General features: G+C 35.5%; 1 protein-coding gene, 1 long non-coding RNA gene and 1 pseudogene across 7 annotated transcripts, besides 2 other annotated features; all 3 read left to right on the forward strand.

The window, feature by feature from the left end:
* Positions 1-15,306: 15,306 nt before the first annotated feature.
* On the forward strand, positions 15,307-66,584 carry LOC105377202 (uncharacterized). Its single transcript, XR_001740804.1, has 3 exons — positions 15,307-15,439; positions 64,678-64,816; positions 65,709-66,584. It is a non-coding gene; the product is annotated as an uncharacterized LOC105377202 (long non-coding RNA).
* On the forward strand, positions 57,138-59,068 carry ABCF2P1 (ATP binding cassette subfamily F member 2 pseudogene 1; annotated as a pseudogene).
* An 11,918-nt stretch (positions 66,585-78,502) lies between the features above and the next one.
* CSNK2A2IP (casein kinase 2 subunit alpha' interacting protein) lies at positions 78,503-207,641 on the forward strand. Of its 6 annotated transcripts, XM_047447366.1 has the most exons (4): positions 78,503-78,690; positions 83,199-83,332; positions 109,413-109,531; positions 122,632-122,880. In XM_047447366.1, exons 2-4 carry the CDS (start codon positions 83,233-83,235, stop codon positions 122,878-122,880), a joined length of 468 nt encoding a protein of 155 aa, XP_047303322.1. In that variant the 5' UTR covers positions 78,503-78,690; positions 83,199-83,232. The 6 variants fall into 6 exon arrangements, with proteins under 6 accessions (XP_047303322.1, NP_001355096.1, NP_001355097.1 ...); NM_001368167.1 differs by lacking the exons at positions 109,413-109,531; positions 122,632-122,880 and adding an exon at positions 205,135-207,641; NM_001368168.1 differs by lacking the exons at positions 83,199-83,332; positions 109,413-109,531; positions 122,632-122,880 and adding exons at positions 139,663-139,873; positions 205,135-207,641.
* Positions 248,271-248,871: an enhancer, noted in NCBI's record as "NANOG-H3K27ac-H3K4me1 hESC enhancer chr3:88557374-88557974 (GRCh37/hg19 assembly coordinates)". NCBI's record gives its function as "activates a minimal SCP1, AML or CMV promoter by ChIP-STARR-seq in naive H9 embryonic stem cells {active_cell/tissue: H9 hESC(naive)}" and the evidence as "EXISTENCE:reporter gene assay evidence [ECO:0000049][PMID:30033119]".
* Positions 248,872-249,472: an enhancer, noted in NCBI's record as "NANOG-H3K27ac-H3K4me1 hESC enhancer chr3:88557975-88558575 (GRCh37/hg19 assembly coordinates)". NCBI's record gives its function as "activates a minimal SCP1, AML or CMV promoter by ChIP-STARR-seq in naive H9 embryonic stem cells {active_cell/tissue: H9 hESC(naive)}" and the evidence as "EXISTENCE:reporter gene assay evidence [ECO:0000049][PMID:30033119]".

The raw sequence follows: 288,358 nt of genomic DNA on the forward strand, positions 1-288,358 counted from the left end.
GTGCACAATGTGCAGGTTTGTTACATATGTATACATGTGTCACGTTGGTGTACTGCACCCATTAACTCATCATTTACATTAGGTATATCTCCTAATGCTATCCCTCCCCCCTCCCCCAACCCCATGACAGGCCCCGGTGTGTGATGTTCCTCTTCCTGTGTCCAAGTGTTCTCATTGTTCAATTCACACCTATGAGTGAGAACATGCGGTGTTTGGTTTTCTGTCCTTGCAATAATTTGCTGAGAATGATGGCTTCCAGCTTAATCCATGTTGCTACAAAGGACATGAACTCATCCTTTTTTATGGCTGCATAGTATTCCATGGTGTATATGTGACACATTTTCTTAATCCAGTCTATCATTGATGGACATTTGGGTTGGTTCCAAGTCTTTGCTATTGTGAATAGTGCCGCAATAAACATACATGTGCATGTGCCTTTATAGCAGCATGATTTATAATCCTTTGGGTATATACCCAGTAATGGGATGGCTGAGTCAAATGGTATTTCTAGTTCTAGATCCTTGAAGAATTGCCACATTGTCTTCCACAATGGTTGAACTAGTTTACAGTCCCACCAACAGTGTAACAGTGTTCCTATTTCTCCACATCCTCTCTAGCACCTGTTGTTTCCTGACTTTTTAATGATCATCATTCTAACTGGTGTGAGATGGTATCTCATTGTGGTTTTGATTTGCATTTCTCTGATGGCCAGTGATGATGAGCATTTTTTCCTGTGTCTTTTGGCTGCATAAATGTCTTCTTTTGAGAAGTGTCTGTTCATGTCCTTTGTCCACTTTTTGATGGGGTTGTTTTTTTCTTGTAAATTTGTTTGAGTTCTTTGTAGGTTCTGGATATTAGCCCTTTGTCAGATGAGTAGATTGCAAAAATTTTCTCCCATTTTGTAGGTTGCCTGTTCACTCCGATGTTAGTTTCTTTTGCTGCGCAGAAGCTCTTGAGTTTAATTAGATCTCATTTGTCAATTTTGGCTTTTGTTGCCATTGCTTTTGGTGTTTTAGACATGAAGTCCTTGCCCATGCCTCTGTCCTGAATGGTATTGCCTAGGTTTTCTTCTAGGGCTTTTATGGTTTTAGGCCTTTCTTTCAAAAGATTTCAATAATTATTATTAGACTACTGGAATAATTTCCACTTTAGGTAGTTTTTTAAACTTTTGCCGAGCTATTAGTTGATAATGATCTTATGATTTCTTAAATCACAAGATAACTTATTGTCTTCTGGTACGTGCAATGCTTATTCAAAATATTTAAAAATAAGATTTAGCCACTTTTATAAATAGTAATTTTTGTATGTAATGGATCTTATTTGTTGTAGAACATCAAATATTATATATGTTTTCTTCCTCTCTCCATTCCAATATTTCCTTCTGTTAACCAGAGGTATGAATGTTTAAAGTAAAATAATATTACTTATGTTTTCTGTGTCCTTGCAGAACGGTGACTAATTGACAATTGTTACATTAAGCACCACCTATCTCAAAATAACTTATTTTGCAAGTGATTTCTTTGGTTCTCAGAATCTTAGAAATCAGAAGTGGAATTCTATTAGGAGATTTATTTTTATTTCTCTTGTAACACAAGGTGAAACCTCTGGATATGTCTTGAATCAGAAAGCACAAGGCATTTACGGACAGAAGCTAGAAATTAATAGGGACATGTTTTTTGGCTAAATATTTATTTATTAAATATATAAATATATATTTGTTAAATATATAATATATATTATTTATTAAATATATAAATATATATTTATTAAATATATAATATATATTATTTATTAAATATATAAATATATATTTATTAAATATATAATATATATTATTTAATAAATATATAATATATATTATTTATTGAATATATAAATATATATTTATTAAATATATAATATATATTATTTATTAAATATATAAATATATATTTATTAAATGTATAATATATATTATTTATTAAATATATAAATATATATTTATTAAATATATAATATATATTATTTATTAAATATATAATATATATTATTTATTAAATATATAAATATATATTTAATAAATATATAATATATATTATTTATTAAATATATAATAAGTATATATTAAATATTTATTTACAATTCTATCAGCGTTTAGGCTTGTATGGCTAGTTCTAAAATTATCTACTTCTATATAATCAAAATAATAAACTCCATGTGGACTTTTAAGTTGTCATACACAGTTTAGATTTTGTAGTGTCCATAGATCACCATTCTCAGTTGTTACCCCGTGTTATTTCATCGTGATACCTCACTTATAGGAAAAAAATTGAGTAAACTGTCTTCTGAAGATTATAATAGAAAAATTAGTTTCCTTATTCTCATTTTAATTTTAGAAATTTCTCATATTCTAGGCATTATAATTTATCTTTTATATTTGTTTAGATTTGTTTTTAAGTGATACAATTATTGATTTACATTTTAAACCAATATATGCTTTAAATGAACACAAGTCTAAATTACAAGCAATTAGATTTTAAGTTGTTTATTTAAACACTTGATTTACTTATAATAGAAAAATTGATTATTTAAAAATATTCTGCTTTTTAGGGCCAGGCATGGTGCCTCCCGCCTGTAATCCCAGCACTTTGGGAGGCTGCGGTGGGTGGGTTGCCTGAGCCCAGGAGTTTGAGACTAGCCTGGGCAACATAGTGAAACCCCGACTCTACAAAAAATACAAGAGTTAGCCAGGCATGGTGGCATGTGCCTGTGGTCCCAGCTTCTCAGGAGGCTGAAGTGGAAGGCTCGCTTGAGCCTGGGAGGTTGAGGCTGCAGTGAGCTGTGTTTGCACTACTGCACTCTAGCCTTGGTGACAAAGTGAGACACTGCCTCAAAAGAAAAATATCTGCTTTTTAAAAGGTGGTGTTGTATCAATGGGGACATAAAATCACTATACTTTTTGTTTATTCCTGCAAATATTCATAGGAAGTAAAAGAGAGCAGAACACATTAATATAACTTCAGATATACGGTGGACATTGCTTTGTTGAATTGAGTTCAGGGGTTGCCGATGTCTGAATTACTCTGTAAAAAGACAGAATTTGTTTTTTCTTCTGAAAGGGTGGGCACAGGGAAAAGGAGGAAGGGGAAGAGGAAAGAGTAGACAGAGTAGACAGTAAAAAGGAGGGCTGAGCCACCTGATGGGGTGTGTGAAGTGTTCTTAGGCTCTAACATTGAATTTAAATTTTTTTTTGCTGCTTTCAAGTATAACTTCTTCCTCTCTCCAAGATTTTTATTAAAGTCTGCAACAACAAAGGACTTTTGTGTGTGAGTGTAGATCAAGGAGAAGGGTTAGAGGTGAAGTCATAGTAATTTAAATTTAACATTCATTTCCTCATTCTTTTTTAGTAATTAGAATAAAATATTATTCTCATTTTACCTCTTAAATTTTGAAATAAACATTAATATTACAGTATTCACAAATAGAACACAGCAATCTTATATCATTTTCAAGTGACACAAGGGTCGTTTTAAGTCTCCAAGGAATGCATGGCAATGGCAATGTTCATGCAGCTGGTCATCAGCACCCGGCACGGTGGTGTGAGTCAAAGCCTGGAGTAGTGTTAACAGCTCTGAGTGCACATTTACACAACACCATAATGATGGGAAAGTATGATCCATTGGCAATTCACAGGCTGAGTTTACGTCACCAACTGATTTATAGTATGCACTATTATTACCCTGTGTCACAGAATATAGAAGTCAGGCACCCATTTGCATATAGTGGGTATGCAACCATTTGACACCTCATCAAGCATTTGAAAAGAAAAGAGGATTTCAAGTGATATTAATGGTATTAGCGGTAATACTAGGTTGCACAGACTCTTCTTTTATTTGGTTTTTAATGTTTTAACCAGCAATTGTAATCTCTCAACACTGGGGCTTAGTTGTAGTGAGGTCACTGTGTGTCCTTCCTGTAATGTGGTACAGCGTTCATCTCAATTGCTACAGTGTCGTAAAGTTATAATGGGATTATTCTTTCACATGCACAATCCCTGGATTTCAAAATGCAAATCTCAGGAGATTACAGTTAAACACTGTGTTATTGACCTAATTTCTCCGATGGTTTAAATTCATTTATATTTTTATCTGCAAAATTTTATGCTTATAATTGTAAGCTTATTCAGTATGCTCAATATTCTAGTTCATGACAACTCAGCTCCATACCATCCCATTAGATGACCTAGCGGGCTGAATGAATAATTACAGAATCAGTTACATGAATGCCTGCATATACATGTATGTGTACGTATTTAAAACAATAAATATAAATGCTAGTTTTAATTTACATTATATTGAATAATTTCCTGATAGATTAGTTTTCTACTATCTGTGTCATGTCATATCATGGTTTAAGATAACTGAAAATGTTTTTAGGATTGTTGAGAGAAGAGAAAACAGATAGAAATACTTTAGAATAAAATGCTCAATTTTACCATAATATTTAGTACCCGTACAATCTTATGAAGAGATTCATACTACCTACAGTATAAATTATTGGATAATTTATTTCCATTTTTTTGCTAACCAAATTCCCACAACTATGATGTAAAAGATATATATGACTTATTATTTCTGAAATCAAAGTTCATTTTTCTTTCCATTAAGGCAACCATGAAATTTTGTTGATAATAAGATTGCGTTAGTTTAGATTTATTTGTTGCTATAATTTAGTTTTAGAAAGCATTGACTAGGAAAAATTATAATCTGTTAGAGAAGCATATATTTACTTTTTGATGTATTAAAATGAACACTGATTTGCTCAATAAGAATTTGTGTAAATAGTGTTATATTTGGTGTCCAATATGTTCACTTGTATACGCACAAAGAGGGCTCACCGTGGAAAGATCTGTGGGGAGGTTAGATTGGTATCCTCGTCTCCTGAGAACCATTTTACCCCCCACATGCTCCATTCCTCATGCTTCGTTGCTATCTCTTCTTTCAAATATGTTAGCGGTAAAATGGCTTAAGTGAGATAGACAGGTATATTCTGAAAGAAATATATATTTATTATTTACTTAATGCTATGTAAATATTGTAAAATGAAGGAGAGCACATTTTCATGATTCTGGAAATTTTTGTTAGTTTTAAATATATATATATGTTTGAAAACCAATGTCCGTGGCAATCTTGGTTGGCAAATACATTTCTATCTCCAACCCCTTTCTTATGCATCCATTAGAAATCAGAAAAATCAGGCCAGGCATGGTGGTTCACGCCTGTAATCCCAGCACTTTGGGAGGCTGAGATGGGTGGATCACCTGAGGTCAGGAGTTCGAGGCCAGCCTGGCCAACGTAGTGAGACCCTGTCTCTACTAAAAATACAAAAAATTAGCTGGGCGTGGTGGAAGACACCTGAAATCCCAGCTACTTGGGAGGCTGGGGCAGGAGAATCGCTTGAACCCAGGAGGCAGGGGTTGCAACGAGCCGAGATTGCACCACTGTACTCCAGCTTGGGCAACAAAAGTGAAACTCCCTTAAAAAAAAAAAAAAAAGGAATCAGAAAAAATCTTAATTCTCACTTTCCTAGCTTCCCCTATGATCAAGAGTCACTATGGGACACAGTTCACAGATGCAAGTACAGGTATTCTGGGAAAGATTTTACTGGTGGCACACCTTCCTTGTTCTTTTTGTTGATACTGATATAATGTTTGGTACTTTGGAAGCTATTTTGTGAACCTGTGGTAGTAAATATGAGGAAAAGATCCAGAGTACTAGGAATCCAACCCCAGCAGCCAATTCCCTGTACCTGTGTGCCCCAATATGGTAGTCACTAGCTCCAGCTGGCTAATGAGCCCTTCAAGTCCAGCTAGTCTGAATGGGGATGGGCTGCAGGTGTAAAATGTGCACTGAATTTTAAAGCCTTAGTATGAAAAAAAGGAAGAAAATTACCTTAATAATTTTAATATCGATTGCATGTTGAAATGATCATATTTGGATATATTAGGTTAAATAAAAGGTATTATTAAAACTAATTTTATCTGTTTCCTTTACTTTTTTTAAATGTGTCTGCTAGAATGTTTTCTATATATGGCCTGTGCTTGTTTCTCACATTATATTTCTATTGGGCAGCACTTCTCTCCACTTCTTTTTGTGTGAAAAAAGCTATATTTAGGCCAATAAAGTTTGGGCTGGTGGTTATGGCTGAAAGCTTCATGGAAGTCATTGCTTAGTCTTTCCTGTACAAAAGAACAGATGCTGTAGTTGTAATCAAACCCTACTATAGGCTTTACTTTTGTGCTCATCCAATACTACCTTCTGGTTGTTATTAGTTTTAAATGTTCATATGTTTTAAACAGTAAAATGAAGTAGACGTGGGTGCACATCTAGGCTGAACTTCTTATCGCCCATGGATATTAAGCAAGTTATTTAACCTCCCGGTGCCTCAGTTCCCCTAGTTTTAAAACAAACAAGATAATGCCTAACCTAGCTTATAAGACTGTGTAAGAATTAAGTGATAGAGTTTATATGAAGTGGGTAACTTGTATGCTTTGTACATAGTTGTTGCTTAAGGTGTGGTAGGTCTTATTAGAAAAGGGTAAATCTCAGGGTCTCTAGCAGTATTTGAGTCAATAAAGGAGTGGGTGGAGGGAAAGTTGTTAAGAAAATGTGTAGCTGGTCATTGTATTGAGTGGTGAAAACTTGATGTCAGGCTCAGGAGGGCTCTGGGTGGGAGACAAGGCTTGGTCCTCCTTGAGGGTCCTGCCAGAAGCCCCTCTCCTACTCTTAGCTATCGCCTTTTCCATTTTCTCTTTGCAAGGCCAGTGAAGTTTGGGATCCAGCCCGCATAAAAAATTGGGAATAGTTGTCGGGCGCGGTGGCTCACGCCTGTAATCCCAGCACTTTGGGAGGCCGAGGCGGGCAGATCAGAAGGTCAGGAGATAGAGACCATCCTGGCTAACACGGTTAAACCCCGTCTCTACTAAAAAATACAAAAAATTAGCCGGGCGTGGTGGCTGGCGCCCGTAGTCCCAGCTGCTCCGGAGGTTGAGGCGGGAGAATGGCGTGAACCCGGGAGGCGGAGCTTGCAGTGAGCCGAGGTCGCGCCACTGCACTCCAGTCTGGGCGAGAGAGCGAGACTCCGTCTCAAAAAAAAAGAAAAAAAAAAAAAAATGGGAAAGCAGTGCAGCCCTAGTCAGGAAAGGAAAAGCAGTGTGATGATGAACTTACAGAAAAGAAGCTTGTTTGACTTAGGGAATATGTACAATTTGTTTTTTGTTTATTTTTCTGAGTTTGCCCATGTTGGCACACATGTTTAGGAAGATAGTTTTGTATTATCTTAAATGTTTTAAAGGAGAAAGGGAAAGATAAGAGTAGTAAGACCAGAGTAGTAAATAGTATTAATGCTGATATGGGGGAGATGTAGGCCTCCGGCAGGTGCTCTTGAGAGAAAAGGGAAATCCACAGAAATACAACCATAATCATCCATGCATTTTCCCCGCCACACCACACACTACATGTGGCCCCCAAAACATCCAACGGCTAGCAGTATCACTGCTGAGATACATGATTTAATAAAAGAGTCAGTGATATTGCAGTGAATATTTCAAATGCGACATTTTAAGAAGAGCACAATTGAGAAAGAGAGGAACTTAAAACGGATTAAAATTTAAGCAATTCCCAATCAAATGGAAGTGTTCTGGGAAGAGTGCCAGAGAGTATTGTTGAACTGGTTTTAATAAAAACATTCTAAATTTATCCAGCTGAAATTATTTACAATTTTTTGAAATTACGTATGTGGATACGTTGTATGGACACTTAAAATACAATATTTATTCTTTTTAAAAAACCAAAACCTGCTCTTGTTGGCTGAGGATTCAGGGGATATAGTATGTTCAGAATGCAGAATCCCTGAATTTTAAGATGGATCCAAATCTTAGAGGTCAGTAAAGTGCAATTCTCTTTCTTGTTGGTAGGAAAATGCATCTGAGGAAACTGAGGCTTATCATCAGTAAGCAAGTTCTGCATCAGGGCAGAACATAGCTTTGCTCGTGCCCGAGTGAGGGCCTCTTTTCACAACACACAGCTGCCTTACAGGTAAACACTGTGACAAGCTGCCAGGGGCCTGCTCTCTCTAAGAACAGATAGGCTCTTCTGTTAACCTTACTGGGTAACAGCTGTGCCTTTTCACAAGTGCCTAGGGGTAAAATTTAGATTGTCTAAAGTAGTCATAAACGTGGAAGATATCTGAAACATTCTCATGGGCTGGAGAAGTAGCTTGGCATTATCTATAATGCAGAGGTCATGTCTGTGGAAATAGACCGAAGGCTGTACAAGCTTCAAGTCCATTCCACATGCTATCTTGGTAAATGTCTGATTGATGTTTAAAAATAAAAACAAAAATAGTCCACTGTCCAAGGAACAACAACAACAATAAAAAGATACTGCCTCCTCTCCCCACTCCTTTTATATAGAGAAAAGTTGGATTGCAAAGAAAGATGCAGTACAGCAAGAACACGATGTGTGTTCACTCTAGGTAAAGCATTCCATGTGTGTGGCTGGCACTCCTGGCTTCTCAAACACTCCTTTCAGCCCGTTTTGCAGTAACCCCTAAGTCTGGCTAGCACCCATCCACCAGATTGCAGCCAGGAAAGGAAACCAGAGGCAGCTGCCTGCTGAGATCTCAGTCCACCCATTTTCCGTTACAGAAAGGTTGTGAAGTCCTACTTCAGAGGTGCTCGGAGCTGCATCTCTTGCACCTGCAAATGGCTGTGGGCATTGAATTGCTCTCACAGTGAGGAGTGGGATGGCAGAGGGGAGCTTGTTGGCCCCAGAGCGGGGAAGAATTGATTTTGGTTGCTGCTGAAAAGCTGGTAGTAGAAGCACTGGGGAAAAATTGCAAACTATTAAAGGACATTAAAGAGGTAGGGTACCAAACAGGAACTATTGGCTTATTTAAATACCAAATAAACAATTGAAAGTCCAGCAAAATATAAGAGGAGTATAAATTATAGATCTCATTTCTAATCTCAGGAAAACAGATCCTCTTCTATTCTGGAAAACTAAGAATCTAAGCCTTCTTCCCTGACAACCAAAACGAGTTTTCTTTAAAGACCTAAGACCTAAGACTGTGTGTGTGTGTGTGTGTGTGTGTGTGTGTCTGCAGGTGAACATGTGATAAATGCATCTGTGAGTGTGAGAATGTGTGTATGAGTCTGTGCGCATCTATGTGGATATGAGTATATGTGAGTGTATGTATGTACAGGTTTGTGTGTGTCTATAAGTGTGTATGTGAGTGTATATATGAGAGAATGTGTATGTAAATGTGTGATTGTGAGGATGTGTGTACAAGTTGTGTGTGCATGTGTTTATATGTGCATATATGACTATGTGTTCAGTGTGAGAATGAGTGTGTAAGTGTGTGAGTGTGAGAATGTGTGTACAAGTTTGTGTGCATACTTGTGTATATGAATGTGTGTATGTTTGTGTGCGTAAGTTTGTGCATACATGTGTATATGAGTGTGTGTATGTGTGTAAAGAAGACTCACAAGACAAAAGGGCTTGCTTTCCTTAGCCAGTGCACATGCTGAATACATATGCCAAGACATTCCAAAGTGGCTTTTGTTTAAAAAGAAATGTGAAGAAAGGAATCAGTATAAGAAGAAGAGTTAGTGGCTGAAGTCTTATTACCATAATTATAGATAACGAGATTTCTGCCTACTCATATTAGTTTTTTTTCACCTTTGTGTATAGGGATGGTCTTTAGTTTGTTTTCATATGTCTGATGGTAACTAATGTAATACCTTATGTTATAAATACTTGGTCAAATCAATAAAATATACTTCATCCAATACCATGCTCTCATATGCTGAGAGTCCATAGTTATAGGACCTGGTATTGGACTTCTTTTTCACCCCGTGGTTTGGTCTCTAGGTGGAGGTCCTTTCAATGTGGAAACTGAAATCTCTTAATTCTGGAAAATTTATTGACTTACCTTTTGAACCTCATTTTCTCCAATTTTTTATTTTCTCTTTCTAGAGCTCTTGTTATTTATTGAATTCCCCATTGATATGGTTTGGCTGTGTACCCACCCAAATCTCATCTTGAACTCTAGTTCCCATAATCCCCACATGTCTTGGGAAGGACCTGGTGCGAAGTAATTGAATCATGGGGGCAGTTACCTCCATGCTGTTCTTGTGATAGTGAGTGAGTTCTCACAAGAACTGATGGTTTTACAAGGGGCTTTCCCCCCACCTCGTTCTGCACTTCTTGCTACTGCCATGTGAAGAAGGATGTGTTTGTGTCCCCTTCTGCTATAATTATAAGTTTCCTGAGTGCCTCCAGCCATCCTGAACTGTGAGTCAATTAAACCTTTTTCCTTTAGAAATTAACCAGTCTTGGGTATGTGTTTACTAGCAGCGTGAGCACAGACTAATACATCCATGTTGATATTCTAGTGTATGTACCTCCTGTGTCTTATTTCCCCCCACCACATTTTCTGAGAGATCTCTGAAACTTTATGAATGCATTTGACTATTTCATTTATTATATCCTATTTTTTTATGAGAGTTTATTTTTTAAAATTTGGTTTTATTTTTTCTGTAATGTTTTTCTCCTGTTTCAGCGATTGCCTCTTCGATCTCTGAGGATGTTAAATATAGTTTATTTAAGTTTTTTCTGCTTTCTGTTTGTTTCCAATTTTTTTCTTTTCTTTCATTTGTTAAAGAGTTTTCTCTAATGTTGGGTGATTTCTTGCTGTCTGCTACTATTTGAAAGTTAGGTAGTAAAAAGCTGATTAGAAATTCTTTCTCTGGTGTGAATGTGCTAGGATAATTTATTTAGTCTACAGTGCGCTCAGCCTGTACTGTTTCACTGAACTATTTCATTATTAGAAGGTTTTTATTTTATTTTTTCTTTTGAGATAGTTTCCTGAGGGAGGAGTTCTCCAGCCTTCTATCTGAGGTGTATTAGTCTGGCTTTTAGTGTTCTCAGTGCAAGAACAAAGTGATTTGGGAGTCGTCCCTTCATATGTAGACATTCACTGAAGCACCTAGGTTTCCGTGTGGTAGCCCACCCTCAGCTCTACCCACAGTCCCAGGGGCTAGGTTTCAGCTTCTTCAGAGGAGACATCTCTTGACTTCTATGGCGGAAGAAAGTCAGTCACCCAGTTGCATATGGGGGATAGGGAGGTCTGATGGGTGCAGCAAACCCTCCCTCCTTTCCTTGAGAGGTATCCAGTGCCTCCAGTTCCTGGGATATCCTGGGGTTCTGTAAAGTCAATCAGCTGGCAACTGAGACCACATCCATTGCAGACTTTGGTTTCTCTTTCTCGCTTTCTGGTGTAGGAAATCAATCTATTCTTACATTTCCAAATTTTTCTAGTTGACTTTTCTCCAATTTTCTTTTCCTTTGGGTTACCACTCCCTTGCCATGCTTATGACACTTTATATCTGCTCTTTTAGTAAAATATGGTTAGTGAACAAAGTAAATGTGTCTTTCATCAGCCATGTTTTACTGGAATACATCCCCAAAATAGAAAGTCTGGGTCAAGACCGTGAATATATTTAAAACTGTTGATTTATATTGGCATTTAAAAAAAGCCTCATTTACTTTGTTAATAATGTTTTTAATAGTTTTGCCTATAGGCTCACTTTATTACGGAATCATACAGTATATATACTCTGTGTTTGGTTTGTTAATTTTAATATTATGTTTCTGAGATAAATCCATATGGTTGTGTTTGTCAATTGTTTATTCTCAAGGATATATAGTATTATATTATGGGAGAACAACTTATTCATTAATCAAATTTTTGATGACCATTTTGTAGTTTTGTGTCTCAGGATATTAAAAATATTGATGCTATTAATTTTTTAAATTTTATTTATGAAATTTAAAATTGTATAACTGTTCTTTTAGTAAAATGTGGTAAAGGAACAAGCACATGTGCCTTCCATCAGCCATGTTGTACTGGAATAGATCCCAAAAATATAAAGTCCGAGTCAAATACATAAATATATTTAAAACTGTTGATACATAATGGCATTTTTGAAAAACATTTATTTTGTAACAGTTTTGTCGAAGTGTAATTCATATCCAACAAACTGTACATATTTAAGGTGCACAATTTCATAAGTTTTGACATGTACATGCTTGTGAAATGATCATTACGGTGAAAAAATAATCATACCCATCAATTCCAAAAGTTTTCTTGTACCCCGAGAGCATTGTATTTATAGATGATATTGGAGATAAATAACATCTTAACACTGTTGAGCCATCTGAACTATGAACATGATATTTCAGATCTTTAATTTCTCTTGGCAATATTTTGAAATTTGTAATACACAGGACTTGAACTTTTGTTTGGGTCGGATTTATCCCGAGGTATATCAGATTTGCTGAGACTATTATAAATGGTATTTTTTATTTCAATTTTTTATTGTTCATTTCTAGTGTACAGAAATACAACTGATTTCTCCACATCAATGTATGCTGCACCATTGCTTAACTTATTTACTAGTTCTTGTTGATTCCATCAGATTTTCTACGTAAACATCTAGGTTGTTTTTTAATAAAAGAAATTTTACTTGTATTTTTTCAGCCTGGATACCTGCTATTTCCTTATCTGGCCTAATTACGTTGGTCAAAATATCCAGCACAATAATGAATAGAAATGTGGAAGTGAATGTTCTTGTCTTGTTCCCGATCTTAAGAGGAAAGCATTCCATGTGTCACCATTAAGTATGATGTTAGCTTACGGCTTAACATGGATGTCTTTTATCAAACTGAAGAAATTCTCTTTTATTATGAGTTTGCCAAGAGTTGTCTTTTCACTTTTAGTTAAGAATGGATATTGGATTATATAAAATGCTATTTTTGTGTTATAGAGTTGATCATATGGATTTTCTTTTTTAAGTTTGTTAACATGGTGAATTAAGTTGATTAGTTTTCAAATATTAAAACTGCCTTGCATTCCTGGGATAAACCCCACTTGGATATAACGTATTATCCTTTTTATGTATTGTTGCAATCTATTTGCTAGCATTTTGTGTAGAAATTTTGTATTTGTGTTCATGTGGGATATTGATTTGTAGCTTTCTTTTCTTGTAATGCATTTGCCTGGTTTTAGTATCAGAGTGATACTGGCTTCACAGTAAGAATTGGGAAGAATTCACCCTTTTATAATTTCCTGAAAGAATTGGTATAGAATTGGAATGATTGCTTCCTTGATGTTTGATAGGTATCACCAGTACAGCCAGTGGGCCTGAAATTGTCTTTGTGGGAGGATTTTTAACTACTTATCTAATGTATGTCATAGACATAGTGTTATTCAGGTTATCTATTTCTTTTTGACTAAGCTTTGATAGTTTTTATTAATTCAGGAATTTGTCAATTTCATTTAAGTTGTCAAATTTATAGGCAGAAATTCATTTATAATAACCCCCGTTATCATTTTAATATCTGTAGAAACTGTAGTGATGTCATCTGTCTCATTCTTAATATTGGTTTGTGTATTTCTCTTTTTCCCTCCCAATATGTCTATCTGAGTTATAAAAATTTTATTGATCACATCAAAGAATCAGCTTTTGATTTCTTTCTTTCTTTCTTTTTTTTTTTTTCAGACCAAGTCTGTCACCCAGGCTGGAGTGCAGTGGCACGTTCGCAATCATGGCTCACTGCAACCTCCGGGTCCCGGGTTCAAGTGATTCTCATGCCTCAGCCACCCGAATAGCTGGGATTACAGGCGTGCTATACCACGCCTGGCTAATTTTTGTAGTTGTAGTAGAGATGGGGTCTCGCCATATTGGCCAGGCTAGTTTTGAGGCCTAGGTTCAAGTGATCTGCCTGCCTCGGCTTCCCAGAGTGCTGGGATTACAGGCGTGAGCCACCGTGCCTGGCCTCATTATTTTTTCTCTACTGATTTTTCTCCTTTATTATTTTATTGGCTTCTGCTCTATTATTATTTCCTTTCTCCTTACTTTGGATTTAATTTGTTCTTCTGTTTATAGGTCTTAAGGTGGAAGCTAAATTCATCAATTCAAGACTATTCATCATCTTTTCTAATACAGGCATTTAATGCTGAAAATTTCCCCCTAACTATTGCTTTGGTGACATCTCACAAATTTTAATTTCAACTTTCCACTTCACTATTTTTAAATATTTAAATTCTTTAAGCATTTTATGGTAGAAAAATATCTTGCATTTGTCTAAAACTTTACACTTCTCAGGATGTAAAAAATTACATTTTATTCTCAAAATAAGTGAAAATTGGCACTTTTATTCCCAGTTGAACAGTCAGTCAGCAAATATTTGTTAAATGCCCTACTCTGTGGTAGACTCTAGGGATGTGGTAGCTGCAAGACAATATTTCCTCTGTCAAGGAGTTTATTTATTTTAGTGGAATAAGTATTTTAAAAACGAGATGCAGAGACACCATGAAGTTAAGTGGCTTGCTGATCACACAGTGGTATGTGCTAACTCCTTAGTCTCTTAACTCTAAGATCAGGGTCCCTTGTCTTATACCACAGTATTTCAGAATTATTTTTTAATTAAATGTAAAAATATAAGAGTATTACTAAAACTTATGTGCATTATTAAAGCAAAGTAATATAAAGAATCCTCAATAAAACCACAGGCTACTGTTTACTCAGCTGATGCAAAGTTAACTAATTCTCTTATTACAATGTTGATGAGTGTTTATACTACCTGACTGGGAAGAAAACTATCCCACCAACACACATTTATTTTGGGCAAATAGCTTTACTTTTATGGTTCTTAATTTACACTTATAATAATTGAGATTAGATCAAATGATGTAATTCATATTTCTTCTGATTTTTAGATACTAAATTAAAATTTTAATATTTCTTAAGAATTCAATGTGGTGCTTTACTCTTTATTGGAGTTTCAAAAATAAAATAAGATCTAATACTTGCACCAAAATAATCTAGCCATGAAGGCAAGACATACACATGAAATATTTTTAAATGTGAATATGAGTGATACATACGATAAGATTCTGGAACAATTGGGGTTAATTTTGCCTCCCTGGGAGACATTTGAAAATCATATCTGCAGATACTTTTGGTGATCACTATTTGGGGGTGACTCCCATTGATATCTAGTGGGTAGAGGCTAAGAATGTTGCCAACCATCCTGCAAGGCACAGGAAAGCCCCCACAAAAAAATTGCAAACACAAAATTACCTGGACCAAAATGTCAATAATGTTGAGACTGAGAAACACTGCTCTAAAAATTCAGAGATAAAAAACACTATGGCAAGAAAAGATCGGGAAAGTTTTATTGAGGAACTGTTTTTCCAGGAACCCCTGGCATGGTTACATCTGGAGAACCACAGCATGAACAAGATTATGGAGAAAGGAATCAGCGTTGTTTATATGGGGAACCATGAGAAACCCCGTGCAGCTGGAGTGGCGGCCTCGCATATCAAATAGACAGTGAGTTCGGTGCTATATTGTGGAGAACCTCAAATGCCAGAATAAAGACTTCTTACTTTATTTATTAGACATTGGGGAGCCATTTAATGGGGATCCTTTAGAGTAAGCAGTGTTTTAGTTAGATTAGTCAGGCAGTGGTCTGAGCATTGTTGTAGTGGAGAGGCTGGAAGACAATCAGGAGGTTATTATAACAATCCAACCTTGAGGTATTGAGTATTAATTCAAGCAGAACTTTACTTAACCATGATGCTTGTACCACAAATCCTTGTCTAAATGCAATTACAGATTAGGGTAAAGCCATCCAGCAACAGTAGCACCAAATCATGTTTCACACAGTGCATAAACAATGAGTACTAGCTTATAAATTACATGGATTAGTTAAGCTGTGCAATCTTGCTCATGTGTTTATATTGTGTTTTTGATATGTTTCAAAAAATGTCATTTTACTTCACAAACTGAAGCAATAAAAATATCACCTGCTAACATGTTAGCTTTTATCACTTCAATGCTGGGTCCTTTCTGTCTCTGGTTCCTATGTCCTCTCTAGAGCAGTATTCCATAAATGCTGAGTTCCATGAATCACAGTGACAAATACATTACTTTGTAAGTTTGCTGTCATGATTGTTTCCACTTGCCTAGGCAAAAATAAAAAAAAAAAAACCACCCAAAAGTTAACCTTTCAGGTTTTCAGTGGAAGACGAAGTGAAAATATTGGGAAGTTATTTTGATGCTTATAAATTTAATTATTGACTTAGTAAGATTGACACAAGCAACAATATTTTTCCTTCTTCACTCTCTTGTTTTCCACGGCTCTGATTGAATAACTAACCCCAGTTATATCACTGTAATTAATGCATTAAAGCTTATATTTGAACCAGAGAATTGATCATTTGAAGCCTGGAAGAAGCAGTCTTGTGACCATCACGGCAAAAGTAACTTGTTCTTCCCAGTTACAGTGGAACAACTACCTTGCTATACCCTGTTTGTAGTCAAATCTCAATAGATATCAAAGGTATAGATTATCAACCTAAATAAAAAACAGAGAGAGGCTAAAATATATTTATTTGGGAATAGAGCATTGCAGTGAAAATATGTATGCCATAGTGAACTATGTGTATACTCAGGGATAAAAGGTTTTTTTTTATTTTTTAATGAGAAGGATTACATAACTGTTTTGAAATAATTATTCTTGGCTACACAGATTAATAATTAAGTCTCAGATTGGACAGACAGTTGCTAGGCAGAAGTTTTTGCAGAAGCATTTTTTGTGTAAGATTGTGATGGCCTTTGTGCAAGGTTGTGGTTATTGTATAGTCTTTTTCGCTGTGAGGCATAGAAACGTGAGAACCCCCTTTTCCTGGCTTTATCTGTCAGGGTTTTCTTAGCATTCATGACTCCATTTTGAATCTGACAACTTTCACAGAATAAACAAATGAATGGATGGAAGATAATATAACATGGCAAAGATGCTAGAATTGATTCCTGGCCTTGTCAACCATTAGCTATTGGGAGGAATAGATTTTTTTTTAAAATAGAAAGAAAAAGTAAATACTCTCTTTCTTTGGTATTAGAAAAGATGTTCTAAGAAATTTTTAATTTAGAAAACCGTCTGCTTTCAAACACTGGCTATTTTGGAGATATTCATGACTGATTTAGATATAAGTTTAAATCACAGAGAATAAAATGAATAGCTGACTTAGTCATTTGAATTAAAACTTTCTTTCATGATGAATAAGGCTTTTGAAAAATTAAATAAACTAAAATTAACTTTTCTATGAAGAACGTATTACAATAATCTTCCCTTATCCATAGATCCTCTCTCTGCAGTCTCAGTTACCTGTGGTCAACTAGGATCTGAAAATATTAAATAGAAAATTTCAGAAATACAAATTCATAAATTTTAAATTGTGTGTTATTCTGTGGCATGTGATAAAATTTCATACTGTCTTGCTTCATCCTGCCCAGAAAACAAATCTTCCCTTTGTCCAGCATTGCCACACTGTATAGTCCACCCTCCTGTTGTGAGCCATCTTACTTATCAGATCGACTAAGGTGGAGGTATTACAATGCTTGTGTTCAAATCACCTTTATTTTACTAAATAATGCTCCGAAAAGCAAGAGTAATTATCTTAACAATTCAGATATGCAAAAGAGAAGCCATAAAGTGCTTCCTTTAAGTAACATGGTGAAAGTTCTTGACTTAATAAAGAAAGAAAAATAATGGTGTGCTGGGCTTGCTAAGATCTAAGGTAAGAACAAATCTATCTGTGGAGAAGAAAAAAGAAATACATGCTTGTTTTTCTGTCATACCTCAAACTTTATAGTACTTATAGGTTTTGGTGCTATATGTGGTTTGTGGCATCCACTTGGGTCTTGGAACATATTCTCTGTGAATCAGGGGAGACTACTGTATTGAAATACTTTAACTAAACAGTATGCACTTGACATGTAAACAAGTTTCAGGAAAACTGACTTCCAGTGGTTATTCTGCTGGTAAGAATAAAGTCCCATTCAGTAGGCCATTCTGTTGATGTGAACACAGTCTTACTCTGTGATAGGCCTTGTGCCCAGGAGGGAGAAGACAAACTAACCAACAACTTGAGGGAAGATAAGAGACACAAGTGTCAATGCGCATGTGCACTGAAAGGCCATCATTAGGGCTAACTGATTTGAAGATGCTGCTCAAAATATTCCTTTATTTGGTTTCTATGTGCCTGCAATGCGGTTACTTTAGAGCCTATTCATAAAAGAGGTGAGCTGAACAGCAGATAATTTCCTTAGCACCAAGAAGTATTGGAGGTGAAAACACACTCAGAACGCACTCGTCTGCGGTCATTCACTATGGCATTAAAGTTGCCTGGGAGTTGGCCGCCTATCATTGAGGCAAAGATTTCCTTGGATTATTGTTGTGGGTAGCTGAAAAGGCCTGAAACTGTCCTTGGGTATGATGGACACCTTTGAACACACACAACCATTTTTTAGGCCACTTCTTGATAGGAATTGCCTGCCTCCCATCCAGCGATGTCCTTCATGCCAAAGTCCTGCCTCTTAGAGAGGAGCTAGTGTTGCCTCACTTATACCAATCACAGTGCACTATTCTGCCACTGTGGGCCTTGGCTCAAGGAGATGCCACCTTATTTTAAAGATTTCGTTCCAGACTTCTGATAAGCTACCTCAAAACTTCTAAAATGAAGGAAAGTTTTAAGTCAAAATATTGGCTATTTGAATGATCTAAGGCATCTGCTTTATACTGTGGTCCACCATGCAAGGCTGATTTGGGAGGCACAGTTGTAGTTAGACCACAGTGGAGATTGGTTTGCTCATTCCTCAGCTGAAATGTAAAGCTTGAATTAAAGGTGTTTTCACTTGGAAATCGCCTTAGAATGGTTTTGTTTCTCTTAGACACACAGAGGCTCAACGTTTTCACACTGGGAGAAAATAGTGGCTATTATAAAAATAAATGCATGCTCATAGGAATGTCATAATTAATCTTAGGGATATGTGGCTTTTTTTTTAAGAATGTCATTGACAAGCCTTCTTGGTTATAAAAAAGTAGGCCTTACAATTTAGTCTGGAGTTGAGAATAACATAAATGTGAGATAAATTATGCTGTACAATTAAGTAGGAGAAGTTGGGGACTCTAATAGGGCATCTGGACAGGGTAATAGGTTGAATGGGTCTAGAAGCGGGGAGCAGAGCAGAGACAGGTATTGCAACAGAAGGTGAGAGTGGGACCCAACGCATGTGAGAGTGGGCCCTAATACTAGACAGGGGCCAAAGAAGACAGATGACTGATAAGAAATTCCCTGTAGTAGTGATAACTAAGGAACATTGAAAGACAAATGATGTCTAAACATTCCTTTTAAAGTTGTCTCATTTTGTCCTGTGTCATAATCTCCCTACACTTTTATTAAAAATAGATATAATCGGCCGGGCGCAGTGGCTCATGCCTGTAATCCCAGCACTTTGGGAGGCCGAGGTGGGCAGATCACGAGGTCAGGAGATCGAGACCATCCTGGCTAACACGGTGAAACCTCGTCTCTACTAAAAATACAAAAAATTAGCCGGGTGTGGTGGCGGGCGCCTGTAGTCCCAGCTACTCGGGAGGCTGAGGCAGGAGAATGGAGTGAACCCGGGAGGTGGAGCTTGCAGTGAGCCGAGATCGCGCCACTGTACTCCAGCCTGGGCAACAGGGCGAGACTCCGTCTCAAAAAAAAAAAAAAAAAGATATAATTAACTTGAGTCACTGATGTGCTGGGAGATGCAGGAGGAGTTGGAGCTCTGTCTTCACTTGGGCTATGTAGAGTGTACAGAAGCTGCAGTGTGCAAGATGATGGGACTGAGACCTAAACGCGGCCTCGAAATTCTGAGCTGGAATCAAAAGTTTCAGGAAGAGATAGTGGATATCCCACTGCAGTGTACAAAGGAGAGCTCTTGTTATTTATATAGATATGAAACGGAAAGAAGACCCTTTTTTTTTTTTTAATTTTTGAGATGGAGTCTCGCTGTGTCACCCAGGCTGGAGTGCAGTGGCGTGATCTTGGCTCACTGCAACCTCTGTCTCCTGGGTTCAAGCAATTCACCTGCCTCAACCTCCTGAGTAGCTGGGACTACAGGTGCGTGCCATCACGTGTGGCTTTTTTCGGTATTTTTTGCAGAGATGGAGTTTCATCATGCTGGCCAGACTGGTCTCGAACTCCTGTCTTCAAGAGATCTACCTGCCTTGGCCTCCCAAAGTGTTGGGATTACAGGCGGAGCCACTGCGCCCAGACATGAAAGATGACTCTTGAAGACTGCAAGGTTTGGGGAGACTTGCTCACATTAGACATAAACCCAAGAGGAGAGAGGACAAGGAAAGGGGAAAATATGAGGAACAGAGCCCCAAATTCATGAGTTCTTACTTTTTTCTCTGACCCCCTTAAATATTTCCTATATGTTAAATCAGATTAAAATGAAGGTGGGTACAACATTGAGAAGAAAAGAAAATGCAAAAGAGCAGCAAGGAAGCAGCAGGCATTCTGAGGACAAAATGATACTAGTTAACACTGACATAGGTCTATCTTTGTACTTGGTTCCCATCAAGGCGTTCAGATAACAATTCAGGCTTTTATTTAGCATCATCTGGCAAAGCCGCATCTTCTCCCTCCAGGCCTGGGAACTTTCTCAATCTAGTTTTACTGCTCCCCAGGGACCTCCCCAAGTGGAATAGACCTAACAAATGTGATGCTTTTGATATTCTTCTGAGGGTAGAGGTGATGGCTTCGAGATAAAAGCAGATATAAAGGGTTATCAATCAGTAGTCCAGAGGGAAGGAACATCCTTAGGAGAGTGGAAAGTGCAAAAGATAATCCAAACCAATGTCCTTAGTATTTCTAAAAGTTGCTGAATGCTTGGGTGGGATTTGGAAGAACAATTTTAAACATGCATTATTTATTTAAGTGACTTTATTGGTGTGTCAGTTAATGAGTTCTAGTCTTCAAGAAGGATATGACAATATGAACATCAATCTTTAGAAGATAAACATTACTCTGGAAGGAAAACAAACCTGAAGCTTTATGTAGGACCTGGAAAATTTAACTCTCTGGGCTTAGTTTCCTCATCTGTGAAATAGAAATTGGAATAATTGATTTTCTCATGCTTCCAGTTCAAAGATTTTATGATTTGGTAATATTAATCCAACAAAATTTATTAACATTGAGTGCTAATTAAATTCAAGGCCCTTTAAAGATTCTAGTGATACAAGATTGATCTTTGTCTTCAAATATCATAAAAGTAATTGGATAAATGGAGTGTAGAGATAAATGAGAACGTATAAATTCCATTCCACAAACTCACCTGTATGAAAAATAAGGATTGTTTTTTGTTTTCTAAAAAGTAACTTAATGTCATGTAAAAGCTGTGATCTTGTTACTTTGGGGCTTTTCCCTGCCTTTCTCCAGAATTGTGCCATACACAGTTCTGGGGGCTCATGTAACGCCAAACAAGGGTAGACTATGGTACCCAGTTATGTATATATATAAGCTAACGTTAGGAAATTCAGGGTCCCAGCTTGGATGGCCTCCTCATATCCTGTGATGGTCTGCTGCTTCCTTGCCAGGTTTGGGACATGGAGAGTGTCTTCAAGACTTCCTGTGCCCATCTGCAACGTATACCATACAGGCAACACTCTCTGAGTTCCTGGGATGTTTCTGCATTCTAAAGGGACCTGCGTGCTCTGAAAAATTGCAGACGTTGCCTCTTTGTTCTTTCCCAGGATATATCTTTAGTCTGGGGCAAATCATTTTCCCTTGACATTTCCTTAAAGCTACTCTGTTTATGTTTGCAAGCTCTCTAAGTTCTCCATTGGGTTTTGGGTTTTGAAATATCAAAATAAGAAAGACTTTCAAGCTACTTCTTGGTCGGCCTCCCCTGAAGCAATGAACCGCAGAGGCTGCTGCCTTCTTTAAACGAATGGAAGGGAGACGGAAATACACTGAGACCAAAATTAATAACTCAAATAACTTGATTTTATTAAAGGCTAAAAAACAATAGAAAACATAAGAGAATGATCGTTTTTTACTGGATGCGCGTGTCTGTTTAGAATTATAAGTGCATTTTTAACACTGCATAACTGTAACATGTAGAATCTTGCAAAGCCTTGAGAGGAGGCAACTCGGAGGGTTTGAGAGAGCAGGAAGAATTGTCAGCCTCTTCTGAAAAGGGCTAGAGAGGATGCCAATCTTAACTGCTCTACAAATTAACAGAAAATTAAGAGTATTCTTTCCAGAGGGGAACTCAATGAAAGTGCCAAGTCAGGGTGGGTGGTTTATGGAAGGGGGAAGGTGGAAATATGCCCCTGTTATTGTTGGGTGAAAAACAGAATGGGGAAAAGGAAGAGCAGGCAAAGAATCACATAAGGAAAAATACCTCTGGGAAGGGGGGCTTCCCGTCTTAGTCTGCGAGGTCACTGGATTCTCAAATATGGGCTCTGAAAATGAGCTTCAAGAATCTGGGAGGGCCTGGAGAAAGCTTACAATATTTTCTGTTTAATTTCCCTGAGAATCTAGTACGTGAATATGTTTGAATTCTGGAAGGAAGGTTGGTGGGGAATGACCAGAGGCATGGCGACTTGCCAAAGGGTAAAGGTTTTTTCTCAAGGCACAGAAAGTTACAACTTGGGTTTTTACGCTGAGGTAGCTGACCAGATAAAAGACAGGGCAGTGTGAACTCAGAGAAGCATCAGGGTAACCTAGTACCCACAAAGATGACCAGCACAAAAGCTCCAGTGTGAATATTCTCCAAATTAGGCTTGTGGCATCTAGCGTAGATGGGGTTGGTGAGGATAGGAATGGAGGGCCTGCATGCCCAGAAATGAAACCAGCCAAACCAGTCTGTGGTTAAACCCACTTTATGTTATGAGCAAAAAATGTGCACTGTAAATAGGACTGTTTCTCTGATTTTGCTACTTTTTTGTTTTTAATTTTGTTTTTCCGTTAGCAGAGATGCTTTTGAATATTCTAGTCTCCTTTTGGTGAGACGCCTTGGAAAATTCCAGGTTATCTCGATTGAGCTATAAGATCAAAAAATCTCTTCCTCTCTCCACACTTAAACTTGGAGAACAAAAGGGAGCTGAGTGTTTTCAGGGTCAGTGTGTGGGTTGCAGCTGCCCCGTTGCCCAGTGGACCAGCAGACCTTGTCTTATGAGCAGTAGAGCAAAGTAAGAAGTGGTAGAGTTAAGGGGACACTTGAGATGTTCCTGAACTAAATACAGGGTGTGTTAAGTGCTGAACATGCAGTTCTTAAACTCAGCACTGTAGGATGTCCTGGCAGGGAGAAATAGCTAAGGTTGGGTTTGCTAAGAAAGACTTCATGAAATAGTTTTGATTTGAAATCGACCTTGAGGAATGAGTAAGGACTCAGAGATATGTACTTAGGTATGCTTATGTTTTATCTATACATATTAGTTTCGACACTCAATTCATTAAACACAGCCCATTCCAGGAGCAGCCTTGTAAAGTCACGTTTTCACATTCTGGGTTCTCAGGGTTGGCTGTGTGTGAATGAGGAAGGAGGAAAAGTTTCTTTCAAAGTTACCACAGCAAAGTAAGTTGATAGTGAATTAAATGAAGATACGTGGAATATTCTACAGAAACTAATTTTTAGGAAATCTGAAAACCTGGATGAATCATGGTTTTATTATCTCCTTAGATGAGTTATGAGATGGAAGATAAATATTAGCAGGCAGCAAATTACTGTGCTTCAGCCTATGGTGAAGAGAACTCTGACCTTGTCTTTCACAGCTTTATGAGCAGTGGGGCAAAGTAAGAAGATCATCTGGTTAGTTTCTTATGCATATGTATATATCTGCAGGATTTTAACTTGGAGATTGATCATTGAACCATAGATCTAATAGCTTTTAGATGCTTTGTTTGAGGAGAGAGGCTTTCACTTTAGAAAGACTGGTTACTACGTCTTGTTATGTTACTAACTAGCACTGTGACCTTGGGCAAAATACTTAATCTTAGTATTTCCTTATTTTGAGAGTTAGATTATGTTAGGGGTCCCTGATATTTCTCTGGGTAGGAGCTGTCCTTTCCCTTTGCCTCTTCTGAAGCTCGCAGTCAGATAAAAAATTCTAAATGTTATTTTAGTTCTGAAGAGGGATAATAAAGAACTGTTATTAATTTCATAACTTTATGTAACTTGTAGTATAAGACTGTAACCCTTCCAGCTATGTCAAAATCTCTGGGGTTAGAAGAATTTGTGAATAATAAAATTGAGAAATTTGAGAGGGTGTTAAAGTGAGATTGTTATTAATAAAATTCCTGAGCTATATTAAGGAAGAAACACCATTGACTCCTTTATAAGGAATCCTAGAAAATTACAAGAAATGGGCATTTGCTGTCAAAAAAAAAAACCTCATGGGCTCTTCAACCATTCACATTCCAACCAATGCTTACTTTTCAGGCCTAGAGACCGTTTATCCTGAACCTGAGACTTCAGCTAACTTTTTCTTAGAAAATTCTAGGATTGGCTTATATCTGGAGATGAAATAGTTATAGTCCCCAGTATCTTCACATCCTGCTTTTCTGAAAGCGAAACCTTTTTCATTTTAGGCTTTTTAAACAATCACTTGAGGAAAATTCCAGGCTAAAAATCACTTAAGTCACCGTAGACATGGTTTGTGCTGCCTATTGGTTCTGTTTCCTTGGCTAAATGCTCTGCAGATCCTTATTTAGACAGTTCTGGATTATAGGCTTGGAATAGTCAGGCTGTTGTTAGAATATTTTTCCTGCTCTCCCCTTTCCTAATGTAGGCTTCACCTACGGGCTTCTGCTGGTCTGTTAGTCAATGCTCAAGGTCTCTTCCAGAATTAAAGTATTAAGATTCTATATGAAGGTTTAGAAATATTTGTGCCTTTTTTGGCTTTACAAATAGTATCTAAATTTCTGAGCTAGAATGGAAACATAATAAGGGGAGATGTAATAAGGGGAGATATGATAAGGAGATATAATGAGAGATATAATAAGGGGGGCAAAATACAATTTCTCTCATAAGAAGAGTTGAAGCTTTCTTTGCTTAATGTGAAGCATCAATGTTTATACACGGGTTTTCCCATTGGCATAGATCTTTGTATGAGTCCCAGCATTTGTGAATAGGAGCAGGGATTCTCATCCTGTCTCTATCTCATCCATTTTCTTCAGAGATGTTGCAGGTGCCCTGATATAAAGTCCTGATTCATCTCTGGGAGTGATACTTGCTAACATAGTAAGTCAGTGCTTGCATTATGTGTAAAAAGTTTGCTGGGCAAATTTTAAATGGTATTGAGCAGCAAGGAAGTTCTGGGGTTTGACAAGGGGCGGGATTTTGGAATTTTTGCTCTAGTTTCCATTCCAGAAACACTTCTCTGTCCACTAGTTAAAACATTTTGGTGTCGATAGAAATACAATCTAAAGTTTTTTTTTTTTTTTTATACTCTAAGTTTTAGGGTATATGTGCACATTGTGCAGGTTAGTTACGTATGTATACATGTGCCATGCTGGTGCGCTGCACCCACTAACTCGTCATCTAGCATTAGGTATATCTCCCAATGCTATCCCTCCCCACTCCCCCCACCCCACAACAGTCCCCAGAGTGTGATGTTCCCCTTCCTGTGTCCAATTGATCTCATTGTTCAATTCCCACCTATGAGTGAGAATATGCGGTGTTTGGTTTTTTGTTCTTGCGATAGTTTACTGAGAATGATGATTTCCAATTTCATCCATGTCCCTACAAAGGACATGAACTCATCATTTTTTATGGCTGCATAGTATTCCATGGTGTATATGTGCCACATTTTCTTAATGCAGTCTATCATTGTTGGACATTTGGGTTGGTTCCAAGTCTTTGCTATTGTGAATAATGCTGCAATAATCATACGTGTGCATGTGTCTTTATAGCAGCATGATTTATAGTCCTTTGGGTATATACCCAGTAATGGGATGGCTGGGTCAAATGGTATTTTTAGTTCTAGATCCCTGAGGAATCGCCACACTGACTTCCACAATGGTTGAACTAGTTTACAGTCCCACCAACAGTGTGCTGGAGAGGATGTGGAGAAATAGGAACAAGCTAAAGTTTTTAATGAAAGTGACACTTGGTCACATTCTTCTATTTTCCTACTCTACTTTAAAAAGTGTGTGGGCTGGTTCTCAGGGAAGGGTGCAGAGAAATTACTACCTTTGCCCCATATGACCTCAAGCCTCTAAAATTATTGATTCTTCAATACAGTGAGAATTCATAACCCTGATTATATTTGCAACAATGAAAGTCACATGGTCATTTCAGAATTATTACATATTTATAGAGTATGGATTACATGATATTTATAGTCCTAATTCAATAGCAAACACACAGTTTCCATGCTACAAATGGCTATGAAAATTACAAGAACCATGGAAATTAGATTTATATGGGCTTCTGTGGCTGCCTGAATTCCACAAGAGGAATGCCAGATTATTTTTTATTGCCAGACCCCATACTTAGGAAAACCATGAAAAATTTGGAATTTTTAAATAACTGTCACAAAGATACAGTTCAATTTAGACTAAAAATTCATTATTAGGCAATCCTTCCATCACACCCCAAACAATTCTCTGTCTTCCTTTCTCTCCAACCCCTAGTACTTTTGCCATGCTACTGATATTTTATTGGCTTCATGTTTAACATAAAATTCTAAAAATATTATGACCATGGATTACTAGTTCAAAAGTCATAGCTAAATGTTATCATTTTGATGTCTTTTATTGGCTGGCCTAGATTCTTAAAGAGGAATCTTAAGCTACGTCTGTCGGTAAGTATTTAGAAATCACCTGTTATGAGTTCAAAGCTGTTGTTAGGTTGGTGAGCATACAACAAACTTCCAGGCATTATTCTTATTTTCAAAGAACTTATAATAACAGGTGTGACAAATGGCTTAGAGGAGAGATTGATGTTAAAAAACAGCTCTTAGGAAATTATTGTGGATCTATAAACTTTGGGTAACAATGCTTTCTATTAGTTTAGTACATTTACAAGAGGAATATAGACCTGAGAATCAGAGATACATTGATGGCTACAGGTGAGTTGTGTTATGTATGAAGGTCAAAAGTGATAGGAATGACTTTGGGATTGAGTTCACGTACGTGCATAAATTAATCTGAATAATGACCTCATGAGTAGATTTTACTATCTCATTGAGCCCTGAGAAGTTTACATCACATCTAATAGAAATTATCTTTAAAAGTATAAGATATATGTATATGTGTGTGCATAAATATGTAAAAATGTATGCATTCATATCTATTTATCTATCACCTATCTATCACCTATCTACATTTCTTTTTGTCTACAGATGTATGTACATATCTATTGCTTATCTATCTACACTCGTACATAGACAAACAGACATTATACAGACAGCCTATTAAATAGCTCTAGTGACCTTAATCCAGAGCTTAAAAATACCCGGGGATATTTATAAATAAATATATCTATTAATCTTCCTTCATTTTTTAGATCACTGCCCATGTGGGTGCAAGTGAATCCTTCTCCCTGAAGATTTCTATTCTTTATCCATGTCATTTATTTCTATGGAATGCACTATGGATGTCAGCCTCATTTAGGTATTCCATACTTCATTAGTAAGAAATCATAGTCCAGGCAGGGCGCGGTGGTTCATGCCTGTAATCCCAGCACTTTGGGAGGCCGAGGCGGGCAGATCACAAGGTCAGGAGATCGAGACCATCCTGGCTAACATGGTGAAATCCCATCTCTACAGAAAATACAAAAAATAAAAATAAAAAAATTAGCTGGGCGTAGTGGCAGGCGCCTGTAGTCCCAGCTACTCGGGAGGCTGAGGCAGGAGAATTGCTTGAACCCAGGAGGCGGGGGTTGCAGTGAGCCAAGATGGCGCCACTTCACTCCAGCCTGGGAGACAGAGCGAGACTTCGTCTCAAAAAAAAAGAAAAAAAAAAAAAGAAATCATAGTCTATATTCACCATCTTTTTTATAAGCTCTAAATTTCTTATTTATATTTGGCATCATGGTATTTTTCAGGGTATTTTTCTTCGGAGACTCTTAGATTTTAATCCATAAATGTGTGGTAGAATCAAGTCTCTGCCTTTCTCCTCATCGGTATAATATTTCCAAACAATGGAGCTTTAGGATACATAAACATTAATTTCTGGTTGACCACTTTCCCAGGGTCATAGTATTTTGCTTCAATTAATATTACATTTAAATATTTGCATATCCCATATAGTGTCTTCGGATTAAATAGAGAACATATGATTAATTTCTTTGGTAGCCACATCACTGCTCTTGATACCTTATTAACATATAAATGATTCAGTTGAAAATGAAATGTATTCCCACTACATTTAGTCAGAATGTGGTCAAAGCCACCTCGTTAGGAATATTTCCCATGTATCTCTCTCTCTTCATCTAACACCCCACCTCTCTTTTTTCTGTTATCTACTCTTGTAAGATCTTTACTCATAAATGACAGCTTTCCCCCGTGCTCAAAATTATACCTCTTACCTTTTTCATTAAGTTTTACAATAAAATGGATAAAAAGCTTATATAAATGTTAGCCTAGATTTTTCTTTAAGAAAATCGTCCAATCTTAAGTAGATTGTCATTAATGTGCCTTTTAGGAAAGGTCTCAATTTTGGCTGGTTGTGCTAGCTATGAAATGAAAACACTGCACAGAAAGTCAAGATAGTGATGTAGCTGTAATGCGGCTTGTGCTACGTGTGTTCTGGCCTGAACTGGGTGGGGAGGAGGGGGGTGTATCTGGATGATTTTTTAGAGAAATAATTTCTAGACTGAGATCTGAAGGACTAAAGTTAGTCGAGAAGGTGGGAGGTAGGAGAGTTATAATAAAGGGAATAGACTGTAGAAAGAAATCAAGAAGAAAGGTTAATTCATGAGTACGAATATACAGTTAGATAGAAAAAATAAGACCTGTGATTCCATAGATCAGTAGGGTGATGATAGTTAACATCAATCTACTGTACATATCAAAACGGCTAGAAGAGAATAATTTAAATGTTCCTAGCATAATTATATAAATTATATAAATATAAAAAGATAGATATATAATGTGAAAGATACCCCAATTACCCTGATTTGGGTGTATGAATGTATTAAATTATTACATGTACCCCTGAAAATATGTACATCTATTATGGATATTATGGATGTACAATGAAAAAGAAATCAAGAGACAATAAATATGACAGGCTGGTGTGACTGAAAGTGATTCAGTAAGGCTTGAACATAGAGCTGGAAGTGAAGATGAAAGAGAAGCCCAGACAGGTAAGCGGAGATGCGCTTCAAAGGGCTATTAATCTATTGAGTGATTGATTGATTGATATTTGGAGACAGGATCTCACTCACCCAGGCTGGAGTGCAGTGGCGAGATCTCAACTCATTGCAACCTCCGCCTCCAGGGTTCAAGTGATTCCCCTGCCTCAGCCTGCCAAGCAGCTGGGATTACAGGCGCGCGCCACCACGCCCAGCTAATTTTTGTATTTTTAGCGGAGACAGGATTTTGCCATGTTGCCCGGGCTGGTCTCACATTCTGGACACAAGTGATCCACTCACCTTGGCTTCCCAAAGTGCTGGGATTACAAGCGTGAGCCACCACACTCGGGCCAAAGGGCCTTTTAAATGAGCTAATGCAGTTGGATTTTATGACAAAAGTCACTGCAGTGAAATAAGACATCAAAATCTCTATGTGTCTAAATAGGAATGAGATTTTATGAGTGTAATGCTGTATTTTCTTTTTATAATGAACTGATTCTGTATATAACAACATTCAGAAAAAATTAATAAATTAATCGATCAATATCAGTCGATGAAATAGAACCTATTTCAAGCAAAAGCTATCTCTAAGGAAATGATCTTATATTGGCATTTCTTAAAATCTTGAGCATAACTCTAGATTATTTTCCTGCTTTTAAATGACATCTAATTTATTTCTGACAGTGTGAATTGTGTATAGTAAATTCTTATTAATTGAAATGATATTTCTGCCTAGTACCCATTAGTTAGTTTTCCTAGGCTTAATACCTGGGTGATGAAATAATCTGCACAACAAACCCCCTGGACACACACTTGCCTATTTACAAGCCTTCACAGTCTGCATATGTACCTCTGAACTTAAAATAAAAGTTAAAAAAAGAAAGAAATGATAATTTTGACTTATTCATGCCCCCTAAAATGTCTTTTAGGGACACTTTCTTCTAAAACAGGCTATATAATTAAGAGAGATAAATTTTAAGTATTTTATGTTTTGATATGAAATATGAGTATGCAGGACATTGTCATGGAAACATGTATAAAAAATGAAAGAGGAAATTTAATTATCTAGGAAAAGAGTTGGGAAATACTTAAAAACCCTTGGAGGAAAGTACATTTACATTATGATAAAAGGTAAGAAATTAGTCACTGTAGACAGAGCCCCTCAGGTGTTTGGCATTCTCAACTGCCTTAATAAAAAAAAAAATAGTAATACTTTGAAAATAAGGCCACTGAGTAGAAACATCAACAAAATTTGCCAAAAATCTTTCTAATGCAAAAATTACAGGAGAAAAAAATAACCAGCATTTACATTTATGATGTTAGCTTTCAAAATCAGTTTTTGTCGGGTAAAACTAAAGACATATGAGTTTTTTTTTAATATAAAGGAAAATAAAGAAAAAAGCAATGTGGGTAGAAGAAAAACTATTTGGAAAGGGAAATGACAGCTGAAATTAAGAGCAATGATAGCTACTATAAAAAATACAAATGAATGAAAAAGCTGCCCATGTGTGAAAGAAGAAATACTGGCCCGAAAAATATTGAGCTCTGGGGATGTTTAGGAAAAAGAAAAATCATACTTACTTCAATAATTCTGAGCATGTAACCTTGCCACATTTGAATGCTATAGCAATGTTTGATCAGTCTAGGGACAAATTTAAAAATTCTCTTAGTACATGAAAATGTCTAACATCTATAAATAATTCTAACTCATTAAGGAAAGATAAGTATGCTCAGTTTCTTTAAATAAAAGAATAATAAAGAGTGTAATATATTTTAGAAATGTTTTCATAAAAATGATTAAAATGAAAGTTCCTGAATTTGAAGTACCAAGTCTCCACTTGTCTGAAACTTAATTTATCCAATTAACACTTTTCTAGGCTCTATTCACTCCACCACTACATTTACCTTAATATCAGCTAAACAAAATTTGTTGATTATTCCAGCCATTCTGTTGTTTCATTTCACCCATCTCCTCATCTCATAGGTATTGAAACTGCCTGAATTTGGTTCTTATTACTAAATTACTTCTTTTTTGTTTAACTGATTTAATAGAAGGTTGTTTAAAAAAATTGTTTCAGAGAAGGGTATAATCACTTGCTTTCTCAACCATTAAAAATTAGAAATCCAGATTTCAATAATACATTATGTGTTCAACTGGAATCTAGAGCATTCAATGCTAATGAAAATTATAATAGTAATCCCCTGTGCATTAATGTACTGCCTGAAGAATAAAATAGAACAAAATGAAAATGTTGAGACTTTTCTACAGTCAAAGGGTTTGGACATTTTCCATTTTTATCTGCTCAAACCACACTGCCAAGGGCTGCCTGAATTTCCTTATCTTTAGTTTCATACCTGAGTTGGAGGCAGTTAGTTGTTTTTTCCATTTTAAATGTGTGATTCAATTTTGAGAACTTCTTAAAAATAGTCTTGGGATTGTAAAAATCCTTGGAGTGGGGCCAAATTTTTCTGAATTAATATGCACTCTTCTCTGCCCTCAGTTACACATGACAGCCATTGACATTTCTTGTGTACATTTTCATACCCATTACTAATGTGCCACATGATGCCATTGTACTTTTACAAACACTTCTCAAAATTAGCTTTAAGCAAGTAGAATTCTCTTTCATTTAACATGTGATTATCTTAATAGGGAATGTGTGGTTAGAATCCAGCACAATAAACAGAAAATGTGCAGAATGAAATTTTAGAAGGTCAGCAGCTTCTTATTGCTACATATATTTTTGTATTGTTATTGATTAAAATTTGCATGTGCGTTAGCAGGAATTTTGTCTTAGTTTTAATTCCTCTGTTTATTAGCAATCAAGAAGAAAAATATGCTTTGGGGACTTAGTTTTATCTCCAGTGTTCTCTGACATCTCATACTGTTCATTTTAGAAAATATTTGGAAAAGTTGTTTACTATAATGCACTATTTATGAAAAGATACTAAAATATGGTTGAAAGATAATCTCCATTTGTTTTGTTTGTCTATCTGTATGTGGGCAGGCTGTATAAATATTGCATGAACATTAATAAATGCCTATTCAAAATAATGTTTCATGGCCTGCATATGCATACTTATAAAACACTTCTATTCTAAGATAAATGCCTAGAATATGAAAAGATACCGTTTATTTGGTTCCAAGTGTCCAGGAAATATTACAAAGACTCACACAGACTTAACAGCTATATTAGGCCTTTAGTAGGTTTGCTGAGCAACCTTTATTTATTCTCATGTATGGTGAGGTTAAAGAGACCAAATCTCAGACATAACACATAGGATTCAGTACCCCAGTAAAAAAGTAATTTATGATAAGTTTAAAAAGTACACATTTTAAAGAGATATTCTTAGTATGTTCTAGGGATTTGGTGCCTCTTTCTAAGTATAACACTAGATACTAAAACACAAATTTCTAAGGATTCTTCTCTTTTTTGAGCTGCTTAGAAGTTCCCTTGGAAGAAACACTGCACTCCTACAACAATGTAACGGCATGACAAATCATTGAAGTCTTTGGTGCGGCTTTGCACAATTAATAGCATATAGAGAGGCTATACTTCCCACCATCAACACCCTCCAACGCTTGGCAACCAATGACTGACATAGAGGTCTCAAAACCTGACTCTCTTGGCTCAAAGAGACCCAGTTCTGAAATGACCTTACTGTTTCAGAACTACAAATAGTGTTAGGCTGAGGCTAGACATCAACGAACACTACACCTTTGCTTAGTTTCTTCCTCTACCTGTCCTTTGCTTGCCATCCTGCAGGCTTCTCCTGAGAGCACTCCCTGAATAAATCCTTTGCTTGGAAATCCAGTTCTCAGGCTGTGCTTCTAGGCAATTGTATCTAAGACACCACTGATTTCACTCCTTCAATCCTAGAACCTTATTTAACATATATCTATTACAGACGTTGTGCATTCATATTAAAATTGAGTAAGAAATAATTCCTCTTCAGGCATTCAAAGCCTGGTGAGAATACGTGCCAGATCATGACATGATGTGAGGTGTTATGATAGAAGAAAGTGATGTGTTATGATAGAAGAAAGAACAAGTCTTGCAACAGGTGGGGGCTGGAGGCTTTGAAAGAAGGTGACAATTGAGCTGCATATTGATTACTAGAAACTTGTTAGTCAATAAGAATGGAAAAACAAAAGAAATTATTTTTTTTCCAAGACACAAAAGCATAATGATTTTGAGAAACTGTGGTGAGTGCATTGTGTTTAGAAAGTGCATATGGAAGAGCTATGAAAGATGAGATTGATGTTAAACACCACAGTGACATAAGCTTATTTGAAATTTAAAAATATATTAAAAGCCTTACTCCAGAGAAAGAGGAGGTGCAGTGAAAAAAGGGATAAGAGGCAGTGAGTAATCTGATGATACGAGGAGTGGCAGAGATAATTTTTGAGGATGTGGGAAATGAGAGATAGACTCAAAAGATTTATTTTTTTTTCTTTATTTCATCTAAAAAAAGGGATACATGTGCAGAGCGTGCAGGTTTATTACATAGGTATACGTGTGCCATGGCAATTTGCTGCACCTATTGACCCGTCCTTTAAGTCCCCTCCCCTCACCCCCCAACCCCCAACAGCCCCTGGTGTGTGTTGTTTTCCTTTCTGTGTCCATGAGTTCTCAATGTTCAACTCCCAGTTATGAGCAAGAATATGTGATGTTTGGTTTTCTGTTCCTATGTTAGTTTGCTGAGGATGATGGCTTCCAGCTTCATCCATCTCCCTGCAAAGCACATCATCTCAGTCCTTTTTGTGGTTGCATAGTATTCCATGGTGCATATGTACCACATTTTCTTTATCCAGTCTATCATTGATGGGCATTGGTGTTGGTTCTATATCTTTGTTATTGTAAATACTGCTGCAATAAACATGTGTGCATGTGTCTTTATAGGAGAATGATTTATATTCTTTTGGATATATACCTAGTAATGGGATTTATTAGGTCAAATGGTACTTCTGGTTCTAGATCCTTGAGGAATCACCACACTGTCTTCCACAATGGTTGAACTAATTTATGCTGCCACTCACAGTATAAAAGCGTTCCTATTTCTCCACAGCCTTGCCATCAACTTTGTTTCCTGACTTTTTAATAATCATCGTTCTGACTGGTGTGAGATGGTATCTCATTGTGGTTATGATTTACATTTCTCTGATGATCAGTGATGTTGAGCTTTTTTTCACACGTTTGTTGGCCACATCAATGTCTTCTTTTGAGAAGTGTCTATTCATATCCTTTGCCCACTTTTTGATGGGGTTGTTTGTTTTTTTCTTGTAAATATGTTTAAGTTGCTTGTAAATTCTGGATATTAGACCTTTGTCAATGGGTAGATAGCAAAAATTTTCTCCCATTCTGTAGGTTGCCTGTTTACTCTGATGATAGTTTCTTTTGCTGTGCAGAAGCTCTTTAGTTTAATTAGATCCCATTTGTCAATTTTGGCTTTTGTTGCAATTGCTTTTGGTGTTTTTGTCATGACGTCTTTGCCCATGTCTATGTCCTGAACGATATTGCCTAGGTTTTCTTCTAGGGGTTTAATGGTTTTGGATTTTACATTTAAGTTGTTAATCCATCTTGAGTTAACTTTTGTATAAGGTGTAAGGAAGGCCTCCAGTTTCAGCTTTCTACATATGGCTAGCCAATTTTCCCAGCACCATTTATTGAATAGGAGATCCTTTCCCCATTGCTTTTGTCAGGTTTCTCGAAGATCAGATGGTTGTAGACGTGTGGTGTTATTTCTGAGGTCTCTGTTCTGCTCCATTGGTCTATATGTCTGTTTTGGTACCAGTACCATGCTGTTTTGATTACTGTAGCCTTGTAGTATAGTTTGAAGTCAGGTAGCATGATACCTCCAGCTTTGTTCTTCTTGCTTAGTATTGTCTTGGCTATATGGGATCTTCTTTGATTCCATATGAAATTTAAAATAGTTTTTTCTAATTCTGTGATGAATGTCAATGATAGCTTGATAGGAATAGGATTGAATCTTTAAATTACTTTGAGCAGTATGGCCATTTTCACAATATTGATTCTTCCTATCTTTAAGGATGGAACGTTTTTCCATTTGTTTGTGTACTCTCTTATTTCCTTGAGCAGTGGTTTGTAGTTCTTTCTCCTTGAAGAGGTCCTTTACTTCCCTTGTTAGTTGTACTCCTTGGTATTTTATTGTCTGTGTAGTGATTGTGAATGGGAGTTCATTCATGATTTGGCTCTCTGCTTGCCTATTGATGGTGTAAGGAATGCTTGTGATTTTTGCACATTGATTTTGTATCCTGAGACTTTGCTAAACTTGCTTATCAGTTCAAGGAGTTTTTGGGCTGAGATTATAGGGTTTTGTAAACATAAAATCATGTCATCTGCAAACAGAGATAACTTGATTTTCTCTCTTGCTATACTCTTTATTTCTTTCTCTTGCCTGATTACCCTGGCCAGAACTTCCAATACTATGTTGAATAGGAGTGGTGAGAGAAGGCATCTTTGTCTTGTATTGGTTTTCAAAAGGAATGCTTCCAGCTTTTGCCCATTCAGTATTATATTGGCTATGAGTCTGTCATAAATAGCTCTTATTATTTTGATACATGTTCCATGAATAGCTAGTTTACTGAGAGTTTTTAACATGAAGGAATGTTGAAATTTATCAAAGGCCTTTTCTGCATTTATTGAGATAATCATGTGGTTTTTGTCTTTGGTTCTGTTTATGTGATGGATTACATTTATTGATTTGTGTATGTTGAACCAGACTTGCATCCCAGGGATGAAGCCAACTTGATCATGGTGGATAAGTTTTTTGATGTGCTGCTGGATTCGGTTGGCCAGTATTTTATTGAGGATTTTCGCATTGGTGTTCATCAGGGATATTGGCCTGAAGTTTTTTTGTTGTTGCTGTTGTTGTGTCTCTCCCAGTTTTGGTATCAGGATGATGTTGGCTTCATAAAATGAGTTAGGGAGGAGTCCCCCTTTCATTTGTTTGGAATCTTTTCGGAAGGAATGGTACCAGCTCCTCTTTTTATTTTTTCACATCTGAATCTTACCAGGGATTCAAGGGATTTAAAATCTGATAATTTACTAAATAGACAGAATGAGAGACAGAAAGAGTCTAGGAGGAATTCTAAGGATCTGGCTTCAACAATTGGGTATCTGATGATTCTAGGAAGAATACAAGGGAATGTCTCTTGATTCTGTCACCAAATACTTTTTATTTATATTGTCTTATAAATTGGCAATGCTTCTTTAGTAGGCACATTCACTGGTAGCTTGCAGATCCAGGAAGAAAGATCTGTTGATTTTTACCTTTGGAAAACCTTTACAAATATTTTCTTTCAAGGTGGCAAATTTGATCCCTCCTCCCCTACTCCCTTTATTCAACTCAACCTCTCTCTGTCAGTCGAAAATTTTATAAACCCTATTCTCTGGAAAACTTTGTCCCTCTATTTATTTTTAAATGGATTAGGCAGTTCTTAAACACAACAAATTGTGTTTTGGTTTCCTTTGCCAATATTGCTCTATTTGGAAGCCTATTTGCAAAAAAAAAAAAATTCTTTCATAGCTTTCAACTTACTGTTTGCTCAAATGGTTTTAATTGAAGATGCTAAAGCAGTGGTTTCAACTAGAATTTTCCCAGGGTTTCTTCAAGTACATGTAATAGAAGATTCATGTGTATGAATCTTCTATTCTCTGTTAACAGTAGAATCTTCTAAACTCTGGGAAGTTTATATTGTACTTATACTCTTGAGAGCAACTGAAACTAAGGTCCCACAAAAATCCCAAGTGGCTGCGCATAGTAGAAGCCTGTGTTGAGACATCTTAGACACAGAAAGCAAGCAGAATCTCATGTGAGAAATCTTGGAACAGATGCCTTAGAACAGAGTGCAGTGGCACAATCATAGCTTACTGCAGCCTCGACCTCCTGGGCTCAAGGGAACCTTTCACCTCAGTCTCCTAATTCACTGAGACTACGGGCACTTACTACCACATCTGGCAACTTAAAAAATTTTTTGTAGAGACAGGGTCTTGCATTGTTGCCACAGCTGGTCTCGAACTCCTGGACTCTAATGATCCTCCTGCCTTGGCCTCCCAAAGCACTGGGATTACAAGTGAGAGCCCAGCCTCCTGAGATTCTTTATTTAATGGTGGCTAATCATTCTCCCAAGGAACACTAGAGAGATTTTTTAGCTTTTAAACAAAATGTGAAGCTAAACTGAAAGCGAAATAAGAATATGATCACTTTTGTCAGAATAAATGATGAAGACTCTTGAGCATTTCCAGATTATTTTTGAAGAGGACAGTTTATTTTTAGAACACATCTTTTATTGTTAACTACAAATTCAATTAAGCCTAGAAAAAGCCCCAAATGGCCAAATGATTATGGGCCAAAATTATTTACTTATTTATAATATTTTTATTTCTAATATGTTCTGAATTTATAGCATATCTATTTAACATAAATGATAAGATTCATTTTCTGTTCATATTCCTGAACGAAATAGAAATATTAGAAATATTTCTGAAAATATATATCAGCCTGACTTTTATTCCTTGCCTTGTTTTCTCTTAGAACGTTATAAACAATAAGTCTATGAATAAGTAGTTATTAAGTGTGTGCTAGGTTTAAGATATTGTGTGATGATTACATCCTTGGAGGTAAAGTGCAATTTCCTGAGATGTAATATAAAACTTTAAAAAAATGATGACGTTCTGGCACTTGAATTACTAAGCTTTCTATGTATACAAGTTAGTGTGTACTCATACAACCCTGATAGATTTTAATATTTTACTAATTAGTAGAACAAAATAATTCTCTGTGGAAATAATTCTATCTCAGTATTGCTTGATGACAAAACTCAACCTCAGGTCTACAAAGATATTTAGAATATATGATTCAGAAGCTACAATAAGTCAACGGTTATTGGCTTGGAAATGAACTATAATGCAGACAACAATAAAAGCGTTCAAATATGGTTTGACTTGGTGAATTTAGTTACTATGTGATATTGGTATTTAGTGAGGAACTGGTTTACCATAGGAAATTATTTTTAAGCCAAAACACAAAGCAAATCAATATTTTTGCTTCTATGGTATTTTACAAAGGGCATTTCTACTTCACCACAATCAATTTTGCCAACCTGCTAATGCCTTTGACCCTGATCCGAGAACCTTTTGCTTGAACTTGGTGTCCCAAGTAAGATAAATATGGTCGTAAATGTGGTTTGTGGAGGGCAAAGGGACAGCCAGCCTGAGCTTAACCAACCAGTGCTAAGTGTAATATTATGGTGTAGAAGAGGAAAGAGGAAACATGCCAACTCAGAGATGAAAGAATTTCCTGTGCTTCACTCCTCAAAGCATTCGAAATTATTGAGTTGGCTCCTGATATACAGGAAAATATTCTAAACTGGAAAGTAATTTGTTTGACAGTATTTCCCCCCATGGTGAAAACCCATGAAAATAACCCCTATGTATTATAATATATAGGGTGAAAGTTGATATCCTATATCTCTAGTAATATTTTCCTTACATGAGGAAAGTCTCTGGAGTCTTGATAATTAAAACTACCCCATAATACTGACAAAGTGGATGTAGGTTGAGATTTTCCACCACATAAGTACTGGCTTAGTTTTATTGCCTGAAAAAAAATGTACTTTTTTTTTCATAAGTGAGTTTTTCTACATTTACTCTGTGCCAGTTCTAACATTTATTTTTATTTTATACAAGTTTTTATTTTTTTCTCATATAATTAAATTCAGATTTTTTATTGGTTGGAGTTGACTGCTTGGAAATTTTTGTCTTCAAAATGATTCCTGCAAATAACCTCTGACTGGTCTTGTTTCTGCATTGAAGAGAAGGTAGGGTTTAGATGGAGATGAAAGATAAGAAGGAAGTGTTGCTGACAAACAAAATCACTTTCATCATGGTGTTCCCACAGTTAAAAACTAAGTATATGTTAAAGCTTATCTCAAAAAGTACTATCTCATTTATTTGCCAAGGCATTTTTTTCATCCACAAACAACTTTATTTCTTTATTTATCTCTTGCTTTTTGTAATCTATTTCCCTACGAGTACTTATCCAAACTTATGTTTTTTTCCCCTCTGAAACTTTTCACATGATTTTCCTCCTGCCTAACATGCCTTTTCTTCTGCTTTCTGCCTGTTCAAATCTTACATGTTCTTCCAGGCCTTGCTGAAGCCTAGATAAAGCTTTCACAGACAAATCCTGGCCAAGCAAGCTCTTTGTGTGTGTTCATTATTTTAAATGCCTTTATTTATATTTATGTGATTATCTATCTGTCTATCTATCTATCTATCTATCTATCTATCTATCATCTATCTATATCTTTTTTTTTTTTTAGGCAAAATTTCGCTCTTGTCACCCAGTGCAATGGCTTGATCTCAGTTCACTGCAACCTCCGCCTCCCGGGTTCAAGCAATTCTCCTGCCTCAGCTGGGATTACAGGTGTTCACCACCATGCCCAGCTAATTTTGTATTTTTAATAGAGACAGGGTTTCGCCATGTTAGCCAGGCTGGTCTCGAACTTCTAACCTCAGGTGATCTGCAGACCTTTGCCTCTCAAAGAGCTGGGATTACAGGCGTGAGCCACGGCACCCAGCCTATCATCTGTCTATCCATATCTATCTCGCTTAGCGATAAATACCTAGACTTTGGAGTCTCACTGCCTGGATCACAGTCTCACAATTTTGTCTGTTCAGATGTGTAAGTCTAGGCTGCAATACCAATTAGTAGTAGAAGGAAAAGTTATGCATAAGTTCTGTTGGTGGAGATGGGTTATTTTATTTGTTAGATTGCTCCCACACTTTTAATTCAATATTTTTCTTGGGAAAGTTTTCATAGAAATAATGTTTGAGCTAGCTGAGCTTTGAAGTTCAGTTGGATACCTGAAGAAAAGAAAGAGTGTTTTAAGCAGGAGAATAGCATGAGAAATATTACAGAAGCAAGAAAGAACAAGGTGTGTTTGCATAAACAGTAGCAGATTAATTGAATATAATCTACAAAATAGAGATCCATTTAGGCTGCTGGTACCTAATAGCTCTGCTATTTAAAGTGTGCTCTTTTTCTTAAACGGTTTGGTTATATGAAATAATAAAAGATAGCTGAGATAATATGCATAGCACAATACAATTCATCACAACTATTTAGAGAAATGTGAACAGATGTGTCATTTTGGCTCAAAGAAACTATGTTCATGAGTCTTCTTTTTCAGTACATTAAATTCCTACTCTATTTAATAGCTATTTGCAGTATATCGAGTTTTGTCCTTAATTGATTATTTGTATGTGTTTTAAGCCTACCATAGTAATCATTATGGTTTCAACAAAAGCAAAAATAATCTTGTTTTTCTAACGTTTATCATAAATGCTGGACAGAGATCATAAATTAACCTACCATCAATGTTCTAAAAAGTTTTACTCTACATAGATGATGAGGCAACTATCAAAACATGTGATTGACAGGAGGAATTCTACCATACAACTTAACACTTTTTTGTTTCAGGTTAATATCTTGCTTCTAACTTAATTGAGTCCGGAACTGATATGAGATTATTGACATAGTATTGATCCAAGGTAGTCCTCATTATTTATCATTCTTGCACTTAACAAATCCTTATTGAGTACCCACTATGTGTGATAGGCATTGATATAAACACTTGTGATCCATTGGTGTACCAAACAGATAAGTAAACTTAACATTCTTGTGGTTATGTATATAACCATGCATATAACAAAGAATATATTTTAATGATTGTAAGCTTGAGCTCAAAAATGGAATAGAATTGGGGTCAAAGTTCAGCTCTAGCTTTAATTAGCTTGGTTTTTCTCCCTACGCTTCAGTTTCCCTATCTGTAAATTAGGGATAATGATGGTATCATCATCTTAGGGCTGTTGTGGGAATTAAGTGAGCTAATGCTTTTGAAGAGAATAATATGAATAATACTCTAGAACTTATTAAATGCAATTTATGTCACTTAAAGTATTAGATAATTATTTATGTTATCTCCTTAAAAATAGCATTTTATTAAAATAAGAATACATTGGAAGCTTCATTGGATGTGCAACCATACAGGTACATTTGGACTATTAACATTTTACAAAAGATAATCCTTTTTTTCTTGTGACTCTGCAAAATTGGAAATGTAGCTTGTTGCTGATTGTAGTTCTGAAAGACAGTTTGTACTTCCCAGAGCCTTAGCTGCTCTATGATTACAAAAGAGTAAACGTTACATGACTTTTTTACGTATACAGAGTATTACTCAGTAAATGACTAGTTCAGCATACCAAATGGTATTTTACTGGTCTGAAAGACCTTTCCAAAGTATCTAATATGTACCCAGAGAAGTTAGTTGTCTGACTAATCTTGAAAAAAATGGAACTCTGTAACTCACTCTTCTTATGTTTTATTTCTATTTTCAATTAGGTAGCTTGTAAATCAAAGGGTAACACTTATGTAAACAGCTGTTCATCTGAATTTATGGCAGTTAATGGCCTTGATTCATTTATTTATTCACTTATGCTTTCTTCTTCTTCTTTTTTTTTGAGTTAGTGTTTGCTCTGTTGCCCAGGCTGGAGTGTGTGACACAATCATGGCTCACTGCAGCCTCCAACCTCCTGGCTCAAGCATTCCTGCTGCCTCAGCCTCCTGAATAGCTGGGACTACGGGCAAGTGCCACCACACCCTGCTAAGTTTCCTTTTTTAAAAATTTTGTAGAGAATGGGTCTTGCCACATTGCCCAGGCTGGTCTTCAATTCCTTGCCTCAAGCAATCCTCCTGCTTGGGCCTCCCAAAGTGCTGGGATTACAGGCATGAGCCATCTCATCCAGCCTCATTTGTTCTTTTATTCATTAATTTGCTCATTTATTCATTATATTTAAAAAATGATACTGTATTAAAATATATAAGAGAAGTAGAAGATTGGCTGAGGAACTGATTTGGGGAGAGATGTAATGAACAGAGTACCTAGAAAATAAAGTTGCAATATCAGCACAATGCAACAAAAGCAAATGATTTATGGTGGTCAGGAAGTCTTCTTGGAGTCAAGTTGAAAGAAATGAATGCTGTGCATTGGCTAGGAACCAGTCAGGTATTAAAGGTAGGATGCATATTTAATCTTTTATGCTGGGATCTTTTATAGGAAGGCTATTTTCTATTCTTTTTGAACAACACCCCCATCATTTAGGTAAGGAGAATTAAAGTGCAAATAGCCAAAATAAAGCTTGCTCTTTAAGCACTCTCTCTTACGTTTTGAAGACGATGGCAAATTTTATTTGTACATTTAAATTTGCTTGACTTTTTTTCCCTTTACCAATTGGAAAATATGTCAAGACTAAAATGCATTCACTATAGACTAAAAACCACTTTAGCAGGGATGCACAATTTTCCCCCAACCCATGTGGCCTTGAAAATGAGCCTGCAAGGGAAGAAACTGGGCTGTATAAAAGTGTCTCTGATTCTTGGGTGGCTTGTGGTTAGTGTTATTGTTTTTAAGAACTGATTTTGGCTTCTGTGGTACATTGACCTGTGCATGGAATCCCAAGTAAACGTTTCCACTCGGTGGGACACTGGGTCAAAGACAAAGCCTTCGCTCCTTTTCCAGTAACAATTTTTTTTCTTTGCACTCACATGATGATTGAAAGCCCTTCTCTTTTTTTTAGGGCAAACCGTCTTTCTTCAAACAAGCATTCCGTAATTTGGGAAGCTTACTTTTAAGGCTAAAGTTCATCCCAAAGCAGGGTGAGACAACCTTCTATGTGGTTAATTTTAAGGATGTAAAAGGCTTGCTTTCCACTTACCGTTCAATTTCCTACAAAGAGCTATTTCCAGAATTAGCCCTTAACATTTTGGTTAAGCCATGTTTCTCCAGAGGGCCACTACTAACATCCTCTGATTTAAACCATTGGCAGCTTGAACACAGATTAGTTTATTGGATTATCTAGAAAGGCTGTAGAGCCCTCTCCCTTCTCCCTTCTCCCTTCTCCCTTCTCTCTTCTCCCTTCTCCCTTCTCTCTTCTCCCTTCTCTCTTCTCTCTCTCTATCTTTCCACGGTCTCCCTCTGTTGCCGAGGCTGGACTGTACTGCCGTGATCTGGGCTCGCTGCGACCTCCCTGCCTTGGGCTCCCGTGATTCTCCTGCCTCGGCCTGCCGAGTGCCTGGGATTGCAGGCACGTGCCGCCATGCCTGACTGGTTTTTGTATTTTTGGTGGAGACAGGGTTTCGCTGTGTTGGCCGGGCTGGTCTCCAGCAGTGATCTGCCCGCCTCGGCCTTCCAGGGTGCTGGGATTGCAGACGGAGCCTCGCTCACTCAATGCTCAATGTTGCCCAGGCTGGAGTGCAGTGGCGTGATCTCGGCTGGCTGCAGCCTCCACCTCCCAGCCGCCTGCTTTGGCCTCCCAAAGTGCTAAGATTGCAGCCTCTGCCCGGCCGCTACCCCTTCTAGGAAGTGAGGAGTGTCTCTGCCTGGCCGCCCATCGTCTGGGATGTGAGGAACGCCTCTGCCCGGCCGCCACCCCGTCTAGGAAGTGAGGAGCGCCTCTGCCCAGCCGCCCCATCTGGGAAGTGAGGAGCGCCTCTGCCCCGCCGACCCATCTGGGAGGTGTACCCAACAGCTCCGAAGAGACAGCAACCATGGAGAACGGGCCATGATGACCATGGCGGTTTTGTCGAAAAGAAAAGGGGGAAATGTGGGGAAAAGAAAGAGAGATCAGATTGTTACTACGTCTGTGTAGAAAGAAGTAGACATAGGAGACTCCATTTTGTTCTGTACTAAGAAAAATTCTTCTGCCTTGGGATGCTGTTAATCTATAACCTTACCCCCAACCCCCTGCTCTCTGAAACATGTGCTGTGTCAACTCAGGGTTAAATGGATTAAGGGCGGTGCAAGATGTGCTTTGTTAAACAGATGCTTGAAGACAGCATGCTCCTTAAGAGTCATCACCACTCCCTAATCTCAAGTACCCAGGGACACAAACAGGGCTGAAGGCCGCAAGGACCTCTGCCTAGGAAAACCAGAGACCTTTGTTCATGTGTTTATCTGCTGACCTTTTCTCCACTATTATCCTATGACCCTGCCACATCCCCCTCTCCGAGAAACACCCAAGAATGATCAATAAATACTAAAAAAAAAAAAAAAAAAAAAAAAAAAAAAAAAAAAAAAAAAAAAAATCCAAAAAAAAAAAAGGAGAAAGGCTGTAGACAGATGAACACTGATGCATACATTTTTATAGGGGACAGGGAAAGGACAAATAAGGAGTGTGGTACATTGTCCAGTTGGATGTCAGAAAATAGCAGGGTGCTATTTATTGGAGGTAGCTGAATGGACACCTTACAAAGGGGTAGAAGACTGCAAATGAGAAAAAGAGGATGGTGAGAGATGAGAACCCCCAAAACAAACTGTTCATATAACAAACATGTCTGAGGCTTTCTCTGATTAGAGTGAGACCCTGACTGGGGTTTCTGTGCTTAGAGTGAGGCTCTAATCTCACTCTAATGTCTGATTCATCCAGACATTCGGCCTGTGAGAGGGCTACATCAGGGATTCCGAGAATTAAGATGTGGCATTAGGGCTACATTGTGCAAAGTTGGAGTAATGCAAATTGTTCAAGACCTTAGTATTCTCATAAGCAAAAATATGGAACACCTTTTAGAGTTTCAGAAAGGTTGGCTGTTCTTTAAAGTGTGAGCCCTTCAGGTACAGCCTGGGCCTATGGTACACTAAGATACATGTCAGGGCTCCATCACAGTGTTCTTCCGAATGGAATGTGCTAGACTCATGTGACAGTCCAGAACTTGTGGTTTCATATGCCCTTTGCCTTGTATGTCCAGCTTTTCCCCTGTTCAGTCACCTCCCATGTATGCCTCCAGTGGTGTCCGCCATCTCTCCTTAGCCCAGTCCTCATTTCTCACTCCACCTGAGTGTAATTTCTGGGCAAAGAGAATTGCAGCCACTTCAGCTTCCTGTCTTGTCTTTAGGGTTTCGAATTAAGCCTTATTCTTGGGCTGGCCATGACTACCTTAATTCCTCACTCTGAATGCTCCTTTGTCTCCCTGACTAGATGCAGATTTTTCTTTCTTACCAGGTGGCACTATGATGTACCCAGTTGCTCAAGCTAGGTATGTATGATGCTTCCTTTAATTCACTCTCTATCAGTGATTTCTGCTAACTTTGTGATATGGTTTGGCTGTGCCCCACCCAAATCTCATCTTGAATTGTAATCCCCACAATCCCAGGTGTCATGGGGCGACCCAGTGGGAAGTGACTGGATCGTGGGGGTGTTTCCCTCATCCTGTTCTCAGGACAGTGAGTGAGTTTTCATGATGTCTGATGGTTTTATAAGCATCTGGCATTTCCCCTACTCATGCTCACTCTCTCCTGCCACCTTGTGAAGAAGGTGCCTGCTTCTGCTTTGCCTTCCACCATGATTGTAAGTTTCCTGAGACCGCCCCAGCCATGCAGAACTATGAGTCAATTAAAGCTCTTTTCTTTAGAAATTATCTTGTCTCTGGTGGTTTTTTTTTTTTTTCAGAATGGACTAATTAATACACTTTGCATCTGGAGTCATTCTTTCTTCTCTATCTTTACTGTTACCACCAGAGACAAGACCACTGCCATGTTTTACCAAGTCTATAGAATACAGTCTTCATAGGTCTACTCAGTTCTGCTCTTGCTGTTCCACAATCTCTTGCTCACTTCGTCCCATGACTGACCTTCCCAAATGTAGATTGGGCTCATATCATTCCCCATATTAAAGACTTTCAATGTCTTCCTGTTGAACTTAAAATAAAATCAGCCTTTTTAGTAAAGTTGAGAAGGCCTGATGTGGCCTTGCTCTGCTCCTGTTTCTACACCTTCATTTTATATTATTCTCTCTCTTGCTCACTATTCACTATACTTCAGCATAATGAACTTCTTTCAGCCCCTTGGTCACATCAAGCTCTTCTGCATTTTAGAACATCTGACTGAAATCACGTTTGTTCTGTTTCTTCCATGACTAGATCTTTCTGTTTGTCAGTCTTTTTACTTTGGTGTTATTTCAACCTTCTGGTTTTTTGTTTGTTGCATGTACTCCAACAGTTAATTAACTTAATTATTTTTGCGTTTACACATTTGTTTTGTCTCTTGTATGTCTGTGTGCTCTTTGAGGTCATAGTCTCATCAGTCTTTCTCACTCACAGGTATTAAGATTGTAATATACTCTCTGACACATAGTAACTGCTTAATAAACATTCAATATGCAAATAGTCATGGTTAAGCCCTGTTTCTAATACTTCTGATGACGACCGTATCCCTGCTTACTTTAGAACTGCTCCTCCAAACATGCCCTGATTCTACATGACTATCCAGCCATAGATTAAATTGGCACACAAATGAATTAGGTTCACATCACTCAGGAACTTTGAATTTCTAGCCATTTCCCTCTAAATTAACTGCTAAACAGTTTTTTTTTTTGCCCTGAATCTAAAGAATTATTGTTGCCAGCATCTTAGGTATTGAAATATATTAGTTAGCAAACACAAAATTATGAACACAACTGGTTTTATAATTTCCCAAGCAAGTCATGCATGCCTTGAGAACTTTTGAGATTTTATTGAAGATGACTTTTCCTAGTCATGAGCATCATTCTGTTTTCCCACCTCACATCTCCGTCTAGAAGAGTTAATCACAAGAAGTTCGCAGGTGGAATTGCATGGAAACATCAGAATAAGCTATTTAGTTGAAGAAAAACTAAATATCTGACTACAGTTATTAGCTCCAAAGTATATCTGACCCAATGGCATTCAATAGCATGTATCTCACACTGTATTGCATAAAGGCTTGACTCCAATTCAGGAGTTTAAACTTTGCTCACTGTACATTTGCTTTTCAGTAATGTTAATTAGCTAATTTGTGAGACACTAGCTATAATTAGCATGGTGCTTTGATATTTTATTTCTAACAACAGGAAGATGATTACCTTAAAAAATAATAAAAGATTTAAATCTAAGTAAGGATCTAAATTACAGTCGTTGAGTTGTGGAGAAAAGTGAATTCAGTTAATCCCCATTTGCATGTGCCAATTAGTTAAGTATTAATCAATTTCCTATATAAATGGAAATGAGAATACCAGCATTCTTTGGTAAGATAATGTTTCTCATTAACACAAACACAACCTCCTGGCATTTCATAAAAAAAAAAAAAACTTCCACTTTTCATTTTTCTTCTTCAGAATATCTGTTGATTTATTTTCCATTGTGATAGAATCTGTGCATCTTAACACATTTGTAGACGTCTTTTCAGAATTTATCTTAGAATTTTAGAATAAAAAATAGCAAAATTGAGCAGAATTTATAGTATGCATTAATTATTTTTCTTTATTTAAAAAAGTTTTAAATGTCAAAACTCAATTGATATTTTAAGGTATAGAAAAGTAAGTAAGGAGCAGCTGAAAAATTTCAGATGAGCCATAGCTCATCTGTGTATCTATCTATCTTCAGTGTATCTGTGATAGAGACAGGAGACAGCCAAGGATCCCCGGTGAAACCCCGCCTTAAAGCCTAAAATAGCCTGAAGGCTGAAAAACCGGACTGCTGGTCCCGGGATGAAGCTGGCCCTTTTCCCACTGATTCTCTCTGAATAATGCCCACCTGCGCACTGGGAGGACGGGGTGGAGCCTTGGGAAGTTCCGGGCGTTTGCAATGGGAAGGAGCCTGGCCTGGTCAGTTCCTGGGTGGTGACCTGGGAATCAAACCGTGAGGCGGGAGTCCTGCAGCGGGACTCTGTCTGGCTTTGCTGAGAGTCCCTCTTTCCTTTCTTCCTTTCACCCAATAAACCCTGCCCTACCCACCATACAATGTGTCCACGTGCCTAGATTTTCCTGGTCATATGACAAGAATCTGTTTTTTTCTACGTCTGTCTATTTATCTATCTATCTATCATCTTTCGTCTCTATAGCTAACCAAATGTGTAGTATGCACGTGTACATATGTTTAAAATACAGTACCTATATTTAAAACAAATATTGCCATTGATCGATACATCAATTAAGTGGGCCATATTTTTGGCATTTGAAAAATCAAAGGCACAGATCTTTCCATGTCATTAGGAAATAAATGAACAATTTTTAAAAAGTACTTTTAACGAACTTTTAGCTTTGTTGCTTAATTTTGTACAATTTAGGGCTGACATAGACATGGAATTCACAGAAGCATGAACATGTCAGCATTCTCTGTCGTTTAGAGTTGGTATTCTGGGGTATATTTGCTCCATGACAGCCTGGCACTGCGTCATCATATTGACATCCCCCCAAAATTCAGTGACAAATTATTACTGTAAGAAGTGAGAAACTAAAATAAAACCAGGTTGGATCTTCAAAATGCAGCTAATGTGGGAAATAGGGTAATATGATGAATAGACTAGGGGTTTGTTTCTCTATTACCTTATTAAAAAGTTTAATTTTAGGTGTTGCTATCAATTGGCCAATAGAATCCCAAATTACACCTTCTTGATTATTAGATTTTTTTCTCTACCACTTTTAAAAGGTAATATCAATTTCCAAAATTTTAATCAAGTCACAAACTTATGAAGATAATGTAAATTATATTAGTCTTAAAATGTTTCCCTGTTTTATTGATTTAATAAAACAAACAAACCAAAACCACCTACAACTTAAGACTTAAAAATAATTAAAGTAATAAAAGTGAAAAGCTTCTCTGCCCACTCCTATTCTTAAAATCTCAACGCCCAGAGGTAACTATAAGTAATATTCTGTGCCTATATTTGAAATTTTTAAAAATTTTATTCAAAAGTATCCACATATATACAAATATAATACACTTTTCAAAAATGGAATTGTGTTGATAAATATGGTTATACCATAATTTGTTCAACTATTTCCTTATTGGTGTATAATTAGTTTTTGTTTTCTTTTCCATTACAAAGGATGCTTTAGTAACATCCTAGGACAAATATTTGTCTCCTAGAGGGCTTCTTTCTTTTTGTTTGTTTGCTTTTTTGTTTATATCACTAAACAGAAGGCTTCGATTCATTTCAGTTGAAGAAAGTCTGTGAGAGGGCCTATTTCCTTGCACCTTTATCATCCCTAAGTTTTGGCATTCTCTCAATTTTTGTCAATCCTACGGTAACGTTATTTTACATGTCTTTAAATACTAATAAGGCAGAATATCTTCCAAATGTTTGCATATTGTCCATTTGCATTTCCTTTTCCTTCAATCTCCTATTTATTTCAGTGTTATGAACCCACACGAGACTGTAATATCAGTAACTCTGTGGTCATTATGAAGCCCCTAAATTCAGAATAAGGTTTGAATGCAGATGGTTTTCCTAATCTTGTGATAAAATAATCAAATGCTCTTAATATTTCTTTTATTTTCCTCTGGTTTCAAGATCTGAACTCTTCCGTTATTTGGCTAGGATATGAAACCAATTGAAACTAAAAAAGAAAATATTTGAAACAACTTTGCATCTGAATTGATAAGAGGGTATACTTTGTGATGGTGCTAATGACATAAACGCCTCTCTTCGGGTTTATTCAGATGACACTTAAGGGCTCACTCAAAGTTCAAAAGCTAGGACTATTTAACTTTTGAACAAGAAGGGAATCACACAAAGTGTAATTTACTACTGAAAATGTTCTGATTGTGGCTGCCTAGTTGGAGGCCAGTCTACACACACACACACACACACGCACACATACATATATGTCTGTATATGTATGTGTTATGCATGTGTCTATATTTATATCTATATCTACTTAAATTTTTTTCTAAAATATGTATCTGTGATTTCAGAAGACCAGTTTGGATTTTGATCAATAAAAATATTTGGTAAAACTTAAATAGTAATTATTTCTGATTGGCATTATTTTAAGAATCTATAAACTTTTTGATAGTATTTTAGAAAGTTGTCAGTAACAAATTCTGCCTTGGAAATAACTTAGACTTCTTAGCTACCATTGTTCTTTTTAAAACGATTTTAAAAAAATGTTTCTAGTAGTTGATATTTTTTTCTAAAACATGATTAATAATGAAAAATCAAAAATTCATTAACAAATTGCTTTAATTCACAGGGCATTTTGTTTATGAAGATGTTATAATTTTAAAATATTAGCAGAATTAATTCTATAATAGCTCTTTGAGAATAGCAAAGGTTAGTAGGGATGTATGGGTAGTCAGCAATGGCCATATACTCTATGTGCCACAGTTGAAAGGTGGCTTTGATTGTATTGCAATATTGTATTAACTTGCACTGCTTTCTTTATATCATATACTGTCAACTCACTGCTCTAGTCATTTAGGTATTTACTGAGGTTTCAATATTTAGACTTTTAAAGTCTTTCATTGTCATAAGCCACTTTATTTAATTCCTTCATCTCAGGAATGGTAATTCTACCACCTCCCTGACATCACAGTGACATGATTAATTCGTTAATGTTTGTAAAGTGCTTTGAGAATGTAAAGCGCTAAATAAGTGTTAAGCACTTTTGAGTATCACAATCAATCAACATAATGTTTTATAGTTCAAAATCTCTTGCTACTTCAAATACAGTAATTCAGTTAATGTGAGAGTTCTTATGAAATTGAAACTTTGTCACAAAATTAACAGAAATTTTGTAAATTATAAATATGTAGCAGGGATCAGGGAGTTATACTGATTTATCTATTTAGTGTTTTAGTTTGTATCCAGCATTAATTTTCATCTTTAACCAAAAACAAGAAAAATTTCTTATTTTAATTTTCTACTTTAATTTTATATATTGTGAATGCTCCTACAATAATGTATTATGTAGTCTCCATAGCTGTCCTGAATTGTGAATACAGCATCTAATTTCCAAAGGTATTGCTGCTATCTTTCAAAGAACATCAGAGGGCTGGAGTTATAATTAATTTATCCTTGTATCTTTACAAAAATCTAATAAATGGCCTTGCATTAATAAAAAAAAGTGGCAAGAATTTTGTAATATAGATTTTAGGTGCTATGAGACAATTTTTGTATCTAGTACAAGTAATCTAAGAACAACTGAAAGAGGCTTGATATAATCCAGATATATTGACTCTAAGACTAGTTGTACTGATAATGAAGGTAAGAAACACAAATTCTTTTTCATTTCTTTAAATTCCGGAGGACATTCATATCTTTGTGCAGAAGTGACACATTAAATCAAGTTTATTCATCCATATTAAATGTAAAAATGAGGGAATGATAACTAGAAAATAATTCCTTGTTATTAAAATAGCAAATAAAGTATTCTTTAAAAGTACCATAAACAGATAACTCAAATACATAAAAATACATTGCAGTCTTTGTTATAGCATGTAATTTCACTTTCTTGGGGAAATGTTTAAAGCACATAATGGACAGAATTAAAGAGCAAACAGAGTTTATGTAGCCTAGACAGCTTTCTCGTGCTTTTGTAGATCTAAGGACATTTTTTCTCTGTGTTGACGTCAATTTTTTCATGAGAATAATCTGAGAATGGCAAAGGATTTAATTAGGTAACTGACTTTGCAAAAACAAACCACATTTAAAGAAAAGTACAGATCCCAGAATCCCCACTCATTCTGGGAATTTATTTTTCTGGGTTCCTGAAGATTGTGTAGAGTAATCTTATAGATGAGAACAGTGAGTTTCAACACATTCCTGTAATTTTGCTGGGGCACAAGACTAAGCTGGTGGGCTGCTCCTTCAAGTGTACTGGTCATCTCGCCACTCTCTGTGGGTGAGGGATTGAGCATAGGTTTGGGAATTAGGCAGACTTGGCTTGGGGCCAACTTCTGTCTTTGCCACATTCTATTTGTGTGACTTTGAGCACATCACTTACCTGCATTTCGGTTTTAGTTTCTTGTACAATGGAGAAGTAAAACCTGCTTTTCTGGGTTGCTGTAAAGATTGCAGATTATGTACCATAAATACACAGTGCAGAGGCTGATATACAGAGCTCCAGACTTGGAGCTCAATAATTGAGGGCTAAATAATATAATTAGCTGGCAGTGCTTTTACACATATTTATCTCAATTAGAAAACGGTGATTATTACCATAGTGTATTATATTAATTATATTAGTATAGTAGCTTACACTAAACAACTCTCTACATTTATTCACTTAATTTCACTACAATGCTAGGCTGGTGCTTTATTTCTATTTTACGAATGGGAAAACTGATACAGAGAGAGATTAATGGATGTGTGTAACACAATCAAGACTCATGAAAATTAATTACCCAACCCAAGGCCACAAAGCTTGTGCCTAGAGACCTGGACCTCTGTCAAGTTGGCTTGTCTTCCCTTTTGCATGTTATGCTACAGCTGTTTGCAGAGATGACTTATTAATTTTACCCTTTAGCAGTGATCCTAAGTATAAGCAAGAGAAATCCCCCCGAAAAGGAAGAGAAAAAAAAAATGAGGGCAGACAAAGAAGAAAGAAATGGATAAGAGTAGAAGAGTTCAAAATGTGGTATGTAGGGGTCCTGAATAACCAACGCCATTGACACATTCTTTTACATTAATTTCAGGAGTTTTTAAAAAAAGCCACACTATTTTGTTACTGTGGTGTAAAATTAATTCCAAAAGAATAATTTTTTTTCTTAGTATGCTATCAGTTAGACAAGATCAGTTTACACAATATCTTCTCTTTGTCACCAACTTTCCTGACTAAAATAAACTCAATATAGTATCTGTAACTGACATAGCACTCATTTGTCACTGGTGAATGCACATAATGTCGTCCACTGTGGCAGTGACTTTATCCATGGTTCCTTGGGGAACCAGAGTATATCACTTACCATGCTTGGTGAGCTCATAAAGCTATTTATAATGTGTAACACAACCATTAATAGGTTAAATATTTATAACCATATTTAATAGCTGTGTATCATTGGTATAATAAAAAACACATATAGAAAGAAAGTGGTTTCTCTTTCAAAGGCAAAACTGATGTCTTGGTTTTTAAATGTACCTGAGAGGGAAATTAGATTAATATTTACACAAATCTCAGGAAAGGTGTCCTACCATTTTTGTAGCATATCCTTAATAGCATTATTACTTATGTGAACACTACATAATTTTTTGGAGTTTTATTTTTCTTTCCATCTTGTGCCTCTCTGTGAAGTTAGTTCATGTGGCATTAGTTTATCTGATACACATCTCAAAGTTAGTCCATATAAAACTGAACACCTGAACCCACCCTTCCACAATGGCTCACCTGAAAATCATCCTTTCCTAGCTGATGGCATGTTCCATTCTTTTTGTTGCTCATGCTACTAACCTCGGAGTCATTCATCCTTCACTTCTGTCTTTCTCTTCTCTCTCTCTGGATGTTATTAGAAACATGTTCTTTAACATAAAATATCTTACAGTTTCAGAAAGTTCACAGATACCTTGAAGCCTAGAAACTTTATGTAATTTAGCTTAAGAACCTCTATCAAATGCCTCTTCCAAGTTTACAATCACAATGTGTTTTAAAGTTTTTATTGTAAAATGATATAAAATAAAATATAATTATTTTCTAGTAAATAAATGATACATTAATAGTTGGTTCTTTTAATCAATAGAAATGTTACCTTAATTGGCACTTCTCATTTTCTTTCCAAGTATTGGTAATAAGAAAGCCTTGTGTGGAAAGTTAGTCATGAAAGCACTTAAGAGTCAGTCAAGGGACTACGGATCTACCTTAACCAATTCTAGAGAACTTGGGTATTCATAGTATGACCAAAGGATGGGGCTTCTGTAGCTCACCAGGTTTTAAAGCTGATTTACAACTGCAATATGAAAAGAGTGTCACTACCATGTATGCAAGAAAAAGATGTGAGAAAGTTAAAAAAAATTCGCACTGGGAATCGTACTTTGGTAGGTTAATCAACAGCAACCAAGAACATTTTTATTATACAATTTGAAATTGCACTATTATCATATAAACTTTGTTGAGTCTGAAAAACCCTTGCTTGAGATTCTTAGTTCTTGACTTTAGAACTATGACAGTCTATCTGTTGCTCAAGAACTATGCTTATTGTTTTAAGTTTTAAGCGATAATAAAGGACCTGGATTTTCTTGATCATGTCTCTTTTCCATTTCTTTCATAATATTATTTCTTAAGGAATTATGTTTTTATTTTAAGGCTTTAATCTTTAATCATTTATAAGTGAGTGATTCAGCTTTTAAATCAATACCCCCAAATTTAAAACAATAACAATTACAGCATTTCAATTGAAATATTGACTATCAACCCTCCGAGAAAGCAGAGGTAAAACTTACTTCCTATGAACAGAACAAATTGAATTTGGACCCTTCTAGGTGTATCTATGTGTTCTTATAGCAAAGTTGGGAAGTTCTAAAGAAATTTTAGTAATAATTAGCATAATTTTGGATTATAACTCACATACTTGGAATTCTAAATTTTAGAATAGTTTATGATTTAAGAGATCAAATACTTTATTTATTTATTTATTTATTTTTGAGACAGAGTCTTGCTCTGTTGCCCAGGCTGAAGTGTAGTGCACAATCATGGTTCACTGCAACCTCAACCTCCTGAGTTCAAGCGCTCCCAGGACCTCAGCCTCCCAAGTAGCTGGGACCACAGGCATGTGCCAATAGATTTTTAAAAGTCTTATTGAGTTAGGAATATCAAAGAAGCTAAAAAAATATGTGTTTGTGGAATTATTTAAAAAATAAGTAGCAAAGTCAGAATTTGAGAAGTTATTAGATACAATATCATTTTATTGTTAAAATGAAAGAAATGTTTTTATTTATTGAAACTAACATTGGTACAAGTTTCTATCATATTATAGTAAACTTTTAGAGTTAGAGGTGATTTTAGAGTTTGCTTCATTATAAATTAAGTACAATAAATATTTAGGAGTACTCAATATTGAGATAAAAAATCCAAAAATATTTTTCATCATTAACTGTGTTAGGAACTATGAAGTATAAGATAAATATATGATGCCATTTTATTGTGGTCATTATCATACAACATACAGCAAGAGGAATAAACCTTTTGCTATTGCTCTCTTTTTCCACACCACTGGCAGTCACTACTAACTGAAACCTACATATATATGCTAAAACCTGGGAGTGGTTTCATAATACTTTGAATACATTCCTTAAAATTATCACTTTCACTTGATCTGAGTTGGCTAATAGGTGGAACTTACCATTCTATATCCATAGTACAACATACGTGTCATAGCTTATGATCTTGTCTGGCTAAGAATTATATCCTTTTTGTTGGAAAGATTTGAAAAGTGTATTGTACAACTTTTTCTCTGGGATCGTCCAATGCACTGCTGCTAAGCACTTCAGCTTTCTCCTTAAACCGGCCCATGGCTCTTGAATAAATACAATAATACATCTTTCATATTTATAGGGAGTACATGGTATAACATACCTAACAACTTTCAGGAAACCTAATAAATTATCACCAATTATAAAATTCTGAGTATAGAAAGTAATTCGTTTAGAAAAGAACACCAAATAACATTATTTCAAAAAATTAAGGGGCTAAGGGCATATTTAGATATACCTTTGGTACCCAATATAGCAGCCTATGATAATAATGACATATTTTTTCCTTATTATTACTGATGTAATATAAAAGTCTCCTGCAAAGATCAATATGACATTTGAAAAAAAGAATCCAAGAATAAAAGCATGCATATATTTAGTGTAATATTCTTTGCTTTCCTTAACTTGGAGCATAAAAGCTTTTTAGTAACTGATGTAAAATTCTTAAAATAGACTGCATTATCTTCAACCATATTATCTATTCCCATAGGTCATACAATGACAAAGTTTCCACCAGAATACCAGGAAATATACAAAAGGAGTCAGTACATGGTATTGTTTTCTTCATGTCTTTTGGGAGAGATGCTAAATTTGATTCTGATTTTTAATGTAACAATAAAAAAGATAAAGATATATTTCAGTTTTTAAAAGCATCATAAGTTAGGGTATACTATATTAAGTTTTCTCTGATTTCTAATGCCATATAAAAATGTGAAAGCTCAGATGTTACATTGCTACTAATATTCATTCATTATTAAACCGTTATTTTCTAGATCCTAATTGTTCTAGATTACAGCAATGAAAACAAAAGCAAAACACATTTCTTTCTGTGGTAGGCAGCCTCTAAAATGGTCCCCAACGGTCTCTGCCTTTTGGTACTTACATCCTTGTATAATACCCTCCCCCGAGTGTTTGCTGAACCTAATGATTCACTTCTAATGACTATAATACAGGAAAAGAAATGCGATGCCATTCCAAGATTAGGTTATGAAAAGACTGCCTTGCTCAAGCTTTCTCCTGCCCTCCTTCTCTCCAGGAGTCCTCACTCTGAAGAAAACAACTTATCTGGCATATTGTGAGCTGCCTATGGAGAGGTCCATGTGTCAAGGAACTGATATCTCTAATCAACATCCAGTGAGAACCTGGTGCATGCCAATGGCCATCTGAGGGAACATGGAAACGTATCTTCTGAGACTTCCCAACTAGATGTATGAATGAGTTTGGAAGTAGATTCTTCCCCAGTTGAGCCTTGGGTTGATTATTGTCTCTGCTAATACCTTGATTGCAAGATACCTTGAGTCAATGGCACCCGGCTAAGCTGAAACCAGACCTGACCCAGAGAAACTGAGATAATAAATGTTTATTGTTTTAAGCTGCCACATTTTGAGGGTAATTTGACACACAGCCATAAATAATGAATACAGTTGCCCTCATTGTTTATATTAAAATGTTCACACCGACCTAAGGAGACATTTTGGAGTACAGGGGGATACAAGAAGAAATGTGAACAGCATGGCAGTTCCTCAAAAAATTAAACATAGAATTAAAATATGATACAAGAATTTCACTTTTGGGTATATATACCTAAAACAATAAAAAAAATCAGGGACTCAGAGGCCGAGCAGCGAGGCCCATCTCCCTGAAATAACAGTAACCTAACCCTGTGGGTCATTATCATGCCCTCTGACCTGGCCAAGAAGAAGGCTGCCAAAAAGAAGGAGTCTGCCAAAGCTCTACAGCAGCCCAGAAAAGGACATGAAGAAAATGGAGACGCTGTCACAGAACCACAGGTGGCAGAAATGAGGCCAATGGCAAAGACACCGCAGAAGTGGATTTGCTGACCAAGGAGCTAGAGGACTTTGAAATGAAGAAAGCTACTGCTCGAGCTGTCACTGGCATCCTGGCCTCCCATCCCTGCAGTACTGACGTTCACATTATCAACCTCTCACTCACCTTTCACGGTCAAGAGCTGCCCAGTGACACCAAACTGGAATTGAACTCAGTCCGTCATTATGGCCTCATTGGCTTAAATGGAACTGAAAATTCCATGCTGCTCTCTGCTGTTGGGAAACATGGAGTGCCCATCCCTGAGCACATCGACATCTACCATCTGACTCGAGAGATGCCCCCTAGTGACAAGACACCCTTGCAGTGCGTGATGGAAGTCGACAGAGAGCCGGCCATGCTGGAGAGGGAGGCAGAGTGACTGGCTCATGAAGATGTGGAGTGTGAGAAGCTCGTGGAACTCTATGAGCACCTGGAGGAGCTGGATGCCGATAAGGCAGAGATGAGGGCCTCACAGATCTTGCACAGACTGGGTTTCATACCTGCCATGCAGTGCAAGAAGCTAAAAGACTTCAGTGGGGGCTGTAGGATGAGGGTTCCCCTTGCCAGAGCCCTCTTTATTCGGCCCTTCATGCTCCTCCTGGATGAGCCCACCAACCACCCAGACCTAGATGCTTGCATGTGGTTGGAAGAAGAACTAAAAACTTTTCAGCATATCTTAGTCCTTGCCTCGCATTCCCAGGGTTTTCTGAATGGTGTCTGTACCAACATCATTCACATGCACAACAAGAAACTGAAGTATTTTATGGGTAATTATGATCAGTATGTGAAGATGTGGCTAGAGCTGGAGGAGAGAACCAGATGAAGAGGTTTCACTGGGAGCAAGATCAGATTGCACACATGAAGAACTACATTGCGAGGTTTGGTCATGGCAGTGCCAAGCTGGCCTGGCAGGCCCAGAGCAAGGAGAAGATGCTACAGAAAATGATGTCATCAGGACTGACAGAGAGGGTCGTGAGTGACAAGACACTGTCATTTTATTTCCCACCATGTGGCAAGAACCCTCCACCTGTCATTATGGTGCAAAATGTGAGCTTCAAGTATACAAAAGATGGGCTTTGCATCTGCAATGATCTAGAATTTGGAATTGACCTTGACACACGAGTGGCTCTGGTAGGGCCCCATGGAGCAAGAAAGTCAACTCTTCTGAAGCTGTTAACTAGAGAGCTACTACCCCCAGATGGCATGATCTGAAAACACTCTCATGTCAAGATAGGGCATTACCATCAGCATTTACAAGAGCAGCTGGACTTAGATCTCTTGACTTTGGAGTACATGAAGTGCTACCCAGAGATCAAGGAAAAGGAATAAATGAGGAAGATCATTGGGCCATATGGTCTCACTGGGAAACAACAGGTGAGCCCAATCCAGAACTTGTCAGATGGGCAGAAGTGCCAAGTGTGTCTGGCCTGGCTGGCCTGGCAGAACCCCCACATGCTCTTCCTGGATGAGCCCACCAATCACCTGGATATTGAGACCATCAACGCCCTGGCAGATGCCATCAATGGGTTTCAGGGTAGTATGATGCTGGTCAGCCATGACTTCAGACTCATTCAGCAGGTTGCACAGGAAATTTGGGTGTGTGAGAAGCAGACAATCACCAAGTGGCCTGGAGACATCCTGGCTTACAAGTTGCACCTCAAGTCCAAGCTGGTGGATGAGGAGCCCCAACTCACCAAGAGGACCCACAGCGTGTGAGACCTCTACCCGGGCTCGCATCAGGATCTCCATCTGGGAACTAACAGCTGCTACCCTGACCAGCTGCTCAGGACTGGACCCTAGGGCTATGCATCCTGCATTGCTGCAATATCGCCCCTCCAGCCTCTCCCCTGCCCCTCAACCTGCCTTAGTTGCACTTTCTTACCTACAGCTGGACAGTACTTGTCCATTTCCTGTCCTCCTTCCAGTTACGTCTGTCCATGTCTGGACTCGGCTGGCCGTTCCCTCCAGCCCCTTGCTGGTTACCTTACTCTGAATGTGATGCAGTCAGAGGCACCTGCGGGTTAGCCCAAGGCCCCAAGCCCTAGATTTGGCCCGGGGAGGAGCTTAGGATCCTCGTTTTCTGGGTTTTGGTGATGTGGGAGGAATACCCCCCAGTCCACTGCCCCATTCCTTTTTGCTTCTGGTTTGGAGCTCTGGACAAGGACTTTCGTACTGGTCAGTTTTTAAATAATTATTTAACAGTGTAACTTTTATACCTGCATGACAGCTACAAAGTGCCCAATAAAGAAAGAGGAAGCCATGGTCCCTAAAAAAGAAAAAAAAATCAGGGACTCCAACAGATATAGGTATAGTTATAATTTATAGCAGCATTATTCATAATAGCTAAAACCTGGAAACAACCCAAGTGCCCATAGATGGATAAATGGATAAACAAAATGTGGGTTGTGCATACAATAAAATATTATTCAACCTTAAGGAGAAAGAAAATTCTGGTATATATTACAACACGGATGAGACTTGATGACATTCTGCTAAGTGAATTAATCATATAAATGCTGTATGATTTCACTTATATGAGGTACCTAGAGTTGTGAACTTCAGAGAAACAGAAAGTCAGATGGTATTTGCCATGGGTTTGGAAAAGAGGGTAATGGGGAATTATTGTTTCACAGGTATGGAGTTTCAGTTGGGAAGATAAAAAGAATCCTGCAGGTAGCAGTGGTGGTTGCACAATGTGAATGTACTTAATGTCACTGAACTGTACACTTACAAATGGTTAAAATGGTCAATTTTATGTTATTAATACATATATATATATACACATATATATGTAAAATATATATATTTATATATTAGGCTGAGTGTTGTTGTTGCCCAGGCTGGAGTGCAGTGGTGCTGTCTCAGCTCACTGCAACCTCCGCTTCCTGGGTTCAAGCGATTCTCCTGCCACAGCTTCCCAAGTAGCTGGGATTTTAGGTGTGCACCACGACATCTGGCTAATTTTTTTTTGTCTTTTTAGTAGAGACAGGGTTTTGCCATGTTAACCGGGCTGGTCTCGAAGTCTTGACCTCAAGTGATCTGCCCGCCTTGGCCTCCCAAACTGCTGGGATTACAGGAGTGAGCCACAGCATCTGGCCACATGTATTTTATCACAGTAAAAAAGAAAGTATGTATATACAGGAAAAGAAAGAACTGATGTAAAGGAGCATATTTACCATACTCCCACACTTTCCCTAAGCTCAGACAATTGAGGGTTAACTGAGTAAATGTCAAAGTTTGGTGAATCACAATCACAAGAGTAGTCAAGGTGCGAGGTCTATGCTCTTGGTAGTGAAGGGAGGCATTGGTGGTGCTTCTGCACCCCACAGAGAATCAAGAAGGGTCAGAGTTGCTTAAATGCACAAAATAATAAAATCACATTCAGCAGAAAGAGACATAGAAAGCAAAGGGAACAGAGCTTCCAAGCCAATGTGGATGTTACAGATAATCAGGCAAGACAAGGTAATAGAGAACTACAGAATGTGTTGTCTGGGAAATGTGGCATAGCCTTGATTGGTCACTGATGTGGTGGTGATGTGTAAGCCCAGAGATTATTTAGAAATTGCCCTGGTCCACATAATTGGAGGAGCTTATGTGAGCGGGGTGTTTAGGGTTAGGCTGTTCATGGCGCTTCACACAAAGCTGAATCTATTCTACCATCCAGCTAGTCAAGAGACAGAATGAGAGGTGAGGATCTAGGGCCAGACTGAGAAAATACATTCAGGCAGAGAACACGTGGATACAGACTTCTGAGAAAATGTATAAGACCTTTGTTTTTACACCTACAGGTAAGATTTAGAGGACAAAGGTAACCAAAAGTGTACCAGGCTGTCAGATGAAGCCTCCCTGCTGAGTCCTCCTGCATGGAGAACTAGAATATGAATCTGCCTTGTTGGATCACACAGGAGGCTTGGGGATACCATATCACTCTCTAAGTCTAGGGATGAAAGTCTCTAAGTCCTAGTGTCACTTTTTCAGACTCTAGGTTTTTTGATTTCTTCAACATCTGAATAAAGTGTGAAGAGGACTTAATACAATTGAAAGGTTATATTATGACTTATTTCTCAGGGTTTTTGGTTCCAAGAGTTGCCTTACTCAGTGGTGGTGAATGCATAGCCAGGTGATGATAGAGTCTAGGAAGAGGCTTCTAACACAGTGCTCACCAGTGGCTCAGTGAAGGCTCAGGGTCACATGAAAACACAGTATTACACTGTTCTGAGGGGTAACAAAGAAGAAAAAAAGCTAAGGGGGAGATCACAGTGGATATGGGACCAAAGGCAGGAGAAGCGTTGTGCCCTCTCTATCAATGACCTGCTTCCTTTTATCATTTACCCTTCACATTTGAGTGTTATTTATATCTTTGACTACTGACATTTCAATTATTAATAAATGTTTGGTTTAGATCATATCAGCTTAATTGTGAAGTGAGGTAGATCATAAACTTGCTATCTTCATTCTTTTAGTATTATTGGGTTATACAGGACACTGCAGTTGATCACAAGGATACACAGATGATTCATTTTCCACTCTTTTTTTTCCCTTCAGCGGTCTGAAATTAAGTGACAGGAAATAAACATTTGTCTTGCAACATGATCTGTGGAATAACAGAGGTCTGGCAAGGATGCAGAGAAGAGGGAGTGCTTGTGAGGGCTAGAAGCCTTCCTAGGAAAGGTAGATGTCTTGAATAGTTCTACTCTGTGGAGACGCAGGAAAATGTGAGAGGGCCTGAAGCAGCCAGGCAGATGTTTTAAAACTGCTGCAGCCCTGGCTATGGATAGGAGAGGGAGGTACAGCCTAACCCTCCTGGGGTCTGTAATTCGGGCTGTGACTCCCTATAGACAGTGGGGCACTAGCGATAGAAATGAGATGATCAAATTTATGTATTTTTTGGAGTTGAAAATCATAAAAAGGAATTGTTTAAGGAAAGTTATGAATGATATTAATTTCATGAATTACATGAACCTGCTTCCTCCACTTTCTCTCTCTCCCTCCACATTTTGTGAGGTCAACAGTGATTACACAGATGGAGACAATTCTCTCCCACCTCACTCCCTATCCACCCCAACACTAACTTGGGGAGATAATAGAAGATCATGGTGGAATTAGAATTAAAGAGTTTAACTGAAACAATGAATTTATTTGTAAACATTTATTTATTTACTGTCAATATAATATTATTTTAAAATTATTTTGGTGATCTTTTTATCTGAGAGACAAAATTGATCATTGTGGTTCTTATATTTCCAAATCAGAAGAAAGTTAAAAAAATGCATCTTTCCTTCTTTAGAATTTGAAATTCCCTCTCTTTTGTTGTAGTATCTTCTTCCTTCCTCCTAAATATTATACATGTTATTACATTTATTTTTAATTACTTTTGAAATGTTATCAAATTAATGGTGACATGGTGAAAGTTTTATTTATGAAAAGGGTAACCAGAAAACAAATATAAAAATAATATTCATAGATAATGAAAAACAAAGTTTTGCCAGCTTGGATTCCTTTCTTGAGTATACGTATATATATGTATCTATGTCTATGCACCAGTTTGGTTCCATTAAATGTGTACTATCCATTGAATTATTATAAAAATAAATACTTGTATTATGAAATGGAACATGAGACATTACCATGCCATGAGAATTCTGTACTGTAAAAGCAAAAGTAATATAATCACCAAGGTAAAATAGCTTGAAATTTTATAATATCAGGATTGTTTCGTGATGAGCCTGACAAACAGTAGTTACAGCTAAATATTTTGAATGATTTGATAGGGTGTTCTGTTCTTCTTACAGGGGAATTAGTTCCCGAGAATATTGGGTATGGAAGTTTGATGAGAATATTTGAAAAGTCCTCCCTAAGGTCCAGAAAGAAATATTTTGCAATATCAACAAGGAGCAGTAGCAATAGCAAAACAGCAAAAGAAAACAAAACCAAAAATAAGACAAACTAAAATACTAGTCATATGTAAATTACTTTAAGGCTGAGGTCAAAATTATTATTTTTTTCTACAAGATAATGTATTTTTCTTCCTGGAAATTATGAGTTATATAGGAATACTGCTTTCTGTTCCTTTCTATTGTGCACTCATTAGACAACGGGTTTTGGAGTACCATTACATGTCACTATACATAGGTGCCCTTGTAGAGCCAATAGTTGAATAGAGGACACAGACCAGAAAACAGTAAGTTAGAAATGAAATAAGAATGGAAGAGCTTACACTGGATATAGCAATGAGGAAGTTGCCGTGGTAGGAGCTGCTTCTTTAAAGTATTAGTTATTGTGATGGCTTGAAGAAAGAGGGGTGGAGAGATTTTGGAGACAGACTATAGACATTTTCATTAAGTTTTGCTGTGAAGGTTGAAGGTGAATGGGGTGTGATATGGTTTGGTTCTGTATCTACGCCCAGATCTCATCTTGAATTGTAATCCCCACGTGTCGAAGGGGAACCTGGTGGGAGGTGATTGGAACATGGGGATGGTTTCACCCATGCTGTTCTCATGATAGCAAGTGAGTTCTCATGAGAGCTGATGGCTTTCAAAGTGTTTGGCAGTTCTGCCTTCACTCTCTCTCTCTCCTGCCACCTTGTGAAGAAGGTGCCTGCTTCTGCTTCACCTCTACCATGATTGTAAGTTTTTTGAGGTCTCTCCAGTCATGTGGAACTGTGAGTCAAATAAACCTCTTTTGTTTATAAATTTCACAGTATCAGATAGTATCATTATAGCAGTGTCAAAATGGACTAATACAGGGCTTAAGGGTGAAGGGAAGACTTGTACTTCAAGTTCACATACTAAACAGAGGGAATCAGGGGAAAAAGAGGGGTTGAAGATACAGAAGGAACATTCACAATGTACAGTAATATACTTAGGTGTGGAAATAGGTGAAACCCATGGGCTTGTAAGTATAGGAATTATATACAATTTGAACTTCAAGTAAAGAATGGATTGAGCATCCTTTGCAGTTCTATTTGAGGTAAGACTAGTTGAGGCAGAAGGCAGGCTTTTCTCACCATGTTATTTGCTTCTCTACCCAGTTTTCTGTAATGTGGAATTTGGTAAAGCAAAAACAGCTAAGCCAGGGGCCATTTTTATCACAGACTTTAATAAAGGGTATCACAGCTGGTTCTAAAATAATTACTTACAAAAGCAAAAACAATACATTGGGATAAGAACAGTAAGGAGTTCTTAAGAGGCTTCATATACTTCCAATGATTTCAGTGAAATTTTAAAAAGGTGCAATGATACCTTTGTGGATTAATACAATTTTACAATGTTAATCTGTGTATGTTTTTCTATGTTCTATTTTCCTTTTACTTTGGTCTGTTTAGGAGGCATTTTTCCACTGTGGACACCAGACCAGGTATGGACAGAATGCAAAGGAGACTCCAAGTCTGTCTGGATTTTGTTTTCTGAAAGCTGAAGTCTAGAAGAATTTGAAGAAATGATGGAAGAGTTTAAAAAAAAAAGGTGATTCAAGGGTATAGACAAAATATGTTGAACACATTGTACTGTAGAGTGGTGTTTCCCTTCCACACTGGAAAAATTTCCCCATTATTTAGAAGTTTGGGGAAGGAGCTGAGGAAGAAATTTCAAGGTAGTGAGATTTGCAACAATCTGCTCTTTGTATCAATTAGCATTGCTGGAGAGTTTGCAAGATCAAAGGGTAGAATGGCTTGGCAGGAGGGACCAAGAGCAGTGTCAACAAAGATTCCTATGGCCCCTAAGCATGGCTTAGAAGCAGCAGAACTATTAGATCCGGCTGGGTCATGCAGCAGAAACAAGAGATAGCTCAACACAAATCTGTGACCTACCTCCTTAAATGACTTGGTACCAGTTTGTTTCAAAGTCACTAGCTGAGTTTTGCTCAATGCGATCTTACAGTTTCAGAAGGGAGATTTATTTTCACTTTGGTGAGTTTTGAAGGAAGATGAGGGCAAGCTCCACGGAGAGGCATAGACATAAAGAAGTGGAGAATCAAAACCGTATGGAGGCGGCTCTCCCCAAAACTTTGTAAATCTTTAACCAGTACATTTATACTGACAGTTTTTACTTTGGACTCACTTTAATATAGATTTATGATTCACTAGCACAGAAAGTAACCCATACTCAAGATACATGACCAACTTTCTAGGTACTGGCTGCTAAACAGATGAGTCCATGCAGCTTCTTTATAAAGAATTTAAAAACTGAAAAAAAAAAAAAAACACAAACAACCCTGAAAATGTGTGTATGTAGTAAGCTTCAATAAAAATGGGATCAGTATTATTGTTTATTTCAGTGTTAAGGTAAAAGAACCCAGTAATAATAAGTGTTTTTCATATGTTTCTTTGTCATTCTCACAACAAATATATGAGAGAAGAATGATGCTTGAAAGGTATGGAACTTTCTGAGGTAAGGCAACTATTAGGTTGTAGAATTGGGTTTTGAATGCAGTGCAGATTTCTCTCTTTCTTTCTCCTGTGTTCTTTCTCACCCTTGTTTCCACTAGTGATTCTACCTTCTTTCTACAGCGGCAATATTTATTTTAACAAATGTACATAATTTATAGACCATGCTAATTTTTTTTGTCTTTAAAGTAGTAACTTTGTGTGAATATTCCAATAATATTACTTTTTACAAAACAAATTTAGAGCACCCTCAGGATTTGCCTTTAAAGGCAGATTATGAGGCCTGGAAGAAGAGTTTTATTTCATGTTTTCTCACATCATACGTGTCTAAAATTGACAATGAATTGGTTACTGACAATTAGCATAAAGTTTGGTATTGGATAACTAGTGGGTAATTTAAAAACATTCTCAATGGATAAAAGATATCACATCTCCATTGACTTTAGGGAAAAAAGTATGTTAAGAGCTCTTAAGGCTATTTAAGAAAAAGACTTGAAGTGTGATATCATAGCATTTCAGAACTGAAACAGATCTTTGTCCATCTTCCTTTTTCAGCCCAAAGATACTTTCAAGTGGTTTAAAGATAACATACAGATTATTACATTAGAAACACAAAGTTATTCAAGAAAATGTTCACCAAAAATATTTTTTTCTGTTTTTACATATTCGTAAGACATTTAATTCCAAGAAGGAGATTTAATGTCTACCACTAGAGCGAATGAAACAGTGAAGACAGATTTCTACTTAATCCCCCTGAAATAAAGAAAGCTAATTTTTAAGGCTTAATATGACAATGAAGAGTAAGAATTTCACAAAATCCAGGTGGATAAATGATATCGATATTATATCCTTAAAAGTATGTATGTACTTTCCCTAAATGTGTTTTAATTTTATTTAAAAATATAAATAAGGATTTAAATATTCTGGATTTTAATAATTGTTCTTTACTATTATTTTTATGATGTAGAAATATTGCCTGTGTTATAATGTCCTATAACTGAGTTAAAAGCCTGTTTGTATTATCTGTCCAACAGCTTTATAATAAATAGTTCTAAAATTTTGACAGTTGTTCATGGTAAAACTTCAATTTTCTTTTAACTAAAGACTTTTTACTGGATCAGTAAAACTAAAGATTCTTTTATGCCACGTGTAAAAATCTATGTTGTGGGAATAGTATTATTGATTTGCTGTGTAAAATATATTATAACCAAAAATTGCTTTGAACAATAAATGTAAATCTTTTTATTTTCTAAAAATGTATATTAAATCAAATGTTTGAGGCATGAAAATCTAAATTATTATTTTATCCCATGAGATAAATTGTTTTCAAATATCTTCACAACATTTATTATTGCCTAGAATTAAATATATATTTAAAAAGTTAGTTATAAAAATATATTGCTAAATGGTTTATTTAATTAGCCTAACGAAGAAAATATTCTCCAACAAAGGATTCTTTCTTTAAATAGCCCTTTAAATGACACATGGGTTTTTAGTTTTTAATAATACCCTTTTCCCCAAATGTGCAAACTTTCTGAAACAACACTATTTTAAAAGTACATTGATTATAATATTATTTGAGTAGATTGCAGCTTTCTGGGGCCAGAAAATACATCTTATTCATCCTAGTATTTTTAGCTCTTAGTACAATTCCTAGGACTTGGCTTATTTAACCAATCTGTTGAATAAATCAATGAATGATATGTTTTTCCATGTAAAGCATTTTTAGAATATCTGCAGCTTTTAAAATTATTGTATTTTTATTGCTTAAATAGAAACACAGCTTTTGAGTTTCCTAATGCAAGTCCAATTGTTTAAAAATACATCAGCAGTTAAAAAATTAATCAAGAAGTTATTTATTGGCTACTCATATAAAAATGAAATACAAGTTACAATACCTAAAAAATTTATCTACTTGAGGAGATATTGAATAATGACAATGATTAGTAAAGACATACTCATTTAAATTTCTTAAACCCTTGAAACGAGGCATGAAATTTAGGTTTCATGAGGTAAGCAATAAAATCAATTTTAAGTTTTTTTTTTTTTTTTTTTTTTGCTACAGGGTCTTGCTCTATCACCCAGGCTGGAGGGCAGTGCCATGATCATAGCTCACAGCAATCTCCAACTCCCGTGCTCAGGTGATCATCCATTCACCCTCCTGAGTAGCTGGGACTAACTGTTTTCTTGTTTTTGTTTTGTAGGGTCTCACTATGTTGCCCAGGATGTTCACAAACTCTTGGCCTCAAGCGAACCTCTGCCTCGGTCTCCCAAAGTGTTGAGATTGCAGGCATGAGCCATCATGCTGGGAAATTTTAGGTCTTAATCAAGCGTTTAAGTATGATAAACTCAGGATTTAGAATAAATGAATCTCACTCCATTATAAGAAACCACTGAATGATAAGGCTGAAGACAGGGGGATCAACTGGAGGCTGTTGCTATAATTCAGTGTGAGCTCTATGGTAGAAATGTGAATGTAGAGAGATGTAAATAGAAGATATTTAGCAGAAAGTATTGATGAGACTAAGCATAGCCAAAGAGGATGTTGAAATCAAAATTTCAAGCTGATCTGGTGGCATAACCTTGAACAATTAAGGCATGAAGGAGAAGAGCTTGGAAAATTTGATGTCTTGTTTTAATCTCATTAAATTTGAAATGACAGTAAAGAATCAAAACATGCAATGAAAATATTTTTAAAAAATCAGCAGGCCATTTAGAAGTGTGAATGATAATGCAGAGCTAAATATATATTTTTGAACATAACCAGCAATGTAGCAGTAATTGAATTTATGCCAGGGTAGCTTGCTGGCAGATTATGTTAAGGTGGAAGAAGAGAGTCACACTGAACTCTTCAAACTGAAAATGAGAATAGGAAAATAAGCTGCCTGAGAATAAATAAAGGAAATTCAAAGAAGGAAGAAGAAACCAGATTAAAGTAGGAGATGCAGAGAGTAGAGAGGGTTTCAAGAAAGAGATACAGCTGTGGCAACGATGTGCAGGAACCCACACCTATTATCAGCTCAAGAAAACAGATTCTTAAGTTTTCAGGAATTTTATGCATCACTTTTTAAGCACAGCAATTAAATAAATTAAATTAATTATATACGTTTCCAAGTAAATAAAACATGTTAACAACTAAGTTAATAAATACTCAAAAACTCATCAATTTCTAATTATTTTACTACCTGTTCCTATTACCCATACTCCTTAGGTTATTTATATATGTTATTTATGATGTGGAAATACTAGATAATGGTGTTTTATTTCCCATCTCTTTCTAATTTGGCATGCGATGATGTTACGTTGCTAACTTAAAATTAGTAATGGTGAGAATATTTGCACCATGAAAATGGCACATGCTAAAAATCAGGCCCGATTTGTGGTTGTGTTAATTATCTAAGTATAAGAGGTGACCAACAGTAGCCCTTGGGCAAAATCCAGCTCACTGCTTGTTTTGGTACATAAAGTTTTGTTGGAAGACAGACACACCCATTTGTTTACATTGTCCATAGATACTTTTAGATTACAAACGCAGAAAGAAGTAATTGTAGCAGAGACTACCTATCCTGTAAGGCCTTACTATTTACTATCTGAGTGTAGAAAAATTTCTCTACTCTTGAGCTCACATAAGAAAGTGGTGGAAAACATATTAATACTGCAGATTAAACTTAAAAATGTGCTGCATGTACAGGTGTTACATTGTGAAGACCATAAAATTTGAGAAAATTATTTTAGTATTTGAAAACTATTACCTGATTCAGCAAATGTTGCTCACACCACTGACAGATATGTAAAGTTCTGACATATCTCTGTTTTGTTATTTTTATTGTATTCAATAACATAAGTAAAAATGTCGACTGATACCTACCTTAGAAATAAACTCATTTGTCAATTTCAAATATAGATTGATTATAGATACAAGAGTTTAGAAAGAATCCACAAAAATATTCTGTGAGAACTAATTAGCTACACGAAATTTTCAGTAAAGAATATGGTAAATTGTATAACACATATCCTTCATGTCAGTACCTTTACCATAAACTTAGTTACATATATACATACATTTCTTTTTATTTAGAGAGCAGGTTGTTAACCAGCACACTATTACACAACAGTTTCAGAACTAATGAAGTTTTGAAAAAAGGTAAAAATGGAAAAGGTTGTTACATTTAATAAGTACTAGAATACCTGTCATTTGGAAAACTATCAATCAGTTAAAAAATTCTCAGAGCAATTAACTCACATTTTTAATCTATTTTTTTCTTTCATTCATTTAATAGACGTTTAATCAATTACTTGCTATATTAGTCTATTCTCACATTGCTATAAATAAATACCCGAGACTGAGTAATTTATAAAGAAAAATGGTTGGGCTCATGGTTCTGCAGGTTGTAAAGGAAATATAGTGGCTTCTGCTTCTGGGGATTGGAAGCCTCAGGCTTCCAATCATGGTGGAAGGCAAATGGGGAGCAACATCTCTTACTTGGAGGGATAAGAAACAAGAGTGAGGGTGGAGGTGACACACGCTTTTAAACTGCCAGATCTTGTGAGAACTCACTCACTATCATGAGAATAGCACCAAGTTGATGGTGCTACACTATTCATGAGAAATGCCTTCACAATCCAATCACCTCCCACTAGGCTCCACCTCCAACACTGGGGAGTACAATTTGATATGAGATTTGGGCAGGGACACAGATCCAAACCATGTTACTTGCTATCTACTAAACATGATGCTAAGTGATAGATATACTTTGAAGAATTCAGTAGAGACATAGCTTGTATTTTAGAGTTTATAATTTGATATAGAATGCCAATGATACAGGAGTAAATACATAAACAAACATACAGTTACAAAATTATATGAACAGACTATAGAGTCAGTGGATAATAGAGCTGAGGTGGAATTGACCTTTTTGGTCAGTGTATCTGGGAAGGCCTCTCTGAGTAAGTGCTATTTCAGCTGCAGCAGAGACTCGGGCTAGGGCTATTGTGCCTGGCCAAAGGAAAAGTCTGTACAAACATCCTGAGGATCTAATTTTTTTTTAAAAAAATTATTCTTTTGCAATAAAAAGGTAACCACTTTGAATTACTTCATTAATTGCAAAAGAAACTACATTTTATATATTATTTGGGATATAGGCAGTTACTTTCCTCTAAAAGCCTCAAAGTTCATCATGTGTGGAAGTTAATTTCCCAAGTTTCCTTGTAAAACTAGTGTGGCATTCTCTGTATGTTTACATATGACCTTCATTAAGGCTAAGAATTTCTTCATTTAGATTTTGGCTTTATAGAACGCTAATATTGGGTTTCCCAATACTTTATGTCAAAGGGGATAATTCTTTTTCTTTCTTCACTTATGTGTGCCTGAATCTCTAAGTGATACTTAGGCTCAGCGGGCATTTACACTCTTATCCAATCTGAATTTTTTTCCCTTAATTCATCAGACCTTAAGAGCCAGCATATGGCTTGTTCTTTAGTGTCTTAAAAGCACTGGGTAAATTTAGTATTATTGTGGAACTCTACCTTGTGAGAAAAGATTAATTGAGTTTTCTCATCTTCATTTATTCTTGTTACTTTTTTTTTTTAACAGAAAGCTAAGTCAGGTATAAGAAGTTGTTCAAGTGATAAAGATTAGAGATAAAAATTATGAATATTTTGAAGTGTCAACTGAAATCTCACTGTCACTTCCCCCTTTTCTTGCCTGCTTTTATTCCCCCACATTTAAACTTCTTTCATTTTCTTTTCCTGGGCCTTGAAACCCTTCTTTCCAGTGCAGGCATCTAGAAATTAGTCATGGGATGTATGAAAGGAAAATATCTTGGGCCCCCAAATCACTAGGCTAAAGGGAAAAGTCAAGCTAGGAACTGCTTAGGGCAAACCTGCCTCTCATTCTATTTAAAGTCACTCCTCTGCTCACTGAGATGAGTGCATATCTGGCTGCCTCCTTTGGAGAGGCTAATCAGAAACTCAAAAGAATGCAACCATTTGTCTCTTTTCTACTTAGGACCAGGAAGCCCCCTTCCTACTTGGAGTCTTCCCTAACTCTGCTTCGAGTTGTCCCGCCTTTCTAGACCAAACCAATGTTCATCTTGCATATGCTGATTGATGTCTCATGTCTCCCTAGAATGTATAAAACTAAACTGTGCCCTGACCACCTTGGGCACATGTTGTCATGACCTGCTGAGTCTGTGTCACAGGTGTGCGTCCTCAACTTTGGCAAAATAAACTTTCTAAATTAACTTAGACTTCTCTCAGATTTTCAAGGTTCACAGATGTATACAAAAAACTCGGTGGGGGTAGAACCCAAGGAAAAAGTGTCAAATCCTTGGCTTTTAAACTCAAAATCTTCACTTCTTATGCAAGAAAAAAATATTTACAAAGAATATTTGTTGTCCAGTTCTGAACTCTCCACTCCTGTCAAGAGCTCCTCTGAACTGTGGAGGGGAATAGAAGAAGAGAGGAAACAAAATGGTTAAACCTGCTTAGGGGTTTTCCTCTATTCTGTACCCAAAGCAGATAAAGGGGGCATTGATTAACAAAAAAATCCCAAGAGAAGTTGGGATATCCAAAAGCAGAGGAAACCAGTTTTGGGAATTCCTCAGACTCTACTCTTGTAGGTATTTCCTATGTTGACAAGGGCTTGAGTCCTGATGGCATTTTGCGGTGTCCAGGATAATAAAGTCCTGATAAAGATTTCAGGTTTGGCCGGGCATGGTGGCTTAGGTCTGTAATTTTAGTGCTTTGGGAGGCCAAGGTAAGAGGATTGCTTGAGGTCAGGAGTTGGAAATCAGCCTGCATGACATAACAAGACCCCCATTTCTAGCAAAATTTAAAAGAATTTTGCTAGACGTGGTGATGTACAATTGTAGCCCTAGCTACTCAGAGGGCTGAGCTGGGAGGATAGCTTGAGCCCAGGAGTTTGAGGTTATACTGAGCTAGGATTGTACCACTGCAATCCAGCCTGGGTGACAGAGTGAGATCCTGTCTTTAAGAACAAAAAAAAAGAGTTAGGGGTTTTTGGACTCCAGAGAAACATAGAAACATAGCTAAAACTTTCCAGTGCCTTCAAAGAGGGGGCATAATTGGAAAGAACCAGTAGACTAAACTGATTTCTCAGTTTTGGTTGTTTGATGCTATTGCAGATCACAGAGTAATAATACACATGTCAGAGACTGGCAATAGGAATAGATGCAAGAACAGAGGCCAGGAAAGGAAGAAGCCATCTCAACAAATGACCATGTATTTCAGAGGGAAGTCACAGACAGACATCCTCTCCTGGCCTCCTTCCTCTCCATATAAGCCCCTGAAAAAATTAGGTACCAGGTTGAGAGAAAGAAAAAGGGACATTTTGAATGAAAAACATTTAAACTTGAAATGAACAAGAATAGCACGGAATGACTAAAATTCTTTTTTCTGTGATCAGATAGGATGGGGCTTACCGTTCATTTGTTCAACATATTTATTGACCAATTGCTATGAGCCAGCCACTGTTCTGGATACTTGAGACATACTGAGGACAGAAGGCTGTGACCTCATGAATCTTGTATTCTGGCAGGGCGACACAGGAAAGAGAGTGGGAAAGTTGCAGTATTACATATGAGGGTCAAAATCGGCCTCATTTTGGAGGTAAGATTAAGCAGACTCTTCATAGAGGTGAGGTGGTTAGCTAATCTGGGATTTGGAGAAAGAGCATTCCAGGTGAGAGGGAACAGGTGGAGTCAAAGCCCTAGGGCAAAAGCACACTAGGCACATTTAAGGGAAAGAAGACTAGGGGATTAGTAGTAGTAGAAGAGGACACAGAGGTAATGGGGGCACATCTTTGTGGCTTGCAGCTCATTTGACGGAATTTGGCTGTTATTTTGGGTAGAACATAACTCCATCTGAGTGTTAATAAAGGGAGAATGATCTGTTTTGCCTTTGTAAAGGATCATTCTGTCTGCTGCCATGAATGTAATAGACCAAGGGGACAAAATGGTTACAATGAGATCAGTTAGGAGGTTATTGCTACAACCCTTGCAAGAGATGATAATAGCTACAGTGTAAGTGAGCAAAGTGGTCAGATTTTGGTTTTATTTTAAAGGTGGAGACAACACATTTTCCTACGGGACTGGATAAAGGATATGAAAGAAAGGAGAAGTCAAGAGAACTTCAAAGTTTTCTGTCTGGAGTTACTGAAAGAATGTAGTTGAGATCCCCTGAGATGAGGAAGGTTGGCTGTGGGGCAGGTTGGGGTTGGAGAAAAGATCAGGAGACTAATCTTGAGCATGTTAACTTTGGAACATCCAATTGGAAATTAAGAAGTTTTCAGCATAGAGATTTAAAGTCATGGTCCGAACTGAGGGCTGGTTTCCCATTAATATGTTTGAATAACCGACCATCTTCCAAATAACAACCATAAGTTCTAGATAAAATACCAAAAGAATGACTCAAAGGCTATGGGAGTTTATAAGCCAGGCCGATTATGGAGGAAAATTAAAATGTGTAAAAAGCATTGGGCGAGATTCTCATTTTGTAGATTTTATCCTGAACGTCATCTTCAGTAGTTTCTGCAAAGAGTCTCTAAACTCTAGTGGAAAACCTCAAAGTTTTTTGGCCTGAAGAATTAGAAGACAAAATTTGGGGCAACCATGGATAGTAGAAAGTGAATGGGAAGCAGAGAGCCGGAAGAGGGAGGCCTAATCTCTGTGAATAAACGCTATCAAGTCTCTGGCTGACACACCATTCATATGTGGGAAAGACTTTGGCTAAGAACAACAAAAGTGAACTGACATTTGAGCTACCTCTAGAGAGAAAGATTTTGCAGTTTGAGTCCAATTAAATTAACTAATAAAACAAAAATTCCATTCTTTGGAGGAATAAAGTAGAATATAGAGTCTCTACAACATAACATTTGCAATGTTCTGAATATAATCTTAACGTATGAAAAAATCAGGAAAATGTGACCATTCTCAAGGGAAATAAGCAGTGGAGGCCAACCCTTAGATGACTCATTGTTGGAATTAGTAGGCAAGGATTTTAAAGTTGCCGTTTTAACTGTGCTTGTATTAGTCTGTTCTCACGCTGCTAATAAAGACATACCTGAGACTGGGTAACTTATAAAGCAAAGAGGTTTAATTCACACACAGTTCCAGTTGGCTGAGGAGTCCTCACAATCATGGTGAAAGGCAAATGAGGAGCAAAGTCATGTCTTACATGTGGCAGGCAAGAAAGCTTGTGCAGGAGAACTCCCCTTTATAAAACCATTCAATCTTGTGAGATTTATTCACTATTACTAGAACAACATGGGAAAAACTCACCCCCATGATTCAATTACCTCCCACTTGGTCCCTCCCATGACACATGGGGATTATAAAAACTCAAGGTGAGATTTGGATGGGGACACAGAAGCAAACCATATCATTCCACTTCTGGCCCCTCCCAAATCTCATGTCTTCACATTTCAAAACCAATCATGCCTTCCAATAGTTCCCCAAAGTTTTAACTCATTCCAGAATTAACCCAAAAGTCCACGTCCAAAGTCTCATCTGAGACAAGGCAAGTTTCTTCTGATTTTGAACCTGAAAAATCAAAAACAAGTTAGTTACTTCCTAGATACAATGGGGGTATAGGCATTGAGTAAATACAGCTGTTCCAAATGGGAGAAATTAGTGAAAATGAAGGGGCTGCAGGCCCCATGTAAGTCTGAAATCCAGCAGGACAGTCAAATCTTAAAGCTCCAAAGTGATCTCCTTTGACTCCATGTCTCATATCTAGGTCACACTGATGTGAGAGGTGGGCTCCCATGGCTTGGTCAGCTCTGCCACTGTGGCTTTGCAGGGTACAGCCTCCCTCCTTGCTGCTTTCTTGGGCTGGCATTGAGTGTCTGTTGCTTTTCCAAACCCACAGTGCAAGCTGTTGGTGAATCTACTATTCTGGGGTCTGGAGGATGGTGGCTTTCTTCTCATACCTCCACTGGGCTGTGCCCCAGTGGGGACTTTGTGTGAGTGTTCCAATACCACATTTCCCTTCTGCACTGCACTAGCAGAGGTTCTCCATGAGGGCTCTGTCCCTGCAGCACACCTCTGCCTGGACATCCAGGCATTTCCATACATCCTCTGAAATCTAGGTGGAGATTCCCAAACCTCAATTCTTGACTTCTGTGCACCTGCAGGCTCAACACCATGTGGAACTGCCAAGATTTGGGGCTTGCACCCTCTGAAACCATGGCCTGAGCTGTACCTTGGCCATTTTTAGACATTACTGGAGCAGTTGGGACACAGAGCACCAAGTCCCTAGGCTGCATACAGCAGGGCAGCCGGTGGGGGGGCCTTGGACCCAACCTCAGGAAATTACTTTTCCCTCCTAGGCTTCCAGGCCTGTGATGGGAGGGGCTGCTATGAAGGTCTCTGATATGCCCTGGAGACATTTTCCCCATTGTCTTGGTGATTAACACTGCACTCCTCATTACTTATGCAAATTTCTGCAGCCAGCTTAAATTTCTTCTCAGAAAATGCTTTTTTTTTTCTGTCATATCATCAGGCTGCAAATTTTCCAAACTTCTATGTTCTGCTTCCTCTTGAATGTTTGCTGATTAAAAATTTCTCCTGCCAGATACCCCAAATTATCTCTCTCAAATTCAAAGTTCCATATATCTCTAAGGCAGGGGCAAAATGCCACCAGTCTTTGCTAAAGCACAGCAAGAGTCACCTTTGCTCCAGTTCCCAACAAGTCCATATCACTATCAGCATTTTTGTCAAAGCCATTCAACAAGTCTTTAGGAAGTTCCAAACTTTCCCACATCTTCCTGTCTTCTGAGCTCGTCTAGTCTCCAGGAAGTTCCAAACTTTCCCACATTTTTCTGTCTTCTTCTGAGCCCTCCAAACTGTTCCAACTTCTGCCTGCTACCCAGTTCTAAAGTCGCTTCCATAAAACAAAGTCACATCTTGCATGGCAGTAGGCAAGAAAGCATGTGCAGGGGAACTCCTCTTTATAAAACCATCCGATCTTGTAAGACTTATTTACTATTACAAGAAGAGCATGAGAAAAACCCACCCTCATGATTCAGTTACCTCCCTTGGGTCCCTCCCACAACATGTGGGGATTATTACAACTCAAGGTGAGATTTGGAGTTAAACCATATCAGTGCTCAATGAGGAAAACTAAAGATGCCTATAATGGATGAATATATAGAAATTCTCAACAGAAAAACAGAAAACATAAAAAAGAACCAAATGAAATTTCTGTAACTAAGAAACACAGCATCTGAATTAAAGAATTCAATGGGTAGGCTTAACAGTAGCATGGAGATAAATAGGAAAGAGTCAGTGTACTTTAAGAAAGATCAAAAGAAATTATCCAATCTGGGAAAGCTAGAAAAAAAAGATTCAGAAATTTGAACAGAAATTTAAGAATCTAACATTAAAAGGTCCAACACAACTGTAATTGGAGTCCAGAAGAGCAGAAAGAGAATGAGCCAGAAAAATTAGTTGAAATAAAAACATTTCTCTGATTTGGTGAAAGACTCAATATTATAGATTCAAAGACCTAAGCAAACGCAGATCAAGGTAAACATAATGCAAACTATGCCTGATCTCATTATAGTCAAACTTTTGGAAACCAAAGGTAAAGAGAAAATCTTGAAAGCAGCAAGAGAAAAGTGACTCATTACCTACAGGGAAACAATGATTCACAAAGCCACTGACTTCTAATTAGAAACCATAGACACCCGAAGATTTTGGAATAATGTCTTTAAAGTGCTAACATAAGTCATGGAACGAGGTAAGATCACTAAGGGAGGAGATAGAGAAGAACTGAGTAATTACATAGATGTGATCAGACAGAAAAGAAAGCCCAAGAATGGGAGGTGTCCTGGAAAATGTATCTAAAAGGAGAGAATGATCAAATGTGTCAAATGCTGCTATTGGACCAAGGGCAGAACACTGACCATTGGATTGAGCAATGCAGAAGTAAATAATAATTGTGGCAGGAACAGTTTTGGTGGAATGGCTTAAAGCTTGGTTGCAGTGAGTTTAGGAGAAAATGAGAAAAAAAATTGGAAATAATAAGTAAAGGCAACTCAAAGAATTTTACTTTGCATAGGGAGAAATGAAATGGAGTACTAGTCAATGTAGAGGTAGGATCAAGAGAAGATTTTGTTTTGTTAGCATGCTAATTAGCATAATCCAGTAAACAGCAAGACAAAAGTGAAAATACAGGATAAAAAGGGAGAATTACCCAGTTTATCAGGTCTGCAGAAGAAAAGAAAACAGCCAGTTGAAATAGAATAAAAAAATTGTACACAAAAATATGTAATTTGAATTATCATTTCCCCTCTATATTGCACAAAGTCCTTTGCTTCCTAGCCTTTACTATTTACAACTTGGTCATTTTTCAATGTAATATTTGAAAAGTATGTCTATTGAAAATTATGTAAAATTTTATGATTTTGGAGAGTAGTAACTGATTTGTTCTTTTGTGATTTTAATTTGTGAACATTCTTTAAACAGTGAATAGGATCTATTTCAAAAACTATTTTTTTAGTTTTAAAAAGCTCAGAATGCATTTTTCTGATAATATTTTTATTATATGAAGTAGTTTATTCTGGTTAGTTCATAAAATTGTATAAAGTAGCTAAATTGTATTACTGATTATCTGGGAAGTTTCAGGTCTTCAGATTTTTATTTCTATGGTGAAACTTATTCTAATTTCCAACCCAAGATTCTGGAACACATCTCCCATTATGAAGTGGGCCTCAGGATGGGAGCGGAAACAGAGCCTCTTGTTCACACTCCACACCCTCATTTTCCAGCAGTGAGGGTAGACTATTAAGGCTCTCATGTCATCAAGGATCGAGGCAATGGGTTAATGGAGACTCTAGACATTTGTTTCCTCACCAGTGAAAATTAAATGAAGACCCAGGAATCACTACAGCTATAGGGATGAGAAGGACATTTCAGCAGCTAGAGTGTGGTGGTAAGTTCCTGGCTACATGGCTGCTTCTGTACAAGAGTGTGCTAAAGTCCTTCTGTGTTGTATAAGCTTATGTGTGCATATGTATGTATGAGCAAATTGGTGGGCTATTTTTTTCAGTATATGCTGAAGTCTTGTTAACCTGTAAACCCAACATCTAAAAAATGTCAGTGAATAAACTTTTGTTCAGATATCTGCTACTAAGAGGTGGCTGTAAATAAACTAAAAGCAGATTTATTCCCACTTATGCTTTATTTATTTTTTTAATTTAATTTTTAAAATTTATTATTATGGGTACATAATAGTTGTCTGTATGTATGCGGTACATGTGATGTTTAGATGCAGGCATACAATGTGTAATGTTCAAACCAGGGTAATTGGGGTAGCCATTGTCTCAAACCATTATTATTATTTTAGAACATTCTAATTCCACTCTTTCAATTATTTAAAAATACACATTAAATTAGTGTTAACTATAGTCATTCTATTGTGCTATAGAACACTAGATCTTATTTCTTCTATTGACTGTATTTTCATACCCATTAACAATCCTCACTTTATCCCCCAGTTCCCATTACCCTTCCCAGCCTCTGGTAACCATCATTCCACTCCATCTTCATGAGTTCATTTTTTTTTTAGCTCCCATATTTGTGTGATAATATCTTTCTGTGCCTGACTAATTTCACTTAACATAATGTCCTCCAGTTCTATCCATGTTGCAAATGACATGACTTCATTCCTTTTTATGGCTGAATAACATTCCATTGTGTATATGTGCCACATTTTCTTGATCTATTTGTCCACTGATGAACACATAGGTTGTTTCCACAGCTTGGCTATTGTGAGTAGTGCTGTAATAAACATGGGAGTGCAGATACCTCTTTGATATGTTGATTTCTTTTCTTTAAGCTTTATACCCAGCACTCACATATATTTTAAGGTATGTACAGGAAAAGTCCATTTCCGATGCATTCTGTACCTACAAGATTGTTCAGTGATAACTGGTGTACGTAAGTAATGATGACACTTGGGACAGGAAAAGAATTCTGAAGAAAATTCTGAATCATTCAAAGCTAAATTATTTTCAGCATAGATTTAATAAGTACTCTTTGTAAATCTTTGAACATTGGCAAACCATATAATTTTTGTGTGAAAAAATGTTAACCAGAGCAGCAATTATGGGGGTGAGAACCTATGGTTGTGTCCTTAAGTGGAGAGACACCTTTTTAAGACCTATTGAAGTAGTTTTTGTTTTCTTTTCATTGTTGCTCTTCTGGGTCATTATTATAACTGTCTCCATTCACAATTTTCTACCTATCTAAAATTGTAAAGCTAATGTTTTTAGATATGCATTGGTCCTTAAGAACTGGATGTACAGTTGCCTATTTGCGAGGACACGGAATGACTTTAAACTTCCTGGATAAAATATTTTCTATATGTACCAAGAAAGAGCTTGGGTTTAAAATGTTTAGAGTCATTGTGATTATGACTTGTTGAGAGTATGCTTATAGCTAAGTAATTTTCTTTCCTTTTTTCAAAAGAAATGGGTACGGAGGTGTATATTCTGAGTCTTACAGGGTCTTAATTGCCTGCCATGAGGTAGTATTTAGGAGCATGATTAAATTGGTTAAGACACATCTAGAGAAAGGAAACCTCCAAGAAGGAATGTACTTGTTAACACTGCTTCTGTGATTGAATTTAGGATTTATAGCACTTAAAATTTTTAAAAAATTGCCTGTAGTTTATGTACACGGTGTTAGAGATGAACTGAATTATTCGTAATGTATATTTTATGCTAATTCACTGGTAAGTTTCTCAAATAATAGTTATTTAAAATTCCTCACTTTTCAGAAACTGCGTATTCTTTAGTACCAAGATCTCTCCCCTGTCATTGTGTTCTTCTAAGATATCACTGGTGCTGTGATCGGGAGCTATTTGTTCAATCATGACCTGTGGGGCTTTCTTAACCTCTTATAAACTTAAGTGCCAATCACTAGGCTGGATATAATTACACTTTGGTGATTTCTTTGAGCTTTAAGGGCTAATGAATAGCCTCAAGTATTTAAATAACTGCTTGAACTTTCTTAATTGATACAAACTGTCTGTAATAATTCCACTTAGTCTGGTATGCCACCTGAACAGCTTTATCTTGGGTTTACATACTTAATTGATAGTGTTCAATGGTACATGATATTTATATGAGCCTTTGTCTTACTGAACTGCATGTGAGATAACCATTCTAAGTCATATTTTAAAGCTGTATTCCAACTTCATAAACAAATACATTAGAATCAATGTTTGTGTTCCAGGCCTGAACAAATATTATTTTATGTCAAATTTTGTTAGTCTTTTGTAAACATACTAAAACATATGCATCCAAATTATGGTTCATATTTTTTCCACGTTTCAAATTTATGCAAATGCATATTTACTTTTCCATTAAAATTCAAGTTTTTATGTGAAATAATATGAAAATGTTACAAAATAATTGAATTTATAAGTATTTGAAGACTTTTATTTTCATTTTAGGGTTTTATTGCTATTCTATATAAAAAATAATCCAGATATATCTGGAGGAATAATTGGGTTCAGAGGCTATTTTCTTTCAAAAACCAAAATCATAAAATGTACAATAAATATTGACATGAATCATTATTATTATATGCATTTTTATAATAGAAATTGTAAAGGTAAAAATGATTATAAACAAGAAGTGAATTTTAAAATGTCTCATTGAGAATTAACCTTAGCATCCTAGATTTAGACTAGCTAGATATTTCTGTGTATGAATTCTTGTTCTAAAATGTGCCTGACATGTAACTTTAGGTAAGTTATGAGACTTCTGTGAGCAGCTGTTTCCTCATCTGTAAGATGGAAAATAATGATGAAGACAAGAATAATTATGTTAAACAGTAAACATTTCTTGATATTTCATGGATACTCAATAAATGCTATCTCATTATTATTCCCACAGGAAAAAAAAACTCTTACTACTTTTAGTTTCACTTTGATTGTATCCAGAATTATGATCCAGATTTGGCTTTAGATGACCTTGAACTATTTTCAGACACAAAATTATGCTCCTGAAGTATTAATATCTGATAACATTAATGCTATTTAAAATAAACTTTCGGAGAATCTGAAGGGAATTCATTTTTCTGAAAAGTAACTAGTTGAGAAAGTCAAAATGTATTTGAATGTATACATTTTGGTATGTTTGAAAACAATGGTGATGGTCTATAATCACTCATATATTGATGTGTTTTTACTTAGTGTTTTGTCTCTTGATAAGCAGAGGATTATAGAAAATTAAATGTCAATAGGTATTATTAAATCTAAGTCATGAAACGGATCATTCCCAGATTGCTGACATATATACTAGTATAAATTTTTTTAAGTGTTTTTGTTTGATGGTTTTTATTTGTATGTGTGTATGTCTTTTTTTAGTGTTAGCAAGTAGTCTGGTATAGTAAATAATATTCAAAACAAATCTTTGCTACAATATTGTATAGGTATATGCCTTCAGAGTTCGGTATGACTATTAAGAAATGCTTCAGAATTCAGGAACTTATATATTCTGTTACATCAAAGTTAGCCTAAAGCTGCCTCCTTACATATTAAGTTTGGCCTAAAAGCTTTTCTGTACATCGTGAATTATAGCAAGTCGGGGTGTAAACCTATCATGGCCCACACCTGTGCCAATCACTGAGTTTTGGCCAGTGAAATGTAGCCAGCTGTTTGAACCATGTTCAAATAAGGCAAATGCTGAGCTGTAACCAATCCATCTGTTTCTGTGTCTCACTTCCATTTTCTGTAGGTCACTTTCCTTTTGCTGTCCATAAATCTTCCTCCACCATGTGGCTGTTGCTGGTGTCTCTCTTGAATCTGTTGTGATTCTGAGGTCTGCCCGGTTGATGGATCATTTATTGGTCAATTAAACTCCTTTAAATGTAATTCAGCTGAAGTTTTCTTTTAGCAATACTCAGAACTTTTTTTGTCAAAAAGAAAGCAAGGGATTTGCACATGTCTATATTGTCAGAAAAAAAAATAAAAGGATCTGAGCAAGGTTAAAAAAAAAAAACCCAAAATGCAAAACTGTATATACATGACTCTACCACCTCCATTACTCCTTGGAAACAAATTAATACTTTTGTAGGTTGATAATTTTGGTGTGTATTACCTCTGCTTCCAGAAAATAATACACATAGCATAGTTACTTATGTAGAATTTTCTCTTTTCTTGGTAGCCAATAGCCACCAAGGGGCTATGAGCACTTGCTATTTGGCTTGTATTACTGAGAAACTGAATTTTAAATATTTACTATTAATTTCTTAATTCTTACACTTAAATAGCCACCTAAGGGTGGGAGACATAATCCAGGACAGCATATTTCCAGATTCATAAGCCATTTTCGTATATGGTTACATTTACGCCATGGGTTGCTGCTGACAATGCCCAGAACACAAGTGCCTTGGAGTGCGTATCCCTTAACCAACCCCTTCATCTTGCAGAAATGGCCCAAGGAGAAGAGTACAAAGCAACATAATGGCAGAGATGATGTTCAGATCTCCAGATATTGTGTCCCTGTCTCAGAGTCGCCAACAGAACTTAATTTTTCATTTCCTTTTGACAAGTGATGAGCTTGGTAAGATGGTGATAATGGTATTCAACAACCATAATAATTAAACACTATGTCCCTTTTTGCGGTACAGTGATAAGAACTGAGAAAAAGGAGACAGAAACAAGGGAGCATTCTTATGACTAGTCTTTGCTCCTTATCACTCCAGTGAGTCTGTTGACAGAAATGGCCATATTCTTATTCAGCATTATTACTAGGCGTGGTTATGAGTCATTAGTTATCTTGTTATGTGAAAGTCACTGATTTGAGTAACACAATGCCATTTGATAAAAAATGACATTGGTATAGGAATCAAACAGGGCTACTTTTCAGAATTATTTTCTGATAATAAAATATAAATTATTTTAATAGTAGTAAACTTATTATAAATGAAGTACATAAGGTTAGTGATATGGGGATCAAAGGGCTATTGCACATGAATCACTAAACAAAAGTCATTGGGAGACTGACACAAAAATCTGTATGTCTTTCATTCATTTAAATCCAGATTTTTTTCTCTTATTAGCAGAAAATATCAAACAGTTAATATATAAGCAAGTTAGTGCAATGTGCTCTTCAAAGCTAACTTGATTATGGTAGAACACAAAAAAATGCCACATAGCTGCTTTTATTTTTCAATCAATATTTCACAATAAATCATCTAGGTTATTCAAATAGTTTTACCTACTATTAAGATTTATTTATAGGATGGCACATAATGAGAAATTCTGACACCTATCATTTAAATAAGAATATTTCCACAATGTTTTTGCAGGAAAAAACTTTCAAACATTTTAGTGCTAAAAACTTTGTGGTAGAATTTTAGTAGATGCTGATAATATTTCTGCCAGAAATTGCAACCAGGCTCCCATTCTACTTAAAGATATTCTTGAAATTAACAGAGTAGCAAGCTGTTAACTATCTGTAGAGGCTCACCTTCCTTTTACAAACTGTTAATAATACTCTGGCGAGACATGTGGTCATTTCCATTACCAACAAAATTTTCTTTTTAGAAAAAATGAAAGCTTTGAGCTTTAAATGTTTATATTTTTTTAGACTTGCAATGAAGGCATGTGTCTTTTATTTCCTCCATATGTTGTTTTAAAATTTTCCATTTATATTGTTATTCTCTGAACTTTAGTAATAACTACAGGTTCATATTGAGAAGCTCATCAAATATTGGGAGAAAACAACAGAAATAATAGCAAGAGCTATTGACTTTAGAAGAACTGAGCCCCAGACTGAGTTCAAAGCTAATTGCTCTTATTTTGAGTTTACATGATAGAAATTGGATAACTATATGGATTTGATGTACCAATTTCTTCTTGATATGCAACTTTTAAAAAGTCTATGTAGTTAACCTATTAATATAAAACTGACAGTCATTTAAATTTGCTGTCTCCCATTCCATTGGAAAGATCTCTGTTTAGAACTACAGGAAATAAGGGCAAGTGTACATATTTATTGTAATAAACTAATAATAAAGGGACAGATATCACTACCACATTGTAAATTATACAGTAAGTCTTAGGTAATTTATTTAGTACCTTAAACACCCAGGAAATTTCACTAGTTGACAGCAATTGAAAATGCAAATTAATTGTGTACTCCATCCCACATCTGAAATAAAAGAAAAATGCCAGAAATAGACTAATTCTGGTTTCCTTTTGAATATCATGTTTTAATTTCTTTTATGTTTCTTTAATCTTTTCAGCAGTGCTTAAGGATTTGGAAGATGCTGATTAAAGCATTTCCTCTGATTAATTATATTTTGGCTTTCAACTGTTTTTTATTTTAAAATCAAGTGCGCACACATTGTCTGGATTATATGAGCATCTGCTCTTCCCAGTCTCTGCAAATATTTATATAAATCTAACTGCCACCCTGATCTCTCCAAGTTCTCACTGCTTAGCTAATCCTGATTGCATCCCCTCATTAAGCCATCTTCAGGATATGGAAACTTAAATAAAACAGATGAACAACCTACATTTCAGGGATATTTGTGTACGTGGCTTGCCACTTAATTCATGTTATTAAATTCTCAGAATTCATTCTAAAATCACAGGGTTTCCTTTACCTCTGCTTTCTTTAATTATACATTTGATTATTATTAATCTAAAAATTACAGGCATACCTCGTTTATTGTGCTTTGCTTTACTGAGCTTCACAGATATTACATTTTTATAAATTGAAGGTTTGTGGCAACTCAGCATTGAGAAGTCTATCAGTGCCATTTTTTCATCAGCACATGCTCACTTCATGCCTCTGTGTGACACTTTGGTAATTCTCACAACATTTCAAACTTTTCCATTATTATTATATGTCCTGGTGATCTGTGATTAGGCCTCTTTGATGTTACTGTTATAATTGTTTGGGGATGCCACAAACTGCACTCACATAAGACAGTGAGCTAGATAAATGTTGTATGTGCTCTTGACTTCTCCATCAACTGGACATTCCCCCGTCTCTCTTTCTTTAGATCTCCCTATTCCCCAAGACAGAATATTGTTGAAATAAGTCATTTAATAACCCTACAATGACCTCTAAAGTGTTCAAATGAAAGGAAGAGCTGCACGTCTCTCACTTTAAATAAAAAACTAAAAATGATTAAGTTTAGAGAGAAAGGTATGTTGAAAGCTGAGGCAGGTTGAAAGTTAGGCCTCTTGCAGCAAACAGCCAACTGGAGAATGCAAACAACAGGTTCTTGAAGGGAATTAAAAGTGATACTCCAATGACTACACAAATAATAAAGATAATAAAGTGAAACAGCCTTATTGCTGATATGGAGAAAAATTTGGTGGTCTGGATAGACTATCAAACCAGTCACAACATTCCCTCAAGCCAAAGCCAAATCCAGAGCAAGGCTTCTAACTCTCTTCAATTCTACGAAGGCTGGAAGAGGTGAGGAAGCTGCAGAAGAAAAGTTTAAAGCTAGAAGAGGTTGGTTATAAGATTCAAGGAAAGAAGCCGTCTCCATAACATGAAAGTGCAAGGCTAAGCAGCAAGTGCCAATGGAGAAGCTGCAGCAAGTTTTCTAGATCTGGCTAAGATCACTGATGAATGTGGCTACACTAAACAGATTTTCAATGTAAATGAAACAGCTTCATAATGGAAAAAGAATCCATCCAGGGCTTTCATATCTACAAAGGAGAAGTCAATGTCTGGCTTCAAAGCTTCAAAAGACAGGCTGACTCTTGTTAGAGGTGAATGCAGCTGGTGACCTTCGGTGGAGCCAGGGATCCTTTACCATTTCAAAAATTGTAGAGCCCTTAATAATTATGCTAAATTTACTCTTCCTGTGCACTAGAAATGGAACAACAAAGAACTGGATGACAGCAATCTGTTTACAGGGTGATTTATTGAATATTTTAATGCCAATGTTGAGAACTACAGCTCAGAAAAAAAATTTCTATATTTTTCACAATATTTTCAAAACGTTTGAAAATATTACCATTTATTAACAATGCATCTGGTCACTCAGGAGCTCTGATGGAACTGTACAAGGAGATTAATGTTGTTAAGCCTGCTTACACAACATCCATTCTGCAGCACATAGATTAAGGAGTAATTTTATTTTTTAAGGAATACATTTTGTGAGGCTATAGCTGCCATAGATAGTGATTCCTCTGGTGGGTCTAGGAAAGTTAAATTAAAAACCTTTTTGAAAGGATTCATCATTCTAGATGTCATTGAGAACATTCATGATTTATGGAAAGAGGTCAGATATCACTATTAACAGGAAATGGAAAGAGTTGATTCCAACCCGCATTGAGAAATTCAAGACTTCAGTGGAAGAAGTAATTGCAGACGTAGTGGAAATAGCAAGAAACTAGAATAGAAATGGAGCCTGAAGATATGACTGAATTGCTGCAATTTCATTATAAAACTTGAATGGGTGAGGAGTTGCTTCTTATGGATGAGGAAAGAAAGTGGTTTCTTGTCTACTCCTGGTGAAGATGCTAGGAACATGGCTGAAAGGACAATGAAGGATTTAGAATATTACATTAACTTAGTTGATAAAGCAGTAGCAGGGTTTGAGAGGATTCACTTTAATTTTGGAAGAAGTTCTAATGTGGGTAAAATGCTATCAAACAACACTGCATGCTACAGAGAAGTCTTTCATGAAATCAATGCAACAAACTTTACTGTTTGCCTTATTTAAGGAATTGCCAGTCATCCCAACCTTCAGCAAACATTACCCTGATCAGTCAGCAGCCATTCACATTGAGGCAAGAGCCTCCATCAGCAAAAACATTCCCATTCATGGAATGCTCTGATGATTGTTAGCATTTTTTAGCAATAAAGTGTTTTAGATGAAAGTATGTACACTTTTCTAGACATAATGCTATTGCACAATTAATAGACTACAGTGTAAACATAATTTTTGTATGTACTGAGAAACCAAAACATTATTTTGACTCACTTTATTGTAATATTTGCTTTGTTGCAGTGGTCAGGAACAAAACAGGCAGTGTCTCCAAGGTATACCTGTATTTTGGATATAAAGACCTTTTCAAGATGATTTACTGTTTTGTATATCTTCTATCCTTTTAATATGACTGAAAATTTAGAATTTATTAGGAAGTTGAAATACAGAGTTTATTAGGAAGTTGAAATACAGGAGATACATGTTGAGTATCTCCTGTATTTGCTTTTCCCTTTATTCTTAGTATTTTGTTCCTCTTTTATCTCTCTATGGGCTAAGAGAATATAAAGAAATAGTACCTCTCCACAAAGATGGAATGCAAATACTTCCTATAAAGACTTTCTTTCACCTGGGTTTCCTTATCTAATTACAGGTTTTATATGGGGACAGTACTTTAATCTGGGGCCTTCGCTTTATTTCATGCTTTGATACAGACTGAGAGACATCTATTTGACTTCGTTTTACAAATTGTCCTTTGACCATGTAGTTTCTGTAGACAGAATGATTTTTTTTTTATTGTAAATATCTAAGACTGAGAATTTCTGTTCTTGCAGCTTTATGTAATTATGTTCAAAGGGGTTTGAATTAAAATAGAACAGATGTGTCCATCTTTAATTATGGTGTAACAAATTGTGTTACTCTAAGGCTTTATCAAGTGAGACACTCATCTTTATGTAATAATGGGTCAGACAGTTTCGAAACGGTATCAGTGAACACAGTGTATTGCCTATTCTACTTAGACTTCAAAAGGGCTGTCAAAACTCAGAGGATGTACAGGTAATCCAGAAGACACTATAGAAAATATATATATTTGTTTTTTATTCTAAGTTAAGTGAAACATATGATAAATCTAAATGTCATCTAAGTAAGACAGAAAAGCTAACATTTGACTTAACAGATATATCTAAAGAGTAGTGAGAACATTCAGCTCTCTGTATTGGAAAATACCATTTTAGGGTTTCCTGAAAACCCTTTTGTATTCTTTTGTGTAAACACTCTCTTAATCAATAAGTGGCCAGAAAAGCCCTTTTTTGGGCATCACATTCAAGTCAGTACAACAAAGTCCTTTTTACTAGCTGTCAGCTACTTAGAGAATCAAAAAATAGTAAGAAGAATATGGACAACTACAAATCTGTGAAATGAGCCCCATCTCAATGTTTCTATTGCTGTGAGTTGTACCACAGTCCTTTTATGCTTGTGGATATATCCAATTCTTTTATGTTTTTTTCTTTCTGCCCTTTCCCAATATGTCACCATTATTATTTTTATTCCCGAATTGTTTTATTGAGATACTCTTTTTGCTTCATTATCATTACCACCCTAATCCAGGCTCTATTTCTTCAAACCCAGATTACTGCATCGATTTTCCAAGTTTTCTTGATGTTTCTCTCCCCCTTTCCATTCTTTTTGCAGTTCATTGCCAATCTAATAAAAATAATAATTTTATTTTTTGCCTTTTTATTTCAATAGTTTTGGGGGTGCAGGTGGTTTTTGGTTACACGGATGAGTTCTTTAGTGGTGAGTGCTGAGATTTTAGTGCACCCCTCACCCAAGAAGTGTGCACTGTACTCAATATGTTGTCTTTTGTCCTTCTCCCCACTCCCAACTTGCCCTCCTGAGTCTCCACAGTCCACTATATTGCTCTGTATGTCTTTGTGTCTTCAAAGCTTAGCTCCCACTTATAAGTGAGAACATATGGCATTTGGTTTTCCATTCTTGATTTACTTCGCTTAGAATAACGGCTTCCAGTTCCATCCAAGTTTCTGCAAAATACATTATTTCATTCTTTTTTATGGCTGAATAATATTCTATGGTGTATATATACTGGATTTTCTTTATCCATTCATTGGTTGATGGGCATTTAGGTTAGTTCCATAATTCTTGCAATTGCAAATTGAGCTGCTATAAACATGTGTGTGCATGTATCATTTTCATATAATGACTTCTTTTTTGGGGGGTAGATGCCCAGTAGTGGGATTGCTGAATTGAATGGTAAATTTACTCTTACTCTTTAATGAGTCTCCATACTGTTTTCCATACTGGTTTACTAATTTATGTTTCGACCAGAAGTGTCAAAATGTTCCCTTTTCACCACATCCATGCCAACATCTATTTTTTTGTGTGTGTGTGTTTTAAATTATAGCCATTCTCGCAGGAGTAAAGTGGTATCTCATTGTGGTTTTAATTTGCATTTCCCTGATGATTAGTGATGTTGAGCAGAAAATGGCAATTTCAGTTTGATGCATCACTTCTTACAATACTGTGGTAGTTCAAGTTTATTATACAAGGCTGCACTTTTGTTTCTGGTCTTCAGGATCATCCATAATCCCTATGCACCTTCTTGTCACCACTGCTCAATAAAATGAACAATATGATTTTCCTTTCATCAAGTGTCTTCATTTTCAGTATCTAAACACAGCCTTTTCTAGGCAGAATTGTTCACTCCATCCCAATACATGTATGTTTACCCTCTCCCCATGCTCTTTCTTCAGCCAAGGACATTCTGGTAACTGTCCCTTTCTCATGAAACTCATTTCCTTTCTTGAAAGGCCAGATTCTCCATGGTGCTTTCTTCTTTTTCATTTTTCCCTTTCTCTGAGTTACCAATTCAGTTTTAGTTTATACCTTAATTGTTTCCTAAACTGGTTTTAACCCCTCATGAAGACTTAATCTCCTTGTGAAGGAAAGCTTTTTTGTAGAGTGGCTCAACTACAAGTATAATCTGGTTGCTTAATTAGCATGCCTTCATTGAGGAATTCATCGCTAGGACTGTGTTCTTGTTTATTGGGATGGGAAGGGGGAGAAAAGATGAGAGGGGCAAAAGAGAAAATTTGGAAAATGAGAAACTTACTTTATTGCACTGTCTGTGCAATTGTTGGTCTTAAGGGAACAAATACACTAAATTCAAAGATGATGAAAAAAAAAAAAACAGCTTCACAGAGCTGTAGTAAACACCAGATGTTGAAAGAGAAGCGTATCAGACTATCCTTCATCTTTCATCTTTAAGGGACAAATTACAACAAATAACCAAAATAAACATAAAGAAACCATAAAGGGCACTGAGTGAAAAGGTAAAGCTACAGATTTCAAAACAGAAGACATATCCAGACAGCCCTTGTCAGTATGTTTCTTTACTACAGAGGGTTGCTGCTGCTAGAAGTCTCTATGCTCCCATGATCTGTTGGTCACTGTACTTCACTTTCCCAACTCTCACCCCCAGTAGACATGCACACTCACATTTTTAGGATCCAAAGAAGAGAGCTGAGCTTGATTTTCTGTCAGGCAGAAGAGCAAGATAGAAAATGTAATTTGAAACTTTTTCCTGCTAATCCTCAACACAGAATTCTGGATTCTCATCTGAGGACTAAGAGCACCTTTAACACTGATGAATTAGAAACGAGGCAAGGACTAAAATTGAGTTAATTCTCTAATATTAGAAAATGAAGAAATACTCATCACTGGATTCACTTGCCTCACTAAATGTATTTTATTACTTGAACATATATAATAAATACATAATTTTTCTTATCCTTTAATAACAAATTCAGAGAGAGAAAACTTCATTCATATTAAAAAGTATAGACTAGAGATGGAAATTAAAAATAATATACCAGAGAGGACTGCTACAAATGAATGACAGCTTGTTAGATAAATACATCTGTTTTTGTAGATCAAATAATGAGGTATGAAGTAGACATGGCTTCAAAGACGATGTTAATTTCTTTTTTTCCTAAATTCAAAATTATTATAATATATATTGTAGAAAATTCAGACAGAGGCAAAAGCCCAAAACAAAAAAGTTACCCTTGATCCCATCCCACTATCTAGTGATAATCATAGTCAATATGTTGGTGAACATCTTACCAAGATGTAACTTTGTGTAGGTAGACATTTTTACAAGAATGATATCACACCGTATACTGTCTAATAAAAAATTTCACTTAACAATATGTAGTCATTTCCCATGCCAAATATTATGATCTATTAAATCTTTTATGTCCAACACAAAGCAACACTAAATGTAAGATAACTCCCCATTTTCCTATGAGAAAGCCAATTTATTTAGCTACAAAGATGTATTTAATACCACATATTTTCATATCAAATTTATGTTGAAACTTTAATATTAAAACATTCCTTATTCCATGAAACATTGGTTTTTCATCAAAGGAAACATTCTTTTAAGTCACCAGATTTTCAGAGTTCATCATTTATAATTTTGTGATGCTGTTACTGGAAATTTTGTCCCAAGCCATAAGTATCCATTTACATAGCATTAAAACGTTTATTATTTTTGTTAATCTCCACAATACAACCACTTATCATATTGCTTTTAAAGGAATCTTGTTTACCACAGTAGCCAACAGTTGAATATTGTGTGGTCAGACTCCAGGAATCACTATTAAATATATGCTAATTTTTGTAATTCCATTTTTTTACTGTTTTAGTCATGTAAACTAAAATGATAAAAATGTTTTAGTTTTTACTAAATGTTTTATTGTTAGTGAGTTCATGTTAACTCTCTCTCTCATCTATCTACCTATCTATCTATCTATCTGAATACATGCAGACATAAAACTCACATTGGTGAAGGCAATTTTGGGCTAATGTGTTTGTTCAATCCCTGAAATGCTATTCAAGACAAAGGAATTGAGAATGCACCCTTTGAAAAAATTGATTTTAAACTAACTCATTTTTTGAGGTGTCATTTTGGGAAAAAGAAATTTATATTTTGTCATATAAATTATAGTAAAGAAAATGGCAAGATCATGTGAAAGATATATTTGAGGTTTTTGTTTAATTCTCAATACAAGCATTTTATACTCCACAATTAGAAAATCAGAAGACTAAAAAAAGAAATATTGAATCTGAAAATAATTTTATAGATTAATTAATTAATTTATTTATTATTGAGATAGGGTCTCGCTCCATCACCCAGGATGGAGTGCAGTGGCATGATCACAGCTCACTGCGGCCTCAACCTCCCAGGCTCTAATGATCCTCCTGCCTCAGCTTCTTGAGTAGCCCGGACCACAGGCTTGTGATATCACACCCCGCTTAATTATTGTATTTTAAAAATGAAGAAATAGTGAGACTAAGAGGGCAAACAACCCTCTCAAGTTTCATAGGCATTTACAGGGTGAGTTCAAATTAGGCAGGTTTCTTGACAGTTTATTACTCTTTACTCAATATGATATTGAGGTGTAAAACAAATTTATCCTAAACTTCCTTCAGAAATTGAGAGACACATGCAAAGGGCCAATTCTAATAAATTCTACCAGCTTAGTAAACTCAGACTAAGGATAAATTCCCCTCAAGCTTCTCTTAAGAAATCTTACAATACTTGTTTTCTAAAAAAATAAGGGCAAACTCTCTTGAGAAATACTTCCCTTTGTTATCTGGATGGATACTGCTTTGCGTATCATACTTCTTTTTTTAGGGAAAGTTACTCAGATGATTTAGTTTCAACTCCCCCAACTTCCCCTAGTCTTTCAGCCCCACATATCTCTGGATTCTGGAAAGGCATTCACTCATTTATTCATTCAACAAACTTGTACTTATTGAGTCAACTGCTACTTTGCACTAAAACTGTGCAAGTCACAGAGGAAATGAATATAAAAAACCAAAATTTGTGATACTCATTAGAGCTATTCACAATGTTCTCATTTTCTGTTTATAAGTGGATGGTATTAATAAATTGGATTTGTCCACCTCCTTACCATTAGATATGAATTTGTTACTTGCTTGTTAAAATTTAATTGCTCGTGCCTGACTCTTCAGGCCTTTCACGTCCCTGCCATGGAAGCATATGTCAAGAGGGAGCCTGAGTCTCTGAGCAACCGCAATAAACACAGCTATTCTCCTGGCCAATGTTGGAAAAGTAGGATGAGAGTATTAAACTACTGAGATTTTAGGGGTTTTATTGGATCTTAACTTAGCTTATCTTGACGGAAAATCCTTGCTTTCAAGATCCCCTTAATTCAGTGAAGTAGAGATAATAATGAAGTATTTCAATTACACTCTAATCATATCTATTATAAAAATATGCTTTATGTGATGGAAGGACTAAGGAAAGAATTTTGAGGAGTTGGTGAGATCAGGCTTAGGAGTCAGAGAGCCTTGAGTTGAAATCTTGACTTTTGTATTTTTAGCTGTATGTAAGTCATTAAACTTTCTAAGCCTGTGATATAGTTTGGATATTCATCCCCTCCAACTCTTATGTTAAAATTTGATCCCCAGTGTGGGAGGTGTTTGGGTCATGTGGGTGGATACCTCATCACAGGTTGTTGCAGTCCTTGTAGAAATGAGTGAGCCCTTGCTCTATCAGTTACCATGAAATCTGATTGTTAAAGAGGCCTGACACCTCTGTCTCTCTCTCTTGCTCCATCTCTCATCATGTGACATCCTGCTCTCCATCTTTCATGATGACTGGAAGTTTCCTGAGGCCCTCATCAGAAGCAGTTGCTGATGCTACCCTTCTTGCATATCTTGCAGAACTGCGAACTAAATAAACTTCTTTTCTTTATAAATACCCAGCCTTAGGTATTCTTTTATGGCAACACAAAATAGACTAATACAATCCACTTTCAATAGTATAGAATATGGGTAAGAGTGCTATTATCTATCTCATAGGGTGGTTGTAGTAATTAGATGAGCTGCATGATAAGCACTCAATAAGAGGTAGTTGCCATTACTATTACTATTTTTTAAATCTGTATGTGGCATAGAATGGGTAGTACTCATACAACAAAATTTAAGGAATGCTGAACAGAAGCATAAAGGTTGAGAAGCTGTGTAGTTAATAAACTGTAAAACAGGCATTGTAGGCAAAAGGATGGGTGAATATTTTAAGTGAGAGATGTTATGCATAGTACACAGGTGAGTGGTGATGAGTGAAGCTGGAAAAGTAGGCAAGAACTGAAAGAAAATTCACCTGTCCACCATGGCTTGGAAGTAGTAATTACCCTGATGGTAGTAGAGAAGTATTAAATGTTTTAATAGCAAATGAACATTTTAGAAAAATCATGAAAGCTGAAGCATGGAAAAGAGATTAGAAAAGAAACCCCATGAGATTGGAAACAGAAATAGCTCTAAAGATATACTAAAGTCTTCCAAGTAAGAAATGTGTGCATATACTATACTAATCATAATTAGAACTAAGGATGTGTGTAACTTCACAAAGAGAGATCTCTTGATGTCAAGGCTAGGAATGGAAGCCTAGGTATTGATAACATTCAAAGGGCTACTACATAAAGCAAAGTGTTCTTGGGGAGAATAAAAAGGGCAGAGAGGAAAAGAAAGATAGGAACCAAGAACCTTGGCTATCATGGATGCCAAGGTAGGGGAGAATGTGAGCAGGGCATGATCAACCCTGTGAAACATGCCAGCAATGCAAAGTAAGATACTATCTTAAGAGTCGTTATGTCATTGGAGAATCAGGAAGCTATCGTTGATCTGCATGGAAGAACTTAAGACTGGTGGAAGTTAAAGGCAGATTTCAAGAAATAAATGAGAAAGGGTGATGGTGGTGCAGAAGTAGAGTAGATTGAGTTTAGACTATAATTTCAAAAAGTTTGGATAAATAATAGAGGATAATTGGGTACACAGAATGAAGAAAGTTTTTTTGTTTTGAAATGGGAGAGACTTATGTATGTTCTGGGTGTTTCTCTTACACCCAGGCAAATGGAGCTCCTGCCCAGAGTCTGCACTATAAAATAATCTCCTCTGGTCTTTTGGCCACATATGTATCCAAAGCAAAAAAAATCTGCATTCCAAAGGGACATGTCCTACTGAAAGACTTGAGAATTCTGGGTCTAAATGTCTTTGGTCACACCTCTAGAACCTGTACAGACTTCTGTACATTTTCCCATTAATATTGCTTTCTGATATGTAGTTTCAAAATTGTTTTTATTCAGTTAAAATACTTTCTAATTTCTCTTTCCATTTAACCCATTAATTATTAAGAAGTATGTTATTATTATTTGAATATTTGAGGAATTTCCAGGGATCTTTCTCAATGATTTTTAATTTAGTTCCACTGTTGTTAGAGAACATACTTTTTATGACTAGAATGCCTTTGAATTAATGACGACTTGTTTTAGGCCCTAGACTAATGGTCTTGTGTGGGCAAATGGTCTGTTTGCTCTTGAAAAATATGTGATTTCTGATGTTGGAGGAGTGTTTCAGAAATAATCTTTTTATATTTGTATATTATGTTGCTTGAAATTGTCCCATAGTTAACCGATGCTCTTTAATTTTTTTAATTTTTAATTTTTATGGATATATTGTAGTTGTACATACGTATGGGGTACGTGTGATATTTTGATGCAAGTGTACAATGTATAATGATCAAATAAAGGTTATTGGGAAATCTAACACCTTAAACATTTGTCATTTCTTTATGTTAGGAATGTTCCAATCCACTCTTTTAGTTACTTTGAAATATACAATAAGTTATTGTTTACCATAGTCTCCTTATCATGCTACTGAACACTAGAACTTATTTCGTCTATCTAACTGTATTTTTGTACCCATTAATTAATACTTTTTTAACCCCTGCCTGTCCACCACCGTTTCCTGCCTTTGGTAACCACCATCATTTATTCTCTATTTTCATGGATTCAATTTTTTTTTTAGCTCCCACATATGAGTGAGAACATGTGATATTTGTTTTTCTCTACCTGGCTTATTTCACTTAGCATAATGACCTCTAGTTCCATCCATGTTGCTGCAAATGACAGTATTTCATTCTTTTTATGGCTGAATAATATTCCATGGTGTATTTGTACCACATTTTCTTTATCTATTCTTCTGTTAATGAACAATTAGGTTGATTCCATATCTTGACTATTGTAAATAAAGCTGTAATAAAAATGCAAGGGTACATATCTCAATATACTGGCTTCCTTTATTTTGGATATATACCTAGCAGTGAGATTTCTGGATCATATGAGAGTTCTATTTTTACTTTTTTGAGGAGCCTCCATACTGTTTTCTCTAGTGGCTATACTAACTTACATTCACATCAACAGTGTAGGAGTGTTCCCCTTTTTTTTCCACATCCTCGCCAACATTCGTTAATTTTTGTCTTTTTGATAAAGGCCATTTTAACTGGGCTGACATAATATTTCATTGTGTTTTGATGTGAATTTCTCTGATGACTAATGGTATTGAGCATTTTTCTTATATCTGTTGGCCTTTTTTATGTCCTCTTTTGAGAAATGTCTATTCAGGTATTTTATTCATTTTTCAATTAGATGATGATGGTGATGCTGATAATTACTTTTCTAGTGTGTTGTTTGAGTTTATTTATATTTTGGTTATTAATCCTTTGTCAGTTGAATAGTTTGCAAATATTTTCTCCTGTTTTGTGGGTTGTCTCTTTATTTTGTTAATTGTTTCCTTTGTTGTGCAAAATCTTTTTAGCTTTTTGTGATCTCATTATCTATTTTTTCTTTATTTGCCTGTGTTTTTGAGGTTTTAAGAGAAATCTTTGCTCAGCTGAATGTGCTGGAATGTTTCTCCAATGTTTTCTTCTAGGATTTCACAGTTTTTGATTTTAAATTTAAGTATTTAATCCATTTCATTTTTTTTATATGACGTGAGATAGGGGTTTAGTTTCATTCTCTTGCATATGGATATCCAATTTTCTTAGCAGTGTATGTTCTTGGCACTTTTGCTAAAAATAAGTTGACTTTAAATGTATTATTTTATTCATGGGTTCTGTTCCATTAGTGTTGCTGGGTTCTATTTTGTGTCTGCTTTTGTGCCAGTATAATGCTGTTTTGCTTACTATAGCTTTGTAGTATTATTTGAAGTCAGATAGTTTGATCTCCAACTTTGTTCCTTTTGCTCAAGATTGCTTTGACTATTTTGGGTCTTTTGAGGTTCCACATAAATTTTAGGATTATTATTTTTTGATTTATGTGAAGAACATCATTGTTATTTTGATAAGGATTGCATTGAATCTGTAGATTTCTTTGGGTAGTATGGACAATTTAACAATATTGATTCTTCCAATTAATGAACATAAAATATCTTTTATGTTTTGTGTCCTATTCAATTTCTTTCATCAATGGTTTTTTTTTGAGATGGGGTCTGGCTCTGTCACCCAGGCTGGAGTGCAGTGGCATGATCTTGGCTCACTGCAACTTCTACCTCCAAGGATTAAGCGATCCTCCCACCTCAGCCACCCAAGTAGCTAATTTTTTTTTGTATTTTTGGTAGAGATGGGGTTTCACCATGTTGCCCAGGCTAGATTCAAATTCCTAAGCTCAAGTGTTCTGCCCACCTCTGCCTCTCAAAATGCTTGAGCCACTGCTCCCAGTCCATCAGTGTTTTATAATTTTCATTGTAGAGATTTTTCACTTCTTTGGTTAAGTTTATTCCAGGTATTTTACTTTAATTATAGCTATTGTAAATGGGATTACTTTCTTGGTTTCCTTTCCAGATTGTTTACTATTGGCATATAGAAATGCTACTGATTTTTGTATGTTGACTTTGTATCTTTGAACTTTACTGAATTCATTTAAAAGTTCTAATAGTTTTTTGCTGGAGTCCTTAGGATTTTCAAAATATAAAATCATATCATCTGCAAAGATAATTTGACTTTTTCTTTTCCAATTTGGGTGCCCTTTATTTCTTTCTCTTATCTAATTACTTCGGCTAAGACTTCCAATACTATAGTGAATGAAAGTAATGAAAATAGGCATCCTTGCCTTGTTCCGGATCTTAAACTAAAGGCTTTCTGTTGTTGGACATTCAGTGTGATAGATGGATTTGTCATACACGGCCCCCATTGTTTTGAGGTGTGTTCCTTTTATACTCTGTTTGTTGTGAGCTGTTTTTTTTTTAATCATGAAAGGGTATTGAATTATATTGAATGCTTTTTCTAACATTTGTTGAAATTGTCAGATGGTTTTTGTCTTTTATTCTATTGATGTGATGCATTGTGTTTATTGATTTGTGCATGTTGAACCATCCTTGCATCTCTGTGATGAATCCCACTTGATGATAATGAATCTTTTTACTGTGTTGTTGAATTTGACTTGCTAGGATTTTGTTGAAAATTTTGCATGTGCGTTCATCAGAAATACTGGCCAGCAGTTTTTGTTGTTGTTGTGTCTGTCTGATTTTGGTGTCAGGGTAATTCTAGCTTTGTAGAATGAGTTTGAAAGTATTTCCTCCTCCTGGATTTTTTGGAATAGCTTGAATAGGATTAGTATTTGTTCCACTTTAAACGTTGGTAGAATTCAGCAGTGAGGCTATCGGCTCCTGGATTTTTTTTTTTTTTCTGGGAGACTTTTTTGTCTTAAAATCAATTTTTATCTTATGTAAGTACACTTACGCGTGCTCTTTTTTTTTGTAAGTATAGTTACTTATGCTTCCTTCTTTTCTATCTCATTACTTGTTATTAGTCTTTTCAGATTCGTATTTTTCATATCTAGAAGTTCATTCATTTCTTCCAGGTTTCCTAGTTTATTGGCATATAGTTGCTCATAATAGTCTCTATTGCTCCTTTTAATTTCTGTGGCATCAGTTGTAATGTCTCTTTTTTCACCTCTAGTTTTCTTTATTTGGTTCTTTTTTCTTCTTAGTCTGGCTAAAGGTTGTTGATTTTGTTTATCTTTTCAAAAAACAAAATTCATTGGTTTATCTTTTGTATTTTTTTGGTTTTGATTTATTTCTGCTCTGATCTTTTATTATTTTTTTCTTCTACTAATTTTGGGTTTGGTAGGCTTTTGCATTTCTAGTTCTTAAAGATACATCATTTGGTTGTTTTTTTTGAAGTCTTTCTATTTTTTAATGTAGGCATTTATTGCTATAAACTTTCCTGTCAGTACTGCTTTGGCTGTACTCACTAGCTTGGTATGTTGTATTTCCATTTTCATTTGTTTCAGTAAATGTTAAGTTTTCTTCTTAATTTATTTAAAGACCCAATGGTCATTCAGAAGCATATTGTTTAATTTCCAAGTGTTTGTATGGTTTCCAAAGTTCTTCTTGTTATTAATTTCTAGTTTTGTTCCATTGTGATCAGAAAAGATACTTGGCATGATTTCAATTTTTATAATTTTTTAAAGATGTTTTTTGTGGCCTATCTTAAGGTATGTCCTTGAGAATGTTCCTTGTGCTGAGAAGAATAATGTGTATTTTGTGGCTGTTGGATGAAATATTCTGTGAATACTTATTAGATCCAACTGGTCTATAGTGCAGGTTAAGTCTGTTTCTTTGTTGATTTTCTGTCTAGATGATCTGTCCATTGCTGAAAGTTGGGTGTTGAAGTCCCCAACTATTATTGTTTAGGGGTGAATCTCTCTATCTCCAATAAAATTTGCTTTATACATCTGTGTGCTTCAGTGTTGGGTGTATATATATTTATAATTGCTATGTCCTTTTGGATTGACCCCTTTGCAATGACACAATGACTTTCTTCGTCTTTTTAAAGAGTTTTTGTCTTTTTTTTTTTTTTGAGATGGAGTCTCTCTCTGTTGCCCAGGCTGGAGTGCAGTGGCGTGATCTTGGCTCACCACAACTCCGCCTCCAGGTTCACGCCATTCTCCTGCCTCAGCCTCCCGAGTAGCTGGGACTACAGGCGCCCACCACAACGCCCGGCTATTTTTTTGTATTTTTAGTAGAGACGGGGTTTCACCGTGTTAGCCAGGATGGTCTCGATCTCCTGACCTTGTGATCCACCCGCCTCGGCCTCCCAAAGTGCTGGGATTATAGGCGTGAGCCACTGCGCCCGGCCAAGAGTTTTTGTCTTGAAATCCATTTTATCTCATGTAAGTATAGTTACTTATGCTCTTTTTTTTGGTTTTCATTTGCATAGAACATCTTTTTCCATCTTTTAATTTTCAGTTTATGCATGTATTTACAGGTCAAGTGAGTTACTTGTAGGCAGCATGTAGTCGGATCTTGTTTTCTTATTCATTCAGGTACTCTGAATGAATAAGAAAACTTTCAATGGAATAATTTAGTTCAATTTATATTCAATGTTATTAATAATAGGCAAGAACTTACTACTTCCATTTTGCTATTTGCTTTCTGGTTGTTTTGTTTGTCTACCTTCTTCCTTTCTTCATGTCTTTTGTTGTGTATAAGTGGATTTCTCTGGCAGTATGTTTTAATTTTTTGGTTTTTTTTATTTTTAACGTTTTCATTGTAGGTTTGGCTTTGTGGTTACCATGAGAATTACAAATAACACTTATAACCAATTATTTTAAACTGATGACAACTTAGATCTTATCACAATAAACAAACAAACAACAACAAAAAAACAAGCAAAGAGAAAACTAAGACTCTCTACAGTTTAAATCCATTCCCCACTCCACTTTTTGATATTTTGTTGTCCTTATTTATCTTTTTATGTTTTCTATCTCTTAAAATATAATTGTCGTAGTTATTATTTTTGGTAGATTTGTCTTTTAGTTTTCATACTAAATTTATGAGTTGTTTAGACATGGAAATTACAGTGATAGAGTATTCTGTATTTGTCTGTGTATTTACTTTTACCAGTGAGTGTGTTATACCTTCAGATAATTTCTTTTTACTTGTTAGTGCTCTCTTCTTTCAGACTGAAGAACACCTTTTAGCATTTCTTGTAAGATAGGGCTGGTTTTGGTGAAACTCCTCAGCTTTTGTTTGTCTGGGAAAGTCTTTATTTTTCCTTCCTTTTTGAAAAATAACTTTGCCAGATATAATATTCTGGGTTGGAAGATTTTTTTCCTCTTCAGCACTTTGAATATGTCATTCCACTTACTTCTGGCCTGTAGGTTTTCCACTGAGAAGCCTGCTGCTAAACATAGGATTGAAACCATTTTATGTGTCATTTTCTTCCTTTGTCTTGCTGCTTTTAAAATATTTTCTTTATCTTTACCCTTTAAGAGTTTGATTATTACATGCCTTGAGGTAGTCTTATTTGAGTCAAATCTGCTTGGTGTTCTTTGACATTCTTTATGCCTAGATATTTATATTTTTCTCTAGGTTTGGAAAGTTCTTTGTCAATATTTCTTTAAATAAATTTTCTACTCTGATCTTTTACTTTACCTCCTCTGTTAGGCCAATAATTTTTACTTTGCCCTTCTTCTAAACCTTGTAAGTATATTTCATTTTTCTTTTTTTCTCCTCTGTGTATTTTCTTATAGCCTGTCTTCAAAGCTCACTAATTCTTTCTTCTGCTTGGTGAGTTCTGTTGTTCAGAGACTCTGATGCATTTCTCAGTTAGTCAATTAAAGTTTTCAGCTCAAGAAGTTTTAAAAATTATTTCAATCTCTGTTTTAACTTTTTCTGATAGAGCTCTGAATTCCTTTTCTATGTTATTTTGAAGTCTGTCGAGCTTCTTCAAGACAGTTGACAGCTATTTTAAATTTCTTATCTGAGAAGTCATATATCTCTGTCACTGAAGGCTTGATCACAGGTGACAAATGTAGTCTGTTTGGAGAGGTCATGTTTTTTCTGGCTGTTCTTGGTGCTGGACATTCATTGATATCTGGTCATTGAAGAGTTAGGTATTTATTCCGATCTTCACAGTCTGGGCTTGTTTATACCTGTCCTTCTTAAGAGAGCTTTCAGAGAATTTAATAAAGATTGGGGGTTATTACCTAAACCCTTGCTCACTGCAGCTTTTTCATCACTAGGGAGTGATCTAAACCCAGCAATGCTGTGATTCTTGCAGACTTCTAGATAGAAAGCCTTGGTGGGTTTGGGGAAGATAAGGGAGAATTCCTTGGATTTCCAGGTGAAGTCTTGCTCTTTCTTCCCTCACTCTTCCCCAAAGAAAAGGAGACTTTCCCTGCACTGAGCAGCCTGGAGTTGAGGGAGGGGTGGCATAGATACTCCTGTAGCCACCACAGCTGACTCCACACTGATACATAATGCCCATGACCTCTTAGACCAGCACAGTACTGGGGCTTGCCCAAGGCCCATGGCTGCTACTGCCTGGCTGCTCCTGATGTTTATTCAAAGCCAAAGGTCACGTTAGTCAGCAGGTAGTAAATCCTACTGGGGCTGGCTCCACCACGCTAAGGTGGCAGATTCCCTTTCAGTTTAGGTGGATCTAGAAATGATGTTCAGGAGCAAAGGCCTGGAATAAGGAGCTTCAGGAATCTACCTAGTGCTTTATTTTAACGTGGCTGAGCTGGCATCAAAGTTGCAAGACAAAGTCCTTTGTAGTCTTCCCTCTCTTTTCCCTAAGACTCCTCTCTGCGCTGCACTACCTGGAGTTGGGGGAGAAGTGATACCCACACTCCTGCGGCCACTGCAGCTAACGTTTTTCCCTCTGGCCCAAGGCTGGTCTAAATGCTCCCTCTGTGGGCATCAGTGGAATTCTGTCCAGAGTCATGCTCCATTTTGACAGGGTGGCAATGAGTTCCAAAGCAAAGTCCCACAACACTTTTACTCTCCCTCCCTCAAGCACAAAAATTTTCTCTTTGAGCTACACTGCCTGCAGAGTGGGGATGGGCAGTATAAGCAATACAAGACTTTCCTCCCTACCCTCTTCAAGGCTTCTTTTCTTGTTATATGTTAAATTAGAACATTTAGATGCTCTTTAATTTTTCATATTTTTTCTCTGTGTATTTCATTTTTAATATTTCCTATACTTATATTCTCAAATGTACTAATCTTTTCTTCTGCAATGTCTAATCTACCATTAATCCTATTCAGTGTATTTCCCTTCAGTCGTAAAGTTCTCATCTCTGGAAGTTAGATTTGGGCCTTTAAAAAGTATCTTTCATGTCTCTACTTAATTTTAATTGAATACAGTTAGTATAACCATTTTATTACTTTCTGCTACTTCTAATAATTAATTGTGTTATTTTGGGGATCAGTTTCATTTTACTGATTTTTCTCTTCTTGCTTGGTATCTTTGCTTTCATGCTTGGTAATCGTTGATTTGCATGTTTCATAAACTTTGATGGGATGTCATGCATCATTAGTTTTACCTTTCTGAGTGCTAGATATGTTTTGTATTTCTATAAGTATTCTTGAATGTCATTCCAGGATGCAGTTAAGTTACTTGGAAACAGTTATATCCTTTCTGGTTTTCCTTTTATGACTTGTTCACTGGGTTTCAGTTTAGTGCTATAAGTTAATTTTTCCTCACCACTGATGCAAGACCTTTCTGAGTATTCCACCAAATCACCTGTATATAATAAATGTTCTGAGTCTGGCTGGTAGGAAAAGGCATGCTTCCTAACCCTGTGTTAGTGCTAGGGCATTGTTCCTGAGGTTTTCTTCCCCTGGCTTTGGATAGTTACCTCACATTGATCATCTCTCTGCATGATACTTGGGGAGATCCTTTGTGGATTTTCCAGGTCCTGCTTCTGTGCAATACTCTCTTCTTTGATAGTCTGTCTTTGGCAGTCTAGTAGCCTGTCTTCCCTGCACTCTCAGCTCTGTCTCTTCAACTCAGGGATTTCACTGGGATCCTCCTGAATTCTCCCTCATCATGCCATGGTCCAAGAATTCTCTCAGGGTAGTAAATAAAATCAAGTGTAAATTTCACTTCATATGTCTCCCATCTCTCGGGGATCCCTGTAATTTGTTGACTTGTGTCCAGTGTTCTGAAAAACATCATTTTATATGTTTTGTCTGTTTTTTTTTGGAGGGCGTATTGCTTCAGGTGGGATGGTAAATCTAGTTATTGTTACTTCATCTTGGGTGAAATCAGGAGATTATAAAATATAACTTTTAAATATTTAAAAATATTGCATGGGGGCTTCCATTTGTACTATTGCCGTGGATTCAACAAATGTTAGGGCAGACATAAAATAATGTGAGACAGGAGTATAAAAATATAAGGGAAAAAGAGAGATAATGTAAGTAATAATAAAGAATTATTATTATCTTTTAAAATTTTTATAGAAAGGAGATAATATAGGATGTTGGAAGAGTGGGTTAAAAACTGGTAATACATGTTGTCGATATTTAGAGATATTGTTGATTGATGACTTGTAAAAGGCTTACTGAACCATACCATAGAACAGTTGCTATTTTAAGGCCTGAAATTAATGATTGTATTAATTCCCTGAGTTATATAATTTTTCCACCAGTTTCCAGCAGACTTGTTGTGGAGCAGAGAAGTTAGTTGGCTAAATTTATCTATGTGGAAAATACAATGAAGCACAGATTTTAGACTGGATATGGAAGAAATTATAAGAAAATTAACAAATTTAGGAATAAATGAGTGAAAAATAGCTAACATTTATTTAGCACCTACAATGTGCCACACCTACACTCTGCTAACTGTTCCAGATTATCTCATTTTATTTTCGTAACAAATTTAGTATGCAGTTATGAGTATCTGCTAGATTAAATATAATTCCAATTTCTTTAGATAAGGAAATTGAGGCCTTGCCCAAGTTTACACAGCTAGGAAGTGTCTGATCCAGGATGTGGATCCAAGCAGCCTGATTTAAGAGCCCACACACTTAATCACTGACTATATTGCCAACGAGTTTAAAATAGAAATAGATCAAAATATACAAGACAGCTGGAAGGATTAGAGGATATGGTCAGAAAGCAGAACATTACTGTTAACAATACCAGGGAAAGAACAGCTTTGAGTAATTTTAAATCTAAATGAAGTAGAATTGAAGTGAATGTAGTTAGAACTGAGGTAAATTAATAACTTTTAGGCAGGATTTTTGATCATTCATATTTATGGACATTCAGATCACCCATGATATTGGCTGAAATGGAGGTGGAGGGTAAGACTATGGGAATTTTTTGTACTTTGTCATATTGAATGAGTTTCTTTGGGCCTTAAGGAAAATTTAAGAAGTTGAGGGACACCTCATTTTATGGGTAAGGAAACATTCCCAGGTCCTCAGCCTGCCATCAGAAAATCTAATAAATGGATGGATTCGCTTTTCTGGAGCTCATTACTTGTCATCACTCCTAAAGTAATCTGGGTCTTGGTCATGTATCCCTTCCCAAGAAAAGATCCTTATATCATTGTTTAGAACTTAATCTTTATGCAGTGCCCCTTTTGGCTTCTTTGGCTAGTTCCTTCACCAGTGATAGAGAGGAACTCCAATACCTTCTAGGTATAGGGTCACCTGAAGCTTCTTCTTGTAACAGAGGAATGTACGAGAATGAGTCTATATCAAAGGGCCAATGCCTGTGGAATCCCCAAGTTTCTTGGCTGTTGATTTAATATTTATGTGATAATCTCATGGAAGATCAGCCCTGTAATACCATTTTAACTCAGGGAAACATATTATTATTATCATTTTAATGATGTACTCTTTTAAGGGGGTTATTATTTACTTAAATTTTCTGATGAGGATTGAATGAAAAGGTGGTGCCAATTTCAGACTAAGAAAGGAGATCATCATCAATGTATACTGTACCCAACGAGATTATAATGTGAAAATCTGTCCAAACGTTACTGCATTTTGGCAATATTCTCTTTCATCTGATTTTGTTTAGTGTGGTTTTCCTGCTCTGTAGCATTTGCTCCTTGGCAGAGGATTTTAAACTCCAGCACTTTGAGGTCCCACAGACCTACAGACTTGTGCCAGGTCGTGGATTTTCATTTGTGGCCAGTTCCATGATTAAAATGCTTCAGAGCACAGGAGTGACAAGGCAACACTGGCATTCCAGTTTAGGCAGTTTGTACAATGGCTAAGCCACAGTTGTATATGGGTATCTTGTTGTCATCATGTTCTGGAGTGAGTCAACTGAAAACCAGATGAAGCTGGGAAGACTTAAAATCAACCTATAAAGCAAATTATGAGAGAAAAATTTATTTTTCTAAAAGAGATTTGAAATTTTCATGTCAACAAATACTTAAGTTTGATTTGCAAATGATTCTTGAAGTTAAAAACAGAATACTTTATATCCTCAAGCTATAATTCTGTGTCCCCTACCATGTTTATATTTTAGCAGAGAATGGATACATATAGGATAACTTTAATTGGAGTGTTAAAGTTACAACCAATTTCTAGGATTAAGAAAGAGAAACAGGTAGTGGTTATATTGAAGGAGGGGGAAGGCAAGGCAAAGTAAGGGCAAAATATGTAATTGGAGTGAATGCAAAGGACAAGGAAATCTTTCTTAAATAGGGGCATGTATTAGTCTGTTTTCACACTGCTGAAAAAGACGTAACTGAGACTTGGTAATTTATAAAGAAAAAGAGGTTTAATGAACTCACAGTTCCACATGGCTGGGGAGGCCTCACAATCATGGCTGAAGGCGAAAGGCACTTCTTACATGGCAGCAGCAAGACAGAATGAGAGCCAAGTGAAAGGGGAAGCCACTTATAAAATCATCCGATCTCTTGAGACTTATTCACTACCATGAGAAGAGTATAGGGGAAACCGCCACCATGATTCAATTGTCTCCCACAGGGTCCCTCCCACAATACATGGGAATTATGGGAACTACAATTTAAGATGAGATTTGGGTGGGGACACAGCCAAACCATATCAGGGCATAATCAATATTGTAAGTTTAAATTTTATTTTCAGAAACTTAACTTGTGCTTGAACCTGCTCCCTCATTGTTATCAAAAGGACCTTCCCGATATACACAAATAGAAAACGAAATAAAAGTGAAAAGAAGAGTCAAATAGTTTTGGGGGAAGCCAAAGCTTCATTTGTGAAAGTCATTCTCAGAGCAATCCTTAATTATGTATGAGGGCACTGGTTATTTAAGGCTGAGGTACAGAAGGTGTCATAGGGTCAGAGACAAGGAAATTGGGGAAAGAAAGCAGTAAAGATAATGCTTGAGATTATGAGAGTGGCTTAACACATGATGTTTTATTTTTCATGCATTATTGTCCTACAATATTTGTAATTAAGATAAAAAAAGATTTTGGAGATAAGAACAACAACAAAAAATAAGTTATAAGGGGTCTCCACATTGTACATATACACTTCCTTAACACTCAGAAATCTGTGTTTTCAAAACTTGCCTTTAACTTTGTTGAAGACAGTGCTTTGGAAAACAGATCCCTAAGTCTGAACAGGTTAATGCAAGCCGTTCACACCAACAAAACGCACATGGCCCTTTTCAACACTCAGGAATGATCCATCTGATACTGCTGAACAGAACTCCTGTGTTATCTAAATAATTTGTTCTTTGGGCATATGAACCATTGCTAATTTGCAAAGGCTGGTTGAACTAAACCTCATTTGGAACGCACTTATTAAAAATGCAAATCTTTTGAGTAATGGTTAAGGGGATAGTATTTGGTTTATTTTTCAAGAAAAAAGATTTGTTATCAGGAATTTGACCTTTAATCCTAGTTTTAAAGTAGCAGTGAGCGTTCTGTTGTGAAAATGAATATACCAATATTTTGGAGGTATAAATTTCCAAAGAATTATGGGGATCAAAAAGTATGAGCTAAACAATGTGGACTTCAGACAATGTCATTAACATTTTCTCTTATAAGTAAACTAGTTTTATAATGTAAGTTTGAAGGAATTCTATTCTAATAGGGAATGAGTTTCATTGTTAAAACTGTTTGCAGCCAAATTGAGATGTCTTTCAGTTAATAATCATTTATTGAGGGCCTACTAGTTGCCAGGTCCTCTTCTAGGCACTGGGGATACAGTAGTAACAAGACAGAGCATTTGCCTTCAAGCAGGTGACATTTTTGCTGGAAAAGATGGACAAAACAAAGGGAAAATTGAAGTTATATAATATCACATAATGATAAGTTCAAAATAGAAAAGTTGGCTAGAGAGTGATCGAGAGACTATTTTAGTTAGGCTGGTTGGAAAAACACTGTCTGAAGAGGCATTTGAATTGAGGTTTCAATGCCATAGAGACAGACAAATTAAGATTTGGAGAAAGAGACCTTAAGAAGTAGTAGTAATAATTGAAAATATCTTAAATCAGAAACAAGTTTGGCATTTCTGTGGTGGAAAGAATGCCAGTATGATTTCCTCCACAAGAAACAAACAAACAAAAAATTCCTATAGGTTTAAGTAATTAGGATACTTTTTCACTCATATAACTAGAACTGCAAAGGTCAGGTTGTTTTCAGGATTGTTTGATCCCATGATTCGGAATCCAGAGTTTATTTCTTCTTTTATTTTCTTTCCCAATGTGTTTGCATTGACCTTTGATCTGTACCCCTTGAAGGGCAGTTCACTTTGTGATTTTAGGGTGGATGCCAGTAGCTAACAGATCTTCCTCATTCAAGTTTAGAGGGCAAGAAAGTTGATTCCAGAAAGTCTCTTGGAAGAGTGGGGAGGAACTTTCTCACAAGCTCTGTAAACCTCTCCTCACATGTTCCTCAAATCTTCCAAATGATCAATCCTGAAATAATCACTGGTGGGGGAAAGATCTACCCTTAGGTAAATCAGGCCCACATCTAGGTATGACTGAGAAGAGGAACCCTATACTCCCCACAATCCTGAGACACATAACCTTCATGGCAAAAAGAAGGACATGAAATAAAATTTATTTTTGGAGGGCAAGGATTGGGGAAATTACTGGTTAGGCAACCTATTGATTATCAGCTACAGCTACTATGGCTATAGCATAGTGAACAAAAAGGAGAGTGAAAAGAAATGAGACAAGCTGTTTAGGCAGAGGTTAGAGAATGAACGGCCTTGTAGGATATTGACTTTGTATTCTGCTGTAGTTGAAGGAAAAATAAATTTTTGGATTTGCAAGTTTGTGTGTGTGTGTGTGTTGTGTGACAAATTCAGACTATTTTTCTTGCAGAAAACAATTACAGAAACTGGAAAATCATTAAAAACAGTAATTTGAAGGCACTGGAAAATAACCAAAGGAAGACAAAAACTTCAGAAGAGTTTATTACTGAAAGACTGCTACAGCGTCAGGTAGAAAGTGTAACATTGTGGCTTGTTATTGCAAAACCTCAGCCTACATGACTCAGTTTCAGGGCAGAAGAATTGCTGAATACCTAAGGGAAAATTCTAGAAGGAGGAGCACCACCAAAGAGCTGAAATGAGCAAAAATTTTGCAAAATTTCTGGATGAACCCAGGGAGTTTGTTGACAAAGCAGGGAGAGAGTAGAGGTGGGCCTGTTCCTGAAAGACAGAATTGCTTCTGGTGAGATACTGGAGTTTGTCCTGTCTTTGATTGAGTACATTCCCTGGCCACACACAGTTTGGGTGGCAGAAAACAGAAGCCTTATTAGATTGATTTGTTACAAGGTAGAATTCTGGCATAAGAAGAGCAACTGGAAGTTTACTAGGGGGACCTAGAGGCAAGAAACCACCAAAAGGGTGAGCCTTTAAATCTGAGCGTAAACTCAGATTTGGCAGACTCCTAAACAAAACAGACAAGGCGGAGGCCACCAGGGGCCTAGGCTGAAAAAGCAGCAACTGGAATCCAAGAACACTTGGCAGTATATCAGCTTCTTCACACCATGGGGGAGACAAATTTCAGTTTGATTCCAGGCAAGTTAGTGGCTTATGGAACCAAAACCTAGCAATCCTATGAAGAAGAAAGGAGATTTCAGAGCCACTATAACACACCAGCTGTGCCAGCCTAAATAACAGACAGGAGACACTATGAAAGAAAATAATATTTATTTGGAATGGGCATTGCAATGGGATACAGGTGCCATAGTAAACTATATGCATATTCAGGGAGATAAAGAAAAGACTGAGGTTTTAAAAGGAAAAATTAGAAACATTACATGATTATTTTGAGATAATTATCCTTGAATACAAGGATCAATAACAAAAGTGACATCAGTCAAAGGTTGGACTAGCAGTGGCTAGACAGATATATTCACAGAAGTAATTTTTGCGTAAGATCTCAATGACTTCTGTGCAAAGTTGTGTTTTTTTGTAGCTTTTCATGATAGTTTTTGTTATTCAGCATTCACACATGAGAACCCTCCCTTCCATGAAGGGACACTTCATGGCCTTCCCTGGCTCCATTTTTCTCCCTTCCTTCCTTTCTTTCTCTCTCTCTTTCTTTCTTTCTCTCTCTCTCTCTTTCTTTCTTTCTTTCTTTCTTTTCTCTCTCTCTTCTTTCTTTCTTCATTTTTTGAAAAAACACAAGTAAATCCATTTTGATTCTGCAACTTTCACATCTGTTATGGATTGAATGTTTGTGTCCCCCCAAATTTATATGTTAAAGCTCTAACCCCCAATGTGACTGTATTTGGAGATGGAACCAATTAGTCCCAAGGAACTAATTAAATTTAAATGAGGTTGCAAAAGTGGAGCCTTGATTTGATAAGATTATTTTCTTTATGAGAAGAGACACTGGAGAATTCTTGCTCTCTTTCTCCTTGCACGCACATAGAGAAAAGGCCAGGTGAGAACATAATGAGAAAGTAGCCCTCTGAAAGCCAGGAAGAGACACTAGATACTGAATCAGCCAGCACCTTCCTCTTTGACTTTTAGCTTTCAGAAATGAGAAAATAAATTTATGTTGTTTAAACCAACCACTCTATGGTATTTGGTTATGGCAGCCTGAGCAAATGGTCATGACAAGTTTGCAACAAGAAATTACTAGCCATAGAAATAAGAAATATGAAATAAAATGGAAAGTGTGATGCATATGCAGGAAGAAACCCATCCAGCAATGCAAACTGATTGCAAGTGGGTCAGAATGTCAAATTAACACAGACATCAAAGCAGCTATTATAAGTTTTCAATAAAGAAAAATACGTTCAAAGATAGAAGGGAAATGAGTTATTGCAGAGTAAACAGGGAATTTAATAGAGAAATGAAAACTAAAACTAAAATATAACCAAATGGAAATTTTAAAATTGAAGATTACCATAACTGAAAATAAAAATACCTTAGATGGGTTCAAAAGTAGATTGGAGATGGCAGAGAATAAGTTAGTTAACATGAACATAGTTCAATATCCAACACAAAGGGCAGAAATAAAAATAAAGAAAAATGAACAAAGCTTCCTCAGAGGCTGGTGAAAAAGTATCATCTGGTTCAACACATGCGTAATTGGAGTCAAAAAGGAACAAAAGAAAGAAAGGGACAGAAAAATATTTCCAGAGATGATGGCAGAAAACTTCTGATATTTGAAGACAAATATGAACTTATACCTACAGGAAGTTCAGTGTGTCCCAAATTGCAAAATAATGAAAACCACATCTACACATATTATAGTTAAAATGTTGAGAATCAAACATTAAATGGAATACATTGAAAGCAGCAAAGGAAAAATAAATCAATTACATACAGGGGACTATGATAAAATTATAAGCTGACTTCTTATCAGAAATAATAGAGGCCAGGAGGCATTAGAATGACATATTCAAAGTGCTTAAAGAACAACAATGACAAAAAGATTAACTGAGATTTCTATACCCAGCCAAGCTGTCTCTCAAAATGAGTTTCCAATAAACAAAAGTTGAGATAGTTTGTTGCACCAGTGAAAACAAGACCTTCAGGCTGAAAAGTAATCAGTCATAAAGGAAAGAACAAAAAGGGCCAGATATTATACATTATTGCCAATATATAAGTAGATATTTATAGCTATCTCTTAATTTTCAATTTTTTAAAAGATCTATGGCTATGTAAAGCCAAATTTATAACATTATATGGTTAAGTTTATAACACACATTGATGTATTAGGTTGGTGCAAAAGTAATTGTGTTTTTTGCCATTACTTTTATGCAAAAGTTTTGGCAATTACTTTTAATGGCAAAAACTGCAATTACCTTTGCACCAATCTAACATTATATATGAAAATGATAACACAAAGGACGAGGGCATTAAATGAAACTATATTGTTACAAGCTTCCTATATATCACCAAAAATGTCAATATTTAAATATATTGAAATAATTTAAAGATTAGTGTTAATATCCTAGAGCAATCATTAAAAAACGTAAAGAAATTTAGCTAATAATACACAAGAAAAGTTAAGTTATATGACAAAAAATTTGTTTAACCCAAAGAAGGGAGGAAGAAGGGAACAAAATACAAGTGAGGCAAGCAAATGATGAATAGCAAAATGGCAGAAATAAGTCCAGGCATATTGATTAATTACCTTAAATGTAAACAAACTTCAATCAATAGAGATTGTCACAATAGATAAAAAAAGCAAGACCCACATATATCTTGCCTACGAGAGATGTATTTTGTTTAATTTTTTATATTGCATTTTAAATATAAGTATGTTGAAAGTAAAAAAATAGAAAAACCATAATGTGCAAATGGTAAGCATATGAGAGCTGAAGTGGCTACAGTAACATCACATTAAATAGATTTAACACAAGGATTATTACTAGAGACAGAGGTGGATATTTCCTAATAAAAGTTTTGATACAACAGAAAGATATAACAATTATAAATGTGAATTCATCTACTAAGAGACCTGCAAAATACTTGAAGAAAAACTTGGATAGAACTACAAGAAATAATAGACAAATTAACAATTACAGCTGTAAATTATGTTTCTCTTCAGTAATTGATAGAACAAGTTTACAGAAATTCAGTAAAGATATAGAAAAATTAAACAATACTCTCAGATGATTTGACCTAATTGTTATTTATAAAATACTCTAGCCAGCAACAGTAGAATATATTTCTCTTCAGAAGAACATGGGACATTTAGCAAATTAGACTATATTCTGAGCAATAAAACACTGTATTAATACATTCAAAAGGATTGAACTTACCAAAAGTATATTATCTGACCACAGTGGAACCAGATTAAAAATTAATAGTAAAGACATATGGAAAATCACATGTGTTTGAAAGTCAACTAATAAACTCTAAAAATAATCAATGGATTAAAGAAGAAATAAAAGAAAATTCAAGAAATTTTGAAGTGAATGAAATTGAAATCACAAAATTTAAAATATCAAATTTTTTGGGATATAATAAAGTGGTGTTTAGAGAAAAATTTGTAACAATAAATTCTTCCCCCACAAAAGAAGAGAGATTGAAAGTCAAAGCTTCTGCTTTCATGGGCTGGAGAAAGAATAACAAATTAAATGTAATGAAAGTAAAAAAAAAAAAAAGGAAATAATGAAGTTAAGAGCAGAAATTACTGAAATAGAAATTTTAAATTTTTAGAAATGAATAAAATGGAGAAATGCAATAAAGCCAAAAGTTAATTATTTTCAAAAATAAAAAAACTTGATAACTTGACAGAGCAAGCAAAAATAAGAAAACACAGATTACCAATATAAAAAATAAAAGATGAGCTATCAGAATAAACAGATTCGAAAGATTAGAGACTCTTATGAACAGCTTTATGCTAATACATTACAAAAATTAATAAGATGAAATTTTTGAAAGATAAAAATGATTTGAGATAAAAGAGATAACCTAATAGTCCTGTATTAATAAATAGTGAATTATTGAAATTTGTAATTTAAATCCATTTTATCAAGGAACTCTAGGTATGTATGGCTTCTTTGGTAAATCCTATCAAATATTTAAGGAATAAACAATACCAATTCTATACAGATTCCTTTAGGAAAGGATCACTTAGCTGTTGGATGGAGAACAGATTACACACAAGCAAGGGTTGAAGCAGGAAGGCTGGTTAAGATCCTATTAAAATAGTGCACATTAAGTTGATGGTGAATTAAATTAAGGTTGTAGCAGTGAAATTGGCCATTGTGGTTTAACTAAGGACATATTTTGGAGGAAGAGCTGTATATTTCGGTGCGAGGCAGTAATGAAGAATTCTAGTTTGTATGTGTTGAATTCAAGATGCTTCTGAGATAATCAAGTGGAGTTGCCAGCTGGACGTTTGATGGAATGGTATTGTCTTTAGTGGAGAGTTCCAGGCTGAAGATATGGATTTGGGAGTCATCAACATACAAACAAATTTTACCAAGGAACTGAATGAGATCATCTAGGCAATAGGTGTAGATGGAAGAGTAAATACTGATATGGACACCTTCTTAAAAGTCTACCAGTATTTTTTCCCAATATATCCATTTTATTGTTTCTCTCTACATACATTTATTTGCTAATGAAAATTGTAAAAACAGCATATCAAAACGTACTTTTATTGCAATTGAAATTTTTGAAACCCAGAAAATTTAATTAATTATGCTACAGCCAAACTACCCAATATTTTCTTTACATTATTTCCTCACAAGTTACTTTGCTTTAAATTCTTGAGGTTAGAATTCATCTCACTGACTTTAGGCTTCTAAAACACATGGGAATACTTGGGATCCACTGTTGCTTCTTTGGGTCAAATAAAAAGTAGAGCTAAAGTATATAGAAGTTATTCAAATATATTCCAACTATACAGATTCCCAATGGATGACGACTGGTATCAGGGTAGGAAGGAAAAGATACGAGAAGAAAAAGACATCACAGAACTCATCATAGGTTATCAAAATTATCAGTATATAGTCTATACTATCATAGAGTAGCCTCCACAACCTCATGCATAAAATTACCGGCAAGAAAGAAAAGTAAAGGAATAAGGTTTAAGGCTAAGTCACCTCACTGTCATAATTCTCTATTCTAGTATTCTCAGAAGGATCTCATTTGTGATACACAAACTGCAGCCACATTTGAATGGTTCACTTATTGCTCTATTCTGAATGACTTTCTGTAAGCCCAGTGTCCGTTAGTTCTCTTTCAAACTGAGAAAATCTGTTCAATAAAAAGTATCTCAGTTTTACCATCCTTTTTTGAACAGATAACATGTCCTTACTACTCTCCTCTTATAAGGCAAGCCATCGCTGATCTCCCGGAAGATTTGTTCTCTTCTATCCTGTTGTTGGGTGAACCTTATGGTAGAAGGGAAGGGAATTTGGTACTAGGGTTGAGAGTCAGATTAAAAAGCTATATTAGTATTTTAGAGGAGAAGTTATGAGAGGCCTCTGGTTGTGAGCACTTGTGAAGACTCTGGGATCAATGTTGGGTTAAGATTTGTGATAGGTCTGTCAGTGATCTAGTCACAGCTCTAAGCATCTCCCTGGTTCTTTGGATCCCAGAGGAAAAGTGTTGATACCCCTTCAAATGTATGTAAAATAACCTGGAAATAACTCTATAGCCCAGAAAGGGCCTAAAAACCCAAACTACAGCAAACAGTGGGGAAAGGGAGCCTACTAGTATTTTAGAAGCTTACATGAACAAGAGAAGGAAGCAAATGATGTTACTCTATATTCAATATTCTTTATTTCTCAATAACTTTTCCAAAATTATTCTCACAAAAACTCAAAACTTAACTCCTGACCCACATATTCACTCAAGACACCATGCTCTCTTTTTCAACTGGACTGTGCAATGGCCACTCTGTCCCTTTCCTATCTCTCCAGGCTAAAATCAACCCCATTTTGTGTCATCCCCATTAGTTGTTACTTCCTCTTTCTGGGGAGTTCCTTCCGCTGACCTCCTTACATTGTGCTCAATCCTATTCAGATTTCAGCTTGTATTACCCAAACCCAGAGAGCCTTCCCTTCCCTCCCTGGCTGACCAAAATCTATTCTTTTCATCTTACTCTGTCCTATTGTATGATTTAATTTTCTCCAAAGCCATTTCATTATTTAAAATTATTTTTATCATTCATTGCCACATTATTTCCTCTTTTCCCCACTTTTCTATATTTCTAAATATTGGTGTGCTCTGTGATTTGACCTCAGTTTTCTTCTATTTTTTCATTGTACTCCTCTCCCACTCTAAAACATATTAATTATTCAAATCAATTTCCTGCCTTTCTTATTTATTTCCGTATAGTCAGCTCTAGAATAGTGCATATCTGGTACATTGTAGGCACTCAGCAAATATATTTTTTTTTTGAGTGAGGTGAATGAATACTGAGGACTTTTGATCTTAGTTCCTTAAAATGGCTAATTTCAGTCTTTAACTTGCTACAGATCTTCACCTATCTTCATCATTCTTTTCTTCTAAGAGAAAAATTCCCCTCCCACTCCAAGGCTGAGTTCTTCTCGTATTTCCTCCATGTATTCTTATTTCATTAGCTTCAAGATATAGCTCTTTGAATTATATTCTATCTTAGTTTCAGTTACTGTTTACATTCACTATTTTTTTTCAGCCTACAAATATATTCAAATAAAAAACAAACAAGATCTTTCCCTTGTTCCTGCCATTTTCTCATGCTATCATAGTTTCCCTCATTCTTTTGGTGGCTACACTTATTGAAAGAGCCTCAACATTTGACCTTTATGTTAAGCTCAAGCAGTGATTCTGGCATTTACCAAACTTTTTATTCTAAGGTTACCAGCAATTCCTAGTTATTAAACCCAATGACTTTTCTGAATTCTTATCCTCTTTAACCACTCTGCAGCACTCAATACTCTTGTTGGTCTTTTCTTTTTTGCAACTCTTTTGTAAGTTGGTTTCTATGATACAGTGTTCTGATTTGCCATCCACATCTCTGAATTCTCTAAATCTCAATCATTGTCTCAGTTTCCTCATTTTACCTACAAAAAGAAGGCGTTCCTTAAAAATCCCGTTCTCCACCCTCCTTCCAATGGCCAACTCACTTGATATCTTGGTTTTAACAATTAGCAATGGGTTGGTGATTTATAAATCTGTAGTTTGACTTTCTGCAGAGATCCAGACCCTTATTTCCACTGCTGAAGATCTTAACCTGAAGTCCTTAACCTGAAGTCCTTGGCATAACCTCAAAGTCAATATTTCTGAAATGAAACCCATCATCATTCTTCCCAAACTTCTCCTTCTCACTATATACTGGTGCCCCTTTACCTAGATTTGTGAACTTTGGTATTTTCTTTTATCTCTATCTTTTCTTTATTTTCATATTAAATTATTTGTTAAACCCTGTTTATTCTAGCTCTGTTACGTCTATAACATTTGTCTGCTTCTCTACATTTCTATCAGTACTGCTATGTTCAGACACAGTACTGTTGACCTATAAATGATTGAATCTGTATTACAATTGCTTTTTTTTTTCAGATTGTAATGTCTCCTTTCAACCATGTTGCATTCTGTTGATGGCTTAACTTTCTTAAAACACACTATTGATCATGTTGTAAATATTAATAGTAATAATAGTGAAAAATTATTGTTTACTGCATGCTAAGCACTCATTTAAGTACTTTATAATTAGCCCTCATACAAATCTTATAACACAGTCACTCTTAATATCTTCATTTGTGGAAGAGAAAACTGAAGAATAAAAAAGGTGTGTAAGTAATATTCCCAAGATCACACAGTTGGGCAGTGTTACATCTGGTATTTGATGATTTTAACCAACACACAGAACTGCATTGGTCATAAAACCTGAAAAGACTCTTTAGGTCTACACAGTGACCATATGTGACTTTTATTTAATTCACTCTTTTGTAATTGAAAAAAATTCAGCCTTGTTTAAGCAATATCAATGATATAACAGATTTTATGTGCTAATGAGATATGATTTTTCATTTTTCACATACCTCAAAACTACATATATAGCCATCAAACTAAAAAATGTTACCAGTTTATGACTTAAAATCATATTGCATACCATATTTCAAGACATGCTTGCCTGCAAAACAGTTATAATTGTTATGCTGCTATGCAATTGTTTTGTCATTCAGATTTATTAATGATGCAATTTTAACTTACATATGTAACTTTCCCCCACTTTTACCCTTTATTGTCTCATCAGTAAAAGTAAATAAATGAATAAATTATAGATGAGTAAATGCAGTTCCTCTTTCCTCTATATACTTCACTCCTTCTGGATTTTTTTTCAATTTTGTTTATGCTACCTCCTTTTGAATAGCATGAACTGAACTTCTGAATACATCAAAATTCTGTCTTTTCCACTCACGAAGACTCAACTCAGTTGTATATTGCTGTGACTTGATAGATTTCTATATTCTAAACCAGTGCTTTCCAGTAAAACTCTTCACAATGAAGAAAATGAACTGTTCAATACTGTAACTGGTGGCCACATGTGGTTATTGAGCACTTGAAATCTGGCTAGTGAGACTAAAGAATTAAACTTTTAGTGTAATTTAATTTCAATTAATTAAAATTTAAATTTAAATAGACACGTATGGCTAATGGCTTCTGTACTGAATAATACAGCTCTAAACTATCAATGAATACATTGGTATTGCTGAATGACCAACTTATTCTTAAAATTTATATTATGGTAGCATACACCTATCTTTTCTTTGTTACTGTTTATAATATTCTAAGGGAAAGAATTGGCATTTTATAATTTTTCTGTGTATCCTAATGCATCTTGCACATTTATCTTTGTTTAAAAGTAAACAATACAATAAATATGTGTTATGTAACTGAATGAATGGATGACCATCTGTTAACTTTGTTTGATTGTGTTAGTATTAGTGGTTTCAAAAGCTGCTCCATAATTTTTTTCAAGATAATAACAAACATAAAATAAATGCTTATCATAAAAACTTGCCCTCATCTTTGCAAATGACTATATGATACCTTAAGGTAAAATGCTTTCATTTCATTAATTCATTTATGTTTTGCTTGGCATTGCTAGACACGAAAATCATCTTTTTTTTTGTTAATGATCTTCGCTCCAAAGTCAATCTGACCACAGAGCTCTGGTTTTACTAGAGCTCAGTCAACAAACCCTGAACGTGTTAGCCTAGATTCACCATAGCTCTAATCAGCATTTTGCACATGGAAAGCTCCCCGTGTGGCACAGACCTTTGTGACATTTGTTTCTTTCTAATGGAACTGCCTGTTCCTCCCTCTGCTGGTTTCAGAATAAACGCCTTGTCAAAAGAAGAATTAGATTGTGACAGCTTATTTCTATGGTTAATTGAGGCGGTAGATATACTGGACATTTATCTAAGTGCAGAAGAGAAGATTAAGACATATTTTCTACAGGCATTCTCTGTTTTAGAGGAGGTCACTTTCTGGAGTCCTTTTAATATGCTTGTGCAATTAATAGTAGTGATAATTCTGCTTCATATCATAATGTCCTGAAAGTTCTTTCAAGCTGACAGATAAAATTTTATTTTTGTAGGGTCTGAATTATTTGAGTCTTCTTCAACTCCACCCTCTAGGTTTTCCCCCTTTAGTCCTGTGAATTAATATTGACTGAAAAATACAAAAGATAATGTACAAACCCACTCAGTTTAAAGAAAACAGGGGAAAAGGTCATATGTGAGATTACCTTAATTATTGCCCCTAAATTTGTTAGGGCAGGTCCTGGCATTGTTAGGCCAATCATGACAACATTTGATTTTTTGTGTATTAAAAGTTCTTCAGCATTTAGTTGCACTTGTTGTCATTGCTTTGTAGTGCAGGCTATTGTTTTTATTTTTCAGGAAGATTTTATTTTTTAACATGCTAAGGCTATCTCATGCAGATATCAAACAACTTCCGCAGAAGTGATTCTCGTCATCTAATTTAATGTTAGGTATCATTTATTATGGCCACTATATTAAACGTTATATTATATTTGTAAGATTCCATTTCAATCTGTAAAACATTTAAGTAAAACTAAAAATGTTGTAAATGTATAGAATATCAATTTGTGAAAAGGTTGACAAAAGCATACATGCTTTAAAAACTGTTAATGCAATTCTCCATTGTTATAAATGTGATAGGTATGAATTTTTATTGGGAAAAGAATTAATAGAAATAAATTATAAGGCTAAAAAACTATTTAAAAAAAAGCAAAAATAATTTTTACTTAGAAAAGGTAAATCACTCCATTTAGGCCAAACCACAAATACAGATAATAGGCCAGGATGACTAAAGTACCAATGTTGAAAGAAATCAAGTGTTTGCAATTTAAGAGTCAAAAGAACTAGCCAAAGAGAATATCAGATTATATCAATAAATATTAGTGGCTCACAAAAAGGATCTTATTTCAAGGGCACAAACTATGTTTTAATGTTTAATTTTCTTAAATATTATCTTAGATTATATTTAATATTTCTTAAATATTATATTTGATTATCTTAGAATATCATTTATTAAGATCACTAGATCGGTAGAAATTTTAGAAAATATTTATTTAAATAACACTAAAACCTATTCATAAAACTGTTATAGAAAAAACAGCTATTTCTAGATAGCACTATTTAGACATTAAGGCTATAGAATTATACTTTCGTTGACTGGAATTGCCCCATGTAAAACAGAGTAAAGTAGAATACTGACCTAAAATATGAGTCAGAATTAAGACAAGAAAGGAACATAATAACTATAAGAAACAGAAAAAAAAATAAGTGAAAATATTGTGTCAGAAAAAGAGAGTAAAGGGTGTAGACCAATTATCTAATGATAAAGTTTTTAGGAGGCAAATCATTCATAGATTTATTTTTATTTCTTTCACATGTTGATCTATCAAAACTAATATCTTCCAGCTAAGTGTTTAGTTTATTCCTGCCAAGGAGCCTAGATATTAGAGAGTTTGGGATGATGTATATTCTTTATACATGTGTAAACAGGGTGCCAGTCAAATTGGAGATTAAATGGGTTCTCCATGAAAGAGGTTACTTAAAACGCCAGGCTCTTGCTTATGTTTAGTGGAGAAAAAGCCCCTGAAGCAGGGAAAAACCTCAGTGGCTTGCACTTATGCCAAGTTAGGGCTGGGATCTGGTCCTCGTCCTGAGATTAGGGTGTGGCAGAAGGTTTGTTCATGAAGATTACCACTCTTAAATGTTCCTAGCCAAAAAATGTGTTCCTTGAGAGAAAAATAACATCTGTTTGTAAATAAAGACCTGAGGTCTTCTCAAAGGGCAGAGGACAATTAGTAACTTGGATATTCCTCCTTGAAACTGCAATTTGGAAAATCAAGCAGAATGATTCTCAATGGTATTGGTCAAAGCCCATAGACAGGGAGGGGCAATGAGGCTCCTGAAATAAAATTTCCTGTAGGAACGGAATAGTATGGGCTGGCTCTTTAGATTGAATATAAGGTACTAACTATTACTGTTACTGTTGGAGGTAGGTGGTGGTGAGGTCTTACTGGTTATAACAAAGCATGAGGCTATGGTGGGAAGGCATTCATGGCCTAGCCTTGATGCTGTTATGTGGGAAACAGCTGCTGGAATAAGTGAGTGGTTCTCAAGAGGGTGTATCTTCAGACTCCAAGCATGGAGACCCACTGTGTCTACCTTGGCAGATAAAATAAACATTTACAAGATTGAGAAAAGCAATTTCAGCAGCGACACAATTTAACGCTGAGAGATAATGACAGTAAAGGAAGACCAGGTGTGAGATTCCTATAAGATTGGTTTCAGAATAGAGCAAGAGGAACTGTTTGGAAGTGATGGATATGTTTATGGCATTAATTGTCATGATGGTTTCATGGGTATATGCTGATCTAAAAATGTATCAAGTTATAGACATTAAATATCCACACCTTTTCATGTGTCAATCATACATCAATAAACTGTTTTTCTAAAAAAGAACTTAGAAGATAACTTGTTCTGACCAGGAGATCAACTATGAGTTCTACTCATTCCAAGGAAAGTGACCACAGGCAACCACTTTTACTGTAGGCGTATTCTTTGCTCTCTCCCAATCTGATTCTTCACCCAATTTTCCTGCAGCATGAAGAGTTTCTCTATATCCTTTTCAATCTAACTTGTTCAGTTAGCCACTACTTGGTGTAGGATATTTCTTCCGAATATGATTCTTAGACTAAGCCATCTCAGAGTTGCCTTTTTACAAAGAATGGCTACCTTTGAGATAGAAAGTGATCCTTGGTACAATCCTCTATAGTCAGGACATCAGTATTGAGGAAATGAAGGGCAGATAGTCCCAATAAATCTGTGACATGAGTCTGTGATACAGTCAGAAGAGTGACACTGCCTCCTCCCTAACAGAATGGGGAGGGCTAGGCAGAAGCTGCCAATAGATGGGGCTTAATTAAGACCTGTGGAGACCTCAAGCACTGAGAATATTATGGTACTTCTGAATGAGCAATCTAAATATATTAATCTGAAAAATACATATACAAAATTCCAAAGGAGTTCTGATTTTTCTTATGAAGGATTTTTGTTTTCTTATTTTTTGCTGTTGTGGTTTCTATCTTGCAGGCCTCCTTAGCAGCTTCTTTTTCCATCAAGAAAATATTTCTGGACAAAAACAAACCCATAGCTGGTTGGAAGCAGGGCATTGGGCCCAGTGTTAAAGATTTGAATAAGAAAGATGCAGAAGATATTAATCATAGGCTTATCAATGCCCCTAGGAGATCTGTCCCCCTGATTGAAGCAACTCTGGCCTTTGGAAGTTCATACCCAAGAAGTATGATATCAATCTTATTTTTAAATAAAGTAAAAATTTGATTGCTGACTTGGTTCACTTGTGCACGATGCAAATCTAACCTTTTTGGGTAGATTATTATTTAGCTCTGAGCTTCAATTTTCTATTAGAGTGAATTGTTTGAATGAAAGTACTGGATAAGATCTGGAAGCCAGTTTCTAATCTCACATTTCCTACTGGTTAACTCTGTGGCATTGTAAAACAGTTTACACTGTAGGCCAACAAACTAATCTCAGGTTTCTTCTCCTTCTCCTTTTCTTCCTCCTCCCCTCTCTTCCCTCTACTTATTTTTTTTTGTCTTTGTCTTCATCTTCTTCTTCTCTTTTGGAGGTCCTGTAGAAGATTAAAAATAGGGCTCCCAAAGGCCTTTTCTGGGCCTACCCCTTAACTCTCAAATCCAATGGGCACTAACAAATTTCTTAAAATAAAAAATATAAGAGATTATGCAGCATTGTAGAAACATTATGGACATTGGAGTTGGGCAGACATAATCTCTAATCTAAAATCCATCGTTCACTGTTTGTGAAATGTTAGGCAATTTTATATCTTTCTGAGGTCAGAATTTTTAATCTATAAAATGATGATGACAATGCACACTTCACAGTGATGTGAGTATTAATAAAGGTAAAATACATAAAATACATAGCACAATGTTTGGTGCAGAGTCAAGTCTTCATTATTTTTAGCTCTCTTTCCAGATGGATACCCAGGGAGCCACTTTACTGTGTACTCATCAGCATATGGCCTAAGTGGCGTTTTTTGTGCTTTGTTAGTCATAGGCTAGATCCTGGGAATTATTCATCATTTTGAATAGCCTATGGACACCTGTTTCTTTTCTTTCTTTTTTTTTTTTTTTTTTTTTTTGGGACGGAGTCTTGCTCTGTCACGCAGGCTTGAGTGTAGAGCGCAGTGGCGCGATCTCAGCTCACTGCAACCTCCGCCTCCCCGGTTCATGCCATTCTCCTGCTTCAGCCTCCAGAGTAGCTGGGACTACAGGTGCCCGCCACCACGCCCCGCTAATTTTTTTGTATTTTTAGTAGAGACAGGGTTCACCGTGTTAGCCAGGATGGTCTCGATCTCCTGACCTTGTGATCTGCCTGCCTCGGCCTCCCAAAATGCTGGGATTACAGGCATAAGCCACTGCGCCGGGCTTCTTCTTATTCTTTAGTTCTGCTTTTGACCCTGCCGATTGGTATAGAATATAGAATATAATAACTTTTTCTAATTAGTCTCTATATAGTAGTGCATTCATTAATAAATTTTGCACAGAAACATTTTCCAGAGTGGCTACCTTGTGTAGGATCTACTTTGGATAGGGTATACTATGGTAAATAAGATAGATAAGTCCCTGCCCCCATGAAAATTACTTTGCACAGCAAACCCGGAAACAAATACATAAAACAAGATAAACATTGTGAAAAATGCTAAGAAAGAAAGAGTATATGCATCTAGAATTACTGAAAGTAGAAAAGGGCCACTTTTTGATTGGGTGGTAAGGGACTGACTGACTTTCTTTCTCCCTCTCTCTCTCTCCTTTCTTTTTCTGAAACCCAAAATTAAAAAAAAAACAAAAAAACAAAAAACACTAGCCATCTGAAGAGCCAGCGAAAGAGACTTGCCAGCCATGGGGATGCAAGTAAAAGGCTCTGAGGCTGGAAAGAACATGGCAGGAGTGAGGAGAAAAAAGGAAGCTGGTGCGGCTGTTGTATAGTGACATGCAATAGAAGGGAAGAGTGGTGCATTACGGTATGAAAAGATCCTGGTAGGAGCCATTTTTCCCCAAAGAGCAATAGGGACTCCTGAAACCACTTCATACAAGGAAGTGATATTACTCAACTTATGTTTTAAAAGTGAACAATTTTTGTGGCTATAGAAAATGGCCTAGAGTGAGAGAAGAATGGAAGGAGGGAGTCAAGATAGAGACATGCTATTTTTCAGGTGGAAGATGTTGATAGCTTAACTAAGACAGAGATAATAGAAACAAGAGAAGTGGGCAGATTGGTATATATTTGGGGGTAGAATTGAAACAGCAGCACAATAGACTGGTTGAAGGCAGTGAGGGAAATGAAGGAAATGAGAAAATAGTTTGTCAATTTCTGAGATGACAAAGATTGGGGAGACATGAGAAGAGGGATCAAAAATTATTTTTGAGATGACATATGTTGGAGGAAACTAACCTAAGACATCCAAGTTGGAGATATGAAGTGGGCAGTTAGATATAGAAGTTTAGAACTGGGGAAAGATGTTAGATGGAGATGAAGATTTGGAAATAGCATAAAGATATTCCATAGCATTAAATCACCTTGGGAGAGAGTATAAGACAAAGAGAAAAAGTGACTCAAGGTAGAATCCTGATGCAATCCAGTAACTTCACATTGGTCGCAGGCCGAATAGTTAGCAAAGGAGACTGAAAATGAAAGAGCGGTGAGGCGGGAGGAAAACTGGGCGTGTGTAGTGATATGGAAGGTGAGAGAGGAGAGGGTTTCAGGAAGGAGGTGTGGTGAGCTAATGCTGCTGAGTCATTATGTAAGAATAAAACAAAGAGATTCAATTGAATTTTGCAAACATTTAGGTCTTTTGTGACCTTGAAATGAGGAATGTAAGTTATGCTGGGCAGGTGGAAACCAGATTGGAAGAAGTAGAAGAGTAGTTGGAGTAAGTGAAACTGAAGATGACAGTAGTAAACAACTATGAAATAACTTTTTTTTTGTTTTTCTTCTTTTCTAAATGATTTGAAATGAGATAGTACCTGGAAGATAATGTAGGTTCAAAAATGTTTATTTTTAAATAGATACTACTAGAACATATTTATAGGTTTATTGGGAAAAAATAAAAAGAAAGGGAGAAATTGGTAAAGCAAGCAAGGGAAATGCAGCTGATGGAATGAAATCCTCAAGAAGATGAGAGCCGTTGAAATCTGTGGCTTTAGCTGACTTACCTTTAGAGAGTCATGGAATGTCTATTCCATTCTAGCAGGAAAAATACAAGATGAATTTATAAGGTGATTTTTTTAAGACTTGAAGGTGAAAGGATGAGGGAATTATCTTTTATAGCTTCTACTTTCTCAAAAAACAATGGGTGAGAAGTCACATAAATATAAAAGTCAATAGGAAACAGGAAGGTGAAAGTGAACAAGAAACATGAAGACTCTGCAAGTCTGAGGTCATTTGGGTTTGTTTGAAGATAGTGGAAAATATGTGAAATATAAGCCAGAGTAAGAAAATTGATTCATTTGGGAGATGTAAAACTGAGAAATATGGCAGTCCATTTGTGAAATATTTTTGCAGTAATACTCAATTTCTTTTCTATGCTATTTTTTTTTTCTTTTTTTGAGATGGAGTTTCACTCTTATTGCCCAGGCTGGACTGCAATGGCGTGATCTCGGTTTACTGCAACCTCCATCTCCCAGGTTCAAGCGATTCTCCCGCCTCAGTCTCCCAAGTTGCTGGGATTACAGGCACCCGCCACCATGCCCAGCTAATTTTTTGTATTTTTAGTAGAGACAGGGTTTCACCATGTTGGCCGGGCCAGTCTCAAACACCTGACCTCAGGTGATCCACCTGCCTCGGCCTCTCAAAATGCTGGGATTACCGGCGTGAGCCAGCGTACCCAGCCGCAATACTCAATTTCTCATAAAGAAACCACGGAGAAAGCAGATGATTTGGTTAAGCCAGCTTTGAGGTTTGGTCAGGAAAGTATGCCAGAGAGACAACAAAATAATTGAGGCCATTTTCAGGGAGTGACTATAATGATCAAACTTGTTCTCTAAATTAGGAAAGCAGAGTGTAAATATAGAAAGTGGGGAAGAACAGAGTACCAGAATTGAGGCAAATTGGTGGGGTTAATCGTACGCATGTTGGATGTTATTGGGGGGATACAACTGATAGTGGAATGGAAGAAAAACATGTGGTGGTTAGTGAACGAAATGTTAAATGGAGAGTTTTAATACAGTATAGTTATTGGTAATGACAAAGACCAGAGTTTGACAACGTAAGTGGGTAGCTGATATGGGGAAGAAGAAAAAGATGGTCATAAGTGAGGAAGTCAAGGAGCTGAGAGATCAGTTGTTAGATGGGCAATTCACATGAATAAAGATGTCACCACTAATAAAGTCATGCATTGAGATGGATGGGAGATCTGGGATGGAAATGCAGTGAAACAAAAGTGAAATCTTCCACCAATAAACAGTGGATGACAAGTCACATGGAGATACAAGTCAACAGGAAACATGAAGATGAAAGTGAATAGGAAACATGGACTCTATTCTCAATCTAGTCATTTTATACTTTTGTTGTTAATTTCAGCATTGCAACAACCACTATCCTTTAAATATACCTGACTGCAAACACATGCTTTTTTTTTTTTTTTTTGAGATGCAGTCTTGCTCTGTCACCAGGCTGGAGTGCAGTTTCAGGATCTTGGCTCATTGCAGCCTCCGCCTCCTGGGTTCAAGTGATTCTCCTGCCTCAGCCCCCCGAGTAGCTAAGATTACTGGGATTACAGGCATGTGCCACCACACCCAGCTAATTTTTGTATTTTTCGTAGAGATGGGGTTTCACCATGTTGGCCCGGATGGTCTCTGTCTCTTGACCTCGTGATCCACCCACCTCAGACTCCCAAAATGCTGGGATTACAGGCATGAGCTACTGTGCCCGGCCAAACACATGTTTTTACTAATCTATCTTCCTTACAGTTATGTGCTTGCATGATTGCCTTTAACTTTTATACCATATTTTTTATGGTAGTGTGTTACAATTTTGTATGTAGCTCATCATTACCATAATAATCTATGGAATGGTATTGGTATGTGAATTTTATTTCTTTTCCTTTTCTTCCACCTGGAACTGCCTTTAAAAATATTTTAAGTATATTTCTAGCATATATCAAAAATAATATGTTTCCAGATAAACTGTAAACATACAATTATTATTTAAAGATAGAATCTTGCTCTTTTGCCCAGGCTAGAGTGCAGCGGCATGATCACAGCTCACTGCAGCCTTGAACTCCTGAGCCCAAGGGATCCTTCTGTCTCAGCCTCCTAATAGCCAGGACTACAGGTTCATGACACCACACCCAACTAATTTTAAAAATTTGTCTGTAGAGACGTGGTCTTGCTGTGTTGCCCAGGTTGATTTCTAACTCTTGGCCTCAAATGATCCTCCTGCCTCAGCCTCCCAAAGTGCTGGGAAATAAACATTATTATAATCCTCCTTTCCCATAGTGTTTCCCCAAATTTGGCTGCTTAATTAAGTCTTTCCTGCTTCTTTGTGCACAGAACTCTTTATTTTTTCTTTCTGATGGCAGTTCTATTATTTGACTTCCTCTGTTGTCATTTCTATTTTAGTTTCTAACAATTCCATGACGTCTTTGCTGATTACTATGTTTCATATAAATTTATGATTAAATCATACACACAAAAACACTCACATACTATTATTGTCTTACATGAAACAGTGGTCTGTTTAATACCTGTAAAAATATATAACTCTTCTAGTCATTTTTGGTGCTAGGCCAATTATGTTAATTAGACTATATTGAGCAAAGTACATATTTCCAGTTTCTGCACATATATTATTCAATTTGATCAAGCTTCAATATATAAAAGCTTTTTTGCAAAATGTAGTGTCAAAATGTTACAGTCTTTGGTCAGAATCTTGGCAGATTAAGTCAATTAAAAAGGTCAAAATGAGGGTTTTTTATTTTACAGGAAGTGCAAATGTACAGAATCTATTATCTAATTAAATGCAAGTCTGTAATTCAATGTTAGGATAGAGAATATAAATGCATCCAAGTCAGGAAGTGAAAAAAGTTGGTTTATTAACAGTAGTCAGATATAAGATTGGCTGTCCAGTTCTTTGCCATCTTATTCATCCTCCCTTTGCTGTTCTGGAAAACCTTCATATCCCTGTATAGATACAAACATTTCCTAGTTAGTCAAGCTGTCTGCTTCAATTTTTGGTTATTTGAACATCTGTCGAATTAAGGCTGCCTGTTTAGCCACAATGAGGTCTTCCATGGAAGTTATAGCTACTGTCTATATTAGATTATTTCCACCTTCTGCTTGGTTTAATACCAAATAATAGCACCAATTGACTCATTCATTTAACAAATATTCAGTAATTATCTATTGTCTCCTTTGTGCTGCTTTAGAAAATGAGGATATAACAATGAACCAGCAGACCAAAAACCTCCACAAAAACCGTAAACCCCAAACCACCCAAAAGCCGTGCCCTCATTTGCTTATATTTTACTGCGAGGAGATACACAATGAAATAAATAAGTTATATAACTATATTAGATGATAATTAGTGTTCCATAGAACAATAAGAGAGCACCAAATAGGAAAATTAGGAGTAATTGGGTAAAGCTACAATTTAAAATAGGGGGTTCAGGAAGGAGCTCAATGAGACAGTAACATTTAATTTAAAAAAAAAAACTCTGCCAATGTGAGAAAATGAGGACGTTAGTTATTGGCTTGATGAGGTATTACAATGCTTCATCAGGAGGAAGATTATCCCTGGAAGAAGGAGCAGCAGGTGTAAAAGCCCTAAGGCTGGACCTTGTCTGGCTGTGCTTGAGGAACCGCTGGAAAGCTGATGTGGATGGAGAGAAGTGAGGCAGGATGAGAGCAGAGGAAAATGAGGTTGGAGACTTCAGGGGTGCCAGCTCATGGAGGGACTTATAGGCCATCGTAAGGATGCTGGCTTTTCTCCTTGTTGATATAGGAAATGAGTAAGCAGAGAAATAAGAATATCTGACATAGTTTTAAAAAAGACACTCTGCTGAGAATAGACTGCATGGAGGTTCAGGGTAGAAGCAAGGAGTACAGTTGGCATAGATGAAATAATCCAGGTTGGAGCTTCTCGTGGCTTGCACTAGTGTATTGGGGGCAAAGATGGTAAGGAGAGGTTGGATTCTGAATGTATTTTAAGGACAGAGCCAACAGTGGCAATGTATTACAAAAATACACATTGGAGTGCATGGTGGTGGAAGTAAAGAGACTAAAAACCCTGTACTTTTTTTTTTTTTTTAATTGGGGAGGCATTTTTTTTCTCCTAAGCAGCACAAGTGTTCTATAAAAGTAATGGCTGGGTTCTGTTCATTGGAAAGAAACCATGTTAGTATACTTCCTTTCTTCCAAGAAAATCACCAGAATAGCTTGTGTGAAACAAGTACCCTCACAATGGTCTGGAGAACAGAATGTAAAAACGGCTCGTCAGAATCAGAGAATAGGCTTAGCTCTGAAGGTGGACGGGACTTTAGAGCCCCTTCATCTATGCCATGGACACTAGAAGCTTGAAAAGCTTCTTGGGGAGGAGGGTGGTTTGTGTCTGTGGAGGATGGTGTGATAAATTTGGATAAGGATAAGCTCAAAATTGTTACAATAGACCTGATACACTTGAATGGAATCAAATGAGGCTGGCAAACAGACCAAAAGTCTCCCTTACAGAAAACCGTCCATGTAGCTTTTTTGGATTAAGCATTAAGCATTTTGGTAAAGGTTAAACATCAGGTCATGAGATTTTAAAGATAAAAGCTCTATCCAACCCAGGATAAAGGTACTGCTGGAACATTCTCTGGCATAGTGACACTGACCTGGAACTGTTGAGAAAATGATGGCATGTATAGGAAACAAAAGAGTTAGTCATGAAGCTTTGTCATACCTCATTAAGCCGATAACTCAACGTCACATCCAATGAGAGGTCTTCTCTGAGGGATGTACCAGGCACAAATATTTGATGAGAAAAAATATAGCAAAAGAATAAATAACTAAATCGAGTGGGCATTTCTTAATTTCACTCTAATTCTCTGATTAAAAGTTGTATGCTTTGTAGGTACATTAATTCTATTAGGTGTGAAGGTTGCACTTATTTCATGGAGTATTAACTGAGGAGTTCTTGAGCAGTCTGAAATAATTAGTGCAGCAATATAAGTATCCAAATATTTTTGCCATGTATTATTTTAAGGTCTTGGAAAATTTAGGTTTCTGCATCATGTATTTTGCTTTTGTTAGTGTTGCATATGTAGTATACTGAAGAAATCTGATGACTATATTTATGATGGTATTAATACAATTATTTTATTTTATAGATCCTACCTAAAAGATAAAAATTAAAAACATTGGCGCTTATTTAAAAGGAAATCTTCCCATATGATTAAGAATTTGTGTTCTAGAATCAAACTTCCCTGTGGTCACTTTCAGCTATTTTCTAGCAGTGTGATTGGGGCAAATTACTTAGTCTTTGTATGCTCAGTTTCTGCTTAGGCAAAATGAGGACAATAATACTTAATAGGCAGCTGCAAAGACTAAGTGAAGAGCCTATGTTTATGTCTATTTCTGTGATGTGTAGATATGTACATATAGATATAGAGATTTGTAGATACCCTGATATTAATACCTAATTCATGATAAGAACTAAAAATGTTAGCTTTTGCCATTCTTGAGGATAGTTTTTCAAACTATTATTTTTGGTTTTTTTGCACTGTTGAATTATACTGTTTACTCATTTATTCCTGCAACAAATATTAACAACCTACTCTGTGCTACACAACGTGCTGGGTATTAGGCATATAGCTGCAACCTAAATGGACATAATACCTTTATTCATAGATATTACAATAGAAAACATAAAAGTAGTTAGAATATTTCAAAAGGAAATGCAAACCTGCAAAGTGAAATAAGTTTCTAAACGTGTATATACCAAGGCAAATCTAAGCTGCAATAGTTATTTTGTTTCATCCTTTGTTGTTCTTAAAGTTATATTTAAGATATAACTTCATGATTATGGTCATAGCCAGATGAAGAGTGAAAAAAGAAAACATACTCTAGGCAGAAGGTACAGCAGGGGCCAAGAACCAGAGGCAAGAAAAATAATAATTTGTTTGAGAAACTAATAAACTCATCATCTTTGGAGTGGAAGCAGTAAAGGGGAACTAACTGCATTTGATGTTGTAGAGGTAGAAAGTCATGAGACTGTGTACAATCTGGTAAGCCTTGTTGGAGATCATAGCTTGGGAAGTCATTGTAATAATTTATGGCAAGAGTAACATGATCATATATGCATTTCAGGAAAGATGACTCTGAAATTAGATAATGAGGTGGAGGAAGGCAGCTGAGTGGTTGCAGTGAGAATAGTGAGGAGGTGATTGCAGAAGTTTGTTAAAGAAATGACGGTGCATTGATGAGCGCTTTAATGGAAGAAAATAGGTAGAACCAAGAACTTTAGGATGTAGAATCAAAAGAATTTGTAGTTAGTTGGATGTGAGAAGGAGTGAAAACCAGGGAATAGCTAGGAACATGCCCCAGATTTCTGGATGGATCACCAGAGGCTGGGGTGCCATTTTAACAAATAGAAAACACAGAAAAGGAGTAGGTAGTACAGGGCAAACTGAAGCATAAAAGATAATACATATTGTTTCCAACTGGAATTTGTGAATGTGTTAGAATCAAGTAGGCAGTTGGATATGTGGTTCAGAATTCAGGAGAGAATTCAGGAGATATATGTGGTCTGGATGTAGGTAAATTTTTACACACCCCGAAATAGCTATTAAAGCCCAATGAAAGGAATTAGATATCTATAGGGATAGAGAATAGCTAGAGAAGACAAGGAGATGTAGGAGAAAAGTTGAGAAATTCATTGATGGAAAAGAAAGAACAAGCAAAGAAAACTAAGAAGGAATGGCCAGAGAAATAGTCAAAAAGCTAAGAGAATATGTGACATGAAAATTTAGTAAAGAGAGAGTTCCAAAAAGGAGGAAGCAGCCAGCAGTTCAAATTCTTTCAAAAATTAAAGTAAGGTACAATAAACACATTGCAATTGAATTTTGGAGTGGGTAAGACATTAGTGACTTTGATAAAAGCAGTTTCCCTGTATTTATGTAAGTTGAAACAAGGTTGGAATAAACTGGAAATAAAAAATGTGATGGACTGGAAAAAAGAGCAATAAACACATTACGTAAGTTTGGGTGGAGAGAAGAGAAATAGGATAGTTAACTGGGCTATTGGGTTGAGGACAGATGCTTTTGTTTTATTTAATTTTATTAAAATAGGGCAATATGAACACACTTTAAAGCAGGTGGGATGGAGGTTAAAAATGCAGTTGTGTTAGTTGAGAGATAGATAATTAATAGCACAAGGTTTAGGGAAGGGTGAAACAACTGGAATCTATCTGGAGAATAAAGGGGAGGATTGGCCTTGAAAGGGATAAAAGGGATTTTGCCCTTTGTATCAGGAGGAAAGGAGGAAGAATGGGTATAGCTGTATGTGACATGATATCTTCTGTAGTGACAATCGAAGGACATTTCTCATATATCTGCAGATAGTGTGAGGTAAGTTGAAGGATTTAAGTTTAAGCAGGTAAGAGAAGGTTTGATATAGTCATTATGTGGAATATGGAAGAAAGCATTTCAGGTAAACTTACTCAGTCTTGAGATATTTTAAAACTGCCCAACTGAAGACTGTTACATTTTTTGATGTCAACTTGTGTAATAGTTAGATATTTCTCAACCTAGACTATAAGTACGGAGAAAGTGCTTAGTGTATTCACCTAGAGATAGGGATTTGGCATGTGTGCATGGGAAAAGTAATTTTAGGAATGGAAGGAGAGTAGTAGATAATTTGTTGAATCAAAATGGGGGAATATAAACAGACGTGAAGTTGATATAAATAAATAATATAGACAGAGTGGATCGATATAGATAAATGGATGTGTACATACACATACACATATTTATGTACTTAGGGTAATGGTGCCATAGATTCAACAATATTTTAAAGACAAAGTGTAAGTGCAATAGCAGAGTGACATATACAGAATTTTAGGAGATTGTGGTCAAACAGTGAAATTTCTGAAGCAAGTTTTATGTGATTGCTTCGTTTACTTTATGGTTAGACAAGTGTGTAGTTAAAATAAAATGGTGGAGAATGTCACTGGAGACGTAGAATTTGAGATGTAAAATTCAAAATGTAGAATTTAAAGCTGATAGTGCAGTTTGACCAGAAAGGAACAATGTGGTCTGGGTGCCAAGGTTATTAGTGAATAAGAAAAAATGACCAAGAGACTGGCAGATAGTACAGAGGATGAGGAGGGTTGGAGAGCTGAAATGACAGGCCACAGATGAGCAAGGGTAATGGTCTGAAAGCAGCGCTAGGGGACAATGATGACAAAGACCCAATTCTACATAATTTCGTGTGGTGTGAGGGGCAATGTGTGGCCTTTGCTTGAGAGAAATGTGAGGGATATGGTGTTCTCAGTAGATAAGTAGTTTACATTTAAAGTTAGAAGGTGTAGAGAGCATTCAGTAAAAATTTAACAACATAAACTGTGTATAAAGACAAGTGCAGACACTTATTTATCTGGGATATTGGGTACATATAATGATATGTGTATGTTCACCTTTGTAGCAAACTGCTAAGCTATTTTCCAAAGTGAATGTACCATATTCCATTACTAAATACATTTATGAAAGTTTAATTTTATCCATATCATCACCAATATTTGGTGTTTTTAAGTTTTAGCAATGGATGGGGGTGTCTCAGTTTTAATTTGCATTTCTTTTCTAAAAAATTTTTGTTTTTTGAGATGCAGTTTTGCTCTTGTTGCCCAGACTGGAGTGCAATGGCATGATCTCAGTTCACTGCAACCTCTGCCTCCTGGGTTCAAGTGATTATCCTGCCTCAGCCTCCCGAGTAGCTGGGATTACAGGCATCCGCCACCACGGCCAGCGAATTTTTATATTTTTTAGTAGAAACGGGGTTTCACCATTTTGGCTAGGCTGGTCTCGAACTCTTGACCTTAGGTGATCCACCCACCTTGGCCTCCCAAAGCACTGGGATTACAGGCCTGAGCCAGCACACACAGCCTTAATTTGCATTTCTAAGATGGCTAATGATATTGTGCACTGCTTCACCCATTTATTGACTATATATTTGCCTTTCGTGAAAACTTTAAGTCCTTTGTCTGGAGTGTTGATTGGATTATTTTCTTATTGAGTTGTAGTTGTTGTTTATATATTCTGGATACAAGCCCTTTGTTCTAAAAGGAAACAACAGACACTGGGGTCTACTTGAGAGAGGAGAGGGTGGGAGGAGGGAGAGGAGCAGCAAAGACTGCAATTGAGTACTGGGCTTAACATCTGGGTGATAATCTACAAACTACAAACCCCGGTGACACATGTTTACCTATATAGTAAACCTTCAAATGTACCCTCAAACCTAAAATAAAAGTTAAAAAAGTCCTTTGTTCTGTTTACGCATATGTGCTCATTTGTGTGCATGTGTGTTTAAGTATACACACTCATACTCATATGCAGACGTATATACACATACATGTAAAATTTTCTCCTAGTTTTTGTTAATGGTGTAATTTGAAGAGTAGAAGTTTTAGATTTTTATGAATTCCAATTATCAATTTTTATGGTGTTTCCTAAGACATCTTTGTTTATCCAATAATCATGAAAAATTTCTCCTTTTTTTCTAAAAGTTTATAGTGTTAGCATTACACTTAATTCTATGATCCATTTCAGGTAATTTTTGAGAATGATATGAAATAAGGGTCAAATTTAGTGTTTTCTGTAATGATTTCCAGTTACTCCAACACCATTTGGTGAAAACATTATCTTTCATTTTGTTTAATGACCTTACTACATTTGTGAACATAAACTGATCTTACCTGTACATCTAATTTAGAACTCTCTCTTCTCAGCCAGTGTTCTAGATACACTTTCAGATAACATAAATTTGCTTTTTCTTTTTCAAAATTATTTCAGCTATTTAAAATCTTTTGCATTTTTATATTAATGATAAAATCAGCTTATACATTTCTACAAAGAAAAGCTTGCTGGAATTGTAATTGGGATTGAACTGAAACTGCAGAAAAATTTGGGAAGAATCAACATTTTAACAATACTGAGTCTACCAATAAACTGAAATGGTGTATAGCTCGAATTATTTATTTCTTTTTGTCTCATAAATTTTCTTTGAGTTTTCAATGTACATGTCTTTCATATTTTGTTAAGTATACTCCTGTTTCACATTTTTATGTTATTCAAGACAGTATTGTTTACAATTTTTATTTTATAATCATTTATTACAATTAATTACTTTAATTGGTGGCTATATTGAACTAATATTTTTTGAGTATCTGCTGTATGTAGTTGCTTGTTTTATCCTGGAGTTACCATGATTAGTAAAATCATAGGCCTTCTCTGACTATGAGTTTACGATCTAGGAGAAGAAACAGACATTGATAAAAGAGTCACATATTAAGTGCAATAAAAGAGGACTACCTACTTCTTTTTTTTTTTTTTTTTTTTGAGACGGAGTCTCGCTGTCGCCCAGGCTGGAGTGCAGTGGCGCAATCTCGGCTCACTGCAGGCTCCGCCCCCTGGGGTTCACGCCATTCTCCTGCCTCAGCCTCCCGAGTAGCTGGGACTACAGGCGCCCGCCACCTCGCCCGGCTAATTTTTTGTATTTTTAGTAGAGACGGGGTTTCACCGTGTTAGCCAGGATGGTCTCGATCTCCTGACCTCGTGATCCGCCCGCCTCGGCCTCCCAAAGTGCTGGGATTACAGGCGTGAGCCACCGCGCCCGGCCGACTACCTACTTCTTTAAGGGATATAATCAAGTAACTTGACCTTAGGAGGAGAGTACAGAAAGTTTTCCTGTGAAAATGCAAGGTGTTGAAGTCTGAAGCCGGAACAAGCATTGACTAGGTTAGCGAGGAGTGAAGCACATTCTATCCACAACAAGGAACATGAGAAACGACCTGTGGTGGGAGGAAACACAGTGAGGTTATGGTTCTGAGAGATGATCATGGTAGTTAGGAGAGAGCGAGGAGAAGCGCAATGTTAGATTTTGCAGGAGAGATACCTTAGTGGCTAGATAATGATCTTGAAGCCAAATCTCTATTCTAAATGGCTTTATGCAGGAGCATAAGATTATAATAGTTACATTTTAAAAAGATCAGTATGGCTGCCATGTGAAGAGTGGATTGGAGTAAAGCCATAGTTGAATTAGAGAGGACAGTTAAGCGGGTACAGCAATAGTCCAAAGTGGTGGCTTGAACTAGCATGGTGAATTGGAAATGGAAAGAATTGGATATATTCAGGAGGTAATTTAGAGAAAAAATACTAACAGAGTTAGTGATAGCTTGAATATGGCAGGTAAGGAAAAGGGAGGAGTTGAGGGATGGCGTCAGTGTGCCAAACGTATGACAGTGATATTTTTAAGAAAAACAAGAGGGCATGTGAAATAGATATATGATAAGTGTGCTTGGTGCTCAGTAAATAGGTCTGAGTAGAAGATAAACATTTACCGCCCAATAGGAAATAGCTGTCAGGTGAAATCTTAGGTGAAGATACAATGATTTTAGTGAGAATTACAGAAAGGGAGAAAGGGCCACTCTCAATTCTTGTTCTTCCTCTTTCTACTTCAAGTGTATTTCAGCTAGAAGTATGTCAAGACTATCCTGTGCATCTTGTCTTTTCCTCCTGAAGTTTCCAGTTTTGTCAGTTTTCTACTTTGATTTCTTATGTTTGTGCTACCTTTACAATAGTATACTTGAGATGCTGCACTTGTAACATTATTCATCTTTTATTAGTTTTGTCAAGTTCTATAAAATTACTATTATTAACAAGAATAATGATAGAGAATAATTTGTCACAATGCTGATAATCCCTCATGTAACACTACAAAATTGACAAATAACAGAGATTTATTGAACAAGCATCTGAGCAGTCATATTTACTTTGTAGTGTATCACTAGAAAGATATAAAATATGAAAGAGTTTGCCTTAATTTAATAGACTGAGGAAGAAAAATTGAAAATGAAATAGGGGTGATGTGTTATAGTATTTATATTCATAAAATATTAAAATTGTTTAGCATATATAATATTATTGTGCAAAATCAGCCTTTAAATTATTTATTGTTATTACTAGGATATCTCCTATCTCTTTTTTTTTTCAAAATAACATCACAGTTTGAGGCATTTTAAGTCCAAATAGTAAGTGTTTCATTTTACTAAAAGTGAACAGTAAGAAGTGTCCTGATAATACATAAATTGTTCATTCCCCTTCTAGGTGCCATCTACTATTTTATTTATTCATAAAGCAATCCTTAATCTGGGAGCTGAGCCAGTAAATTGATTTCATTTTCATTACTTATAGCAGCTTTTTGGATAGGAACCATTGTTCTAACTAAGTAAAATTGGGGAACTGTTTCCTGACAACCTACAGGAAAAAATATGATTTCCTATAATAAAACATTGAACTACGTCCAACTCAGAGAAATATGCTGAATTCATAAACAGAAAATTAAATGCCCTAATGTAGAATGAATATAGATGTTATGGCCACTGGAATTGTTCTTAAACTTGAGCTGCTATTACTTATGCAAAATGTCTATGGAAGATGAATGGCCCATTGTTGAACCCATTGAACAAAAAGCTTTGATTTCTAGCAGTGATTTTAATCAAGACTCATTATATGACTTAGAATAAGATACTTAAAAATTCCATGCTTCTGTTTTATCATGTGAACAAGAAAGAAAAATATACTTTCTCTCTGCCCTTGAACTCTTAAATTATAAAGAATATTAATGCTGAAGGACCCCACTAATATGAACGCAAAAACTTTGTAATTAACAAAAATCATTTAAATCCACACACCAGTTAGATAAATTAATCCTAAAATAAATTGGGTGCGTATATACTTAAAAATTCTTAAATGCTGTATATACCAAAGTATATGTTCCATCTTAACTAATGAAACTCTTTCCACTCTGCTGGGCTTATTTTTAGAAATAGAGAAAGGTCCCATCTTGACTGTGAAGAGAAAGCATAGATGTCAGATATGAAAGTCAGGAGGCTTTATTTAACAATTACAAGTTGAAAGCTATTCTGGCCATGAAGTCTTGAGATACTATAAAGACATCTTGATTTATCTTCAACAGGAGCCTTATATAGGGAGACAGATAATTCATTATTTGTAGCTGTTTTTCATTCTTACACTTTGATGGCAGGGAATATTTATGTCTTGCTCAGTGCTAAAATTTGTGTAGCTTTCACAGTCTCTTGCACATATTAATGCTCAATAGATATCTGAGGAAGAAACAATATTAAACAAAATATCCACTCACTTATTCATAAATGATTTTTTATAGAAATAGTAACTATCTTGGGTTTAAGGATACAAAGATGAATCAGATGCACATAAGGAGGTCTGTCAGAGAATAAAGACAAACAAAAAGATATAATTTTAATAAAATATTAACTTAATAGGACATGAACATTGATATAGGTGGTGTTTTTTAATGAGGCCATTTTTGAGGGATGCATTCCTCAACAATAGCATAAAGACTGAAAGCATTTTGGAATTCATTTGCAAATATTATGTTATTGTGAATTCTATTACGAAAGATTTTATTATTTCATTCTTAGAGCAAAATGGTTGTCTGAGGCTTTATTGTTAACATTTTGAATACAATTTATTGACTTAAACATTTAAAAAATACATCATCTACCTTCTAAAAAATATATATGTCACCAATATAAGAAATATTTAGAAGTGATTATCCAGGATCAGTTGAAAAGAACTAGGGTAGCCAAACGCCTCACTCACTCTGCTCCTGCATCCAAAGGTCAGACTCAAAAATACAGACCAATAAGAGTTTAACTTTTATGTCAATCTTTCATTCATCCTTACATTTATTCATTTGATAAATGTTTATTAAGTGCTTACTATATGCTGGTAAGGTGCTGGACATTGGGCAGGAAGTGATAAATAAAACTGATTCTTCCTGGCAGAAATATGGCAGGCACACAGGCCTGAGACTGGAGTACGGCTTCCTACTTCTTCCTCCGCAAACTAAAGACAGCGAGCCCCAGGGTGCTAATCCAACTGAGCTGCCACTCCAACTACAATTAGCGAAGCTGAACAAGAAAGGAGAGATGGAAAACCTGCCCCTAAATGAGGTTTCCTAACCTCATGTGTTTTCCAGTGAAGCGAATTACAAAGGCGAGTTCAGAAAGAAAAATGAACCGGGGAACCTGAATCTTGCCTTGAGGCATAGAACTGACCCAGATTAGTAAAATATGGCACAGAAATTACAGACAATGCACAATAGAATGAATACTTGAGGAATCAAAAAGCAAAAAGTATAAAACATTATCATATAATGAATATCACGTAATAGAAGCATCATAAAATGAAGCATATAATGAGTATGATATTTGAGAGTAGAAAAGTAACATCTGTCCTTGTTTAAAACAAATCGTAGATTACATATTAGTGGCAAGGTAAATAAATACTAGAGAAGTCTTGAGTGAGAAATCTATTCAAGATGGCATAATTAAGACTTCAGAGAAATGTTAGTTTCTGAGCCAGGCAGAGAAGGGCAAGTTATTTCATTCAGTATTTAACAAATATTTGCCAAGAATTGACTCCCTGCCAGTAATGAGACTGGTGGCCTTACTTCTAAAATGGAAGGTTGAGCTGAATGATCCTTTTTAGTTTGAGCCACCCACTACATAATCTAATGCTGCGGGAAATTTTGGTAGGTGGGAGGAACAGGAGAAAGGGGTGGTAGGCAGAATCATGGCCCGCAAAGGTTTCCATGTGCTAATTTCTCAAACCCATGAGTATATTATCATACATGGCAAAAGGAACTTTGCAGGTGTGATTACATTAAGAACCTTGAGATAAGATTATCATGGATTATCATAGTGGACCTAATCTAATTGTATAGGTCTTTAAAATTGGAGATCATTTTCTAGTGTGGTAAGAGACAGGGAGATATGACTACGGAAGAATGGTCAGCAAGCTGTAACATTGAAGGCTTTGACGATGACAGAATGGAACCACAAACTAGGAATTATAGGTGGCCCTTAGAAGCTGAAAAAGGAGCACAGCTCTAAATACACGTTGATTTTAGCCCAGTGAAACCTGTGTTAGACTTCTAGCCTACAAAAATGGAAGATAATAAATTTGTGTTATCCTAAGACACTAAATTTGTGGCACATTGTTATATAAGCAACAAGAAACTAATGTAAAAGTGTTCATATAAAGATAGTATGGTTCATGATGCAGAGGGAGAAAAGCATGGAACAATGTGATGAATAGAAGTTAAGGAATCAGTAAGAAATTTGACTGAGATGTAGGGTGTGTGTAGAAGAATAACAGAAGATGAATTAGTATAAATAGGTTGAGTTAGGTTATTTAGGTTAAGGCCTTGAAATACATGCAATTTTTTATGACAAAAAATGATATGAAGTTATCATATGTTATTGAGCAGTATATAATTTGTCTTCAAATATTAGGCAAAGCATTTAAGACTATTGTTCTTTGTTTTTTGAGCAGTCATTAAAACATAATTCACAAAAGTCAAATATAAGGCCTTATAAAATGAATAATAATATAGACTGCTTACTTAAAGAATTAATTCTGATAATTTCACAAGATCTTATGTCTTCTTTATAATTTTCAAAATAAGATTAACTCTGGGGAACTATCATTATTTAGATAAAATTATGACCATATGCATACATAACCTATGATTATTTGAATAGCAACAATAACAATGAAACAGAAGCCTGTTAGTTAATAGTCTTCAGTTCATGCAGCAAGTGTATGGTATCTTATAGAAATTTTCATTAAATTATAAAACAAAAACTTACCTTCTAGGGACTAACCTTAGAAGCTAAGATACCCCTTGCAGAAAATTTAATTCGGAACAAGTTGTGCTGCTACTACCATGGAAATATGAATGAGTAGATAAAGCAAGTCTTTTAGGAGAAAGATAGGTTTATTAGGATTATCAGGCTCTAAATGGAGAGTTAATAAAATCCTCAAATCCTGCTGCTCTATTAATGAAAAAGACTCACTTGCAAAATCTCAGTGGGAAGTTATAATCTTTGCCATGTCTTAAGTAGCTAACTAGTCCAACTTTGCAACTGAGTATATTTAAATGGGCTTTTCTTAAGAAGGAAAAAAGAAGAACACAGGGAAAAAAAGGATATGTGGGAGAGCAGGAGAGAATGAAGAAGCAAACAGAAGGATTTCCAAGGAAGCTAATATTTATGAAAGTGTAAATTAGCTTAAAAATCTGATTTATTAAGTGAGCTCTTTTTGAGTGTTTGGTTACTTTTGGCCATGAGAAAAATGGGATGGGGGAACTGTCTTTCCTTGCTTTTGAAAGAGGGGCAATCTGCTATGTCTTTTTTTTTTTTTTGCCATTCTTTTGGCAGCTTGTAGATATCATACATCATAACATTCCACATAGGTACAAAATGGGTTAAATGGAAATTTGGCAAGCTACATCACATTCATAACCCAGTAACTGACTGCTTGGAAGACATTTATTTGAAAATTTATTGTAACTTTGGCTTTTAAATAAAATCTAAACAATGTTATTTGATTTTATGTTCACCAAAACAATGAACATTTAGAAAATTCTGGCAGCACCATGTGCTTGTGAGAATATAGAATAAAGGGAACCCTTATATGTTGGTAGTGGTTGTATAAATTGATGCAAGTTTTGAGAGCAATTTGGCAATATCTACTTAAATTGACCAGGATCCAGCATTCTGATTCTAAGTGCTTCAGGATTTACTTCAGAAAAACTCTTGCATATGTGCACAAGAAAATATGCAGAACTATTCAATATTACATTGTTGTTTATGGTAAAAACCTAGAAACAACCTAAATGTCTATTACTAAAATTGGATATGTTTATATACAGCAGTCACAATGAATAAAGAAAATCAATACAAAAATGTTGAGAGAAAAAGGCAATCTCTTAAGAATTTATACAATATGTTACCTGTTATTTCAAATTTGGAAACATAAAATAATATATGCTATGTGTAGACACACACATATATATTTGCACGTAAAGAGTATACCATATATTTGTACATAAAGAGTATAAAAACAAGGATGGGAAGTGTGCAGTTCAACTTCAGAACAGTGATTATATCCAGAATGTAAGGGGGATGATTGCACGGAATAGAATCAATTAGGTTGCTCAAAAAGGACTTTGATCAAACCTTCATTTTTTGATGTCTTCTCACAATTATCTAAAGAAAATATATTAAAATGTTTATTAAATCTGAGTGGTGGGTACAAGGTGTTTGTGAGATTGCTTCTGCATATTTTCAAATTCAAACCAATTTAAAATTAAAGGGCCATCTTTAATTATTTAACCCTATGTCCTAATGATCTCATGCATAATCTATAGTGGTTTTAATTTGGCTTATTTTTTGTGGTTCTGTCAATCCTAGTTCAGTCTCAGAATCATATTTTTCACTTCAGACAATTTACCTATATTCTTACCTAGATTGTATGCTTATAGCACAGGAAGGCTTTCCAAGGCCATCATTTTGGTGATCCATTTGCAAAACTATTTCTCAAGTATTTAAAAATACCTATAAAACTAGGCTCTGCAATATTTTTATTAGGTTTTTTGTTCAAGATTAAATTAAATGCCCCCAAATATGATTCATTAAATACAAATTCTAGAAAAGTAAGGTCACCATTGAAAAATGTAACTTTATTCTAGACTGGCTAATTTGATTTATGGAGATAAATATGTTCCATTTCTGAGAAAAAGACCAGCTTGTCATTAGAGAATATCTTACTCATTGATACCAAGGGATTGTAATGGGGCAGCTTTGTTCTTTTATTTTCATCCTTGGTAGAGCAGCCTTGACCCCTTAGCTTGCTTCATTACCATCTTTCACAATAAATCATCAGCCCATCACAGACAGCCATTTAGAAAGCAATAATAACAATAGTTAACATTTAAAGAGCTTTTATTATTTGCAGCACTGTGATCAGCACTTTACATGCATTATCTTGTATGATTTTAGCAACCTATGATAAAGAAGCTGTTATTTACTTTTTCTAGGTTAAGGAGCTCAGGCTTAGAGGGATCAATGAAATTTCAAAGAATATAAGAACTGTAGGCAAATGATAGCATAATTCTAAATTGTTTTAAACGAAATTATTTCATTTGGAGTTTCGTTAATGTCCTAGTGAAAGAAGTCAATGCTTTGGCAAAGAAATCTGGAAATTGATACTTGCTGGTGAAAAGGGAGGGCTGCTGGGTATGACACAAGGGCTGAGACATACATGAAGTCTTCTAGCAGATGGAAGTAGATTCAATTCTTTTCTGATAATAGGGGGAGACAAGTTCCACATACTTGGTATATTTCTTTTCTTGGTTTGCATATAACTTGAGGGTCTCTTTGGAAGAAATGAATGTTTAAGTAGCTAGAAACAAGCAACAGCAATATCAGAAAAAAAAAAAGTTGAAGGAGGGATGGTTTAGAATGTGCACACCATGTGTAACAGATAGTTTTGGGGAAGAAGCCCATAGACAATTGTCCAGGAAAGGTGTGGGGCTGCTAGTAGACAGAGTCAACACAGAAACACAGTGAAATGTTGGGAAAGTCAGATAACTTAACACCAATGGAAATGCTGCAAAATTTTCCTGTGCCAACCCCGCAAAATAAAAGGATTTCAGATTAAAAGTGAATACATTTCAGAGACTGCGGTAATAAGAAAATCCTCAATATTCACAAGCAGCTTATATGGTTAATACAATATATATGTTACATGTTAGATCAGTGCTGTCCAAGAAAACTCTTCCTCTAGCCCAGGCCCAATTGGAATAAGTTTACATGAAAATAGTACTTTTTAATTTAAACTTTAATCTGTTTAACACCTCAGTCCTTCAACCTTCCCTCTTTAAGCCTCAGTCTTTCCTTTTCCTCTCCATTTACTCTTTGTTTCTCTCTTTCTAGAAACACGACTTTATAACCTATTATTATCCATACAACTCCATCATTCTGAGTTGTACTTCCTCTTGTGCTGTGTTAATACTTATTTGCCCCTAATTCTTAAGTTGATGTCTTTTTCTCTTCGAACTTTTGTTCTATTTCTTCCTTTGTCCAAACATCACCGCTCTCTGCCTTCATTTATTCCTTTAGATTGAAAAAAATTCTTTGTGTGACTAAAGTTTCTTAAAGCTTCTGAACCTTCTACCAGTCTATCTGTTTACTTCTTTCTAAAATCCAGTTTTAGCAAGAACCTTGCTAAGTCAGTTTAATAAGAACCCCCTGTTCCTGATATTTGGATCACCCTCAATATCTGATCAGGCTCTTCATCCTCCACCATTCTTTAGGTGACGTTTGATTGACCTAACCTACTTTCAACAAGAGTCCTGCTAGGTTGGTTTAGCTAGAATCCACCTTTACCTTGATGTTTCCTCTTAGTAATTTTCCATCCATGACCCCCACCCAGTTCTTTCACTATAAATTCCACTTGCCCATGCTGTATTTGGAGTCGAGTCCAATCTCTTTCCCGCAATGCAAAATCTCATTGCAGTGGTCTCTATACCTATCACCATGTTCCCCCAACTCTTTGAATAAAGTTGGTCTTATCATCTTTAATATGTCCTGAATAATTTTTTCTTTAACAGGATCTATGCTTTGCCCTTCACCCTGCTACTTATTCAGGGAGACTGATCTGTGTATCAAGAGGTTCTTTTAACCTCCGGTGAGCTTAGGCAGGATGTTTGCTACAGGAGATCAGAGGAAGGGGAAAAAGGTCATTGAGTTCATTCCCCTGCCTCCTTCCCTGTAGGATCACCTCATGTTAACTCTGCGTCTTGATCAAAAGTCAGAAAGCTTGTCAAAGTAGAGTTCTCTACAGAGCCCTCTCTTTGGCTTTCAGAAACCCTATTATCTTCTTTGGGTTAGGCCTAGGAATAATAATAGCTTAGTGATTTCTAGCCCTGGACTCTAGCAATATCTCTTGTGATTTCTTTATACCCTGCCCTACCTTGATAAGTAGTGCATTTATTAAACTCTCTTCCAATTATTTCAATTTGAGCATGTCGTATATTTCCTGTTGGAACCCTGACCAAAACAACCATTTTAAGGCACTTTTCCTTTATTTCACTTTTCCCTGATTTGTCCTAGGCCCCCACTTGCCTATTACGTGATTAGCACTCTGTTTCATTCTTTATTCCATTAGGGAGCTTGCAGAACAAAAATATTTTAGGATGAAAAGTCTAAGCATTCTAGTATCAACTTTGCCATGTACTAGCCTTGTGATTCTAAGTAAATCATTCATTTCCTCAGAACCTAAGTTTTTTTCATCTAAAAAAAAATGAGTGGAGCTATATTAGATAATCACTAAGATTATCTTCTGGTTTTAAGACTCTATAATTTCATAAAATAAAAAATATATAATCTTTTAACTAACCTCATTGGTCAACTCTAGCCTATGCTTTTGTATTATATATAAACAATTCAAATAGAAGAAAATAAACCTGAATGATTTCAAGATATAAAAATGCTAATTTTATATTAAAAACCAAAATAAATGGCTATCATGATTATGTTGCTTTGAAATTGAAATTGAAACAATAAAATTTTATCCAAAACTAGAAGCAAAATAAGAAAGTTAAGGGCAGGTAGTTACTTTCTTAATGCATAATGGTTATATGTACTTTGAACCTTTAGAATTCAATGAGTACAATTCAGTTATATTTTTAGGCATGGGCTACGGGAAGCGCAGTTGCTTTAAATGTTATCTATAAAAGCCTTAGCTGGCAGTTGAGCTTTTTCATTTCGTTTTTCTCTTATCTCTCTAGAAGTGAGGAGATAATTTTTAGAAATAAATAACATTCTAAAGCGGGGGAAGAAACACTCAACATTCAATGATCAGATCTTAGGGAATGCTTTGTTCCTATTTCAGCTAAAGGGTATAACACTGATTGAATGATTTTAAGTTGGGATTTTTGGCGACTGTTACATTGGACTTCATATTAAAATACCACAACATGATACTAGTGTTTCCAAATAAAATTGTGTATCTTTCTTTGGCTAGAAGGTGTTTTCTTTCAATGAAATGAAGCAAATGCACCTGTGTAGTTAAAATTCTTTATTTTTGTTGGTCTCTGGAAAGAAAAAAAATGTACGTAGTATTCAATATTTAAATTCCATTCTTGCGGCAGACCGATGTAGCCATACAATTGGCCACAGAATCCAGATTCTGCCATGGAATTTGCCCTGTGGATATCACGGTGTAGCCCCACTCTCATGTGGCCGACACGGAGGTGAGGGGGAGTATTCCATTTGCTTTGCTTTGGCTCTGGCTTAGGAAAATTGCCCAGGCAATTGCTTTTTGTAGCATGTAATGCTGTTAGTTCCTATCACACTGCTAACAGCCTCCCACCCTCAAGTAGACCACAAAGCAGAGAGAAGAAAGAAAACTTCTTCTTCTACTAACCATATTGGCTCAGTATCAATAGAAAACAGGAGCTTTTCAATCCTACCTCCTCAGACTCTTTGCGGATTTGGGGGCGCCAGAGTGGAATTACTTACTCTATCATGTACCAGGTATTACCTGGCATTGTGCAAATATTCTTTTCCTAATATATGTTTTAGAAAGAAATAAAATCTTCAGAAAAGTCCAAAAAAAAAAAAAAAAAAAAGGAGAGGGAGGGTCTGAATGCATATTCATGCATATCTTGTAACATTTAGTATGTTAAATGTGTGAATATGTTTTTATGTTTTTATGGATTGATACAAAACAATATTATGCTAGTAGATTCAAGCTAGCAAAATGAGGAGTGGACATCAAAATGTCAGCTTCTTGGCGGCATATGTAGCGCTGAAAATAACCTCTTTTCACTTTTGGAATCATAGTCACTGCATCTAATGGAGGTCAGTGTGTCATGCCTACCCTCCAGGCAAGTGGTGACAGGTGGCCATATAGGCTGAGAACACACATTTTACTTTTTTAAATGGCTTAGAGCTTCTTTCACAAGCAAAGCTTTATTTACTGTAAAGGTGACATTCTTTGGAAGAGATTGAAGAAAATAGTGTGCAATCTATTTATTTATTTATTTATTTATTTATTTGAAATGGAGTCTTGCTCAGCCACCCAGGGTGGAGTGCAGTGGCGCGATCTCGGCTCACTGCAACCTCCGCCTCCCAGGTTCAAGTAATTCTCCCATCTCAGCCTCCCGAGTAGCTGGGATTACAGACACCTGCCATGATGTCTGGCTAATTTTTGTATTTTTAATAGAGACGGGTTTCACCATGTTGGCCAGGCTGGTCTTGAACTCCTTAGCTCAGGTGATCCACCCACCTTGACCTCCCAAAGTGCTAGGATTACAGGCATAAGCCACTGTGCCTGGCTGCAATCAATTTATTTTTATATGTAATAAATTAATTTTAAAATATACAATAAAGCAGTATATTCAGTTGAACAGAAATAAATTAATTCACCAGTACTTAATTCACTTATTAAGGGCAAATTGCCCAGAGAAAAGAAATAGAAGTAAGACAGGAAGAAATGCTCAGTGTTCAATGTCATGTCTACTTAGGCAGTTTTCATAAAGGTGACAGAGTAAAGGAGATGAAGGCAATAGAGGCAATAAATGAGGTTTGTTTATTTTTATTGTTACCGCAAGTCTGACAACCCTCATTTAGTTTCTAATGGTTTGTTTTCCTGAACTCAAAAATGAAGTTCAGTCTCCTTGTCTATTAGACTAGCTGTTTTGTTGATAGACTTTTTGTTATGGAGATAATATTTATCTCTCAATACTTTGTGGGGTGGAACCAAAAAGGAGAGTAGAGATGTTTCTATTAAAGTAGCTGATTAACCTTAGTATAATAAAAAAGAAAACTTGAAGTAGGCTTGACAATTCAGAATAAAGCCAGTGCCTGACCAGGCTCTCAAAACTGTTACTAACAGAAAGTAAAGCATTCCATTTACTTTATTAACATAAAGTACTCTATTAACTGTCCCATATAGCGTGGAGCAGTATAAATTCCCATCTTTCTAAATGTATATGTTCAAGATTGCCCATTGAAAGGGGGGCCACTGTGATCTGGGAGCTGCTTCTATGCCATACTGAAAACCTCTATTCCATTATTAAATGGCACCACACTGTGCATCTCAAGGATTTGAGTACCTAACAAGTTAACTGGGGGATTCCCTTTTGTTTTAATGTTTTTTTTTTGGTGATTTCATGATCCAAACCAGTTTTAACAAATACACACATTTATCATAACTTTAGACTCCTTGAAATTTAATCAAAATAAGTCAGCCACGACCACTATTGCCAACTGAGACCATTGAAAAGGGGCCCAGGAATAGTGTAATTAGTTGCTATTACGTGGCTGCAAGCCTGCAATTTTCCTACTGACTCTGACCCACAGCATTGCTTAAGTAAGTATTTGCACGAAAACTAGTGATAATTGATCCCCTTCGGTGTCAAGTGTCTTCATAATTTTAAAAATTAAAGATGCAGAGTGTCTCAAGTGGTTTGTGTAGGCAATTTGATTCCAATTTTATTATCACAATGGGTCTATAATATGCATGAAGTGTCCTTTCTGATTAGCCATGCCTCAGCAGTTACTTTCTATTTCCGTTTTTGCTTCTCTTTCCCTACTTCTGTTCTGTCCTCTGTTCTGTCTTCTGTCCTATTCCAAGCTTCCTCACATTTTCTGAGAAAATGGAAGAGGCTGCTTGCAGAATTTACCTAGCTATTCAAATTAGCTGCCCAGAATCAGGATGGGCTAAGCCATGATAGCATTCCCTGTTAAACCAGCTGCCTCTGTTACATGCGAAAATGATTTCTTTCTTCAAAGTTTGGGGGGAAAATGTCTAGGTGATCAGGTACAGAAGAAAATTTTGCTGTAAATAGAATATTTTTTCTTAATTCTCTGAGAATCAAATTATAGAGAGTGAGGCAAATAGAAAAAAATAGTTTATTTAACAGAATGTATAGGGACAAAAAATATTCTTAGGACAAATTATAGCACACATGCACAGTACTATTTGTGAGTTGGATATGATTTAAGAAGCAAGTTATTTAGTCACAAGATCATTTTGTTTATTTTGTTTTCTTCAGATTCTTTTCTATTTCTATTTTTGCTCCGTCTCCTAGTAAAGTCAGTGATATTGTCTTTAATTTTCTATCAGGATATATATGATTTATTTTATTGGTGACTTGTAAAATGAAACAATAAAAACTCAAATTATGCTTTACTACAGGAACAGTTATGAAAGCAATGATAGTATTTAACTTCCGTAACAAATGCATCAGGGTGACATATTTTTAACTACTCTAAGGCCATTGTCTGTGCCTGAATTAGGATCATTGTGTGTTACAAGAGACCTTTCACCCAACAGTAGCTGAGAAATCCTAGCTGGACTAAATCAATACATCAGAAAACTCTGAAGTCTTCAATAGAAAGATTCCAAATTTTGTTACAAAATGACTAAAAACATATGGGGGTTTCATTTTATTTTACAGGAAAATGTGGCTCACTGAGCTCAAAAAGAAGGCTCTGTGCATGAAATCATGAAAACTACATGGGGCGATAACTTTAATCAAATCCCAAAGCTTAGAATATCCTGAAGATGACCCACCTCCACATATTTCCAAAATTGGGAGAGCTTTTTTTATAGAGTGATTTATTTCTATAGCTATTCATAGAAAGAGTCTGTTCCTTAAGGTATGTGACAACCTGCATTCATGCTTGAGATCACTGGGACTCATATGTTTATAAAGATCTCTGAAACTTCTGGCTTCTTTTTCTCATTTGTTGCCGTGTGAACCACTCATCCACTCCGGAAGCTCTCCTGCCACGGAAGTCTTTTAAAGCAGCTTATCTTTTGTGGTCATCTGATTGACAATGGTTCAACAAATCTTCAAAATGATTGTTTATAAGATTATAGACTTTGGTTATTATCTTTAAAACTTGTCTTTTCAGGTTAAATATAAATAATCTCCTAAAGTTTAGTCATCTTTTTCTTATTCTAGTTTCTATTCTCATTATTGTAACATGAAATCCAATATGAATTTAACGATTGTTAAATGGTGCCATTTGATTACTTCCTTGCTCTAATGACAAGAAATCAACTTCACAGTGAGTTCTTATCACAGTGGTGGTTTATTGTATGAATTCTGATGATAAAAACTTGATGTTGGGTATCCAAAATTACTCTTTAAAGTAAAGACTTTTGTTATATATATAGAGAGCGGAAGCAAAACAAACACCAATTGAATACAATGTTAATGTTGTCACCAAAATATAAAGTGATTTCTCATTTTAACTGCTGATTGAGTAAGAAATATTTGGTATTTAAAATTACAAATGTTTGTGTTGTAGTGTGGGATAATTAGCTTTTTACCTTTAAATTAAGTATGCACTGTAAATTTCCTTATAAATACAGTTGAATTTTATATTAGTCATTGTAAAGTGAATATGAAAATAACTTTATCTTGATTAGAATAACATTTTCTTCTTTATTAACACTAATGAGAACATCAAAGAATGTGATTAAATTAAAATGCATTTTCAAGGTATAGTTGTTTGTGGGCATAGAACAAATCTGTTTTCTTCTAATTTTGAAGCAATGGAGGCCATCTTGTTTCTTCCTAATTGAGACATTCTACAGTGTCTACAAGTGACATAAAATTTACCATAAATTTAGCTCACTCACTCTATCTATCATCTATCTATCTATCTATCTATCTATCTGTCTATCTATCTATCTATCTATCTATCCATCCATCCATCTAACTGACCTGTCTCTGCCTCATCTACCTACATAATGAATAAGATCTTATAAGCTTGGATTATAAGTTTATTGCATTAAATATATGGTAGTATTTTAAAGATTCTCACCTAATTGAATCTCTGCTCAGCCACTAAATCAGCAACTAAACAGATACGGATTTTGTAGAAAAAAGTTATTTAATTCATTTAAGTTTAATTTTAAAGCTGATAATTCAGTTTGTGAAAAATTTTTAAGTTTGTTTGAAACAACTTAGATATGGGTATCTACTTTTTCAGTGGTACATTTATTAAATCTAAATATATGCTAAATACTGCTGATGAAAATTTAGTGTCTGAATTGAGATGTTTTGTGAGAAATACATTACAGATTTCAAATATTATAAACATGTGAAATATCTAATTAATATTTTATTTTATATTATTAAATATATTTCAACATATAATAAGAAAATATTTTAGAAAGGTCAGCTTGAATAAAAATGTCATTAAAATCAATTTCACCTGTTTCTCTTTACTTTTTAAAATGTGCTGACTAGAAAGTTTGAACTTACTTATGTGGCTTGCATTGTATTTCTATTTGACAACACTGTTAGAAGAATACCCCAAGAGAAAGGGTAATATAATATGCCCTACATATAAAAATAAATTTGAAATGAATTAGGAGAGTTTGGTGTGAAAAATAAGTCATAAACAACTATGATAGGTACTCACTTTATTTTTGAAGGGGTAATAGTTTTATCAGTACTAGGGAAAAGGAATAAATATAATATATTTATAGCTTTGACTATATAAAATTACTGACTTTGTGGGTTTCTATGTGTATATTTTAAGAATCCATCATGAGTAAAATTAAAAAGCAGCAGTTCACAATGTTTCCACAGCAGCTCCTCTTGCCTTCCATGGAGGGGAAAGGCCTTCTACTAAATTCTCTGCAGTGGATAGCATTGGGATCATTCTTCTGGACCTTTATTTCTTCCCTGGACAAGGAGAGGCTCATCCCATTCTTGTGACTGTATCAAACCTGATCTCTCTCTCCTTGGCAGAGTACATTGCTTTTCTTCATTCCTGTTTTGTAATAAGTTTCAGTTATTGGGAGTGATTTAAGTATGCTTGGGTACTCACATGTACTTTTTAAACTACACATTTGTGAAATTTTTGTGGTTAGTGGGAATAGGAGCACAGTCTTGTGCCACTAGACAAAATGTGATAGAGATACATTTTGAGAAATGTGTAGTTAGGAGCTTTCATTGTCAGGAGCACTTCGTTGAGTGTACTAACACACACCTAGATGGCAGAGCACATTACATACCTAGAGCATAAGGTGTAGCCTATTACTCCTAGGCTACAAATCTGTACAGCATGTTACTGTTTTTAATAGTGTAAGGAGATAGTACCACACCGGTATTTCTGTATCTAAATATAGAAAAGATACAGTAAAAATACAGAATTATAATTTTTTGGAACCACAGTTATATATGCAGTCCATTGTTGCCTAAAATGTTATGCAGCACGTGGCTATATATGAATTGTCATTTTTCAGCCACACACATGATATGGTGCAAGGGTTAATGGTAAGTTTTAATGGATAGAAGTAGGTATCCCTATTTTGGCTTTCAGAAGCTAAATTTTTTATTGCTAAGTTTTTTATTTTTTCCAGTGAAAGTTGAATTAGTATATTAATGCCATCTGCCTCCTGTGACTTTGATTTAATTTTTAATTCAGTAGGCATAAACTCATGATATAATGCATTGGGAAATATGCCTACTCACCTATGTTGTGTTCTTGTCAGGTATGTTTGACCTGAATCTAATGTTGAAAAAACATCAGATATATCTGGAAAGCAGGATGGTGTATAGGCTGATTAACCTGGACCCTTAGAGGAGTCAGTATCAAGAAAGACCTAGGAGAAGGTGTAACTCTTATACACTAAGAGAACTAAAGATTCAAATGCTATACATAATTGAATCTTGAATCTTGAAAAAACATTTTGAGGATGATTGGGAGAATTTGTATATGAACTGTGTATTAAATAATACTATGATTGTTAATATTCTTGGGTGTGGTAATGATGTGGTTTCATTGGAAATAATATTTTCCTTCTTGGGAGATGCATGCTGAAGTATTTAGGAGTGACATATACTTTTAGAAGTACATTCACGCCTACTTTTGGAAGGTTTGACAAAAGTTGAGTATGTGTGTGTGTATGTGTGTGTGTGCATGCTTACATATGTAGATAGGCAATAGGTATTGCAGAGCTGTTAACAAATCATATAGGTTTTTCTGTACTGCCCTTTCAGACTTTCAGTGTTTTTAATATTTTTCAAAATAAAAAAACATGCATAGGTATTTTTATGTATATGTGGCATGGGGATGAGAAGTGTGATTAATTAATAATGCAAAACCCCAACATATAAGTGACAAATACTTGCAACCTACATGAAAAATGGTTAATCAAACCAGTTTGTTAGAAAATCTTAAGAGCAATAAGAAAAAGATAATTTCCTTAATAGAAGAATAGCCAAATAACATGAGTAGGTTATCAAGAAAGAATAAAGACAAATTAAGTAAATAAAGATATTAAAATATTTAACACTGATAATCACAGGCAGGAACTTATATACAATGCCAAGGTAGAAATTTGCATTTTCTTTAGTACAATATTTTACAATTATAAATAATATTACAGTCTAGGGAAACAGACTATCTCTTAAACTGCTGATAAAAGTACAATACTTTACAAACGTTATTTGTAAATTTGTAACAAGTAACATATATATGTATATATATATATATAAATTTGTATTAACATATCCTAAGGAAACCTAAAATATCAGCAAAATTGTACCAACAAAGTTTTTTTTTTTTTTTTTTTTTTTTTTTTTTTGAGATGGAGTCTCACTCTGTTGCCAGGCTGGAGTGAAAAGCCTTGACCTCTGCTCACTGTAACCTCCGCCTCCTGGGTTCAAGCGATACTCCTGCCTCAGCCTCCTGAGTAGCTGGGACTACAGGCGTGCCCCAACACGCCCAGCTAATTTTAGTAATTTTAGTAGAGACAGGGTTTCACCATGTTGGCCAGGCTGCTCTCGATCTCCTGACCTCATGATCCACCTGCCTTTGCCTCCCAAAGTGCTAGGGTTACAGGCATGAGCCACAGCACCTAGGCCAACAAAGATTTTTTAACAGGATTTTTAAAAAGGCAGAACATTATAGATTCCAGGATATGTTTCCTCATATTTAGAGTATACAATTTTTAAAATGTTTACATCTTGGTGGGGTGGTGTTGCAAGTACTAAATAATGACAGAATGACTGCAAAATTAATAGGATTAAATGAGATGATGAATGCATAGTAGACAGTACAGTATATTAATCAAATCGAAATGACTAACATAGACTCCAGTGGGGATTAGGACTGTACAGTATGTTAGTTAAATAGGAAAGACGAGCATAGAGTCTAATGTGGATTAGGTAAATAAATTATATGCTATTCAACAGAAAACTATGAATTTATTAAAAGCCATGTGCTCAAAGATTTCTAACTGGTATTTTAAAATAAAATGTCAGGTTACCAAAAACTTTAGTATGACAGTAATGTAAAAAAAACCCACACACACACACACACACAAATATTTAAATTTACATTCATGTAAGAGCATAAAAAGCCACATAGCAAAACAGTAATAGCAGTTCTTCAGAGGGTGGAATCATAAACAATGTTAATGTTCTTTTTTCTTTTTCTCCCTAAATTCCTCACGAGTATTTCATTTATTGACTTAAAACCCCCAAACTCAAATCAAAAATAACCAAAATTTTGCAAGTAACATTATTCTCTGAAAATAGAATATGATTTTTATTTCCCAATGCAGAGTATTAAGGGAAAATTTATAATGAAGATAAATTCAAGGCACTGATATAGCAGGACTTTAGAATTATTTGAGGGTGTCTTCCTATTCAGAAGAAGCAATCTGCAGGGTTAAAACAATGAGGATGGTATCACATTATAGAAATAGACTGGTGTAGCGGAATCAGATAGGCTTAGGTAGAAACTGATTTTGACGTTCTTCATGGTATGATTTAAGTTTTTAATCTTTTGAAATTTCCATTTTCCCACCCATTTTTGTACTGAGAATAATAACACCTAAATAAGGGTACTATGATTGTTAAATGAAACTATAAGAGTGGGGAGGGGGCGGGAAAGAGAGAGAAGCCCCTATCTGCTGTGCCAAACTTTAAATTATTCAGTTTACATACATGATCTCATTTAATCCTCACATACCAATGAGGTGTTCTGGGTATAATTCCTTGCAAAGTCCATCTAACTTCAAGAACCACAGTGGTGCACAGAGCCTCCTTTACAAGCCCTAAAGCCAGATTCTGGAGGTGTAATGTTTTCTTTGTCCCTGCAACCTGAAGAGAATCATTTTGGCAGTGTGACCTCTGAGAGTATAACATTTCTCCATTAGACCTTAAGTTCTATTGAGATGTCCTAAAGTGAATCTTTGTCAAAATTCAGAAACAAAGAAGCCAAAGTTAGCCTCTTTGTTCTCTAGAAGGCTTAAATGAAAAAGGGTGGGCCAGGTGCAGTGGCTCACACCTGTAATCCCAGCACTTTGGGAGGCCGAGGCAGGAGGATGACTTGAGGTCAGGAGATGGAGACCATCCTGGCCAACATGGTGAAATCCCGTCTCTACTAAAAATAGAAAAATTAGCCTGGTGTGGTGGCACGCGCCTGTAGTCCTAGCTACTCAGGAGGCTGAGGCAGGAGAAAAGCTTGAACCTGGGAGATGGAGAGGTTGCAGTGAGCCGAGATCGGCCACTGCACTCCAGCCTGGGTGACAGAGTGAGACTCCCTATTAAAAAAAAAAAAAAAAAGAAAAGGAAAAGGGTGATAGAAGTTTCAGTCAGCCAGAGGAATAGAAATCAAGGGGATTCACAAAAATGCCACTTGCCTTTGCTTTTTGTTTATAGATTTTGCATCTTTTTACAGAGTCAAGATGTTCCCTACAGATTCATAGGCCTGAGTTTAGCACATAGCTGAGATAAGGAGACCCAACAGCATTTTGAACCTTCAGATAAACAGATCAGATGACATTAAAATTAAGAGGCAGTGAGAGATCAGTAATGCATTGTTATAGCTTTGAGGCTGAATGGAAATTATTCTACTTCTACAAAGTCTTCGCTCCTGAAACACTTGCTATACCATACCACGGAATCATAGACATTTATCACCCTTAATACATCCACTCATTGTCAGAAGCTTCTGAGCATAGATGGAATGATGCTCAGTTCAAGACAACATATCTATAAATCCTACCCCATTAATTTACTTTCTTTTCAAGAAATATTCCTGAAATTCAAGCTGCTTGACCAAAGAGCTGAGATTTTATCATTTGAAATAAAAGCACCTTTATGTCTATTTGTTTAGTTTTCAAATTAGATAGTATTTCTTTTTCTTTTAATTGCACGTGCTAACAATTTTTAGTGGATAAGCTCATATGCAATATTATGGCATGAAAATAATTTACAGCACTATGAGTGTCTCTCTGAATTATCCCCAATTCACTGCATTATTAAATATTATATATATTATTCAATATATTTTTATCAAATAAATATTTTTCTTGCAAATGAGATCAAAACTACTTAGCATTATATAAGATTACTAGACACTGATGAGATAACATGAATTTTTTTTTTTTACTAAAATGTCCTGCTTTTAGTTTATATACTGCGTTGATAGACACACAGGGGAAAATGTGATGAGAGAAAAATGGGAAGGCAATTTAGTTTATTTACACAATATCCACATTTGTTAGTATTTAATGTTTATTATTTATTCATCCTTTTTTTTACTGCCTCTGTGCCTTGAGATAAAGATTTGAGCATGTGCTTTCCTCATGTTTATCTGGATCCAACAGAAGGTCGCCTGGGAGCTGGAAGGGCAGGCATTTTAAAACCCAAATATTTAATTACCTCTCCTGGCCTGGTTGAGGAGGCATCCCGTAGTTTACAGGGGCAAGGGTGCTTGTGTTTGGGCTAGTGGTTCAGTGTGTCTGGAGAATGAATGTTTGACACTCCCTTCATGGATTGTGAAGCAGGCTGAGAACTAATCAGTTTTCTGTAACCTACTGTTTTGTAGCTTTATTATTTTCAAAGATGGTGAGTTCCCAGGTTGGACCCACTAAGAACCAACTATGAGTATGACAGGCAATCTAAACAAGGTGGCCCACATTTTTTAGTAAGACCTGATTGCTCATTTTGTTTTATATTGATTGCAAATTTGCTTCTATTTACTGTCAACTGTAGGTCCTGGTTCTTCTTCCTGAAGCAACATAAATCAGCTCTTTCTTTTTTCTACACTGTAGCTCTCCTGCCTATTTGATATTTTCTATGATCCATAGAGGTTAATGTTAGACTATGTGATATTTTGACTTGAATTGCCTGTGACAATTCTGTATGTACATATGTGTATTAGAATATAAACCATAAAATCATTTCTGGTAGAGCAAGATCTAGCTAGTTAACTGTACTTGGGACCTAAAAGAAATCTGCTTTGAAAAATATTTTAAAATGTATATTAATCACAGCATCTTTATGATACTGTATATGATTTGAGTAATGGTAAAAATGTGATTATGTCTGAACATTATGAGGAATTGGGACTGTAGTAAATTTTATAGTTGTACGTATAAGAAAATCCATCGAACAAACTCAATAATAAAAGGTATCTTTAGGGTATTAGATTCCTTATGGAATCAGAATTTATTGGTAATTTCATTGGAATGTTTGAGAGGGTATATGTCACTGAGGTGGGGAGAGGTATTTTGATGAAAGCCAGTGGAATACTCATAAAAGTTTTCTTTTTTTAAAAAAAGAAAAAGATCGTGGTGCAGTGAACATATTGCATGCCTGTCGGCATCTTATTCTAAAGCACTCTCCACACAAGAGTAATTTTAATAATTAGGACTGTCTTTATGCTACTGCTGACAACTTCCAAATGTCTACAGGGAACTGAATGTCAGTGTGTGTGTGTGTGTGTGTGTGTGTGCGCGCGGGCGTGTGTTCTCTCTTGTGGGTGTGACTTTCTCCTCTATTCTTCAGCAGCATTTAGCCTGGCATAAAATCATATTTTACTACTTACAATTAGCCTTAGCCATTGACAGGAGGTAAGGGGAAAGAAAAGTAAAACCCTTTCATTAAAAAAAATTTATTTTTATTTATACATTTAGTTTTTTCTTTCCAACTTTTATATTTGGTTGAGAGGGTACATGTGCAGGTTTGTCATATAGATAAATTGCATGTTGTGGGTTTTGGTGTATAGATTATTTCATCATCCAGTTAATGAACATATTTACCTGATAGGTCAAGGGTCCCCAACACCTAGGCCACTGTCTGGTACTGGTCTGTGGCCTGTTAGGAGCTGGGCCACACAGCAGGAGGTGAGCCACAGGCAAGAGAGCCATCTGTATTTACAGTTTTTCACATCATGGCTCACGTTACCACCTGAGCTCTGCCTGCCGTCAGATCAGCAGTGGCTTTAGATTCTACTAGCAGTGCCCTATTGTGAACTGTGCATGTAGGGGATCTAGGTTGTGTGGTTCTTTATGAGAATCTAATACCTGATGATCTGTCACTGTCTCCCATCACCCCCAGATGGGACTGTCTAGTTTCAGGAAAACAAGCTCAGGGCTCCCATGAGTCTACAATAAGGTGAGTTGTATAATTATTTCATTATATATTACAATGTAATAATAATAGACATAAAGTGCACAATAAATGTAATGTGCTTGAATCATCCTGAAACTATTCTCCCACCCCCTGGTCTGTGGAAAAATTGTCTTCTACAAAACTTGTCCCTGGTGCCAAAAGGGCACCTTTATTCCCTTTTTTGTGTCCATGTGTACTCAATGTTTAGCTCCCACTTATGAGAACATGCAATATTTGATTTTCTGTTCCTGCATTAATTTACTCAGGAGTATGGCCTCCAGCTCCATTCATGCTGCTGCAAAGGACATGATTTCATTATTTTTTATGGATGTGTAGTATTCCATGGTATATTTGTACCATATTTTCTTTATCCAGTTCACCATTGATGGGCATCTAGGTTAATTCCATGTCTTTGCTATTGTGAATCATGCTGTGATGAACATACACGTGCATGTTTCTTTACGGCAGAATGGTTTATATTTCTTTGGATATATACTCAGTAATGGGATTGCTGGGTTGACTGGTAGTTCTGTTTCAAGTTCTTTGAGAAAAGGAAGTAAAATTTTAAGAGTAATGTTATTTGAGATTAGGCATTTGGTTCATTATTATTGTCACTTTCTGCTTTGAAATTTGTTCTCTTGAATACGAAGATTTAATGACAAAGAGAATCCCAATTATAAATTTATAAATCCTAATTATAAAACAAACATTATAAAAAACCGTTTGCTTTAAGTGTCAAGCCAGTCCTTTGAAAGTCTTGTTTGATATTTCCTTTAGAGAAGGATATTCTTAGATCCAGAAGGCTCTAAGGGAGTTACGAAGAATCAGCAAAGAGGAAAAAAACCAATACATTCACACTCCTATTCCCACCACATAGAATCACCTGGGAAGATATTGCAACAAAATGATAATGCCCAGGCCCCTACCAGAGAAATTATGATTTTATTGGTCTGAGATAGGGCTTGGATATTGGTATTTTTCAATATCTCTCCAGGTGATTCCAGTGTGTAGCTAAGGATCGGAATAGCTGGTCTACTCTAGAACAGCATAAATGTAAATCTTATACTTGGCAGGCTTAGCACTTGAATTAGGAACTATCATAGAGGTATGTCTCACTGTTTCTAACTAGTTGTGGTGCTCTGTCAGTTCCAAGAAAAATATTATTGTTGGCTACTAAATGGTTAGCTTAATACTATACCCATTTATCTTGCATCTGGCTAGTACTTGCCAGTAAGACTGAATGGCAAATCTGTCTTCCCTATGTTAGTACTTTGTTGTCATGTGAAATGAGATTAATATCCCATCTTTGCACAAAAGTTAAAGCATGGGGGATCTCTTGAGAAAGACTTTTTAAATGAGATTTATAAAATCTTATGTGTTTTCTGATTATAATATGTATAATAAGCTATATTTTTGTTTATTATAAAATAAATTAAGATTAACATTTATATGATTCTACAACATAAAAATGTTTAATCGGCAGTAGATTCATTCATGAGGAAGACAAGATAATTTAGAAGGTGAGTAAAATGTAAATTCTGGAAAAGCAAGTTCAATCAACATTCAAATTATATTCAGGGCTCAGACTAAGGGTTATGTCTTTGGGAATGTATGTTATTTGGTTTATGACATATAAGTATACGACAGCTAGGAAAAAAGGATTAAGAAGAATGCAATATGACTATGTAGAGGCCGATGAATCATGCTGGTTTGGTCCAATCAGAAATGATATTGGGTTCATTTACATAGGATCTAACTCATGTAATGGGAGTTGGGGAAACTATAACAGTCTGAGATATAGATTGAAATATTTAATAAAATTATTATTTAAATTTCCAACTTTAAACACTAAGAGATACATTTACAGAGAATATATGCAGGGGGAATTCATGCAGGATATATTTAGAACCTTTCTCATTATCATGTCCTTTCTTCCTCCTCCCGTCTCCGAAGAGAGATGTCTTAGCTTCTTGTTTTCACCTTCTTTTTTAGCATTAGATCCACCAGGTTTGCATAACATTCTTTAAAAAACCCTTCCAAACTTTATTTCTCTATAACTTATATTGATAATCATTGAGAGAAGGCACTTTTATGATTTATGATTATTATTTATTATGTCCATGTCTTGGCTTCTTCATATATTGAAGATACGTATGTATATAGGAGACCTCTCTACTAAGGCCGTCTAGTTCCCCCATAACTCCACAAGGCAGCACTGCCTCCCATATGCAGCAACCATTATCTTGCTACAATTAAGGTTCCCTATTAGTTTGTATGATTTTCTTTTATATTTATAGTAATTTATTTATTTGAGATGGAGTCTCACTCTGTTGCCCAGGCTAGAGGGCAGTGGCACGGTCTCAGCTCACTGCAACCTCCACCTTCCGGGTTCAAGCAATTCTCCTACCTCAGCCTCAAGTAGTTGTTATTACAGGTGCATGCCACCACGCCTGGCTAACTTTTTGTATTTTTTAGTGGAGATGGGGTTTTACTATGTTGGCCAGTCTGGTCTCGAACTCCTAACCTCAGATGATCCACCCACCTCGGCCTCTCAAAATGCTGGGATTACAGGCATGAGCCACCGTGCCTGGCCTTGTAGTATTTTAAAATTATTTTTATTTTACATAAGGACAGCATTTCCCTCCTTTTATCAAGAAACAACTCCACCAACACAGCACAGCTCCCAAAAGCCATCTGGATTTGCTCTTAGCAGTGTTGTAAGCTTATCCATAAGGATGACTTTTACCAGAAACTATTCTAGAAACAATTTTCTTCAAAGGGTCTACACGCTTTTGGAATAAATATTCATATTATTTCCACAGCATTTTGAATATAAATTTAATAACACAGCTACACTATGAATCTATGTGCTATTTAACTTGTCAAATTAGCAAAATATTGTCCATCTTTTGCTACATCTGAGAGTCCATGTGTTTCTGTGGATCTCTCTGTCTCATTCTGATCTATGTTCCTTTTAAAATGAAAACATTGGCAAAAAACTTTTATTAGACTTTTTTTTGTAAGTAACTTTGTAATGATGTGTATCCATTTGTAAGTAAATTATAAAACAAATAATAAAATAATGCATTTAAATTCCCATCTATTCCTTAACTTCTAGGATGGAAATGTAATATATTTGATTTGGGTTTAAATATTAGAACTGTTTGATGAGTTTAAACAGCAAACTTCATGAGGATAGAGGGGATACCATCTGTGTGACTTACTGCTTATTATCTGGTGCCTATCACAGGGCCTGGTACATAGTGAATACTCAGTAGTATTTGTTAGATATATTCAGACATTTAAAAAGTGATTTGCTCTTTGAGCTTTAAGATACCACCCACAGAAAAATTTTAGAATTTGAGTAATAATCTCAAGTCTAACACTTGTGGTCCAAAACAATTATGAGTTATATCTCAGCTTTCTATTGTAGGGTCTTAATATAGTTTACTACAAAAATGACATTGAATAAGAGGAGGCACATGTAACTAAGCTTTTAAAAGCCTTTCTGATGGTATAGTTTCATTGTCAATTTGAAAATTTCTCAAATAAATAGGTTTCTTTTCATTCTCCTAATAGAAACACAAAGAGTTTGAGTAAATTACTAGAAGCCCTAGTGAGCAGAGGTTCTCTGTTTTACCTCCTCGTTTCCTTTTTATAGAATGAATCCTACTCCCTTTAAAAATATTTACTTTTTTCTTATTATGTCTTCATCTTTTAATCTTATTTTCTCAGTTGTTTTCTCTAAAAACAGAAATGTGATTTCACATTACTGTGTACAGTTTTAGTATATTTAGTTTTTTTGTAATTGAGATTGTTGCTTTCTGAAAAAATGAATTTTGAAGAAGACAACATAACTTTTGAGGTAACCTATTTAAATTGTCATCCTCCTGATCCTTGAAGAAGCCTGGTGAGAATCTGTGATGTTGTCCAGCGTGGAATACTTGAGAGGTGCTCAACTTACCGTGTCACAGTGTTTGAGGTTTTCTTAGATGTTATGTCCAGATTTCTATTCTTCTGACATCAGTTGAGCAATCCTAAGAGAACTGTTGGTAAATTTGTGATAGATTGATGAACATCTTCATTTATCATTTTTTAAATTCATTGTCCCTATGTAGCAGATAATGTAATATTCACAGGAAATATAAGCATAAAAACATAATTGATGTTTGTACAGATAGAATAGAGAAATTGATCGTCTATATTAAGGAGCAGAAGAAAAGGAGACTGCTGGGTACACTTTTTTTTTCTCCCTTCTGTTTTTCTAGTCTTTTAGAAGTTGTGATGAAGGAAGTGTCAAGATTACAAGGAGTTAGAAGTCTCCTCTGTCTCAATGCACAGACTTTGGAAGCTATGGGACAGATCAGGGAGCTATGTCTGGGAGAGAGGAGTAGATGAAAGGGACTCCAGAAGCAGAACAGGTCCTTGTAGCATGGAAAAAGCCCATTTCATAGATGAGGAATTTGAGGCACTAATATGTGAAGAAAACCTGATCAAGTTTCCATGCCTAGGGAGCAGAACACGAGTCTGATCCTTCAGTCCCCACTCTTACCTTGCACTCGTTGTTTCCTCTCCTCCAAAGAAAATGATGTTTCAAGTGCCGATTTAAAAAAGGTGGCAGTTTAGATAGAAGGTGGATTTTGTTCTTCCAGAATGTAGAAGAGTAGCATCACAATTAATTTCCTACTGTGATATTTCAAGTGAGTTTTAACCTGACCAGCATCTTGGTGAAGTAATCCCAGGAAAAGGGATTGCATACAATGTTTCCAGAAAAAAATGAGCAAACTTAAAAATCACATACTAGAAATCTCTAAAACCCTTTTGTCTACTTATTATAGGAGATATTTAAAAATTAGGCTACACAAACCTGGCTCCTGTCACCATCTTGATGGTTCTTCTCTCCGTATTTCAACTCGGATATACTTGCCCAACTCTTCCTTTAAATTATTTCTCATCTGATATTCAGGGAATCTCAACTCTTACTTGTCCCTACTTCTAAACTCAGTTCCAGGCCTAATTTTTCCTATAAAATAATCTTCATGCTTAGTTGAATAAACATCTGTCTGCTAATTGAACTCATAATCTTTGTAGAAGAGTTGTGCTTTGAAAAAATATTTTTCTCATGTTAAATTGGCATAGCATTAGTTGGCCTATGTATTCATGTGATACATTCTATAGAAACAACTCTAGTTACCTTTTTGCCTGTTATCGATGAGCTTGAGTTAAGATCTGCTGTAGAAGGAAGCTAGTTTCAAGGTCCGGTATAATGTGACGTTGTACAAACAATATTTTATTCTTTATGAAGGTGTCTGAGGGCAACTCAAAAGAGATATGGTATTTGGGAGAAATAGACAGTTTTAAATAAGTTCTAAAAATTTATAATTTTATCTAGTGATAAATGCTTTAAAAACATAAAAAGAAAAGCAATCATTTCCTTAACACAATTACTGCAAACTGTGCAAGGCTCTGTCATCAGCTTTTACATGGAAAGATTTCTATGTCTGTAAGAAGCCACCCATCAAGTGCTGATATCTATAATTCAGCTCTTGTTAGTGAAGTAAGGTAAATTCAGGAACAAACAATTTCAGAAGATGGCTTGCAACATTTGGTCTGTGAAAAAGTAATGTCTGCCTGTTTACCAGTTATGCCTTTATAAATTATTTCCCGTAGCAACCTTTAACAAAGCTTTTTTTTTCTTTTGAATGTGAAAATCTTGTGACATAAACCTAAGTGTAATTATATAATATTTTAAGAAACAAGTTATTAATGGATAATTGAATAATATTGACAGCCTAAGGAATGAATCTAAAGAGGTTGACAGAACTGCAGATTTTGGTTTCAAACTCATGTTTGTTTAATTTCTTTTTGGAATAAATCTAGAATTACAAACACAAACTTATGAAAATTTGTATATATGAGTTACATCATTAACATATCATTTTAGAAATGTTACTCTAGTTTTTTCTAAAATTATTCTTCTAAATAATCTTAACTATTATGTAATTAATTCAGAAAAATTGTATATAACACAATCATAATCAGAAAAATCACATTTTCTAGAGAAGAGCAACAACTATATTACAATATAAATAATAAGGTTGACTTATATTTGAAAATATTTTGTAAATGTTGCTTAAATAAATTGTAGTTAGCTCTCTGTGACATTTAGTATTCTGGATAATCCATGCTTCTCTTTCTTGCATCAGCATGCTTTAAAAGCAAACCAAATTGTATTTTTCCTTTTCAAAAGTTAAGACTTGCTAACCTACATAAGAGTAATAAAAATATCAGTTTTAGTTAACATGTTATTACTTTAATCCTTTAAATTCTATTTTTAAATATTTATATCTCTACTATCATAGCTTAAATATAAATTGAGATGGACTTTATTTGGTGAATTCTGTTTTCTTGTCAATTGTATAACTAATATACAAACTTGACTGAAGAAAATATCTTTGCTCTGCAATAATTCTAACTGTGTTAAATAGTGTAAATGCCCAGACATGATGAATGTTCTTTACTTTCTATAAAATGGTAGTAATAATAGTGGTAGTAGTGGGAGCAGTATTAGTGGTAGCAAGTAATAAGCATTGGTATAACTTTTAGTTATACAAAAATATTGACATATTTTGACGTATTCCTTATGTCATTTATGAAGAGTGTGCTTTTCCACCAAGATTATTTGGTAGAACTCCAAACGAGTTTTCTGACCTTCATATTTACATTCTTTGTATTATGCTAGATGTTGCTGGCGGTAGTAGGCAAGGTTTAATAGTCTTGATTTTACCCAATGAAGAAGCTGAAATCATGGGAAGTCAGTGAGGCATTCACTAAAATTCATTTATTCTACATACATAATTTGTGGCAATTTGCTAGTTGCTGCAAAGGAACAAGAATATATCAGCTACAGTTTCATGGTAAGCATTCTAAATATTTTCACATAACAAATGCCCATTTTAAGTAAAAATAGTCTTTTCCACAAAAATTAAAAAACCCAAAGGAATTTATAAAACATTGTTTTTGATATTCATGCAAAATTATGAAAACCATGAATATTTAAAATCTTGTTTTTGCTTTTTTGATATAAGGTTACTGGAGTATTTGTTAGACATTGTAATTTATTAAATATTGCCTTAATGCCAAGAGTTAGAAGTGACATTCTAATGGTCCCTGGCAAGTGTCTGTTTAGATATAAGGAAGAATGAATACTCCATAGCCTTTGGAGTTAATATGTGATCCAGGAACTAGCAATCAATAGCAAGTAGGTGCTAGATAAAAATGCAGACTTTCAGGTCCTTCTCCAGCCTTACTGAATCAGAATCTGTATTTTAACAAAATAATTCCTATGCTAATAATGCACTAGCCCTGTTATGGTTTGGCTCTGTGTTCGCACCCAAATCTCACCCTGAATTGTAGTTCCCATAATCCCCACATGTTGTAGGAGGGACCCAGTGGGAGGTAATTTAATCATGGGGGGCAATTACCCTTATGTTGATCTTGTGATAGGGAGTGAGTTCTCATGAGATCTGGTGGCTTTATAAGGGACTTTCCCCCCTTTTGCTCAGCAGCTTTCCTTCCTGCCATCATGTGAAGAAGGATGAATTTGCTTTGCCTTCGCCATGATTGTAAGTTTCCTGAGGCCTCCCCAGTCCTATGGAACTGTGACTCAATTAAAGCTCTTTCCTTTATACATTACCCAATCTCAGGTATTGCTTTATTAGCAGTGTGAGAATAGACTAATAGAGTAAATTGGTACCACGGGGGATGGGGGGGGGCGGTGGGGTGTGCTACTGTAAAAATACCTGAAAATGTGGAAGCAGCTTTGGAACTGGGTAACAGGCAGAGATTGGAACAGTTTGGAGGGCTCAGCAGAAGAAAGAAAAATGTGGGAAATTTTGGAAATTCCTAGAGACTTAGAGGGCTCAGAAGACAGAAAGATGTGGGAAAGTTTGAAACTTCTTAGAGACTTGTTGAATGGCTTTGACTAAAATGCTGATAGTGATATGGACAATGAAGTCCAGGCTGAGGTGGTCTCAGATGGAGATGAAGAACTTGTTGGAAACTGGAGTAAAGGTGACTCTTGTTATGCTTTAGCAAAGAGGCTGCCCTTGCCCTAGAGATCTGTGGAAATTTGAACTCAAGAGAGATGATTTAGGATATCTGGCAGAAGCAATTTCTAAGCTGCAAAGCGTTCAAGAGGAAGCAGAGTAAAAAGTTTGGAAAATTTGCAGCCTGACAATGCAATAGGAAAGAAAAACCCATTTTCTGAGGAGAAAGTCAAGCTGGCTGCAGAAATTTGCATAAGTAACAAGGAGCCAAATGTTAGTCATCAGGACAAGGGGGAAAATGTCTCCAGGGCGTATCAGAGACTTCTATGGCAGCCCCTCCCATCACAGGCCTGGGGGCATAAGAGGTAAAAATAGTTTCGTGGGCCATGCTCAGTGCACTGATGCTTTGCGTAGTCTTGGGACTTGGTCCTCTGTGTCCCAGTGGTGGCCAAAAGGGGCCAATGTACAGCTCAGGGCATTGCTTCAGTGGGTTCAAGCCCCAAGCCTTGATGCCTTCAACATGGTATTGGGCCTGTGGGTGCATGGAAGTCAAGAACTGAGGTTTGGGAACCTCCGCCTAGATTTCAAAGGACGTCCGGTTTTATACCTGTATGTCCAGGCAGAAGTTTGGTGCAGGGGTGGAGCTCTCATGAAGAACCTCTGCTAAGGCAGTGCAGAAGGGAAATCTGGGGTCAGAACCTCCACACAGAGTACCCACTTGGTCACTGCCTAGTGGAGCTGTGAGAGGAGGGCCACCATCCCCCAGACCCCAGAATGGTATATTCACTGAGAGATTGCACCATGCGCCTGGAAAAGCTGCAGACACTCACTGCCAGCCTGTAAAAGCAGCCAGAAGGGGGGCTGTGGGTTGCAAAGCCACAGGGGTAGAGCTGCACAAGACTGTGGGAGCCCATCTTTTGCATCAGCATTCCCTGGATGTGAGACATGGAGTCAAAGGAGATCATTTCAGAGCTTTAAGATTTGGCTGCCCCGCTGGATTTTAAACTTGCATGGGTCCTATAGCCCCTTTGTTTTAGCTAATTTCTCCCATTTGGAACGGCTGTATTTACCCAATGCTTGTACCTCCAATGTATCTAGGAAGCAATTAACTTGCTTTTGATTTTACAGGCTCATAGGTTGAAGGGACTTGCCTTGTCTCAGATGAGACTTTGGACTGGGACTTTTGGGTTAGTGCTGGAATGAGTTAGGACTTTGGGGAACTGTTAAAAGGGCATGATTGTGTTTTAAAATGTGAGGACATGAGATTTGGGAGGGGCCAGAGGTAGAATGATATGCTTTGGCTCTGTGTCCCCACCCAGATCTTACCTTGAATTGTAGTTCCCATAATCCCCACATGTTGCGGGAGGGACTCAGTTGGAGGTAATTTAATCATGGGGGCATTTGCCCTCATGCTGTTCTCGTGATAGTGAGTTCTCATGATATCTATTGGTAGGCCATATAGGTAATAAGAGGATAAATTATGGATTTATTAGAAGTAGTATGGTCTAAAACTATACTGGATATTGAGAAAACAGTTTGAGGGCTGAATATGCAACTGTTTAGTAGCTGTATGTTCTTTGGCAAAGAAGATAACCAAATGAGACTTAGCATCTTCATTTGTAAGACATGAGAATTAGACTAGATGTTCCTAACTTGTTTCCATTTCTTACTTGCATTTATTTTTCTAATTGGTATATAATTGACTAATGATATCTACAGATATTTATAATATTTATGTGCAGTTAAGTGATTTATAAAACAATTAACTTCTTTGAAATAAGTGTGGTCCAGCTTATTTCCCCTTGGGTCAGAACATCTGTTAAAATTTTAGCAAATATTGGCCCTTGATTTTAGATATGGGGTTTCATTGGTAACACAATTCTTTTAACAATCTCAGTAAGCTATTGATTTACTTGTATTGTTGGATATTATGGTCCAATGGCTATTAACCAATACCACAGTTCATGTCCAAACATGATTCTCCAATCTAGTCTTCACCTAGAAGGTTTCCAGCATTTCCAGCATGAGTCTTGGCACTTTGGTCATTGCATTTCCCTTCACTTCTTGTGTCTTCTTCCTACTACGCAATGAGCTAGAGATGAGAATGTGTTATTTGCCTCCAGGCTCTTTCCCAGAAATGAGTTTTCATATAGATGTTATTTACTTTATTAGGCAACCAGTGCCCCACAGCACATATTTAAGGTATCCAAAAGGATGCCTGGGAAGTACCTGGGAGAGTTTCCCTTTTCCCAATTCTGTGGCTCTTCTCTGTCCCAAATCATATCTCACGTTCTGCTTTTTAATCTCTCTAACGTGGTCTACACTGACTTTAATTTAGGGCAGAAAATTCATCGTTTGTAAGCCTCAAAATTACTTGTTATTCAGACTAGCTAAATAGCTGGCTCTCTGAACGAGGCTATGTTCTCTATACCTTTCATTATCAGATGGGCCTGGATTGCAGCTTTTCCAGGAAGTTTTTATTGATGATGTCAAGAAATTTGTGAAACCCTTCAGACCTTGGTATTCTTCTAAATTGATCTCTAAACTCTTTCCTGAGTAGGAGCATTTTTTTTGTTGTTGTTGTTTTGTTTTGTTTTTTGAGACGGAGTCTCGTTCTGTCGCCCAGGCTGGAGGGCAGTGCCCTGATCTCAGCTCACTGCAAGCTCCGCCTCCCGGGTTCACGCCATTCTCCTGCCTCAGCCTTCCGAGTAGCTGGGACTACAGGCGCCCGCCACCACGCCAGGCTAATTTTTTTTTTTTTTTGTATTTTTAGTAGAGAAGGGGTTTCACCATGTTAGTCAGGATGGTCTCGATCTCCTGACCTCGTGATCCTCCTCCCTCAGCCTCCCAAAGTGCTGGGAGTACAGGCGTGAGCCACTGCGCCCGGCCGAGTAGGAACATTTTTTAAGACCTTTTTAAATAATAGGTGGCAGCTTGACATCTTCCTTGGCTATTGCTTCCTTGGCTATTGCTTTACATGCATGATGAATGTTTCAACCAAGGATGGAGGGACTCCTCACTATTCAGCACTGTACCTTCTAAATATTGTTAATTATTCCTGAAAGAAAGGTTTGATAGGATATTGCATCTATAGAACAAGAAAAGGCTGCCATTTTCTTGTTCTATAGATGGAATATCTTCTCAAATCTATACATACATATGTGTATTATATAAACAGCAGCCTTTGCTGCTGCTTATCTTATTGTATAAAATAGAAATATATATGAGCATTTATATATTTTCATTATATATACTATACATATAACAAGATAATGCTCCTAAAGTTAAAATGGAAGTTGCTGAAGAGTCATATTCAGCAGGAGGGCTGAAAAATCTATTAGTCATCCATAGGATAAATTGATCAATTTGAGAATATTTACCAACATACTGATGAGACAAAGAAATGGAAAATGAGAAAATGTAAGCGACCTGGAGACCAGTTATAGAGTATCCAATATCAGGCTGGTAAAAATTTTAGAAGGAGAAAATAAAGCTAGAAGAGGAAAGTATATGTAAGATAAATTTTCAGATTTTTAGAAGAGTCAATCTAATGCAAAGGAACAACTAAAACGAAGTAGTAACAACAATGTTCAAAAACAACATGGAAAAAAAAACCTTACACATATAGACACCACCCTGCACCCTTCCTCATCCACATACACCCCATCCACTGAAATGGTGACATTGCAGATCTTCAAGGATTAAGAGAAAATCCAAAAACTTCCAGAAAACAAAAACAAATGAGCTGTCTTCTAAATATAGGGATGACTTTATTTAAAGTCTGTTTAGACTTCAAATTAGCAATACTAAATGGCAGAAGATAATAAAACTAAGACTTCGAAATTTGGGAAGTTATTTTAAGATGCATTCTACTAAAGCAACATAAAATTTGAGATAAATGAACAATTGAACTTCAGAATTAGTGGAAGAAATCCTGGAATATAAAAAATTAAATTCCAGGATAACAGCAAATACAGAAAGTTGTAGGGAATTGGTTCCAGTTAGAATATTAAGTTTGGGGCTGGTCTGAAGGTAGTGAATTATCTCAGTCAATTGTTCACAGTCAGTTACAGATTGAGCTCCTTGTTCTACTCTTTCCTTTTTCCCTTCTTCTCACTACTGCACTTGATAGTCTTAAGAAAAGAATATTGGAGACTATTATTTTAAGTGAGGTAACTCAGGAATGGAAAACCAAACATTGTATGTTCTCACTCTTAGGTGGGAGCTAAGCTACGAGGATGCAAAGGCATAAGAATGACACAATGGACTTTGGGGATTCATGGGGAAAGGGTTGGAAGGGGGTGAAGGATAAAAGACTACAAACAGGGTACAGTGTATACTACCCAGCTGATGGGTGCACCAAAATCTCGCAAATCACCACTAAGGAACTTACTCATGTAACCAAACTTCACCTGTTCCCCAATAAACTATGGAAGTAAAATTAAAAAAGACTAATTTATTAAAAAATATTAAGTTTGGGGTTTTAAAATAAAGTTAGAAGCCATTACATAAATTACATGGATAAGAATCTAGAAATTCTTGATGAGTTGTGGGCACAGGTCTTCTGCCAACAGCAACAAAAAAGAAAACTAATTTGAACTTCTGGAAAAGATAAAGTTGTAAAAAATATTCCCAAAGTGAAGCAAGTAAAAATGTGGCATACTTTTAGAAAAATTAAGCAGCTATATATTGGTTATATGACTCAGGAAAAAGAAGAGGTCCTATTGATAGTCTAAATTTATGTGAAATGGTTTTGGATTTATAATAGATAAGGCTCAAGCCATTTTCCCATGATATAATGTTGTTTTTTCCTGTAAAATATGTTATTTTTATAAGATATTTTGATTGTGTTAAAACATTTCTGTTTCAGTTTCCTTAAAATATCTATATTTTATTCTTGTAGTTTGTTTTTTAGACACTTGAGCTGGCTTTTCATTTTTATGAGATTCCTTACTATGTAATTTTTGTAGAAAAATTGAACTATGCTCATTTACTGAATGAATAATTAAAAAGTATATATTAGTAACACCTACCAGTTAATATTTTCACAATTGTTTTAATGAAAGGAATGTTTTAGGAAACAATTTTAATTATAAACAGTTATCTAAGTTTCAGTAATTATTTAATTCCATATATCAATTGATATCTATTTTACTCAAAAATAGTTATTAAATATATAATACATATAAGCAGAAATAAAAATTTGAAATCTATCATCTATCTGAAATCTATGGCATAAAGTATCTAATGTACAACATGAAGACTACTTTTAGTAATATTGTATTGTATACTGGTAATTTGCCAAGAGAATACATTTTAGGTACTCTTACTAACACAAAAAGGAGAGGCAACTATATGTTAAGCAACTGTTAACTTGCTTAACTGTGGTAATCACTTCACTGTGTATATATATGAAGATAAGTATATCAAAACATGCTGCAAACTTTAAATATATACAACAAAATAGCTATAAAAACAATTGAATACTTTTTTTCTAAATACATACAAACTAATTTAGGAATAAAAACATTTAAAATAAAAAGAAACTCTTGAAATCTTAGCAATAATTTAAAAATGATATTATATTATTATATGGTATTATATTAATGATATTAAAATAATTAATTGCTTTATAATATTATAATATAAATCCTGTAAATGAGCTTGGATTAACTGATTCCCTGGTCATTACATATTTAGGTTGCTTCTAAAACTTTAATACTATTAAGAATAAGAGTTCTGGTTCACAGCTCATATATCTTTCTCCTCATATTTTTGATTAGTGCTAATACCTGGAAGCAGAACGAGTCTGAGTACAAACAAATATCAGGCTGTATGTATTGGCTAGACAGTATTTTAAAAATTTTATACTGAATTATACTATTATCCAAGGTTATAAAGATTTGGTCCCTGTAGACCTTCATAAGAATTGACTATTATTTTGAAAAGGTAAATTTGTTAAACTTAAAATGATAAAAGATAGCTGTTTTCTTTTATAAATTTAGTGGTCACTTTTTTATTTTATTACTTACTGATCCCGACTTAATAAGTATTTTAAAAATTGCATTCTTTTAATTGCTATTTATGCCTTTGTTCTGTTTTTTCTGTTATTTAGTTGTATGGTTTTCTTTTTGATTTGTACACCCTATATATAGCAAAGATAATTTTTTGGTGACATTTAATTTCAATTACTAAGTTGTTTTAAATATTATTTACAATATTTTTAACCTGAGATAGTTTTGATTTTTAAGTAACCATTTTTGTTACTTCTTACATGTTTTGTACACATAAGTTCCTTCTGTCTCAATATCTAGTTAATTTTGAGGTGTTTAGTTTTTCTATTTTTATAATTTAACTCCATATGAAAGTCAAATTTAAATAGCACAACTTTAGGGTCTTATTCTTGGTTGCAAGCAAGTAAAATACATTGATTTGAGCAGGAAATAAATTTATTGATTTCTGAAAAGGCAGCAGAACTAGAATTGGAAAAGAATCAGGAATAAAAGAGCCGTGGCTGCAGCTAGCATCACAGTGAAAATATCACATACTTCTCCCTTGGGGACGTTGTGCTTTCTGTTGCTAAAAACAGAGCAGACACATCCTGTACCACCTGCCACTGCTAGGCTTGGATGCTGATCTTGATTACTTATAGCTGTTGCCTCTGCCCACAGAAATTGTTGCTTCTGCTGCTGCTGTCTCCACTGGACTGGGTACTCTCCAGTTCCTATGGATTAGTTCAGTACAAAATCTTAGTTTGTGATCAGGACTGGTCATTTACTCTTGTCTAGAACTTACTATATATCACGCTGTTAAAAAATGTGTTATTTTTGAGTCATTTTTGAGCCCAGATTTTTTGTTATTTCAAGCCAAAAATATCTCAACAGGAACAAAATTTAGATAAAAAAATGAGATGTTCCAAATAACAGACCTAAAATGTAGACTTGGGGGCATGGAGGAGATTGGGTAGTAAGGATCCTTTGTTTGCAATGTGGAAGTTGATGGCCATCACAAAGTGACAAGAAGTATTCGAGTGCACTGTTTCCTGCTGCGTTTGGCTATACAAACTACCTGTCTAACAATACTGGAGCAGAAAGAAAAAGTAGGGTATTATGGTGTATTAGTATTTTTCAGTCTTTGTAGGTCTGGTAAAGAGATTAAGTGAGGTGGTCCATCCAAATGCAGAAAAAAAAAATAAAATATTTGTCTTCCTGAGAGAGGATCTCTCTACCTATTGTCTACATCTGAGCTAACTTTGTGTCCACCAGTCTGCCAAAATGGAGAAAGTTGAATTCCAAGCTAAAGTTAGGATAGGCAAAGTCAGAAAAATAGGAAACTTAGCTAGAAAACAAAACCAAAACCAAAAACAAACAACCCTAAATTCCTAGGCCTCGACCAAGCATCTTCTCTTAATCATTCTCTTCCCAGAAAAAATCCAAACCAAACCAAAACAAAAATCAGGGTTGCTATGAAAACCAGTTGTAATGCAAAGCAGGTTGCATTTATAGTTTCCCCACCCAATGCTACTTTAACAGTTATTTCAAGGTAGAGTCAGGACAGTCAGAAAATGAAGCCACTCACAGAAGTACCTGTATGGTGGGGCATGGACATTTAAAGATTCAAAACTATGATAATTACTTTGATCATCCATACTAGCTCTTGGAATTAGGGGAAGACCAAAAGACTGATAAAGGTACTGATGGATTGCTGTATTGTCAAAAAGAGATCCCAAGGCTGAGTGATGATAATCTAAAAAGTTCAATACCTAAGGCAAATTTTATCAGAATTTATCACCAAGCTTCACTCTCCCCTGCCCCCGCAAAGGCTCTTAGAGCTCCTTAGTCCCATGTCAGATGTGGCCTAGGAGGACAAATCTAGGGTCTTTGAAGGGTGATGGGCAGGAGAGTTCCCATGAGAAAGCAAAATACCAAGCAGGTTCTGTTGTTTGCCTGCAAATACCATTCCATCCCATTTCCTACTTTCTAAATGTAAATTGTGAAATATTCCCCATATTGTTGAAGTATCCATTCTTCCCCACCTTCCCAGGTGCCTCTGGGGATACCTATTTTGTCCTCCACTCCCTGGGTTGGAAGTTGAATATTTACTTCTGTTTTCATCATCTCAGCACTCTTCACAGAAATTCATTTAGGAATGGGCAAGTGAACTGATTATGGCCAGGAAAATATGAGAAGAAGTTCACTGGTGGGCTTCTGAGAAAAATTTAATTATTCTTAAGAAAGAGGCACAAGAAGAAAATGGTCTCTTGGCCGTCTCTGAAAGTTTCCATGTGTGTCTATATGATCTTCTAAGAACTTCTATAGTTATCTATCAACCAAACTGAGGTTGAAGCCAAGGTGAAGAGAGAGGCAGAGCCAATACCGAGGTTTATGGAGAAGGGAATTCAGAGGTTACCTTCACTTAAACCATCTTCCTGGATTGAAAGCTATATGAAATATTTCCTCTTTTCTATTACTTGCGGCCTTTAAAAATATACTAACTGAACATTCTAATGGCACGTAGAGTACAACATGAACACAGCTTAAAGTCAAACAGAATCATTGTTACATGGTGAGGATTTGTAGTAACTTAGTATGAGTTTTCTCTTAGCTAAATAAGAAGATCTGTCTCTTAAAGATTATAGATCTGAATCAGCAGAATATTTTTAAACTTATGATTAATGAAAGATGTTTTGAGATAAATTTTAATGTGCATTATATATATAATGCACATTATGTGTGCATTATATATATAATGCACATTATGTGTGCATTATATATATAATGCACATTATGTGTGCATTATATATATTTCAGGAAAAGGGTAAAGAGAAAGACAGGAAGAAAACAAATTGCAGAGAAGAGAAGGGAAGAGAATGCAAGAGAAAGGAGAAGGGACAGTCATAATGCAAGAGAAGGAAGAAAAGACAGTCATATTTACTGTATGATGTTCTTTACCTGAATTACTTTATTCAAATTAACAAGGTGAAATACATTATATTTTAAACATTATAAACACCTCATATAATATGCATTACCAAGTATCAAATATTTTGTGAATTTTAAGTGGTAACATATTTGAAAGAATGAAAGGTTAATCAATTTTTTTGCACTGTAATGCTGAATTAAGTGAAATTTTAAAATCAAAGTCATTAAGGGAGATTTCAAAATAGAACAGGTTGATTGACATACTACCAACATAATTTCAGGATTCAGAAAAGCTGATAGGTATTGAAAGGAAATATAAATTAATTTTTTTTGTAAGAAATGTCTTTTGATCCTATAAGGCACTTCTGGCCATATTCCTTAGTCAAACTGATGGTTGAGTTATATCATGCTAACAGGATGTCTTTTTCATTAAACATAATCTTTTCATGAAATTCAAACAAAATCTAAATTTAATTAAAATACAAAAGTGTACAGACTTTTAAAAGGAAAGAAATACTACATAAGTTCATAATTAAAATAATTAAAGCAGCACTGGACTGTTTGAAGCTGATGAGCTATAGCTCTAGCAAATGCTATCTGATTATTCAGGAAGGAGGAAGATCTTCATATGATCCTGATAGTATATAAAATTTTGGTTGGCATTGAGTTTGCTGGATAGTTACCTATTGCATTGCAACCACAAGAACACAAACAAACTCGAATTGATGATATTCATACTGTTGCTAAACTGAAAATCTTGATCAGCTTCCTAAAATGGCCAGTATTTAAAATTTGGGGGCAAACCTGTTTATAATTGTATATATGTGTGTTTACTGAATTTTTAATAGGAAAATGTGAGCAACATTGTCTTCTAGTCAAAATTCTTAGTGTTCATGACTAGGAAAAATTTATTCTACATTAAAATAAAGTCCAGTATGCTTGAAATTCCTATAGGTGTTTTCTGAAATCTACTGCTTAAATCAATAAATGTACTATTAATTACAGAAAAAAATTGTTGTCTTTTCATTATCAAGCCATAACTGCTCTGTCAAAATTTCAAGTCAATGCCAGTGTAGTTTTTCACACTTATGTACATTTTCATTTTTACAGTAGTGTCTGACTAACATAATACTAATGATGCTAGTGTCTGCAGCCAGCTATCTGTTTACCTCTTCCACAGTCTCAACCTACATTGAAGGTACCTAAGAATTTATCTTACTGGAGGGCCATTAACAGAGTTAGACCAAATTCAAATCCCATTAATGGTCCTGCTCAATTTGTGGCAGATGTTTCAGAATTCATGGCATACTGCCCTCAATTAAATGAAAGTGACTGTATTTTAAGTTTGACTGAAGTTGAGCAGTAAGTAGAATATGGTGCAATACCTTTATTATGATTATAGACCAAGAAGAGACTCTTCAGTCATATTATTGTAAAACTATTCTTAAACACTTTTAATCTGATCTCCTGTTGTATGCCTGCTATATATTTGTAAAAAATTACAAATTAGCAACTTTTTTTGCAAGTCATAATCATTTCCTAAAATGAGAAATACTAATTAAAAAAATCTTGGCATAAAAGCAAATGAAATTTAATTACTGTCATTAAGGACTGATTGTTCATCTAGCTCAGCCCAGTGTTAAAAACAGGTGTTTTATTCAGGAGTCCTAGTTGGATAGACTATCTCTGTAGTGTTTCTCACAATTTTATCTCTGCTTTTCCATTCCTACTCCCACCATCATTATTCATTTATTATTACCAATTTCAATAACATTTAATATTTACAGAGTTAAATGTGTTAATTTTTATTTATCCTCATAACAATACTGAACTCTCTATTATCCTAGATTACGAAGTAGAAATCTGGAAAGGAATCTACAAAGGCTGAAAAAATTATTCAAAACACTCAACAAAGGGCAGAGACTGTATTTCAACCTCAAATCTTATTAATTTGCAAATTCGTGTTCTTATTGATTCTACTCTTTACAGCTAAAGATTTGCAACAACTTTCTAAAATCATACTGTAAATTTACAGATTTCTATCAGATTATCACAATAATTTACTTATTGTCAACTTCTCTGAAATGTTTACTAGTTTCCTACTGGCTACTGGATTACATAAAATAATCATCCATGCATTCATATTCCTATTTGTTGGGGCTCAAAAGATAATACTTTAAAGTATGGTGGTTTGGTATGCTGAGAACTTTGAACTGTAGGACGCTGGAAGGGCCTTAGAAGCAAAGCCTCTTTTCTGACCCTTCTTTCTCCTGTTTACCTTTCTCCCCCAAGCTAGGCCTTAGAAACTAGGATTCCTCTTCCCTGAGGTGGGTCACATTTTATGGCATAGAGCCAGCCATAAAAGCTAGGGATATAACTCTAACCCCACCTTTCTGTGTAAGTGCTTCCCCTAAAAAAATTTTCTGACCTACCTTGTGTGAAAGTAGATCATAAGACCCTCATTCCAGAAGGGGTTCTGCCTTATACCTACGATGAAGGAAGACCGCACAGAGAAGCCAAGAATCCAGACAGGCCTCACCAGGCTTCTCCACTAATTCTGTAACTGTTAGAGCATTCCCTTTGTGTCCAATCACATTTCCACACACTGTTCACTCTTTACCAAATCTAAGTGTAAAACTAGACAGTGTTCCCTTCAGTCTTCATTCTGAAGGATCCTGTGTCACGTAAGACTCTGATTAAATAAATATGTTGTGTTTTTCCCTTGTTGAGTTGTCTTTAATTATTAAGAGTGTTGGTCGTGAACCTTATGATGGGTGGGGAAAGATACCACATTTTTTTCTGCCCCTACATCTCCATGTTGTCTTCAAACTCATGTATCACCGCTCCCAAAGCCATCAAATTGTCTTCAGCCTGTCTCACCTACTTTGCATTCCCTGAGCATGCTTAGGCCTTTTTCTCTAGCCTGATTGCGTCTCTAGCATTGTGGTTCCCGAAATCATGCCTGTCCTCAAAGTCCTCTCCGAGATATGACATCTTTTCCATGAAATCTTTTCTAATCTGTCTCCACCCTCTACCTTTCAAATTTCCTCAATTTCCAAAACTTAAATGCCTCACTTTTCATTGACTTTCCAGCCACTGCCTTGTTACCAGTATTACTGCACATCTTTCATTTGAATAATGTGATGCCTTGTTAATAAGTTGAATATAAATGCCTCAAAATTATCCCCCATGTGTTTCTGTGGTGCTTCCTTTCCTATAGAACTTATTTTGATCTCCCTTGTAGATAAATTTACAGTCTAATAAAACAACAAAAAATGTATAATATGTATTCCTCTGTAAACCTTTTTAGGTTTTTTTATGGATTGGTTTGGTTTCAGTTTAGTTACTTTTAAAGATCATGGAAGAGTTGGCCAGGCGTGGTGGCTCATGCCTGTAATCTTGGCACTTTGGGAGGCTGAGGCAGGCAGATCATGAGGTCAGGAGATGGAGACCATCCTGGCCAAAATGGTGAAACCCTGTCTCTACTAAAAATACAAAAATTATCTGAGCATGGTGGTGCGCACCTGTAATCCCAGCTACTCAGGAGGCTGAGGCAGGAGAATTGCTTGAACCAGGGAGTCGGAGGTTGCAGTGAGCCGAGATCATGCCACAGCACTCCAGCCTAGCGACAGAGTGAGACTCTGTCTCAAAAAAAAAAAAAAAAATCATCGAAGAGTTATCTCTACCAATAATTGCATAGGGATTAGGATTCAGTACTTTAAAAAATTTTGTTTTGAGGAGACGAGGAGAAAAAGTTCTAAACTGGAAGCTGACCTCCGGTTTACACATGAGTAGTCACATTAACTAGGGTGAGCTAATGCTTTATTTTCCAAACTGAGATAGTTTTGAGAGAGAACAGGCTCACTATAATTAAACCAGGACAATCCTGGTAGAACTTCATTCCATTAACTGACAGTGTAATGTTAGGCAAGATGCTTCATTATTTGGGGACTCAGTTTCCCCATCCACAGATGGCAAGTTTAAACTAAATATTTGTGATTTCTTCTGGCTCTAAAATTTGTAAAATAAGTTAAATAGTTTGTGCTATGAAATATACAATGATATTGAACATTTGTAAAATTTTCTTATAAATATTTTTCCATGTATTTTGCATTTTTTAGTTTAGGGATACGAATGCAGAGAATGTTAGTGGCAAAGAACTTTGCTAGAAAATGCTAAAATTTAGAACTATTTTTTGGAGTTGAGTTTTTTTTAGATTAATTTAAAAAGAATTGAGTAACAATACAAATTGAGTAATTGGTAACATACAATAGCTTATTATAGATTAATACATATATTGAATATAATCTTCAGGCTTCAAAGAGGAGTTGTGTGGGAAAGGCTTTGGAAGTGTCTAGAACTCTGGCAGATAAAAAATGGGAACTGCTCCAAAGAATATATATAGGAAAGTGGATATGGGAAAAGGATATGTGACTGTTTTGGGAAAGGTAAATTGTCTTAAATGTTTTAAAACTTTTTGGAAAAGAAAAAAGTACTTTTTGGATAATCAACTTTAAGAGTACTAGAAATAATATTTTCTTAAATGTGTTTCATCCAAATTAAACGTTGGAATTGTTTCTGTTTTCATGTAGAAATTAAAGCTTTTTTTTCCCCCTTAAAGTGACTTTTGAGGTGTGTGGTCTGTTTACATCCTTGTATACTCCAGTGTCTAGAAGTTGCCTGAATTTCAGAAGTCATCTAGAGATTATCTCAACATCTTTCTGTAGCATTTTAATACATTCATCCGGTTACCTCATCACAAATGCCAGGAAATAGGCTGACCAGATGCAGATAAAAATATTACACTCTGTTTTAATGCCATTATTAGAATTTCAAAAAAGAGGAAATGATCCTTAATTGTAGATTCAATTGTTATTTGCAGGTGCAAAAGGAAACTTTGGCTGCCTCATTTAATAACCTGTTCAAAGAGTTCAGAGGTGAATTAAAAGGATAGTAGAATTTAATAAGTGGCTAATTTAACTAGGTGTTGCCTGGAGAAGTTTATGAGTCCTTTAGGGAAGGAATAGTACTCTATATTAGCAAAAGTAACTCCTATTAACTAATCACTTAACATCAGAAAGGTATAAACCTGTTTTTCCTTTCTAAGGTATATTTGCTTGTTTTTTAACTGTTGCCAAGAAAATGATTAAAGTTTGTTGTTATTCAGGGTCTGGGTCTGGAAGACAAGTGTGTCTGAAACTTGCCTACTCCATATTTCTACTCAAATAATATAGCTTCTTCAGAGAGGAAAGTTTTATTACTGTGGGAAGAAAAATAAAGAAACATAGGGATTAAATTGAATATATTTCTTAGTTTCCTACATTAACTGATTTTGAGGTTATGCCTTCCTTCAGCTGTTGTACCAAGAAAAAAAGGCAATAAAAAAGTTATACAGTACATTTCCATGATTGATTATATGTTGCGTTAAATACTTAAATGTAGAGTTGTTTTCTTATCAGAGTCTTCAGTTACAATAGCTTGGTATTTTATTGAACATTCTTATGCATTTTGAAAATGTGATATAAGTTAGAAGGTAATCTTAGAGAATACATTTTTTTCCTTGTGTAGTTAGGTAGAATTGTGTTAGACTTAGGGTGAAATTATCATGCCATTTCTAGATATAATAGTTGTGATTTAGATGTAAAGTCTTCCTTTTTTATTCATTTTAAACTGATTGTTTATACATGCACCTTATATTTTTATCCAAATGCATTCTTTAAGAAACTAATCACAATGAAATATGAGTGTCTGTGTTTTACAGACATTTTCTCCAGCTAGAGATTTTCTTCTTGTTACCATTTTTATAAAATATGATAGAGATCTGGTGAAAAAGGACTGTCTTACTTAAAAACAGAAGCGAAGTTTAGACAAACTTTAAAAAAGTAATTTGGGAGGTTTTAAAAAAATTTTATAGTTTTTGAGAAACTTTAAAAAATGAATAGCTTTACATTAAAGGAGATACCAGATTTAGAAGGCCAAAATCCATTTATCTCATGTACGTTTGTCATTCTGGATTAGAATTTGTGTGTGTATATAATTTCAATATATAAGACACACATGCACACAAACACTAATTAGGTACCATTAATTTCTATTTGGCCTATGAATTTTTTTAAAATTTTTTCTTTTTAGTGACAGGGTCTCACTAGGTTGTTCAGGCTGGTCTCCAACTCCTGGCCTCAAGTGATGCTCCTGCCTCAATTTCCTTGTGAGCTGGGATCACGAGCACAAACCACTGCGCCTAGCTTGAATTTTTTATCAAATACTCAAATACATGTCAATATTTTTTTTCTCCTCACAATTACATAACTAAGGGATGCCAATATAGGTTCTCATAGACAAGAAGATACAAACAAAAATAGACTGAATAGAGTTATGAGAGAGGAATCCACATAACTAGAGTTGGTACTATATGAGACAGTGGTAGTTGTTTTATAATAATAAGAATAATAATTTACTGATCATGTATGCATTATTGAACATTATACCAAACACTTTATTTACATTTTTACAATTATTTCTCAGAGCAAACTTGAGACACATACTATTGTTGTCCTTATTTTACAGATAAGGAAACTGAGGCTTACAGAAGTTAAATCATCTTCCCAAGATCATAGAGCTAGAAAACAACAGAGTTGAGCTTGTAATTTTGGTCTAGCTAATCTAGATTAAAAAAAAAATCAGAATATGACAATTCTTGCATCCCTGTTTTACAGTGCCTTTCCTGATCATAATGAGTTCTTATAGAATTTTGTTATGTCCCTTAATATAAAGAAGACGGGCTATAATAAAAAATTATTTATTATAATTAATTAAGTTAAAATTGAAATGTTTTCATTGTAATTTTTTACAATATAAACTTTACATTTAAGTCTAATTGCTTTAATAATTAGTGCTTAGACAGTGTTAAAATTGAAATAAAAATGTATGTTTGCTTTTAAAGAATAATGCTAAAATCCAAATTCCCTACCTTAGGTACCCCAGTCTGAAAAAGTTATGAAAATAACACAGATGTATGAGCTTTCAAATTTAATGATTTTAATGCTTTCTTCTTTCTTATGCACATTCAGTACTCAGTCTAGTTATATGAGTTAAGAATATTCTAGCCAGTACAAGGAAGTTTGTAAACATATTGTTTATATTAACTGTCTTGTGTTTGGCACTGCTGCTCATTATAAACATCTGGATTTTACCTCAAGTACTTAAAATTGTTGACAGCAATTTTTGATAGTATTAGAAGTGAGAAAACAAAAACGATGAGCTTGATATGAAAAAGAAGAAAGGTTTAGGAGTAGGAATTAGGAAAAAGGAGTGCAAATTGAGAAAAGAGGTGCAGAGATCTGGGTCAAAGAGAAAAGGTCAGGCAGATGAAGAGAAAAGTCTTGGAAGGTATGTAGAGGATGACTGAAAACAGATGCCAGCAATAGTCAGGAGAGAGCCGAGGAGAGGAGATGGTGGTTCTGAAGGTTATTTATTCTTTAAAGATAGAGAAACAGAAATTAGATGGCCTTTTATGTCCAGAGGGAAAGTCCAAAAAGGACTCTTCTTATCCACCTTTGAAGAGAGAAACCATGAAGACACGCTCAGTGGGTGTAGACTGCAGGGCCAGCTCATTGCTCTTCACAAAGATGTCATTAATGTTAATATCTACTGAAAACGGTTGTTGCAGAATAGCAGAGGAATTAATGCACATAGCAAGGACTGAATAAATGCATGTCTTTATCATTATTATTTTGATATTATTTCCTTTGCTACTCACCAGTTTTCTCTGAGTAAAAGCATTTGGAAATTAGAGTAATAAAAAAAAAAATAAAAGTGTAATGGAATCATCCTGATTTGAGATATTTGTGATACAAAGATCTAAGTAGATTTAAATTTTTTTCTTTTTATTATCAATATAATTTTTAGAAACAACATATGGCAAAATTCTTTATAGTCACAGATAATATTTTTAAAAGAAAATATTGCATGGCTGTCTTTTATAGAAAGATTTTTCAATTGTACATTTTAAAACAGAAAATACTGAATAGGTAAAAAAGATAACCAAAAGTTAATGTACCTCTGTTCATAATTAGTTTGCTTTTTCTTGGGATGACTTAAAGAAATATTCTACAAAGAACAACACTGGAGCTTAAACAAAAAACTTTTAAATTATAAAATAAAGGGTACAAAAATTACATTTATCTTTAAAATTGAAGACCTCTTAAAAGATGACCTAACCTAGCGAAAATTTAGATGAAGATATTAACAGGAGTTTATGTCAAAAAGTTCTAAAGCTTATTTTCTAATAAGGGAAAGGTTATGTAATGCTTATACTCAGCAAATTGCAGAAAACTGAAATGTTTCCTGTCATTGTGACAATATTTTGGTTTGTTGTCATAACAAGAAAACTAATATCCTGCATTTAGAAGTTTAATATTGCTAGTTATTTGCCAAAGATGATATTTTAAGGTATTTTATTTCATTCTTATCCTAAAATAATTGGCATTTGGCTATTATCAAATACACTGTGATCCAGAAATGTTATGTATATGTGTTAACTAGTTTAATGCATTTGGAAGAAAATCTGCATTACTGAAATCTAATCATTTTCATTTCAGACGGCTAGGGGTGTTCTGCTAAGTGGAAAACATGAATCAAACAATATGAAGGCAATGTGTAACCTACCAAATTATCCATTGGAGGCTACGTTCTTGATTTTATATAAGCAAAATATCTTGAATTGGACATGCAGTGTAATCAACAGTTCCCTTAATATGTCATGGTTTTCTATAAGGTTCTTCCCTTTGTTTGCACAGCTGCTTTCTAGAGACCTGTGTATCACATTTTACTTAAATTCTTGTCACTGCTGTTTTAAACCTAGTGACCATTTCCTGGAAGAAAGTTACTTTGTGTAAATGTTTGATCTTATGATAATTTGATACACTATTTCATTATCATGGATAGTTCCCATTTTCCTATAGTTAAGATGTTTAGATTGTCCGAGATGCTGTTAAATTGTGACTTCATTAACGAGTAAGAAATGTTATATTTGCAAATTTTAAGCCAGAGATAATATAATCTACAATATTCTAAAATGTAGTTTCTGCACTTTGGGACGCTGAGGCGGGAGAATCACTTGAGGTCAGGAGTTCAAGACCAGCCTGGCCAACATGGTGAAACCCTGTCTCTAGTAAAAATACCAAAAAAAAAAAAAAAAAAAAAAAAATTAGCCAGGCTTGGTGACATGCACCTGTAGTCCCAGCTACTTGGGAGACGAAGGCAGGAGAATTGCTTGAGCTCGGGAGGCATAGTGAGCCAAGATCAAATCACTGCACTCTAGCCCAGGCGACAAAACGAAACTCTGTATCAAAAAAATATAAAATAAAATAAAAGGTAGTTTCTTTCAACCATTTTGTTAGAACTATTATGTCAAGGGGCAAATGCATTTGCAGATTGATTTAATGGCTTTGAAAAGATATCTTATTATTATTTTTTTCTTTTACAGACAGAGTCTCACTCTGTCATCCAGGCTGGAGTGCATTGGGGTGATGATAGCTCACTGCAGCCTTGAACTCCTGGGGTCAATTGATCCTCCTGTCCCAGCATCCTGAGTAACTGGGATTACAAGTGTACGATGCCATGCCTGGCTAAATGGTTTTGTTGTTTTGTAGGGATGGGGTCTTGCCTAGCCTGGTCTTGAACTCCCAGTCTCAAACAATCATACTGCACAAGAAACTGATTAGCAAGACACTGTGCTACTTGGTTTCTACCTAGGATGTTTACAATCTTGTTCATTTTAATGGTTTCTTTCTTTCTTTCTCTTTCTTTCTTTCTTCTTTCTCTCTTTCTTTCTTTCTTCCTTTCTTTCTTTCTCTCTCTCTCTCTCCCTCCCTCCCTCTCTCTCTTTCTTTCTTTTTTCTTTCTTTCTCCTTTCTTTCTTTTCTTTCTTTGTTTCTTTTCTTTCTTTCTTTCTTTCTTTCTTTCTTTCTTTCTTTCTTTCTTTCTTTCTTTCTTTCTTTCTTTCTTTTTTTCTTTCTTTCTTTTTTTTCTTTCTTTCTTGTCCCACTCTATTACCCAGGCTGGAGTGCAATGGCACGATCTTGGCTCACTGCAACCTCTGCCTCATGCCTCAGCCTCCCGAGTAGCTGGGATTACAGGCGCATGCCACTACGCCCAGCTAATTTTTTGTGTCTTTAGTAGAGATTGAGTTTCACCATGTTGGCCAGGCTGGTCTCGAACTCCTGACCTTGTGATCTGCCCACCTCAGCCTCCCAAAGTGCTAGGATTACAGGCATGAGCCACCGTGCCTGACCTGATCTCAGTTTCTAGTTGACTGTTTTCCCAGATCTTCAGTTACCCTCAGGGTAAGCTCTACATTTTCTGTAACTGTATAGGAGAACATTCTTTGTTTCCAACTGAATTTTTCCAATAGTCAACACCTGTCCTTCCTTTTTTAGGGTCCAGAGTTAGTTACTGCCACAGTGAATGCTTTTCTTTCATGCATTTTTGTTTTTCATAGGATGACTTTTCCCTAATACTTAATGGTGAAATGATCCTTCAAAGCAATTCACTGGTCATTTCCTCTTTGAAGCATTTCTGGACTTGTCAGTTGAGAGAGAAGGTCACGCCACTTATGAGATGGTGAATGTGAGAATGCGATGAATTCTTGATTTGACGATATACACACATTCGCACACATACACTTCAGCTATTTGAGAGTAACACAGAGAAGAGACTCAAGCTTTTTAACTATGCTTTTATGTTGGAAAGTTGATGGTCCTTATAATTAACATAATCATTATTATAAGACATTGTTTTCTATTTACTCATAGGATCTGGCATCTTGTAGATTTCTCTATTAACTTTATTAGAACTCCTGTATATGTTCTCACACACAGCACAAGTAAAAGCTGTTTAAAAATATAAATCTTGATAAAATTATCACATTGGATGAATCAGCCAATTTCTCAGGCATGATGAATTATTTTGGTAAATGACCAAGGGAAAATACTTGTAGTATATGTGACTAAAGCTATAAATTATTATATATAATGAGTACTTACACTCATTAACAAAGAGATAAACACATCTATTGAAACATAGGTAAATAAAAATGACCAAGGAGTTAAGAGCAGAGAAACATAAATGGCCAAAATTTAGCTGATTTTCAAGTTATGAATATTAAAGCAAGAGGCCATGGGATAGAGGGAAGCAAAGAAATAAATGTTACAAATATTCTAGAGCAAGTGTTTGCAAGGGAGCTAAATGTCACTCATATATTACTGATGGGAATATTTGGTTGTTTTAATAATTTACTGAAGGGAAATTTAGAAACGTGTAAAACTCTTAAAAATATAAATTTTTAAAAATAATTCTAACTGTAGAAACTAATCCAAAGAAAGGAAAATGTACAAAAATATTGGTTATGATAATAATCTTCAGAGTCTTGCTTTTAAATAAGGGAAAATTATGGGCTATGGACATTGATTAAGATATTATTTGAAAAGGATATATTTAATAACCTGAACATATCTATTATTTCATTCAATAAAGAAAAACTTAGTAGTACAATCTTGTATTTGTATAAAAATGCAGATACATAGTAACGATAGAATGATACATAGGCAGTAACTGAGTCATTTTTGTTTTCTCGATGATATATTTTTCTTTATTTTCTATGTCTTCTACTATGAATATCGTCAGAATACTTATCATCAGAGTACTTAAATTATGAATCCCCCAGGTGGTTAGCTATTTCTATGTTTCATAGAACAAAAATATACAGTTTTATTTTAAGAATTTATATTACCACACAACTCTATTAGAAGAGGTATTTGGTATTTTCTTAATTAAGTAGATAGGCTAAAATAGTGCATAACTAATTTGATTTCCAAAGCGTTAATTTCAAAAACATAGAAGAACTATATTTGAAATAATTTTCTTTATACCTAAAATATTGTCTAGGGTCAATTGTATGTTTTCCGCATTTCCGGTACTTACCAGTGTCTCAATAAGGAACCTGGTGGAGGGCATTTATTGGAAGATTATTGGACTTGAAGAGGAAGAATGTTAATTGGATAGGATGGAAGCAGTCTTTTTGAGCATTACAACATTTGAGACTTCTTTTGTATTTGTGATCCTGAGATCCTGGATCCTACACCTTGACAAATGTTTGATTCCTATGCAAAGAGGAACAAAGAGGCTTTATTGGCAGAAAGTCTTGCAATAGAATGTCTATGTCAATGTCTGTCTTGGTCAATGTCTGTATCTATATCTTTATGTGTATTTGTGTATCTGTAACTATGTATTTATACCTTTATCTCTATCTCTATCTAAACCAATTAATAATTTGTCCTAGGTAACCCCTAGATCCTAGTTTGCCTGTGGTTGCTCTATCAAGAGACAAGTCTGGAAAACCTATGTCCCATAGTTTCTTTTAAAGTATATAGGGAATCCCTTCTGTTTATGGCAGATAGGCCATATGTATTGCTATAGTCTGAAATTCCTGAATGGAGCTAAGGAGCAACTCCTATTTGGACCTAAATGTTTTGTGTAGCATTATTAAGGATTTCCCACTCCCTAACTCTTTTCACACGCAGACATACTAAACTCCAGCTTTTGCCACTTGGAGGTGTTAGTCTACTCACAGCGAACCTGCAGCCTATCTGTAAATTTAGAGTCATTGTGGCAAGTCTGAGGTTTTGCCTGGCAAATCAAATGACATGAAATAGTTTCTAATGTATAAGGTATTATTCATGACTTCATAGGTGAGTAAGAACTGAGCTGGCTGTGTAACTGTTATGATACTGTTTATGATTTTGACATATATAAATTCTGTTTATAAATGTTTTTGCAATAGTGGTCTTTCTCCTCCTTTGACTGGTAGGTAGCGTTTAATCATTGACAAGCTATATACTTCCTGAAAATGTCCTAAAAAAGAGAATATTCTTTGGGGCTTGCCCTCTCTCTCCCTTTCTTCTTCTCTCCTTCCTCCTTCCCTTCTCTCCCTCCCTGCCTCCCTTCTTTCCTTATTTTTAACATACATGATGTATGAGAAAAAAGATAAACTATTTTTGTTTTTATTTGGTGAACTTATTTTGTTTTAACTTCCTGAATTATTTTCATTTCAATTCTTCAAAGCATGGGCAAAACCAAACATTTTCCTTTTATTTACATATACAGTAACAAGATCATTTTCTTGATTCACTAAGATATATGTTAGCATGTTATTTTCTGTGAATGCTCATGATTTTAAACATGACAAGTGTGCAAAATAAATGCTTTCAGATTATTAACATTCCTTCTCTCAGAAAATAACCTTGTTTGCTAATTTACAAGACCAGTTGTTGTCAACAGTCTTAAATCTTTTTCACTTCAAAGTCCCTGTATCTTCTTTCCTATCCATTTTCTTTCTCATAGGTTTTAGGAAAAATGAAAAAAATTCTTTATTCTAAAGCTTGAATTTTTATCAGTGCTTTGTTTTCATATCTTCCACTTCATGTGTTTGCTCAACTAATCCTCCTGTTATTTGGATTGTGGTGCATGCTATTTCCCCTGCAACCCCCCATGTCCTGTGTGGTTCTTTTCCATCAAACAATCTACCCAAGTGTGTCTCTATTCTAATGAAATCAACCACACTCCACACTTTCCTCAATGATAACTTTTTTCCAAATATACCTTTTTTCTCTTCACGATTGTGAAGAGAAAAAAAGGTATATTTGGAAAAAAGTTATTTTTTATATCGAGACACACACACACACACACACACACACACACACACATATATATATATATATATATAGAGAGAGAGAGAGAGAGAGTCTTGCTCTGTTGCCCAGGCTGGAGTGCAGTGGTATGATCTCAGCTCACTGCAACCTCCACCATCTGGGTTCAAGCAATTCTCCTGCCTCAGCCTCCCAAGTAGCTGGGACTACAGGCTCGCATGACCACGCCTGGCTAACTGTTTTGTATTTTTGTAGAGACAGGGTTTCATCATGTTGGCCAGGCTGTTCTTGAACTCCTGACCTCAAGTGATCCTCCCGCCTCAGCCTCCCAAAGTGCTGGGATTATGGATGTGATCCACCACACCCAGCCTAATATTTTTTATATAATAAATTTTATTGTGCATATTTAAGGTATACAACATGATGTTATAGGAAACATATAGATAATAAGAAAGGTACTATAGTGAGCAAATTAACATGACTATAATCTCACATAGTTACTTTTTTTTGGCAAGAGCAGCTAAAATCTACTCATTTAACATGAATCCTCCATACAGCACAGTTTCGTTACTTATAATTCTCATGTTGTACATTAGATTTGTAGACTTGCTAATCCAACATACTTATCTCTTCTGGTCTCCACCCTTTCTGCCTCCTCCTGGTAACCACTGTTTTGTTCTCCATCTCTGCGTAGTTGACCTTTTTAAAAAAACATTCTACATATAAAGGAGATCATACAATAATTTTCTTTCTGTGTTTGGGTTATTTCACTCAGCATAATGTCCTTCAGGCTCATCCCTGTGGTGGCAAATAGCAAGATCGGGTTCTTTTTAGGACTGACTAGTATTATGTTGTGTATATATAGAGTACAGTTTCTTTTTTTGTTTTTAATTATTATTATACTTTAAGTTTTAGGGTACATGTGGAGTACAGTTTCTTTATCCATTCATCCCTTCATCAATGAGTAGGTCATTTTCACAGCTTTGCTATTGTAAATAATGCTGCAATGAACATAAGCAGGTAGGTATCTTTATGAGATAGTGATTTCATTTCCTCTGGGTTTACATCCAGAAGAGGAATTGCTCAGTTATATTGTAGTTCTATTTTTAATTTCTTTAGAAATCTCCGTATTGTTTTTTATACTGACTGTGTCAATCTACATTTCCAATAGTGCAAAAAAATTTCCTTTATTTCCCAGCTTTGCCAACATTTGTTCAATCTTTTGACTTTTTGATAATATCCATCTTAACAAATGTAAGGGTGTTATATCAAAGAAGGTTTTTGAAAAATATTTATTATTTATTGAAGTTTATTTTAATTGACAAATAATTGTATATATTTATAGTGTGCAGTGTGATGTTTTGATGTATTCAGTCCTAAAAAAGGGGGAAATTATGTCATATTTGACAGTATAGAGTGAACCTGGAGAACATTATGCTAAGTGAAATAAGCTAGGCAAGAAAGACAAATATTGCATGATCTCAGTTATATGTGAAATTATAGTGGTTTTAATTTGCATTTTCTTGATGATTAACGATGTTGATTGCCTTTTAATATACCTATTGGCCATTTTTATGTCTTCTTTGGAGAAATGTCTATTAAGAGTTTTGCCTATTTTAAAATCAGGGTTTTTTTTTTTCTGCTATTGAGTTGTGTGAGTTCATTATAAATTTTAAATATGAACTGTCCTCTTGAGTAAGACAGCAATGAACTCAATAACCTCAGTCATCGCCCTTGAAATAATTATAATTTGATTCTACCTAATGTTCCTTAAAAATGTTCCCTAGACATTTATAAATTTTTTTCACCTTTGTTTCTTTTGTTGTTCCTGTATTGTACCTTTCATTGGTTCTTCTCCCTCTCCTCCTTCTCTTCTTCCTTCCAACTGTGAGTTAAAATTTTTTTATATATTACACTCTGTAATCTCTCTCTCTTTTTTTTTTTTACCACTTTCTACTTCAGTTACTGAATTTATATTTATTCTTAATTTCCAGAACACTTTCTTCCTTATTTTGCTTCTTGTGGTCTGTTTAGTTTTCTCTTTGTCTTTCATTCCCTTCCTTAAGTTTGGACTGCAAATGCCTTAATAATCTTTATAATTTTATACCTGTAATAATTGGCTTTACAATAATTTTTTGAATTGAGTTTCCTATTCTTCCTTGTCCTGTGCCTTTAAGATTTTAGAAAACTATCTTTTTTGACTCCAAATTGCTTTTCTGGATGAACTGCTCTGGAATATTCTCTAAAAAGTGGTGACAACAGTGGGATACTGTGAGAGGAAAGAATAATTGCTAACAATTTACCCTGTTTCATACCATGTCAGGTTTCCACCCCTTGCTCCTAATCTCCAATCTTTCTCATATTTTGAACTCGGTTTAGATTTTTTTTTTTTTTACTTCCTCTGCATCCTATGCCCCTGTCATAAGGGAAGAGAGCAGGTATGAGGCTTTATCTGTGGAAGGTTCCTATTTTAAAGTTATTTCTGAGAAAATTTTCCTGAAATTAAAAGCGAAAAAATTATACAGAAGCATGAAAATCAATGGATTTTTACAAAGCATAATATTCTGTAGTTTTGTTAAACAAATCCAATATGTGGAACATATTCAAAGCGTGGCCAAGTTAGGCTGACTCAGCACTCCACATGCTAAGCCCACAGTTACTGAGCTTGTCAAGGTGAGGATAGAGAATATAGACATCTTTTGAATACAGCTGCAAGGTGATGCTGTTTGGCTTCTGGATGGATTCCTACAGAGCTCATGGATAGAGTTTCTTCAAGTTCACTACAGTAACATGTCTGTACATTTGGTCGACGACTCAATTACAGGTGAAAATGGCAGAATTTACTCAAATCCCTTATTTGGAATAGAGAATTGTAGAGCTCAGTTCTGGAAATAGTAGCCTAGGAATTATGTTTATTTTTGTTTTTGTCTGCATTAGAACATAGCCCTCTCAGGATTACTTTTTTTCAGGGAATAAAAAAGGCACATAGCTTACAAGATTGGTTAGCATTAAATTTGCTCACATTTCTATCTCTAACAGTCATTGAAATAGCCAGTGTTTTAGTTTTCATAAAACTTCTCTTGGTGAGAGGCTCTTTTATGTGTAGGAATACATATCAATTAGTTTGCATGTTTGTGCATGTATGACAGATAAAAGGTTTGGAGAAGGTAGTCTTAAAGTATAAATCTGAGAGATATTCTTGTGGGTTTATATTTGTATAAAAGTGAGAGCTGAATACCTGAGCTTGACGAGGCAGAAATTTCGGGTACTTATGTCAAGCACTCAAGTCAAGCTACAAGATAAGCCTCAGATCAGAGGTTTCTTCTGAAGCCTTCTGTATAACTGAACTGGAGAAACTTATGAAGTTGGTTCCCAAAAGAGAGTTATTCTCTTAGAATGATCAATCTCTGAACTTAGTGCACTAAGAATTAAATCTAAGAAAATCTCTAAATTGAAATCTCTTGAGTTATAAAAAATTAATATAGGCCTAATGGTATTTTAGATATTGAGAGTTTGGCAGGCAGGGGTTGATATGGTCACAGTTTAAAACAAACAATGCTAGGTTGCTCTGGACTGAAATAAAAAGAAACAATTTTATATTGCATATTCTGAGTATTAAGTTAAGTAGAAGCTGCTAGAAAATTAAATCTGTACATACAACAAGAATATTGAACATATATAAATACTAAATGCATCTTCACTGATATTTAAGACATCTATACATTATTTGTATTTTTATTGTATGGGTTCCCTGAAGGACTATATCTTAGATTTCTTTTGAACTTGGAAGGTCCACCTATTTTTGTTTTGATGGTTTATTGAGAAAACAAAGCATTTGCCTCATTGTACCCTGTACTGTTCAGAAAGTCTTACTTTGAAACATTAGCTGAGTTTGACTGGTGGGACTCTGTTTTATACCAGCTTTATGTCTATTGATTTGTAAGCATTTTGCTCCCAGACACTTGACTGCAGATGGGATTTCTGAAATTAGTGGCAGGTATACTCCCTTACATGGAACTACTACAATTGGTTGATTCATTTGTCTACTGATGGATAGTAGATTGATTACAGTTTTTGACTATTCAAAAAAGCTGCGATGAACATATTTTTTAAGTCTTTATATGAGCATATGCTTTCATTTGGGTAAATAAAAGGAGTGGAATGGCTAGATTATGTGGTACATGTATATTTAACTTTTAAAGAAAGGATAAAGTGTTTTCCAAACTTCTAGTACTATTTTATACTCCCACCAGCAGTGTATGAGAGTTTCAATTCCTCCACATCTTTGTAACACTTAGTTTGGTCAACCTTTTAAATTTTAGTTATTCAAGAAGTTATTTAGTGGTATCTCATGTGATTTTAATTTGGATTCCTCTAAAGAATAATGATATTGACATATTTTCATGTACTTACATCCCATTCCAAATCATCTTTGGAGAACTGTTCAAATATTTAGCTAATTTTTTATTTGATTGCTTGCTTTCCTATTGAATTTTGAGAGTTTTCTCTATATATGATTGATACAAGTCTTTATTAGATAATGCTTTGCAAATATTACTCTATTTTTATGTTTTTTTCATTTTCTTAACAGTGTCTTATGAAGAGAAGAAGTTTTAAATTTTGATAAAGTTCAATTTATTCGTTTGTTCTTTTACTGATTGAGCTTTTGGTTTCACATCTAAAAATCTATGCTCAACCCCAAATCACAAACTTTAAAAAAATTTTTGTTCCAGAACTTATATAGTTTTAGGTTTTACAGTAGATCCATGATCTTATTATGAATTGATTTTTGTATTTACTTTGAGGTATGAATCACATTTCTTTTTTATACATGTGTCTTTTTTCCAGTTTTATTGATGTATAATTGATAAAGTTATATGTATTTAGGGTTTACAATGTAATATTTTGATATATGTATACATTGTGAAGTAATTACAGTAACAAAGCTAATTAGCATATCTATCAACTCATAGTTACCATTATTTTGTGTGTGTGTGGTGAGAACACATCAGAAATACTTCCTTTCAAATTTCAACTATACGGTGCATTATTATTAACCTCTTATACCCTATGACCAATATCTCCCATTTTCCCTTATCCCTTAGTCCTTTGTATCTGTCATTCTACTCTGTTACTGTGTGTTTGACCTTTTATTAGGTTTCACATATAAGTGAGATCATGCATATTTGTCTTTCTGAGTCTGTCTTATTTCACTTAGTGTAATGTCTTCTGGCCTTATCCATGTTGTTGCAAATGGAAGGATTTCCTTCTTTTTTAGGGCTGAATAATATTCCATTGTTTGTACACACACACATCACATTTTCTCTATACATTCATCTACTGACTGACTCAGAATGGTTTTCATATCTTGGCTATTATACATAATGCTGCAATCTCTTGGAGATGCCAATTTAATTTATTTTGGTATATACCTAGAAGTGGAATTGCTTGATCATATGGTATTTCTGTTCTTAAATTTTTTAGGAATCTCCATACTATTTTTTACAATGGCTGTACCAATTTATATACATACCAGTAGGTTCTTTTTTCCCCACATCCTTGCCAACATTTATCTTTTGACTGTTTGATAAAAGCCATTCTAACAGGTGACAGGTGTTATCTCATTGTAGTTTTTGATTTTCATTTCCCTGATGATTAGTGATGTTGAACATCTTTTCATATACCTGCTGACTATATGTATATTTTCTTTTGAGAAACGTTTATTCAGGTCCTTTGCCTATTTTTCAATTGGCTATTTTTTTCTATTGAGTTGTGTAAGTTTCTTATGTATTTTGGATATTAACTATTTATCGGATATATGGTTTGCACATATTTTCTCTTATTCTGTGAGCTACCTTTTCATTTTATTGATTGTTTCCTTTGTTATGCAAGAATTTTTCAGTTTGCTGTAGTCCTACTTATTTAGTTTTGCTTTTGTCATCTGTGCCTTTGGCATCATATAAAAAAATCATTACTAAAACTAACATCATGGAGATTTTTTCTATGTATTTTTGTAGGAGTTTTATGGTTTCAGGTACATTTAAGTCTTTAATCCATTATGAATTAATTGATTTTTGTGTAAGGTCTAAGAGAAGGGTCCTATTTAATGATTTTTTTTTTGAGTGTGGATATCCAGTTTTCATAACATTATTTATTTAAGAGTCCATTATTTCCCCATATTCTTAGTACCTTTGTTGAAGATTGATTGACTGCATATGTATGGGTTTATTTCTGGGCTTTCCAATCTGTTCCATTAGCTTATGTGTCTAATTTTATGCTGCTACCATACTGTTCTGATTACTGTAGATTTGTAATATAGTATGAAATCAGGAAGTGTGCTTACTCCAATTACTTCTGTTCAAGATTGCTTTAGCTATCAGGATATTTTATGTTTCCATGAATTTTGCAATTGCTTTTTCTATTTCTGCAAGCAATGCTATTGGAATTTTGATATGGGTTCCAGTGGATTTGTAGATTTTTTGGGTAGTTTGAACATTTTAACAATATTCCTTCTTTCAATCCATGAACATGAGATATTTTTCCACTTATTTGAGTTTTCACCAATTCTTTTATCAGTTGTTTTATACTTTTCAGTGAGTAGAACTTTCATCTCCTTGGTTAATTTTTTTTGTAAGTATTTTATTCTGTTTCATGCTATTGTAAATGCTATTGTTTTTCTTTATTTCTTTTTTTGGACAGTTTGCTGTTAATGTATAAAAATGCAGCTGATTTTTGTATGTTTATTTTGTATCCTACAACTTTACTGAATTTGCTTGTTCTAATAGTTTTTGGGGTGGGCTTTAGGGTTTTCTATGTATGATTATGTTATCTGCAGAGACAATTTTACTTCTTCCTTTCCTTTTTTTTTTTTTTCAGATGTGCATCCAATTCTTACAGAACCATTTGAAAATACTGATTTTTTCTCCAATGAATTGCTTATACACTTTTGTCAAAAAATCTGCTGTTTTAATACATGTGTCTTTTTCCCAACTGTGTATTTTGTTCCATTTACTTGTTTGTCTACCTTTATGCTAATACTAGACTGTTTTGGCTATTGCTGTTTTTTAATAAGACTTGACGTCAGGTAATTGTTGGTCTTTCAGCTTTTTTCCTTTACAAAGAAAGTTTTCTTGAATAGATATTCAAACTTTTTTGCATTCCAACCCTTCACCCAGATTTTTCTTATATTAACATCTAAACATCTAACGTACCAGGGTATGTTTATAAAAAAAATAAATAACAGGGGTACAATATCCTTAACAGACTTTAATAGCATTTTACCATTCTTTTTCTATGAAGGGCTTTTTACTGAGCGAGGATTCAATATAGAATACCATTTTGCATTTAGTCATTAGGTTTAAATTTCTCCAATCTGTGAATATTCTGTTTCCTTAATTTTTACTGACTTTGACACTTTTAAAGAGTACTGTTAAAATATTTTGTCAAATTTGGTCTTGTCTGGTGTTTTCCTATGAAAAGACTGGGTTTATGAATTTGGGGGAAGTGTATTTTACCTTTTACATATTGTTGGATTTGACTGGCTAAAATTTGGCTTACCTTTTTTTTTATCTATATTTATAAGAAATATTGATGCATAGTTGCTTTTTAAAAAATCGACTGGGTATGGTGGCTCACCCCTGTAATCCCAGCACTTTGGGAGGCCGAGGTGGATGGATCACCTGAGGTCAGGCATTTGAGACAAGCCTGGCAAACATGGTGAAACCCAGTCTCTACTAAAAATATAAAAAATTAGCTGGGCATGGTGGCAGTCTCCTGTGATCCCAGCTACTCAGGAGGCTGAGGCAGGAGAATCGCTTGAACTGGGAGGCAGAGGTTGCAGTGAGCCGAGATCGTGCTATTGCACTCTAGCCTGGGTGAAAGAGTGAGACTCAGTCTCAAAATAAAATAAAATAAAATAAAATAAAATAAAATAAAATAAAATAAAATAAAATAAAATCTAGTAGTTTTTAACATAGCTTGAGTTGAAAATAAATCCTCCATTTTAATTTTATGAAATAGTTTGTGTAGAATTGGCATTATTTCTTTCTTAAAGACTTGATAGGGTCATCAACGAAGTCATCAGACTCTGAAATTTCTTCTATGGGAAGCCTTTAAACTCAAATTCAACTTATTTACTAGAGATAGGGGAATTTAGGTTTTCTATTTGTTCTTGAGTGAGCTTTGGAAATTTGTGTCTTTCAAGAAATATCTCTCTTTCATATGAGTTGTCTCATTTATTGGCATAATATTCTTCAGGTTTTTTTGGTTATCCTTTTTAATATCAGTAGTGTGTAGTGTCTGCAGTAACATCACCTCTCTTAATCCTGATATTTGTAATTGTGGTTTTTTTTTTTTTTTTTTTTTTTTTTTGAGACGGAGTCTTGCTCTGTCACCCAGGCTTGAGTGCAGTGGCTTGATCTTGGCTCACTGCCTCCTCTGCCTCTCGAGTTCAAGCAATTCTCCTGCCTCAGGCATCTGAGTAGCTGGGATTACAGGCATGCGCCACCACGCCTGGCTAATTTTTGTGTTTTTAGTAGAGATGGGGTTTTGCCATGTTGGCCAGGCTGGTCTCGAACTCCTTATCTCAAGTGATCCTCTTGCCTTGGCCTTCCAAAATGTTGAGACTACAGGCGTAAGACACCATGCCCAGCCCTCTTTGTTTTTAATTCTTTATCTGTATGGCCAAATGTTTTCAATTTTATTTATTTTCTGAAAGAACCACCTATCAATATACTTGATTATCTAGTTTCCATCTCATTGGCTTCTCCTTTAATCTCTACTGTTTTCTTTCTTCTACTTAATTTTAGTTTAATGTGCTCTTCTTTTTTTTTATTTCTTAAGGAGGAAGCTAATGTCATTAATTTGAGAACTTCCTGCCTTTTTGATACTGTCATTTATTGTTACAGATAGCTCCCCTTCCTATGTTCAGCTTCAGGAACATCCCACACATTCTTGATACACCGTATAAAATGTATATGTAGTATAAATATGAAAAGTATTCACAGATATTTCTGGTATTAATTTATTATTTAATGTCATTGCTAAATCTGAGACCATACTGCGCATTATTTGAACTCACTTAAATTTATTGACACTTGTTGTATGGTTTACAATATTGCTGTGAATATTCCATGTCCACTTAAAAGAACAATTTGGAGTTGAATATTCTATGAATATCAGTTAGCTCAAGTTAGTTGATGGCATTTTTGAAATTTTGTATACCCTTACTGATTTCCTGCTTATTCCTATTTATTAATGAAAAAGAGTTATTGCAATTTCCAATGATAAGTTTTCTATTTATTAGGAATATGTCTTGAAAAAGGAAGTAGGATGAAGTAGCAAGGAGCATCTGTGCATTAACAGGGAAGTAAAAAATACAAAAGAACTAGACATAGAAAACTGTGACCTTTCCTGGATTGCTAGGCATTTATCTCTTCTCCTCAAAACTTTCAAGCACCCTCTCATATTTGCAATAGGATACCTGTGTTTTTATTGAATTTTTAGAGATAATTATATATGAAGTATCCATGATTATCATAAATCCTGTTAAATATCGGTATTGAAGAAAATTTGTGACCCATACGTATTTACTCAGTAAGCAATGACTTCATTTCCTGAATTTTAATATATTATTGATTCTATTAAGTTTTCTATATTCTAAATTAGGGTTTTAATAATATAATATGCATGTAGAGGGAATTTAATTTCTGCCTTTTCAAAGGTTATGTCTCATTTTTTATTCTTGTTTTGTTTTGTTTTCTTCTTTAATACATTGGCCAGATTTTCCTAAACAATGTTAAATGCAGTAGTGATAGTAAATATGCTAATCTTTTATCAACTTGTAGTGGGACTAGCTCACATTTAACTACCATGTGAATAGTTTGTTTTTGCTTTCATATGTTTGTTATCATTAAGTAACTAGTTTTTCTTAGTAGTTTACAGAGTTTTATGAGAAATGGAAGTTGGATGTTATCAAATGAGTGTTTAAAACATCTATTAAGATTTATTTGTGAATTATGAAAATGACAAAGTATAGTGCTTCCTAATAATATAACATCATTGTTTTTTTTAAGATCAACTTGGGTCACAATAGACTATTTTATTATACTGTTAAATTTAGTGTTTTATTTTATTTGGGAATTTCTGCGAATGAACTAAGTGAATTGCTCTATTCCTTTTAAACTTTGAACTATTTTTATCATGTTTTAATGTCTGAATGACATACAGCAGTTTCATAGAACAAACGGATAATTTTTCTATATTTATGGTACTCTGAAAATGTTCATATAACATTATAAATATCTGTTTATTCAAAGTTTGAAGGAACTCAATTATAAAAATAATTTGGACTATTTCAGTTAATTCTTTCATGGTGGTATTTTTTTTCTCCCATATTTATAGCCTCATTGAATTTTCTCCCATTTTTTAGTTATCTGTATGTAATATTTACATGCTTCTAGCAAAATACTTTCTTTGAAATGGAAGTGTCATTTTGCCAAGTCTGAAACTGGGACACATTCAGAAATGCTATTTTTCTCTGGTTTCTATCTCAAATAGGCTCTTGTTAGTTCTATTTGTTTTGAATTTGATTATTCCTCTTTATATGATAGCAGGATTTAAACATTACGTTCTTCACTACCTGCCCCCACCTCACTCTCCAACTCTCTCTCGTTAAGTTTTCATCACATCTGAATACCAGATCTTGGTTTACTCTTTAATGTTTCACCTTTCAGTGCAATTTTGTTTCGGATGTGTCTTTTTAAATTAGCATCATCATCATTTTTTATACTTTTTATTGAAGTAAAGGAACAAACAAAAATACACATACTGTAAGTGTTAAAGCTCCATTATCACTAAGTGAATTCATCCATGCAATCTTCATCCAGATCAGGAAACAGAATATTACCAGTAGCTCCAACTCTCTACCTCCTCAAGTGTATTATTATCCTGACTATAAAATTAGGAAGTATTTTTTGTGTGTATGATTCTTTTTATTAAACATTTTGAGGATGGACGCCATGGCTCACACCTGTAGTCCCAGCAGTTTGGGAGGCCAAGGCGGGTAGATCACCCGAAGTCAGGAGTTCAAGACCAACCTGACCAACAGGGCGAAATCCCATCTCTACTAAATACAAAAAATTAGCTGGGCGTGGTGGTGCATGCCTGTAATCCCAGCTGCTTGGGAGGCTGAGGCAGGAGAATTGCTGGAACCCAGGTGGCAGAGGTTGCAGTGAGCCAAGATTGCACCATTGCACTCCGACATGGGCAACAAGAGTGAAACTCCGTCTCAAAAAAAAAACAAAGAAACATTATTTTGTAGTTGTATCGTGCTATATATTCTGTTAATTTTCATTGTTGTTTCGTAATTACTGAAGAACTATATTACGATTTATTTACATATTCTGCTATTGATTGACAGTTGATTACAGTTTGGAATATAAACTTTTAAAAATGTATAAAAAATACTAATTTAGGTCAGGTACAGTGGCTCACGCCTGTAATCCCAGCAGTTTGGGAGGCCGAGGTGGGTGGATCATGAGGTCAGGAGATCGAGACCATTCTGGCTAACACGGTGAAACCCCGTCTCTACTAAAAATACAAAAAATTAGCCGGGCGTGGTGGTGGGCGCCTGTAGTCCCAGCTACTCGTGAGGCTGAAGCAGGAGAATGGCGTGAACCTGGGAGGCGGAGCTTGCAGTGAGCCGAGATCAAGCCACTGCACTCCAGCCTGGGCGACAGAGCGAGACTCTGTTTCAAAAATAAAATAAAATAAAAATACTAATTTAATGGTAAAGCTAAGAAATTTTCCAAAGGAGTTGTATCAACTTAACATTTTCACCAGCAGTTTCTTGGTATTTTATTTAATCTGTATACTCACCAATTATTGCTTTTTTTAGTTTTAATTTTATGTTAGTCACATTCTGATAATGTGTAGCAATATCTCTCTGTTGTTTAAATATGCACTTTATTGATTTTTTATTTTTATGAGACAGTGTCTAATTCTGTCACCCAAGCTGGGGTGCAGTGGCATTGTCATGGCTCACTGCAGCCTCCATTCCCTGGGCTCTGAGTAGCTGAGACTACAGGTGCGAATCAATACGCCCAGCTAATTTGTTTTTTTTGTAGAGACAGGATTTTGCCACATTGCCCAGGCTGGACTCCATTGATTTTAATGAAGCCGAGGTTTTTTTTCATATATGTGTTAGCCATTTGGATATCCTTGTTTGTGAAGTGGTTGTTCATGTTTTGCCCATCCTAATTCCATTGCCTTTTTTTACCTAGTAATATCCAGATTATCATGGAGATGAGTTTTTTTCATATATATATATATATATATATGTATTGTAAATTTTTTTACATTCTGTGATTTGCCTTTATTCTTTCTAATATGATGTCTTTTGGTTATTGGGAGGTCTTAAGTTTATCAACTCTTAATGGCTACTACTTTGTATGCTCTGTTTAAGAAATCTTTGCATGCTCCAAATCCATTAAGTTATTTCATTTTGCCATCTAGAAGCTTGGTAGAATAGTCTGTAGTATATTGTAGCATGTGCATTTTCTTCCCTCACCCCAGGTCCAACAAGCATGAGAAACCTCAGTGTTTATTACTCACACAGGCATATGCAAAGCAAGGAAAATATGTGAGTGAGCAGCTGTGGTGTCTCACCAGTAAGAGTTTGCTTTTATATGTCTCACAGGAAAGAAGGCAAAGAGAGAGAGTGAGGTCATGTTGGAAAAATATACAGAAATTACTATAATTATACAGTCTAGATAAGATGTGCCTGTAATGGTGGCATTCTACAGAAAACAGTGAATTAAGATATGGAAGTGATCAAATCAACAGGTCTTGGTGTCTAAATGGCTTGGGAGGGTGAAGCTGCCAGGGATGATTTCAAAGAATCTAAATTAAATGAAGAAGTGCTTGGAACTGAGACAGAAGATATAGAAAAAGACTTCTCTGGAAAGAGAAATAACTTTATTAAATTTTTATTGTTTTGTGTTTGAATTGTCTTTGGAACTTTTGGATAACGAAGCTTGATTATTTGGAAATACTATTTGGAACCTCAAGAGATAAGCCAGGACTAGAAGCAAAAAAATTAAGAAGTTAATGATATGTAACTAATATTGTTGGTACTTGGAAAATTCCAAAAAGAATGATGTAAGGCTTGAAAAACAAGTGAATTATGGTACTAATAAGATATACTTTAAAAATAAATGCAAAGAAAAAGTTACTATGGGAAAAGTCACCTTGACATAAAGAGAAATTTCTAGCAATGATAGAGTTGATAGTAAATTAATTGGGTAAGTTGGCATGTATAAGAAATAAATTTGTCCATCAGAATTTGGGTTGGTAAGTCATGGAAACACAGAAAGAGTCATGGAACTTCTCATTCTTCCAGGGCCTCAGGCCAACGACTTAATTGACTGATTTCAGAATCTGTTGTGATCACTTTAGTTTTTTTTTTTTTTGTATCATGTATCTTTATTTAAAATCTGAAGAGCCAACCTTGGACCCTGAAAAATAAAATTGTGTGGTATGACACCCTATGAATTGCCTTTAAGAAGTAGCATAGGTCGCTTTGTTGAGTGATAGATGCTTGTATCACTTTAGGCCAGCTACAAGGTTCTGTCTTTTTAGGAAGCTTCTATAGTTCATTTAAAAATCGTAAACATCGCCCACTTTTTGATGGGGTTGTAATAACAGACACTTCTCAAAAGAAGACATTTATGCAGCCAAAAAACACATGAAAAAATGCTCATCATCACTGGCCATCAGAGAAATGCAAATCAAAACCACAATGAGATACCATCTCACACCAGTTAGAATGGCAATCATTAAAAAGTCAGGAAACAACAAGTGCTGGAGAGGATGTGGAGAAATAGAAACACTTTTACACTGTTGGTGGGACTGTGAACTAGTTCAACCATTGTGGAAGTTGGCGTGGTGATTCCTCAGGGATCTAGAACTGGAAATACCATTTGACCCAGCCATCCCATTACTGGGTATATACCCAAAGGATTATAAATCATGCTGCTATAAAGACACATGCACACGTATGTTTATTGCAGCACTATTCACAATAGCAAAGACTTGGAAACAACCCAAATGTCCAACAATGATAGACTGGATTAAGAAAATGTGGCACATATACACCATGGAATATTATGCATGATAATAATAATAATAATATATGATGAGTTCATGTCCTTTGTAGGGACATGGATGAAGCTGGAAAACATCATTCTCAGCAAACTATTGCAAGGACAAAAAACCAAACACCACATGTTCTCACTCATAGGTGGGAATTGAACAATGAGAACACATGGACACAGGAAGGGGAACATCACACACCGGGGACTGTTGTGGTGTGGGGGGAGGGGGGAGGGATAGCATTAGGAGATATACCTAATGCTAAATGACGAGTTAATGGGTGCAGCACACCAGCATGGCACATGTATACATATGTAACAAACCTGCATGTTGTGCACATGTACCTTAAAACTTAAGGTATAATAATAATAAATAAATAAATATATCTATATATATAAAGAAAGAAAATCCTGAACATCACCGATGTGATTACTTAGGAATAAACTGAAAAGAGAAGAGACCTGGTAATATAACTCTTAGAACTATATTAGGGTGAGAGCAAAAGAAAAAAATTCAGTGAAGACTTGGAAAAAAAATAAGAGGATAAGGGTAGAGAATCAGTGTGTGGAGAAATAATGGATAATAATGAAATAGGAGCTTTAAAAGGGTATAGTCAAAAGTTTCAATGCTGCAGTGGTGACAAATAAGAACTAAAAATATGCGATAGACTTTTGGAAGTAAACTAAAAGATGATAGTCATGGGTAACTGAATCTGAACTGAAAAGAAACATTTGAAGTTTTCTTTTTATTTTTCTCTGAGTTTTTTTTTACACAAAAACTTATCACAGATTTTTGTTTGTTTGTTTTACAAATGCAATAATTAAAAGAGCACCAGTGATAACTACTGCATTTTATTGAGCATCTATAATATCTTGGCACTGTTAGAATATATATACGTTTGTTTATTCTTTAGCCCAATAAGTTAAATATCATATTTGTCTATTTTACAGATGATGAATGGGGGTTTTGAAAGTATAATTCAAAAGATATGCATAGTGATGCACTGAGTGGCTGCAGCACATGTAGTGGCTGGAATTTGACATAACACCTGTGCTGTAGTCACTACAAGAAAGTACTTAAGAAAATTAATATTTCTATCAGGACCTCTTCTGACCTCTCCTTACTATTTTGTTAACAGGCATTATTTACTCAGGAGAAAAAAGTATAGGAAACTAAAGAAAATACTGAAGATAATCTCAAATGGTGACAATCTTTTTCAATCTCATCTACACTTCAATTTTGGAATAGTCTATAATATTTGAGAATTAACAGAAATATTGCAAGATAAAAGCTAGCAACTGTTATGTAAAAGTATCCATTTTCCATGGATTCCCGCTAAAAGACTAACAGTTACTAAATCATCCCCACAAGCCAACTGCTTTTAAAAAGACCTCTACTACAACACAAGATGGTGCCACTAGCATATTATGGTCAACACTTTGTGCCATTAGACTACTTCTACCAACTGTCCTCAGCCAATACATTAACACATCAACATACAGGTGAAAAACTAAATCAATTCAATAACCAACCTATGGCCAAAGTGCAATCCCATAGCAATCACTTTGCAGTACCTCCACTGGGCTCCAATAAGAAGGTCCAGAGATGCTCAGTATTGCCTTCTCCCAAATCTCAGGACAAAATTTCACAGAGCTTCTGTGATAGGTTTCTGAATTCACCATTGTTCCATGCCAAGCATCAGAACACACCTTCAATAGGCCTCCACTGGAGAAGTTCATTGTGGCCTGCTCAAAGAGCCCTGAACTCTCATTTGTTGCACTCCAAAGCTCAAACAACGTCTTCATCTGACCTCAACATGACATCATCACTGGAGCTCAATCAAGCAGCCCTGAGTTTACAATTACCCTTCTGTAAACCTCAAACAACATCTTCAAGCCTAGATGTTTGCTGGAGATCACTTTCATTGAAGTCTCATCAAAGAGTCTCAAGTTCATCATTATTTCGCCTCCAAAATCAAGAAATACCTTCCATAAACATCATTTGGACATCATCTTCCTTGGGACCCAAACGAAAAGCCCTTAGCTCGACATTGCTTCAATCCAAACCTCAGAAAACATCCTCATTGGACTACCTTTGGACATCTTCATTGCAGCGCAATCAAAGATCTTTGAGTTCACCATCACTCAACACAAAACTTCAAACAAGTGACTTATTTTGGACATCACCTTCTTTCAAACCCAATCAAATTGCTCTTACCTCTCCATTACTTGACTCTAGGCTTCAGAAAACACCTATATTGAACTCTAACCCCACTATTGGAGGCTTACCAGTGTCCCATTCAAAAGCAAGGCAATCAGCATCATCATATTTTGTCCACCCATCTGAGAATTTACCATTGTTTCAGCTCAATTCTCAGTCAATGTTTATGCTTGATTGTAACTTCCAGACCACGAATTCACCTGTCTGTCACTCCAAGTTTCAGAATACCACTTCACCAAATGGCAAACACAGAGTCACACATCTACCATCACCCCATCCAAAAACAAACATCTCAGGTCAATTATTATCAAGCTCCAAACACTGCACCAGGAACACAGCTGCTTCAACATTAGGTTTCAGACTCCAGAGTAAAAGCAGCTTTCAGTTTTCTCCAAAGACAGAATCAAATAAAGAAATTCCTTGGACTTTAAAGTATAGTCAGCCCTGCATTGTTAAAGGTGGAACTGTCCCTGATGATGTGGTAAATAAAATTGTCAATTCTATCTCAAATACCAGAATACAGAGGGATCTCTGTAGGCAGATTTTGTTTAGAAGGATGAGGGGAAGGCCAAATCCTCATCCTGGTCCTCGCTTGTCATCAAATTATGTGGTTTGCTTAGCTTGTGCTTCCTGCCTAAAATCTCCATGTAACCATCTTAGAGGAAAGAAAAATCCTCATTGTGCAACACTTTCTGTCATACCAACACCTGAGGCCAATTCTGAGGGCAAAATAGAAGTGAAATTAGTTCTTATCCTTTCTCTACCAGAGACTTTCTCATCTTGTCTCCCATTCCCTATGAAAGAAAACCAGCCTAATGAAGTCCCTGAAGACAACCTTGAAGGAGTAGAGAAGATACAGCAGTTTTTCCCCACATCTGAACGGGATATCCAGGGACTTAATATGAAGCAAATATGGTGGGCGGTAGCCCCCGAAAACAAAGTTATAGGCCAACAGCCCCAGGCTATTGACTGGCTGTTTTATGTTAAAAAAAATAATTCTCAGCCACAATCCCTGCTCCCATCCACCTCCTCCTCCACTTCCTCCTCCTCCACCACCTCCTCCTCCTCCTCTGTTGCCTCTGCCTCTTCTGACTCCTCTTCTTCATCTTCTTCCTCCTCTTCCTTTTCCATCTCATCCTCTTCCTCTCCTTCCAAAGAGTTTATGACCCTCACTCTCTCACGTCCTGTATTCCGTAAGGTACTTAGCTACCATCGGTTGCCTGCAGGGGTCTCCTGGCTTGAGTTTATATATAGCAAAGATTACCAGCTGCATCCCAGAAAACCAAATCGAAGCCAATCATCATCTCTTAAAACAAAGCCTGTGAGGAACAACAATACAGTAAAATGGAGAAAGGGAGCAAACACACTGTTCAAATTTTTCCGGACAAAATGAGAAATTGTGATTAAATTAATCTTTAGTCTGTTTGAAGGCATTGATCTCTTAGTTCTTTGAGACTAGTGTTTGATTTCCAGGGAACTATTATCCTAAGGTCTATTTTCTAGTTAAATAATGGACTGTGATCTTCTAGAAGCCCAAAACTGAATCCTATGTTTTTGACTGAATGTCTGGCTTATAGTAGCCACTTTGTAATTATTGTTGAATGAATTTAACATAGTTGGCCATAGACCAGAAATACTTCATCTGTCTTACCCTAAATGTATCTAGCTCATTAATATTCCCTTTCCTCAGAAGCCAATCTATGCTAATCTGTTTCCCTATGTTTAAAGAAAAGTCAGATGATGTTCAATGGGTAAGAAAATCTATAAAGAGAAATCCTTTCAATTATTTGTTTGTAGAGAAAATTCTTCTATGTCAATATCCTACACTCTGAAGTCCAATGATTTATTCAACTTTAGTTAATAAATATGAAGAAAGAATAACTACTGTTACAAATAATCCTACTTAATGCTGACTGTGTTGATATTTTAATTATGGGCTCTTAAGTCACCTGTTCATCATGGCTATCTACACAAATGAAATGAGTTAATAAAAAATGTTTTAAAAATGTTTTTGTTCCACTGGGTCTACTGGTAGTGGGAAGAGAGGGAGTTGCCTTACTTACTCACCTTAAGTGTTAATTTCTATCTCCAATGGCTAGAATTTGCATCAGTTACATACACTAATGACTCACAATCCCACTTGTCCACTCCACATCTTTTCTGGTCACTGGACTGCATATTGGACATTTCCAGCTGGAGCATGATACAGGCATCTCAAGCTCCACATGGCCAAGCCAGAATTCATCATCTTTACACTTAGAGTTTACATCTTTGAATCTATAATTATCGGCTCCTGTATTCCCTGTGATTTGTCATCATAATGTTATGGTGTTTTTCTCATTGCTTTTTCCTCTCTAACTTCATTAATTCTATGGCATTATTACTTCTAGAATCCAGCTCTTTTTTTTTCCATCCTCATTGCCACCCTGCTAGTTGTGGTCATAGCCATTTATCACTTAGATGTGGCAATAACTTGTGTGATGGTTAATATTAAATGTCAACTTGATTGGATTGAGGAGTGCAAAGTATTGTTCCTGGTTGTGTCTGTGAGGGTGTCAGTGGACTGGGAGAGGCATACTCACCCTCAATGTGGGTGGACACCATCTAATCAGCTGCCGGTGTGGCTAGAATACAGCAGGCAGAAGAAGGTGGAAAGAGCAGACTTGCTGAGACTTCTTGTCTCCATCTTTCTCCCGTGCTGGATGCTTCCTGCCCTCGAACATCGGACTCCAAGTTCTTCAGCTTTTGGAATCTTGGACTTACATCAGTGATTTGCCAATCTTCGGCCACAGACTAAAGGCTGTACTGTCGGCCTCCCTACTTTTGAGTTTTTGAGACTCCAACTGGCTTCCTTGCTCCTCAGCTTGCAGAAAGCCTATTGTGGGACTTAACCTTGTGATTGTGTGAGTCAATTCTCCTAATAAACTCCCTTCATATGTTCATCTATCCTATTAGTTCTGTCCCTTTAAAGAACTCTAACTAATACAACTTGTAAACATACACGTTGGCTTTTGAACATATTTCTGAGACATAAATTGGTCACCATGGTGTCATGATGTTTTTCTCATTGCTTGTCCCTCTCTAACTTCATGAATTGTATGGCCTTATTAGTTTCTAGAATCCAGCCCTTTTTTTCCATCCCTTTTGCCACCCTGCTACTTGTGGTCATAGCACAATTGTGGTGCGGCTGTGGTTATAAGCAGCCACTGTGCTGCTTATAATCCTTTAATCACTGCCTGTTGTTTTCTGGGAAAAGTCTAAATTCCTTTTCTGATTGAACAAAGATAAACTCTGAAAATGGATTTCCTCTTCTATTCCAGCCTCCTACCAATGCTTCAGGCATGCTGGTTTCTTTATAATGCATAGAATGTGTCAAGCCTTCTCTTACATCTTAACATTTTAAATAAACAATTTTGCTGTCTAGAAAGATCTTTCCATTTATCCATTTTTATCCTCTAGGGCTCTGCTTTGTGTTAACATCTTAAGGGAAGCCTTTTCCTGATTCACTTACAAAGGGGTTAGTTGGCCTTCCTCTTGCCATGAAATTCTGTGTTCACTCGTTGTACTGCTCTTAACCACGCTATCTTGCAACCATTTCTTATCTCTCTTCACTTGCTAGACTGAAGACTTTGTTCAGCATATTTTATCTGTTTTTTATTTTCTTTGCCTAGTCTTTGGGAACAGAGTAAATGTCCTAAAGTGTGTGTTGATATTGATATTGAGTTAATGCTATTGAAGTTCTTCCTCTTTTTTTAGAGTTATTGAGCCTTTATTTTTTAATAGTCTTACTGAGATATAATTGACATGCAGTAAACCATACATGTTTAAAATATGCAATTTTATAAGTTTAGACAAATGTAAACAACCATGAAAACATCATCACAATCAAGATAATTATACATAAAGATAAAAAAACTGATGATGACATTCAAACATTTTCTTGTGCCACTTTGTAATCTCTCTTCTATCCTTCCTGCCCTCCAAACAACTGCTGATCTGCATTTTGTCACTATATGTTAGTCTGTATAATCTAGAGTTTCACGTAAATGGAATTGTGCAGTATGTATTCTTTTCTATCTTCTTCTTATACATAGAATAATTATTTTGAACAAAAAAAGAAAAAATAGAATAATTATTTTGAGATTTATTCATGTTGTTTCTTCCATCAACAGTTCATTCTTTTTATCAATAAGTTGTGTTTCCATTTTAATTCAGTTAAAATATTTTATAATTTCTTTTTTGATTTCTTCTTTGATCCATTAGTTATTTAGAAATATATTATTTAATTTTCAAATATCTGGAGACCATAATTTCTTTTGATTGTGTAGGGTAACTAAGTCTCTTATTTGCTGTTCATGTATTTTACTACAGCATTCTTTTAACCAACTTCTCAGCACCTTTGTTTTCATGACCTTATGGCTGCTACTCCAACTTTGCTGTTCATTATGACAATTGGGCCCACCTTGCTTGTGGGATTATGTGTCATCACCTGGCCCTCTTATTTCAGGATCCTTTAAAAAATGTGTGTGTATATATATATATATATATATATATATATATATACATACACACACACACACACACACATATATATATAAAATACAATTTTACTTTAAGTTGCAAATCAAAACCACAATGAGATATCATCTTAAGCAAGTAAGAATGGTGATTATTAAAAAGTCAGGAAACAATAGATGCTGGTGAGGCTGTGGAGAAATAGGAATGCCTTTACACTTGTTGGTGGGAGTGTAAATTAGTTCAACCATTGTGGAAGGCAGTGTGGTGATTCTTCAAGGATCTAGAACCAGAAATACCATTTGACTCAGCAATCCTATTGCTGGGTATACACCCAAAGGTATACGAATCATTCTACTATAAAGACACATGGGCATATATGTTTATTGCAGTATTATTTACAATAGCAAAGACTTGGAACCAACCCAAATGCCCATCAATGATAGACCGAATAAAGAAAATGTGACACATATACACCATGGAATACTATGCAGCCATAAAAAAGAATGTGATCATGTCCATTCTAGGGACATGAATGAAACCGAAAGCCATCATCCTCAGCAAACTAACACAGGAACAGAAAACCAAACACTACTTGTTCTCACTCATAAGTGGGACTTGAACAAGAAGAGCACATGGACACACGGAGGGGAACATCACACACCGGGGCCTTTTTGTGGGAGGTGGTCCAGGGAAAGGGGGCAAGGAGAGGGGGAGCATTAGGACACACACCAAATGCAGGTGGGGCTTAAAACCTAGATGACAGGTTGATAGGTGCAGAAAACAGCCATGGCACATGTATACCTATGTAACAAACCTGCACACTCTGCACATGTATCCCAGATATCCCTCTTTTTAAATTCTTTGAAATAAGTAATGTTTTATTGTTCTGCATCTTTCTCATAAGATTAATGTGAATTATTCTCACTACCTGTTGTCTTGGTAAGAACTTATACAAGAATATTACTGATAATGGTAATCGTCTTTGTCTTATTTCTTACATCAAAGGTGTTTCTTTATAGCATCTTGGTATCAAATATAATGCTAGCTTATGTACAGCAGATCACTAATGATGAGGAAGAACTGATGTATGAGATCAAGGCTTACTGCAACCTCTTTAGAAAACCATTTTGACACGTTATATTCATCTTGAACTACTCTTTGATGAAGCTCATAACTTGTAATTGTTTAATATCTTCTGTACTAGACTAAATTTCATGAGTAGAGGTCCTGTGTGTATTTTGTTCACCACTAACTCCTCAGGACTTGGTGATACCTGGATCATACTAAATACTCTATAAATAATTGTTGAATTAGTTTAAACTGAGTAGTTCAACTGATTTTTATTTATTGATGCAACTTACTGTTTAATTTTTCACCTTTTAGCTTGTTTTCTAAACTTTGTGTTTCATTGTAGCATCTTTTTACTTCTTTCCTTTATTTTATGGACTACGATTTAGTCGCTCTGAACGTTTCCATGCTATAGGAAGTTATTTATCTTTTTCTTAATTCTAACAGTATCTACTTTCAAGTTTTTTTCCCAGAGAATCCTTTAACCTATATTTTTCTGATATTTTAATTTGTAAATAAAACTGGATGAAGTTTATAGGTAAAAATGTTTATACAAGCAACACATATTCAACTGTCTCTCCTCCAGCTTCTATTGAGATACCAGGAAAATTCCAACATAGGGAACAACATGTGTTAGTGCCAGAAAGGTCAGTAAATTTCTGTCAAATGTTTTATAGATGAAAAAATATGTAAGGAAGGGTAGAAGGACTCACAATTTACTACATTTGAGGGAAAAATTATTTAAAATATAATAGAAAAAATTTAATAGCACCTTAATAATGCTTTTTGCCTTAAATAGAAAGGGCTGGACATGAGAACACACTACATAACAGTCAAGAGACAGAAAGTAGATCCTATGAGTTTTCACGTTCAGTCATACCAGTTAAGGTAAAATGTTAGGAAACATGTGGATAATAATTTGACAATAATATCAAAGATTTTATAATATACATAACTATTTTCCATATGGTCTTCCTCCTTGGAATTTATTTTAAAGAAATTATTGTGTCAATATAGAGTTATATAAATAAGTAACCATCGCTGTTTGCTTATAATTGTGAGAAATTGTTCATTTATAGAAACGTATTTAAGTAGACTATAATCTGTACAGGTGATATTTTTCCTAGCAAAAATATTTGTTATTTTAAGTATTGCACCAATATTTATTTTAGGAATAGAACTATCTATTTTAGGAAAATATTTCGTGAGAATGCTCGGGCCTGGCTAGTGATCCTGAGCATGTGATGGAAGAAGAAAATGAAACAAAGAGGAAATAGCTAAACTACTGTATCTAGGTTTTGAACAGAAGCTTTAGATAAGGGATAGCAGAGAAAAACAAGGAGGTTATATCATTTATGATTTAAGTGAGAAAATATCAAATTATAAGATAGATCAAGTATAGTTTATATATGATCCTACCTTGTAAAACATTAAAATTATGTGTGTCTATGTGTGCACTTGTGTAATATCTGTTTCATATATATGACAAAGATGAAATGACTGGAAGTAAAATACCAAATGTTGAAAAAAGTGGTTATTACTGGGTGATAGTTTGGCTGTGTCCCCACCCAAATCTCATCTTGAATTATAGCTCTTATAATTCCCATGTGTTGTGGGAGGGACAGAGTGTGAGATAATTGAATCATGGCAGCAGTTTCCCCCATACTGTTCTCATGGTAGTGAGTAAGTTTCAAGCGATCTGATGGTTCTCATTCCTTCTCTTGTCTGCTGCTATGTAAGATGTACCTTTCACCTTCCTCCATGATTATGAGGCCTCCTCAGCAATGTGATACTGTGAATCCATTAAATCTCTTTTTCTTTATAAATTACCCAGTCTTGGATATGTCTTTATCAGCAGCATGAAAACTGACTAACACAGTAAACTGGCACTGGTAGAGTGGGGTGCTGCTGTAAAGATACCTGGAAATGTGGAAGTGACTTTGGAACTGGGTAACAGGCAGAAGTTGGAACAGTTTGGAGGGCTCAGAAAAAGACAGGAAAGTGTGGGAAAGTTTGGAACTTCCTAGAGATTTGTTGAATGGCTTTGACTAAAATGCTGATAATGATATGGACAATGAAATCCAAGCTGAGGTGGTCTCAAATGGAGATGAGGTACTTGCTGGGAACTGGAGTAAAGGTGAGTCTTGTTATGTTTTAGCAAAAAGACTTGGGGGATTTTGCCCCTGCCTAAGATTTATGGAACTTTGAACTTTAGACAGATGCTTTAGGGTATCTGGTGGAAGAAATTTCTAAGCAGCAAAGCATTCAAGAGGTGACTTGGATGCTGTTAGAAGCGTTCAGTTTTAAAAGGGAAGCAGAACATAAAAGTTTGGAAACTTTGCAGCCTGACTATGCGATAGAAAAGATAATCCCATTTTCTGAGGAGAAATTCAAGCTGGCTGCAGAAATTTGCATAAGGAACGAGGGTCCAAATGTTAATCACCAAGACAATGGGAAGACTGTCTCCAGGGCACGTCAGAGACCTTCACAGTAGCCCCTCCCATCACAGGCTCCAAGGCCTAGGAGGAAAAAATATGCACCCACAGGTTCAACACCATGTGGAAGCTGCCAAGGTTTGGGGCTTGCACCCTCTGAAGTTATGGCCTGAGCTGTACCTTGGCCCCTTTTAGCTATGGCTAGATTGGCTGGGACACAGGGCACCAACTCCCTAGGCTGCACACAGCAGTAGGGCCATGGGCCTGGCCCATGAAACCATCCATTTTTTCCTCCATTTTTTCTGCCTCTAGGTGGAGGTTCCCAAACCTCACTGGTTTCATTTACTTCATGTGTTAAAGAAATAAAACATTATTGAAACATGTGCCAACTCCAGTGTGTATAAACATCCAGGATCCCAATATCTTTTACTCCCCAGAAATAACCATTGTTATGAACTTGCTGTGAATCATATTTGTCTAAGAAATTTAGTAAATATTAATGAGTGCATAACAATCTATTCTTTTGCAAGTTTTTAACTTTGAATATATTTTATCATAATGTACTTAACATTTTGAAATATGTGGTTTTTGATCTGGATTATGTTTTTGAGATTTATCCTGGTATGATATAGTTCATGTTCATTTTTTACTGGTTATGTATGTGTACACACACATATACACATATAAATATGTATTATATAACTGTGTAGTGTGAATTTATTACAATTTATATATTCACTTTTGGGTGAACAGTGTTTACATATTTTTATTATGACAAACAGTGCTACATTGACATTTGTTTTTATGTCCTATTTTGCATACATATGGAAAGTTCCCAAGAGTTCTGCTGTGCAACATTTGATCCATGGGTTAGGAGTATCAGTATCACCAAGGATCTTATAAATACAGAATCTCACCCCACCTCAAATGTACTGAATTTTAATTTGAATTTTTATAAGATCTTTAGGTAAGTTTTATGCACATTAAGAGTTTGAGAAACACTGCTTTAGAGTATAAAACAGAGAGGAATGATGGTTGCCACAGTGCTTCCCAATACAAATTTAACATGAGTTATATATAATTAAAAAATTTCTTATAGCTACATTAAAAAGTTAAAAAAGGTAAAATTAATTTTAGTAATACATTTTACTTTACACCATATATCAAACAGTTTTCCATTTCAATATGTAATTAAGAGGGTTCTCAACCAAGGTTGATTTTATTTCCAGCGCTATGTAGTAATGTCTGAAGATATTTTTGATTGTTATAACTGGATAGATATTCTACATATTCTAGGTCATGAGTAGGTAAAGGCCAGGGATATGGCTAAATATTATACGATGCACAGGATATCCCGTAACCAAATAATTATCCAGTCAAAAACATTAATAGGGTCAAAAACCTTGTATCAATATGTAAATCTTAGTGTGATATTTATATATTTCTGTTTTGTTTTCCAAATCTGTTGAATTTAAAACTTCTAAATATACAAATGATTATTAATTCATTTGATTAACTTTTAAACTATTTTACCAATTTTTAGTTTAATATAGATGAAGAAAATGATTCACCAAGGGAAATGATTGACAGTTGGGTGCCTGGAGGATTAGCAAAGAACAAGGGAGTACGCTCAATGAGAGTGGAACAGAGTTTGGGACGGGCTAGTGGACTAGATTCTTGGTCTCCCTGTCTTTCTCTCTTCAGGCTCTATAGTAAAATTTTGCTTCTCTGCCATCTGAATTGACTTTCTTCGTTCAAAACTATTTTTCAAGTTGTTGAGTTTTATTGTAATGAGGTGATATTTGTCTCTTTTTTCTTACCTTCTCATTCTGCTTTTCCTCTACCTCCTCCTGCTTATTTTCCTTTCGATCTGGAGTAATCTATATAAATTACTTGTCAAATAGATGCTTCAGAAAAAAATGCTCAGCTTAAACCTCTTTTATTGGCTTTTCCCTTTCTTTAGGAAAATTTGCAAATTCATCTTTTATTATGGTTCAGCGTCAAACTGCATTTAGTTTTCCAGTCTCTCCCCAACAACTTCAGCCCCTCTCTACCACCATCCCACCCCCGCCCCCACAGAACGCGTGAATTGGTGAATTTCCTGTGTAAGACACTGAACCTGCTTTTCACACTCACAAGCTAGAGGATCATTGGCAGTAACTTAGCCTTTTGAAAATTTCAGTTTATGTATCTGTAAGGAAAAAGAGTTTAAGTTTACATTTTCTAGGATTCTTTCATGCTCTTTCGTAGAATGTCCTTAAATTCAAAATGATAGCTAAATCTATTCCCCACTTGATCACATAGTATGTAAGTTCTTTTCTTCCTGCTTTTGCTTACATCATTTCATATCCTTGTAATAACTCTGCCTAGTGACTATTCTATTAATTGATCATGTGTTAATATAATAAGACCCATTTACATGTGGTTTTTTATTTTATTTTATTTTATTTTTATTTTTTGAGACGGAGTCTCGCTCTGCAGCCCAGGTTGGAGTGCAGTGGAGCGATCTCGGCTCACTGCAAGCTCCGCCTCCTCGGTTCACTCCATTCTCCTGCCTCAGCCTCCCGAGTAGCTGGGACTACAGGCGCCCGACACCACGCCTGGCTAAATTTTTGTATTTTTAGTAGAGACGTGATTTCACCATATTAGCCAGGATGGTCTCCATCTCCTGACCCCGTGATCTGCCAGCCTTGGCCTCCCAAACTGCTGGGATTACAGGCGTGAGCCACCACACCTGGCCCATTTACGTGGTCTTAACCGCCACTCACATTAAGGATTATTTAAATTAATGAACCATATGAGATGCATAAGATAAAAAAAAAAGAATGAAAGTGGAATTAGGCTCATTTCTCTATTCTTTCAGTTACATAAAATACATTGTTCATTTTATACAAGTCACTTCCCAAGAAAACTCTGCAATCTCTGAAAATCATTTAAATTATCTGTCCCTTAACGCCTTTCATAAAAAAAGAAATGGATTTAATTATTGTCTTAGTCATTTGGGCTGCTGTAACAAGATACCATAAAGTAGTGGCTTATAGACAACAGAAATTTATTTCTTACAGGAGACTAAGTCCAAGATCAAAGTGCTGGCAGATTCAGTGTCGGTCAGGATCCACTTCTTAGTTCTAGAGGAACCTTCTCATTGTGTCCTCACATGGCTCTCCTCTCTTTAGCTGCTTATAAAGGTATTAATCCATTCATGACTTAATCAGCTCCCCCAAACTCCACCTCCTAATTGTCACATTGGAGAATAGGTTTTGACATATGCATTTTGGAGGGACACAAACATTCACATGTTATATTATCTCTCAGTTATATTATCTCTCAGGTCTGCATATTCGTTTCTCTTCCAGTTTGAAAACATAGAAGTTCACTTTAACATTAAGGGATAGCAATCATGCGCTTTGCACTCTTAGGCTCAGACACACTCACATTCTGGTTCTGTCACTAACTGCGCAGCTTTGGAAAGTATTTAATCACTGTGAAAATCCGTTCCCTCAATAAGGAGGGATAATAGATGGTGAGAATTTGGCACACAGTAATTCTGAAATAAATAGCATCATTCCTTAATTTATTAATATTTTGTTACATTTTCAAATATTTATTGATCCATGGGGCTTTAAAAATTACAGTTTGGTTACACAATTTATCCATTTTTTGATGATTTAGAATAATAATGACCTGAGATCCATATTCAAAGCATTAATTACAAGATTCCTTGGCAGTCCCTCTTCTACCTGTAAATCTTTATATTCTACTTTGACCGTCACTACCCAGGTCAAGGCTGCCTATTGTTCATTGAGCAAAGTCCAGACTGCTCAGCCTGCTACATAGGGTCCCCCACAATCTTGTCTATAGCAAATTCTCTTTCACTCACAACTACTCTCTCAGTGTACTCCATCTATAGTGTACTTCAAACTCCATTTAATTGTTGCGTCTTGCAATTTCTCAAATATTCCCAATTTTTTTTTGCCTCTCAGATCTTGTTCATGTTGCCTAGCCCAATTCAGAACACCCCACTTCCATATCCAACTACTTTAATATGTTATCCATTACTTGAGCTCCACTCTATTAACAATATAGCAACATTCTTGTCTATCACTCTAGGCCAGAGATTCTTCTTGCTTTGCATTTCTATGCATCTGGCCTGGGGTTCTTTAATTATATTTACAAATAAATCCTTTTGATTTATTAATTCCCATTTCACCTATGAGATTGTAAGGGCCCTAAAATCTAAGAAATTGTAGCACATTTTCTTTCCTTTCTTACTTCACATTGCATAGTGTCTTGCCCTCATCAAATGCCTTGCCAATAAATACTTAAATGAGTATTTGGTTCTAGGTAGGAAGTATAAGGAGTTGGGCTAAGAACAATTTCTTTTACTTAAGAAAATGGCTTTTCTAAAGCTTGTATTAATTCTACAGTGAGGAAAATGGTGTGTTAGAATCACATTCTGGGATTTGTGCCAGGCTTACACTACAAAGTAAGAAGTGTTTGAAAAAGTAACACTGGAGTGTTAGACTCTTTCACTAAAGAAGTGTTAATTGCAGTACTTCAGAATATGAAATATAGTATAACAACACACTTTTCATCAAAAAGGTATAACATGTCAGAGATACATAATAAATTGAAAGTGATTTAATTTTTAAAAGATTGAGACCGTAGCATATCATTTATGATAAAAAGAAAGCTATTGAAATCTGTAACATGAAGTGCCATCATAGTATTTGTACTTGGTATTCTTATTCATAACTCAACTCTAAATTAGCCCTTGTTGCTTCACAATTTGCAATTTCATTGAATTGTCTGTTAGAGGAAACATTTCATTTATTATTTCTTTATTTTCAATAATAAAATACAAAAACCATTTGTTTGGGGGAGAAAAATCTTCCCTTCACTGGAGATTATATTTTGCACTTTCAAATTCTGTCCCATATAAAATACCTTGATATATTTACTATAAATCTATAATTCTGAATAGATCATATCACTGTCTTAGATATGAAAAACTATTGAAAGGATTTTTAGGAAATTGTTTAGAGAGTTAAAGAAATAAATAACATTTTTACAATTATCTTCTCCAATGTGTGATCTTCCCTACAGTTGTATAATATTCTATGAAGTTGGAAGTATTTCATAATTCTAGTTTTACCAAAGAAGAAATGGATTTCCAGAAAAGGGCTTAGTCTAATACTATATAGTCTACATGTAGGTGAAATATTTTTTTTAATGGCTAGAACTGCACTTTCCAATACAATGACCATTAGTCAAATGTGGCTATTGAACACTTGAAATGTGGTTAAGGCCACATTTTAAAATTAAAAACTGAAGCAGTGTAAACGTTTTTCCGATAAACATCATTATTGTTTTGGTAGGACTACATTTCCCTTAAATATTGCATCACTTTAAGATATTTTTGTTTTACTGTAGTGTGCATTTCCAGTATTATCACAAGCAAATCACAGATCTAGTTGATATCAATGGATTCATACCTTTTGAATGATTTTTCTTTGCACACTGATGTAATTTGTGATTGACTATTTTATGCAGAAAACATCAGTTATAGTAACATTTATGTAGCTTGTAGCTGGAAATTAAGATAAAATACATAAGATAGTTCTGATTATAATATAATTAACTGACATTTTTAGCTTACAAGTAAGTATCTACACATTTTAAAATTTAAGACAAAACCACAGTACTGTGCAGAATGAAATGAAGATGCAAAAGCTTACAATATGATGAAAGATACAAAAAAAGTGGAAGGTTTGTCAAAAATTTATGACAAATGGAAATTGAAATGTGCTGCATCAGAGAAACACAGAAAACTTATTTGGGCATTGTGTTAAAAGTTAAGTATAATAGAGTAGACAATATTCAGAAACACTTTCAGCAGCCATGTAGTGATTTTGATTTCTATCAAAAAATGAAAAAGAGTCAGCACATTAGTTGCCTGAAATCAAATGGAATATCTAACAGAGATTAAAAAAATTTTTTTTTAGAAAAATTTGAATTTATAATATTGGCAGACTCTAAGATGGCTTGGATTCTAGCACAATAAAGAAAACCAGTTTTATATGGAGAGATAGTAACATTTATTTCAGTTACAGAAAATTTGTTACAGAATTATGAGGAAATACTAAAAACTACATATTTTTAAAGTGAAATAATCTTCAATAAAGCCACCAAACAATGACTCTAAATAAAAAACTTCCAATCAAAATAACGTATCAACTTATAAAAAAATTAGAAAACTTACAAATACTTTTCTTTAGCTTTAGATGAATCATGCATTATGCTACAGACTGTCCCATCAATATTTTGGGTGCATAATTACATATTGAAATGATAATGGATCATGATTGGATATATGAGGTTAAATAAACTATGTCGCTAGTGGTAATTCTACTTTTTTTTTTTTTTTTTTTTTTACTTTTTTAGTATGGCTTCTAGAAAATTTTAAACTACAAATGTGGCTTACTTACATTTCTATGGGAAGTACTGATTTCTAGAATATAAGTTCCCATAAGGCAGGGATGTTGACTGTCTTGAAAACTACTGTTTCTCCAGGCCTGAGAGAAATATACCTGGCATATGGCAGTTAAAAATATGGTAGCTGAAATATATGCTTAAATGAAACGTCCCCACCATGTTAGCTCTCTTTCTAGTAGAAATTGTATGGGATTTGTAAGCAGAGAAACGTTTTCTCTCTCTTTATGTCCCTGTTTCTCTCTCTTCCACTCCCTTCCTCCCTCCCCCTTAGTCTCTCTTTTTTTTCTCATCAAAATGATTGTCATGAAAAATTCAAAAGTTGGAAAGTTTCATAGCTGTCTGGTGATGTCACTCCTGAGAGAGAACTACTTACTGTTAATAACTTCGCATATCATTTTGAATTAGTCACAGCTTTCACTCCATTCCCAGCATTTTAAAAAACATAATTGGCATTATATAAAACACTTTAATGTTTTCTGCTCATATTATATTTTTATTAATTTTGCTCATGGAAGTAGTGCACACTTAAAAGAATTCTGACAATAACTTAATGTATCTTATAGAAATACAAAATTGTTCCCCTCCTAGGAAGTAATACTTAGGTTTTATTATTTTCCCATATTTTGCCTTTGCAAATTCAAACATGTACTCGTTTTTTTTTTTTTTTTTTTTTTTTTTTTGGATGTGGGATCATGCTGTACATATAAAGGACCTGTCCTTTGTGTATATCTGCCTTGATATGTAGTATTAATCTCATTTGCTCTTTCAGTTAGCAGTGGAGAAAAGTCATTGACTTTAATCATCACCCTTGGCCAGCACGCTTATCCATTTTTAGCCCTACATCTTAACTCCTACCCAAATACTGAAATTCTTCCTCTAAGCCTTATACCATAACCAGCCTTTAGCAAAATTTCCTATATGACATGTTCAGCTCTTTTCTAATCATTCCCTTCTCAATAAGCTGATTGGTTGGCAGCTATGCTTTTTTTGAGGAAACTGCAACCCTCAAGTTTTTCCTTCAAAGTGATATATACCAGTCTTTTTGTCATAAAGGGAATTTTCCTCCTTGATTCTTATGGGTGTTTCTCCCTCTCTAATCCCTGACTTCCTTCCCCAGGCTTAGATGTCATGTTATCAGGCTGTATTGTGTCACCAACTATCTTATTTATTGGTTTATGTCATTTTCTGAACTTCATGACAGTCTCATTTGGATCCAGGCTTACTTTCATCCTCCTCAATACTACTCGTATTAAAACTAAGATCCTTTTAATATCCTGAGTTCCCATTTTTATAATTTCTTTGTCCTAGTTGTCTCTTTTCACTTTAAAACCATGATCATAATCCAGACCTTCTCACTGTCAAATACTCTAAAATCTCAATTTAAAGCATCTCACACATTTCCTTTAGTTTCTCTTATTCTGACAATATGTTGATCCAACCATGGACCATAATTCATTCACTTTACAAATATTTAAGTGTCCTTTGCCTCTTAGATGCTTCTTATAGTAGCTTAAATTGGTCCATTATAAAAATTATATTGCATACACCCTCAAATCTCTTGCCACATTCTCCTTTTATTGAAATTATCTGGCAAAACCACAATTCTAGTTAAATTCAATTTCCACAGAGTGGCTTTCAATACTGCTTACTTACTGATGATTTCTGAACTTGAACCTCTAGTCCAGATATTATGACTGCAAACTTTTTACTTATTATCTACCAGTGGCATTTGTCATCTCAAACTCAATAGGTTACAAAACAATCTTCCTACCTCTCTTATTATATCACTGCCCAATCCCTAAACTTTGCTCCTTCTAATGTCTTCCTCGTCTCAGCCAAGAGCAACTCTGTTCTCCTAGATTAAGCTGTGAAGAATCGGCAGAGTTGCAATTTTGTTTAAAAATCAAAAAGCACAGGTTCTTTTAAAGATTATTTCCAGTATTATAATTCTTTTTGTCATTGTGAATGGTAATATTGAAATTTAAAAAATTTGGCTCAATTACTATTATTATTATTGCTGACAATTTAGAAGCACTTCCGTTGAACAAATTAAGTGACTCAGGTTTCTTAGAAAAGCTATTCAATAGAGGGAACCCATCTCTCATTTGTTTTTAAATATATCTTCAAAAAATGAGAGAATTTAAATCATCTTATTCCTCTGTGCATTAAAGAGTATGCTAAACATTTTCTTTTCCTTAATTTTCTCAGTATTGGATCAATTAGAGTCTACCAGAAAACACTAAGGGACATATATTCAAACATTTCAAACCCAAATGGAGTCATAAAATAATTTTCAGGTCGTCTGGGAATTTGGAAAAGCAGCTTGGAAATACATCTCTTGGAATTGTTAAGGCTAGCAAAAAATAGTTTTGAGAATGAGAAAGGTCATTGCACCTTATGTTTAGATACCTAAAAAATTAGGATGATATATTTATTAAGGTATTTATGTCCTAAATCATGGTTTGTGAGCTAGTTGAGAGGGAATGCATTTGAGTCACTTTGATTACTTTTTCAAAATACCTACACTGATCACAAGAGACTATATCAAGTAATTGGAAGTAAACATGTCTATCGTGAAAAAGTTCTCAATATAATTCTGAAAGTATTTTCATTAATTTTTAGAATACATAGAAAGTTAGAGAAAGGCACAGTCTTTGGCTTGAAATGGCTTTAAATATGTCAGCAACAGGAAAGGTGGAATTTACAACTAGAGTTGGATGAAATTTAGAATTTGAATCAAAGGCAAAAAAAAGATATTTCAGAGAGACACAGAAGTGCTATCAAAGTTATTAAAAAGAAGAAACCAACAATTTCGAATAAAGACTTTAAAACTTATGAGTCTAGGTATAAATTATTAAATTTACCTGGAAATGTTGTTTTGTTATAAAATACATGTTCAATACATTTGATGAGTTAGGGAGTAAATTCAAAGGTGATAAGAGGAGAAAGAGGGTAAAGAATTAAAAACTAATATTTTTGAGATATATGTATCAGACAGCATTAAGGATTTTATGCTCTTTATCTCATTTAATTATCAAAAGCCTTTGAGGTAGGCAGTATTATTAACCATTTTTGACAATTTAGGGGACTGAAGCAGAGAGATTACATAACTTGCCCAAGGTTTTAAAGCCAGTGTGTAGTGGATCAAAGTTCAAACTCAATGTTTATCACTATACACTGCTAAAACTAAAAACAAAAACAAAACAAACCTCCAAACTGGCAATACTGATAACTGTCTAGGAGGTGGAGCACATAGAACTCTCACACAATGCTGGAGGTTAAGGTAATAAATATTTAAATATACATCTATCACACATCTAGCAATCCTACTCCTAGGTATCTGAAAATATGTTCACACATTCATCTGTATTTGAATATTTATAATAACATTATTCGTGTCCTCCAAAAATTGGGAATAACTCTGGCACCATTCAATAGATGTATGGGTAAATAAACTGTGGTTCAACTCCATGGTGGAATACCACTCAGCAATAACAAGGGAAAAACTATTGATTCACAGAGCAACATGGATCTTAAATGCACTTTCACAGACATCATAAGCCTTATAAACCATGATTTTATTTATCTGACACTAAGAAAATGCAAGCATATAGAGACAGGAAACAGACAATAGGGTGCCGGGATCTTGGGGCCGCGGCAGTGGTTTACCACAAAGGGACCTTAGGAGCGAATTTTGGGGGTATTGAAACGGTTCTGTGTTAAACTGTGGTTTTGGATAGACAATTGTATGCATTTGTCAAACTTCATGGAACTGCACATCATAAAGAACAAATTTTTAAAGAATGCAACCAGTATATGGGAGTGGAGGATGGATGGAATATTGATTGTGTTCCAGGATGCAATTCAAGATCCCACATTGCTTTGTGACAGTATGTTACGAATACATGACATAATGACACTAAAGGGGATGAGGGAAAAGGGAGTTGATGGAAATAACTTTGAAATGGCTTTCAGTGGATACTGTAGGACTAGTGGACACTAGATAAATAAAGAACTCTAGTTGATACATTTGTTTCTCTCTGGGATAAATGTTAGTAATTCTGAAGCCACTTAATTGAACACTGGAATTAAACAAGTAGATAATGAGAACCAGATTTTTCATGGTCTGAGAAGTTACAAATAGGCTGGAATAAAGTCTATGGTGCTGGATGGGAGTCAGAGAAATCAATATGCACTTAAAAATAATTATAAATACAGATAGATACAGAGATAGCTACAGATGTGTGTATGTATGTGTGAATGTGTATGCTCAGGGTTGGTCTACAGACATATACCTACTAACAAGGTATAGAAACAGTGACACCCAAGTAGCAATTAGCAAAGCCAGTACCCAGAGTATGGTTTCTAAATACTTTTCTCCAATGAAAGTATATAAGGCTCTTGTAGACCTAGCTAATTCAGATTTGAGATAGGGAATTACTGAATGAAATTGGATAAAAATGCAGAATTTTCAGTTGACACTGGAGAATTTTGTAATTCCAAGAAACAAGGAAGTGCTTAAAAAGAAGAAAAAAGAGTCCAGGATCCCTTATGGAAGAGGTCCCAATGACCCAAACTGAAACAGCTGGAGCAACAGAAAAAATAACTATGATATTAGATTATAACTCAAAATTTAAAAAGTAAAATAAATCTATACATATGTAAATAAATAACAGAGTGACTGGGGAGTAGAGGCAGCTTTTCCTTACAGAAGAATTTCAATTAATAAATTTAGATGAAAAAAAGCAAAATAAAAAAAATCACCATAGTAATAATTGCTGCAGGCAAGATCCACTGATAGACACTAAAATTAGGGGGTGAAAGTTTAAACAGAAACATGCTATTTACACAGACTTTTCCCAAATATTCTATAATTACTAAGGGGAAAACTAACTTTACAGTGGAGAATCCTGGCAGGCAGCACTATGATTAAGATGCCATGTGATTAAGGCTAACATTACCAGCAATCCTTATGGACATCGTGTGTCCTGAAAGGATGCATGGAGAACACATCACCTCTGTGGTATTCTTCCCAACTACACATTGCTTCAACCTAAAAATGTGAAAACATCAGACAAGCACAATTTGAGAGACAGTCTATCAAGTAACTGACAAGTGTCCTTGTGAAAGACAAGAGAAAAGACTAAGGTACTGTTTGGAGGAGACTAAAGAGATAGGACAATGCAATGTGGGATCTTGAATTGCATCCCGGGACAGAAAAAGAACACAGTGAAAAAAAGGTGGATCTGAACCAATTTTGTTTAATGGTATTGCTTCAAAGTTAATTTCTCAATCGATGTTTGATTAAGGTTTTGTATGGTATTAACTTAAATGATAGCTGATAATTGTTACATTATTTTAAAAACTATTATGTATGTCTAAATTATCTCAAAATAAAAAATTTCAGTGATGTATGCTAGCAATCAAGACGTTATTGTAAGAATATGTTGTGGTCATCCCTCTCATTACTCTAAGGCCATTAAAGTGATAGGTAAAATATTAGAAGTGAAATGGTAAATCATAACACTGGGTTTCCAAAATATAAAAATGTCCTTATGGATCAGAAATAGAAAAGAAAAGTGATTAAGAGGTCTGAAGCCACAGACCTACTGAACTCTTAGTCTAGAAATAGGCCTACATGGCTGAAACAAGGTAATGGGAAATAATAATGCTTGTATGAGATAAGAGAATAAATCCAGTCTTAGTGAAACAAGGAACCAGAGAGAACAGAGTCAGAGTGATCATAGGCTGGATCATTGAACAGTCACTAGAAAAAAAACCTTTCCCCTCTTAGCTTTTTTTTTTGTTTAACTACAGATTATATTGAGAAAATAATTTCTCAGACTCCTTTAGAGCTACATTGTGACCTTTCTAGTCATTGAGATGATAATGTTAGTTTTGGATGAGAGCTTCTCAGCTCATGTACACCTTGTAAGGAGAAAGTCCTGGGGACATTCCTATTATTTCTCCCTGAATAAGTAACATGATATGTGGAGGTAGAGCTGTCATATTTGAGATCACAAGGATAAACATCCCACATTAGGGTGACAGAGCATGAAGACAGAACCATCTTTCTTGATGTCATCTTTAAATTGTTCTAGCAGTCATGACTTCCTACTTCTTTACACCTTTTAAAAGATTGAGATAAAAAAGTAAAAGGAATTATATGGATCACTAAAAAACTGTTAAACAATAAAAGAATATAGTGTTTGTGAATACAAATGAATATATACAAATCGGTGACCTTCCTATATACAAATGAGAAGCAATTCAAAAGTATAATGGAATAAATGGAAGAAAAGGGTAAAATAACTTTTTTTCAAATAATATTAAGGGGACAAGTTTTATGGAATAGTATACTTTATTCTTGTACAGTATGTTTTAAAATTATAATTTTAATTATATCTACATTAATCTATACATTTAAATATATGCAATAAAATGTTAAGATTTTCTTGGACCTAGCCAAATTACCTTTTAAGTCCAAAATTGCAAATATAGTTGGAAAAGCTGTAAAACAATGTAATGAGAGGTGACCAACTCCATGAGAAATTAAAAAATATTTTATCTCCATGGTAATCAAAGCATACATAGACAACATGTAAACAGAACAGAATAGAGAATCCAGATATTGAACCTAAATTGTTTAGTTCATAATGAAGATGAAGTTCCACACTGGTTGGAAGAGAAGTATTATTTAATAAATAGAACTGGGATTACTGGCTAGCCATATGGAAAAAACCTGTATTATAGTTTATTTCTCACAAGTAAATAAATTTCAGATGACTCACAATTATTGTATAAAACATGAAACCATATAAATAAATAACAGAAAGTATGGATACTTTTTATGATCTTGAAATGGGATAGCTTCTGTAAACACAAAAGTAAAAAACAGTCTTAAAAGAGAAATATGCTAGATCTGATGTGCAAAAATTAGAATTGTGGGTGTATAGAAAAAGACTAAAATGTAGTCAAAAGAGAACATAGGATATTTTATTTACTTAACGAGTGCTCATAAACCAATAAACTTCTGATAAAATTATGTGTAAAGAACTATTCAACAACAAAACATTACATTGATTTTGAAATGTGTAAAAATATGCTCAAATTCAATCATAATAATAAAAATAGCAATGAAAACAACACCATTTACCCACAATGTATTGATGAGAATCTTTGAGAATGAGAAACATTCATTGTCATAAATTGTGTAGAGAATTTAAATTGGAACAATCTCTTGAGAGAGTAATTTGGCAAACTATATCAATATAAAAAAATACATATAATTTGATTCAGCAATTCTACTCTAGGAATTTATCCAACAGTTGTACTTTTACATGTGAACTATATATATGCCAATGTATTTATTGCAGCATTATTTGCCTTAGCAAAATAATAGAAACAAAGTAGTTGTCTATTATTAGGTAGCTAATAAAATAAACTGTAGTGTATTCGTACAATGAAATGCTACATAGTCAAGTAAAATTATTTTCTATGAGATTGAATGATATTTGAGATATATTGTTGAGTCAAAGAAACAAAATAGAAAAACTTCAGTCCTTAGTGTCTGTTAGGTCCTGTTATAGACACTAGCGATTTCAATAGTGAATGAGATAGAGTCCCTTACCTTAAGTCACTTATCTTCTAATAGTGAAAGACAGGCAACAAAAATGTAAGCAAAATAATTATTGTAAAAGATAATCTAAAATACAGTGAACTACTGTAGAGAAGATAAAACAATGTAAAGTGACCCAAAGTGGTTATGGGTACTGCTTTGGCTTTGGCTGGGGTCGGGGGGATAGTGGGGCGTGATGTTTTTTTTATCTAAGGTTTTGGAGTAAGGTTTCATTAAATACAGCAAAATGCCAGTTCGACCATTCATAGAAATATGCTACCTTTTGCATTTGTTAAAAAGATTCTCTATCTCTTTCCATATTGATTCATTTATATATTCACAAATCGTCTCTGCAATAATAAATAACAAACTACTAACAGTGGTTGCCTCTGGGAAAATGAAGGACTAAGATGTAAGAAACAGATTTTTCATATTCCCATTTGTATAGTTTACAATTTTTGGAAACCACATTGTGCATATTATCTACTGAAATAACTATAAATAAATACATACATAGAAGTCTTACATTCTTATCTTTCCTCAGTTCTTACATGTTGGTGATGATTTGGCATAGTTTTAAGATGGCAATAATTTTAACAAGGTAAATAAAAAAGAAATATGTTTCCAGGGACATAGATGACGCTGGAAACCATCATTCTCAGCAAACTAACACAAGAACAGAAAATCAAACACCGCATGTTCTCACTCGTAAGTGGGAGTGGATCAATGAGAGCAGATGGACACAGGGAGGGGAACAGGAAGGGCCTGTCATGGGGTGGGGGACTAGGGGAGGGAAAGCATTAGGAGAAATACCTAATGTAGATGATGGGTTGATGGGTGCAACAAACCACCATGGCACGTGTATACCTATGTAACAAACCTGCATGTTCTGCACATGTATCCCAGAACTTAAAGTATAATAAAATAAAATAAATAAATAAGCCATAAAAAGAAGTATCTTTCATGAAATATTTTTAGGGTATAAACGAAAATGCCTTTTGAAAAATCAATTGACATAATTTCACATATATATTTCTTTTTACTAAATATTATCTTAGGAGGAATATTGTTTGAAGTGGGAATGTGTATTGGATATTGGAAAATTAAAATTATATCTAATTTTGGACATCACTAGATACATTACCTTGTCCATTTTTATTGTAATGAGCTTAATAAGACAGATAAATGAGCATAACAAGGATATAGCAGAATTTCTGCCTCACATGCATCCCTCCATGTGTAAGTGTGATAATACAGTGTTTTGGAAAGACTTCTAAAACTTTATTGAAGATTCAATGTTAGAAGATTGATAGACCAGTAAAAAAGAGTGATTTTATTTGCTCCAAAACTATTTCATACTTTAAAACATTTTTAATCTTTAAGCATATGAAATCATGTTATTGCTTATTATAACTCTGATAATGCACCCAGTAGGGTCTCAATATAGAATGCATAATGTATTTTCTACATAAGTTTAAAATACAAATATATTAACTTAATTCTGCAAATAATTTAATGTGTAGGTTGCTTGTTTCTTCCAAACAAACGTTTCATACTTTTCTTGGTCTTAGGTATAAAGATGTTATAAGGAGCACATGGTAAAAATTTGTAGGTTTTTTTAAACTACTATTTTGAGGGAAAACAGAACATGAGATAAATTTATTCCATATACTATTTTTCTTGGATGAAATTTCAGCAGACTGGTGAAATATCTATTGGAAAATGTAGTGACAGCTAAACTATTTGCTATAGAAATCTTGAAATCTTTCTTCTCAAATGCAGCATGAAATTCTGTTTCAATTTCAGATATTTCACTGTTAAAATATTCTCACAGAATAACTCTTATTTAGAAGTTGGAAATCAAGTGACATACTAAAGTGAGCTGAATCACAAGGATAAACATATTTTATTAAAAATATTCTGACATAATTAGCAATAACTAGCAAGAGTTTGCAAATTAAGGCTATAAAAGTGCAAACTTATATCCTGTGCTATAATATGTGGCACTTATCTCTCTTTAATTATTATGTTTATTTATTTCATTTGAAGGTCTTCTTAAATTAATTTTACTTTATTTGGAAATTTCACCCATAGCATCACAAATAATAGAAATTTCCACCATTTAAAAATACCTCTCACTTTGTCTCTGTCTCTCCCTGTTTCTCTCTCTCTTGCTCCCCCATATATATTTAAATTATATGTATTTATAATTTCTACCATGTCAGAAAGAAAACACACTGGATTTTAATTTGGAAAATAAGTCAACTATGTCCTAGTTTATTCTTTCTCTTAATACAAAATGAAACCAACAAACCAAAAACATAGACCTTTTTAGATCCTATACTCCCTGCATTTACCAATCTATCTCTATATTCTCCTTTAGAGACAATTTTCTAGTACATTATATACTCAAATTGTCTTTATTTTCTTATCTTCTATTTGCTACTATTTGCTATTATGTACGACTTCTACAATCACTATTGTCTTTACCTGAAGTTATATACTTCTGAAACTATTTTTGCTAAAGTCATCAATGGCCTCCTTTTGTTTAACCTATTTATGCCTGAGGTTGCAATTTTTTTTTTTTTGGAGAAAAATCAGACCTTGGTGATTATCTAGAGCAGTAGGATATAAATAATTCCCACAAGCTTAGCGTTCCAATAATGGAACACTAGGCATAAATGGGCTTATCCAATAAGCATATTTCAGTCATTGTCTTACTTCCTCTCTAATAAAGTACCAGCATTTTTCTCACTTTAAAAATAGTATTTTTCACTGGCTTCAGAACACCACATCTTCTTGGCTTTACTTAATAATTTACTGCATTTAACAGAAAAGTATTGAAACAATGGTTAAAACAAAACATATATTTTGTTCTCATACAAAATAGTTCTGAAGTTAGGAAGTGCAGCGCAATCTGGCAGCTTCAGGGTATTATTGAGGATCTAGGACCCTACTTTGCAGTGCCATCCCTCAAGGTACCTTTGGTCCAATGTGGCTATTGGAGCTCCAGCTATTATGTCTACATTGAAAGTCAGAAGAAGGAGACAGATAAGAGGGCAAAAGTGATCTTCATTTCAAATGCGTAAGCTGACTTCTTACTACTCTACACTCTACTCTTGGGGAGAACAAAGTCATGTTGTAATGTCTAATACAAAGAAGGCTGGGAAATAAAATATTTTAATGGTAACATCATCATCTGGAATAAAATTTGAATTATTTTAAAGAATAAAGAGAAGACAGATATTGATTGTGATTAGCCATCTTGGCTCCTGTATATCTACCTTCTTTCTCCTGTCTCTACAACCTCACCTTTTATATTAACTTCTTTTAATCAATATTTAAGCATTTTGAATCCTATCCTGTCTTAAAAAAGAATAAATATAGCCACACTGCCAGATTTCAAATCTCAGCTTCACCATTTATTAGCTTTGGGATCCTAGGAAGTGACTTAATCTCTGCATTCTCCAGTTTTCTCCCTCATATAATAGTAATGATAGTAGGCATTATGTCCTAGAGTTGTTGAGTGATCGAAATAAGTCTAAATAATCTTAGTATTTATAATATACTATGGTAGTATTGCCTTGGCACATAGTATGTGTTGTACTACTCATACTAATGCTGCTGATAACGTTTGCATTCACCACTAACAATCCAACCTATGAAGAATGTGAGTCTGAATTCTGGATCCTCTTAGAGTGAGCATGCTAGCAGGAGAAATACATGACCCTTGTATTTACCATCACTTTTGCCAAAAGAGAAAACAACCATTTAATGTTCACTCTTCTTAAATCAAATTTTCAGACTAAATTAATACATGTTTTCCCTCTCTGTTTTCAGCAAAAACATGGAAGTCCTGCATCATAAATTCTCCAAAAACATCACCTAAATTCTTTGTTGTACTGATTCAGCCCCCACTCTTAATCTGCTGCTTTATTGCAGAAATCCTTTCACTGTGCCCACCAGAATCACAGTTTCATAACTAGCAAAATCCCTTCAATTTGCAAACTTTTCTAAGAATGTTTTCTTAATGTCCTTATCTTAAGTGAAACCCCCTCTTTCATGTGGAAATTTATCGGGCATAATGTTTTCAAGAAGTGCCTGTTTCTTTTTTCAAACTTCAAGGACGTAAGGTGAGAATTATGTTATTCCTCCCCTCATTGTTAAATCCAGATCATTGTCATCCAGTGTTTCACAAAACTGAAACCAAAACATAGCTAAGACCTTCATATATATCACCTAATCCCTCCTTGTTCTTGTCATTTGATGGCTTCCAGATAATTCTCTCTAATCTTTAAAAGATTTCAACATATATTTTACGGTCTCTCCTTAAGAACAGAAGCATTGCTGTCTTCTTGGGTCACTTCAATGCTCAAGTAGTTTATTTAACCTCACATGTAGTACTTGACCTTCTTATCACCAGAGTCATCCGCATTTATTCTCTTTCAACTTCCTACTCCATTTTATCTGCCCTAATATCTTCAGCAGCCCACTGTGTCCACAGGTTTCTCTCATATTTTGTTTATTTAAGTACTCCCACTATAATTTTTCACTGCAATCAAACTGTAGTCTATTGAAATTTTTTATCTTAATACATTGGCCATCTCCTTTTTTTCATTTTCTTGTTATTCAGCTTAGATTAATTGGGTCATATTTCCAAGAATTATCTTTCCAATATCACAAACTTTCTTGACTCTCTTTTTCAATTGTATCCATTTGACAAAATCCCTATCCTGAAAGAAACCTATCATACAATTTCTTTGTACTTGAACCCAAGTAGTCCAGCAGTATAGCAAGGAGTTAGCTACTAAGGCCTGGTTTCACTGAAAATGTATGATCACTGATCTTAAATGAGCCCCTCAACATTGCTCAGAAGTATTAGTACACGACTTTGAAAAACGGACCATAATTCCATTTAAACAATGCCCTCTTCAAACCTTCTCCACTCTACTGAAATTTTCAATTTTCTCATCGTCCTCAATCAGTTTCAGTAATTACTCACCTTCTGATTAACTGAAAAAAAGGATTTGCCAGAGGATAACTCTCTCAGCCTGATGATACCAAATATACACACAGACTTACATCTGTCCACATCCTATATTTTCCTGCTACTAACAATGTCAAGGCAATGTCCTCCTTTCATATAAGAGGGATGCTACCACTGGTGTTTAGGATGTCAACTTCACTGCAGGGAATTTACAAAAAAGATTATACTTTCTTTCTCCTATATATTAAGCTCCCATTTTAATAAATCTTGTTTTGGTTTCCTTTAGTACTCTCCCATTAAAACAAATAAGAAAACAAGAAAACAGTCTCATTGGACACTCCACTTCCATTATTCTTGTTAATCTCCTAAAATTTAAACTTCTGAAAGAATTTGTCTCTACTGTCTGTCACTATTTCCTAACTTCCAGATCAGTCATTGACCTAATCAGACTGGCATCTTTCTGCTGTTCTCTTCACTATATTAGCTTCCCCCATCAGCTTTATTGAGGTATAATTGAATAAAAATTGTATGTTTATATTTAAGATGTACAACTTGATGTTTTGATACATACATGCACTGTGAAATAATCACCACAGTGAAGCTAATAAACATATTCATCACTTCAATAAGTTACCATTTTTTTCTTTTGCTTTTTTTTCATATGACGAATACGCTTAAGATCCATCTTCCTTGCAAATTTTAAGTACACCATACAGTATCGATAACTATAGTTCATTGGATTTTCAGAATTTAATCATCTTGCAAACTGAAACTTAGTAGCCTGTGACCAAAACTTCTTCATTTTTCCCTGCCCCCAGCCCTGACAACTACCATTCTACTTTCTGCTTGTATGAGTTTGACTATTTCACATTCCACACAAAAGTGATATCGTGCAATATTTGTCTTTGTGTGGCTTATTTCACTTAGCATAATGTCCTCTAGGTTCATCCATGTTTTTTGCAAATGGCAGGATTTCCTTTATTTTTATTATTATTTATTATTATTATACTTTAAGTTCTAGGGTACATGTGCACAAAGTACAGGTTTGTTACACATGTATACATGTGCCATGTTGATTTACTGCTCCCATTAACTCATCATTTACATTAGGTATATCTCCTAATGCTATCCCTCCCCACTCCCCCAACCCACAACAGGCCCTGGTGTGTGATATTCCCTGCCCTCAGTCCAAGTGTTCTCATTGTTCAATTCCCACCTATAAGTGAGAACACACGGTGTTTGGTTTTCTGTCTTTGTGATAGTTTGCTCAGAATGATGGTTTCCAGCTTCATCCATGTTGCTACAAAGGACATGAACTCATCATTTTTTATGACTATGCAGTATTCCATGGTATATATGTGCCACATTTTCTTAATCCAGTCTATCATTGATGGACATTTGGGTTGGTTCCAAGTCTTTGCTATTTTGAATAGTGCTGCAATAAACATACGTGTGCATGTGTCTTTTTTTAAATTATACTTTAAGTTCTAGGGTACGTGTGCACATGTGCAGGTTTGTTACATATACATGTGCTGTGTTTGTGTGCTGCACCCATTAACTCGTCATTTACATTAGGCATATCTCCTAATGCTATCCCTCCCCCATCCCCCCACCCCAGGACAGGCCCTGGTGTGTGATGTTCCCCTTCCTGTGTCCAAGTGTTCTCATTGTTCAATTCCCACCTAAGAGTGAGAGCATGAGTCCTTATAGTAGCATGATTTATAATCCTTGGGTATATACGCAGTAATGGGATCACTGAGTCAAATGGTATTTCTAGTTCAAGATCCTTGAGGAATCGCCACTCTGTCCGCCACAATGGTTGAACTAGTTTACACTCCCACCAACAGTGTAAAATCATTCCTATTTCTCCACATCCTCTCCAGCACCTGTTGTTTCCTGACTTTTTAATGATTGCCATTCTAACTGGTGTGAGATGGTATCTCATTGTGGTTTTGATTTGCATTTCTCTGATGGCCAGTGATGATGAGCATTTTTTCATGTGTCTTTTGGCTGCATAAATGTCTTCTTTTGAGAATTGTCTGTTCATATCCTTTGCCCACTTTTTGATGGGTTGTTTGTTTTTTTCTTGTAAATTTGTTTAAGCTCTTTGTAGATTCTGAATATTAACCGTTTTTCAGATGGATAGATTGCAAAAATGTTCCCCATTCTGTGGGTTGCCTGTTCACTGTGATGATAGTATCTTTTGCTGTGCAGAAGCTCTTTAGTTTAATTAGATCCCATTTGTCAATTTTGGCTTTTGTTGCCTCTGCTTTTGGTGTTTTGGACATGAAGTCTTTGCCCATGCCTATCTTCTGAATGGTATTATCTAGGTTTTCTTCTATGGTTTTTATGGTTTTAGGTCTTACATTTAAGTCTTTAATCCATCTTGAGTTACTTTTGTATAAGATAAAATGAGGGGTCCAGTTTGTTTTCTGCATATGGCTAGCCAGTTTTCCTAACATCATTTATTAAATAGGGAATCCTTTCCCCATTGCTTGTTTTTGTCAGGTTTGTCAAAGATCAGATGGTTGTAGATGTGTGATGTCATTTCTGAGGCCTCTGTTCTGTTCCATTGGTCTGTATATCTCTTTTGGTACCAGTACCATGCTGATTTGGTTACTGTAGCCTTGTAGTATAGTTTGAAGTCAGGTAGCCTGATGCCTCCAGCTTTGCTCTTTTTGCTTAGGATTGTCTTGGCTATACGGGCTGTTTTTTGGTTCCATGTGAAATTTAAAGTAATTTTTTTCTAATTCCGTGAAGAAAATCAGTGGTAGCTTTATGGGAATAGCACTGAATCTATAAACTACTTTGGGTGGTATGGCCTTTTTCATGACATTGATTCTTCCTATCCATGAGCATGGAATGTTTTTCCAGTTGTTTGTGTCCTCGCTTCTTTCCTTGAGCAGTGGTTTGTAGTTCTCTTTGAAGAGGTCCTTCACATCCCTTGTAAGTTATATTCCCTGAATAGACCAATAACAAGTTCTGAAATTGAGGCAGTAATTAATAGCCTACCAACCAAAAAAAGCCCAGGACCAGACGGATTCCCAACCAATATCTACTAGACGGACAAAGAGGAGCTTGTACCATTCCTTCTTAAACTCTTCAAACAATAGAAAAAGAGGGACTCCTCCCTAACTCATTTTATGAGGCTAGCCATCATCCTGATACCAAAACCTGGCAGAGACACAACAAAAAAAGAAAATTTCAGGCCAATATCCCTGATGAACATCGAAGCGAAAATCCTCAATAAAACACTGGCAAACAGAATCCAGCAGCACATCAAAAACTTCTCCACCATGATGAAGTTGGCTTCATCCCTGGGATGCAAGGCTGGTTCATCATATGCAAATCAATAAACATAACCCATCATATAAACAGAACCAATGACAAAAACCACATGATTATCTCAATAGATGTAGAAAAGACCTTTGATAAAATTCGACACCTGTTCATGCTAAAAACTCTCAATAAACTAGGTATTGATGGAACGTTATCTCAAAATAATAAGAGCTATTTATGACAAACCCACAGCCAATATCATACTGAATGGGCAAAAGCTGGAAGCATTCCCTTTAAAAACCGGCACAAGACAAGGATACCCTCTCTCACCACTCCTATTCAACATAGGACACAGAACTTCAAATTGGAAGTTTTGGCCAGGGCAATCAGCCAAGAGGAAGAAATGAAGGGTATTCAAATAGGAAGAGAGGAAGTCAAATTGTCTCTGTTTGCAGATGACATGATTGTATATTTTGAAAACCCCATCGTCTCAGCCCCAGATTCCTTAAACTGATGAGCAACTTCAGCAAAGTCTCAGGATACAAAATCAATGTGCAAAAATCACAAGCATTCCTATACATCAATAATAGACAAACAGAGAGCCAAAGCATGAGTGAATTCCCATTCTCAACTGCTACAAAGAAACTATGTTTTAATAGTATTTTGATGCCTGGATAATCTGAGACTAAGAAGGAGTTTATTTTCCAAACTGCAAGCCACAGGTTGGAAATACTTTTTTAGGTTTTACTTGAGTACTATTTTTTTCCTTTCTTATGCTCGTGTACATGAAATCAGTTAGCATTACCAACCTTCTGTCTGGAAATCTCCTTGTCAGTGTCTACAGGTATGTATTTACATGTAAGCCATTTCTCCTTATTTGAGGTAGTAATGTTACAAGTTTCTGGTGAACACTGAATTAGTGGATACTGAATCATTGGCCCAAGGGAAATACAGGGTTAGATTCCCATGAGCCTCTATTTACAGTATTTTTGTCAATTGACTAATGCATGACCTTGTTTAATGTGCATTTCTGTATAAAGCAACTTTAGTTAATATGTACTTTTGATTTAATTAACATCAAACCTCACAGCCAACATTCCTATGTTCACACTTGAACAAAGCTTATCTAACATGTATTTTCTCCATAAGGCACATTACAGCCTTTTAGCACTTTAGAACATTAGATAGCATTTCGCCAATATGCTTTGGGGTCATTTTTTAGACAGTGAAATCACCAATAAAAAGCACAAAAATGTAAAAATTGCGGCACTAAATAGACTGCAAAAAGAACATTCACAGACAGTAAGGGAGCTGAAACGCAAGGAGAACTGCCCTGTTCGCCTCAGCTGGACCGTAGTGTTGGGTGACTCAGATTTCTCACTGCTATGCACATGTCTACAAATGACAGTGCCACAAGTATTGATTTGGGGATTACAAATATTTTACCAAATAGGCAAACTTACAAACACAGAATCCATGAATAATCAGGATCAACTATATATACAATTTTCACAGAACCCGCAGTAACCCTGATGCCAAACTTTCCAGCACTTCATAGCACAAGTTGTCTTTTTCCAGCCTCCGAAACCAATTGTTTCTCTGTCCTTCTAATCTGTACTAACGTGCCTCTTGGAATCCTCCGGCTTCTGCTCACCACTAGACCCCAAAGCCAATGCCACGTGTGTTAGTGTTGTATTACAGGAACGACTTCAAAGTAACAGTTCTTTTTCAGCTATTGTTTACTCTATAACGATCTACTTCAACCCATAGAGGCTCAAAACAAAAATTCTTTTCCATGTCTTATAGATACATTGGTCACATTGGCTCAACTGGGGGTTCATGTGCTGGTCTTGCCTAGGTTCTCTCCTGCAGTTGCACCCAGGTGGCAACAGTTGGGGGTTCAGGTGGGTTGCTGAGATGGCTGCTCCATGTAGTCTCAAAGCTTCTACTGGCTAGGTGTGGTGGCTCATACCTGTAATCCCAGCACTTTGGGAGGCCAAGATGGGCAGACCACCTGAGGTTAGGAGTTCCAGACCAGCCTGGCCAACAGAAGAAACCTCGTCTTTACTAAAAATACAAAAATTTTACCTATGTAACAAACCTGCATACATACTCCTGAACTCAAAATAAAAAAGGAAAAAAAAATGAAAAATAAAAATACAAAAATTAGCCGTGCATGCTGGTGAGCTCCTGTAATCCCAGCTACTTGGGAGGCTGAGACAGGAGAATTGCTGGAACCCAGGTGGCAGAGGTTGCAGTGAGCTGAGATCGCACCATTGCACTCGAGCTTGGACAACAGAGCAAGATTCCATCTGAGGTCAGGAGTTCGAGACCAACCTCGCCAACATGGCGAAACCCCGTGACTCATAAAAATACAAAAATTAGCTGGCTGTGGTGGCACGCACCTGTAATCCCAGCTACTTGGGAGGCTGAAGCAGGAGAATCGCTTGAACCCAGGTGGCGGAGATTGCAGTGAGCTGAGACTGTGCCAATGCACTCCAACCTGGGTGACAGTGGCAGATCAAGTCTCAAAAACAAAAAAAAGTTCCAACTTTTTCCACTTGGTCTCTTTATGTGGTCTCTCTAGCAGGCTGGTCATATTTCTCACATGGCAGAGCTCCTCAAAAGCAAAAGCTGTCTGGCCTTTTTTAAGGTTTCTCTTGAAACTGCCACTACTTCTACTGATAAACAGTCACAGAGCAAGACTAAGAAAAATAAAATGAGCTTTAGCTCTTAATGACAGAATGAAACAAAATTTGTGGCCATTTTATATCAAACAGTATATCCTTGCCTCATTTTTCACTTCAGTATAAATTTGCATATTTCAGCATTAAGCAGGATTTTTTAAAATTTGGAATTAAAGGGTTTTGTGGGCTTTTCAAAGTCAGGCTATGGGAAATTCTATTTTTTCTCCTCTTGTTGTGAGTTACTATCAGAAATGGATATTGCACATTTTACAAATGTCATTTAGTTTCTATTAAGATAACACTGTATTTTTCTCCTTTTATATATGACTATGGTAAAGTTATAAATGCATGCTCCTATACTGAACCATCCTTGAATTTCTAGAGTAAAATGTTGTGGTCAATTAATAAACTTCTTCAGTGTATTGTGGATTTTTTGATTTTTTAAATATTTCTGCATCAGTAATTGAACACGAGGCCATTGTGTAGTTATATGTGAGTGTGTATTATACATGTCAAGTTTGGGTACCACTATAATTCTAGCTTTGTGCAAAATATTTTGGAAGAGTTCCTTTTTTGTCCTCTGGTCTCGAAGAGTGTAAATTCATTCTTAATATTCCATGGAATTGCAAAGCAGATCATCTGTGAACCCATCTGGGATGGCCTATTATTTTTTACATGTTTAAACTCTCCAAAAAATTTTCTTGTTTTATTCTATAGTTATTGCTCTATTGGTTTTAATTTTTTTCACCTGTATTGATTTCCTCATTTTTATTTCCCAAGAAAATTACATACGTCCAAAAAAGTTTATAGAAAATTGAGCAAATATTCTTTAAATTTCTCTGAGCTTGAAAAACTTACCTATTCCAAACTATAATTTTGTACATGTTGGCTTTCTTCCACTTTTGATTATATTAGGAAACAGTTTATCTACAAAAGAATCTCATCATTCATAATTTCATGGGGTAAAAATCTGGAATAGGAAATCTACTGTGAAAAAATTGGGGGGCAATGTGTGACTTGAAGCCCAGCATACCATTTCTCAGTAAATCCAATGAAGCGAAGTTTTCTTGCTGCATTGGAAGAGATTTGTGTTTCCCTGAGCACCAGATGAAATATGGGTTTGAATGTAGAGACTATGTTGTGTGAAAAATAAGTAAGTTTAAATAACGAATCATAATCACATACAGTGGACCAAGATGCTCATATTATAAAAGAGAGAAGGGAGGTATGATCAAATTAACAGAAAGTCCTTCTACCCTAACTCAGGCTCACTTCAGGCTATATTTATATAGAAGAATGGAGAAATGGTATATAGAAAATTTTCAGGTCTATCACACGTACAAAACAGAAGTTAGCCAAAGATCTTAATATCTAATTGATTCTAAATACTTTTTCTCATTTGGCCCCAATTATATGTAATTGACACATATTCATTCTCAGTTAAGGATCTGAGGTTATAGGTATTTCTGTTTCACTGAAAACCATATTTTTCTCTCTGTTACTTTTGTTTTCTCTTGTTTCTTATGAGTTTTAGAAGAAAAAAATTGAATTAAAATGCATTACTCCGTAATATTTAACCTAAAGCCAAATTCTTCATGTAATTGTATTATTTCTATTTTAGGGATAGCTAACATTTTATTTTATCAGTAAATATATATTAATGAACCAAATATTTTGAATTAAAGTAACTGATTATTATTCTGATCATTATCTAATTATATTTTTTACATTTGACTTTTAAAGTTCGACTTGTCAACTTTGAAATTTCTGCCATTTAGTAAAATGTTTACTTTTTAAATGCTATTGTTATATTAGAATTCTGTCTCAAAGGGATAAACAAAGTAAATTTCAAATTTAATATTGTATTCCAAAATTATTAACAATATTTAAAGTATATAATTGAGTATTCACTAAAACGAGCATTATAATTTAGCTACATTAATTAAATAAGAAAAATATGAGAAACCCAGAGTTCAACATGTACATCTGGTCTCCAGTCTATAATCATGCCAAAATCTATTGCAGATTTTATTTAAATCACTACGGTACAAACTCTTCCTTCTGTCATATGTATTCACCCTTGGTTTCCCAATCAATTTCTATATTTACTTATGTTTGTAGTGAGGAGAGGATTTGATTATAAAAGAAAAGGATTTTAAAAAATATTTCCTAAAATATATTCATTTTCATTTAACATTTTCCATTATTGTCTTAGGACACTTCTTATTTTATTTCTTCATTCATTTAGCTCTTTATGTGTAAACAAGAACTCAGGTTGTGCCAAAGTCTGTGCTAATTTGCTGGAAATACAATGTTAAGTAAGATGATTACAGTCTGTCCTTGTATGGAACTTAAAATATAGTAGGAAAGTTATAATAAAATAAGCTTAAGCTTACAGTATAGTTTGGGAAATGCCACAGTATAGAGAGTACAGTTTTTAAGATAACATCTAGAAAGGACTTCCAATCCAGAATTAGAGAGTCAGAAACAATAAAAAATAAAAAAATAGTTTATGAATTTTTATCTTTGCATAGGAGCCATGTTAATTTTCTCTGTAGAGTTCTAACTTTAGTTCAATCTCTGGCCTGCCTGGGCCAAGTTTAGGCATTATTTTTGAAGTCTAATAAATTGTGAATTTAGCACATGGAAAATTCTCTATTTTTTTGTACATTAAAAAATTATTTCCCCATAAAATGAAATTAATATGAAGAGATAAAAATTTAGAATCAGCCAAAGTTGAATCAAGAAAACCACGACATTATTAAAGTGGTAAAATTGTTATTTCCCCAAATGGGATCCCAGCTTGCAAGTCCATGGATTTACTCACAGGACTCCACTAGCTTTTTTTAAAGTAGTAATAAATATATATATATATATATATATATATATATATATATATATATATATATATATATATATACACACATACATATATATACATATATATGTATTTTTTCCAGCAATATGGCTTTATAGACTAATTCCAACATCTAATTTCTGACTTTTGATTTATAGACCTTCATTTTCAAAGTACATTTTTGGTGTTTTGATTAACAGAAAAGGAGAAAAATTATTCAAAATTTTTAAAATGTAAGAATAGGTTATTTTGAAATGTAAGGTTCATGTGATAAAATAATAAATGGAATCACAAATAATAAAACATTTCTTAACAATCTGCATTCTATTTCAGTGTAACAATCAGATTAACTTTCTTAAAAATGTCTTGATTAGAGAAACAACTAATTACAATGACTGTGGACATTATAAATAACAACATCTTATTTTCTTTAAAGCACACCTTCTTTTTGGCAAAACAAGTGCTTTCTCCATTAGACTGAACAATTTAAAACCAAGTTACTTACCTTGTACATGTATGCTGGAATGATTTCATTGAGATTTATGTCTTATACACTTTCTAGATAATCTGTTTGTAGGTAAGTAGCTCCTGCCAGTGACATAAAGATGCTACTAAGCAAACAATTTTTATTCTGAATTGCAGAAATACAATACAATAAAATATTTTCACTCACATGCTTGCCATATCTCACATCATCTCAAAGGCTATGATAGTAGTCTAAGACAAAAACACATTTTCTCTGAGAGATTTTAACATCTTACATTAGCCTCAACAGCACAAAACTCTACTTAACCCAAATAACTGGCCCAATGACATTTGACCCTAAACTTACTATTTAATCTGATGTACCCACCAACTTCACAGGATTGTTTTGAAGATCAAATGGGAATACATGTATGATAGTATTTTTAAAAGTCAGAAGTACATGACAATGGTTATTGCAAAATTACAACTCAAAATAATATATTAAAATCCTTTTAGTGATTGATTTTTTTATTATACTTTAAGTTTTAGGGTACATGTGCACATTGTGCAGGTTAGTTACATATGTATACATGTGCCTTGCTGGTGCGCTGCACCCACTAACACGTCATCTAGCATTAGGTATATCTCCCGATGCTATCCTTCCCCCTTCCCCCCACCCCACAACAGTCCCCAGAGTGTGATATTCCCCTTCCTGTGTCCATGTGATCTCATTGTTCAATTCCCACCTATGAGTGAGAATATGCGGTGTTTGGTTTTTTGTTCTTGCGATAGTTTACTGAGAATGATGATTTCCAATTTCATCCATGTCCCTACAAAGGACATGAACTCATCATTTTTTATGGCTGCATAGTATTCCACGGTGTATATGTGCCACATTTTCTTAATCCAGTCTATCATTGTTGGACACTTGGGTTGGTTCCAAGTCTTTGCTATTGTGAATAATGCCACGATAAACATACATGTGCATGTGTCTTTATAGCAGCATGATTTATAGTCCTTTGGGTATATACCCAGTAATGGGATGGCTGGGTCAAATGGTATTTCCAGTTCTAGATCCCTGAGGAATCGCCACACTGACTTCCACAATGGTTGAACTAGTTTACAGTCCCACCAACAGGGTAAAAGTGTTCCTATTTCTCCACATCCTCTCCAGCACCTGTTGTTTCCTGACTTTTTAATGATTGCCATTCTAACTGGTGTGAGATGGTATCTCATTGTGGTTTTGATTTGCATTTCTCTGATGGCCAGTGATGATGAGCATTTTTTCATGTGTTTTTTGGCTGCATAAATGTCTTCTTTTGAGAAGTGTCTGTTCATGTCCTTTGCCCACTTTTTGATGGGGTTGTTTGTTTTTTTCTTGTAAATTTGTTTGAGTTCATTGTAGATTCTGGATATTAGCCCTTTGTCAGATGAGTAGGTTGCAAAAGTTTTCTCCCATTTTGTAGGTTGCCTGTTCACTCTGATGGTAGTTTGTTTTGCTGTGCAGAAGCTCTTTAGTTTAATTAGATCCCATTTGTCAATTTTGTCTTTTGTTGCCATTGCTTTTGGTGTTTTAGACATGAAGTCCTTGCCCATGCCTATGTCCTGAATGGTAATGCCTAGGTTTTCTTCTAGGGTTTTTATGGTTTTAGGTCTAACGTTTAAGTCTTTAATCCATCTTGAATTGATTTTTGTATAAGGTGTAAGAAAGGGATCCAGTTTCAGCTTTCTACATATGGCTAGCCAGTTTTCCCAGCACCATTTATTAAATAGGGAATCCTTTCCCCATTGCTTGTTTTTCTCAGTTTTGTCAAAGATCAGATAGTTGTAGATATGCGGTGTTATTTCTGAGGGCTGTTCTGTTCCATTGATCTATATCTCTGTTTTGGTACCAGTACCATGATGTTTTGGTTACTGTAGCCTTGTAGTATAGTTTGAAGTCAGGTAGTGTGATGCCTCCAGCTTTGTTGTTTTGGCTTAGGATTGACTTGGCGATGCGGGCTCTTTTTTGGTTCCATATGAACTTTAAAGTAGTTTTTTCCAATTCTGTGAAGAAAGTCATTGGTAGCTTGATGGGGATGGCATTGAATCTGTAAATTACCTTGGGCAGTATGGCCATTTTCACGATATTGATTCTTCCTACCCATGAGCATGGAATGTTCTTCCATTTGTTTGTATCCTCTTTTATTTCTTTGAGCAGTGGTTTGTAGTTCTCCTTGAAGAGGTCCTTCACATCCCTTGTAAGTGGTATTCCTAGGTATTTTATTCTCTTTGAAGCAATTGTGAATGGGAGTTCACTCATGATTTGGCTCTCTGTTTGTCTGTTATTGGTGTATAAGAATGCCTGTGATTTTTGTACATTGATTTTGTATCCTGACACTTTGCTGAAGTTGCTTATCAGCTTAAGGAGATTTTGGGCTGAGACAATGGGGTTTTCTAGATATACAAGCATGTCATCTGCAAACAGGGACAATTTGACTTCCTCTTTTCCTAATTGAATACCCTTTATTTCCTTCTCCTGCCTAATTGCCCTGGCCAGAACTTCCAACACTATGTTGAATAGGAGTGGTGAGAGAGGGCATCCCTGTCTTGTGCCAGTTTTCAAAGGGAATGCTTCCAGTTTTTGCCCATTCAGTATGATGGCTGTGGGTTTGTCATAGATAGCTCTTATTATTTTGAAATACGTCCCATCAATACCTAATTTATTGAGAGTTTTTAGCATGAAGTGTTGTTGAATTTTGTCAAAGGCTTTTTCTGCATCTATTGAGATAATCATGTGGTTTCTGTCTTTGGCTCTGTTTATATGCTGGATTACATTTACTGATTTGCATATAGTGAACCAGCCTTGCATCCCAGGGATGAAGCCCAGTTGATCATGGTGGATAAGCTTTTTGATGTGCTGCTGGATTCATTTTGCCAGCATTTTATTGAGGATTTTTGCATCAATGTTCATCAAGGATATTGGTCTAAAATTCTCTTTTTTTGTTGTGTCTCTGCCTGGCTTTGGTATCAGAATGATGCTGGCCTCATAAAATGAGTTAGGGAGGATTCACTCTTTTTCTATTGATTGGAATAGTTTCAGAAGGAATGGTACCAGTTCCTCCTTGTACCTCTGGTAGAATTCGGCTGTGAAGCCATCTGGTCCTGGACTCTTTTTGGTTGGTAAGCTATTGATTATTGCCACAATTTCAGCTCCTGTTATTGGTCTATTCAGAGATTCAACTTCTTCCTGGTTTAGTCTTGGGAGAGTGTATGTGTCCAGGAATTTATCCATTTCTTCTAGATTTTCTAGTTTATTTGCATAGAGGTGTTTGTAGTATTCTCTGATGGTAGTTTGTATTTCTGTGGGATCGGTGGTGATATCCCCTTTATCATTTTTTATTGCGTCTATTTGATTCTTCTCTCTTTTTTTCTTTATTAGTCTTGCTAGAGGTCTATCAATTTTGTTGATCTTTTCAAAAAACCAGCTCCTGGATTCATTAATTTTTTGAAGCCTTTTTGTGTCTCTATTTCCTTCAGTTCTGCTCTGATTTTAGTTATTTCTTGCCTTCTGCTAGCTTTTGAATGTGTTTGCTCTTGCTTTTCTAGTTCTTTTAATTGTGATGTTAGGGTGTCAATTTTGGATCTTTCCTGCTGTCTCTTGTGGGCATTTAGTGCTATAAATTTTCCTCTACACACTGCTTTGAATGCGTCCCAGAGATTCTGGTATGTTGTGTCTTTGTTCTCGTTGGTTTCAAAGAACATCTTTATTTCTGCCTTCATTTCGTTATGTACCCAGTAGTCATTCAGGAGCAGGTTGTTCAGTTTCCATGTAGTTGAGCGGCTTTGAGTGAGATTCTTAATCCTGAGTTCTAGTTTGATTGCACTGTGGTCTGAGAGATAGTTTGTTATAATTTCTGTTCTTTTACATTTGCTGAGGAGAGCTTTACTTCCCAGTATGTGGTCAATTTTGGAATAGGTGTGGTGTGGTGCTGAAAAAGATGTATATTCTGTTGACATGGGGTGGAGAGTTCTGTAGATGTCTATTAGGTCCACTTGGTGCAGAGCTGAGTTCAATTCCTGGGTATCCTTGTTGACTTTCTGTCTCGTTGATCTGTCTAATGTTGACAGTGGGGTGTTAAAGTCTCCCATTATTAATGTGTGGGAGTCTAAGTCTCTTTGTAGGTCTCTAAGGACTTGCTTTATGAATCTTGGTGCTCCTGTATTGGGTGCATATATATTTAGGATAGTTAGCTCTTCTTGCTGAATTGATCCCTTTACCATTATGTAATGGCCTTCTTTGTCTCTTTTGATCTTTGTTGGTTTAAAGTCTGTTTTATCAGAGACTAGGATTGCAACCCCTGCATTTTTTTGTTTTCCATTGGTTTTGTAGATCTTCCTCCATCCTTTTATTTTGAGCCTATGTGTGTCTCTGCATGTGAGATGGGTTTCCTGAATACAGCACACTGATGGGTCTTGACTCTTTATCCAATTTGCCAGTCTGTGTCTTTTAATTGGAGCATTTAGTCCATTTACATTTAAATTTAATATTGTTATGTGTGAATTTGATCCTGTCATTATGATGTTAGCTGGTTATTTTGCTCGTTAGTTGATGCAGGTTCTTCCTAGTCTTGATGGTCTTTACATTTTGGCATGATTTTGCAGCTGCTGGTACTGGTTGTTCCTTTCCATGTTTAGTGCTTCCTTCAGGAGCTCTTGTAAGGCAGGCCTGGTGGTGACAAAATCTCTCAGCATTTGCTTGTCTGTAAAGTATTTTATTTCTCCTTCACTTATGAAGCTTAGTTTGTCTGGATATGAAATTCTGGGTTGAAAATTCTTTTCTTTAAGAATGTCGAATATTGGCCCCCACTCTCTTCTGGCTTGTAGGGTTTCTGCCGAGAGATCCGCTGTTAGTCTGATGGGCTTCCCTTTGAGGGTAACCCGACCTTTCTCTCTGGCTGCCCTTAACATTTTTTCCTTCATTTCAACTTTGGTGAATCTGACAATTATGTGTCTTGGAGTTGCTCTTCTCGAGGAGTATCTTTGTGGCGTTCTCTGTATTTCCTGAATCTGAACACTGGCCTGCCTTGCTAGATTGGGGAAGTTCTCCTGGATAATATCCTGCAGAGTGTTTTCCAACTTGGTTCCATTCTCCCCATCAGTTTCAGGTACACCAATCAGACGTAGATTTGGTCTTTTCACATAGTCCCATATTTCTTGGAGGCTTTGCTCATTTCTTTTTATTATTTTTTCTCTAAACTTCCCTTCTCACTTCATTTCATTCATTTCATCTTCCATTGCTGATACCCTTTCTTCCAATTGATCGTGTCGGCTCCTGAGGCTTCTGCATTCTTCACGTAGTTCTCGAGTGTTGGTTTTCAGCTTCATCAGCTCCTTTAAGCACTTCTCTGTATTGGTTATTCTAGTTATACATTCTTCTAAATTTTTTTCAAAGTTTTCAACTTCTTTGCCTTTGGTTTGAATGTCCTCCCGTAGCTCAGAGTAATTTGATCGTCTGAAGCCTTCTTCTCTCAGCTCATCAAAGTCATTCTCCATCCAGCTTTGTTCCGTTGCTGGTGAGGAACTGCGTTCCTTTGGAGGAGGAGAGGTGCTCTGCTTTTTAGAGTTTCCAATTTTTCTGTTCTGTTTTTTCCCCATCTTTGTGGTTTTATCTACTTTTGGTTTTTGATGATGGTGATGTACAGATGGGTTTTTGGCATGGATGTCCTTTTTGTTTGTTAGTTTTCCTTCTAACAGAGAGGACCCTCAGCTGCAGGTCTGTTGGAGTACCCTGCCGTGTGAGGTGTCAGTGTGCCCCTGCTGGGGGGTGCCTCCCAGTTAGGCTGCTCGGGGGTCAGGGGTCAGGGACCCACTTGAGGAGGCAGTCTGCCCGTTCTCAGATCTCCAGCTGCGTGCTGGGAGAACCACTGCTCTCTTCAAAGCTGTCAGACAGGGACATTTAAGTCTGCAGAGGTTACTGCTGTCTTTTTGTTTGTCTGTGCCCTGCCCCCAGAGGTGGAGCCTACAGAGGCAGGCAGGCCTCCTTGAGCTGTGGTGGGCTCCACCCAGTTCGAGCTTCCCGGCTGCTTTGTTTACCTAAGCAAGCCTGGGCAATGGCAGGCGCCCCTCCCCCAGCCTCGCTGCCGCCTTGCAGTTTGATCTCAGACTGCTGTGCTAGCAATCAGCGAGACTCCGTGGGCGTAGGACCCTCCGAGCCAGGTGTGGGATATAATCTTGTGGTGCGCCGTTTTTTAAGCCCATCAGAAAAGCGCAGTATTCGGGTGGGAGTGACCCGATTTTCCAGGTGCCATCTGTCACCCCTTTCTTTGACTGAGAAAGGGAACTCCCTGACCCCTTGAGCTTCCCAAGTGAGGCAATGCCTCACCCTGCTTCGGCTCGCGCACGGTGCGTGCACCCACTGACCTTCGCCCACTGTCTGGCACTCCCTAGTGAGATGAACTCGGTACCTCAGATGGAAATGCAGAAATCACCCGTCTTCTGCGTCACTCACGCTGGGAGCTGTAGACGGGAGCTGTTCCTATTCGGCCATCTTGGCTCCTCCCCCTAGTGATTGATTTTTAACCATAACTGCTGAATATTTTTTTTCTGTACCATCACCTCTGGAATCATCTATAATGTTTTGCATTCTTATAGTTATTAAAACTGTAGTCCAATTGGAAATTTTAATTTCAATCTCAATTTCAGGTTTGCAGTGACCCATGGTTGCTTTAATATAGACAAAGTGATCATGCTATTACTTTGATTCACAGGAACACCCCTTCTTTAAGAACCTACTTCTCAGGGCTGCAGGATCATTTTTTTTTTAACCTTCAGTGTTGGTCATTACTGTATTGCTGCATCTACACTAACCTGTTCATCAGTACCTTCTGTGAATGTCAAGCATCAAATAGCTGGCGGTTGTTTCACTTTTGAGTTATCTGGAAAGCCCTGAAGCCCACCTCAAATGGGATTCAACTTATACCTGACTAGTTATGCAAGATTCACCAGGTTTCCTCTACCCACTGACTGGTACTCTATTGTGAAGTATAGTTACCGGAGCTGATGTTTGGGTATCTTTGGTTGTGTTCCTTGAATAAAAGGAAACTCTCACATGCTGATCACAGCACATGATGAGAATGTGCACTGCTCCACTGCATGCCATTCTCTCATCCCTGCCACCTGCCTAATTCCTTTCCTTCCTGCTCACGTAGCACAGAGTCTGATCTGATAAGCCATTGCCTAAGCAAACATCCAACTGGGAAATGAAAGCAACTCTACAGCTTTAAAGGCATCCCTATTCCCTGTACTATTCCTCTTGGAGTTTCCTTCTCATTTGGCAAAATGAAGATTAAAGCACATAGAAATACACATGGATCTGACAATTGAAACCATAGACGTCTATCCTATCCTATCTCCCAAAGAGAGTTAATTGATTCTTCATTCACCAAATACTCATCCAGTGTCAACTGTGGACCAATCAGAATACAAAGATCTGGAGATAAAATATGTAAAGTTAGACTTGATTACTATCTTAAAATTCAACAGTCTTGGGAAGAGTGAATGGCAAATATTGACCACACGATAAATCCAAAATTATATCTTGTGATTTTGTTTCTTCTAATGATGGATCACTAAACAACACTAAAATAACATCATATTGTTTCAGCAACATTATGAATATATCAAATCAGCATAATATTGAGGAAAAATAAAGCGAGATAGAAAGAATATGAACATTGAGAAAACTAATCTTTGGTGTTAGAATCAAGATGGTGGTTTCCTTTGGGGGGAATGGTGGATAGCTTCAGAATTGGCTCAAAGGGATATCTGAGGAACTGGTAATGTTCTAATTTTTGGCAAGTTGTTAGTTATATGGATGTGTCTTCTTTATTATATTATTATATTAGGGCACAAACCTTCAGCTTTGTGCATTATTTAATATGCTGTGGACTGAATCTCTCGCTTCTCCAAATTCATTTGTTGAAGCCCCAATTTCCCAATATGACTGTAGTTGGATGCAATTTATAAGGAAATACAGTTAAATGAGATCATAAAAGTGGGACCCTAACCTGATAAGGTAGGTGAGTTTGTAAGAAGAAACAGGAAAAGACATTTCCCTCTCTCTTCATGCATTTACACACAGGGGAAAGGCTATGTGAGCACATAGAGATGACACCTGCCTATAAGCCAAAAGATGTCTCAAAATGAACCTACCTTGCAAGCACCTTAATCTTGGACTATCCAGCCTTCAGAGCTGTGAGAAATAATTACTTTAAATATAAATGGATAAAACTCTCCAATCAAAAGGCATAAAGTGGCAGAAAGGATTAAGAAAACAAAACAAGGCAATAAGCAGTGATATGCTGTCTCAGAAGACTCACTATATATTTAAGGACACACACACACTGAAAGTGAAGGATGGAAAAAGATATCCCATGAAAATGGTAATCAAAGGAAATCAAGAGTATCTACTTTTATATCAGACAAAATAGAATTTAAGCAAAAACTTTATAGAGACAAATAAGGTCATAATATGATGATAAAAGGGTCAATTCAACAGGGAGATAAAATAATTATAATCATATTCACACCTAACATTAGAGAACCTAAATATATAAAGCAAGATCCAAAGGGAAAAATCGACTAGTGGGAGACTCAGTACTTTACTTTAGATAATGTATATAACATCCAGACAGAAATCAATAAACCATTAACTTGAACAAAACTATGGGCCAAATAAAACAAATAGACATATACAGAACTTTCCACCCAAAAGCATTAGAATACGCATTCTTCTAACAACACAGAAAACATTCTTCAGGATAGATTAATAACTAGGTTACAAAACAAGACTTAACAACATTTAAGATCAAAATCATTTCAAGTATCTTTTACAACCACAATGGAATGAAACTAGAAATCAGTAACAATAAGTAAACAGGAAATTTCACAAATATATGGAAACTAAACAATACATTTTTTAACAACCATTGGGTCAAAGAGAAAATCAAAAAGAATTTTTTAAAACTCTCAAGACTAACAGGCATGGTGGCACATCCCTGTAATCCCAGCACTTTGGGAGACCAACATGGACAGATTGCTTGAGAGTAGGAGTTCAAGACTAGCCTGGGAAACATGATGAAACCCTGTCTCCCCAAAAAAATATAAAAAATTAGTCAGGTAGGCCAGACGCGATGGCTCACGCCTGTAATCCCAGCACTTTGGGAGGTCAAGGCGGGCGGATCACGAGGTCAGGAGATCGAGACCATCCTGGCTAACACGGCGAAAACCCGTCTCCACTAAATACAAAAAGTTAGCCAGGCGTGGTGGTGGGTGCCTGTAGTCCCAGCTACTTGGGAGGCTAAGACAGGAGAATGGCGTGAACCCGGGAGGCGGAGGTTGCAGTGAGCCGAGACCGTGCCACTGCACTCCAGCCTGGGCAACAGAGCAAGACTCTGTCTCAAAAAATGAAGTAGCAAATGCAAAGATTGAATCAGTAACCAAAAACATTCCAACAAATAAAAACCCAGTACCAGATGGCTTCACTGGTGAATTCTACCAAACATTCAAAGAATAATTAATATCATTTTTTCTTAAACTATTACAAAAATAAACAGAAGAGTAAACACTTCCAAACTCATTTGACACCATCATCACTCTGATACCAAATTCAGATAAAACACAACAAGAAGTAAATCCACACACTTATAGTCAACTGATGTTTAACAAGGGTGCCAAGAACACACAGTGGGGAAAGAATGATCTCTTCAATAAATAGTATACGGAAAATGGGATATTCACATGATATTGGAATGATATTGGATACTTATCTCACACTATGCACAAGAGAATGATATTGGATACTTATCTCACACTGTGCACAAAAATAAACTTAAAATGGATTTAAGACTTAAATGTGAGACACGAAACAGCAAACTACTAGAAGATAGCACAGGGAAAAAGCTTATTAACGGTTGTCTGGGCAATGATGTTTTTATCTATACCACTAAAATCATGGGAAATGAAAGTAAAAGTAGATTAAATAGAACTACCTCAAATAAAAATATTCTGCACAGCAAAAGAAGCAATTAGCAGAGTAAAAAAGGAACCTTTGGAATGGGAGAAAATATGTGCAAGCCTTGTATCTGGTAAGAGATCAATATCCAAACTATATAAGGAACTCCAAACGATAGCAAAAAACAACCCAATTAAAAAACGGGCAAAGAACCTGAATAAATATTTTTCAAAATAAAAAATCTGGAAATAGCCAACAGGCATATTAAACAGTATTCAATTTCACTAGGGAAGGCAAATCAAAGCCATAATGAGATATCACCTCATACCAGTTAGAATGACTACTATCTAAAAAACAAAAAATAATGAGCGCTGGTGAGGATGCAGACAAAAGATAACATTTTACACACTAATCATGGGAATGTAAATTATTACAGTCATTATGGAAAACAATATGGAGTTTCCTCAAAATGTTTAAAATAGAACTACCATGGGAGTATAAATTAGTTCAACCATTGTGGAAAACAGTGTGGCAATTCCTCAAGGATCTAGAACCAGAAATACCAATTGATCCCGCAATCCCATTACTTCGCATATACCCAAAGGATATACTATAAAGACACACACACATGTATGTTTATTGCAGCACTATTCACAATAGCAAAGACTTGGAACCAACCCAAATGCCCATCAATGATAGATTGGAACCAACCCAAATGCCCATCAATGATAGTATTCCATGGATACGCCATGGAATACTATGAAGCCATAAAAAAGGATGAGTTCATGTCCTTTGCAGGGACATGGATGAAGCTAGACATCATTCTCAGCAAACTAACACAGGAACAGAAAACGAAACACCACATGTTGTCACTCATAAGTGGGACTTGAACAACAAGTGCACATGGACACAGGGAGGGGAACATCACACAGTGAGGCCTGTCTGGGGGTCGGGGGCTAGGGGAGGGATAACATTAGGAGAAATACCTAATGTAGATGACGGGTTGATGGCTGCAGCAAACCACAATGGCATGTGTATACCTATGTAACAAACCTGCACGTTCTGCGCATGTATCCCAGAACTTAAAGTATAATAATAATAAAACAAAAATAATTTCAAGAAAAGATCAAATTTATGGCACTGGAAAGAAAAAACTGTGAATTCGGATATGGAGCTTGCAGATATAAGGCTCTATTAGTACTTCAGAATAATATAAGAAATATAAGATGCTGCTTATCAGCCTCTGTCTGCTAGAAAATAGGGCTTCTAAGAATCCTAGTGGTGTGGTTCTACAGTACTTCAACTCTCAGTTCAAGGGAGAGTGGGGCCTAAATGAAAAAGCTACGTAGGTGTGACTTTTGTCTGCTTGAGTATATTATACCTGATGCACAAGAAAGCTGCATCCTGGGTACACGAAGATAAAAATGTACCTCTTAATTCTAAGGATCATAGTTCAAGAGTAACTCCTTCTCAGGAGCCTGAGCCACATTCATATCTCATTTTAATGATTTCTTGAAGTTAGAACATCTGATAAAATTGTTCAGGGTCCTGGAGGGAGGTCAGTGTACTTTACATGGGACAGGAGTATAAATAATTGTAGGCAAAAGGCTGACTAATAGGTTTAAAGATGACAGCATATTCTTCTGCCTTGAGTGGTCAAGTTTATTTTACCGTCAATCGAATCTGGGTGACCCAGTGACTGTTTACCTAATAGAAGGTGATAGAAGTAATTCTTAGCCAGTTGCAGGCTTAAGTCTTAAGAGGATCTAGGCCACTTTTACTTTTGCACTTTGGAGAGCTTTGAGCCACCATGTAAGAAGTATAACATCACTGCAGGAGGGAATATGTTGCGAGAATATGGCCAGTGGAAAGGGCTTATGAATACATGGATACAAGAGAAACCCACTGCTATAGTATCCCCATCAGGTCTCCAGACAACTCCAGCTCCAACTACAATTTGAGGGCAACTGCATGAGCAACCTTAAGTAACACAAGCAGAACTTCCCATCAAGCTGAGAAAACCGACACAACTGTGAGGGAAAACCAATGATGGTGTTTTATACACTCTTTTCAGGTGGTTTATTATATAACAATGAATAATTGGAGTATTCCCTACCACTGTTACTAGTTAACATTGTTTTAAAAATTCTTGCCAATGTCAATTGTCAAAATAAAGATATAATAAATATCAAAATTGGAAGAAAAATGTAAAATTATTATTCTTAGTACATATAATATGATTGTATGACTGGAAAATTTATGAGATATTATAAATATTTGGTAAGTTAGTTGTTCTCAAAATTAATATATAAAAACTATCTTTCTTATTATACAACAACCATTTAGAAATAGAATGGAACAATGTTATTTATAAAAATAATTAAAAGATAAAATATCTAGAAATAAACCTAACAAGAACTTTAAAATATTTAGATGAAGAAATTTTACAACTGTTTCAGGATATAAAAGAAGATGAAAATATGTAATGCATATCTTTTTCTTGTTTGAAAATATTCAGTATTTTTTGTTTAAATTATTTGTGTAGTAGTCAATAAATAAAATGTGCTCCACATCAAATGTGATCCAAATAAAATGTGATCCACATACTAACACAGTTTTTCTCAAATGTGATACAATTATGCTATATGCATGAGGAAAAACAGTCATGAGAAAAATATAAGGGAAACTATACAAATAATATTTATGAGAGAGAACTAGAACAACCACATTTAGATACACAACATAAAGTTATAATATTAAGTTCTGTGTTGAGAGAAGGATAATAAATGAGAGACTAAAATCCAGAGAAAGATGTAATAGATAGAAAATGTGGGAATATATTGTTTATTTAGTCCTAGCTGGGGCAACTGGCTACCCCAATAAAGTTATATCTCAACTTCTTTCTTTATACTAAAATAAATTCCAGATGGCTCAGAGATTTAAATATAAAAAAGAAACCATAAATGTGCCAAAGAAATAGAAAAGTTTCTTCACAATTTTCAAATAAAAAGATCTTTTCCATGTGATATAAAACTTATGGAATAATTTGGTAAAATTTGCCAAAATTAGAATTTAAATAATTTTAAACTCAGCAATTCAAAGTTTAGGCATTTATTCTACAGTTATATTTATTTAAGTAAGCAAAGTACAGTTATGTTTCATACATTTACAAAAATATTATAAAATGTTCATCATAGCATTGTTTTGAAAAGGAACAAATAATCTAAATGTCCACCACTAAGGGAATTATTAAGTAAATTTTGATTAGTCTGTATAGTGGAAAGAAATACAGTTCCTTAGAAAACAACAAAATTCTCTATGCTCAGATAGAGAAAGCTATCTATAACATGTTAAAAAAAACAAGGCTCAGAAAATTATATAAAATATCCTTTTTACACAAAAAGTACATATAATGTACTGGTAGATGAAAAATATATTTCTAGAAGGTTTAATGAGAAATAGTTTAGTTTGGACATGCTATGAATCCATGCATTATCTCTTTTGTGTTTTCATTTTGTTTTACTTTTGTTTCTTTTATTTCCTTCTCCCTAATCTTATTATCTTCCCCTCCATTTCCAACTCTTGCTTATTTAATTTATATAGGTGCTAAGTATTCTCTTGTTTCTTCTTTCTTTATTATGTTTTACAAATTCTTCCAGAATGATAAATACCATTCATTTTAAATTATCTTTCATAATTTCATTATTTGAAGCTACCACATTTATCTAGCCACTTTGCTGAGTTGACATTGACGTTTCCAACTCTTTGTTACTAAAATAATGCAGCAAAGATTATCATCCCCATGGCTACTTATTCAACGCTGAGAGAAATCTCTAAAAGTATAATGTGGGGGTGGAATTGCAGGACTGTACTGTTTATTCATATCCAATGCATGCCTCCAAACTACTACAAAATGCCTGACTAGTTTCCATGCCATCATTGGCAGTGCCTAAGGGGCTATTCTTGTCATTACATCCTCATCAGCTCCTGGTAATAATTCACTATTAAATTTTGCTAATTAGACAGTAAAAATGAGCATGTTTTAGAATTTTTACTTTTGTTTGCTTAAAATGATGCTGATAATCTCTTTATATTTGTATTATCTTTTAAAATTTTGCTTTTTATGTGTAAGTTTCATACTCATTTTATTTTTCTATTGTGTTTCTGCATTTTATTGTTGACTTTCAAAATATTTGTATTGGAATTCACATATATATTTATATGTACATACATAGAGAGAAAGAGTTAACTTTTGTATTTATAGTTATTTCCTTTTTTTGTCTAACTTTTATTTTAAGCTCAGGGGTACATGTGCATGTGTGTTACATGGGTAAATTGTGTGTTGTGTGTGGGGGTTTCTTCACCTGTGTAATAAACATTTTGAAATCTTACACTTCTCCTGCCCTCCACCCTCAAGCAGGACCCAGTAATTATTGTTTCCTTCTTTGTGTCCATGTATTTTCATCATTTAGCTCCCACTTAAAAGTGAGAACACGTGGTATTTGGTTTTTGGCTTCTGCATTAATTCACTTAGGATAATGGCCTCCAGCTCCATCCATGTTCCTCCAGAGGACATGACCTCTTTCCTTTTTATGGCTATGTAGTATTCCATGGGAACTATGTACCACATTTTCTTTATTCAGTACACTATTGATGGGCATCTAGGTTGACTCCATGTCTCTGCTATTGTCAATAGTGCTGCAATGAACATATACATGCACATGTCTTTATGGTAGAATGATTTACATTCCTTTGGGTTTATACCCAGTAATGGGATTGCTGGGTTGAATGGTAGTTCAACTCTTAGTTCTTTGAGAAATCTCCAGACTACTTTCCATGGTGGCTGAACTAATTTACATTACCACCAGTAGTGTATAATCAATCTGTTTTCTCCACAACCTCACCAGCATCTTCACTGGTGTTAGAGGTACATCTCATTGTGGTGTTCATTTGCATTTCTTTAATGGCTAGTGAAGTTGAACAGTTTTCATATGCTTTTTTGCCATGTGTGTGTCTTCTTTTGAGAAGTGGCTGTTAAGGTCCTTTGCCCATTTTTTATTGATGTTATTTTTTTGCTTGTTAGTTTGCTTAAGTTCCTTATAGATTCTGGGTTATAGAACTTTGTTGGAACATCCTTTGCAAATATTTTTTCCCATTCTGTAGGTTGTCTGTTTACTTTGTTGATAGTTTCTTTTGCTCTGCAGAAGCTCTTTAGTTTTATTAAGTCCCATGTTCCAATTTTTGCTTTTGTTGCAATTGCTTTTGGTGTCTGTGTAATGAAATCTTTGCCAGGGCCAATGTCTAGAATGGCATTTCCTAGGTTTCCTTCTAGAGTTTTTATAGTCTTAGGTTTTAAGTCCTTAATCCACCTTGAGTTGATTTTGTATATGGTGAAAGGAAGGGTTGAGTTTCAATCTTCTGCATGTGGCTTAACAGTTATCCCTGCAGCATTTAATGAATAAGGAGTTCTTTCCCCATTGGTTGTTACTGTCTACTTCATCAAAGATCATATGTTATAGGTGTGTGGCTCTACTTCTGGATTCTCTAACCCATTCCATTGGTCTATGTGTCTGTTTTGGTACCAGTACTATGATGTTTTAGTTACTATAGCTTTGTAGTGTTGGAAGTTGGGTAGTGTGATGTCTCTGTCTTTGTTCTTTTTTCTTAGGATTGCTTTGGCTATTCAGGCTCTTTTTTGGTTTCATATGAATTTTAGAATAGGTTTTTCTAAGTCTGTGAAAAATGTCTTTGGTAGTTTGATGGAGACAACATTGAATCTGCTTTGGGTAGTATGGCCATTTTAACAATATTGATTTTTTTCTATCCATGAGCATGGAATATTTATTTATTTATTTGTGCTTATTTGAGCCATGTTTTATAATTCTCATTGTAGAGATTTTTCACCTTACTGGTTAGCTGTATTCCTAGGTATTTTATTCTTTTTCTGGCTATCGTGAATGGGACCGTGTTCTTGATTCATCTCTCAGCTTGGATGTTGTTGGTTTTTCAGAAATGCTACTGAATTCTGAAACTTTGAAGTTGTTTATCAGATCTAGGAGCTTTTGGGCAGGGCTACAGTGTTTTTTAGGCATGAAATAATATTCTGTGAAAAGAGATAATATAACTATTCTCTTCCTATTTACATGCCTTTTATTTCTTTCTCTTGCTGGATTGCTGTGGCTAAGACTTCTGGTACTATATTGAATAGGAGTCATAATGGACATCCTTGTTTTATTCTAGTTCCAAGGGAATGCTTCCAGTTTTTCCTCATTTAGTATAACATTAGCTGTGGGTTTATCATAGATAGTTCTTAATATGTTGATGTATTTTTCTTTGATGCCTGGTTTGTTGAGGGTTTAACACAAAGATATATTGAATTTTATTGAAAGCCATTTCTGCATATATTGAGGTAATCATGTGGTTTTTGTTTTTAGTTCTGTTTATGTAATGTGTCTGTTCTCATGCTGCTATAAAGAAATACCCAAGACTGGCTAATTTATAAAGAAAGGAGGTTTAATTGACTGACAGATCTGTGTACCTAGGGAGCCCTCAGGAAACTTACAATCATGGCAGAAGGCACCTCTTCACAGAGCAGGAGGAGAGAGAGAGTGAGTGCTGAGTGAAGGGGACACTCTTTTTTTTTTTTTTTTTTTTTTTTTGAGATGGAGTTTCACTCTTGTTGCCCAGGCTGGAGTGCAATGGCACGACCTTGGCTCACCACAATGTCTGGCTCCTGGTTCCAAGTGATTCTCCTCCCTCAGCCTCTCCAGTGGCTGGGATTACAGGCATGCGCCACCACGCCTGACTAATTTTGTATTTTTAGTAGAGACGGAGTTTCTCCATATTGGTCAGGCTGGTCTCGAACTCCTGACCTCAGATGATCCCCCCACCTTGGCCTCCCAAAGTTCTGGAATTACAGGCATGAGCCACCGCAGCTGGCTGCAAAGGGGGCACTCTTATAAAACCCTTACAAAACCATCAGATTTCATGAGAACTCACTCACTATCATCAGAACAGCATGAAGGAAACCATATGTATGATTCAATTATCTGCACCCGGTCCTGCCCTTGACACATGGAGATTATTACAATTCAAGGTGAGATTTGGGTGGGGACAGAGAGCCAAACCATATCATGATGAATCACACTTATTTATTTGTGTATGTTGAACCAACCTTGCACCCCAGAAGTAAAGCCTATTTGTTCACAGTAGATTAGCTTTTTGATGTGCTGCTGGATTTCCTTTGCTAGTATTTTGTTGAGGATTTTCATATCTGTGTTCATCAGGGATGGTGGCCTGAAGTTTTCTGTTTTTGTTGTTTCTCTGCCAGGTTTGGGTATCAGGATAATGCTGGCCTCATTGAGTGGGTTAGGGAAAATCTCTCCTCCTTAATTTTTTGGAATAATTTCAGTAGGATTGGTACTAGTTCTTCTTTATATATTTGGTAGAATTTGGCTGTGAATTTGTTTAGTCCTGGCTTTTCTGGTTAGTAGGCTTTTTCTGGTTTTATTACTGATTCAATTTTGGAACTTGTTATTGGTCTGTTCAGAGTTTCAATTTCTTCCTGGTTCAATCTTGGGAGGTCATATGTTTCCAGGAATTTATTAGTTTCTTCTAGGTTTTCTAGTTTGTGTGCATATAGGTATTCATAATTGTCTGCAGATTTTTTGCATTCTTATGGGGTCAGTGGTAATGTTCTCTTTGCCATTTCTGATTGCTTTCTATGTAGCTTCTCCTTTTTTTTCTTTATTAGTCTCCTAGTGACCTATCAATATTATTTATTTTTCCATAAAAAAACCCAGCTTTTGGTTTCATTGATTTTTTGTGTGTTTTTTTTTACCTCTCTATTGCATTCAGTTAATCTCTGATTTTGGTTATTTCTTTTCTTCTGCTAGCTTTGTGGTTGGTTTGTCCTTATTGTTTTAGTTGCTCTAAGTGTGATGTTAGGTTGTTAATTTGAGGTCTTTTTAACATTTTTAAAAAATTTCAATAGGTTTATTGGGATCAGGTGGTATTTGATTACATGAATAAGTTCTTTAGTAGTGATTTCTGAGATATTGGTGCACCTATCACCCAAGCAGTGTATACTGTACCCATTGTGTAGTATTTTATTCCTCATTCCCCTCCCGCCCTTTCCCCCATGTCCCCAAAGTCCATTGTATCATTCTTACGCCTTCGTGTCCTCATAGCTTAGCTCCCACGTATGACTGAGGATTTACCATGTTTGGATTTCCATTGTCTAGTTACTTCACTTAGAATAATGGTCTCCAATTCTATTAAGCTTGCTACAAATGCCATTATTTCATTCCTTTTTATGCCTGAGTAGGATTTCATGATGTTTGTGTGTGTGTATATATATATATATATACAAATATATATATACACAAATATTTATATAATTGTGTATATATATACAAATATATATATACACAAATATTTATATAATTGTGTATATATATATCATATTTTCTTTATTTACTTTTTGATTGATGGACATTTGTGCTGGTTCCATATTTTTGCAATTGTAAATTGTGCTGCTATAAACATGCATGTGCAAGTATCGTTTTCATATAATGACTTCCTTTCCTCTGGGTACATACCCAGGAGTGGGATGCTGGATTAAATGGTAGATCTTATTTTAGTTCTTTAAGGAATCTCTACACTGGTTTCCATAGTGGTTATACTAGTTTACATTCCCTCCAACAGAGTAAAAGTTTTCCTTTTTTCACCACATCTGCGCCAAAGTATATTATTTTCTTTATTATAGCCATTCTAGCAGGAGTAAAGTAGTATTGCATTTTGGTTTTCATTTGCATTTCCCTGATAAATAGTGAAGTTAAACATTTTGATATGTTTTTGGCCACTTGTACATCTTCTTTTTAGAATTTTCTACTCATGTCCTTAGCCCACTTTTTGATGGTATTGTTTGTTTTTTGATTGCTGATTTCTTTGAGTTCTTGTAGATTCTAGATATTAGTCCTTTGTCAGATATATAGATTGTGAAGATTTTTCTCCCACTCTGTGAGTTGTCTGTTAGCTCTTCTGACTATTTCTTTGGCTGTGCATAAACTTTTTAGTTTAATTAAGTCCCATCTACTTATCTTTGTTTTGTTGTGTTTGCTTTTGGGTTCTTGGTCATGGAGTCTTTGCCTAAGCCAACGCCTAGGAGGGTTTTTCCAATGTTATCTTCTAGAGTAGAAGGTTTTTTCCATTGTTGTCTTCTAGAATGTTTATGGTTTCAGGTCTTAGAGTTAAGTCTTTGTTCTATTTTCATAGATTTTGGTTTAAGGTGAGAGATGAGAATCCAGTTTCATTCTTCCACATGTGACTTGCCAATTATCCCAGCACCATTTGTTGAATAGGGTGTCCTTTCTCACCTTTATGTGTTTGTTTGCTTTGTTGAAGATCAGTTGGCTGTATTTGGTTTTATTTATGGGTTCTCTATTCTGTGCCATTGGTTTTCCTTGTTGAGGTCTTTCACATCCTTGGTTAGGTAAATTCCTAAGTGTTTTTGTTTTTGTTTTTGTTTCAGCTATTGGGGTTGAGTTCTTGATTTGATTCTCAGTTTCATTGCTGTTGGTGTATAACAGAGCTACTGATTTGTGTACATTAATTTTGCATCCTGAAACTTTGTTGAACTGATTTACCAGTTCTAAGGGTTTTTTGGATGAGTCTTTAGGGTTTTCTAGGTATACGATTGTATCATCAGCAAACAGCAACAGTTTGAATTCATTACCGATTTGGATTACCTTTATTTCTTTCTCTTGTCTGATTGCTCTGGCCAGGACTTCCAGTACTATCTTGAATAGAGGTGGTGAAACTGAACATCCTTGTTTTGTTTCAGTTTTCAGGTGGAATGCTTTCAACTTTTCCCCATTCAGTACAATGTTGGCTGTGGGGTTTTCATAGACGGCTTTTATTACCTTAAGGTATGTCCCTTCTATGCTGATTTTGCTGAGGGTTTTAATCATAAAGAGGTGCTGGATTTTGTCAAACTCTTGTTCTGCATCTATTGACATGATCATGTGATTTTTGTTTCTAATTCTGTTTATGTGGTGTATCACATTTATTGACTTACATATGTTAAACCATCCCTGTGTCCCGGGTATGAAACCCACTTGATCATGGTGGCTTATCTTTTTGATACGCTGTTGGAATCATTTTGGTAGTATTTTGTTGAGAATTTTTACATCTATGCTCATCAGGAATATTGATCTGTAGTTTTCTTTTTTTGTTATATCCTTTTCTGGTTTTGATATTAGGGTTATACTGGCTTCATAAAATTATTTAGAGAGAATTCATTCTTTCTCTATCTTTTGGAATAGTGTCAATAGTATTGGAATCAACTCTTTGAATGTCTGATTGAATTCAGCCATGAATCCATCTGGTTTTGGACATTTTTTGGGGGCAGATAATTTTTTAAATTACCATTTTAATCTTTCTGCTTGTTATTGGTCTGTTCAGAGATCCTCTATCTTTTTGGTTTAATCTAGCAAAGTTGTATATTTCTAAAAATTTATTAATCTCTTCTAGGTTTTCTAGTGTATGTGCATAAAGGTGTTCATAGTAGCCTTGAATAATCTTTTGTATTTCTGTGGTATCAGTTGTAGTTTTTCCCATTTTGTTTCTAATTGAGCTTATTTGGATCTTCTCTCTTCTTGGTTAATCTCATTAACGGTCTATTTCAAAGAAGCAGTTTTTTGTTTCCTTTTTCTTTTGTATTTTTTTTTTCATTTCAATTTCATTTAGTTCTGCTCTGACATTCATTATTTCTTTTCTTCCGCTGGGTTTGGGTTTGGATTGTTCTTGCTTCTACAGTTCCATGAAGTGTGACCTTAGATTGTCTATTTGTGCTCTTTCATGCTTTTTGAGGTAGGCATTTAATGCTATGAACTTTTCTCTTAGCACTGCCTTTGTCATATACCAGAAAATTTGATAAGTTGTGCAATTACTTTGTTCAGTTCAAAGAATTTTTAAATTTCCATCTTGGTTTTATTTTTGACCCAGTGAGCATTCAGGATCAGGTTATTTAATTTCTATGTATTTGCACGGTTACAAAGGTACCTTTTGGAGTTGACTTCCAATTTTATTCCACTGTGGTCCAAGAGAGAACTTGATATAATTTCAGTTTTCTTAAATTTGTTGAAACTTGGTTTGTGGCCTCTCATATGGTCCATCTTGGAGAATGTTCTATGTGCTGATGAATAGAATATATTTTCTGCAGTTGTTGGGTAGAATGTTCTGTAAATATAATATCTGTTCAGTCTATTAATTGTAGGGTATAGATTAAGGTTTTTTTGTTGACTTTCTGTCTTTCTGTCTAGTTCTGTCAGTGGAGTATTGAAATTCCCCATCATTTTTGTGTTGCCATGTATCTCATTTCTTAGAAGCAGTCATTGTTTTATAAATTTGGGAACTCCAGGGGTAGGTGCATATATATTTAAGTTTGTGATATTTTTCTGTTGGACTAGTCCTTTTATCATTATATAATGTCCCTCTTTGTCTTTTTTAGCTACTGTTGCTTTAAAGTTTTTTTTTTTTTTATCTGGTATAGGAATAGCTACTCCTCTGCTTTTGGTGTCCATTTGCATGGATTATCTCTTTCAGCCCCTTTACCTTAAGTTTATGTGAGTCCTTATGTGTCAAGTGAGTCTCTTCAAGACAGTTTGGTTGGTGAATTCTTCTCCATTCTGCCATTCTATATCTTTTATATGAGGGCATTGAGGCCATTTATACTCAGCATTAGTATTGAGATATGAGGTACTATTCTATTCATTGTGCCATTTGTTGTCTGAATACCTTGTTTTTTTTTTCATTGTGTTGTCGTTCTATAGGTCCTGTTAGATTTATGCTGTAAGAACATTCTATTTTGGTGTATTTTGAGGATTTGTTTCAAGATTTAGGGCTCAGTTTGGCAGTTCTTGTAGTGCTGGCTTGGTAGTGGTGAATTCTCTCAGGATTTGTTTTTCTGAAAAAGACTGTATTTTTTTCTTCATTTATAAAGCTTAGTTTTGCCGGATACAAGATTCTTGGCTGATAATTGTTTTGTTTAAGGAAGTTAAAGATAGGGCCTCAATCTCTTCTGGGATTGTAGGGTTTCTTCTGAGAAACCTACTGTTAATCTGATAGGTTTTCCTTTATAGATTACCTGATGCTTTTGCCTCACAGTTCTTAAGATTCTTTCATTTGTCTTGACTTTAGATAACCAGATAACTATGTGCAGATGTGATGATCTTTTTGTGGTGAATTTCCCAGGTGTTCTTTGAACTTCTTGTATTTGAATGTCTAGATCTTTAGCAAGACCAGAGAAGTTTTCATTGATTATTCTCTCAAATATGTAGATAAATATAAACTTTTAGGTTTACATTCTTCCTTGGGAACATCAATTTTTCTTAGGTTTGGTCATTTAACATGATTTCAGACTTCTTGGAGGCTTTGTTCATTTAAAAAATATTTTTTGTCTTTGTCTTTGTCAAACTGGGTTAATATAAAAGTCTTGTCTTCGAACTCTGAAGTTCTTTCTTCTACTTGTTTAATTGTATTGCTGAGACTTTCCAGTGCATTTAGCATTTCTCTAAGTGTGTCCTTCATTTCCAGAAGTTGTGATTATTTTTAAATTTATGCCTTCTATTTCACTGAAGATTTCTTCATTCATATCCTGTATAAATTTCTTTAAGTTGGACTTCACCTTTTCCTGGTACCTCCTTAACAGGCTTAATAGTTGACTTCATGAATTCTTTTTCTGACAATTCAGAGTTCTGTTGTGGTTTGGATACATGGTTGGTGAGCTAGTGTGATCTTTTGGGCATGTTAAAAAAATATTATTTTGTCATGTTACCAGAATTGTTTTTCTGATTGCTTCTCATTTGGGTAGACTATGTCAGAGAGAAGATCTGGAACTCAAGAACTGCTGTTCAGATTATTTGATCCCACAGGGTGCTCCTTTGATGTGGTGCTCTCCCTTTTTCTCTTGTCATGGAGCTTCCTGAGAGCCTAACTGCAGTGACTGTTATTTCTTCTCTGGATCTAGCCACCCGGTAGAGCTACCAGGCTCTGGTCTTGGGGAGTGTCTGCAGAGTCCTGTGATGTGATCTATCTTCATGTCTTTCAGCTGTGGATACCAGCATCTGCACCAATGAAGGTAGCAGAGGAGTGAAGTGGACTCTGTCAAGGTCCTTGGTTTTATATTTGTTAAGTGTGCTGGTTTTGTGTTGGTTGGCCTCCAGCCAGGAGGTGGCACTTTCAAGAGCACATTAGCTGCAGTAGTATAGGGATTATCAGGTGTGGATGGGGCCATAGAGCTCCAAAAAGGTTATGTCATTTGTCTTTGGAGTTCCTTGGTTGTCCTACAGAGGCTGAAGTGGAAATCAACCTCCTTTAAAGAGTTGGTGGATTCTCTCAGCTTTCCTGGTATCTTCCTCTGGTAGTTCTTGGAGCAAAAATTCACAATATGTGTCTCCACACATTGCTCTGTCTGTCCAAGTGGGAGCTGCAAGTTAGTCCTCCTTGCTACCTGCCATCTTTCTCCTTTTTAACTTTTTGATGTGGGTATTCAGCACGAGAACTTGCCTCTTAACAGTACTTTAGCTATGTCTCAGAAATTCTGGTATGTTGTAGCATTGTTTTCATTAGATTTAAATAACTTACTGATTTCTGCCCTAATTTTATTGTTTACCTAAAAGTCTTTCTGGAGCAAATTACTTAACTTCCATGTAATTGTATGGTTTTGAGAGTTTTTTTAGTATTGATTTCTATTTTTATTGCACTGTGATCAAAGAATATGGTTGGTATGAGTTTGGTTTTCTTGAATTTGTTGAGAATTGTTTGATGGCTGAGCATGTGGTCAACTTTAGGGTATGTTCCATATGCAGATGAGAAAGAGGTACAATTCTGCTGTTGTTGGGTGGAAATTTCTTAGGTATGTATTAGGTCCATTTGGTCAAGTGTCAGGTTTAGGTCTTGAATATCTTTGTTAGGTTTCTGCCTTAATGACTTAATAGTGTCAGTGGTGTATCAAATTCTTCCACTATAATTGTGTGGTTACCTAATTCTCTTCGTAAGTCTCTATGAACTTGTTTTATCAATGTAGGTGCTTCAGTGTTGGGTACATATATATTTAAGATGGTTAAGTCTTCTTGTTGAATTGAGCACTTAATAATTAGGTAATGTCATCCTTTGTCTTTTTTGATCATTGTTTGTTTAAAGTCTTGTTTGTCTTAAATTACAGTAGCAACTGCTGCTCTTTTCTGTTTTCTATTTTCTTGGTAGATTTTTCTCCATTCTCTTACTTTGAGCCTATGAGTGTCCTTGAATGTGAGATGGGACTCTTGAAGACAACATACAGTTGGATCTTGTTTCTTTAACCAACTTGCCATTCTGTATCTTTGAAGTGGAGCATTTAGACTGTTTATGTTGAAGGTTAATTTTGATATGTGCACTCTTGATTCTAACATCATATTGTTAGCTGGTTGTTATGCAGACTTGATTGTGAGGCTGCTTTATAGTGTCAATTGTCTGTGTACTTAAATGTGGTTTGTTTAGTTTTGTTTTGTTTTTGGTGCCAATAATCGTCTTTTGTTTTCATGTTTAGCACTCCTTTAAAGACCTCTTGTAAGGCAGGTATGGTGGTAATAGATTCCCTTAGCATTTGCTTGTCTGAAAAGGAGTTTATTTCTCCTTCACTTATGAAATTTGGTTTGGCTGGATATGAAGTCCTTTGTTGGAGTTTCTTTTCTTTAAGGATGCTGAATATAGGCCCCCAATATCTTCTGGGTTGTAGAGTTTCTACTAAAATTTCTGCTTTTAGCCTAATAGGGTTCCCGTTGTAGGTGACCTGCCCCTTCTCTGTAGCATGCCAACAACATGATGACATAATCAAGTGCACAAATATCAATATTAATCTTCAATATTTTTACTTTCATGTTGATGAGAATCTAATGACTATGTGTCTTGAGGATGGTCTTCTTGTATAGTATCTCACAGGGGTTCTCTGAATTTCCTGAAATTGAATGTTGACCACTCTAGCAAAGTTGGGGAAATTTGCATGAACAGTATCCTCAGATATGTTTTCCAAATTACTTGCTCTCTCCCTCTTTCAGGAATGCCAATGAGTTGTAGGATTGGTTTTCTTACATGATTCCATATTTCTCAGAGGTTTTGTTTATTCTTCTTTGTTCTTTTTTATTTTTGTCTGACTCAGATGATTTGAAGAACTGGTCTTTGAGCTCTGAGATTGTTTCTTCATCTTGTTCTATTCTGCTGTTAATACTTCTGATTGTATTATGAAATTATTATGGTAAGTTTTTCAGCTGTATCAGATCAGTTTGGTTCTTTCCTAAAATGGCTATTTTGTCTTTCAACACTTGTATCATTTTACCATATTCTTTAGATTGCTTGGTTTGTATTTCAACTTTCTTTTGAATCTTAATGATCTCCATTGCTATCTGGATTCTGAGTTCTATGTCTGTAATTTCAATAATTTCAGCTGGGTGAAGAATCATTGCTGAAGAGCTAGTGAGGTCATTTGGAGGTAAGAAGATTCCTTGGCTTTTGAGTTACCAAGGTACTTTCACTTGTTCTTTCTCATCTGTGTGAGCTGATTATCATTTAATCTTTGAAGTTGCTGTCCTTTGGATGAGGCTTTTTGCTTTTGTATTACTTGATCTCCCTGAGGGTTTGACTGTGCTGTAAATTGGGTTCAGTTGACTGGCTTAAATTCTGCATAATTTCAGGGGGCCAAGTCTCAGCTCAGCACTCCTGGACTGTGTGCTCTTACTCTGGGTAGGGGAGGAGGTACTGGGACCATGTCCACGGCTTTGTTCTCTAGCTCCTTGAGGTTAAGAACCTACTGGAGGGGCCAAGGTGTCACTAGCCTGCTGGCAACAATCTGATGGATGGTGGTGAAAATAGTGCTTTGTCAGGGCAGTGGCAGTGTGGTCTGTGCTCCCACACATGAGCCACTGGTGGTGAGATGGCAGCATGGCAGCGTCCATATGCACATGTTCCATGGCAGCAACTGTGTGGTGGTGCCTGTGTGTGTGTGCATACATGCTAGTGGCATCAGGGCATTCGAGGTGGTGAGTAGTGTGTGCCACTGATGGTGTGGCATGGCAGGGTATGTACACACACATGTGCTGGCAGGGGCAGGCAAGTTCTATGTGCATCTGCCTTGTTGGCAGTGAGGTTGTGAGGTCTACATACGCATACTAGCAAAGCAGTAGGGGGAGGGGGAAGGTGAGTGCATGATAACAAAGAGGTAGAGGGAGGCCATAGGTGGGTGGGTGTGTGTCAGCAGGGGTCCATCTGCTGGACCTCTCTGATAAGCAGGGTTTGCTGGTGAAGCTCTGGTAGCAGCTGCTTAGGAGGGCCCTGGTTGGGCATGCAAGACTACATGGCAAGTGAGTACAGCAAGGTAGTGACCCTAGGAGAGGCCAGCAGACAGGAGGGTACTCTGATCTGACTGGTCCCATCCCACAGACAAGACAGACTTGCTCTGTCTAGGTTCAATAGTCAATCAAAGCCAAAGCCACCTAGAGGAGCATGGTGAGACTTGGAGGATGGGTATCCCTGGGCATGCTCCATTACAGCTGTTCCTGTGCCAAGCCCTCTGGGCTCCACACAGGCTGGACTCCCTTCCTTGCATCTCTCCAAGTAGCTCTCACTGTCAACTCAAATGTCCATGGCAGTTGTGAGGTCTTAATTGAAGCTAGGATTCCAGAGACCTATCGTGAGAGTAAACCATTCCTTACCTATTAGCACACCCCTTTCCCAGGAGCTGCTTGGGGCCAGGAATGAGTCCTGGTGCTTGGCAGCCCTGTGTAGGGCTCTGATCTTTTTCCTCTTTTAGCCAGGGTCTCTCCCTTCATCCATTCTGAATGGCTTCCCTCCAAAAAGATGCTAGAGTATGCTAGTCTTCTTAGTGGTCTGTTCTCTCAATGGGAGATGCTCTTCCTGGCTACATATATTCAGCTATCTTGGCTCTTCTCTGGAACATTGCTCTATTTCTTTATGTAAGTTTGTTTTAACAAAGTTTGGAAATCAACTAAATCTGTTTTTTCCAAATCCTGCAGTAAAATTGATGTTCTGAAAAGATGGATCATGGGTGTTCTGCTCTTGTGCATCTTTCCTGCACAGAATTGAGGCTGTGCCTACTCCAGTTTCAGAAGCGTGTAATAGTATATTACTTAATCTGGAAAATGGACAGCTTCCTATGTAGGCTCTCAAGAAGCCTGAGAACAGCCAGAAACTTATATACATATCTGTTCTATATATAGATAGACTATATATAGTCTATCTGTTCTTGTGTCTACATCTACTGCAATAATTTTTAATTTTTCATATTGATAAGGTGACACACTGAACATCTTTTTTGTGATTTTAAAATTATCTTAACTATCAAAAGTTTTTCTTATATAGTATAGAGTTTTTCATCAAAATCTGCAAAATTAATGCTGGATTTTTTATTAGAATACATGAAATTTATAAGTTAGTACAAAAATAATATATTAATCATCTGAAATTTTAAATCAGTTGATAGACTAAATATATTATTTATGCACATCTTCTTTGTGCCATATAAAGACACTTTGAAATTATCTATGTAAGCTTTTATGCATGTGTGGCCATAAATACCTATGTGCATTTCATTTTTTTGTTATGATTACAAATTTTATCCAATGGTAACTTCTCATCTATTATATTCCCTAATTGACTATTCTATTATAGGAAAACTATTGCTTGCCCTTGTTCATCCATTTATCTAGTTATCTTTCTGAACTTCACGTTAATTTTAATACTGTTTCTATGAGTGTTACTTATTTTTTCCTGTGTGATTTTCTTAGCCAGAACTTTAGTTCAAAGTTGAAGAGTAGCACATATAGTGGATATCTGTTTTAGTCCTTATCTTAAGGAAATGCTTCTAATGTTTAGAATTATATTAAGTGTATATTTGCTGCAGGTTTTTCTGAAATAATCTTTATAGGCTAAGAGATTTCTTGCCTCATTCTAATATTTTAAGATGCTTTATTACACATGGTGTAGATAGTCATAAAACCTCCTGCTGCCTCTATATTTAATTTCTAGATACAACTTTTCTTCATTTGCCAAAATAAGAGAAATTTCATTAATTTAATTTTATAAAGTTATACCATCCTTATACTTCTGCAATAAACTCTATTTGACATGATTAATTACATTTTAATACATTGAAGATTTGGTTGGCTAAGACATTTAGAATTTTTACAGTCTGGCTTGTAAGTAAAATTAATTTTTATTTGTTGAAATGCTATCAAAAACTTTGGTACACTAGTTTCTTAAATGAGCTCTATTCTCTGCAACTGATATCTATTCCTAACTTGTTGCATTAATATTTTTCCTCATGAAGGTGTTAAAGGTTATAAGTACTACTATTTTTGCCTCCTACTACACAATATCATCATGCTTTCATCTCCTTAATCTTGATATTTATTTTCTGATATTTGTTATATTTTCCTGAAATTTCTTGCATTTAGTCCAAGGGAGGAAGCCACTAACTTGAATGTAGCTCTTCATCTAGTGAAGAATATGAAAGAATGCAGCTAATCAAAAATATAATTTGAATCATTAAGTGAAATTGTAACTATTTTTTATTGTAAATACATTTTTACTTTACTTAAATATATATGTTATGCTCCATGGAAAAGGTACATTCCATTTAAGATGCTTCAAAATGATTTGGATATAGACTCATATTTTCTAATAATTTTTTCATATGTTTCAAGGTGTATTTTCAGGGAAAAAGTTGTGGCTTAAAAGTTTTAGCATGAATTTCAGTGGGAATTGCTCCTTCATCCATATGAAGTTGATGCATATTTAGCTTCCTCTACATTTGTGTAAGATAAATTATTCAAATTGGTAGTTCATATGACCTTGAATATTCAATTCAAACCATACATAAGTCAAACTGTAATACTTTGTTAATTTCCATACTGTTATTTAGTTCTCATTGGCTTCGTAAGACACAAACTGAGTAACTCATATGGAAAATCTTTAATTAGACGGAGTTCAGGCACTAAAAGCAATGAGCATTTTGACAATAGAAATATTAGTTTTTAAAAGATTCTTTGCAAGTCTTTGTAATAAAACCTTTTAATGTATTCTTGATAAACTTAAACAATACAATCATAAACATAGTTTTCAAGAGAAAATATATATATATGTATTAATTTATCTTAAAAAAAAATCCCTGGGTTTACTATTGATAGAAAAGATGACAGGTATTCAAGCTATCCAGATGTGTTAATCAAATCACTGCCTTAAATAATTACATGCAAAAATATAATTATATGCTAAGTAATAAAGTCAAAGAAAACCTTACCTAAAAAAGTATGTACACTACTAGGAGTCAGATATGCAAAGACTTGCATATGCACTTAGAAGTCAGTTTAAAATAGCCACTGGATTGGGCAATAAAATATGAAAATGACTGTTTAGATTGAAAATTCACTATGGCTATTATTATTATTATTTGCAACACAATGAGCTTTAATATACCTTTCACAGACAGTGGTGAATTTTCCTTGGCTTTAAAAAGACTGAGGACATTTTCACTTATCCGAATTCTTTTTATTTTCAGATGCTCTGCCTTTGAATATTTATTAACTTATTATTGATAATTAATTGACAAAAGTAATGAAAAATGAACTATTAGGCATCAGCAGAATAAAAAAAGATTTCTCAAGTATAGTTTTACTCTTTTTGAATGTAATTGAGACTGATAAACTGGTAAGTATATGTCTCTAATTTTTTAGCATCCACTGCACTCTAGACCACAAAATATTTATGCAATGAAAATCTGAATTGACATTTTGACTTACACCATGTTAAGAATATTTCTATAAATATTTTAACATGAAACACTAATTAGATCCAAAAGGAAACTCGGTTTTAATGAAATGGGAAATCTAATTCTTAATGTAAAAAATTAAAAGGAAAGCTTAGTATTGTATTAAAGGGAAACAACTCTTCTTTAAAAGAATATTCTTTGGAAACTTAAGCCTTATATCAATAAGCTTATGATGTGATGTTCATGAATGTGATGCTCATGAATCTATCATATGCTATAAAATTGCTCATAGCAAGGAAACCATAACATGAGGCAAATACATGAAAAAATATATTAGAAAAATATTTGAGTGATTTACCTCTTAGAGTCCTTTTAGGTAAATACATCCATGGAAAAATAGCAATCAGTAATAGCAGTTCCAATTTTTAAAAATTTGTGGAAACTACTATTAATAATTATATATTACATCCCAGTAGACAAGTTAAATAACCCTCTTAGAGTGCTTTTGGAGATCCCCTTTGCACTAGCCTGCTTTAAAAATGTATTCATTTAATAATCTTTCTCTGCTGAATGGTTTAAAAAGAACCCATGTGGTTTTTTTCTATCCAAAAAGTTAACTGAATCAGCTATAAAACTTATGCATAATAATCTTTCAGAAATCCCGTCATCTCTCAAATTAAAAAGAATGATAATGCTACTTTCAATAATATTGCTATTCTAAATAATACAGATACTTTTACACATTGTTTACTATATCCAAAAGTAATTGGAAACAAACTCACTCTTGCCAGCACTTCTGTAACTTCTGAAAGTTAGAAGCAAGTACTCCACTAGATCCAAGTCTCTAAACAGAAGAGCAACAATTTTATTCAAGTGACATAGTCTAAAGTTAGCACAGCTAACGATTATCACACAGCATAACTTTATGAGAGATATTTGTAAGCATGATCAGCTTTAAAACAAAACAGGCACTGATGGTAATGCTAACATCTCTGAAACTCACAGTAAAATTGATTTGGTTTGTACAAATCCTCATTTCACACCACCTGGCAAATTTTTTACGTGTTATGAACTGGGTCAGGAAGACAGGCTGTAACTACTGATATAATTAGATATGTAGATATAATTTGGAACTACTGCTCCCTGATAGTCTTGCAAAGTAAATATTAATAGAAATAATAAATTCATAAATTGATGTCATTTTGCATCTTTTATAACTACTAAGCACATGCTCTGAAAATCACAACCATCTAAATAAATGAACAAATTTTTATATTTCTTTAAGTTTACTATGGGAGGTCCTGATTAACTATTTCTGGATGCTTTACAATTTTCTATGTTGACTGTTTTTCTTCATATTGCTTAGTAAAAAAAAGAAATGAATTTCTTATAAAGGAATATGTGTGAATTTCTATTAGATTGTAACTGTTGACTGACATAGAATTTACTAAGATAATCATGTGATGGTTAAATTTAATGTCAACTTAGCTGGGCCTTGGTGCCCAGATATGTGGTCCAACATTACTCTGGATGTTTCTGTAAGGGTGTTTCTGGATAAGATTAACTTTTAAATCTGTAGACTTTGAGTAAAGCAGTTTGCCTTCCATAATGTGGTTGGACCTCATCTGATCAGTCAAAGGCCTAAATGGAACAAAGACGGGCAAGAGGGCCTTCTGCCATCACTGGCCTTTTGAAATGAATTGTAACATCAACTCTTCCTGGGTCTCTAGCCTGTAGGCCCACCCTGCAAAGTTTAGACTTGCCATCCCTAATCATGCAAGCCAATTCCTTGAAATAAATATCTTTCTATATATACACATATCCTATTGGTTCTGTTTCTCTGGAGAACCCTGACTAATACCCCTCTGGAAAACCCAGATTAATGTGAGCTGCTTAATGGTCACTCACCATCTTTAGCACTGCAAGGCCATTTTGATGCTGGGTGTTCTACAAGCATTAGGCTCTATAAGAAAGAATTTCTAGAACAATTTTCTGGAGCCTTCCTTAAAGACTTGGTGTAATCTTAAATCAAAGCTGATTTGTTGATCACATTTTTGCTGTGATGATGATTTAAGATACAATTCAATAGTTATGAGTTCATAAAACTAGAGATTTTCTTTTCTTTTTTTTCACCTTTTTCGCCTTTTTGACACTTCTTGCCTTCATCCACTAGTGCCCAGCCACATGACATTCTTTTTAGCTATGTCCTTCCTTTGCCCAGGAAGCTTGGTAGACAAATTCAAATGCCTCTGGGAATCAGGTAGTCAATGCAAAAGAGTGAAAGCGCTTCATTACATTTGTATTAAACAAAAAATTATGCCTACTCTATTTTTCTTGGATCACGTGACCCTCTATTTCTATCATTTGTTTTCTCTTTTAGAATAAAGACATAGGTATAGCTAATTTTTTTTCTATTTTAAGAGAGACAATAACATACACATGATGACGAAGGGCAAATTTGGGGGTGGTGGGTGCTATGGGGGGATGGAAATATCATGCTGTTTGAGAACCAGCTAGTTAACTGTACTGAAGTGTTAATGTTAAATTTACAAAAAAGTAAATTATATAAAAATTTGCTCTCTCATAAACCATTCACAAGCTTTCATACTTTATATTTTTAACAAATGACTTACATCAGACTGCAAGATTAACAGTAATGCATCATGTTGTTACAATACTTTGATTAATACCACTATGTCATGTGGGATTTAAGAACCTTAATTATCCATTGGATTTTTCAGCAAATTGAAGCAGATCCAGATTATTTTTCTAAGCCATCTCCTGCAGAGGTGACGTGTTATTTCCTTCTTTTATAGGAGGTTTCTTGCCTGCCTCTAGCATTTTTTTCATCTACCATGCTGCCTTTAAAAAAATTTGAAATCTTCCCTTAACCTACAAATGGTTTCAGAAACATTTAAAAGGGTTTGTAATCCCAAACTTAATAAAAGTGTGATTCCAATAATAGTTTCTATTAATACATTTCTAAAGACTTTTCAGTATATACAATATTATGTTTTTAAAAACTATTATGACATATTATTCTAGCAACTTACTTACATAATTTCATATGGGGATTTCATTTTAACATCTCTCTGCACTAAAAGATATCTTAAGAACTAAGCTTATCCAAATGTTTTATTGGACTGATGATAAATTCAGAGATGTTATTACAGATATTTATAAAGGCTTATTGGAGAATGATCTAAATAGCTTACGAAAGGGTATTTTTGTCTCCTTCTCCCTCCTTCCCTCCCTTACTCTTTCCACCTCTCTGCTTTCATCTCTTCTGCTGCTCTCCTCTCCTTACTTTTAAATTATTTTTCCCATAGCAATTCATTTGTTTTTATCATCTGGGCTCTGTGAATCATATATTTCTCCCTTTCACTGGTAGCTGGCAAAGCTCAAAGCCAAATTTGTGTTCTGCCATATGGAATGTATTTTTAGAAGGAGGCTTTATAGAAATTTTCCTACTCTTCTTTTTAGTTTTCCTTAATTTTATTATTTTTTCATTGCAGAATATATAGATGCATATATATATTTTTATGATGTTCTTAATTTTGGGGGAAAGGCAACTCAGGCCTACAGAAGACAGAAACATCAATGCATAAACACTAGCAGTATAAGAAAATGAGAAGAGGAAGGCCCCATGGGAACAAAAGGATACTTCCCTATTGATATGGTTTAGCTGTATCCCCACCCAAATCTCATCTCGGATTGTAGTTCCTATAATACTCATGTGTCATGGGAGGGACCAGGTGGAGAAAATTGAATCATGGGGGCAGTCTCTCCCATCCTATTCCATCCTATTTTCATGATAGTGAGTTAGTTCTCACAAGATCTGATGGTTTTATAAAAGGCTTCCCCATTCGCTGGGCACTGATTCTGTTTCCTGCCACCCTGTGAAGAGGTGCCTTCTGCCCTAATTGTAAGTTTCCTGAGGCCTCCCCAGCCATGTGGAACTGTGTCAATTAAACCTCTTTTCTTTATAAGTTACCCAGTCTTGGATATGTCCTTACAGCAGTGTGAGAACAAACTAATACACCTATCCAAAGACATTCAAATTGAAATTATTTTACAATAGCATTTTAGAACTCCAAACCAACCAACAGACAATATCCCCGAGACAAATTCAAACTGTGGAAGCATGAGATACTTTCTTCACAGTTTGTGACAAGTAAGCAAACAACTATAATAAATAATTACATAAAGGATAGATGAACAAATAAACAATTCTATAACTTCAAATTTATGTCTCTTTCATCTAATTTTTGTCTTTCCATTGCATTTTTTACCACACTATTGAGGATGGACTAATTATAAAACATAAAATAGTCTTTAATTGCTCCCACTATCTCTAGTCTCTAACTTACCTAATCCTTTTTACACACCGATGTCATCTTGATTTCAGTTCTTTGTATTCCTAGCATCACATGTTCCCCTAATAAAGCGCTTCTTTAAATTTTTTTCACAAATCATGTCTCCTGTGATATCATCTAGTATGTGTTTTTTGACACTCCCCTTTGTTTTAAACTCCATATTCAATCTTGCCGAATCTTTTTTGCTATATCTTTGAAATATATCCAGGATCAACTGTACTCTCTGTTGCCTGAATCTTTGCAACAGCACCCTAACTGATGTCTTTGCTGCCTACTTTGTTCTCTTACAATTTATTTTCTAGTAGAAGCTAGTAGAAGTCAGAGTAGTCAATATCCAGAAATATTATTTTGTAATGGTAAAATATTTACCATTTCAAATGCAGAAAATAGAAAAGTGGTATATAGAAAAGCTGATCTCTCATTTGCCTAGTTCCTACTCCCTTCCCCATAAGTATCCTTCTTCTTAGATCTTATGTATTCTTTAACATTTATTTTTTGAATTTGCTGGCAAATATAAATGTAGTTTTTTGGGCATATTTTATATTTATTTTTTGCATAATATCACACTAGTTTAAGCAATAAATCTGAACTTTAGAGAAATTTTTCTATTACTACATACAGTATACTTTCCTTCTTTTTTACAGTTACCTTATATTGAGTTGCATATTTGCAATAAAATTGGCATCTTATTCCTTTTTGATATATATTTAGTATGTTGCCACATCTGCTATTACAAGTAATGCTGCAATCTTTCAATATCTGTAGTGTAAAAAAAGATGATAAATCTGTATCTTTGAAAAAGGGTATTTTCATCTAAAATTTTCACAGATGTGGTCAAGTTGGCCTTCATGGAAGTTATACCTACTTATGCTCAGTAAAGGATGAGAGCTCATAGTTCCCCACACATTCACCAATTACAGTGTGTTATCAAATTTTAGGATTATTGACATGTAATGCCTCACAGAGTGTTTTGTAGTTAGTAGGTGCTCAATAGTGCTTTTTGGAATAAATTGATAGATATATCTGTTAAGATTTGCTTCAGATAGGACAAGCTACTTCTGGATTATTAACTCTAAGTTTCCTCTATATATTTCAATAAATGTAGAAACACAGGCAGTGGAGATAAAACCAAAATATGCGGATTAATGGAGAGGCAGGTTATTTCAATTTCAGAAGGTATTGATAACGGGATTACCCTAATTAGGCTCAGGTTTATTTTTCATTATCTGAATTTAGAGAAAGCAAAATGAGGTGTATCTTTAATCAGTTGTATACGAACAGAGAGCAGCAACAAAAACTATGGATGTGGGGACAGGAAGACCTGGCTTTGTGTTTGAGCAAACTAATTTACAAAACCATAACAATTAATGTTTATAAATGCATATCACGTTTCGTTTCAGGGACCAAGATAAGTTCTTTACAATCATCATCTTATAGTATTTTTATAAATAGGTAGGTAATATTATTAAATCCATTTTGCAGATGTAGAAACTGACTTTTAGAATGACTAAGTCATCTAGCTTGCCACAAACACTAAAACTATATGTGTATATATTTCCTTCCTATTTCAGGAAAGTTAAAACATTTGAACTTTCATAATTCATTAGTTTGCTATTATAGTTGCTGCATTATGTTTCTCTTCCTATGACACATGATATTTTATAAGATTTTGATTGAATGTCAACCTGATTTGATAGCATATATGCTCCAGTGGCCTATTTTCCATTTGGTAAACCTAAAGAGGAGTGGAGTTATCAGACTAAACCCACCTTCATTTACATTACTTCAACAGGTAGAATAAATTGTGTGTTTTAAATTTCCTGTTTCATAAAAACAAAAAATGATCTGGCAGGTGATGTGGATTTATATTTCTTTTGTGAATGTGTGTGTTCACTGGGAGATAATTATATTTTCATCTGATCCTTTTCAATATAACTGTTCTTATCCTATATTATGATTTGCCTTTCTATTATTTATTTTGTGGTAATTTAATATAAGTTGTTACCATGTTTTATTCTGGGAAAGATTCCCAAAACTACAGATTTTATATCTAGAATAGGCACAGGCTTAATATGTACACTCAGTTTTTTTTTTTTTGCTTTTAGTTTTTTCTATTCAAAAGGTACAATATTTGCCTAAACAGGAATTGTAAGAATTCAAAACTTCTGTTGCACTTTTAGAAATATTATGGATCTGTTTTGAAAAATATGTCCTTTCATAATAATTTGCTACCTGTATAAAAAGCATATAATAAAAACACATTTATTTTTTGCTCTATGGATTGCTTTTTGATCTCTTGCTATCTTTTTTTAAAATTAAATTTTTCCAGAGGCAGAGTCTCACTCCATCGCTTAGGCTAGGGTGCAATGGTGCGGTCATAACTCACTGCCGCCTCAAACTTCTGGGCTGGGTATCATTAATTTACAGCTTTAATATACAAAAATAATAATCTTAGGTAGTTGTTAAAATCTACCTTAATATTGTAAATAATAGAAAACCAAAGTAATATAGAACATAACTGGACAGCAGAAAGAAAAATACATTAAACATAGGAGTTTGGTTTAAAATAGTAACTTTCATTAATGTGCCTCTCAATCTATCAAGATTTTTCTACCCACGTGGGTTTGGTAGTGTGGGATACAATCCACATTTTTAAAAGAATGGGAAGATTGTCTGTTATTTGTATGATACTAAAGCAATTTCTGAGAAATATAGATTCCAGTGTAGATTATACTTTCCCCCTTTATGCTTACTACACTTATACTAGTAAAATTAGTTTATTTGTTTTTTAATCAGGTACAGTCTTGAAGGAAAAAGAAGAAAGGAATTGTTGTCCTAAACCCAGCCTGCAGCCCGAGAGGTCAGTGTAAAAGACTGGAGGAATCAGTATTCTGGGATGTACAATCTCCTGCAATGCGGAGAAACCCTCCTCCAGGTTCATCTGCTGTCTCCAAAGGCTGGGTGCCTTGGCAGTTCAACTTAACGTCATGTGGTCATTTGTTAATTATGAGAAGCCACTGATTTTATAGCAAGCCCATGAGAAACTGTTATGAATATTTATTTAGAAAATGAGAACAAACTTTTAACAAATTTGTATGCTAGATTTTAAAACCATCTTATAAAATTAATGTAGTGCCTGATATTTCATAAGATGTTTAGACTACCATTTAAAATAGCAAGACTGATTTTTCATGTGATTCATAAACTCATTTGTGCTAAATTAATGTTTTATGGACATAGTTAAGTGACATTTTTTTCCAACAGAAAGCAAAGCATCCTTATGTTCTCATCATACCTTCACATGTGCTTCCATGAATACTGATATCATTAACATTCTGGATTTCCAGAGAAATCCTCTATCTCTTTCTTCATAGAATAGAAAGAATCTCCATGTAAATTCAGGATACCTGATTATCCTTTACATGTTGACTTTTTCTTTTTTTAATTTAGCATATGTAGGAACAGTTCTATTGCATTGTAAAAAAGGGGCCAAATGAATTTAAAAAATAAATGCTGATATGGTAGAAGTAATGCAAAAAAAGTTAAGCTATATAAAAGGAAAACTACATTATAAGATTTACAGAAGGTACTGTATATGCTTCTCATATATTCATAAAATCTGTTAAACATAATTACATTGAGAAATTTCTAATTGAATATTTATTTCTTTTCCCTCCACTTTGTTTTTTAAATAAGAATATACCTTTAGGTTAGATTCAGTTTTGTGGGGCCTAGACGGATACAGTTTTGCAAGATGGGCATTTACAAGAATACACTTTATTACTTAGAGCAGTTTTAGGTTCACAGTAAACTTAGGAGGAAGCTACAGACATTTCCCTTATGGCCCCTGCTTCCACACACGTGTAGCCTTTCCCATTATCAATATCCTCTGCCAGATGTGTACAAGTTTTACACTTGAGAAACCTACGTTGACACCTAATTTATTGGAGTAGGCATTTTTCATGGGTAAAAACAAAAATCCCCGCACTTTTGCAAATTTTTGAAAACCATATGGACCATGTGAACACATTGTTAGGATCCTCCCAGTCTTGGAGGAGGCTCAGGATGGTGCAGGGCTATCAGGTGTCAGCGTCATTAGCTTCTTGGTCAATCTGCTTCTGCATGCCATTAGAAAGAACATCCTATACCATTAAAACAAAAAGGTCACTTTTTCTAATTGGCCTTCAGATTACACCAACTTACATACCCTCTGGCAGAAGGTATCAGAACGTATATGGGTATACGTTTCATGGGTATCTTACAAGGATATATAATTCCTGTGTGTTGTTTAATGTTCAATATATAACTAATTAAAAACCTATTGATTAACTGAATTATTCTAAGTTCTTGATTATTCTATTTATCTTTGGTAAGTTTTTAGAATCAGAATGTTATATATCCCAGTAAAACTGAGTTTATATCAATTTTTGTTATTTCTGCCAACTTTCTTTTTGTGTAACTTAATGCAAAGATATTTGGTGTATAATGATTTTAAAATATATATTTTTATTTTTTATTTATTTATTTTTTGAGACAGAGTTTTTTGCTCTGTTGCCCAAGGCTGGAGTGCAGTGGCACAATCTTGGGTCACTGCAACCTCTCCACCTCCGGTGTTCAAATGATTCTCCTGACTCAGCCTCCAGAGTAGCTGTAATTATGGGTGCGCACCACCATGCCTGGCTAATTTTCGTATTTTTAGTAGAGACGGGGTTTCACCATGTTGGCCAGGCTGGTCTTGAACTCCTGACTTCAGGTGATCCACCCCCCACTTGGCCTCACAAAGTGCTGCGGTTACAGGCATGAGCCACCATGCCTGGCTTAAATACATATTTTTTTTGAATTTTGTTTTTATTTTAAAATACTGACCCTTTTAAACCAATGTAATATTTTTGTCTTTGAAAAATCATTTGCGTGAATATAACATATTCATTTTTTGAATATGTAATATTTTTGTCTTTGAAAAATCATTTGCGTGAATATAACATATTCATTTTTTGAATATACAACTCCTATACAGAGTGTGTAATTAGTTTTTCCAAACTCAGGCAAAACATTCCCAGGTAGTGAAGTATGTGGTGAAACTAGAAAATTCCATGGGCAGGAGTGCTTTGCTGAATTTTCTTTTATGTAAAGTGAATTTCTTGATGAGAAAAAATGTGACATGGAATGCCATGAGAGTGAACTATGCTTTTGAAATCCACAAATGCTGGCGATTGCAAAGACAGAAAAGGCAGAAAAGACAATGCAAATAGAGAATATGTGTGTCTATTCCAGTAAGGGTGAATCTGTGCTCTGGCTGTGATGGAAGAGGTCCCTATAATCGAACTGCAGGCAGGTGTATGGCTGGTACACTTGGGAAATGGTGCCCGATCTACTGGTTTTGACATACTTTAAAATGGTATTAAGTAACAATGTGTACATTCAAGTATAGAGATTAAGATGGGGACAAAAAGAAAAGAATTGAGAATCCCTAGAGCAGGTGAGATCCAAGAAGGAGGAATAGGGAGCCCACAAGGCTTAGTTTTGGAGAAAGAAACAGAGAAAGCAGAGATTGATGGCTGTAGGCTAAGAATAGAGAGTAAGAGGATCGTTAAAAAACAAAACCAAAAGTGTGTGTTTTGTTAGTAAATTCCTTTTAGGTCTTTTATAATGGTAAAATCTCTATGGATTGCTACTGGTTCTTGTGATGAGGAGCTTTGTGTGTGTGTGTGTTGGGATGATGGTGGGAGCAGGAGGTGTTAAGAACATGAAGAGACCAATAAAGAGGCTTTTAGTTTTTATAGAGAGAAAGTCAATTGCTCCTAAGTCTCACACAGAAATGGGAAAATATACACAATTCATTCGTTTGCCGAAGGCCTAACATTGTCAGCTTGCTTGGAAGTCCTCTGGCTTTTGTTTAATCTGTATCCTGACCTGGAACTGAGGTGGACTCAGATGGAAATGAGGAACTGGTTGGGAACTGGGACCCTGTGGGAAGTGAAAAAGATGAAAAAGGAAACAAAAAGTGGAAGAGGCAAGGACAAGAAGAGGGGAGGAAGAGAGAGAAAACAATGAATGAGATCAATGTTCCAACATTTATGCTGGAAAGAAGTATTAAAAAAGTAGTAAAATCCAAAGTGATTAATTTTTTGTACACTGTCAGTATGGAGACATTTATTTTAAAATGTGGGTTAACCTTTTAAGCCAGGTGTCACTCCCAATACATATCCATTGCATGTGTCCCCATTATTAGGAGGATATGGTCCTGATAATTTGCAAAAGGTGACTGTGAAGGTTATGTCTTTGACTGGCAGTTGCAGATTGGTTTGTCTGCTATAGTAATACCATCTCTGAGTGAATGACATGTAGCAGCTGCACCTACTCACTCTGCCTGTTCTCTAGTGTCACTGGCTTTCCCAGGGTTTTGTCTCCTCTTACTTTCTGTGTTTATGGATACAATTTTATTTATACTATTACATTTTTAGGATGAAATGGTCATCATTTTTTTTTAGTTGCTGTGTCCTAGTGTCTCTTCCCTCTGATATTTCTCAGAAAACTTTGATAATTAAATCAGTAGTGAGCAACACAGCTATATTTTACTGTATTTGATTAAATCAATATCAAGAGCATCCTGAACAGTCACCTAAAAAGAAAACATCAGTTTAATCCCCCCCATATATGATTTTTTCATTAAACTGACAATTAATTTAGTTATTTATAAGCATTTTGTTAATTTGAAGTAATATCCCTATCTTCAAAATTATCATGGTTTTTATCTTATATAATTATCAGCAAATAATTATCTTTTTAAGAAGAATACATTAAATAATTATTTGACATTGAGCTATGTATTGTTTAACTAGTACAAATAAAAAATATCAGCTTATTTAAACTGGGCAAAATAAAAAATGTTAAGCGATAGTCTGGGTGTGGTGTCTCATGCCTGTAATCCCAGCACATTGGGAGGCCAAGGTGAGAGAATCGTTTGAACTCAGGAGTTCGAGACCAGCCTGGGCAACGTAGGCAGACACTGTTCCTAAAAATAAAAATTTAGTTGGGCATGGTGGTTGATATGGTTTGGCTGTGTTCCCATCCAAATATCATCTTGAATTCCCACATGTGTGGGAGGGACCCAGTGGGGGATGATTGAATCATGGGGCCCATCCTTCTAGTGCTATTCTCATGATAGTGAATAAGTCTCATGAGATCTGATGGTTTTAAAAATGGGAGTTTCCCTGCACATGCTCTCTCTCTTTGCCTGCTGACATTCATGTAACATGTGACTTGCTCCTCTCTGCCTTCTGCCATGTTTGTGAGGCCTCCCCAGCCATGTGGAACTGTGAATCCATTAAACCTCTTTCTTTTGTAAATTGCCCAGTCTTGGGTATGCCTTTATCAGCAGCATGCAAATGGACTAATACAGTAAATTGGTACTAGTAGAGTGGGGCATTGCTGAAAAGATACCCAAAAATGTGGAAGAGACTTTGGAACTGGCTAACAGGCAGTGATTGAAACAGTTTGGAGGGCTCAGAAGACAGGAAATGTGGGAAAGTTTGGAACTTCCTAGAGACTTGCTGAATGCCTTTGCCCAAAATGCTGATAGCAATGTGGACAATAAAGTCTAGGCTGAGGTGGTCTCAGATGGAAATGAGGAACTGGTTGGGAACTGGAGCAAGGTGATTATTTTTATGTTTTAGCAAAGAGACTGATGGCATTTTGCCCCTGCCCTAGAGATTTGTGGAACTTTGAACTTGAGAGAGATAATTTGGGGTGTCTGGCAGAAGAAATTTCTAAGCAAGAAAGCATTCAACAGGTGACTTTGGTGCTGTTTAAGGCACCAAAGGGAAAGGGAAACAGAGCATAAAAGTTAGGAAAATTTGCAGCCTGACAATGCAATAGAAAAGAAAAATCTCTTTTTCTGACCAGAAATTAAAGCTGGCTACAAAACTTTGCATAAGTAATGATAAGTCAAATGTCAATCACCAAAACTATGGGGAAAATGTCTCCAGGACATGTCAGAGACCTTTGCATCAGCCCCTCCTATCACAGGCCTGGAGGCCTAGGAGGTAAAAATAGTTTTGTGGGTAGGGTCAAGGGCCTTTCTGCTGTGTGCAGCCTAGAGACTTGGTGCCCTGGGTTCCAGCCACTCTAGCTTTGGCTAAAAGGGGCCAAGGTACAGCTTGGGCTATGACTTCAGAGGGTGCAAGCCCCAAGCTTTGGCAGCTTCCACGTGGTATTGAGCCTGTGAGTGCACAGAAGTCAAGAATTGGGGTTAGGGAACCTCCGCCTAGATTTCAGAAGAGGTATGGAAATAGCTGGATGCCCAGGCAGAAGTTTGCTGCAGGGGTGATACCCTCATGGAGGACCTCTGCTAGGGCAGTGTGGAAGGGAATGTGGGGTCGGAGCCCCCACACAGAGTCCCCAGTGGGGCACTGCCTAGTGGAGTTGTGAGAAGAGGGACACAATTCTCCAGACCCCAAAATGGTAGATCCCTGACAGCTTGCACCATGCACCTGGAAAAGCTGCAGACACTCAACACCAGCCTGTGAAGGCAACAAGGAAGAAGGCTGTACCCTGAAAAGCCACAGGGGTAGAGCTGCCCAAGACAGTGGGAGCCCACCTCTTGCATCAGCATGACCCTTATGTGAGACATGGAGTCAAAGGAGATCATTTTGAAACCTTAAGATTTGACTGCCCCACTGGATTTCAGACTTGCATGGGTCCTGTAGCTTCTTTGTTTTGGCCAATTTCTCCCATTTGGAATGGCTGTATTTACCTCATGCCTGTACCCCCATTGTATCTGGGAAGTAACTAAACTGCTTTTGATTTTACAGGCTCATAGGTGGAAGATACTTGCCTTGTCTCAGATGAGTCTTTGGACTCTGGACTTTAGAGTTAATGTTGAAATGAGTTAAGACTTTGGAGGACTTTAGGGAAGGCATAATAGGTTTTGAAATGAGAGGACATGAGATTTGGGAGGGGCCACTGGTGGAATGATGTGGTTTGGCTGTGCCCCCACCCAAATCTCATCTTGAATTCCCATGTGTTGTGGGAGGTACCCAGTGGGAGGTAATTGAATCATGGGGGCAGGTCTTTCCTGTGCTGTTCTTGTGATAGTGAATAAGTGTCATGAGATCTGATGGTTTTAAACATGGGAGGCCCCTGCACATGCTCTCTCACTTTGCCTGTTGCCATCCATGTAAGACATGACTTGCTCTTCCTTGCCTTCCACAATGATTGCGAGGCTTCTACAGCCACATGGAACTGTAAGTCCATTAAACCTCTTTCTTTTGTAAATTGCCCAGGCTTGGGTATGTCTTTATTAGCAGCGTGAAAACGGACTAATACAGTGGTGCACGACTGTGATTCTCGCTACTGGGAAAGGGTACATAGGAGGATCACTTGAGCATGGGAGGTTGACATTGCAGCAAGCCATAATTGTGCCACTGCACTGCAGCCTGGATGACAGAGCAAGATCCTGTCTCAAAACAAAAATTATATGTTCCACATAGTTTATAGAAATTTCCAATTTTTAGGAGGAATTCTATTTTTTCATTTTTTTTTTTTATCATTCTCAGGTGATTTTTATTTTGGGGAAACAACATGACAAACACTTTTTTTTTTTTTGAGATGGAGTCTTGTTCTGTCGCCCAGGCTGGAGTGCAGTGGCACGATCTTGGCTCACTGTCACCTCTGCCTCCTGGGTTCAAGCGATTCTCCTCCCTCAGCCTCCTTAGTAGCTGGGATTACAGGCATGCACCACCACGCCCGGCTAAATTTTTGTATTTTTAGTATAGACGGGGTTTCACCATGTTGGTCAGGCTGGTCTCCAACTCCTGACCTCGTGATCCACCCACCTCGGTCTCCCAAAGTGCTGGGATAACAGGCATGAGCCATTGTGCCCGGCCAACAAACACTTTTTTTTTTTTTTGAGATGGAGTCTCACTCTGTCGCCCAGGCTGGAGTGCAATGGCCTGACCTCGGCTCACTGCAACCTCTGCCTCCCGGGTTCAATTGATTCTCCTGCCTCAGCCTCCTGAGTAGCTACAGGTGTGTGCCACCATGCCTGGATAATTTTGGGTATTTTTAGTAGAGACAGGCTTTCACTGTGTTAGCCAGGATGGTCTCAATCTCCTGACCTCGTGATCCGCCCACCTTGGCCTCCCAAAGTGCTGGGATTACAGGTGTGAGCCACCGTGCCTGGCCGACAAACACTTTTTTAAAGGCTAATTTGAATGCTGTAGATATGAATGCTGGGGCTGCCCAGAATTTACAACTTAAATTACTTTAGTCGTTTAGGTCTTTGCAGCTTTACCTGCAAACTGGTGATAATAGCAGATGTCTCACAGGGTTAATAAGAAAATTCAATAAGAACAAACAAAACTCTACCCAGAATATGAGGCACATATTAGGTGATAAATACATAATGTTATATATGACTATCCTGGACGAATTTAGCAAATGATATGAGAAAACCTTAGCATAGTGTAATTTGTAACCCTGTAATGAAAATCTAGAAATATTCTAGTCACTGGAATTCTACAATTAATGGATTTTGTGACATAAGTTATGCAATTACTCTACATTTTAGTTTCCTCACTGGGAAAGTAAGGATAAAAATGGCAACAACATTATAGGGTTACTGTAAAAAAGAATAAAGTTCATGACCACAAAATATGTGGAGAAGGGATGGGCTTATGCATTATATAATCATTTGAGGATTATATAAGAATTTGTTAAATAAATTAGTTAATGAATAGGGTAGAAATTTCACTACTGAATAAATAAATGACATAATGAAATTGTTCATCAAAATAAATTTTTACATTATATATTTCTAGATTAAGAACTACTTTGCAGTGACTTATCTCATTTACACATATTTACTATCTTTTGGTCAGACAGATATTGTTTATCTGGAGTAGGTACAAATTTCTATGCTCCTTACTATAACCTTACTGCTTAAAATACGATCCCAGACTAAAGGTAGCAGCATTATGCAAAATATCAGCACCCACCCAGCACAACTTAATTAGAATCTATGTTGTGACAGTTTCTCCAGGTGTTCTGAATGTATTACTTTAAAGTATATGTCCCTAATATACCATTTTTCATAAAAAATAAAGAGGAATACATGATTAGAAAAAACACAATAGAGTGTCATACATTTTTATTTGTAAGAATATTTATGTTTAAACAACACACAAAGAATATATAAATTAAAATCTTATAGTAATTTATTCTAACTATAGCTGTATTTTTCTAATTTCTCCTTTTTTTCTCTGATTATTATAACAAAATCAATATGATTTATTATTACTGGTAATATTTGGCAGACTTTTTTATATTCTATATTGTTTTTAATGAAGAAGTATAGGCAAAACATCTTCAAGACAGATGTACTTAATTTTATATTTCTGAGGCGGTGTATAATTGTAGGAATTGGAAGATTGAAAATCACTGTGGGACATAGGGCTGCTTGAAGGTGAATGAGTGTCCTTTACAACATAGCTTCTTGCAATGAAAAAACAAACAAACAAACAAAAAACAAACAAACAAAAA

The sequence above is a fragment of the Homo sapiens genome, chromosome 3 (assembly GCF_000001405.40).
Source record: "Homo sapiens chromosome 3, GRCh38.p14 Primary Assembly".
Lineage (NCBI taxonomy): Eukaryota > Metazoa > Chordata > Mammalia > Primates > Hominidae > Homo > Homo sapiens.

Excerpts from the sequence above, each read along its gene's own strand:
- CSNK2A2IP (NM_001368167.1), top strand. The coding sequence starts at position 205,405 with ATGGTGCCACTAGCATATTATGGTCAACACTTTGTGCCATTAGACTAC.